The sequence below is a fragment of the Lepidochelys kempii genome, chromosome 3 (assembly GCF_965140265.1).
Source record: "Lepidochelys kempii isolate rLepKem1 chromosome 3, rLepKem1.hap2, whole genome shotgun sequence".
Taxonomy (NCBI): domain Eukaryota; kingdom Metazoa; phylum Chordata; order Testudines; family Cheloniidae; genus Lepidochelys; species Lepidochelys kempii.
Window position 1 is genome coordinate 120,242,575 of NC_133258.1, and position 288,358 is coordinate 120,530,932.

General features: G+C 43.2%; 1 protein-coding gene across 1 annotated transcript; it reads left to right on the plus strand.

Moving 5' to 3' along the window:
* Window positions 1-112,756: 112,756 nt before the first annotated feature.
* Window positions 112,757-239,599, plus strand: FNDC1 (fibronectin type III domain containing 1). The gene is made up of 20 exons (XM_073337819.1): window positions 112,757-112,983; window positions 160,429-160,635; window positions 163,677-163,775; window positions 167,393-167,510; window positions 169,777-169,964; window positions 170,183-170,290; window positions 173,989-174,177; window positions 176,169-179,426; window positions 181,787-181,905; window positions 184,262-184,373; window positions 188,878-189,243; window positions 198,079-198,144; window positions 200,856-201,017; window positions 205,889-206,119; window positions 211,030-211,138; window positions 226,603-226,682; window positions 230,265-230,294; window positions 233,366-233,527; window positions 236,176-236,298; window positions 237,788-239,599. The coding sequence occupies exons 1-20, from the start codon at window positions 112,887-112,889 to the stop codon at window positions 237,901-237,903; spliced, it is 5,940 nt and encodes a 1,979-aa protein (XP_073193920.1). The 5' UTR covers window positions 112,757-112,886; the 3' UTR covers window positions 237,904-239,599.
* The last annotated feature ends 48,759 nt before the right edge of the window (window positions 239,600-288,358 follow it).

Here is a 288,358-nt window from a genome sequence, read left to right on the forward strand (position 1 = left end):
ATATATTTCTCACTGGCTGGTTATACAAAATAATTATTGACTGAGATCATGGAGACTGATGTTGCAAGTCAAAAAAATTACCCCATTGAAACTAAGTTTCGTTTTACTTGAATGTTACCCAAAGAAAGGAAGGTGACACAATGCTGGCAGCTTTGTGCCTCTGGGGAGGGGATGAGAGAACAAACAATACAAGAGAGATATGTAGTCATGTTGTTTAATGCACTCCCAGAAGGCACTCAGCTACTATGGTGATGAGCGCAGTATAAGAACCTTTATAGAATAGAATTGCATGTATCTGCATTGCAATATTGGGCCAAATCCAGCCCTGGTATACAAGGGTAAAGTTCCTAACAGGGGAAATCTAGACTAGCCTCTTTTCCTGAAAATGCTTACTGTTGCTGTCACTGATGGTGAAAACACTGCTGGCTGCCAGCATCCTACCAACACTACTGATGCCCCAACTGGGGCTGCAGTAATGATTGTAGAGGTGGGAACTGTAAGTCAAGTATGTCTAATGTAGATAATGATTTTCAGAAAGTAACCTGTGCTTTTCCATGACAGACTAATGTCACGTTGGTCCCTGCACATGCAATGCAAGTTTCTTTACAGTTTTTTTACTTAATGCAGCACTTGATCCCATCCTGCAGTGCAATACCTCTTTTATCTGCTAATGAAAACAGATTTGCAATCTGGCCTCAACTGCAAGGGTGAAAGGCTTAATCACAATTCATCAGCTGGTCTGTACCTCTCTAGAAAATCCACAGCTGTACGTCAAGGCAGCATATTCTTTGATAATACCTTGCACTCATATAGCACCTTTTCATCTATAGATCTCAAAGTATTTTACAAAGGTGTATAGGTTTCAATATCCCTGTTTTATTGCTGGGGTAACAGAGGTACAAAGAAATCAAGTGACTTCTTGATGATCAAACAGTGAATCAGTGTTGGAGTCAGATGCCAGAAACAGTGACAGTTGCACCTTAAGTTCCCAATTGAGATTGAGGCCCCACTGTGCTTGGTGCTGTACAAACATATTGCAAGAGACAGCCCTGCTCCAAAGAGTTTACAGTTTAAATAGACAAGAGGGACAAAAAGTGGGAGAAAGGAAGTAACGTTATCCCCATTTTACAGATGGGAAACTGAGAGGCACAGAAAGATTCAGGGTCTGAGCCAGAGCCCATTAAAGCCAGTAGGAATCCTTTCATTGGCTTATTTGGGTTTAGGCTCTATTCATCCTTTATGGTGCATGTGTACTGACAGTTATTGTCATGAACTAATGATAGATCAGGTTTTAGAGTGGCAGCCGTGTTAGTCTGTATCCGCAAAACGAAAAGGAGGACTTGTGGCACCTTGGAGACTAACATTTATTTGAGCATGAGATGTCATGTGGCTGATAGTAAGGGTGATGCTTATTGATGCAAAGATGGTTTTATCTGACAAAGAAAGGCAGGTCCTCTGTGCCTGTAGTGCACAAAAGTGATTGCTTTTAACTGCTGAACACTACACAGAAGATATATAACTGTGTACCCTGCTAGTCTGGTCCCCGCTCTCCATACACACAGCTTGTGAACCCCGCCTTCCCTTCCCAGATTGAAACCTGACCTCTGCACTCTGATTTTGCATGGTCATGTTCTTATTTTAAAATGATGGTTACTTTGCAAAAACCTAGCGGTGTCTGCACATTCACTTCCAATATACTGTAACAAGCCTGAGTGATAACAGAGGGGACTGAAGATTGTATCACGAACATCCGATGTTGCATCTGGGAATGTCCTCAGGGCTCACCGGAAAGATACAATGCAGACTCTGGTGGGCCAGATGAGGATGATGGAACTCTTAGAGTTGACACAGAATGCACAAGCTTCCTCCTCCTCACTGTATACTACCCACAACTCGCAGAGATCCAACCTGTGCTTTAATCTGAAGGTTGTGCCGGCTCTGAAGAGAAGAACAAGGATTCAGTTCTAGATTTCACTCCTCTGGAAAACAACTGGGGTCATTTGTGCTAAAAACATTTCACCATGATTTAGCTCCACTTTCAAAGCTTTGATAACTCTGAGCCAGATTCTCAGCTGGTGTAATTTGGCATAACTTCATTAACTTCAGTAGAGCTACAGATTTACACTAGCTAGGTATCTGACCCACTACCTTCTCCCATGCTGCCATCTACGCTGCTCTCTGTGGGATCCAACAGTTAACATTTAAGCATTGGTTGAGCACTTGAGAACTTTTTGAGTTCTACAAGCATGATATAGATTCATTTTACATTATTTACTATTATTATTATTATTTGTATTGCCCTAGCATCTAGGAACCCCACTCATGGACAAGCACCTCATTTCATTAGGTGCTGTAGAAACACACAACAAAAACACTGTCCCTGCCCCAAAGAGCTTATACTGTAAGTAGAAGACAAGAGACAACGGATAGAGACAGACAGATTGGGGAACAAGGAAACAATGAGACATTATTGGTCAGCATGTTAGGCTGTTATCTCAGCACACCAGCAGCCTAGCCATAGTCAAGTTTTTTGCAGGCATCACATGATACTGCTTAAAGATAACATTGCAGAGCCTAAATTTACAATATACCCAGTGATATGTGCCCATATATTTGAGATGAGAATTGGGATCAACATGTTTTCCAAATGAAGAAGTGCCTTGAGGACATGAATATGTACTGTACTTTCTTCCTGAAGAAACTTGCTTCTTTCCTTGACAATATTGAAGAAACAGTGTTATCCTTATTCAGTGCTGGGTGAATCATTTTGTCATTTTCATATTATATTATATTATATTTATATTTATATTTAAAGAGACAGGCACATCTCTCTGCTCTCGTGTGTGCTCAGATGTGCTTCACTTGCCATGCCCCAGATACCACTTGGCAAAATGTTTATGTATTAGCTTCATCCCTCTCTTAGAACAAGCTTAATGACAAAAATTTGGGATTCTTTTATCTTACCTTCAGTGGTGCCTGTGACCCATAACCCATTGGTATCAACTGGGAGAGGGCACGGGGTGTGTGTGTGCATAGGGTTTTACAGGGACACCCTGTAATAATAGTTCACCTAAGGGTGGACTCTACATAATATACAATAGACTCTACAAACTACATAATAGCTCACCTAAGCTAGTACTCTACCTAGAGCCACTAACCTCCTGGTCGTCACAATCATTGCAACATGTATGTATGGATAATATTTAAGGAGTTACGTGTCTACACTGAAAATTATGTTCTTAAATTCCTGGAGTTAAGGGCAGGTCACCAGAAGGTGACATACCTCGGAAATGTTCTTTTCAGGCAGAGGTTTATTGCATGGATTCACCAAGGGCAAGTCATGCCTGACTAATCTAATTGCCTTCTATGATGAGATAACTGGCTCTGTGGATGAGGGAAAAGCAGTGGACGTGTTGTTCCTTGACTTTAGCAAAGCTTTTGAAACGGTCTCCCACAGGATTCTTGCCAGCAAGTTAAAGAAGAATGGGCTGGATGAATGGACTATAAGGTGGATGGAAAGCTGGCTAGATTGTCGGGCTCAACAGGTAGTGACCAATGGCTCCATGTCTAGATGGCAGCCGGTATCAAGTGGAGTGCCCCAAGGGTCAGTCCTGGGGCCGGTTTTGTTCAATATCTTCATTAATGATCTGGAGGATGGTGTGGATTGCACCCTCAGCAAGTTTGCAGATGACACTAAACTGGGAGGAGGGGTAGATATGCTGGAGGGTAGGGATAGGATACAGAGGGACCTAGACAAATTAGAGGATTGGGCCAAAAGAAATCTGATGAGGTTCAACAAGGACAAGTGCAGAGTCCTGCACTTAGGATGGAAGAATCCCATGCACCGCTACAGACTAGGGACCGAATGGCTAGGCAGCAATTCTGCAGAAAAGGACCTAGGGGTAACAGTGGACAAGAAGCTGGATATGAGTCAACAGGGTGCCCTTGTTGCCAAGAAGGCCAATGGCATTTTGGGATGTATAAGTAGGGGCATTGCCAGCAGATAGAGGGACGTGTTCATTCCCCTCTATTCAACATTGGTGAAGCCTCATCTGGAGTATTGTGTCCAGTTTTGGGCCCCACACTACAAGAAGGATGTGGAAAAATTGGAAAGAGTCCAGTGTAGGGCAACACAAATGATTAGGGGACTGGAACACATGAGTGATGAGGAGAGAAGGACTGAGGGAACTGGGATTGTTTAGTCTGCGGAAGAGAAGAATGAGGGGGGATTTGATAGCTGCTTTCAACTACCTGAAAGGGGGTTCCAAAGAGGATGGATCTAGACTGTTTTCAGTGGTAGCAGATGACAGAATGAGGAGTAATGGTCTCAAATTGCAGTGGGGGAGGTTTAGATTGGATATTAGGAAAAACTTTTTCACTAGGAGGGTGGTGAAACACTGGAATGGGTTACCTAGGGAGGTGGTGGAATCTCCTTCCTTAGAAGTCTTTAAGGTCAGGCTTGACAAAGCCCTGGCTGGGATGATTTAGTTGGGGATCGGTCCTGCTTTGAGCAGGGGGTTGGACTAGATGACCTCCTAAGGTCCCTTCCAACCCTGATATTCTATGATTCTATGACACTTCTCTCTCTGTCTGGCCATGTGTGTATTGTGTATCTTCTGCCTCACAATGAATGGCTCTTTGGATGTATAGCCAGATGTGTACTGAGAGACTTCAAAATGTACAAGAAAGTAAATCTGCAGGAACAAACAAACAGCATGGAGGTGCCCTGTATATGAATAAAGACAAAGGATTGTTCTAGTATACCTAGAAGTACAAAGGCACACACTGGATCCTTCACTTAGGAGGCAAGCTGGCGGCATAGTAGTCTCTAGCCTGGCTATAAATTGCTGCAGGGCTTTTGGGTGAGCAGTACTTGGTTAAACAGGAGAGTAGCTTGTTAATTAAGTCTAGGCTCTAGAATGCATGATATGATTTTATTTGATAAGTAACTGCTTGTTTCCAATACTTTTGCTTGCTATCACTTGAATCTCTATGCTACATTAAATAAACTTATACTTGCTTTCACTATAAATGAATGGAAGTGCTCTGAGTTAAGCAGAGTGGTGCTCTGAGGTGAAAATGGCAAGCTTGGGTGTACTGCTCTTTTGGAAGCAGCAGATCTGTGGATACTGTGGGTGTCCAGTGGACTTGGGGCTGGACATTCCAGGGAGATGCTCAGAAGGCTAAAGGATTGGAGTGTGCCTACTGCTGACCTGTAGAGTAACAGCAGGACCTGCAAGGCCTAGAGGGGAGTGTTTGTGCTATCTGTGGAGCTGGGGAGTGACTCACAGCAGGCACCGACATGACTTCCTCATGCTAAAGGCAGGTGGTAGCGAGGTGTCTCACAACCCTGGGCACCCCTGGGAAGCATCGCAGAGTCATAAAATGTAACAACTGCGTGAAAATTGCAAACCTCAACTCAAATAGGGCATGCAGCAATGCCCACAGTAAATCTCCTTTGCTAACATCTGGGCTTGTAGAATTGCAAATGCAGAGACTTTGTTTGCTGGGTCATGGTCTCTGTTCCAGCTCTACACTGCCTGGGAATCCCTCTTTTATCAGGGCTATTCTCCAGGGGCTGGTTCCCCCAGCTCAACGGAATCTTGATGTTGTCTTTTAGGCTTGCAGAAGCACTCACCACTGTGCAGGACTGGATCCACGAGCCTGATTCTCTACTCTTTTGCCCTTTGTGTTTACACCTGTGGAAAGTGGGTGTAAAATGCTACCAGATCAGAATGATGGCCTAAATGATAACACAAGGCAAAGGAGAATCAAGACCTTTGGAACAGGATTCTGATCGCACTTACAACATTAACAACGAGGAGTCCTTGTGGCACCTTAGAGACTAACAAATTTATTTGGGTATTTCTCCTGACTTACAACATTGTCAGTCAGGAGAAAGTATGTTGAAGTCAATGGAGTTACCCCTGTTTAAAAGGGTTTGAGTTAGAGGAGAATCAGGCCCATTTTTTCACACCCTCCTCCTCAAGGAGAAAGGACGTGGGCTCTGAAATGTTATGCTTTTTTATTTATATGTGGGAGGCTGTTAAATTGTGTTACTTGGCCCAGAACACGCATCTATTTTCTCATGCCAGACTAACTAGGCAGGTGGCAGGGAGGGACCAATAGCTGCAACCTGACAAGATGCTGCAATTTTATATTTATGTCAGTGCTAAATCTACAAATGAAAAAATAAAAGTCCAGCCACTATCATAATCTCATAGGGTTTAGATGTCTTTATCAACCTTCCTTTTTTTCTTACTTCTCTACTGAGGATTGTTATTAATGCTGTTGGAAAAAAATCCAGAATGCTACAAAATGTGGGCGGAAACAGAGCCTGGTAGGAATTAACCTGCTGATTATCCTGAGTGAAAGGAACAGAAGTAGGGTTTACTCTGTAAAGTGGGCTCATGTGATTGATGGAATCACATGATCAGTCTGAGCAGGCTGGCATCTTGCTTCATTACTTGGTGGCTTGTTGTGAAATTGTGCACATTTTCTAATACTAAACCCTTCTACAGCTTTTCTGCTGTGTCCTCTTCATCTCATCGACCAGGAAAGTGGCTTTGCCTGTTTCTTTGGTGCCATTTTTTAAAAGTGAGTTTTGTTGTTCCTGAAATGTGCTGGATTATAAATTCCAGTGACTGAAACTCTCTATTTATGGGTACAGCATGGGCAGCAGCTGTGCAAGCTTCCCTACGCTGCCCCATCAATGTGCCTAACCGTGCTCTGGAGAGCTCATCTCTAGTTTGATCCTCAGGCCAAATCAATCTGGTCTAGCTGCTGAACCTACCATGCGAGTTCTAATGTGTCAACTGCGGATTGGTTTTCTGTGATGTTCATAGCTGTCTACTAGGCACTGGATTGTGACAACTGCTGGGAAAAGAAAGAAAAAGCAATCTCATAAAATACATTCCTAGATAAACAACTTCACTTTGAATCATTGGTATTGATGGGCTCAGATTATTCATTGTTTGTGAATATTTGGGCGACTGCCAGTAGTCATGAAAATATTTGTGAATCCTGAAAGTTTTGCAACTTCACAGCTGACATGGATGATTTACTATTTGTCATTCTCCTACTAAAGGGCTAGTCGTTCAAACATGAAACAGAGACAGTATCACATGGCCAATCATACACCATAGATTGGGAACCATGAAGAGTAAATAGTTGCAGTGAACCTCATCACACTGTCTGAAAATTGTTCATCCAAACTATTTGGCCAATACTTATAAATAGCGAATACATTTGCAGGAGCCGGGAATGGGTTGCAAAGGATTTGTGAACTAAAACCTAAAAAAGACTATATTTGTCAGATTCTTGCTTTGACAAATACTATCGAACTATCTTTGAGACAAAGTCATTTCACACAAGTCACTGAGAAACCATCAGCTACTAACACCAATCTAGCTGAATGTAAGCAATTCATTTCCATTTCTCACAAGGGCGGGTGATTACAGCATAAACATTTCAGAAATGAATTCAAGACTGTGCAGGCCTTAGGAAACCTGCACAGAAAGGGAGACTTTAGACCTGCTGTGTTAAATAGGTGGACATGCATAGCTGAAAGGATCCTCCTGTCTTTCTTACACTTACATTAAAACACTGTGGGCTCCACTTTCAAAACACAGCACATTGTTTTCACTTGTAATATCCAGACACTGGGGCAGATTCTTTGCCCTGCTTTACTCCCCCTAGGCTGCTCACGCCCAGATTCTCCTGACCCTCAAAGCTGAGGATTCCCCTTGCATGGGAGAACCCCCAGGGTGATGCACAGTAAGCATAGCCAGCTTCAGTGCCACCCTCCCCATGTTAGGGAACAGGGATGGACATAGTGAGGATGAAGAGGAGGCATGGCCGGAGTGACTGCACTCCAGCTATCCTCAGATGATGGATGGCTCCTTGTTGAGCATTGCCAGCTGGTGCATGTTACAGCAGCCCCTGTCCTAGAGGTTGCTCTAACCTAATTCCAGGGCCAGGGTTGGGCAGAAAACCAGGGAACTGCAAGTGGCTCCCTAACAGCCCCTCTCTCTGCCACACCCAGCAGAAGCTGGTTACAGCAGAGAGTCTGGCCCATTGTACCTAACAGTTCATGCCTAGCTGTCACATGACAATGGTTGTGTGCAGATACTTTAACAGACTAAAATCAGGTGCATTTGTGTGACTTTTTCTAGATCTTTTCAAATTGGTGGCGATCGAGTAGAGTTCTGCATATCATTGGGCCAGCATAATTTTCAAAGAAAACTGTTATGGGCAGCTTTCATTCCAGCCAGGCAACTGGAGTCAAATGAAAACCCTGAACACGAGAAGTTAAAAAGTGTATTCCTTTCAGCTGTAGACAGGAATCCATTTGCATTTGTGTGTTCTGGTCCTCAATGAAAGTCTATTGTCTAAAGTCAACAGGATCTAGCCCATTAAAATGCATAAACATGCTATATATAAATAGCATCCATATTTCTAAGCAATTTTATGTTTATCATTTCTTACAGGAAGAAAAATATAGATGGTGCACAGATTTGTATCTCGTCAGGCTCTATTTGCAGCTTGTCCACATTCGGGGTGCTGCACCGAGCTCAGATCAAAGGGACAGTCTGACCATTGCATTGCCCTGATTTTGCCACAGTTCTCTGCAGGGCTAGTCCCCATGCATATTAAAACAGCCTGAGGGCTTCCGTAATTTATGCGGGCCCCAAGGGAAACATGGATATAGCCAGGGCCGGCTCCAGGCACCAGCTTCCCAAGCAGTTGCTTGGGTCGGCATTCAGAATGGGGCGGCCATCCGTGTCCCGTGGCGGCAATTTGGAGGCAGCTCTGCCCCTCTTCCGGGTGCGGGGACAATTCTGCGGCCACTGCTTGGGGCGGCAAAATTGGTAGAGCCGCCTCTGGATATAGGTCACTGCAGAGGTCACACAATCGCTTTGTACTTTGTTTAGAAGTGGATAATACCTCCTGATGGGCAAAGCTCAAAAAGTTCAGTTTGCGGAAACACTCAGCACTGCATGTAATCTGGAAATCAGGCTGACAATTTTATAAGCTCAGGTTCTCTCATGAGCCCTACTTCCTGATTCTGCCCAGTTCAGCAAAACCACAAAAACCATCTTTCTTGCAATATTATGGAACTTCTCCTTCCAGTTTTGATTGAAACCAAAGAGCGTAGAGGCGTGAGTAGAGGGAAGAGCCTTAGCAGTGAGCCTGGACCTAACCTCAGTATCTGAACACTCCCAAACTTGTGGAAGGTTTGGATACAGATCTGAACTTTCCAGCCTAGGTCAGCTCCTAGAAGAAAAATAAACACACAAGAGAGGAACACAGGAATTTCCATTCCAGATCAGATCTGTGATCTATTTAGTACAGCATTTTGTCTCCAATGGTGGCCAGCACTAGATGCTTCAGAGGAAGTTGAAGTATAGAATATTGTGGCCATATAGGAAGTTTCCACCCAAGCTAACTAATTTTATTTAAGCTGAATAAAGCTTCCATTTCAGTTTGGGTGCAAGTCTGTTTTAGTTCTTATTACATCAGAAGCGGTTTGCCTCACGCTAGTAAGAAGCCATTCCTCAGACAGTTTCTCTTTTACCAAAACATCATTTGAAAGAGGATATTGGGTGCAGCTCTTTACATAAGAACATAAGAATGGCCATACTGGGCCAGACCAAAGGTCCATCCAGCTCAGTATCCTGTCTTCCAACAGTGGCCAATGCCAGGTGCCCCAGAGGGAATGAACAGAACATTCATCAAGTGATCCATTCCCTGTCACCCATTCCGAGCTTCTGGCAAACAGCAGCTAGGGACACCATCCCTGCTAATAGCTATTGATGGACCTATCCTCCATGAACTTATCTAGTTCTTTTTGAATCGTGTTACAGTCTTGGACTTCACAGCATCCTCTGGCAAAGAGTTCCACAGACTGACTCACGTTGTGTGAAAAAATACTTCCTTTTGTTTGTTTTAAACCTGCTGCCTATTAATTTCATTTGGTGACCCCTAGTTCTTGTGCTATGAAAAAATAACACTTCCCTATGTACTTTCTCCACATCAGCTCTCCCAGAGAGCCAGTGATGATGCCACCTTTGAGCAGGTGACTAGTGCAGAGAGGAAGAGACCCCCTTTACACCTTCACCGCAATAGCTGGTGCTTATAAGATCACTCAATTCTATACGTTTTAGTTCAGTTTAGCAGAAAAATGTTACTCCTAACACCAGTGTTGTCTGAAATTGTCCCTAATTCTTGGAGCAGATAAAACATAGTTGATCAAATTCTGCTCTCAGTTGTAACTGTACCCCCCTGCCATGCCCCCTGGCATGGCAGTATGTAGCAAAGAACCTTTGTGGTCTTAAGGTGGCTAACAAAGGAAAACAAATGTGTTTTGTTGTTTTGCTTCTCTCTGGTGTATAAGAAGTCCTGACAAATTTTTCAAAATGTTTATGTTAGAAATCCAGGCCTTGTTGACTCTTTTCCCCCAGAAGACTCTATGGACAACTTGAGAACTAGTAGGATGATGACATCACTACTATCCAGGAAGTGAAAGCTGAGCAACCTAGAGGAAAAAAAGGCTTTTTATTCAGATTCTTTAAAATTCTGCTTTTGTTAACAACTATTTAACTCAAATGCCTAGCAAGCAGGCAGAAGAAAAACTTTCTGTTAAACACTCAGCATTTCTGCTTCTTCAGATAAGGGCTAACAGTTCCTGTGCCACTTTTCTCAATCCTTCTGGTAGAACTCTAGAAAAATGAAGAAGACAAAATTTCTGATATTTCTTAGGTCAGAAGCAAGCAGTGAAAAAAACCGGCATCATAAAGAAGCAGAAACAAACAGCAACAAATGCACAAACACAGGTTTTTTTCCATGGCAGATCACTTTTAAAAATTTCACTTCAAGGCATTGTTTGTAGCATTTCTGATGGGAAATGTATCTAATACTATAACTGAAACTTGTTTAACTGCCCCAAAACAACAGAACTGAAAAAAACTGTTTCTGCACAGGCTCTGCTGAGAGGAAATCAAAGAAAAATACTTGAGAGGGTTTTTTTCTTTTCTTTTTCAATCCATGCCCCGACAAGTGAGTTGCTAACAGCAGAAATGAATGGTATTGATGGGAAACAGAAGCTGCACTTTGCCTATTACTAATGTTAATATTGCAACCAGAGCTGAATCAGAAGGTGTTGGATCTGTTATTTCCCGAGCCCTTGAGATCGATAAATGAAGCTTCACATGAGTAATCTGAGAAGCGCTGGGTTGATGGAGAACAACATACTTTTCTGAGTGTAGGAGTGGCATGAAAAGTCAAACCGCACTGGGGGGCTTCTTGTCCACTGAAGGAGCTTGAGATCTTCTGGCCTGGTGCAAGTGGGAGGTAAATTAGGATCTGCTGCAGTTCAGGGTGAGGCAGAGATTCGCGTGTGAAGCTTGGTTTTCCCAAGTTTAGAACTTAGCCATCAAAATGTTCTCTTCTGGGCTCAAACTTGGTATGACAACTTCAATTCAGGAGATGATATTTGTTACAGCAAAAGAGTGAAGAATAATCAGTTTTGTGTTTTCTTTTAGGTTGAAGGCGTGACAATAAAATAAAGTCACTGATTTCAGTCACGCCCTGGCATTCCCATAAGTCTGTCTTGAAACAGTTAGGGCTCTGATTCTAATCTCACTGAAGAATATCAGGAGTAGCTCCACTGCAGTTAGTAGAATTACAGTTAGTAGAATTCTGTCAGATCAGAATCAGGTTCTGAGGCTCAAATTCTCTTCTTGGCTGCACTGGTGAAACCCTTCTGACTTCACAGGAGCTGCACCGAAAAGAAAATTTACTCCCTAGACTTCCGGAAGCACGAGTTCAAAACTTGAGTTGACTCAGGCCTTCATTTTCTGAGCTAGATAACTGGACTTCCCATACAGTCTGCTGTGAGGGGACCATTCAGATGAGGCCCTGTCTGCCCTTTGTAGACATTACAGTCCCTATTACCCTTTTTGTAGAGCTATTTGTTTGCCCAGCAGATTACGTGATCCAGCTGAAAGAAGTGGACAACCAAAAACCCACTTTATCCCCACTGAGTATTAATGAACCTCACCCTATGTTTGATTGCTTATTTTAAACTGATGAAATTTGCTGGCAAATAGCACCTGATGTGGGCTGTAGCCCTTGTATATCTTGAAAGGAACAAGTCAGTTAAGTAAAAGATATGGTCTTATGTGTGGTCCCTGTGTTTTTACATCAGAAATTTACAAAGGTATTTTAGCCTCCTTGCATGCAAGGCCTGGTCCCACTGAAGTCAATGTGAGTGTTGCCACAATGCCATTGACTTCACTGGGAATCTGCCTCCACCTTCATGTGTTTGGAACCAATTCCTCTGTACAGGGGTAGAATTTGGGGAAGAAGTGCAAGAAATGCAAATCTCTTTCAGGGCACAGGGCCAAATTCATAGGGACTCTACGTACTGTTGCTGTGTCTGTCTGAGGCAGGATAGTGGGGCAAGACCAGAAGATCTGTCACCAGCTGATCCCTTTCATTATCCCCCAGTCTTAGAGGTGGGGGTATGTAAGGCCATGGAACATATTCCAGCACCTAGACTGGGACAGTGGCTGCAGAGCTGCTCCATTCTTGCTATGCTGATGGGACAGGGAAGATTCCTCTCACCTCCAATGAGTTCCCCAGTGTCTGGTACAATTATCTGGCCTGGGGGCAGGCTGGATTTGGTTCCTACTATGTATGTGTGCTACACCAAATTTAGACTCACACATTTCAAAACACTCAAAGGGATCAGGGACTGCCATGCTCCAAAACACATGCTAATGCCTACTAGCTTTCAGAAAAAATGTTTCCTTCTAGTGTTATAAATGAGCTTTTTCAGTGTATTGGGCACATATTTAGTTAAAAGTCCCTAAATAACCCTATTTATTTATAGTCTACAACATCATAATGAGTCCCTCAGACACCTGTTTTAGTAAAATGACATTCTCCTGTTAATACACATTCTATAAAGCACTGTAGACTGTATGTGATAGGCACAAAATAAGCAGTTTAAAAAGGCTCTAAGGACATTTTCCCTCAATGTGCAGAGTTCCTCTTAATATTAGCCCTGGTCTACACTAGGACTTTAGGTCGAATTTAGCAGCATTAAATCGATGTAAACCTGCACCCGTCCACATGATGAAGCCCTTTATTTCGACTTAAAGGGCTCTTAAAATCGATTTCCTTACTCCACACCTGACAAGTGGATTAGCGCTTAAATCGGCCTTGCCAGCTCGAATTTGGGGTACCGTGGACACAATTCGATGGTATTGGCCTCCGGGAGCTATCCCAGAGTGCTCCATTATGACAGCTCTGGACAGCACTCTCAACTCAGATGCACTGGCCAGGTAGACAGGAAAAGAACCGTGAACTTTTGAATCTCATTTCCTGTTTGGCCAGTGTGGCAAGCTGCAGGTGACCATGCAGAGCTCATCAGCAGAGGTGACCATGATGGAGTCCCAGAATCGCAAAAGAGCTCCAGCATGGACCGAACGGGAGGTACGGGATCTGATCACTGTTTGGGGAGAGGAATCCGTGCTATCAGAACTTCGTTCCAGTTTTCAAAATGCCAAAACCTTTGTCAAAATCTCCCAGGGCATGAAGGACAGAGGGACCATAACAGGGACCCGAAGCAGTGCCGCGTGAAACTGAAGGAGCTGAGGCAAGCCTACCAGAAAACGAGAGAGGCAAACGGCTGCCCCGGGTCAGAGCCCCAAACATGCCGCTTCTATGATGAGCTGCATGCCATTTTAGGGGCTTCAGCCACCACTACCCCAGCCGTGTTGTTTGACTCCTTCAATGGAGATGGAGGCAATACGGAAGCAGGTTTTGGGGACGAAGAAGATGATGATGATGATGAGGTTGTAGATAGCTCACAGCAAGCAAGCGGAGAAACCGGTTTTCCTGACAGCCAGGAACTGTTTCTCACCCTGGACCTGGAGCCAGTACCCCCCGAACCCACCCAAGGCTGCCTCCTGGACCCAGCAGGCTGAGAAGGGACCTCCGGTGAGTGTTCCTTTTACAATACTATACATGGTTTAAAAGCAAGCATGTGAAAGGATTACTTTGCCCTGGCATTCGCGGCTCTCCTGGATGTACTCCCAAAGCCTTTGCAAAAGGTTTCTGGGGAGGGCAGCCTTATTGTGTCCTTCATGGTAGGACACTTTACCACTCCAGGCCAGTAACACTTACTCGGGAATCATTGTACAACAAAGCATTGCAGTGTATGTTTGCTAACATTCAAACAACATCCGTTCTTTATCTCTCTGTGTTATCCTCAGGAGAGTGAGATATAATTCATGGTCACCTGGTTGAAATAGGGTGCTTTTCTTCAGGGGACACTCAGAGGAGCCCATTCCTGCTGGGCTGTTTGCCTGTGGCTAAACAGAAATGTTCCCCGCTGTTAGCCACAGGGAGGGGGGAGGGTTGAGGGGGTAGCCACACGGTGTGGGGGAGGCAAAATGCGACCTTGTAACAAAAGCACATGTGCTATGTATGTAATTTAACAGCAAGGTTTACCCTGAAAGAGTGTAGCCACTGTTTTATAAAATGTGTCTTTTTAAATACCGCTGTCCCTTTTTTTTTCTCCACCAGCTGCATGTGTTTCAATGATCACAGGATCTTCTCCTTCCCAGAGGCTAGTGAAGCTTAGAAAGAAAAAAAAACGCACTCGCGATGAAATGTTCTCCGAGCTCATGCTGTCCTCCCACACTGACAGAGCACAGACGAATGCGTGGAGGCAAATAATGTCAGAGTGCAGGAAAGCACAAAATGACCGGGAGGAGAGGTGGCGGGCTGAAGAGAGTAAGTGGCGGGCTGAAGAGAGGGCTGAAGCTCAAATGTAGCGGCAGCGTGATGAGAGGAGGCAGGATTCAATGCTGAGGCTGCTGGAGGACCAAACCAGTATGCTCCAGTGTATGGTTGAACTGCAGCAAAGGCAGCTGGAGCACAGACTGCCACTACAGCCCCTGTATAACCAACCACCCTCCTCCCCAAGTTCCATAGCCTCCACACCCAGACGCCCAAGAACGCGGTGGGGGGGCCACCGGCCAACCAGCCACTCCGCCACAGAGGATTGCCCCCAAAAAAGAAGGCTGGCATTCAATAAATTTTAAAGTTGTAAACTTTTAAAGTGCTGTGTGGCATTTTCCTTCCCTCCTCCACCACTCCTCCTGGGCTACCTTGGTAGTCATCCCCCTATTTGTGTAATGAATGAATAAAGAATGCATGAATGTGAAGCAACAATGACTTTATTGCCTCTGCAAGCGGTGATCGAAGGGAGGAGGGGAGGGTGGTTAGCTTACAGGGAAGTAGAGTGAACCAAGGGGCGGGGGGTTTCATCAAGGAGAAACAAACAGAACTTTCACACCGTAGCCTGGCCAGTCATGAAACTGGTTTTCAAAGCTTCTCTGATGCGTACCGCGCCCTCCTGTGCTCTTCTAACCGCCCTGGTGTCTGGCTGCGCGTAACCAGCAGCCAGGCGATTTGCCTCAACCTCCCACCCCGCCATAAACGTCTCCCCCTTACTCTCACAGATATTGTGGAGCACACAGCAAGCAATAATAACAGTGGGAATATTGGTTTCGCTGAGGTCTAAGCGAGTCAGTAAACTGCGCCAGCGCGCCTTTAAATGTCCAAATGCACATTCTACCACCATTCTGCACTTGCTCAGCCTGTAGTTGAACAGCTCCTGACTACTGTCCAGGCTGCCTGTGTACGGCTTCATGAGCCATGGCATTAAGGGGTGGGCTGGGTCCCCAAGGATACATATAGGCATTTCAACATCCCCAACAGTTATTTTCTGGTCTGGGAATAAAGTCCCTTCCTGCAGCTTTTGAAACAGACCAGAGTTCCTGAAGATGTGAGCGTCATGTACCTTTCCCGGCCATCCCACGTTGATGTTGGTGAAATGTCCCTTATGATCCACCAGAGCTTGCAGCACTACTGAAAAGTACCCCTTGCGGTTTATGTACTCGGTGGCTTGGTGCTCCGGTGCCAAGATAGGGATATGGGTTCCGTCTATGGCCCCACCACAGTTAGGGAATCCCATTGCAGCAAAGCCATCCACTATGACCTGCACATTTCCCAGGGCCACTACCCTTGATATCAGCAGATCTTTGATTGCGTGGGCTACTTGCATCACAGCAGCCCCCACAGTAGATTTGCCCACTCCAAATTGATTCCCAACTGACCGGTAGCTGTCTGGCGTTGCAAGCTTCCACAGGGCTATCGCCACTCGCTTCTCAACTGTGAGGGCTGCTCTCATCTTGGTATTCATGCGCCTCAGGGCAGGGGAAAGCAAGTCACAAAGTTCCATGAAAGTGCCCTTACGCATGCAAAAGTTTCGCAGCCACTGGGAATCGTCCCAGACCTGCAAGACTATGTGGTCCCACCAGTCTGTGCTTGTTTCCCGAGCCCAGAATCAGCGTTCCACAGCATGAACCTGCCCCATTAGCACCATGATGCATGCATTGTCAGGGCCCATGCTTTCAGAGAAATCTGTGTCCATGTCCTGATCACTCACGTGACCGCGCTGACGTCGCCTCCTCGCCCGGTATCGCTTTGCCAGGTTTCTGGTGCTGCATATACTGCTGGATAATGCGTGTGGTGTTTAATGTGCTCCTAATTGCCAAAGTGAGCTGAGCGGCCTCCATGCTTGCCTTGGTATGGCGTCCGCACAGAAAAAAGGCGCGGAACGATTGTCTGCCGTTGCTCTGACAGAGGGAGGGGCGACTGACGACACGGTTTACAGGGTTGGCTTCAGGGAGCTAAAATCAACAAAGGGGGTGGCTTTACACCAAGGAGTATTTCAGGCAGGACTTCACGGAGGGTTCCAATAAGAAATGGTGCACCTAAGTTATTGTTCTTATTGGAACAAGGAGGTTAGCCTGGCCTCTGATTGATACATGGCTAGATTTACCTCGCTGCACCTTCTCTGTGAGTGACTGCAGTGTGACCTAGAGGAATGAGTCCCCTAGACAGGGGAGGAGGCAAATGAGTACAAAACAAATCTGGTCTATTTCTTGTTTTGATCCACTCCATCTAACTTTTACATCTTTGGCTGGCAGCAGACGGTGCAGAAGGACTGCATGCCATCCACATCTCATGGCTGCTCGGCAGAAGATGGTACAATACGACTGCTAGCCATCCTCATCTCTTGCCTGCCCGGCAGAAGATGGTACAGTACGACTGCTAGCAATCCGTATCGCCTGCCTGCTCACCATAAGATGGTTCAATAGGACTGACTGCAGGACTAGAGAGAATGACCTGGTCAAGTCACTCCAAATTTAGTCCCTGCGCCCATGTCTGCCCAGGCGCTCCCAGCCGACGTGGCCAGGAGCACCTCGGACACGACGAGGATGGCTACCAGTCGTACTGCACCGTCTGCTGCCAGAAGGCAATGGGTTGCTGCTACTGTGTAGCAAAGCTGTACTGTGTCTGCCAGCACCCAGGAGACATACGGTGACGGTTACCTGAGCGGGCTCCATGCTTGCCGTGATATGGTGTCTGCACAGGTAACTCGGGAAAAAAGGCACAAAACGATTGTCTGCCCTTGCTTTCACGGAGGGAGGGAGGGAGGGAACGGAGGCCTGATGATATGTACCCAGAACCACCCGCGACAATGTTTTAGCCCCATCAGGCATTGGGATCTCAACCCAGAATTCCAATGGGCAGCGGAGACCGCGGGAACTGTGGGATAGCTACCCACAGTGCAACGCTATGGAAGTCGACTCTAGCCTCGGTACTGTGGAAGCACTCCGCCGAGTTAATGCACTTAGAGCATTTTCTGTGGGGACACACACACTCGAATATATAAAACCGATTTCTAAAAAACCGACTTCTATAAATTCAACCTAATTCCGTAGTGTAGACATACCCTTAGTGTTCCACACACTTTTGAAGGGAAGAAGGGAACCCAACATATACAATTGCATAGCAGTGCTTCCCAAGAGCTATTATAATCTCTCATGCAGATAAAATGTCCTTTAAAAGTGGTTCTAACTTTTCCTACAAGTCTCTAATCCATTAGAGCTAGGTCACAGCCATCCAGGGGTCACTCCCTCCCCCTGAAGTATCAACTTGAGTTGATTGAATTTCCAAGTCCTCTTTAAAATAAGTCAGCATTGGTAGATTTCTCACATTTCCTTCTGTGAATACATAGGCTGGCTCAGTAGAAAGAACCCTAATTAAAGACTGTATCATGCTGGTCAAACTTGGACTTCTAAATGGAGATCTGTATCTGGATGATAAAAGATTGTGAATAGAGCAGTGATATTCAAGAGCTGATCCATATGTGAATTTAAATAATTTTTCTTCAAGGTAAGTGCACATATTTTTGAGTCATGCTTGTGAAATAAAAAAAACACGTTTGTCAGCTGTATAATACTTTGAAAACATAGCACATTGCTAATCTGAAAGTCAGTGATTGATATTAAAATATCAGGTTAATAGCATTCCAGTTTAATGAAAAGATTTCCTGAGTTCTTTGTGTTGCTTTGCTTATATCCACCTGAAAACTTGCCATGTCAATACTTCATCTATAGAAAACTTGGTTTTGAAATTATTATCATTATAATTAATCATGTTTATTACAGTGGTGCCTAAGGGACAACAAAGAATGGGGTCCCAGCGTGCTTGGCACTGAACAGACAGAGTAATAGATGGTCCCTACCCCAAATTGCTTACCAACTAAATAGACAAGACAGACACAGCGTGGGAGAAGGGATATAAATTTCAAGTTGATCTGGTGACCACTTTCCTATTCTGATATTTTTCTATCATTTTCAGGGGAAATATTTTTGTAGCCTAAACATAACAGTGCTCCCTTCAGGATTATAGTACTTTCTTCAATTTTAAAAAAAATGCTACAGTAGTCCTATGTAGTTTGAGGAAGACCAATGATAATTAAATGTTTTTTTTTTTATAATAGGATCAAAATGATGAGGATGCTTTGGAAAAATCAGTATAATGAAGCACCTTGCACAACAAATTCAAGACTGAAGTTGGTTGGAAAATGATTCCCCTCCTCCCCGTGAAAAATTTCAATGAAAACAAGTTGGTTTTTTAATTTTCATTGAAAATTTTCAGCAACTGAAAACTGACTTTTTTAGGCAAACCAATTTTTTTTCACAAAAACTTCTGTTCAGTTGAAAATCCAGTTTTCGTTTAAAAAACGTTTCAGTAAAGAAATTGTGAATTTTTGAATTTTTTCTAGAGCCTCCTTCAGTGAGTAAAACAGTCAATGTTTGTTTCAGCAGAAAAAGAGGCAGTGAATTTTGCATTCACAGCTGCAGTTCACGCCATAGAGCTTCAAATAGCCTGGAGTTTCACTTTCAGTTTGGCCTCACTCTATCATGCCTTGAACTTTGAGAAATCCCCGCTGAAACAACCACCAAAAATACTATGATTGCTTCAGTGTAGGGTTTTCCCAGCATCTGTTTACAACTAACTGGGAGATTCATGCTTTAAGAAAAAAATAAAGAAAGGGGATTTTTTAGTTCATTTTTAGAAATATTATTGGAATCACAGAAATAGAAGAACTGAAGAAATTAATTTTACTTTATATTCACCAAACATAATTAATGTAAACTTAACATTGCAAAAGAAGAATGTTTATTTTGTTAGCTGACAAGAGAGACAATTACTTGTCACTCAGGTTATGGTAGGGTTTAGTGAAGGGTCCTTTCAAGGCTAAATCTAGCTTGCTTTGCTCAGGAACAATTTCATTTACTGTCATTAAATAGTATTACTGGCATGAGGTAGAGGAGCAGGATTTGGTTCTTAACCTAGCTCTGGAGGTGTTTGGTCACTCTTAGAATGCAGTTCACTTTGCTACCTTGCAATCTATGTGCCCAATTCTCAGGGCTGGTGTTAGGAAAAATGGTGCCCTGGGAGAACTTGTATTTTGACACCCCTGACCCCGGCTGCCTCTGCATCCATCCCCCTATTACCTCTGCTTCCCACTGCAACCTTGGTCTCCCCTCCCCACCCAACCCGCTGCCTCCCGCTGCCTCCCCAGGCTCACAACACCCCTGCCTTCACCCTCAGACCTTGCTGGCCCCCACCCCAATTGCCCTGAGCTCCCTTTTGTGGCCTCGCACCCCAGGCCGGCCCTGCTCCTTGCCTCTTTACCACGGCACCCCCTGACCATGGTACCCTGAGTGGTTGCCCACCCTTAAGGCTGATCCTGCCAACCCTATTCTCACTGTGGAGAAGTGAGACTGAGGTTTCAGTGGGAGCAGGAGCAGGTCCTAGGTTAGAAAAATAACAAAGGTGTAAATCTTGGGTCTGATCTTGAAGCAACACTTCAGTGAAGTCCATGTGAGTTTTGTCTCAGTGCGGACTGTGGGATCACTGGATGCCAAACATTAAAAATAAAAAGTATAGATTTTCCTTATGTTTTTTGATTTAATAAATGTAGCACACCTAGATTAATAGATTTTAAAGCCAGAAGGGACCATTAAATCATCTAGTCTGACCTCCTGTATAACACAGGCCATAGAATTTCACCCAGTTACCCCTATATTGAGCCCAATAACTTGTGTATGACAAAAGCATAACTTGTGTTTGAGTAAAGCGTGTCTTCCAGAGAGGCATTTGGTCAGTCTTGATTTGAAGACTTCAAGAGATGGAGCATTTACCACTTCCCTTGGTAATTTGTTCTCATGGTCAATCATAGATTCATAGATATTTAGGTCAGAAGGGACCATTATGATCATCTAGTCTGACCTCCTGCACAATGCAGGCCACAGAATTTCACCCACCACTCCTAAAAAATACCTCACACCTATATCTGTGCTATTGAAGTCCTCAAATTGTAGTTTGAAGACCTCAAGGAGCAGAGAATCCTCCAGCAAGTGACCCGTGCCCCATGCTACAGAGGAAGGCGAAAAACCTCCAGGGCCTTCCAGTCTGCCCTGGAGAAAAATTGTGTCACCTTTTTAATAAGAATTTGTCTGACTTTAACTTCTAGCCATTGGCTCATGTTACACCATTCTCTGCTAGATAACAGAGCCCTTTAGTACCTGGTATTTTCTCCCCATTAAGGTACATATACAGTGTAATCAAGTCGTCTTGTGATCTTCTTTTCATAAACTAAACAGATTGAACTTCTTTAGTCTCTCTCCTTAACTGCCTTCGATTTTGTGGTTCTTTTCTTCAACCTCTCCAATTTTACAAGACCCTTTTAAAAATGTGGACACCAGAATGGTATGCAGTATTTCAGTCTCAGTCCCATCAATGCTGTATACAGAGGTAAAATCACCTCTCTTCATCTACTCACTACTCCGCTGTTTCTACGTCCAAGGATTGCATTAGCCCTTTGTGTCACAGCATTGCCCTGGGAATGTACGGGGAGACTTTGGCAAACCAGTAAAGTGCCTGAAACCACTATGGCTTTTTGCTAAAAGCAGCCATGTCAGCAGGCTGCAAATTGGCCATTCAGCACTCTCAGTTTGACCAAGAAAGGAGGGGAGGCGGTTTTGGGTGCCACAGAAAGGGCAGCCTGACCCTGTGTCCTTCCTGATAAGAATTGTGTTGAAGTTGCTGATACATGTGTAACCCTTCTGCCTGTCAGAGTTGGCAGCAACAAGGGCCGGGTTCAGTATCTAGGGGATCCATTCCAATAACACAATGCAAACCGGCTCGAGCCCCCACCCAGTGACCTGGGACAAATATATAGCACCCCCGCTGGGCGCCTCCAAGAGGCAATACTTCCCCTCTCGTAAGTACATAGTCTGAGTGTAACAAAAAGCCTTTTAATAACAGAGAGAAACAATGTGGCATTATGTTGGGGAAACACCATGAACAGGATTCATAACACAACCCATGAGCAAAAAACCCACCCCAAGCAAATTGGGGCATGCCCTTTCCCTTTGTTTCTTGAGTCCAGCAACCCCAAATCACCCAAAGTCCCAAAAGTCCAACGACCCAAAAGTCTCTGTCCCTGGTCAGGGCAGCCCCAGAGACCAAAAGTTTATCTGCAGTTTTACTCCCCAGTCTGGATAAAAATGTGCCTGTGGGGGTGTGGGGGTGGGGGAAGAGGTAAGGGGCACCTTACGTGACCTGAAGCTGACTACCCCACAGCTCCACAGGGCTCTGCTCCGCTCTCTCACGAAGAGCTCCACTCCACTCCGCTCCGCTCTCTCATGAACGGCTCTGCTCGCCGTCTCATAAGCGGCTCCACGCTGCTCCCCATCCCGCAAACTGCTCTGCTCCACCAGCTGCTCTGCTCGCCATCCCGCAAACTGCTCCACCATATATTTTCAGGCTCCCCCACTACTTAACACAACACTCAGTGATTTCAGCTCTTAGTAAGTTTAGCTCTTTTGTGATTTCAGCTTGTAGTAGGGGAGCCTCAGTGCTGGTGCACCATTAGCCCAAAGTGAATTCAGCTCAGCAGCCTGTAACTAGACTCCTAATAGAATCAAAATTAGCTCCGATATTCCACAGTGGAGAGAGAAGGAAGTGCAATTAGCATGTAAGGCCCTCACCAGGGGGCTATACCACCAAGTATTAATACTTGTTCCCCAGCCTCTCTCCATTCACAGAGTTTTGGAACCCATGTCCCCTGTCTAGTGAGTGCTACTTAGTTGATGGCGAGTCCCTCCATCATAACAAAAGGCCAAGTGCAGTTCCACTGTCCTTGATTCCCATAATCAGGGTAATAACAATTTATTCTTCCTGCCTCAATAACAGAGACACCGGGGATCCTACAGCAGCCAAAGTTACCATTTGGGCAGCTATGGCCTCATTCTAGGTGGGGTGGGTGTGCCTATGCAAATGAGATCAGCCCCTGAAGTTCTTTTCCACAACTTGCCATACCTCACCCCCAGATGTCAGGGTGGAGCTCATCCTGACTCTGCTTACGCATGCATTTTAGAAGAGCAGGATGAGACCCAGGAATGTCTGTTGGGGTCTCAAGGCTGCAAACTCTGGAAAAACCCACATCTGGTTAATCAATAATCAGAAGGAACCTCTTGCTTAACCATTGAAACTGAATGCTTAACAAGTTTTCTTTAAAGAACATGTCATTCTATTACTAATGTATAAATAAGGGGGAAAAGTCTGAGGTAGTGCAATTCTTCAGGACTGGACTCTCCCTCTGGATGCATCTTGTGTTCCCCACTGGCAGACGGGCTGCCGCTGTGCCACTCAAGAACCACACTCAGCTTCGGTAATTATTGAGGGTTGGCGGTGTTTTACTAACCTGTGGCGGACGTGTGTATGTGATTGAGACTAAGTAAAATTTAGCTTTAAGTGAAAGCACTCTTGTGTTGTCCTGTTTGTGCCAGCCATCTATCGGTCAGATGGCTGCGTCTCCCCTGATTTATTTCCTGACAGCACCTAGCACAGAGTAAAAGTTACCAAGAGCTTTGGGTTGAAAGAATCCCAGGTAACAGGAGCTCATGTTCAGTTGCTTGTCTGCTGTGACCTCTAAATCCTCTTCATTCACTGCTTTCCAGCCCTTTTCATGTGTACAGATGATGGGAACACTGAGCCTTGGGGTAGCTCTGGGGGATCAGATTGTTGCTTTGGTGGGTGTACATGAAAACTCTGTGGGCATGGGGGAGGCAGTTACACCTTGTGTAAAATTAATTTGGCTAATATAATGTTATGAAGGTTAAACTATATGGAAGGAATTTGCATTTTCCCAGGACGTGTACAGTGTATATTGGAGAAGGGGTAAAAGAAATGCAAATAAAACATGGTACTTCATTAAAATCCTAATAGGGCTCCAAAAGGAGTCACAATAGGTTGTGCTTTCTTTTTCAGATCTCTGTGTTTTGGAGCAGGAGATGAAAGTGGAAAGTAATCAGAACTCTGGTGGAAGTGGAATGTTTCCCTTTTAAGACACTCTCTAAACTGCTAATAGCTTTGGATCCAAAAGCAAGCTAGTAAGCCTCTGTGTGCAAATGCAAATTACCTAGCTGATGGGCACAAAGGAGCTGCAAATAACAAATACATCTGGTCAGCAAACAAGCTACTAGAAGACTCAGATTATGGCCCTCCAGGAAAGGGAGGTGAAAAAACAAGTCAAGCCTGAAAATAAGGGGGATAGGTTAACCTTAGTGGGTGTGGGTGGGAGGGGGTGGGTGTGTGGGTGGGGGAGATGGGAACAGGGAATGGGGGTAAGGAAATTGGAATCATGTTTTGCTAAAGAGGGAAATGGGAACAGGGAATGGGGGTAAGGAAATTGGAATCATGTTTTGCTAAAAGGGGAAATGGGAACAGGGAATGGGGCTGGGGAAATTGGAATCATGTTTGGTTAAGGACAGGACTGGGAACAAGGACACAGGTGTAAGGCTCTGTGGTTTCAGAGCTGGGAAGGAGGATACTAAGGAAGGAAACTGGAATCATGCTTGCTGGAAGTTCACCCCAATAAACACGAATTGTTTGCACCTTTGGACTTCGGGTATTGTTGCTCTCTGTTCATGCGAGAAGGACCAGGGAAGTAAGTGGGTGAAGGAATAAGCCCCTTAACAACAGACACATTATAAGTAGATAGGATACATTTAAAATAACACTGAAGTGGCCAGTGTTCACTGTATCTAACTGAATTCATAGAATCATAGAATCATAGAATATCAGGGTTGGAAGGGACCTTAGGAGGTCATCTAGTCCAACCCCCTGCTCAAAGCAGGACCGATCCCCAACTAAATCATCCCAGCCAGGGCTTTGTAAAGCCTGACCTTAAAAACTTCTAAGGAAGGAGATTCCACCACCTCCCTAGGTAACCCATTCCAGTGTTTCGCCACCCTCCTAGCGAAAAAGTTTTTCCTAATATCCAACCTAAACCTCCTCTACTGCAATTTGAGACCATTACTCCTCGTTCTGTCATCTGCTACCACTGAGAACAGTCTAGATCCATCCTCTTTGGAACCCCCTTTCAGGTAGTTGAAAGCAGCTATCAAATCCCCCCTCATTCTTCTCTTCTGCAGACTAAACAATCCCAGTTCCCTCAGTCTCTCCTCATAACTCATGTGTTTCAGTCCCCTAATCATTTGTGTTGCCCTCTGCTGGACTCTTTCCAATTTTTCCACATCCTTCTTGTAGTGTAGGGCCCAAAACTGGACACAGTACTCCAGATGAGGCTTCACCAATGTTGAATAGAGGGGAATGAACACGTCCCTCGATCTGCTGGCAATGCCCCTACTTATACATCCCAAAATGCCATTGGCCTTCTTGGCAACAAGGGCACACTGCTGACTCATATCCAGCTTCTCGTCCACTGCCACCCCTAGGTCCTTTTCTGCAGAATTGCTGCCTAGCCATTCGGTCCCTAGTCTGTAGCGGTGCATGAGATTCTTCCATCCTAAGTGCAGGACTCTGCACTTGTCCTTGTTGAACCTCATCAGATTTCTTTTGGCCCAATCCTCTAATTTGTCTAGGTCCCTCTGTATCCTATCCCTACCCTCCAGCGTATCTACCCCTCCTCCCAGTTTAGTGTCATCTGCAAACTTGCTGAGGGTGCAATCCACACCATCCTCCAGATCATTAATGAAGATATTGAACAAAACCGGCCCCAGGACCGACCCCTGGGGCACTCCACTTGATACCGGCTGCCTACTAGACATGGAGCCATTGATTACTACCTGTTTAGCCTGACAATCTAGCCAGCTTTCTATCCACCTTATAGTCCATTCATCCAGCCCATACTTCTTTAACTTGCTGGCAAGAATACTGTGGGAGACCGTGTCAAAAGCTTTGCTAAAGTCAAGGAACAACATGTTCACCGCTTTCCCCTCATCCACAGAGCCAGTTATCTCGTCATAGAAGGCAATTAGATTAGTCAGGCATGACTTGCCCTTGATGAATCCATGCTGATTGTTCCTGATCACTTTCCTCTCCTCTAAGTGCTTCAGAATTGATTCCTTGAGGACCTGCTCCATGATTTTTCCAGGGACTGAGGTGAGGCTGACTGGGCTGTAGTTCCCTGGATCCTCCTTCTTCTGTTTTTTAAAGATGGGCACTACATTGGCCTTTTCCCAGTTGTCCAGGACCTCCCCCGATCTCCATGAGTTTCAAAGATAATGGCCAATGGCTCTGCAATCACATCCGCCAACTCCTTTAGCACTCTCGAATGTAGTGCATCCAGCCCCATGAACTTGTGCTCGTCCAGCTTTTCTAAATAGTCCCGAACCACTTCTTTCTCCATAGAGGGCTGGTCACCTCCTCCCCATGCTGTGCTGCCCAGTACACTAGTCTGGGAGTTGACCTTGTTCGTGAAGACAGAGGCAAAAAAAGCATTGAGTACGTTAGCTTTTCCCACATCCTCTGTCACTGGGTTGCCTCCCTCATTCAGCAAGGGGCCCACACTTTCCTTGACTTTCTTCTTGTTGCTAACATACCCGAAGAAACCCTTCTTGTTACTCTTAACATCTCTTGCTAGCTGCAACTCCAGGTGTGATTTGGTCTTCCTGATTTCACTCCTGCATGCCCGAGCAATATTTTTATACTCTTCCCTGGTCATTTGTCCAATCTTCTACTTCTTGTAAGCTTCTTTTTTGTGTTTAAGATCAGCAAGGATTTCACTGTGAAGCCAAGCTGGTTGCCTGCCATATTTACTATTCTTTCTACACATCGGGATGGTTTGTCCCTGTAACCTCAATAAGGATTCTTTAAAATACAGCCAGCTCTCCTGGACTCCTTTCCCCCTCATATTATTTTCCCAGGGGATCCTGCCCATCAGTTCCCTGAGGTTGTCAAAATCTGCTTTTCTGAAGTCCAGGGTCCATATTCTGCTGCTCTCCTTTCTTCCCTGTTTCAGGATCCTGAACTCGACCATCTCATGGTCTCTGTCTCCCAAGTTCCCATCCACTTTTGCTTCCCCTACTAATTCTTCCCAGTTTGTGAGCAGCAGGTCAAGAAGAGCTCTGCCCCTAGTTGGTTCCTCCAGCACTTGCACCAGGAAATTGTCCCCTACACTTTCCAATTAATATAATTGATTTGAATTGATACAATCCATTATTTTAAAGGCTCAATTGTTCCTTTGTGGAGCAGACCATAGTTGGTGTGTTGTGATGCTGCCTCATTGCAACAGGAACTTAACATGCCCCTGCGTTATGCCAACTCTTTTGGCTGGTGGGAGTGGCTGCACCATTGCACTTCGTCTCGCCTCTGTTGGAGAAACTATGGTTCACAGCAGTGTTGTTCTCTCATAGTCCTTGTCTCTTGTGCACTCATGGAAGTCCAGGCACACCTGAGCCCTTAATTTATTTCATTTATACATACAGGCCATATAGATTAAGTTGGAGGACATGGAACTAAAAGGTAATCTGGATAAAGAGATTCCGAGAAGTAGGGAAGGTTCAACGTACTCAATACACACTGGGGACAAGGCCACATTTTGGATGAGTTTTTTTTTTTGGATAATAGAAGTGTAGCTGAACAAGGTTTGACAGTATTTATACTATTTGTATGGATCATATTGTTCAATAAGCGATGGATACCAGGATTTTGGCTGCAAGTCCTTCCCTGTGCCTTATTGCGGAGAACCTAATCGTGTTTCATTTTTCATTACACAATTTTCATGTTGGTTTTCAGGCTGTTCCTGATTTTTTACATGTAAAATTAATGCAACTAAAATGGAATAGCCTCTCCATCGAGGGGCATGTGCTATGCAGTAAGTATTGTGTAAGTATTGTGTACTCTTGCAGTATTTCCAAATGATTATTCTCAAATTCTCAACTCTGCACAAACACAGCATCCAAAATCTCTGCCACAATAAGTGCTCTTATCCCCACGATCAGCCACATTGCATTGGGTTGCAGCTATTGGGCTTAATTCTGCTCTCAGCTGCCCTGGAGTCAATCCAGTAACTCCACTAAAGTAATTCAATGGAGGTACTCTGGACTGATACCAACGTAGTATAGGAACATATAATGAGGTCCTTTATCAGGGCCTGATTCTATCAAGATTATTCTCATTGAGTGGTACCTTACTCCATGAGTAGTGTCATTGATGACACCAGGGTCGGCCCTAGACCAAATGGCATCCCAGACGAGGAGCGTTTATTTGTTAAACTTTTGAATACCTTATTTTTTATTGCATTTGTAGCCCATTTCACGATGTTGAGGCACAATTTGCATGCGTGATTTATCCCTGTCATATAAGACCATTAATGTGCACACTAGGATCTGTACAACAAAAACAGCACCCCGAGTCCAGCGCCCCCCCAAGCCCGGCATCCCAGGTGATCGCCTAGGTCACCTGGTCTGGATGTCAGTGGAGCGAAGTACTCCTCTTTGTAAGTGTGGTAGAATCAAGCCCTCAGTTCTTATTCAGGAAAAACTGCCAGTGACTTCAGTGGGTGCTTAACTGAATATTAGCTGAAGTAAGGGTGTTAGGATTTGTCCAGTGGTTTCTAATCTCAGCTAGACATTGTAGAAGAGAAGAGAGAAGTTTGATTTTATATTCTTACTTTAACTTGGCGATGATAAGTGAATCACTGAAGAGGAAAAGATGAATCGCTTTAGTCTTCATGCTTTGTGTTAGCTGCACACACTCATTCAGCATCAACTTTGAATTCTCACTGGTCAGGCCCAACACAAATGGACACTGCTCAATGGATATCGGGTAACCCAGACTATCTCTGGAAAACAAACAAACAAACAAACAAACAAACAAACAAACAAACAAACAAACAAACAAACAAACAAACAGTTCCTCTAATCTTCTCATGTCTAAGCATTACAGGGTCAGATTCTAAACCTGCACTGGAGAGCATTTACTCACATGAATGTTCCTACTGAAATCAGTAACTGCTCGCAAAAGGTGACTAAGGGGGTCACAATCTGGACTGGTGTTTTTCTTTTTTTGTAAACCAGTTTATTACCTATTGTCTTCTGTAAGCAAAGCAACAGGATCATACATTGTCTGAATGCTTGTAATAAAAAAAATCAATACTCAAATGATCATCCATTATGTTTTGAACATTTAGAGACTTCAGTGCTTCCTCCTAAGCTTATCCTGCAGGCTGAACAATGCCAGTGATCTAAGGGTTAAAATTCATTTAAGGAGATTTTGTTGACATTTACATATTCACAACTTTTGCTTAGAGTGAAGCAAAAGGTTATAGTTTGTAGGAGGTGATTTGTGGGTCAGAGACACAGTAGGGGGAGTAGGTGTGATACAATACGAGCTTTTTTAAAATTGTAAGATCAGTTTGAAGCTTGTTGTTTTTCACTCACTAAACCCTTTATGGAGTCCAGCTGTATGGATGCTATAGAGCCACCTTCACTGGCTGGTTGTGATTCTCTGGCTTAGGGCATCCCCAAGTAGTGTAGAGCCAGCATAAACGGAGGGTTGGGGCAAGATCAGAGTGCCACAGTCCCTCCTTGCCCTGGTGTAGGGGCAGTGTTGGGGGAAGGAGGCAGGGCTGGAGTTGTGATCTCCAGCTGGCAGAATGGCCCTATAGAGGCTGTTACCGCCAATACAATGGAGGCTGCTCTAAATTGTGCTGGGGGATGAACTGGCTTCTCTCTGGTCCTAGGACTGGGGAGTGGGTTGGGGCATAAAGGTAGTATACATGGCCCACTTGGGTCTTTCTCCTATGCTTACCACTCTCATCTAGTGGCTTAATTGTTCTTGTGCGAAGTGGGCTTTATTCTGCTTTTGCGTATGCTGGTTTTACATTAGTGGAATTCCATTCACTTGAGAGCTACTCCTGATTCTCCACTGTGAGTAAGAGCAGAATTGGGTCCACTTTTCATAAGCATAAATAAACCAGTTAAGATGCAAAGCAATGTAGCATCAAGCTTACTGAAACTGATTGTGCGAAAAGACAGAGAGAAGGCTGGTACTAGAGTAGGGAAGGAAGTAAAAAAAAAAAAAAGACAAGGGATTAAAAAAAATGCTTGTGTGACTTAGGCTCCTAGGTCCCATTTTCGAAAGTCTTGGATCACTTTTGAAAATGGGACGTAGGTTCCTATAGCACTTAAGTGTTTTTAAAAATTTATCTTTGGTTTGTGAGGCCATCTGGAGAAAGTCAAGGGGGCAAAAAGAGGAAGGAAGGCAATTGTGAACTGGATTCTGAACTCTGGGGAGTCAGTAGAAGTGTCTGGGGAGGATGTGATTTTGTACTTCAATGTTTGTGTGAGTGGGCAGGCACCAGCATTCCACACACGCTGGACTCCGGAGGGCTGCGCTCTGTGGAAACCAGACTCTGTCCCCAGCCTTGGTACTGACTAGCTATGTCATCTTGGACAAGTTGCTTCAATTTTCCGTGCCTCGGTTTCTCCATCTGTAAAACTTATATAATAATACTTGCCTGCCTCACAAGGGTGTCCTGAGGTCTAATTATAAAGCAGTGTGAGAGCATCAGGTGTGTGAAGTATTTTGATTAGTATTTATTATCAATGCTTTCCTGGTATGAGCTGAGCTGTAAGGTGCTCCTCACTATGCCAAACAACTAAGATATGTTCCCTGGTAAAACCCCCGATAAAAACCCAGTTAAATCAAGAGAAGGAAGGAGAGGACTTTCCAGAGGCCTAGGAAGGGAGGCTGGACTGGGTGGAACAGCAAAGCATATCCTCCTCAACAAACACCACAGGGCAGCCACAAAACATTTATGTAGCCTCATATTGTATCTTTTTGGTGACCACCATTCCTCTCCATACTGTGGAATGTCTCTTTCTGGAGTATTCCAGGAACAGCCAGAAGACTTCACTGCAGCAATGGACACAACTTCCCCTTCTCTGGTGAATCCTCTGAGATCTGCATGGCTCTTGGGGAATCTGAATTCAGGGGGCAAAGCTCCTGTTGGATCTGTGGGTGGGGAAAATTCCTATCACTTCCTGCCATGCCACCTAATGGATTTCTTTTCCATGAGCTTTTCCCTCCTTCTTCTCCTCCTCCCCCACGACCACTTCAAATGGGTTTTCCCACAGGACAGTGGCATTCTCAGACCAACCATAATTAGAGTTAGTGAGACTGATCATTATTTTTGAACAATTTGGGGTTCTTTACACTCGGATTTTATTTTTTCCTTATACGTAGGAAATAACGAGTGGTGTCACAAAGCAGGATGTTGAGCCTCGGCTAAAAAGAAACTGAGTGCTGTATTTTGAGCACATAGGAAGCCTTCAGTACTCTAAAGGCCTGTACGAAAGGAAACCGTGTTTTACCTCTGTGTGGTAACAATCTTCCACTTGTAGAGGGGAAACTCACTGTGGGTTATAAAGGTGAGAGTGATGGTAGCCCTTAGATTCTCTCGTGTGACCTAATCTGTACTTGCACTAAACGTGGTTGGAGCCTGTCTGAGAAATATTCATGCAAAATGAGGTGAAGGATAAAGCTGTTCCTGGGGGCTGGCCCAATATGATGATGATATTGTAGCACTATTTATATAATGCCATACATGTGCTGGGTACAGCACAAAACCAAGTAAAATGGTATCCCCTGTCCAGGAGGACTTGCAACAATCTAAGTTAAGACAAGAACAGGAGGAGATTACAAACACAGGGAGCCAGATTTCTGAGTACATTCAGGTTCTCTTATGTCCCTCTTCTGGCAAACCTGCCTTAAACTTTGACTGAGCACCCTGACAACAGTGTAGTGTACCTGTCGCCCGATTCTGTCTGTGTGCGGCATACCTAGTGTGGTATATGCAACGGAGTGTAAATTGATCCTTGATTGGACCTACCATAACATAAATAAATATAACAGGCGGGTTTTTCAAAAGTGTCTAAGTGACTTAGGAGCACAAATTCAATTGAAAGTCAGTGGGGCTTGTGTTCCGAAGTCACTTAGGTGCTTTGGAAAATCCCACTTAATAATAATAGCTGAGCAGTGCAGCTGTAGAGGAGCAAAGCTATGAGGCCAGAGGGGGCGAGGAATAGGCTGGCATTTGTCGGTCATGGGGATTCTTAGTGATCCACCGGAGACATGGACGTAAAACCACACCTACTTAAACCTGCACTCAAAGGACACTCAAAAATGGTTGCAGAGCTGAGGTCAACCATGTAGCTGGGCAAGGAGAGGGTGGGGAGTCCCCCACACTTGGCCGGCTTACCAGCTCTGCTCCCCCTGCACAGAGAAGCACTGTTTTTCTGCCTGTCCTCCCACCTGTACCGCTCCTATCCCCTCCAAGACTCTTTACCACATTCTTGATTTTGTCTCAGACACCATCAGATTTACAATTGCCACCCCCAGTCTGTAGGTGTAAACAGTATGTCTGCATACACACGTGGCTAATTTGGTGTAACCATGTTCAGTAGTCATGGTTCAGGGGAAATACCAGTCATGAAGGTCAGTCCTGTAACGCCTACTGTATGTTTCCTTTCCATTAGCAGACAGGATGTAAGAAGTCATGTATATCAATTAGCCCTCATTAAGACCAGCAGTGTCTGTAGTTCTCTTGGTTTTAATCAGCATTCTCTCGATTTGAGGCTGTTTCTTCTAAGACCAGTCCTTCTATAGGGCTAGCTCCCTGTTCTGACTGCTAGGACTTTTTATAAGTTCTCCTGGTCTAAATATGCCCCTCTTCATAACACAGGGACCCCTCACTTTCAGAGAGCAGCCTTACAGGGCGAGTGCGGTGGAAAACGTCACATGTTTGGATACAGTGGGATAAATTCAGGATAAATTCATCCTGGTGTAACTCCACAGATGTCACAACAGATATGTCGGGGATGCAAGTGGTCCAATGTTTATTGTGCCAAAGTGTGTGCGCGTGTGTGTGTGCGTGTGTGTGTGTGCGCGCGTGTGTGCGCCTGTGTGCGTGGGTGCATGTGTGTGTGTGCGCATGTGCGGGTGCGCGTGTGGGTGCGTGTGTGTGCGCGCGTGTGTGTGCGTGTGTGTGTGCGTGCGTGTGTGCGTGTGCGTATGTGTGTGTGCATGTGCGTGCGTGTGTGCCTGTGTGTGCGTTTGTGTGTGTGTGTGCGCGTGTGCGTGCGTGTGCGTGCATGCATGTGTGTGCGCGTGTGTGCGTGTGTGTGCATGTGTGTGTGTGTGCGTGAGTGTGCGTGTGTGTGTGTGTGTGCACGAATGTCCGTAAACTGTTTTGTGCCTATCACTGTATGTACGTTTGTTTCTCATAACACTCATGTTTGTTGTTTGACTTTTTTATGTAAAAAAGAAAGTTATAGAGGAGCTGGCTACATGTAAGAGCTTGTCCACACACAGAAGTTGTACTGCTTTAACTATATTGGGTGCTACAACCCCCTCCTGGTGGAGGCAGTTACGCTGGTATAAAGATGGTCATACCTGTGGAACTAGTTTTGTATGGGAAGGGGAGATACTGAGATAAGCACCTTTATAATGGTATAAACTGTGTTCACCCTAGGGATTGTACCAATACAAGGATTTTAGTTTTAAAAAAAATCACACCCCTCACTGAAAGTTATACCAGTACAAAACAGTGTAGGGCAGGCCTAAGACACATAAAATATGTTGTCACATGTCATCAGGTCAGATTCCGATGCACTGAGTAGCACTTTACTCCCCAAGTAGTTCCACTGACTGAAGTCAATTAAGGCTAGAGCCACAGAAGAACGTAGGCAATTAACTGTTACTTTAGGCGCCTAAAGCCGACATTTAGGCACTGCCAGGAGCCTCAAAACCCCAGCACAACAGCCACCTAACTCTGTATGTTTCCCCCATTAAAGTCTCGTAGGCACCTACATTTCTGACAGTGAGCATGCACACAGCTGCCTCAGTCTAGGCGTCTTTCTCAGCACTTAAGCCCAAGCAGGATCCCCAAACTAAGCATTCCCCAGCATATCTCGTGTGTGGGGAGCCTGGTAGACATTCTCAGCTCATTCCTAACCCCACACAAATTGGGTGGAGGGCTGTTGGGGAATCCAGGCTTCCAGGAACAGCACTGTCCCCAGTGCAGATCCTTGGGGTTCCCAGCATTTACCTCTCCTTGCCAAGCAGCCAGGAGCTTGGCAGCCCCAGTTGGAGGTGGGGCTCTCAGGGCTTTTAGCATCCCAAAGCTACTTCTGACGCTGGGATTCTCCCCAGGGGCAGTGCAAGGAGTACCCAGGGAGCTGGGGCCAGCTGTCTGCTCCATTTCATGTAGAAAAAGTTAAATGGAAACACGCTGATGTTTTCCAAAGTGATATGTTTTTTCAAATTTCCTTTCTGCAGGACATTGCAAGATGTCTAGCTTTTGTTCTGACTGAGAACGAAAACCTTTTTGGAATGTCTGAGTTTTGACCAGCTCTAGTTACCAGTACCCTTGTCGGTTTATCCTCCAGCGATTGTGTTGTGAGATACCTTCATTTGACTCATCTGTGCCTGCCCACTCTACTTCCAATGTCATCAAGAAGCCCTCCCACCTTGCTGAACCACAACCTTCCATCAGAGGGGCTTTGACCACAGTTAAGCACTTTGCACAAATGTAGGTATTTCCTTGAACTTTCTCAAGTTGGCGATAGAGGTCTGGGACACCTTGATGAACGAGATTTAAAGTAACTAAGCCTAGCTAAATGAAGACATGAATCAGGAGTGTCTCAACCTCCAGTCAGAGTCCAGCATCTCTTAAAAAAATCCAAGAAATACTAAACCCTCCAGCTTAAAACTAAAGGTATGTCTACATTGAAAAGAAAACCCTGTGATGCCGAGCCTCAGAGCCCAGGCCAACTGACTTGAGCTCACAGAGATTGGGTTGTGTGATGCTACAAACAGCAGCGCAGCTATTTGGGCTCAGGCTGGAGCCCAGGTTCTGAAATCCAGCAAGGAGGGAGGGTCTCAGAACCTGGGCGCCAGCCTGAGCGGGTATGTTTACACTGCTATCTTTAGTCCCACAGCCCAAGCCCACATCAGCTGATGCAGGCTCTGAGACTCAGCACCGTGGGTTTTTCCTTTGCAGTGTAGACATCACTTTTTCCCAGCCACAGAGGGTCACATCTAGTTCTCATAGCCCTAACTATAGGAAAGAACAGAATTATAGACAGACAGACTCTAGTCAAGAACAGACTTATCAGACACATATATGAACATGGTATGATGGGTAAGAGACAACACGGCTTTTGTAAAGGGAAATCATGCCTCACCAATCTACTAGAATTCTTTGGGGATGTCAACAGGCATGTGGACAAGGGTGATGCCGTGGATATAGTGTAGCTGGACTTTCAGAAAGCCTTTGACAAAGTCCCTCGCCAAAGATTCTTGAGCAAAGTAAGCTGTCATGGGAAAAGAGGGAAGGTCTTCTCATGGATCAGTAATTGGTTAAAAGATAGGAAACAAAAGGGTAGAAATGAATGGTCAGTTTTCACAATGGTGCTCACTCCACCTCAAAAAAGAATACATCAGAATTGGAAAATGTACAGAGAAGAAGGGCAACGAAAATGATGAGGGGTATGGAACATCTTCCATATGAAGAGAAATTAAAGACTGTTCCTCAGACTGTTCCTCAGACGTTCTTGTCAACTGCTGGAAATGGCCCACCTTGATTATCACTACAAAAGGTTTTTTCCCCCCCGCTCTCCTGCTGGTAATAGCTCACCTTACCTGATCACTCTGGTTACAGTGTGTATGATAACACCCATTGTTTCATGTTCTCTGTGTATATAAATCTCCCCACTGTATTTTCCACTGAATGCATCTGATGAAGTGAGCTGTAGCTCATGAAAGCTTATGCTCAAATAAATTTGTTAGTCTCTAAGGTGCCACAAGTACTCCTTTTCTTTTTACAAAAATCTGTGACTGTTCATCTTAGAAAAAAGATGATTAAGCGGGGGGGGTGGAGATATGATAAAAGTCTATAAATTCATGACTGGTGTGGAGAAAGTCAATAGGGAAGTGTTATTTACCTCTTCACATAACACAAGAAACAGGGGTCACCCAATGAAATCAATAGGCAGCAGGTTTAAAACAAACAAGGAAGTCTTCATGCAATGCACAGTCAACCTGAGGAACTCATTACCAGGGGATGTTGTGAAAGCTAGAACTATAACTGGGCTCAAAAAAGAATTAGATAAATTCATGGAGGATAGGTCAATCAACAGCTATTAGTCAAGATGGTCAGGGACACAACCCCATGCTCTGGATGTCCCTAGCTTCTGACTGCCAGAAGTTGGGACTGGACAATGGGGATGATCACTCAATAATTGCCCTGTTCTGTTCATTCCCTCCAAAGCACTTGGCATTGGTCACTGTCAGAAGACCGGATACTGGGCTGGATGGACCATTGGTCTGACCCAGTATGACCATTCTTATGTTCATGAATGAATTAGCTTAGAGCACACAGATTCCAGATTTTTCTGAACCCCCCACTCAATAATTATATGGCCTTCATCACCATAGTATCTGAACACCTCTGAATTATTAATAAAGATTATTCTCATACCATCCCAGGGAGGTAAATTATACCTATAATTTATGGATAAGGAACTGAGGCACAGGGTCGTTAAAGTGACTTGCATAAGGTCACACACCCTGCAGGTGAGCAGGAGTTCGACCCATGCCTCTTGAATCCTAGTTTGGTGCCCTCATGTTTACTAGACCACCCTTCTTATGCACCAGCATGTTTTATTTTAATCATTATACCAGAGCTTCAGCTGATGTAAATTAACACAGCTCTAATCAAGTCAATGGGGCTTCTATTTACTCTTACAGTGTAGGACCTTTGGGGCTACCATCTTATATGTTTGGATTATGCCTAGCACAAGAGGACTCTGGCCCTAGGTAATATAATCATTAAATATCAGTGTTGTAGCCTAGTATGCAACATGTAAACTAAATGTCAGAGTTGCAGCAAAATGTCCCATGTAATGGGCTATTTTATGTATCTCAGTCGGCCAGGGAGGAAATGTGCACTTTAAAAGGTTTTGCTCTACTTACAGTATTTATTTGAAATGTCTCTATATTCTTTCAGTACATGTTATATCATAAAAAGTCCAGTGGTTTTATGGTTAGTTTGTTGGTTGATAATCTGAGATATAGCCCAGGGAGCATAGTTACAATATCTTACTGGTATCTGTGGTAATTACTGACTTTGTGCATTTTGTGTCTGTCAGCAAGACGCCAGGTAGCAGCGTTACCCATTGAACTGAGCCTGCCATCCTGTGGCTGGACATGCACTAATTTGTGTCTGTGTGTGTCCTGCATGTTACTGCAGCTCTGACTTGACCCAAGAATTCATATCCTGTGAAGAAAGATAGCCTCTACCTTGCTGAATGTACAGAAACAAAACAACCCCTCCCCTACAACCCCGAATCCCTTCCAGCCTTCTAGAAAAATGTTCCTCGGTAGCTGTGTCCCACTAACATAATTGCTTTCCGTTGTCCAGTCATGTGATGTTTCTGGTGTGTGTGGAGGGGTGGGAGAGAGTGAAAGGAGAAAAATCACTGATCGGTTGCAATGGTGGGATATAGGGATATTCGATGACTCAAGGTATTGGCAGTGAGAGTGTAGAGATTTCCATCTCTAGCTCCAATTCTAGCTCCAAGGTGGATAGCAGCTGTAGACCAGGGATGGGCAGCCCAGGGGCTGCATCCGGCCTGTCAGGTTATTATATTTGGCCAGCCACGACCCAGCTCCGGGCATCGATCACCATCACTAATAGGGGTCACTCATTGGTAGGCTCAGAAAAAAGGTTAGGTACCAAATGTGTGGAGACTTGTAACTACCCTTTAACCCCTGGAGCCTGTACTTTCAAATGAGGGTTAAGCAGTGCGAGCAAGCTCTGCCCATGTTGAATGTATTCAGTAGATAAAAAGGGCACTGGGGCTGTCAATCCGCCACATTTAATAAGCACAGCATTCACATAAAATGTTTTAAAAGATGTATTTATTTTTAAAGTGAGCTGTCCTTAATAAACCAAAACCTCAAAGGCAAATCCACCCTCTTTATGAAAGGTGTTATTGGTACTTCTGTGAAGTTCTGTCTCCCGGTGAACATAGCAGAGATATTTCTACATATGATGCTATATATCTACAGGTTCAAATCTATGTTGGTAGTCACCATTCCTGGGAGTTTTTGCTTATGATCCTGATACCCTGGAGCAACAGGTACCTAGAACAAAACCAGGGAATGTATGGATTGGTGCAAGAGCAGGTTTTTAATAGAGCTGGTTGAAAGATGGAAAGAGAATTTTGAAAAACAATGACATTTTGAAGTTGTTTCCATTTACAGTGTTCCAAATGAAGCATTTTTCCATTTTCACAATTTTACAAAATACATTTTTTAATTTGAATTTTCAAAGTTTCAAATATTTGAAATTTGTTTTTCCTCTTCACTTTCTCTTTGCCACCGAGAGCAATAAAATGATGTCCAGTTCTCCCCTGCAATATACACTTTTTCATTTGCTCCTTTGTAACTCTGCCACTCAGTAACTTTTCCAAAGCTGAGGAAATCTTGAAAAGTTACAGAGGTTCATTTTTCTTTTTGCCCCTTGGTAACTTTTCCTAAGTTGAGGGAAATTTTGAAAAGTTCCAAATAAATGAATTAAATAGGCAGAATGAAATAGAAAAGGATGAGAAAATGTAAAAGTGAAAAACCTTCCGGTCAATGAATGGCATCCTTCCAAGCACCCCATGTGGCCTCAGTACAGCCCAGCAAGCAGTCCCTTGTCTCAGTATCCCCCTGCAGGGGCTTCCTCAATAATTCATAATCACTTTTATCCATTATCATCCCTTCTCAGGGTCTGCTTTATTAAATTAATAAATATTCAAGTCCATCTATTCTCCCAGGCCTTTCCTACTTATTATCTCAGTCCCTGAATTTCAGGTTTCTCTGCTGGAGCTTACTCACTCCCAGCTGCCTCTGTAATTGTCTGTACTCGCTGAGAAGCCTCTCTGTACAGCTTTCTGCTTCTGTTATAGGGGAATCTGGTGATTCCTGGTTAGGTGTGTCTCCTTAATAATCAGGATTGGCTGGTCCCAGGCCTTTAGCCCTTAAGGATATGTCTTCACTGCAATTAAACAGCCACAGCTGATCTGTGTCACCTGACTCAGACTTGCAAGGTCTGACGGCAGGGTTGTAAAACTGCAGTGTAGGCATTGAGGCTTGGACTGGAGGCTGGGCTCTGGGACCTTCCTTCCTCATGGGATCCCAGCCAGAGCTCCAGTCCAAGCCTCAATGCCTACACTGCAATTTTAACATGCTGTAGCGTGAGCCCTGCAAACCCAAGTCATTTGACACAGACCAGCTCTGGGTGTTTAATTGTAATGTAGACATACCCTTAGGGACCAGCCACCCTGTTATGTTCCCCAACAAAAACCCTTAGCCATAATTAATTTTATTTCACTCATCAGTGGCAGAAAGAAATAAAGTAAAAATGGTGAGAAAGAACAAAATTTTGAAGTGCCCAGTTTCAGCAAAAACTCAAAAAATTGGGGGAAACCCCCAAGTTTTTGCAAAAGGTTTTGATTAAGAAAAAGAACGTTTTTCCTCAGAAAGGTTTCAAATGAAAAATTTTCAACCAGCTCTAGTTGATAGACGCCCCAATGGCTCTGTGGGCATGCACGATCATGCCACCCTTTGGCTGCACTGCTAGGGCAAGAATGCACCTTGAAGGCACTGGCCTGTGTGTGCGTGTGGGAGCTCTGGGAAGGATTGTACCTCAGAGGCAGAGGAGAACGGGGCCTGGCCAACCTCCTCCAACCCTTCACATCACCTTTGGTGGTTTGCTGTCTGTGGTGCATTGAATGGAAGCAGTCCTTGCACTTGGGAGAGTGCAGGGGCTCCAGCTTTGTCTGGCCCTTTGTGGGTGGTGTGTGTGTGGAGGAGGTAATCCTCTATGAACACTCCCCCCTCACCTGTAAATCCATCCAAGGGCCAGGTACGATCTTCAAATTACCTATTTACACCAGTAAAACACATGGATGTCACCATGTCCTCCTGAGGCTGACGTAAGTAGGGTTAAGATAAATGAGGCTTGTCACTGAAACAAAAAGAGGGGATCTATCTGTAAATCCTGGGGAGATCATGCCCCAGAATGGCTATAACATTTTTGAACAATGTTTTTATTCTCTCCAATCCTGAAATCGGAGATCCAACAGTCTGGAGTCTTTTCTCTTTGTTCACATCAATGGGTTCTAGTACAATGTTAAAACAGGAGGTGAAGACTTAGTAAGTGACCACGCCATAGCAAAACAAGCAGATGACTCATGGGCACTTATTTAGAATTTGAGAAATACATGTACCCTTCAGACTGTTGAACAGCACAATAACTTTGTGTTCTGAAATGATGACTTGTGGAGGAGTAGAACAGGGTTGTTGTTAAGACTTCACTCAGGAATGTTGCCAGTGAAAGAAGAATGTGTTAAAATAAACCCTTCTGGTAAAATCTGACAGCTTTTGATATTCACTTCAGGAAAGTGACGGCAGAGATGCACCTGTTCTGAGGAGAGATATAATTAAGGAATAATTAACTCAGCGGGCATAGAAAATACTCCATTTAAGCCCTGAGTGAGGGATGGTAAAGTACCTGAATGTATATTATCTCAACTCCTAGGAGGTGGTAGTCCCTCCTACTTAATTTAGGTAGCTGCTTTCACATGTAATGAGCACACCTGGAACCTGGACTGACAGTACTATACAAACACAACATGCAGTTCAGTTTGGCCTGCTTATTAGGACCTGAGATATAGTGAAACAGAATGTGTTCCAATGTGCTAACTGCAATTCAGATCACAGAGATTCTCTGTTTATCATGAACTTGTTTAATGGATAGAATGACTTCACTAGGAGCCTAATCCAAGTTCACTGAGGCCAGTTTTGCATTGATTTCAGTGGGCATTGAATCAGGCCTATTGAAGGGTTAGTGGGTAACATGCTATCAGGACACAATAAGCCTCTGTCCCAGTGGCTTTGCTACTTGTAAAGAGAAGAAAGAATGAGGAAAGGAAACATTCCAAGTTTTCTGAAAGGGAAAGCCATTAACCCATCTCTAGTTGTTAGCTAACTAATCCTCACCAAAGCACCCGTGAGACAAGAAACTATTGCTGTCCCCTTTTTATAGATGGGAAACTGAGGCACAGAGTGGGAAAGTGACTTGTTAAGGCCACCAAGGGGGTCAGCGTTAGTTTGATAGTAGCCTGGAATTGCTCTATTCCTGTGTTTAGACATGGTCTCAGTCTCTGATATTCAAGACATTTAATATTGTCCTGGATCCTTAGTACTAGATTATTTCTATATGCACTAGGTACATTGTACGAGAAACACATACCTGGCTGATGGTGACCAGGGCTTACTTAAAGCCTTGCTGAATACAAGTGAAGGTGCTGAACCTTGACGGTGAGCAAGGTTCTTGATCTGCTGAAATCAAATGAATAGCTGATTATCATTGTTCATCATCACCCTGATCAGTGCTATCCGACAAACCCAATACTGGGGAGAGGGATTTGACCCCTGAATGAGTACCATTCAAATACAGCATGCCCTATAGGAAAATGGGTAATAGGATTAAGTGGTTTCTCCTAATGCTCCTAAAACTTAATCCTCAAATCCATCCATACATGAAGAGTACCGGTGACAAAAAAATCATAGCATCTCCTAATCAAATAGCTTTCTATCTCTCTCCCTCCCCTTATAGTGTTGATCACATCCTTGAAAAAACTTGCTAAAATATTGCAGGTTGTTAATAGTAGAATCCAAATTTGGGTTAAAAAGAGTTTTGTTTTCATACTGTGGCTAGGGGGACCAGATGTCCCGATTTGATAGGGAAAGTCCTGATTTGGGGGGCTTTTCTTATATAGGCACCTATTACCCCCCACCCCCATCCCGATTTTTTACACTTGCTATCTAGTCACCCTAACTGTGGCTGCTGTCTGGTATTTTCTAGACCCAAGATGGTACAGCAGGGGCTCTTCTGATGTCTAAGTACCAGCTTCACATCACTCACAAATGGTCAAATTCAGCTCTGTTGGGAAATTCCATTGGACTGGACTGACCTGGCCCAAAATCTTCAGAAGAGGGGAACTACAGAACTTTTTTTTAAAAAAAAAACACCTCTAGCAATAAAATAGGAAACCTGTCAGAGTGGACAGCTGGAAAGGATAGCAGCTGAGTGCCCCTTACTGGTGGATCTCTGGCATTACAGATTATTTGATGGAGACAAGGTAGGTGAGATAATATCTTCTGTTGAAGCAACTTCTGGAAGACACAAGCTTTCAAGCTGCACAGAGCTCTTCTTCAGGTCTGAAAAAAAATAATCAGAGGGCCTGGTCTACAGTAGAAAATTAGCAAAACCAGCGAGGAGTCCTTGTGGCACCTTAGAGACTAACACATTTATTTGGGCATAAGCTTTCATGGGCTAGAATCCACTTCATCTGATTTTTTTTTTGAAGCAGAAAAGAATTTTATGTGCAGAACACTTACAAAGAATCACCAAAAAGGAAAAAAACAAAACTATGCAACAAAACAAAAGCAAACGCAAGGTATAACACAGCAGCCTTCAGGAGGGAGAAGTGTTCAGGCTAGACTGGGCCCAGAGCGGGGGGGCTTCCTCGACACTCGTGGTCTTCCACCCCCTCGAGTTACCTAGTGCTATGCCCAGTGTCACCGATTATTCCTCTTCTGAGAGTGCCCGACAAGATGGGCACGGCTGCGGGGTGGGCAGTTTTGGGGGGCGGGGTGTACACCCATGTGTGACAGGACCCTTCCTAGGTGACGGTGATGATGGTATCCACAGCGGCAATGGCTGGGGCTAGGGTCTCTCGCTCTTCCCCTCAATCAAAGGGTCAGACGGAGGGAACCGGATGGGGTCAACGAGCAGAGAACCTCGGACAGTGCCCACCGCTCCTCGAAGGCGTCAAGGGAGTCGGTGGACGCCGCCCAGAGGAACTCCGCCCGGATACGTGAATGTACTGAGGATCGGAAAACGGCCCTACAGTCGCAAGATGCTTCATTGGCCAACCTCCTCTCTCTGGTTTTATAGATGGCTGTTTTAGCTAGGGCTAGGAGGAGGTTAACCAGGAGATCCTGCAACTTTGTGGGGCCATGGATGGGGAGTGTGTAAATAAAAAGGTGAGGGGAAAAGTGCAGCCAAAAACATAATAAAATATTCATGAGGAGTTGGAAAAGGGGCTGCAGCCTGGCACACTCTAAATATATGTGTGCTAGGGTTTCCCTCACGTTGCAAAAAGGGCAAGTATCCGGGATGGGGGTGAACCGCGTCAAAAACACACCCATGCTCACAGCTCCGTGAAGGAGTCCCCACTTCATCTGATGCATGGCGTGGAAAATATAGTAGGCAGGTATAAATACACAGCACATGAAAAGAAGGGAGTTGCCTTATACCCAAATAAATGTGTTAGTCTCTAAGGTGCCACAAGGACTCCTCGTTGTTTTTGCTGATACAGACTAACACGGCTACCCCTCTGAAACCAGTAGGAAATGAGGTCATCTTAGTTACATCACTCGGGGGTGTGAAAAACCCACACCTTGAGCAACATAGTTAAGCCAACCTAACCTCAGGTGCAGACAGTTCCATGGTGATGAGACAATTCTTCCATTTACATAGCTACCGCCTCGTGAGGAGGTGCATTACCTGGTGGTTCTCAAACTTTTTGTACTGGTGACTCCTTTCACACAGCAAGCCTCTGACTGCAACTCCCTCTTATAAGTTAAAAACGCATTTATATGTAACACTATTTTAAAGTGGTATCTGTATGTTTGTTAATATCACTTTTCACAGCAGACTTACTAGCGAGCTGGCAGGCATGTACTCATGACCCCCATGTAATGACCTTGCAACTCCCTGTTTGAGAACCCCCTGACCTACACTGATGGGAGAACCCTTCTCCCTGGTGCAGGTTGTGTCTATACTGAACTGCTACAGTGGTCCGGCTGTGCTGCTCTAGCATTTCAACTGTAGACAAGCCCAGCGTGCCACAGCTCAATACAAGATGGGACAGATTGTTAAACATAAGGGATTAACACATGTTGCAGGAGACCAGTTAAAGTGAAGTGGACAATTAACACCTCTGCAGTTGTATGACAAAGGAGGTTTAGTGGGTTACAGATTGTTGTCTGATCCATAAAACCAGTGTCTCTGTTGAGCCCATGATTTTTGGTGTCTAGCAGAGTTATGAATTTAAGTTACCAGGCTTGTCTTTTGAAGGCGTCGTTCAGGTTTCCTTTGAGGATGAATCATAGAATCATAGAATCATAGAATATCAGGGTTGGAAGGGACCCCAGAAGGTCATCTAGTCCAACCCCCTGCTCAAAGCAGGACCAATTCCCAGTTAAATCATCCCAGCCAGGGCTTTGTCAAGCTTGACCTTAAAAACCTCTAAGGAAGGAGATTCTACCACCTCCCTAGGTAACGCATTCCAGTGTTTCACCATCCTCTTAGTGAAAAAGTTTTTCCTAATATCCAATCTAAACCTCCCCCACTGCAACTTGAGACCATTACTCCTCGTTCTGTCATCTGCTACCATTGAGAACAGTCTAGAGCCATCCTCTTTGGAACCCCCTTTCAGGTAGTTGAAAGCAGCTATCAAATCCCCCCTCATTCTTCTCTTCTGCAGGCTAAACAATCCCAGCTCCCTCAGCCTCTCCTCATAACTCATGTGTTCCAGTCCCCTAATCATTTTTGTTGCCCTTTGCTGGACTCTCTCCAATTTATCCACATCCTTCTTGAAGTGTGGGGCCCAAAACTGGACACAGTACTCCAGATGAGGCCTCACCAATGTCGAATAGAGGGGAACGATCACGTCCCTCGATCTGCTCGCTATGCCCCTACTTATACATCCCAAAATGCCATTGGCCTTCTTGGCAACAAGGGCACACTGCTGACTCATATCCAGCTTCTCGTCCACTGTCACCCCTAGGTCCTTTTCCGCAGAACTGCTGCCTAGCCATTCGGTCCCTAGTCTGTAGCTGTGCATTGGGTTCTTCCGTCCTAAGTGCAGGACCCTGCACTTATCCTTATTGAACCTCATCAGATTTCTTTTGGCCCAATCCTCCAATTTGTCTAGGTCCTTCTGTATCCTATCCCTCCCCTCCAGCGTATCTACCACTCCTCCCAGTTTAGTATCATCCGCAAATTTGCTGAGAGTGCAATCCACACCATCCTCCAGATCATTTATGAAGATATTGAACAAAACCGGCCCCAGGACCGACCCTTGGGGCACTCCACTCGATACCGGCTGCCAACTAGACATGGAGCCATTGATCACTACCCGTTGAGCCTGACAATCTAGCCAGCTTTCTATCCACCTTATAGTGCATTCATCCAGCCCATACTTCCTTAACTTGCTGACAAGAATACTGTGGGAGACCGTGTCAAAAGCTTTGCTAAAGTCATGAAACAATACATCCACTGCTTTCCCTTCATCCACAGAACCAGTAATCTCATCATAAAAGGCGATTAGATTAGTCAGGCATGATCTTCCCTTGGTGAATCCATGCTGGCTGTTCCTGATCACTTTCCTCTCATGCAAGTGCTTCAGGATTGATTCTTTGAGGACCTGCTCCATGATTTTTCCAGGGACTGAGGTGAGGCTGACTGGCCTGTAGTTCCCAGGATCCTCCTTCTTCCCTTTTTTAAAGATTGGCACTACATTAGCCTTTTTCCAGTCATCCGGGACTTCCCCGGTTCGCCATGAGTTTTCAAAGATAATGGCCAATGGCTCTGCAATCACAGCCGCCAATTCCTTCAGCACTCTCGGATGCAACTCGTCCGGCCCCATGGACTTTTGCACGTCCAGCTTTTCTAAATAGTCCCTAACCACCTCTATCTCCACAGGATATAGGAGAGAGGAGAGAACTGATGTGGTGTGTTGGCTTTGTAACAAGTGCTCACCCAGGGGTGATAGGGTGTTCTTGTCTTTTATCATTTTTCTGTGTGAGTTTATTTGAGAGCATAATGACTGTCTGGTTTCACCTACACAGTTGTTGTTGGGGCATTTGGTGCATTGGATGAGGTACAGCATGTGCTGGAATAGGCATGTGTAGGAACTAAGAATCTTGAACAGTGTGTTGTGGAGGGTATTGATCATCACAGCAATCGAGATACACATGCAGGTTTTGCATTGGTTATAGCAGGGTCTGGTGCCCCTTGGAGCTGGTGTCCTGGTCTGTGGGAAGCTTGCTTCTTTTGCTTTACCACTAAGAACATTCAGCATAATTTGCCTCATGAATGCTAATATAAGCTCCAGAGAACATGGTTATTTAAGGAATAATGTACATGGCAGAGGACTATCCAAGGCAATAAGTGGCTTTCAAAGCTGTTTGAGTCTAGAATTGAGCAAATAATTCATTATTTTAGGTTCAGTGGCTGAACTGAAAAAAAAAATTGGCTTAGTTTCAAACCAAAGTCTGAAGTTTTTCAAAAGTTTTTAGAAGTTTTCAGAAGTTTCTAAGTTTTTTTGTGTTTGTTTTCTTTTTTTGCAAACAAAAAAGCCCTCCAAATTTTAGTTTGGGTAGACACGAACCATTTAAATATTTATGAAATATTTGTTTTCACTTTTTTTCAGCGAAAACCATTTGCTGAATTCACAAATAGTTTTAGTGCCCTGAAAAATGCATTTTTTGGTGAATAAATTATTAGCACAAAAATTGTGTTCAGCTCTCTTTGAATTTCTTATTGCTGCTGACCCCACAAGCCTTTCAAGTTTCCATGTTCCAGATGAGCCTTCTGGGGACATCCAGAGTGGATAGTCTTTCCTCAGGTAGTTGGCTCTAAACAGCTTTGTGATGGGGTCTATAAACCTCATAATGGCAGTGATAGAGTTAAGGGGAACCAGCTATTCTGTGGCACCTGGAAGGGAGACAAGTAATTAATGATTAGACCCAGGTGGGGAGAACCAGAGTGTATTGTTCCTGTGAAGGAAGGACTGTAGGGCTAACTAGGGAGGACTGAAAGGAGAGAGTTACTGTAGGGAGTATAAAGAAAAGGAGTACTAGTGGCACCTTAGAGACTAACCAATTTATTTGAGCATAAGTTTTCGTGAGTTACAAGCTCACTTCATCGGATACTGTAGCTCACGAAAGCTTATGCTCAAATAAATTGGTTAGTCTGTAAGGTGCCACAAGTACTCCTTTTCTTTTTGCGAATACAGACTAACACGGCTGTTACTCTGAAACCTGTAGGGAGCATATACTCTACCTTCAGGGCCAGCCCTAGAGGGCAGCAGGAGTGAAGAGATTCTAGGTAGCTACCAGAAAGGATTGGAACTGCTAAGAGGAGGCTTTTCAGCAGTAGATTGGCCTGAAAAACTGTTCAAGGAGTTAGACTTTCAGGGCATAGCTACACTGGAAACTTCAAAGCAGTTGCACGTGAGCTCTCCCAGTGCTGGTAATCCACCTCCAAGAGGGGATTAGCTCCGAATGCTGGGAGTGCGGCTCCCAGTGATCAGAGCCTGTCTACACTAGCACTTTAAAGCACTCTGACTTGCTGTGCTCAGGGCGGTGATTTTTCATACCCCCTGAGCCAGCAAGTTAGAGCACTATAAAATGTAAGTGTAGCCAAGCCCTCAGAGAGAGAGAGAGAGAGAGAGAGGAATGGAATATGTAATCCTGGGAAAGGTGCTTGTGGACAGGCAGAGGTGGGAAGCAGCCAGGGCTTGTACAGAACAAGTTTTTGCTGCTTAAACACAGCTCTGGGCAGGAAAACCGAGAAGAAGGCAGCTCTGGCTTTCTCTACCAGCCCTAGGAAGGGGACTAGAAAAGCCTCTCTGAGGCAGAGGGGCAAGGACTAAAGAGCACAGGCCAGGGCTGGTGTTTATGATGTGATACAGGGTCATGGGACTTTTGGCCTGTGGGATTCTTTACTACTATTGAAGGAGATTATGAATGACTTGAATTTGGGCTGAAGCTGTGAGAAGAGCCAAACTGTCTTGTGGGGGACACTGAGACAGAGTTGCTGCAGCATAACACCCAGCTGTGAGGGGAATATGCTGGCTGGTAAGTTTGCTCTGTAACAAACCTCCAGTGCAGCTTTGTGCTGATCAGGCATAATGTGAACGTGAGGGTGAAAATTCTGCAGAGAACAATTTGAACCGTAGAGCCTGTGTGTGCTCTGTACAAAACTCACGAAAGGATTCGTTCACATGGGTATTGTCCTGTATATGATGAGTATTGTCCTGTATGTGGTGAACATGTGCTGATACACCAAATTCATGTACGAGCAAGTAATAACAGATGAGTTTGATTTCTAGAGCACATGGTAACTAGTTACAAAGACTCTCAGACTCAGTTCAATAAATTCAAATATAAATGGCTTGATTCTCTTCTGCTTTCTACCTTGTGTAGTTGTTTGCAGTTATGAAAAATGGGTGTCCAATGCTCCCATTCCAATCTGGAAGCATCTGACATTCATGTTGCACAGTGGTCAGTGACTGCACAAGATGTAAGGGAGTGCAGAATTGAGCCCATTGAAACCATGTGGTAGAATGGTCCATGTGACTCAAAGCAGTTGGAAACCCATCTTAACAGGTTTCAGAGTAGCAGCTGTGTTAGTCTGTATCCGCAAAAAGAAAAGGAGTACTTGTGGCACCTTAGAGACTAACAAATTTGAGCATAAGCTTTGTGAGCTACAGCTCACTTCATCGGATGCATTCAGTGGCAAATACAGTGGGGAGATTTATATACATAGAGAACATGAAACAATGGGGTGAACATCTTAACAGGGTGGCTAAATGGGGTTTATGGCTGCTTTGTTACCAAAGCAAGGCAGAGCATGCTGGTGAATCTGACTGAATATGTTTAATACATAAGTGTTCTGTGTAGTAATGTATCAATTTCTGAAGTTAAATGTACTGGTATAAATTGATGTACTTCCATCAAGATCAGAGGAGGGTCTGGTTCCCAATTTTAATAGTTATTCCTGTATTTTTAGTATCAGCTGCAGAAATTTGTATTCAAATACTTTAAATATATAGCCCGAATACAAGAAATAAGTACAAATATGCAAAATGCTTATTATGAGTGTCTCTTCCTGTTATCAGAGCAGTGGTGTGGTTTTTTTATTTTTTATTTTTAAACTTTGACTCATTATTACCATAATTTTTCTTAAAAAGACAGCTGCCTATTGTTACAGCACAAAGCGTGACATAGCTATTGTCGCCCACATAACACTCATGGTAGAGTGGGCAGATGCATGCTTGTTTCTATAAAAGTTAGTAGCCAAAGATAGCCCAAGAAAGTGTTCTTGTAATTTGTGTGCGCTGGGATTTTAGCCAGTGGTGTAGCTGTAATAGTGCAAACCCATAGTGTAGATACAATATGGGTAGATGCAGTTTGACTTGTACTTCTGCATCTTACTCTGGTGCCAATTCTGTCTACACTAGGGAGTTTGCATTGGTGCAGCTACACTGGTGGCTAACATCCTAGTGGAAATAAGACCTTTCCTATAGATTCTTAAAGCAAACAAACAAACAAAAAACACCTTGAAAAACCAATACAAAGATGTGATTATGACCTACAGTTAATTAGTTTTGTTTTACAAGATCAGACTGTTGCTCTATCAGGTTGACCATTCCTGCCATGTAGTGCTAGGGGAGAATTCCTTCCTGATCCACGAAGTAATCGGTTTACTCTCCGGAAGCATGAGTTTCGATTAACCCTATATTAACTTATAAAACTGCCAATACTGTTTTCCCTAAAATGATCAAGCCTGCCTTTAAATCCAGGTGTAGTGTTTGATTTTGACCTTCTGACAAACTACAGATGGAGTGAAGCTGCATTTCTCTTTTATTGCAAAGTTTGCCAGCAATCAAGATAGCAATACAAACTGGGAACCCTTTCAGGATCTGCTTAGTGAAAGCATTGGGAGGTTTTTCCCGTATCTGGGAAAACTTAACACAACTTCCCTCCTGTTCACTCTAGCTCAGACGAATGGCAGTTAAAGCCAGTAGCCGGTTAAAACCATTGTGTTGCAGATTGCTGGAATTACACTTCAGCTGGTTGAACTAAAATGGTGATGGGGGGCAGGAGGAGAAAGCAATTAATAACTATAAAGAACTGATTTGCTTCTTCCCTGAATCAGTCCAAAGCTAATCATTCTTTTTATTGATGCCATTTGAGTTACTAAGAAAAGGAGTACTTGTGGCACCTTAGAGACTAACCAATTTATTTGAGCATAAGCTTTCGTGAGTTACTTGTGGCTCCTTAGAGACTAACCAATTTATTTGAGCATAAGCTATCATGAGCTACATCGGAAAGCTTATGCTCAGATAAATTGGTTAGTCTCTAAGGTGCCACAAGTACTCCTTTTTTTTCGCGAATACAGACTAACACGGCTGTTACTCTGAAACTTGAGCTACTAAGTAAAGTAAATAGAGCTCAAGATTAACAGACAAATATTTCAAGTTGTATTTTGGGCATGAGCTAAACCCCAGAGATGAAATCCCCCAAAATGTTGGGGAAGTTCAGATTTGGCTCTGAATTGTGATGCCTTGTGCCCTTAGAGATAGGCCTAAATATGAGCCTAGCTGTGCACTCAAGCTGAGAAGTGAGAGAGCTTAAAGAATTCCTTTTGACTCCTGCTTGAGTTACCTGCATCACCAGATGCTGCTTCTGGGTCTGGGGTAAGAAAGAAGGTTTCTATTTCCTCTGAACAGGTGGCAGAGAGTTGGAGGCATGTTGGTTCAGCCTTGCACTTCTGCTGATGGGCCTGTGTAGCTGAGCAAGAGTGGAGGGGGAAGTAAACTGTGCCAGGGAAAGGGAGCCAGGGAGCAGGACTTCCAGTCATGATTTGGTTCCTGCCCTGCAGCTCCTGGGATAATGCAGCTGCACCTTGCCCCTGACTTGGACAGGGTTTTCCCCCTCCTCTCCATTTGACTTCACGCCCATCATAACTTCCTCTGTCATTCACTGAGAGATCCATCTGCTAAAAAGAAACATACTAACTTGTGGAGTCATCCCATAAAGTGTTGACCACCCTCAACTCTCATGGACTTTACTGGGAGCAGAGGGCGCATGACGGATCACAGAATCATGTCCTGTTCCCTTCTGTCCTTGAGCAGAAAGGTCAGGAGAGAGAGGAGCAGTGGAAGAGGCTGTGAAATGAACTGCTGTTCGGAAGGACTCGTTTTGAAAGGGATTTGACTGGCCTCCCTGTGTAGTGGAAGCACTCCTGCTTCACAGGCAAAGAGTTAAGTATGGCCCTGGGTGTGCCCAGTGGTGCCTGCAGTTGTCTCCTCTCTCACAACGTGCCCTCTGTGACAGAGGAATGGGAGACAACAGCACTAGTCATTCCCTGCGGTAGCACAAAGAGAGCTTGTCCTGCCTAATGAATTTGCTATTCTAATTTCATACAAAGTGCAGATCCTCCTTAATGACTCCCATTTTGATGCTCGTTAAGAACTTCTGGAGAAGTGTACTGACTGCTGGCCAAGACACATGAAAATAAGTCTTTCTAGCTTACCCCCTTTTCTGGCTCTTTCCCTAGTGAGGAAAATAAATCTTCTGAAAAAGATTAGGGATCTAATTTAATTAAGTAGTAAAGGACTAAATCTAGGAAGGGGGAGGCTTTGGTCTTTGGGTGTGACAGATATTGCAGCAGCATGCAGTATCTTGGGGACCATACTGTATGAGGTGCATGAATGGGTATATGTATCACTGTGGGCCCAGGATTGTGTGCAGGTCCATGGGGGGAGGTTGCCACAGCTCTACCAGGAATTAAGCATAATGGATGGGTGGGGTGATTAAGATGAATCACTCAGGTTGTAAACCGTACAGGGGGGTTACTACCCCCTGAGGAAGCTTTTACATACTGGTTCAAACTGGGTATTCCAGAGATCAACAGGCAAAGAAAGGGCTTCTGGCATAAAAAAATCTGCCTTTATAGTGACTCCAGGCCTTCCCTCTGATCCAGCAAACGGAAGGGACTTTCTGTCCAATGGATCCCCAAGCCTGTGGAAAGATTGGAAAGATTATTGGCTTGCTAGGGCCCATAAGAGTGACGGGTGACTTCTGGTATGTTTGGTGTGTGTTTAAATTTGTTTGTTGTTTCTATATGTTTTCTCTGTAATGCTTTTACCTTAAGATTAAATGTGCTTGCTCAGAGCTGTGTAGTAATTTTTAACTGCTGGCAATATGCTGGTCATAGCCCTTGGAGAGAAAGCAAAGCAGAGGCACCGGCCTTTAGGCAGTCCTATTTGCTGGGGATCTCAGTGCAGATCAGGGAACTATGCAACCTTAACACCTCTGGTCAGAAAGGAGAGAGATGTGGGCCTCCACCCAAGAGTTGACAGCTGGAAGCCAGAAACATTAAGTGGGTGTCCTTGAGGGACCACCAAGGGGAAATATGGGTGCAGTTACCCTGAAAATGTGACATTGGGATGTATATGGGCATTAACCCAATATTTGGAAAACATTTAACATCAAAATAGATCACTGCTTCATTGAGCCTCCAAAGAGACTGATTGATTTTTCCCATTTAGAATGGCTAAACCCTTGTTAATCTAATCTACAAAACATTCTCAGAGCTGTTGGCACCAATTGAAGCGCACTGGTGTTAATGCTGTTTGGAGCTCTTTCTCACCCCCGCAGCCTGTTCCAGCACCGTGTTGATTTGACTTACTCTGAGCGGGTAGAATTGACACAGGGCTGAAACCAGTTGCCAGAGCACTGTCTACATTAAGGCTCCCAACATGGCTCATGCTCATGCATCTGAATGGGCATTCGCTATGGCAGGAATTTTTGGTAGGAATTTTCCTTAATGTAAACAAAGCTTCAATGACACTATCCTATAGCCCTAGTGTCCAAGTTTTTAAATCAAACACAGAAATATCAAAATCACATAGTATGTTAGGGTAAAATTCTCCCTTCTGGCCTAGTTTTGCTCAGCATAGGAGAAGCAGGGTGGGAGGCTGTCATAGAGATGATTGCAGCTCCTACAATCTATACCACCCAGTCCTTTGTATTTCTCCACCAGTATCACTCACCTTCATCAATGATACCCCCTCTTCCCAATGTACCTTGTTCTTTTTTCCTATTGTTTGTAAAATGTGTCTATTTTTGTAATTTTAAAAAACCATTAAAATTCTATGACACTAAAGGTGGGCTCCAGCTGCAAAGTTCAGATCTGGACAAAAATAAGACTGTCAGGATTTTGAGTTTTGGTTTAATTTTTTTTCCTAAAGAGAAAAGAAAGGTGGTACTCAGTTGACTTACAGAAGTAAATGGACAACATGAGGTTTACATATTCTAGCAACATTTAACTTATTTCTGGGTTAAATACTGATACTTGTAGAATATTTACAACTTTAAGATTCCATCTTACTGAATGCTGGCGGCTAACTGGCTGTTGGCTACGTGGTCTGGGAACTAAACCAGCAGTCATTTCAGCATTGTTCCAGGCTTGATATTTACATGCTGAGTGTCGGACTAGTTGATATTTTCTGGTGTTGGGCTTTCAAGATGGACAACATCCAATCAACCTGTTTATTTAATATTTGGCACTGATTTTGGGCTGAGTGTTAGTAATAAAAATTTGCACTCATCTAATGTAATTCTTCCAAATATATCAAAACATGTCACAAACATTATAGGATGAACTGGTAGTGCTGCCTATACTTAAGGTTACCTTACACTTTCCCTTATAAGATCTTGTTTTCAGTTCCTTGTAACTTTGCCAAACTAACTATTAGGGCTGAAATTTTCCAGGCCTGGTGTCTGCCTCAGGCTGAATATAATTAGAAAGTTTTTCAGCAAAAATGGTTCAGCCATTTCTGAGAAGGAGATTAGGGAAAAAATACACACAAGTGTTTCATTAAGGAGCTCTAGTACCTCCAGGCTTGATGCAAGGACTTGAACATGATTCAAAGGCTGGAAGTTGAAGCTAGACAAATTCAGACTTGAAATAAGGTGTGAATTTTTAAACAGTGAGCAATTAACCATTGGAATAACAGTAATTAACCACTGGAATAATTTACCAAGGGTCATGGTGGATTCTCCATGATGACTGACAATTTTTATATCAAGATGGGGTATTTTTTCTAAAATACATGCTCTAGGAGTTATTTTGGAGAAGTTCTATGGCCTGTGGTGTACAGGAGGTCATATTATAATAAATGATCTCTTCTGGCCTTGGAATCTATGAACCTGCAGGTTACTTTGACATTTGGCACAGGACCCCAGAGCAACAAGACTGTCCTTTCTGTGCTCTCAGTGCTCCCCCTACTGGTGATCAGGCAACGTGGAGGAGGCAACAGCCTGGCTTGAATACAAAGAGGATACGATCCAGACTAGGGTATGTGTATGCTATGGAAGAAGACCAGAGGATGCTGTGTGAGGGTAGGATGGTTTGCATGAGGAGCCCAGAGGTGTGTATGGGAACTTGAGCTGGCTGGACAAGGAGCCAGGGATAAGGAGCCAGTGTCAAGGAGGAAGACTGAGTTTGGATGAGGAGCCCAGGGCAGGAGACTGGGACTAAAAGTTAGCATGAGGGAAAGACTGGGGCTTGGACAGGGACCCTGGAATGGCAGACTAGGACTGATTGGGTAAGGGTACTGGTATATGAGAAGTGGGTGGGGGAAGAGATAGGACTGTGATAGAGACAGGCTGGAGGGGATGGGATACAGGACCAGGCTTGGGAGGAACAGGGTAAAAAGGTCTATACCCAATAGAATGCACTACCATCCAGAACCTGGAATGGAACACAAGATTCTTGAGACTCACCATTCCTCTGGTGGAATAAATAGCATGTGATCAATTAATAATGCATTTGTACAAAAGGGGCAAATGTAGATTGCATGGCAATTTCAGAGTTACAGTGGTGTAAATGAGGACAATTTGGTTCCACATATTTTAATATACACTGTAACTTAACTAATTTCTTAATTCTAAAATGGTTTCCTTCCTCCCCAGAGAATTAAACTCCATCACCATCACTTTTTAGCCTTGCTTGTAAAACTCTGCGTGGAGACATAGCAACACGTAATACCAAAGAAAAACTGTCACATTTGAATGAGTCAGAGTTTCAGGTCCATTCCTTGGCAGCAAACCGGAATATGTGCTGCCTAATGTCTTAATTCTAGCAGCCACCTGCTGACTTCTCATATGATCAGGCTTCCATGAGGGAAGCTGTGTGCAAAAAAACTACTTGACTGGAACAGGTCTAGGAATACTAGGAGAGATTGCAAAGATTCCTATTATTGCTCAGATTGCAAAGGGACATAATGCACCGAGTGACTAATGCATGCGTTACCAAATAAAGTCCTTATGAAAGCAGCAAGCTAGTACAACTAGCAGCTCATTCATGAGCTCACAGCTTTGGCCTCCAATATTACTTGACTAGTAGACTGAAAAATGGATGTGTAGCCATTCGTCATTAGCTAGATTAACCAAATGCAATTCTCTAAACACAAATACAACACTGCGAACTCTCTTCCAAAACTTTTGAAGAAGATTCTCACTTGCAAAAGTTTTAGGGCAAGACTTTCAACAGTGACGAGTGATTTGAGGGATCTTAGTTGCTGGGTGGCCAACTGGAGACACTTTTAAGGGGCCAGACTTTCAGAAGGAGGGTGTTTAGCACTTTCTGACATTCTAGCCTCTTTTCAGGTGTTTCAAGTTGGTCATCAAAAATCCCTAGTCATTTCTGGAAATCTTGGCCTTGATTTTTTTTTTTTAAAAAAACCAGCTTCCAAAATTGCTATGAAAAGTCACCAGCTCTGATATAATATCTGTTAGCATACCTTCTGCCAAAGTGACAGCTGATGATGTGGGGCAGTAATGGGTAAACAAAATCAAATGATATTTAACTTGCCAATCAAAAGAAAATCATTCACCTGGGACAAGAAGTCAAATAAAAATTTGCAAAGCTATTTTAAATGAAGGCTATTAATTATGTAACTGTGTAGTGATCTCCAAAGTAGGTTTGTATGGAAGGATAGAAAAACAAACACGGAAAGATGGGAAAGCAAACAGAAGAATGTAGAAAGGAAATAAATGAAGAAATTCTCTGTTCAGGATTCTAAAGGAGGTAGCCTTGGAGGTAAGACCCCTGCTGCTCGCCTCCCCAGATCACCACTCAGCAACAGAAGGAATTCAGGCTTTGTGAGGCTGCTACTTCACCTGCCCACACTGTGCAGATATGTGGGGATGAGCAGAGAGGGGCTAGAAATGGTCAGAGCCTTGGCTCCATATTCCCATTGTACAGCGAGCACAGCTGAGCAGAGGAAATAACCTGCTGTTCATAAGAGGCAGTAGTAGATTAATTTCCCCCAGGACCTAGGTAGGGAGCAGGGAGGGAATTATGCCTTTCGGAGTCGCAATTATTTCTTGGTGCTGTTGCACACTACCCCTTACACCAGGCAGTACCGAAAGGCGCAGTCTTGTGCTGTAATGCAATAAGATTGTGAGAATGAGCTTTGCCTGCTGCTGCAGGATTGGAGAAGGAGAATATACTTGAAGACTTTAGAAATGGTTTCTGATTGTATTGCTTTGGTGGTTTTCTGTGCTTTCCCATCTACCTTTCCTTTATTTGATGAAGAGTGAGAGGGAAGAGGAAATGGTTGTAGGTGAGAAGGGTAAAAGGAAACCATGACTGGAAAATGATAATGGCGTAAGAAATTGCCCTACATGAAATAGATGTGTCAAATGGTAAAGTGAAGATTATTAGATCTTAAGCTTAATCCTCCACTTCTGAAGCCTTCCTTTTATGGGCAGTATTTATATCCCACCAATACCATCCTTGCTGTTATTCTCTGTTTGTGATAAGGAAGTAAACAACGATATAACTAAATCCAAGAAGACTTTTTTTTCCCCCTCTGAAGCTGTCAACGCTAGTGCTGTTCTTAAAGTGAACATCATGGCCTTTGGTCACTTCACGTACACAGCATCCTAGCTAATGAAAGGCAAAGCATAAAAGAATGAATGAATGTTAAGCACTCAAATGTTGTTGTTTAGATGTACACAGTGTATTTACTGCTTTACAAACACAGAGGAAAAGATATTCCCTGCTGTGTGATACTGATAATCTAAATCAATGACCATCTGAATCTCTTGATGAGGAACAGCATGAAGTGTGTTTTAAGGCACAACATTTAGGTTAGGTTTTTTAAAAAAAAAGTTTTACAAATATTGTGCAAGCCAAGCACAACAGAATTGCACTGATGAATGAGAAACAAGACTGGCTGACTCACACAAAGTCCAGCAACAGAGATGAGATCCTGCCACAAATGTCTCCTTTGTGGTTCTCACCTCAACTGTGTCTAGGGCGACCACCCATCCCTAATTCAGTAGGACAGTCCTGAAATTTCAAGTCTTGATCACAGGCTGAATGACTCTGGGACAGCATTTGACCTCAGTTGGTCCCCTATAGACTACTGCAGTACACATAATTATAAAAAATAACATGAGAGATACTAGTAACCCGTAATGGTAAATTGAGCTGTGTGTGCAAATTGTGGGACTGATCCAGACATCTTCACTCAGGCAACACTCTCATTGAAGTCCATTGTACGTCTTGCTTGAGTAAGGACCATGGGTAAGAGTTAAGGGGAATCCTGACATTTTGAAGATCACAGGTCTTCTTTACCTCTCAGGGTCATGTGACCTCTTGTCATTTGCACGGTGAAGGCTGCCACTGAAGGCTGATTCTGGACGTATTAAAGCTGGGGGAAAATGACTTTTTAATGTTCAAAAATGGAACTGAAAGGCTTGGCTTTTGGTATTCTCTCCTCACCCCCCACCACTTTCTCTCCCTTTTTCTTTTTCTTCCACTTTCCTTTTCCCATTTTGCCACTGGACATGGAAAAAGCACAAATTGATAACTTTTGGGTTTAAAAAAAAAACCCAACAAAAATAAAGTTTTCCATGGAAAATTTTGAACAAAACCAAAAAATTTCTTTCTAGATTCTGAGTGGAAACTACTTACGTTTTTCAACCAACACTTTTCTTCTAAGACATGTTCATTTCTGCCTGCACAGTTTCTGCCTTTCTTCTCAAGGACAACAGCAGCAACAAAAGGGCTGATCGGCTGGCATGTAATTCCCTTCCTAGTTTTTGTTGTCATATCTGGAAGCTCTGTTGCCTGTTTTTTATGATATCTGCATCTCTCTGTGAAGGCTAAAGCAGTGTGCATGTATATAATTATTGCCACTAATTTATTTCTGAGTTGGAGACTCTCTTTTTAGAGGAAGAGTTTACTTTTAAAAGTCAACAAAATTCTTGATTCAGGCTATTGTACATGATGCACAGATCTGAGGAAATGCTGTGTTTTAGTGCACAGATTTAGTCCCTGGCAGTTTTCTTTTTTGTTTTCCCAGAAGTTACCTCACTCTATTCAAGGTCAGACTAGATGAGCTCATGGTCCCTTTGGGCCTTAAAAATCTATGAAGCTCTATGATAGACCCTTTATTCTTGCTAAGAGAACCGCTTATGTTGCAGCTGAGAAACCCCTTGGGAATTCTTAGTCTGCTCCTGATCCTAGATCAGGATCCCAGGCGATGTTGCCCAGTGCTAACAGTAAACTGTCATGTTAAACACAACGAGAGGTTTTTCTTACAACAAAGTGTTTTACAGACCATCTAGTTAAAGAAAAACAAACTGAGCCCTCGCTCTACATTAACTAATATCTGTTTTCCATTGCATATGATTTTTTCCAGGGTGCTGTTACCGGACGAGCTGTTTGCCTGCTTGAACTATCAACCTAGTGTTGTTTGCAGAGGCATAAACAAATACGATCTTTAAATTCTACAACTGAAACCCTCCCATCTCCTGAGAAGTGGTGGGCGATAGCACAGACCAACAATACAAATGTACAGACACCTGACTTTTAATGAAAGAAGGTTTTGTAGTGTAGTACCCAAAACATAACCCTACTGTATCTCTACACAACACTGAGCCACATGGTACAAAATTAGTTAGGAGCATTCCAAAGTATCTTCAGAGTCATAGTAAAAACTGCATTTTACTATTAACAAAAAGAATTCTAAGTCCTATTTGAAGATCCATGTGTAACTCACAATATTTATTCTGTCACAAGCCACAGCAGCTATAATTATTGTTTAAAACTGGTCTGAATGAACAGCAATTTATTTTTTGGCTAGGAAAGATGCTTCTTACACAGGCTTCTCTCCCTTCTTTTTATGATCTGATATTTATATCCCTGGTAATATGCACAGTCCATAGAAGTTTCAGGGCAGATTCTCTTGTACTCACCGGATTCTTTGTAGTAATGTTGCTGTTGTAGCTTCCCGTTCGCACTTTCCTCTGAGACAATGGGCCAGACATGGTATATTTATCCAACTTTATAGGGAACTAAGTTTAGAGGTGCACCACAAAGCTGGAACTGAAGAAGGGACACTTAACTAACCATTACATTCAGTCCTGATGAGGAGGAGATACTGTACCAAGCTGCAAGCGTGCACACACACGGAGGGGAGGAGCGGCTCTGTGAACTGGTTATAGAAACTAAATGGCCCCTGAGGATGCTAACAGAGGTAAAATAAACATTGCAAGCCAGCAGGGTTCACGCTGCACACCAGGCTAACACGAAGCCCCTTGAGCATATGAAAAAATGGAAGATTTGCAGGAGTTAGACAGGAAATCTGTGTAAGCAGGTTTGTGCTGCACTCTAGGAGACTGGGAGGTGGGTCTGAAAATCAACATAAACATTCTGACTGAGGCTTGGAGAACATAGATTCATAGATATTTAGGTCAGAAGGGACCATTATGATCATCTAGTCTGACCTCCTGCACAACGCAGGCCAAAGAATTTCACCCACCACTCCTACAAAAAAACCTCACACCTATATCTGTGCTATTGAAGTCCTCAAATCGTAGTTTAAAGACTTCAAGTAGCAGAGAATCCTCCAGCAAGTGACCCGTGCCCCATGCTACAGAGGAAGGCGAAAAACCTCCAGGGCCTCTTCCAATCTGCCCTGGAGGAAAATTCCTTCCCGACCCCAAATATGGCGATCAGCTAAACCCTGAGCATATGGGAAAGATTCATCAGCCAGATACTAGAGAAAATTCTTTCTTGGGTAATTCGGATCTCACCCCATCTAACAGCCCATCACAGGCCATTGGGCCTATTTACCATGAATATTTAATTACCAAAACCATGTTATCCTGTCATACCATCTCCTCCATAAACTTATCGAGTTTAATCTTAAAGCCAGATAGATCTTTTGCCCCCACTGCTTCCCTTGGAAGGCTATTCCAAAATTTCACTCCTCTGATGGTTAAAAACCTTCGTCTAATTTCTAGTCTAAATTTCCTAGTGGCCAGTTTATATCCATTTGTTCTTGTGTCCACATTGGTACTGAGCTTAAATAATTCCTCTCCCTCTCCGGTATTTATCCCTCTGATATATTTATAGAGAGCAATCATATCTCCCCTCAACCTTCTTTTAGTTAGGCTAAACAAGCCAAGCTTCTTGAGTCTCCTTTCATAAGACAAGTTTTCCATTCCTCGGATCGTCCTAGTAGCCCTTCTCTGTACCTGTTCCAGTTTGAATTCATCCTTCTTATTGGGGCACCCATCAATTTGCTGGCCCTTACTGACTTAAAAAACAAACCGTTCATTCCAAATGCTTAATGAGTGAGTTTGCAGAAAAGTTCTGTGGGACAGATCCTCAGCTGGTATCAACTGTCATTGCTTCATTGTTGACTTCAGTGTACACCCGCTGAGGATCTGTTCTGGTGTTTTTCTGGAAGCCCATTAGTCTGACTGTTATTTAATCCAGACAGCACCATAGACCTACTTTACAGTCTAAGAAAAATGACAAGTTCCTCCCTTAGTTCCTTGCTTTTTTTTTTTTAATTTACTAAAATGTGTAGACAGTAGGTAGATGAAAGGTTGGGTGAAAAAAGGTGCTTATTTGTTTTGAAAGTGCATCTTTTGGAATCTGTGACCTGATCTGTGGCACGAGGTCATGTGATGTGGGTAATGCTATTAAAGAGTTAATTGTTGAAATTATTCTAAATAAAAGTTGAGGTGTGTCAATAAGGTTGGCAGGGTCCAGACTCACTATGCTGTACTGGTTTGATTTTTATTATTAGGATAGTTCCTATGGTGTCTTAATATGGGCATTAGGCCCCTGTTTTACTACAAGTGGTATTGCAAAGAATCTGGGCCATTTGTAGTCCAAGATTCATTTGAAGCTGTGGAGACATTCAGCTTTGGTAAAATTGGTTCTTTAAACTATATTATCTAAATGGGAGTATCCCTCTTTTCTGTATGGTTTTGTTCTCTCTTCACTTGTACAGCTGAAAGATTGCAATGGTCACATTGATTGGGCAGGAAATGCTCCCTCCCATACTGTATTGTTGATCCTTCGATAGCCTTATGTCAAATAGGAATCCAGTAAACAAGCTCTATGAAATCATCTCTGCACTTTCTCTCTTAAGAGCCCGAGGGCGGAACCCCAACTCCAAACAAAGCTAGATGAGAACTGCATTCAGGTTCAAAAGTGGAAACAGCTTCATTCAAATTAAGTTGTCAGAAAATTCCAGCACTAAACACCATGAGGAAGGTGTCAAGGTTCCTTCCCCACTCTGAACTCTAGGGTACAGATGAGGGGACCTGCATGAAAACCTCCTAAGCTTACTTTTACCAGCTTAGGTTAAAACTTCCCCAAGGTACAAACTATTTTACCCTTGGACTTCCACTGCCACCACCAAACTTTATCTGGGTTCCTGAATAAACGTAGTTTGGAAACGTCTTTCCCCCCAAAATCCTCCAAACCCTTGTAACCCACTTCCTGGGGAAGGTTTGGTAAAAATCCTCACCAATTTGCATAGGTGACCACAGACCCAAACCCTTGGATCTTAGAACAATGAAAAAGCAGTTTCCTTACAAGAAGACTTTTAATAGAAGTAAAAAGGAATCACCTCTGTAAAATCAGGATGGTGAATACCTTACAGGGTAATTAGATTCAAAACATAGAGAATCCCTCTAGGGAAAACCTTAAGTTACAAAAAAGACACACAGACAGGAATATTCATTCTATTCAGCACAGCTATTTTCTCAGCCATATAAAGAAATCATAATCTAACACATACCTAGCTAGATTACTTACTAAGTTCTAAGACTCCATTCCTGTTCTGTCTCCGGCAAAAGCATCACACAGACAGACCCAGACCCTTTGTTTTTCTCCCTCCTTCCAGGTTTTGAAAGTATCTTGTCTCCTCATTGGTCATTTTGGTCAGGTGCCAGCGAGGTTACCTTTAGCTTCTTAACCCTTTACAGGTGAGAGGATTTTTCCTCTGGCCAGGAGGGATTTTAAAGGGGTTTACCCTTCCCTTTATATTTATGATACGCCCCCCAAATCTCAGCTAGGGTGAAACGCTGGCTGGGATTTCTTCCTGGAGCTCTAGGGAAAACAGAGTTAATAAGACACATGCACCTCTAAATATACTACCAAGTACATAAAGACTAACAATATTTTCCACATCTCAAAGACGATTTTAACCAGTTGATTCTGGGAAACTTTCATGGGAGAGTGCATCAGCCACTTTGTTAGAAGCTCCTGAGATGTGGAAAAGATGTGTTGGATGTGAGATGTGTTGGATGTCGAAATCAAAATCTTGGAGAGCTAAACTCCACCGAATAAGTTTTTTGTTATTTCCCATGGCGGTATGAAGCCACTGTAGCACCAGGAGGGATTTTAAAGGGGTTTACCCTTCCCTTTATATTTATGACAGAAGGGTTGAGGAAACTCCCTAATGTAAAACACCTGACCTCCCATGATAATCTTTCAAACAGAAAAATACTTTCTAGCACACGCTAATGCTGATCTTAATGATAGATCCTTAATTGTATAGCGCCAGAGTATTCTTATCCTTCTGAGGACAAGGGGATAAGTTACAGTTTGTTTTCCTTCATTTAGGCCCTGATACAGTAAAACACATAAGTGCATGCTTAACTTTAAGCTCATGCTTAGTTCCATTACATAATGGCCTGTGTCCCTGAGCTATAACACAATTTTTCCTCTTCTGGCATTTGCATTAACCACCAAAGTGAGTAGTGCAAAATGTTTACAATTCCATGTTCCTACAACAGTGGGGAGGATCCTTACAGGAACATTGCAGGGCTAGGAGAAAACCACAAGGTCAGCCAGACTAACTCAGACTGTTCTTTCAGGCATTCAGGCGCTAAGGTCTGGGGTAAAGGACTTTTTTAATGAATAAATTACAGTAGGTATTTTCAAATGCCATAGGAAGTCTCAACGTATTCATTTCCACTTTGTGTCTCATAACCCAGCAATCCCTCAAATGCTTCAGCCACAGTTTTGGACCCCCTGAATAAACAGCAACAAAATATATATATTATTTGCAAAAATAGTCACCCACCTATGCTTAAAAAATATGGATTGTTGTCTGCAAACACCTGCAAAATTTACATGCAAATTATACTTTTTTTAAGACACATCTTTGTGTGTGCAAAGAGATATTTTCTTGCACTTGTGCATATTTTGCAGGTGCAACTTAGTTGACTATTTTTGGAAATGTTGCCCATTTGAATTTTGCTGCTGGATGGCTTCACTGCTAGTGAACTTGATCAAAATACCAGCATCAAGATGTTGTAGAGGGGAATCTTCCCTGCTTAGTGTTCTCTGGGATAGCTACCAAAGAGATGAATGGGGACGTTATGTTAGCTTTGGCATTGTTGGAGTGACTGTAGTAAAGGCTCAGTTAAGCCCTCGTAACTTTAATGTAGGTCAGTTTTTGTAGAAGTTGCAGTTTGTGCCCAGACAACATGATCAAAAGAAGATATTTTATTATTTCTGCAGCATTAGCTAAAATTTTGCAACAAAAATCTTTTTATTTCTCTTCTGACTCTATTTAACTCTGTTTTCAGAATCCTTAGGGACTGAGACCTTCAGAGATGATTCTTTTCCAGGTATTGTATCTAAACCAGAATTGTTCTGCAGATCATTGGTGAGGAGTGAGAGAAGACATTTCTTTTAAACTTTAATAACAATTGTAAAGCTGCCTGCAGTGACTCAAGAGCATGACTACCAACCAGCCTCAAGGTAGACTATTAAGAACGAGAGCACAATCCCCAAAGTGGTTGTGAATTCTATACTTGGATTTCATTAGCCTGTTATTGAGTGTTCATTCCTCAGGCATTATAATAGCATAACTATGGAGTCACAGACAGCCCCCTTGGGTACTCTAATCTATCTCATCATACAGGTGAGCAAACCTTTGTGATAGATTGTCCCTCACCCAAGAATCACAGCAATATTCAGGTTTCTCCCAGTCCCAAAGGACCAGTGACTTACTGCAGGTCAATTATATCTCAGATCTCACACCAAAGACAATGCTTGTAGCTGGTCCTGTAATAATCTATAGAAAGAAAGAAAAGAAAGAAAGAATTAATAGGAAAAGGAAATGAGTTATTTACAGGGTTAAAGCAGGTAAACATATATACACAAATGAGTTCAAATCCTAAATTTCAGAAATAATAGACACTTCTATAATAAGCAAATGCTAAATATGTTCTTTAGGGCTAACCCAGGCTAAACACTGGGGATCTCTTGCTTCTATTTGGTAATCCTTACCCCTCAGAGTCCAAGCAGCATAAAAATACAGTTCCTCCAACACTCTTCATCCCCTTGTGCTCTGAGCTGCAAACTCAGCTGACAGGAGGAATCTCTGCATGGGTGGGCAAACAATAAAGTCTTTTGCCCTCTTTAACTTCCCACAATAATCTGTATGGTGTTGATGGATCTTTCCTGTTGGTCAGGACATAACATCTTCTGTTGCAGATCACCATTTCACACTAATTAATGTCTCTCTCCTTTCTGTGACTGCATAAATCACCAGAGTCTCGCAATACCTGCTCAAATATTACCTTACAATATGGGATACAGATATAATAAGTGAGATAAATGCACGCAGCAACTCACAAGCATTCAAGAAAGCTTCAATACTAAACAAATTCTTATAATTCTAATACCTACTTTAATAATTCTAACACACCGGTGAGCCAGACTAATTCCAGCTGTGTGTTCCATTGAGGCATGGGAACCTTGGCATAAACTGACAACGGGGGTCTACCACCGTCACAACAACTTGGCCAGGATTTGTCTCTATTTAATGTATGTAAGAATTTTGGAGAGGTATGCAACACAACTAATATTGGGAGTGAAACGAGTAGAACAGAAATCAAAATTCAAAACATGCAAACTTTCCAACTTTTAAAAATGTTTTTAGATGATTGTAGTAAAAATCCATTTTTAATCTGAATAAAACTTGTACATACCCGAGTTAGAAGATTAACATGTAATGCCTCATTAAAACAGTCAGTCACCAATTAAGTTAATAAAATGACTATTTGAAATTCATAAGAGGCTGGGAAGTTAGAGAGACACTTATCTGAGAGCTAGTAGGCTTTCATTTACAGACACATTAAACAAAAAACCAAACAAACTGGAATATAGCCCTGTAAAATGAGAAATTAGTCTACTAGCCCGTATGTTCATTATTAAACTGCCTGCTGTTAGTCAGCCCGCTTTCTTTTGTTCTCCATCTGTCACATCTTGTACCCATTGAGGACCAGATTTTGCTACTGACAATTATGTTGCATATTGCCTTACCCACCCCCCCCAGATAATCTGTCCAAAAGATCTGGTCCTTAGATTGTGTGTTCTTTGGAGCATGGCTAGCATTTCATTTAAAATCCATACCGCTCTAAGCACTAAAGGCTTCAACCTGATTGGGGCCTTTGGGCACTACCATAATAAAAGTCATAATAATTGTAAAGAATTGAAAATAATAAACCTTGAATTTATTCCAGGAAGGAAAAACTTTTTTTTGTCAAGGTTACTGAGTTTTCCTCTCCTACTTTTATTGACTGAATTGTCTCAAGTGCGTGTGTCTGTGTTGGTGTAATACTTTCCACAGCAAACATCTAGAACAAAAGAACAATGACTCTATTAGAAGTCTAGCTCCCGGAGATAAAAACTGGCCTTCAGAAAGGTCTGTCTATCTCTCAGTATCAAAGCATTGAGAGGAGAGCTCATCAGGAATTGTCTACTGAAATGTTCTGTCAACAGAAATTGTGGTTACCTCAAAATTGAAAATTTTCCCCAAATGCTTTGGTTTTTTAGTCAGGAAAATTGAAAATGAAATACTTTGAGTTGTCCCATATCAAAATCTTTTGGCTTATTGAATCAAATTTAAATATTTAGTTTTGGGTCAGGTTGATGTTAATCTGTTGCCCTGAGTTGCCACAGTGCCTCGTGGGAGTTGTAGTTCAGATGCCTCATGCCCTCATTCTCCTCTAGGGGGCTGGGTTCCCTGGCTAGACTTCATCTCTCATGAAACACTTTCATTACTGAAACAGCTCAGTGAAGAACTTGGTCCCAGAACAAGAATTTGTTGAGGAATCTTTCGTTGTTAAGCTGATGTTTCTCCCCCAACATCAAAAATTTAGGTGTGCAGTAATGTTAGGTGCTTGTGTCCATCCCTGTGCCAATGTATGATTATTCCCTGTACTGTATTTTTTATTGCATTGTCCAATCCAGTTGTAAATGAACCAAGAAATGCATCAACCACCATTACCAGAGGAAGGACTATTCCATGGTCAAAGAGAGCTCGCTATTATTTAAGACTCTTTCCCCTGCTATTCAGCCTAAATTGTCCTATGTTTAACTTCATCCCTTTCTTCTAATTTTTTATCCTCCACTAAGCAATTCCTCTTCCTCCATGGTGTTTCCACCTTTCAAATACTTGTAGCTAGGTAACATATCTGTTCCAGCATGGGGAAATCCACAGCTGGCATACAGCCAGCACTGATGGCATACATCTGGCATAATTGGTACTCTGCCTCCCACTTAAAACTGCTGCTGTAAAGAGCATGATGGGAATGGAGTATGAGGGGCATGACCCAAATTCATGCTCTCTGGGTAGCCTTGGCAGGCATATTTGCTCATAGGCAGTCGTTGCAGTTTGGAGGGATTTACAGCAGCTCTGAGGCTGCTCTAAGTTATACTAATGGCTGAACCAGCCCCTGATAGCCCCAAGTGTCAGGAGAGTGAAAGGTGGCATAGACATCTTTGCCTTCCCTGACTGTTTCAGCTGTGCTGAATGGAGCACTGTGTAGTTGAGGATGTGGTCCATATATGGCTTGGGAGAAACTAAAGAGGGAACCTCCATATCTATTTCTCTTGGTTAATAATCATGTATGGAATGTATTAAACAATGAGCTTCACTGCTGTATATAATAAACTATCTGTTATGTCCTGTTGATTTTTATTACCGTGTTTATATGAATAAACTTTGTTCTGATTTTGTTAGTATTTTAACCTACTGTAACTGTCCAGAGTCCTGCACTTGACCTGACTCTTTGCTTATAGTACAAAACAGCTAAACTCTAGTCCTGGAGATAGCCATGTCTCCTTTTTTGGAGTGGAATCATATTTGAACTAATTTTGGTCTAGTGAGGTGTTGACATTTTTTCCCATGTGGGCAGAGTGCTGCAGAAAGAAATATACACCTCTCAAAAGCCTTCAATATCGTATTAAGCAACTAAAATCCAATATCTCTGCTAAAGGCTGCACAATTTATAGTAAAAGGGTCCAGTGCCACTGAAGTCTGAATTTACATGTGACTAGAATCTGGCCCAAAGTTTTCATTCATCAGTGAAGGAATTTAGTTATAGCGCTATGCTATGGGGTACATGGTCCAGCGATTAGGGTGCTAACCTGCTTCAGTTCCTTGCTCCACCTCAGACTTGTGTGACTTTGAAAATCTGGCCCAAAGTGACTTGCCCAAAGGTACGTAGAAACCAAACCTGCTTAGGTACTCTTGAAAATTCCACTAAGACTCTAACCTGCTTAAATTTTAGGTGCCTAGTTTGAGAGGCCTAGAATCTGATTTTTTTTTCAGAGCACTTAGCTTTATATGTTCAAATGTTCAAAACACAGCTTCCCATGACTTCAGTTGCATCTGTGAACACATATAGAATGACCACCTGTGAAAAGTTTGGTTTAAGTGACTTGCCCAGCATTGCATAGGAACTCTATGGTAGAAGCAGGAATAGAATCCAGATCTCCAGAGCAGCATTCTAAGGTAACTGCTCATGGTACTGAGATTATCTTCAAGAACTCATGGAAGATAGGTGAGGTCCTAGAGGACTGGAGAAGAGCAAATTGTGACAGGGCATGGCCTTCCACTCCTGTCTTGTACAAATGGCTCTAACACCTCCGATTTGTAATCACCACTGTGTAGCTTTTGTTATCTCAACCACCACCATTTACAGTCCTGTGCAGCAACTCTGTTTACCATGACATACCATCATCCCTCTTTTGGCATCTTCCGTTTACCCTGCCCCTGCTATCCTCTCCTTACCCTCTCTCTTTCTCATTCCCCTTTGCACTTTCTTTCTACTCTTCCAGTTAATGGGTTAACTACCTCTTTAGCTCCCCACAGCTCAGATTGATCTAATAATTAGCCTCAGTTTCCCTGCAATCAGGCTCTTCTCCAGGGAAACTAATTGGACTTATAGTGACCTGAGTGCTGGTTCAGATTCTAGTTCTCAGCACTCTGTCACAGAAACACAGTATCTGTCCTTAAAAAGTCAGCCTAACATTGATACCTGGTAAAATACTAGAACAAATTTGATACTAGATACTAATCAATTTGTAAGCACTTAGAGGATAATAGAGTTATAAGGATTACCCAGCATGAATCTGTCAAGAACATGCCATGCCAAACCAATCTAATTTCCTTCTTTTACAAGATTTCTGGCCTAGTGGATAGGGGGGAAGCAGAAGACTCTATATATTTTGATTTTAGTAAGGCTTTTGACGCAGTCCCAAATGCCATTTTCATAAACAAGCTCGGGAAATGGGATCTAGATGAAATTGCTATAAAGTGGGTGCATGACTGGTTGAAAGACTGTACTCAGAGTAGTTCAAGGATTTGCTGTCAAACTGGGTGGGGGGTGGAGCCAGTGAGGTCTCACAGGGTCAGTCCTGGGTCTTGTATTAGTTAATATTTTAATTAATGACTTGGGTAATGGAGTGGAGAGTATTCTTATAAAATTTGCAGATGACGCCAAGTTGGGAGGGCTTGCAAGCATTTTGGAGGACAGGAATAGAATTTAAAATGACCTTGACAAATTGGAGAATTGGTCTGAATTCAACAAGATGAAATTCAATAAAGACAAGTGAACTGTACTTTAATTAGAAAGGAAAAATCAAATGCACAATTGTAAAATGGGGAATAACTGGCTTAGTGGTAGTATGCTGAAAAGGATCTGGGGGTCAGAGTGGATCACAAATTGAGCATGAGTCAACAGTGTGATGCAGTTGTGAAAAAAATAAACTAATATCACTCTGGTGTATATAAACAGGAGCATCCTATGGAATACACAGGAAGTAATTGTCCCACACCACTTGGTATTGGTGAGGCCTCAGCTGGAGTACTGTGTCCAATTTTGGGCACTACACTTTAGGAAAGATGTGGATAAATTGGAGAGAGTCCAGAGGCGAGCAACAACAATGATAAAAGGCTTAGAAAACCTGACCTATGAGGAAAGTTTGAAAAAATTGGGCATGTGTAGCCCTGAGCAAAGAAGACTGAGAGGGGACCTCCTAACAGTCCTCAGCTATGTTCAGGGCTGTTACAAAATGGCCAGTGATCAGTTGTTCTCCATGTGCGTAGGAATATAGGCCATCATTAGATTTGGGTGAACTATGGTTTTAAATTGAGCTGGGATATTAGCCTGAGCAATAGGCCCAAAGTGTGTGACCAGAAACTATGAGATCATGAGACAGAAGCATTGTTGTGTTAAACTTGTAGAGAATCCTTGAAATATGAGTGTTCTCTTATTTGAGGTGTGGGCTGAAGTAACAGAAATAAAACACAGTAAATTGGGTACCAGGTGCAGTAAATAATTGGCTATATAAGAAACTGTTTCTGCTGGCCTTAGCTAGGGTCGAATAATTGGCAATGACAACACTTGTTTGTCAAAGGGTATAAAAAAAGTAAACTTTTAAAGGATTCGTTACTACTACCTGCCTTACCAAATTGGAGCCAACCAATATGCATCCCTGGGTTTTGCCTATTTGTAAGTATCCTGGGAACTACAGGCCAGTCAGCCTCACCTCAGTCCCCGGAAAAATCATGGAGCAGGTCCTCAAAGAATCAATCCTGAAGCACTTACATGAGAGGAAAGTGATCAGGAACAGTCAGCATGGATTCACCAAGGGAAGGTCATGCCTGACTAATCTAATCGCCTTCTATGATGAGACTACTGGTTCTGTGGATGAAGGGAAAGCAGTGGATGTATTGTTTCTTGACTTTAGCAAAGCTTTTGACACGGTCTCCCACAGTATTCTTGTCAGCAAGTTAAAGAAGTATGGGCTGGATGAATGCGCTATAAGGTGGGTAGAAAGTTGGCTAGATTGTCGGGCTCAACGGGTAGTGATCAATGGCTCCATGTCTAGTTGGCAGCCGGTGTCAAGTGGAGTGCCCCAGGGGTCGGTCCTGGGGCCGGTTTTGTTCAATATCTTCATAAATGATCTGGAGGATGGTGTGGATTGCACTCTCAGCAAATTTGCGGATGATACTAAACTGGGAGGAGTGGTAGATACGCTGGAGGGCAGGGATAGTATACAGAGGGACCTAGACAAATTGGAGGATTGGGCCAAAAGAAATCTGATGAGGTTCAATAAGGATAAGTGCAGGGTCCTGCACTTAGGACAGAAGAACCCAATGCACAGCTACAGACTAGGGACCGAATGGCTAGGCAGCAGTTCTGCAGAAAAGGACCTAGGGGTGACAGTGGACGAGAAGCTGGATATGAGTCAGCAGTGTGCCCTTGTTGCCAAGAAGGCCAATGGCATTTTGGGATGTATAAGTAGGGGCATAGCGAGCAGATCGAGGGACGTGATCGTCCCCCTCTATTCGACATTGGTGAGGCCTCATCTGGAGTACTGTGTCCAGTTTTGGGCCCCACACTACAAGAAGGATGTGGATAAATTGGAAAGAGTCCAGCGAAGGGCAACAAAAATGATTAGGGGTCTGGAACACATGATTTATGAGGAGAGGCTGAGGGAACTGGGATTGTTTAGTCTGCAGAAAAGAAGAATGAGGGGGGATTTGATAGCTGCTTTCAACTACCTGAGAGGTGGTTCCAGAGAGGATGGTTCTAGACTATTCTCAGTGGTGGAAGAGGACAGGACAAGGAGTAATGGTCTCAAGTTGCAGTGGGGGAGGTTTAGATTGGATATTAGGAAAAACTTTTTCACTAGGAGGGTGGTGGGACACTGGAATGCGTTACCTAGGGAGGTGGTAGAATCTCCTTCCTTAGAAGTTTTTAAGGTCAGGCTTGACAAAGCCCTGGCTGGGATGATTTGATTGGGGATTGGTCCTGCTTTGAGCAGGGGGTTGGACTAGATGACGTCCTGAGGTCCCTTCCAACCCTGATATTCTATGATTCTATGATTCTATCTTGCTGAAATGCTTATAAATGTTTTGTTACTGTTTGGATGTAGTAAATTGTTTATTTAGGCTTTTCAGGCATGTTTAGAGTAATTGTATAAATGCCCCATTCTTTGGATTTAATAAAAGAATTTATGGTTAGGAACAACAGAGAGGCCATAGTGGGTCAGACTAAAGGTCCATCTAGCCCAGTATCCTGTCTTCTGACTGTGGCCAATGCCACGTGCCCCAGAGGGAATGAACAGAACAGATAATCATCAAGTGATCCATTCCCTGTTGTCCATTCCTAGCTTCTGGCAAACACAGGCTAGGGACACCATCCCTTCCCATCTTGGCGAATATCCATTGATGGACCTATCCTCCATAAATTTATCTAGTTCTTTTTGGACCCTGTTATAGTTTTGGCTTTCACAACATCCTCTGGCAAAGAGTTCCACAGTTTGACTATGCATTGTGTGAAGAAATACTTCCTTTTGTTTGTTTTAGACCTGCTGTCTATTAATTTCATTGGGTGACCCCTAGTTCTTGTTTTATGAGAAGGAATAAATAACGGTTGTATACTTTCTCCACACAGCTCATGATTTTATAGACCTCTATCATATCCCCCCTTAATGGTCTCTCTTCCAAGTTGAAAAGTCCGAATCTTATTAATCTCTCCTCATATGGAAGACGTTCCATATCCCTAATCATTTTTGTTGCCCTTTTCTGAACCTTTTCCAATTCCTATCTATCTATCTATCTATCTATCTATCTATCTATCTATCTATCTATCTATCTATCTATCTATCTATCTATCTATCTATCTATCTATCTATCTATCTATCAAGTTGGGGCAACCACATCTGCACACAGTATTCAAGATGTGAGTGTACTATGGATTTATATAGTGGCAATATGATATTTTCTATCCCTTTCTTAATGATTCCTAATATTCTGTTCGCTTTTTTGACTGCCGCTGAACACTGAGTGGATGTTTTCAGAGAACTATCCAGAATGACTCCAAGATCTTTCTTGAGTAGTAACAGATAATTTAGACCCCATCATTTTATATGTATGGTTGGGAATATGTTTTCCAATGTGCATTAATTTGCATTTAAATTACTTTGGTTAAATTAGTGTAGTGGTAATACCCTGCATAAATAATAATAATTCCAACAATATGTAGGGCCAGAAGCCATGGGCTTAATCTGCAGCAAGGGAGATTTTTGTTCAGATATTAGGAAAAACTTTCTAACTATAAGGGTAGTTAATCTCTGGAATAGGCATCCAAGGGAGGTTGTCTATCCCCATCATTGGAGATTTTTAAGAACAGGCTGGACAAACACCTGTCAGAGATGATCTAGATTTTCTTGGTCTTGCCCCAGTGGACTGGATGACTTCTCAAGATCCCTTCTAGCTTTACATTTCTATGATTCCATGATTTAGCTGCCTTAACCATGAGACTGTCCTCTCTTCTTGTAGTCCTCTGCTTCATTCACTACTAGGGTGACCGGATAGCAAGTGTAAAAAATCAGGACACTCTTTTTTTTGGGGCTTGGGGGAGAGTATAGGTGCGGATATAAGACAAAGCCCCTAATATTGGGACATCTGGTCACCCTATTCACTACGCTCCTGCCAACTTCTGCAACAAAGGAGAGAGGGGTCCTACAAACAACAACTTCCTGCACTACACAGTACTGATTCATCCGCATCCCAGCTCACAGTTCCAATCTTCCTCCTAAATTCCTTGTCCCGTTTTACTCTCCCCCCGCCCGCTCCTTGGTCTAACTCTTCTCCCCTTTGCACTGCTGTCAAGCTGCTTTCCTCCTCCGTGCTGCCTGAGTGCCAGCAGGAGGCATACTGAGAGCAAAGACAAGACAGTCTGTTCTCAGTTGCTGCACTTGGTGCTGCCGCACCTGCACATGCGATTGCAGCCTCGGACTGGAGCATGCTCAGAGCAGATAGAATGTGCAGAGGATTTCACTGTCAAACGGAGTCTCTACTGAACATGTACAAACTTTGATTTTTCAGAGGGTCATAACTTGGCCAACTTTGGGTGCTTTTTTACAGAGACTGCAAAGGGCACATCCTTGACACAAAAGTGCCCCTCTGATACATTTCAAGTCCCTTTTCCAAAACGCAGAGGCACTAGAGCTTCTCAACAAAATGGCTGTAACATTTTAGTTAACATGGGCTAAGCAATGTATTGTCCCTATTCTCATTGTTGCTGAAAGTTTCAAAAAATATTCAGCTTGAGCCAGACACCTGGTATGGAAAATTTCAGCTTGAACAGTTAAAGTTAAAAGCCAGAGTTAAAAGCAACTGCAACAGGGCCTTACACAGGGGAGGGAAAGGATAGCTCAGTGGTTTGAGCATTGGCCTGCTAAATTCAGGGTTGTGAGCTCAATCCTTGAGGGAGCTATTTAGGGATCTGGGGCAAAAATTGGGAATTGGTCCTGCTTTTTTGAGCAGGGGGTTGGATTAGATGACCTCCTGAGGTCCCTTCCAATGCTGATGTTCTATGATAATAGGAAGCGTCAAACAGTCCTAACTGCAGGTGGAATTACCAGCTTCAACTATAATATTTTATAGTAAAAGAATGTGAGTGAGGATCTTCTAAATCTCTTTCCTGGTGCTATAAGCGAATGAGTACAGCATTAAGAAAGGTTAGATGCCCAATTCTTCCACTGTAGTACATGAATACCTCCCATTTCTAGTAACCTGACAGTCTGCTTCTAATTTTAGGGCCAGAATTGTAAACATATTTCAAAACACTCCAAATCAGAATGGTAGAAAAACAGGATAAGGTTGCTAAGCTTTCAAGTATGTGAATTCACTTGCCAAGGATTTGTTTTGAGCATGTGTTCCTTGAGTTATAGTTAATCTCAGCTGGAATAGAATAATGGAGGCTATCAAAATAATAATTCTGGAAAAAACCCACATTCTCTTTGACATTGGGTGCCATCCCAATAATATGGAGTGCACCATATCAGTCAAAGAGTTGCTACTGGAATTCCCAAGAACTCCATTTTGGGAGTTACAAGAACCATTATGGTAGTTGGTGGGGATGTGTTACACCTCAGCTGGCCCCTGGAAACTGAGGACGAACGACATGCATTTTGTACTAAATAGACAGTTTATTCCTTCTCCTTCCTCTTTTACTCACATCCCCTGCCCCCAGCCCCTTTGTTTAGCTTTGTTTCTCCAATCAGTTGCTTGCCATTTAACATTTTTTATGAGGAACACAAGAAAAGAATGTGAGTGAGCTACCAGTATCCACTCAGTCAGACCCCGCCCTTCATGACCAGCTACAGCTTTTGTCTGGTAGTGGTCGAGTTGGGAATTCAGAATGTTTGTTGATATGACTGAGTCCTCTCTCCTGAGGAGCAGGGTGTGTGTGTGTGTTTGTGGTGGAATTTAGATGGGGGGGGGCCTTTCTCATCCAAAGAGGGCTGGGAGAAATTAAGGAGGCTTCTCTGACTGAAAGAAGTAGTTAGGAAACAACTTTCACCTGAGGGGGAGAAGATCTGAGGATGTTTGCCTACCTGAGGTATAAAAGAGAATATAGGGGGCTTTCAACTGAATGGGAGAAATGAGGGAATGGGGCTCTTTCACCCAAATGGAAATGAAAGTTGAGCAACCTCTCTCTGGGGAGGGAAGGGAGGAGAGGAGAAGGGATCAAAGTCTCACAGGAGGAAAAAAGAAGCACAAGAGTTAGCCTCTCTCAAATGCTGGGGGTGACAACCTCACCAAAGGGAGAAGGATGAGGGCTGACTGACTCACGAATGGAGCAAATTGGATAGGTCTCTTCTCTCAGGACCACTGATGCCTCCCCCCTCTCTTCATCCCATTACCTGCTTTCTTCCACAGCTGCCTCCTGTTGTTGCTCCGAGTGACTCCATGTCAGGCCCTTGAGAGAATCTCAAGGAGGTGGGCATTTCCGTCTTCCCCTCTTGAACTCATTTGGTTCCCCATCCTTGTGTCTCAGCAATTCGCCTCTCAGAGAACCCTGCATGCTAGGAACACTGTGGAAGCCACGGTGAAATGCCGTTTGGAGCTAGACTTCTAAGAGGGTGGCAGAATTTTCCCCCAGGACCAGTTTAGGGATATGGAATAGTTTTTACCACTTTATCAGGGATTCATTAAAGGACGCTTATCTAAGCTTTAAATTAAAGCTTTGAGCTGGTTGGTAGGTCTTGTGTCTTTGCTCTTTACACAACATATAAGAAACCACCCAGGTACAGTGGGGTTCCAGGCAGCTGTTGGCTAAATCTATACAAACATCCAAGGTCTAGCTACATATATACACTACTCCTCTGGCTGGTGTTTGGGATTTCAAGTCCAGGAGGGATCATTGTGATCATCTAGTGAGCCTCCTGTATGATACAGGCCATAAAACATTCCCCAAATAATTCCTACAGCAGATCTTTTAGAAAAACATCCAATCTTGATTTTAAAAATTGCCAGTGATGGAAAATCTACCACAACCTTTGGTAAATTGTTCCACTGGTTAATTATCCTCACTGTTTTTTTAAAGTATGCCTTATTAAAACCCAGAAATAATCCGGAAGCTCTGTAGTCAGCAGGATTTGAACCTGAACAGGGAGATCACAATGATTTCAAACTGCCTTAACGATTCTGACACGATTACCTGACATGTTCTAGGAGCACTAGCGGGCTCGCAAACTACAATTGGCCTTGGAAATTATTTAACAAACTTTAATCTTCTACTCAATTTCAAATGATCCCAGAAAAAAAAGTGCTCCGACAGCCCCCTAACCTTCTGGAGAGAGAGGCTATTTTTAAAAATTATTTATAAGGCTATTATATATATATATATATATATATATAAAAAAGAGGGGTCATTCATCCTCTGCTCCCATTGATGTAATCAGGAGCCATAGGGACACTGGATCATTTACAGAACAAACACCAATGGTTTAGGCTATCAGACAACCCTTCCAAAGGCCTTACCTGTTCTATGTATTTGAAGTGCTGGTAATGGAATGAGTAGGATGAATCTAATCTGATTACCAGTTAAGCAGCATGTCCACACGAGCTATGCTACTTTGAGTGCAATTTTGCCCCTCATCCACACTAGTGCTGCATTCCGTTTTTGCGGTTGCCTTGCCCTCTGGTTACAGCTCTGAACTGCAATTCATGGAAGCAGTGTCTTTGGGAGTTCACTGACATGTGCACAATGCTACAACTTTTAAATTCTCTGACTTTGCAAAAGTAAGCAAAGGAGACCCCTCCTACTGAACTTTGATGACGATGGTGTATCTGTCTCTATGATGAGTCTGGGTTACTCACTTTTGCCATGGATAACAAAGCATTTCCCTGACTGTACAAGCCTGGAGAGAGAGACAATTGTGGACACAGGAGATACAGGATGATACTTAGGAGAAATCAGTCTAAATTTTTCGCAGCAGAGAACATACAGTCATATGAGGGTTTTTTGATGTGTGCACTGTCAGATCACAGCAAGTACTGTTGAACTCTGTGCTAAGCATCACCTGGGGCTTCCACTATTTTCTGTACAACTGGGCTAATTCTACCAATTAGGCTTCAAATCTTAGCCCTAGTTAATAAAACTTTTTCCTTGAACAGACACTACAAACATCAATTTGACTTTTTCTGGGGCAATTTCCCCAGTTCTATTCCTATATTTTAATTGCTTTCTCACTGTGTGAATTGGCCTGATACCCAACCAGGGAACTACAGCATCTTAATGTAAGCAGCTTTTTTAAAAAACAAAACAAAAGGCTAGTGATCTACCAGAGTGGATGAAGGAAATCTCTTCAAGAATGAACAAAATTGCACAGTATGCACGACAAACCACTGCTCACACAGAGCTTGTTTGGAGTGGAAACAGTCAGTTTTATGTAGAAATAGTGAATTCCTCCCTCTGTTAAAATTTTACTCGCTACATGTGCATAAAAGCAAAACATAAGGCGTTCATTAGCAATTATGAAACAATTGCGAAGGGGATTTTTTTTTCATCGCACACTGTTGTTTTCTCCATTTAGCAATGCAATAATCTGTCATAACTCTGGTGTAGAATAATTAATATTGCCATATATGCAGAAAGCGATTTTTTAGATTATATATTTATAATTATTTTTTGTCTTAGCCCCCAGAGGCCCCAGTCAAGATCATGACCCTCTGTGTTAGGCAGTGGACAAATGCATAGTGAGAGACAATCCCTGCCCAAACTGTCTATAACTAGGGCGGTCAAGCAATTAAAAAAATTAATCGCACTGTTAAGCAATAATAGAATACCATTTATTTAAATATTTTGGGAAGTTTTCTATATTTTCAAATATATTGATTTCAGTTACAACACAGAATACAAAGTGTAAAGTACTCACTTTGTATTTATTTTTTATTACAAATATTTTCACTGTAAGAAACAAAAGAAATAGTATTTTTCAATTCACCTAATACAAGTACTGTAGTGCAATCTCTTTATCATGAAAGTTGAACTTACAAATGTAGAATTATGAACAAAAAATAACTGCATTCAAAAATAAAACAATGTAAAACTTTAGAACCTACAAGTCCACTCAGTCCTACTTCAGCCAATTGCTCAGACAAACAAGTTTGGTTACAATTTGCAGGAGATAAAGCTGCCCGCTTCTTGTTTACAATGTCACCTGAAAGTGAGAACAGGCATTCTCATGGCACTGTTGTAGCCGGCATCGCAAGATATTTATGTGCCAGATGAGCTAAAGATTCATATGTCCCTTCCTGCTTCAACCACCATTCCAGAGGACATGTGTCCATGCTGATGATGGGTTCTGCTTGATAATAACCGACGCATGTTCATTTTCATCATCTGAGTCAGATGCCACCAGCAGAAGGTTGATTTTCTTTTTTGGTGGTTCGAGTTCTGCAGTTTCCCCATCTGAGTGTTGCTTTCTTAAGACTTCTGAAAGCATGCTCCACACCTCGTCCCTCTCAGATTTTGGACAGCACTTCAGATTCTTAAACCTTGGGTCGAGTGCTGTAGCTATTTTTAGAAATCTCACATTGATACCTTCTTTGTGTTTTGTGAAATCTGCAGTGAAAGTGTTCTTAAAATGAACAACATTTACTGGGTCATCATCCAAGACTGTTATAACATGAAATATATGGTAGAATGTGGGTAAAACAGAGCAGGAGTTCAGTCACAAATTTAATTAATGCATTTTTTTTTAACAAGCATCATCAGCATGGAAGCATGTCCTCTGGAATGGTGGCCAAAGCATGAAGGGGCATACAAATGTTTAGCATATCTAGCATGTAAATATCTTGCAATGCTGGCTACAAAAGTGCCATGCAAATACCTGTTCTCACTTTCAGGTGACATTGTAAATAAGAAGCCGGCAGCAATATCTCCTGTATATGTAAACAGACTTGTTTGTCTTAGCGATTGGCTGAACAATAAGTAGGACTGAGTGGACTTGTAGGCTCTAAAATTTTACACTGTTTTGTTTTTGAGTGCAGTTATGTAACAAAAAAAATCTACATTTGTAAGTTACACTTTCACAATAAAGAGACTGCACTACCGTACTTGTATGAGGTGAATTGAAAAATACTATTTCTTTTGTTTATCATTTTTACAGTGCAAATATTTGTAAAAAATAATATGAAGTGAGCACTGTACCCTTTGTATTCTGCGTTATAATAGAAATCAATATATTTGAAAATGTAGAAAAACATCCAAATATATTTAATAACTTGGTATTCTGTTGTTTAACAGTGTGATTAATCGAGATAAATTTTTTTAATTGCAATTAATTTTTTGAGATAATTGTGTGAGTTAACTGCAATTAATCAACAGCCCTATTTACAACTTAAATACAGAGACAAAAATATGCAAAAATAGATAGGGAACTGTGGCACAGAGCAGTTAAGTAACTTGCCTAAGTCACACAAGAAAGCTGTGATAGCGGCAGGAAACTGAACCCAGACCTTCTGCATCCTAGTCCAGTATGTTAACCCCAAGACCACCTTTTCCCCTCCTGTGCATTATGTGTTTAGGAAAACTTTTACTGATAGAAAATACCTAGAGTTTTTTGTTACTTGAAAGTAGCCTTGTGCATCAGGGATATAATGTTTTCATTCTTGGTGGAGAGCAGAATACAGTACAAACCTTGAAATTCAGTTCCTTTTCATTCTTGACAGGTTTCAGAGTAACAGCCGTGTTAGTCTGTATTCACAAAAAGAAAAGGAGTACTTCTGGCGCCTTAGAGACTAACCGATTTATTTGAGCATAAGCTTATGCTCAAATAAATCGGTTAGTCTCTAAGGTGCCAGAAGTACTCCTTTTCTTTTTGTTTCGTTCTTGAGAGACTCTGTTCTTTATTTATTATTATTTTATACACATTAATTAAACATTAACAAAACCATTTATACTGCTAGAAGTAGGAAAAAGATCTATGGGCCAGATCCTGAGCTGGTGTAAACTGGTGTAGCTGTCTTGCAACCAGTGGACCTATGTCCATTTATACCAGCTGAGCATCTGGCCATCCAATTTTATAATTGTGTTCATGAGTTCTAGTCTTGACCTGTTTGTACATTTTGGAAAAGAGAATGTTTCATATTTGTTTTCTCTCCACCAGGCTCTGTTCTTAGAGCCAAGTTACACTTGCAAACCACAGAGACTAGTGCCACATTGTTTGGAGTACACTGTTGGAAACAGCCCTCTCAGAGTTTTGAGGAAACATAGCTGGCCTTTTGGCTCACATCAAGAATAATACCAGAATAATAACTGTTTATATATAATCCTTCTTTGGGAGACTGCCTTGTATTTGTAAGAGGACAGGCTTGTGCCAAGGGTAACTACTTTGCGCCCACATCACCAAATTTAACAGATTATAATTATGATTTATTCTGTACCCATTTCTAAAGAGCTCCTTTGATGTTAGTGTTCAACTTGATTTACTAGGGCAAAGCAAAATGATTAGGAACACGTGCTGTTCAGTGCAGAGATGCCACTAATACAGTGAGGCCCAGATCCTCAAAGGTATTTACAAGCCAGACTCCCACTGGAATCAAGGTACCTAAATACCTTTGGGGATCTGGGCCTATGTCTCTTGAGAGAAATGCAGCAGGAACCAAAGTTAGTTCTGTTTCTCTACAATATACTTTACAAAATAAAGTGCTATTACACTGCATAATCTGAAGAGGGTGCTAAATGCTAATAGACTATTCAATCCTCTTTGAAATTACTTTCCAGATGTTTGTTGCGTCTGATCACTACTGCACCATGGATTTCAAACAACCACATAACATAATGTATGTCTTAATCGCAACAGGCGCTTTCTGAATATTTCTTAAATGTTTCCATGGCTGGATGCAGTGGAGGGGAGGGAAAGAAAATGTTAAAGTTTAAAATATGCAGTGGTGTTGTAGCCATGTTGGTCCCAGAATATTGGAGAGACAAGATGGGTGAGGTAATATCTTTTATTGGACCAATAAAAGTCAAATAAAAGATATTTCCTCACCCAACTTGTCTCTCTAATGTTTAAAATAAGCAGATACTTAACATGAACTGTGGTAATAAAATAAAAGTGTCCATGGTGCAGCAATGATTTCTATTTTCTACACATCTCCACTCCCGGGTCATTCTATAGAAGTATTATTGTACATTGGGTTCTTATACTGTAACTGTGGAATTGTAAACTAACTAGGTTTAATGCACTTCAAAAACAAGGTGTAATTCCTCCTTAAGTGGGGCCTGATGATGACTTTAGTGTAATCCGTGTTTTTCTAGACATACTGAAGGCTTTTTGTGTGTGGCCTTATAAGGTACGTCTACACTGCATCTGGAGATGCAATTGCTGGCTCAGGTAGACATACCCACACCAGCTTTGCTTGAGCTAGCTCTCTACACATAGCAGTGTAGCTATGGTGGCAACAGTGGTAACATGGGCTAGCGGCTTGAGTACCTGCAGGATTGTACTTGGGAGGCTAGCGCCTCCTGCTGCCTACACTGCTACAGCTACACAGCTATTTTTAGCTCACTAGCTGAATCAAAGCTAGTATGTCTACCTGAGTTGGCAATTACAGCTCCATCTGCAGCGTAGGCATACCTTTAGGGTTGAACTGTTTTTGTATTGACAACTTTTTGTTGCAGTGAAGGGGTGCGCTTTTAAAACAGTATTATTAATTTTCACTGAGATTTGTGGGCCAGATTTTCAAGGGCTCAGCACCCACAACTGAGGGCCAGATTTTCAAAAAACGCTGTGCAGCTGATGTCTTGAGCTCCTTGGGAATTCTGGCCCCTTATTTGGTGCCTAACTGGGAATTGAGTTCCACTGAAAGTCTAGCCCTGGGTTTCTTTTTTTTTTTTAACTGTTTATGTGTAAATATCCCTGTCTCCTAGGATATGTCTCTACAAAGTGTAGAGCAGACAGTACAGCATTATCTGTACTTGAGTTTGTCAAAACTTTGTCATGAAACCCCAAAATGTGGCAGGTTACAGGTTTCATTATGAATATGATACTTGGCACAGATTTTTCTACTTCCTTCCTCCTCATAAGTACCAAGGAAGGATTTCAGACTAAGCCATGCTCCTTCAAAACTTAAACTCAAAGTGAAACCTCAAGGAGCAGGACTACACGTGCACTAGACCCACTCTGCTTACCAAAAAGCTCCAGCCCACAATGAGAATAGATCACGAAGGGGGAAGCTAGACTTTGAGAATGATCATTAACCTTAGACCTGCCCTTAGTGTAGACACGCCCTTAAAGCACTGCAGTGGTGAAGAAGCTGCTACGCCGACAGGAGGGGTTCTCCCATCAGCGTAGTTAATCCACCTCCGTGAGAGGTGGTAGCTATGTCAATGGGAAAAGGTCTCCCATCAACATAGCACTGTCTATAGCAGGGATTATGGTGGCATAACTGTGTTGCTCAGGGGTATGACTATTTCATACCCTGGGTTATGTAGTTATACCAATGCAAGTTTATAGTATAGAACTGGCCTTAAAACACTATAGGGCTTCAGTGTAGACGCTACCTACATTTATTGGAGGGGTTTTCCTGTCGGTGTAGGAAATCTACATCTCCAAGAGGCAGTAGCTAGGTTGATGGAAGAATTCTTCCATCTAGCTAGTGCTGTCTACATGGGGACTCAAGTTGGTTTAACACCACTTAGGGGTGTGGATTTTTCCATCCCTGACCAACACAGTTAAACTGATCTAATTTTCTAGTGTAGAACAGGCCTCTTACACTCTAGTGTCTTCAGCTAGGAGGAGAGGAAGTGGCTGGGAGAAGAAGGAAGGTTCAGTGGTTAGGGTGCTTTCTGGGATCTCCAAAGAGCTGGATCCAATTCCTTGTTTTGTCACAGGTGTCCTGTCTGACTTTGGGTAAATCATTTAGTCTCTCTGTGATCTAGTTTTTCATCTGTAAATGAGAACAACAGTATTGCCCTACCTCCACAGGTGTTGAGAGCATAAAGAATGTGAGATGCTCAGACACTGCACTAATGAGGGCCATATAAGTACTGTAGTCGAGAGGATAACTATGGAGTTGACGTCTGGGCAGCCACAGAGCAATCCAGATGCAGCAGAAATGATATTTCCACCTTGCAAAGGGGGAAGGATTTGGGAGCTAGTGCCAGGGCGTGGGGTGGGGTGGTGTCTAAACTTCCTGTGCACCAGGAGTGTCATTTACTATGGGGTAGGGGACAGTTGCTCCTTCTGCTCCCAGACTTAGATTTGCTGCCCCCATGCCCAGACTTTCCATATCTCCTTGCCAGCTGGTGCTGTGGTATCCCCTCAGGACCTGCAGGGGCTGCTCTGGGCTGGGCCATGTCAGGGCTCCTAATCTGCACATTATCAGTGCTCAGTGTGCCCACCTCCTTTTTTTTGCTGTCCAGACTGGAAATGAAAGTGGAGACCTGGGCTGGAGCTGTGTGGAGAAAGCTAAGTCCCAATCCCTGCCCTGAACTGGCCAGCAGGTTTAATAGGCAGCAGGTATAAAACAAACAAAAGGAAGTATTTTTTAACACAATGCACGGTCACCCTGTGGAACTCTTTGCCAGAGGATGTTGTGAAGGCCAAGACTGTAACGGGGTTCAAACAAGAACTAGGTAAGTTCATGGAGGATAGGTCCATCAATGGCTATTAGCCAGGATGGGCAGGGATGGTGTCCCTAGCCTCTGTTTGCCAGAGGCTCAGAATGGGCATCCAGGGATGGATCACTTGATGATTACCTGTTCTGTTCATTCCCTCTGGGGCACCTGGCACTGGCCACTGTCAGAGGACAGGATACTGGGCTAGATGGACCTTTGGTCTGACCCAATATGGCCGTTCTTATGTTAATCAGTGAGATTATCTCCCTCCCCATTTCTTCTTGGGATAGGACGGACCAGCCACATCCCAGCCTCCCTCTAGGATGTGACTGACCTGCTAATTCCTCACAAGCAGCTGCAGCCCCAGCAAGGAGACAGGAGTGGGGATGCTGGTACAACTTTGCCCCTCAGAGAATGTTTCTGAGATGATGTCCTTGCTAGGCACCAGAAAACCCTGCTTCAAGGGGGCTCTGTCCTCCTAGAGCAGCATTTCTCAAATGTGGCCACCAGCAGATTTTTGTGCAGCCCCAGCAGCCTCCAAAGCAAGGGTGGAGATTGGGAGCAGTTAGGGGGGCATTGCCCCCCCAACTGTATATGTTGATAGTGGGGGGCACAGTTTTAAGGTTGGGCCAATCCCGAATACCTAGAGTCTTGGCCTCCTGTTGGCAGCCTCCTCCCTTACCCTCACTCTCCTGTCCTGGAAAGCAGCAGCCCCTCCCTGCAGCGCCCAGCTGTTGCTCCTGAGTAGCTGTTACCAGGGCAGCGAGAGGCGATGCCATGGTGTTTGTGTTGGTGCTGCAAGCAGGCATCATTGTGCTACACAGCGCAGCCTCCGTGGGGGCTCTGGGCAGCACGTCTGGAGACACATGGGGCTGGTGTGCATGGCACTCGAGGTGGCTGCTGTCAGTGGAGACTGCTGCGGCATTCGGTCACCTGGGCACTCCCCTGGGCAGCTTCCTCATTCCCACCTGGCTGAGTCATGGGGAGCCTGGAACTCTGCAGGCAGCTGGTGAGTTCCCGACCCACCTTCTGTGGGGTGGATCTTGCTGAAGGGCTGTGGGAGATAAGGACAGAGAGCTGGGTCGGCGCTTGGATGTGCATATGAGCATATTTACTTGTTTTTTCCTAAAGTGAATTAAGTATTTTAGGAAAAATTGTCAGTGACCAACAGCAAGAGTTGGTGGCCGCACTCTGAGGCCACCAAAATATTTGCTGTGAGAACTCCTGCTCCAGAGGTACCACGTTGTTTAGACATCTGCCACTTGCACTGATAGAGTAACTGATAGCAATAGTAGGTTGTTATCCTCTATGTTAGTGGTTTTCAACCTGTGGCCCGCAGACCCCTGGGGTTCCACAGACTATGACTAAGATTTCCATAAGATTGAAATATTTTAGGGGTCTGCAAATGAAAAAGGTGAAAACCACTTCTCTATGTGGTGCAGTACTTTGTCCCCTGCCCCTGCTCTGCATTCCAGTCAGATGGTACATGAGAGACAGGTTTGCTGCTTTTAGTGCCTGGCATCAGCATAAACCCTGGCTGTTTAGAGGATACTTTCTGCTTAGTCCTTGAAGTCCTGGGTTGGGGCATGCTCAGTGCAGGCAGAAGGAGGCAGCAGTGGAAGCCCCTTTAGCCCAGTGGCCAGAGCTTTCACTCGAGATGCAGGAAGCAGCTTCAATTCCCTCCTCAGGCTGATGTGCAGAAGGGATTTGAACTTGGGTCTCTACTCTCAGAAATGCACCCTAACCACTGGGTTGTGGGATAGTCTGATGTGGGCCTCTCTCTGGCTTTCCTTTTGAAGCTGTTCCATTGTGGAGAAATAAATGGACATTGGGCCAGGGGGAAAGTGAGAATGACTCTGTAGTCCAGTGGCCAGGGCACTCACCTGCCTGGTGAGATGGCAATGACATTTCTTGCAGAAAAAAAAAAAAAAAAAAGGCTTAGGCGTCTAACTCTAAGAAAGGGTCCACAGCTGTCAATCCTACGTGGCGATAGGCACCTCCCTCTGGCTCTGCCTGACTTAGGCGCCTCTCCTCAGTGTATCCTACCGACGCTTAAGCGGCTCCTTGCTCAGCACGCTGACTTTTGTGGATCCCATTCGTAGCTGCCTATCTCTCCCCAGGCATTGTACAGGGAGCCTAGGTGCCTCACTCGGGGCTGTGGATTCCACTGGTGGTAAGGCACCTAAAAGGTAGGCACTGCAGTACTGAGGAATGAAACAGCCAAGTCCCTGTGTGGATCTACCCCTCAGTGCCTTCCCTTCACACAATTCTTTCATGTTTGTCTGACTCTGAATTCTTGTAGCCTTTAATGCCCTCTAGTGACTAACATGTTGTCTCACTCCAATTTAGATTGCTTTCAGATGGAAGTTAACCAGTCTGTGGCTTTGAGCACTCCAGTGAGAAGAGAAAAAAAAAAAGATTGGAACTCCATGGAAAATATGTGGAGCAGTATTTCTACTTCTGTTACTGTAGATGGCTCCTGAAGGATGCACAGTTAGGCTATGTCTACACTAGAGACCTGACAGTGTCTCAGCTGTACCGATGCAGCTGCGCTGCTGTAAGGTCTCTCGTGTAGCTGCTCTATGCCCAGGGAGAGAGCTCTCCTGTTGACATAATAAAACCACCTCAATGAGTGCCGGCAGCTATGTCAGCGGCTGAGCCTCTCCTGCTGACATAGTGCTGTCCCACACTGGCGTGTCTGTTGGTGTAACTTATATCAGTCGGGGGTGTTTTTCACACCCCTTTTGTTGGTAAGGGGTGTGAAAAAACACCCTCCCTGACTGACAAAAGTTTTACCGACAAAAGTGTTAGTGTAGACGTAGCATTAGAAAAAGAGAGAGAAGTTAGACGTGCAGGAGCAGGACTGTAAGTAAGGAGTCCTCCCTTACGGAAGATTTTGACTGTGTGGTGTTTCTTTTAAAGTAGGTACAGCTGGATGCTTATGGCCTGATTCTCATTCGCACTAACGCCTCCTTATGCCACTCTGACAGCGTAACAGGGCCTCAACATATACAGAAATGTAACTCACACTCTCTTCCAGGCTCCTTTTTCACTATAAAAGTGATGTAAAGGTGTCAGAGTACAAATGAGACTCAGCCCCTTAGTTTAAAATGATATGGGGCTTTATGAGGTCCTGGGTAAAATGTTTTGCTTCTAACCGATCAATTTTGAAACAGCTTTTTTACTGACAAACCGGTGAGCAATTTATCTTGCCATTTTGCTGAGTACACTGCAGTTGTCCTGGGATGACTTTGGAAAGCTGGAGTCAGAGCTCTGGCAAATAGCTCACTTAAAGCTCTACTTGTTTTTATCTCCAGTATTTTGACTGGCTGTGATTAAACTTTAAGGGAAACAGATGATCCATATGCACCTCAAGCAAATTTTATAAAACTTGCAGGCCTGTGAGGCTCCCCGCAGCTGTTCACAAGGACTCACTTGAAGGAGAGTAGCAAGGGTAATGCATGGCCTAGTGCATTGAAGACTGATCCTAAGAGGTGCTGAGTGCCTACAGGCTGAGATTTTGAAAGCCACTTAAGGGAAGTGGGCACCCAATTCACATTCGTTCTAATCGGGCATTCAATCCCCCCGGCTTATGCAGTTTTGAAAATCTCTGCTTTAACTTCCATTAACTTCCAGAGGGAGTTCTGAGTACTCAGGATCAAGCCCTCAATGTACACAAGCCTTTCACCTCTGCTCACCAAGGTTTATATCCTGTTTTAAATCATATGTAGACATGAGAATAATTTGCTTTTCTGGAGTCAGCCAATGCCAAATTCTAGCTTTTTTCCCCCTGTCACATAGTGGGTATGAATCTAGATATCCAGTTCTGTGGTGGCCTCATGCTAACTAGCAACAGATCATGCTGACTGATGCCTCACACAGAGCATAAGGCCTGCTTCTACCAACAAACAGGGAGAAAAGTAAACATAACCAATTCCAAGCCTTGGCATGATGAAGAAATTGTGTTACAGGTAAAATGCTACCTTCCCTTTTGTCATAAATATAAAGGGAAGGGTAAACCCCTTTGAAATCCCTCCTGGCCAGGGGAAAGCTCCTCTCACCTGTAAAGGGTTAAGAAGCTAAAGGTAACCTCGCTGGCACCTGACCAAAATGACCAATGAGGAGACAAGATACTTTCAAAAGCTGGGAGGAGGGAGAGAAACAAAGGGTCTGTCTGTATGCTGGTTTCTGCCAGGGATAGACCAGGAATGGAGCCTTAGAACCTTTAGTAAGTAATCTAGCTAGGTATGTGTTAGATTATGATTTCTTTAAATGGCTGAGAAAAGAATTGTGCTGAATAGAATAACTATTTCTGTCTGTGTATCTTTTTTGTAACTTAAGGTTTTGCCTAGAGGGGTTCTCTATGTTTTTGAATCTAATTACCCTGTAAGATATCTACCATCCTGATTTTACAGGGGGGATTTCTTTATTTCTATTTACTTCTATTTTTTATTAAAAGTCTTCTTGTAAAACACTGAATGCTTTTTCATTGTTCTCAGATCCAAGGGTTTGGGTCTGTGGTCACCTATGCAAATTGGTGAGGCTTTTTATCCAACATTTCCCAGGAAAGGGGGGGTGCAAGTGTTGGGAGGATTGTTCATTGTTCTTAAGATCCAAGGGTCTGGGTCTGTAGTCACCTAGGCAAATTGGTGAGGCTTTTTACCAAACCTTGTCCAGGAAGTGGGGTGCAAGGTTTTGGGAAGTATTTTGGGGGGAAGGACGTGTCCAAACAGCTCTTCCCCAGTAACCAGTATTAGTTTGGTGGTGGTAGCGGCCAGTCCAAGGATAACGGGTGTAATATTTTGTACCTTGGGGAAGTTTTGACCTAAGCTGGTAAAGATAAGCTTAGGAGGTTTTTCATGCAGGTCCCCACATCTGTACCCTAGAGTTCAGAGTGGGGGAGGAACCTTGACACCTTTGAAATTGTTCTGTTCTGAACTCTGCAAATATAGCTCTTTCCCCACGGATACAGTTTTATTAATATGTGTCTAGCACCAACACTGGGACAGGACAGACACTTCATATGTGTCTGTAAAGAACCTAGTACAAAGATCTTGCAATTGAAATAGATTTTTTGTGTGTATGTAAACGAGATGGGGAGCAATAGTTAGCAGAGTGATAGCATGTTGGAACTGTGCCTTATGGACTAGACTTGCCCATAGAATTAGCCTTTGCCTTGTTCGTTCTGTTTTGTGTTTGATTGCTGTTGTTTAATTTCCTAAATAATACTATCAGTATTGCTCAGGGCTGCTATTTTTCTGGCAGGGCTGGAGATTCTAGGTCTGGGGTCAGACGGGACGAGGGAGTTTCAGTCAGACTTGCTAGATTGAAAACCTCCCAGTACAGAACTAGTTGTAGCTGTCACTCCTCCCTCACATTCATACACTCACTCCACCAAAAAGTCTGATAGGGTATAAAGTGGACTCAAGGCAGTGGCCCATGAGGAGTATGGCACAGTGTCATAGATTCATAGATATTTAGGTCAGAAGGGACCATTATGATCATCTAGTCTGACCGCCTGCACAACGCAGGCCACAGAATTACACCCACCACTTCTACAAAAAAAACCTCACACCTATATCTGTGCTATTGAAGTCCTCAAATCGTAGTTTAAAGACTTCAAGGAGCAGAGAATCCTCCAGCAAGTGACCTGTGCCCCATGCTACAGAGGAAGGCAAAAAGCCTCCAGGGCCTCTTCCAATCTGCTCTGGAGGAAAATTCCTTTCTGACCCCAAATATGGCGATCAGCTAAACCCTGAGCATATGGGCAAGATTCATCAGCCAGATACTACAGAAAATTCTTTCCTGGGTAACTCGGATCTCACCCCATCTAATAGCCCATCACAGGCCATTGGGCCTATTTATCATGAATATTTAATTACCAAAACCATGTTATCCCATCGTACCATCTCCTCCATAAACTTATCGAGTTTAATCTTGTCTCTCTTGGGAGAGTGTCATCTTTTGGGAACAGTACATACCTAACAGGAAGCACAGAACTGTGTATGTGTGTGCACACGTGCACGCATGCGGGGGAGGGATGGAGTAGATTTGAGAGATGTACATAGTTTAGTGATTCTCTGAGTAAGATCTAGTTTCATCTCTTACATTTTTGAGAGGATAGTTAACTAAAGTCTTTCACTGAAACCTGAGACCCCCTGCTTCTCCCAGAACACAACAAGGAGATGACCAAAACAGTTAGTTAATTTCTTCTCAGCACAGCTGAGTAGGTTCTTAGAGAAGAGTCATCGGTAACCCTCCCATCTCAATGAAATGATGGGATAGGGATGAAAGAACCTACCAGAAGCCAACGGTTCAATCCAAAAGACTGTTTTCAGAGAGGGGGATTAAGCAGTGCCAGGCAACCATCTTGAATCATTTGTGTTACAGACATCTTATTCTCCTCTTCCCACATCTCACCAAAAGCACCGGATGGGAAGGTGGCCAATGGGATTGCCTCACCAGAAATAGCATGTTTCCCTGACGCATTTTTCTATTATTAAAATGAATTAGCTTACCAGATACTTATATGTGCGCCTTAATCAATATTTTTGCTGGTCAGTACAGCCACTGGGAGTGACAAGTGAGTTTGCTGTTCTCACTGTTCACCACATAAAGCGGCATCACTGGCTGTCTTTGCTCAGCATAGAGTGTGCTGCCAATTAGGGTTGAGGTGTTAGCACACCACCTACCATACTATATTTGTCCCCAGCTACTGCTAGTGACCACTCCTTTTCAGAACCACCAGCTTCCTGCACAATTTCTTCCCTATTTCTCTTTCTTCTGAACAGACTCTTCCCATTTCAACCCTGCTTCCATGCTGGATGCTTTTCTTTCATTGTGGCCCATCGCTGTGATCTCAGAGATGAATTTATCCTAGCTGTATCAGTAAGCAGCTTGATTAATGAGATGGGTCTAATCCTGTTCCTTTTTCAGTAAATGGCAAAATTCCTATTGACTTCAATGAGAACAGGACCAGGTCTCTGTTATATTTCCTAAAACAGGGGAAAAAAACACCTCTCTTTCTACTGTGGACCTCTTAGTAACCTCCACTGAGGACAGCATGTATGAATTTACCCCTGAATGAACCGCTCCTGATGTCAGTCAGACTGCGGGCTGTGTAAGTCAGCACTAAACTTGAACTCCCTTAGCTACAATTTTTTTCTCTGCTGTGTTTTCTGTATTTCACTCTTTTCTACCAATTTAGTTTCCCTTTGAGCCACAGGGTCATGTTGCTGCATATTATCTGTGAATGAAACCAATATTTTACTATAGGATCACCACATGGGCTCACCATGCCTCCCTGCTGCACTACTCCTGCTTATTTCTTTTTAATAATGATCCAGGGGGGAACAAGACTACTTGTGCTAGCCTATAAATAATTGCTTTGCTTACAACTGTCGGGGAACAACTGGTTTATATCAACTATTCAGAAGTATAATTTATGGAAGATCCAAGCTTCAAATGGATTTTATGTATACACATTTTGGGATGCACATGAATGTGAACCATGAGTTCAGAGTGGAGACTTTCCAGAAATGAATTCTTCTCCACAGTCACTGTAGCTAGTATAAATAGGGAAATGGCCATTGAGAGACAACACAAAGCCAGGCCAAATGTGGAGCAATAATTCAAAGATGCTTTACAGTGGTCAGTGTGTTTCCATCTTTACTTCAGATTTTAAAATTTATAAAGCAATATAAATATGCTTCTCCCTGTATATAGGAAATTTCACACACACAAAAACTACATTAAAGGAACATTTTTAAGGCTGCAAAGTCAAAGACTTAAGAGTTAGGAAATGCCAGAATGCAGCTTGTCTGTGCAACCTTCATTCAGCTTGGGCATATGCATTATGATCCAATATTTAATTACATGCTCACATATTTTTTCCATAGGACCTCTGCCTCATTCAGTGCACAAGATGGACCTGCTCTGGAGATGAATGAGGATTGTCTAGTGAATGAGGCTCTTGTCTCTAGGACTCCTTCCTCATTTATGCAAGTTGGAAGGTGCAAAGATTTCTTTCCTTTGAGGCCTCACTATTATAATGGATACATTGGGCCTGATTTGCTGCCTGCACACCCTGGTAAAAGGGCATCAGGCCCAATGCATCCATTATAATAGTTCAACAGGAGAGGAGAAGAAGGTCACTGAAGCCAAGTTCCTCATGGTGTCAGTGTTTAGAACATTGTGTTTTTCTCATGTGGCAGCTGAAGATGTTCATACTCGATCTCTGTAATGTATCCCTTTGCAGCTCTCCAGTGCTTGTTTTCTTTCTATCATCTCTCTTTCTCTACCTTTCCCCTGATATCTCTCAGCTGAGCTGCTGGCTGTGTCTAGTAATAGTGCTTGATGAGTCTTCAGACTATCTTTCTGATTACACTGTCTGGTTTCTCTTCAAAGAGTGTCTCCTGCATGCCAGGGGCTGTTCAATATATGAACTCTCTCCATAAAATGCATCATTCCTCTCGGTCAGTGTTTCTCAGTCTTCAGTTTCTCAAGCCATTATTCTAAGTCAAAAATGTTCATGGCCCCATTACATTTACTATAAAAAATAAGAGTAACCAATCTCTATGACGATAATGCTAAGCATATATAATTTGTGTGTATCTGTGTTTTGAGAGGTTTGCTATCTGGCTAGTTTTTGTACTGCCTTGCCAGTTGCCATTGAAAAGATCATTGTTTCTTTTTTCTTTTCTTTTTTTTTCTGTTCCTTCTTTTCACTTGGGACCAACGTTCCCTGATGGTGCAGCAATCTTGTAAAGACCACAGACTCACATGGCTGGGAGCACGGGTCCTGCTGTATGGGCCGGGCCCTCAACCTGCTGAACCCACAGCAGTTCCTCTCAGCACCAGGAATTGAGACAAACACACTGCTCACCAACAGGGAGCGGTAAATAGGGGACAGGGGGAAGGCAGGGGTCCTGGGAGGAGAGAGTAGGGGGCTCCCTTGAGAGGTGAGGGGGGAAAGGCAGGGGGTCCTCTGTGTCTAGGTAATCTGGCAAGAAGGTGGGGAGGCTGGGGCCCCAGGTGCAGGGTGATAATTAGCTACAGTTGGCACTAGGGGCTGTTTAGGTGGTGCGTGTGTGCATGCGTGTGTGGTGAGTGGTCATTGGCTACATAGGCCCCAGCTTCCTACTTCCCCCAGGGCTGCTCAGCCCCTGCTTTCCCCCTCAGGCCTCACCCCCACTCTACTCTACTTTGCATCAAAGGGGTTCCTGAACTGTGGTGGAGCAATAGATGACACGTATATCCCTATTTTGGCATCAGACCACCTTGCCACAGAGTACATCAACAGAAAGAGCTACTATATTGCAAGCACTGGTGGATTACCTGGGTATTTGTGGGATGGTCAGGGAAGGTGCATGACACATGCATGTTTAAGAACACGGGCCTGTTCAGAAAGCTGCAAGCAGGGACTTTCTTTCCAGACCAGAGGATTACCATTCATAGAATCATAGAATATCAGGCTTGGAAGGGACCTCAGGAGGTCATCTAGTCCAACCCCCTGCTCGAAGCAGGACCAATCCCCAACTAAATCATCCCAGCCAGGGCTTTGTCAAGCCTGATCTTAAAAACCTCTAAGGATGGAGATTCCACCACCTCCATAGGTAACCTATTCCAGTGCTTCACCACCACCATTGGGGATATTGAAATGCCAATAGTGATCCTGAGAGACCCAGCCTACCCCTTACTCCTGTGGCTTATAAATCCATACACTGACCTCCTTGACAACAGAAAGGAGCGCTTCAGCTACAGGCTCAGCAGATGCAGAATGACAGTTTAATGTGCCATTGGCTGTTTGAAAGGTCCCTGGTGCTGTCTACTCATGAGATTAGACCTCAGTGAAAAAAATATCCCACTGGTTATAGCTGCCTCTTGTGTGCTTCATAATATCTTTGCAGAAAGGGGGAAAAGTTTCCACTGGGCTGAAGGGCAGAGGTGAAATGGCTGTTTGGTTGATTTTAAGCAACCAGATACCAGGGCTATAAGAACAGCTCAACAGGGAGCTATATGGCTCAGGGAGGCTTTGAAAGACCTTTTTTTCAATAGTGAGCCACTGTAATGGGTGTGGCTGTAGTGTGCTCTGCCTGTCATTGTGTGTTTTGTTTTGTTTTTGGACCCCAGTTTGAATCTTGTAATAAGTACAGTGTGTGTAGTAATATAACATTGCAAACGCACCTATTGCTATTATCTGTGAATGATGTCAGCCCCAGCCATCATATGTTGTGAACTAATAAAGATGGCTTAAGTTTCCATAAGTAGACTTTTATCTCAAACCCATGCAAACAGACATATTTGTAACTGAATGAAACTTTATAAATACAGGGAAAAGAACATTTTGAAGGGGAAAGTACAGTCAATTTCATTTCAGAAATACACACACCAACCGTGTGTCTCACAGGTCAGTGAATGTGTGGCTGTGATTGTCTTCACTCTCCCAGGGTGGAATGCAGTGGCCCTGGATGCCACATGAAATGTTGCGGGGTTTAGGGAGGGCCCAGAATGCAGTTCCCTATGGGCTGCAGAGGGAGGCGAGTACGGGTCTGTTGAACCTGAAGGTCAACAAGAGTCTCCAGCATGTCAGTTTGCTGCTTGGGAAGCACTAGCATCTCTTGCTGCACCTCTCTATCCTTTTCCTGTGCTTTTCTCCTCTCTGCTCTATCTCTATCCATTCTGTCCTTGAGGGTGATCCTCCAAGTCCTGTGCTTCGTATCTGAAGCACCAGAGGCTTGCAGCATCCCTTGGAACATGTCATCCTGTGTCCTCTTCCTTCTCCTCCTTATCTGGCTGAACTGCTCTGCTGTTGTGGATGGAGAGACCTCCAAGTCCACACTTCCAGCTGCAAAAGATACAATGCACAGAGATACTAGTGTGAGTGTATTCATAAGATAAATGGAAACTTGGTACACTGAACTTGCTCCCCTTGATTCACACAAGTTACAAGCACTACATTCTCATTTCTCCTTGGGATTCATAGAGCACTGCAGCAGTCCCAGCTATGATGAGTACGACCCGGGGGAGAGGGGGCAAGTTGGGACAATAAGGGGGGAAGCTCGCAGGCATGAGTATATGAGGGTAGGGCAATTGAACTGAATACTGGCACCGTTTTCAACAGACAGCAGTGATTTTAGCTGATATCTCACTTCTGAGGGTACCGGAGGCTGAAAGGGAACAGCTCCTGCTCATATCCAGCTGCAGACTGGGTCTGTATGCTGCTAGCATGTGTGCTGCAATGGTGCCTGAAGTAATTGCTGAGTGGCACGGGACAGTGTTCCACCAAGGCAGGAGAAATAAGGCTGTCCCCGCTAGAAACCTTTGGCAGAGGATTGCAGACTACCTTCAGGAAAGTTTCCTTGAGATCTCCATGGAGAATTCACAGAACATCCTGGTGCCCATAAACAAACTGTTCTGCAGGCCCCCTCTGCCTAACTCTACAGGGGAATGAGAAGCAGATACTGACTCTACCTCTGTTGGTTTTTTCACTACCTCTTCTAGCATGATTAAAAAAGAGTGAATGAACACATGTCCCCGCAATATTAAAGCAAACTGCCTACTTACCAGAGGTTCCTTCCCCTGCACCAGCCTTGCCCGTGCTGGACTGTAGGGGCTGGCTCAGCTGCTCTGGAATCAAAAGCAGGTCCTGGTTCGCTGTGCCATTGGGTCCTCCTGTCACCTGTCCCGCGTGCTCTTCCTCCGTCTCCTCCTCCTTTTCCTTGTCCAACATCTCCTCCTCACTTTTCACCCCAGGGTCCTGTGACTCCAGCTCTGCTGAAGTATCTACAGGGCTCTTGGGGGTGGTGGTGGGGCCTCCACTGAGTTTGGCATGCAGCAATTTGTAAAAGTGGCTTGTCTGTGGCTCTGCACCATAGCGATTGTTAGCCTCCCTGGCCTTCTGGTGCACCTGCCCCAACTCCTAGGCTTTCACACAACACTGTTGCCAATCCCTGTTGTAGCCCTTCTCCCCCATGCCCTGAATGATCTACTCATATATGTCAATGTTTTTATGGCTGGATCGCAGCTATGCCCGCACAGCCTCTTTTCCCTGCAGACCCGGGAGATCCACCACCTCCGGTGCACTGCTGGCAGGAGCACGCCTTCAGCGTGTAGCTGGCCTGGTCAGCTGGGTAGCTGCTAGGTGAGCTCTCCATGCCGAGAAAACAGGAAATGGAACTAAAAAAACTGACAGGGCTTTAAAAGGAGAGGGGTGTGTATGTGTGCACCTAGACACCAGGAAAGTGGAGTTCAAAACTGTGATGAGTGTTCACAGTGGAACATTGTGGGACACCTCCTAGAGGCTACTAAAGTCAATGTAACGCAGTGTCTACACTGACACCGCGTCAGCCTAACTACATTGACATAAGAGCTATGCCTCTTGCAGAGGTGGAGTCATTAAGTTGGCATAGTGGGTGAGCTACATCGGCAGGAACAACATTTTAGTGAAGACGCTTACAAAGTTGGGTCAATGTAAGTTGCCTTATGTCAACCTAATTCTGTACTGTATACCAGTCCATACTTAACTTCAGAACATATGAGCAGTCCATTGAACTAAATGAGATGCTCAAATATATTACAGGTTTCAGAGTAACAGCCGTGTTAGCTCACGAAAGATTATGCTCAAATAAATTGGTTAGTCTGCAAGGTGCCACAAGTACTCCTTTTCTTTTTTCAAATATATTAAAAACACATGTTTAACTTTAATCCTCAGGTCACTAATCCTCTTTACACTATTGTGTGAATGAATTATACCAAAGTAGCCACATTTTCTTATGAGACTAATTTATGTCTCTTTCATCCAGCGAGTCAACATGACCTCAACTGGGACAGCACTTCTTCCCAGGCTAGTCTTGGCAGAAGAGACTCCTATCACCCCACTGCTTGGGAAAGAGGATGGGATGGGGGTTCAAAAGAGGAAAAAACTGTGATTATGTTTTGATTTTCTTATCCGAAGTCAGATGCGCTAACTGTATTCAACAAGGTCAGAATGTGATAAGACTAATGGAGGGGACTTTTCTTCTTCTTTGTGAGAGCAAACATGCACAACTGCTCACAATCCCCACCTCCCTCAAACTGACTGTTAAGCTAAGAGACATTTTTGTGCCTATTGGAGACAAAGAAACACATTGAAATGATATGGAAGCAGCATGAGGAGGCAGGAGAAGCAACACTTCAATCACAAGGCAGGGCAGGGCTCCAGCATCTAGCTATCTGCACAACTCCGAGTCCTGACAGACTCCAGAAATTACCAGAATTATAATAGCCAATGAAGGAACTCAGACCGAGTAAATAGATAGCACAATGGATAATGTGTCTGACTACAGGCTTGACCTCTGCCTGCCTTGTGGCTTGGATCTTGGCTGTGGCCTTTTGAGCTGTGCTTTGATGTATTTTGACCAAAACTTGGGAAGCAAGAGCCAACACTTTGTATTCTTGAAACTGTTCCTACCTTTCTGGAAAGCAGCCTGTGCTCCTCACTGTTTTTTATCTAAACCTCTGTTTACACCTTGTCCTCCGTGCATGCTATTCTCTTCATCTGATGTTGAGTTGTGTCTAAAAAGGGTAAGTAGCCCCATTCATCCTTGAGAAGACCAGAGAGAGGGACACAGGCAAAGGGGATCTCTGAATGGGGTTGAGGGGATATGGAGTCACTGCACACTTTTGCATACGAGGCAAGTCCACCCAAACCCAGTGACCTCATGGTGCAATGGTAGCATGCAGGGGAGATGGAAGCTCTCTAAAAGTGTGGGGGGGGGGCATGGGTGCCCATACAGTGGAGATGTCTCTATGTCTGGTCTCCAATCCAGGCCCAGGGATGCCCCTGTACACCAGTCCCCAAACAAGTCTGTTGCCTGGGAGCCCACAGTTCCTGGGCACCCAAGAGGAAGATGCAGGACACTTCTCACAAGCCCTAGAAAGAAAGTGCCCCGGGTCTGCAAGGTAGAAATTCTACCTCTAAAAAAGCCAAGATCATCAATTCCCTCAGCTACCCTGGCACCACTGGATCTCCAGTCAGGTACCAATGAGGCTCCCACTTCCTCCACTACCAATGGCTCTTAGTACCCAGGGTCATGGGGGTGGTGGAGAAGGAGATGCTGAGAGCCGTGAGTGGGGGCAGGGCTTGGGTAAGAGAAGGTGGGGCAGGGGGCTAGCCTCCCCAAGGGAAGCTTCATCCACCACCCCTGGCTAGCGTGTTTCAAATTAAGGTCAGGAGAGACACTGGTGCATGGACAAGAAGAAGGGTATGGAGAGGGAGGGAAGCCTGGGTAGAAAGGGGGATAGACCCTGGATTTCTTTCAGGCAGTTGCAGGAAGAAAGGGGGGCTCTGGAACAGTGGGTGAAAGAATTGGAGGAGACGGCTGGAAACCCACAATAGGAGGACCCTGTCTGGAGGCCATCCCACCACAGGTTTTCCCTATTAAATTGGGTAAATGGGGGTGGCCTCATGTTCAAATGTATATTGAAGGGCGGGGGGGGGGGGGAATTAATGTTGTTAGATAGTGGAGCAGCAATTTGCAAGACATACAGAGTTAGGAAAGGAAATGCTCAAGGGAAGATACAGTGGATTACGGGGGGTAGAAGAACAAGTCACTATTAACACTGGGCTTTTAATACAAATGGGAGTTTAAAACTACAAGCTATCACAGTAGCAAATGCTAAGGAGGTGATTCTGTCTGCCAGCCGACAGTCTTTTAATAGATCTGGCTGACCTGTGTGTCTGGCAGCACGTGCAGGAGGAGGGGAATGAAAGCAATGCTAACGAGCATCCCACCCAGTCTGGGTGTGGTTAAACATGACCAGCTTGTAAACCAAATGGAAGTTACAGAGTTAAAGGCGTTTGATGCTGTGTGGGCAGAGCACAAGACAGACAGTGGAAGACTAAGTTTTACAGCTAGGATGGAGGCACTTGATCCATCCCCACAAAAGCAATAGGCTGTGCCACAGGAGGCTGTTGCAGACATAACAGAGACAGTGCAGCAGCTGCTGCATCAGGGGTATCATCTACCTATAATGCACCCGTATGGCTGGCAAAGAAGCCTAGTGGCAAGTGGAGGCTAACTGTAGATTATAGAGCCCAGAACAAATATGCAATAGGGGGAGCTAATGTAGTACCGGCATATCCGGAAATGACTGCTAAAATACATCCAGATGCAAACTGGTTCTCTGTGTTAGATGTGGCAAATGGCTTTTGGTCAATACTGCTGACAGAGGAATGTCAGTATAAAACTGCCTTTACTTGGCAGGGGGTGCAATATGCCTGGACAGTTTTACCACATGAATATAAAGATTCACCTGCCCTTTTCCACAAAGGCATGAAAGAGATTTTGGGGGATCTTGGAAATCATAAGTTAATCATTCAGTATGTGGGTGATATCTTAGCTCAGGAAAGGAGTGAGGAGGAACATAATGAATTGTTGACACAAGTGCTAACTGTTTCATGAAAGGAGGTCTTAAAATTAATCCAGATAAGGTCCAGATCCATCAAAATAAAGTTAATTTCCTAGAAGTAACAACTGGAAGAGATGGGAGACATGTTAACACAGATAGGGTGGTCCTAATTGAAAAACTCCCTCTCCCACAAGAAAAAAGGAGTTTACAGTCATTTTTAGGATTGACTGGATTCTGCAGGGATTTTATTCCTACGTATACTGAAGTGACAAAAGCCCTTATAAGAGTTAATAAAAGCTAAAATTTGGGAATAGGAGGAGGAACATATGGATGATTTTGCAAACTAAAAGAAGCTCTAAGGAGTAGTATTCCCCTGGAAGCACCTAATTCAAAGAAACCTTAGTCTTTCTGACTAATGGTGGGGGATGGTAATCTTGCAGCTGTAGGCACATACAGTAGAACCTCAAAGATATGAACACCAGAGTTACAGACTGACTGATCAACCAGACACCACGTGAAACCAGAAGTAACCAATCAGGCAGCAGCAGAGACAAAAAAGCAAAAGCAAATACTGTACTGTGCCTGTATTGCATCTTAAACATAGGCACAGCTGGGCTGCCTGGGAAAGAAGCTGCTTGCAAGGAAGCTGCTGGAGCTGAGGAGGGAGCTCAGCTGCTGCTGAAGCCTGGCCTGGAGTCTCAGCTGCTGGATCTGGAGCCCGAACTGCGCTTTGCTCAGAGTTATGAACATTTCAGTTACGGACAACCTCCATTCCCGGGGTGTCGGTAACTCTGAGGTTCTACTGTCATTTTATGGGACAGAAGAGAGATCAGTGGTTTTTGCATGATGATTGTTGCAAAGTGTGGAGTTAAAATATTCCATATGTGAAAAGGTGGTTTTGGGTGCATATTGGGCACTGATGCAGTTTAAATATCTTACAGAGGGTCAGCAAGGAATTCTATGTACCCATTGTACTGAAACTAGGTACGGCTAACAAATTGCCTCTGGGGAATGTTAGCTCTTATGGCTGAAAATGTGACCACCAAAATTCTAGAGAAGCCACAAGCATGGCTAGCAGGAGTGTGCTTACAGGGACAGCCACATGACTGCACATGGTGAACCATTGGTTTTGGGCTTGGGAAACAAGCACTGAGTGGTGCGATCACATCATTATGCAGGTCTGGGATGAAGAGCAGCGGCTGCAGAACTTTCGGATATGGAAAGCCACCTTCCAGGAACTGTGTGTGGAGCTTGCCCCAGCACTGTGATACCAGGACACAAAAATGAGAGCTGCTCTCTGTGTGGAGAAGAACATGGCGATCGCTGTGTGGAAGCTGGGGTGGTCAGGGAAGGTGCATGTTTCATGCATCTTCAGGAATTCTTGCCTTTACAGAAAGCTGCAAGCAGGGACTTTCTTTCCAGACCAGAAGATTCCAATGAGGAATGTTGAAATGCCCATAGTGATTCTGGGAGACCCAGCTTACCCCTTACTTCCATGGCTCATGAAGCCTTACATGGGAAACCTGGACAGCAGCAAGGAGCCTTCAACAATAGGATAGGCCAGTGCAGAGTGATCATTGAATGTGCCTTTGGCAGATTAAAAGCTTGCTGGCACTGCCCTCCCAAAACTCTTCACGCTCATTCCTTGCATCTTCCTGGCTCATATCAGTACCCAGTTCACTCCACCGCTTAGGACAGCTTCCAGAATGATAGCTGTAGTTATTCACAGCTATGAGAGCCTACATTAGGACACTGCCTTTTGCTGTTATCTCCCTTCCTGCCAAAGTTTTCTGTGACTTGTTAATTGTTATTTAATAAAAACATACTCTCTGTAAGATAATCAATCTTTATTTGTCTCCTACACATTGTGGTTGCTGCTGGAATTAATACACAGTGGCAATTGTAACATTTGCAGACTACAAATCATGGTCAGGAATCATCAACATTTTCATGCAAGGTGATAAGTTAACAAAGCATGGCTAAGTGCTGTATAGAAAGACACATTACTGGTGCTCTTTATCAAAATGGTGCCTCAAAGCCTCCCTGATTCAAATCGTCCCCAGTTGTGCCCCTCTAATAGCCTTGCCTCTGTGCTCCACCCTGAGGAAAACTTTTCACCCTTAGCCTACAAATATTATGGAGCATACAGCAGGCTGCTATGATTTACATCTAACCTGCCAAAGTAACCTGGTGTTGTTTCTTTCCATGGCACACAGAAGGTCAGGCACCTCTGATTCCTGTTCAGATTGGGCACTCATGACCATCTGTGATGTGTTCATAACACTGACCACAACAGTAGAGAGCAGAGCTGGATCCATCCTTTCAGACAGAGATGGCGGGTGTACAGTAAACAGGGTCCATTGAAAAATGGCACAAAATGCAGTTGGAGGCCCATGTAATGATGGGACAGGAAAAACTGCATCATGGGATGTTCAGCCCACACCCATGATGCACTGCGATCCACTCTGCCTTCCCATAACTCCTACCTGCAGAAGCTGGTGAGTAGCACAGTGGGAGAGCCACCCACAGCGCACTGCTCTCCCTGTCGATGCTGGAGCACCAACTGTGGACGCACTCCAGCAACAGGAGTGTTGAGGAAACATGCACAAGCGATGTGATCATAGCGTTTTCTGATTGTTGCCGTAACTTGCGTTGACAAAGCTCTTTAGAGTAGACAGGGTCTTAGAGGCACTCACAGGTAGTGTTTAGTTTTCCCAGATTACTGAGGGGGGTGGGAGAGCTCAAGCTGGTTCTGTTTTGTATTGGTAAGAGGAGCCCCTTCCTGTTGAACCTGGCCCTTGTTGCTGCCGACTCTACCTGGCAGAAGGGTTACACAGGTAAAAGTTTCACTGTCCCATCTGAAGTGCTACTTTTTTGAGTCTTTCATTCTCTCCTGATTTTCTGGGAATGCAAAGTAGGTGTGAGAAAGAGAAGGTATAGCCTAAAACTACCTTTCCCACCTCCACTGTGGTGTGCACATGGCCAAATCGATACCTCCATGAGAACCGGTGGGTGGTGTAACAGATAATGGATCTGACTATGAATCAAAATATTGCAGACTCAGTTCCTGCCTGGCTTATAGCTCTGATCTTGGTAGCCTGCCTTTTGAGCTCACCTTTATATATTTAAATCAAAGCTTGAGAAGCAAAGCCCAACACTTTGTGGTCTTTGTGGTCCTTTGTGATGCCTGGGTAAACCTAGTGGCTGGAGTTTGCATCGTTGACTTCGCCCTGCTTCAATTTAGAGAAGCCCTGAGTTGTGCTGAGTTCTAATGACTCCCTGTGGCCACCACTTCAGCAGGGAGCTGTTGAATGCAGCAGGCTCTGGCCATGCTCCCTCCCAGTGATGAGCTGCCAAAATCTTAACAACCGATTCCCACCTCACCCCACAAGGGGGTCAAGGCCCGCCCACGCCCCCTGGGACTCCTTCTCCATCCAACCCACCACGTTCCTTGTCACCCCCCCTCCTGGGACCCATGCCCCATCCACCCCCCTCCCCTGTCCCCTGCCTGCCCCCAGAACCGGGCAGGAGGGTCTCGTGGGCCACTGTAGTGGGTGCCCACCCCGTCCTGCCCCTAAGAGCCAGAGGGACCTGCTGGGGGACGAGGTGGGGAGTCCCGGGGGTGCTTACCTGGGGTAGCTCCCAGGAAGCATCCGGCAGGTTCCTCTGGCTCCTAGGGGCAGGGGAGTGTAGCTAGCGGGGGAACAGGGGGAGCGGCCTCTCCCCCACTGATCACATCAAAAGTGGTGCCTTACGCACCGACTCCGTGGGTGCTCTGGGGCTGGAGCACCCATGGGGAGAATTTGGTGAGTGCAGAGCCCCCAACGGCAGCTCCCCACCCCGCACCTGGCCCCAGCTCACCTCCGCTCTGCCTCCTCCCCTGAACGCGCCACCCGGCTCTGCTTCTTTGCCTCCCCTTCCCGCGAATCAGCTGCTTGCGCGTGAAGTTTGGGAGGGCTGAGAAGCAAGTGGCAGCTTTGCACTCAGGCCCAGGGAGGCGGAGGCGAGCTGGGGAGGGGAGCAGTTCCCCCCTTGTGGGACAACAGGTTCTAAAAGGGCTTCTAAATTTAACAACTGGTTCCAGCGAACCGGTGCAAACCGGCTCCAGCTCACCACTGCTCCCTCCCCACCCATTGGCACACTGTCTATGGTGTGAGGCAGAAGAAAGTGGCATAGATCCAGCTATACCAGCTTTGGGCCATTCCATGGTTCCCTCACCCCAGAGATATCCCCACCTCCTCACTTAGGATAGCTGTAATCAGGGGCACAAACTGGATTTAGCGGGGCACAGGATCTGGCCTTTTATATGGGAATGAATGGCCTACTATTTTCTGGTGAAAAAGGAAAAAGAAAATCTCAGGTACTTCTTCCTATTATTCCTATTTTTAATATTCTTCCTATTTTACTATAAAGTTATGCTTTTATGTTACAATCATCTCTATTTGAATTAGCATGTGGTTCATTAACAATAAAGACAAGTCCTGTATTTGATATTACAGCTGCTCAGAAAAGACACCCTATAAGTCAAAAAAGGATTAATTTTGGAGCAATCTGTAAACTTATATTAGTATTAGCAGTTAGCAAAAGATAACAGCAAAAAATGAGGCAAATCTGCCAAGTTAACCCACTTGCTCAGGAAGTCATCAGAACAGGTCTGCCAGGCAGAGTTCCTTCCAGGCAGCAGAGAATGAATTAAGCCTTTATCTTAGCTGTTAATAATGCCAAATTTCTGATGCAGAAAATTGTGTTTAACTTGTAAATCTGAAGAGAGTTTGCATCAAAATTATCTTTGAGCTTTCCTAGAAAAGGATCTATTATTCTTTATTTTTATAACCGAGGTGCCACGTACCTGAAGTAGGACAAAATATGCAGTTATATCCTTTATCTTCTGTTATTGCACCTAGCTCCCTTCAGGTTGTTCAGTTCTTCCCCTGCTCAGAATGGTTCTTGCCAGCACTTTTTGTGGTGGTACTAGTCGTTTATTACGCTAGCACCCAAAGGGCTCAGTTTGGATCGGAGCTCCATTGTGCTGTATGCTGTACAAACACTGAAAAGAGAGTCTCTGCCCTGAAGGGCTTACAATCTAAAGACACAGACAGATGAAAGGTATGGGGATGGGGATGCCACATACAAGCAAATGAGATTGTTGATGAATTGGCACAACTTTGGCAGTCACATATATTATAGGATGTTTTTGTTTTTTAAATTAGAGCTAGAGGAAGGAAGCAGGAAAAGGAAAGAATGGAAAGAGGAATACTCAACTTTTCACCTGTCTAGCCATGGTCAGCAGGCTGGGTTTTGTAGGCTTCGTGACAAAGGTGAGTCTTAAGGAGGGTAAGGTATTGGCTGTTATCAGGCATTTCTTTCCTGTGCATAAAGACAATATGGAGATTTTTACAGGAGAAACTGACTGGCAAAGTAAAGGTTGGGGAAGGTGGCAACGTGAAGGTGTGTGGGGGGGTCAACAACATGATAGATCACTCACTAGATCTGCTGTACAGGGTGGGGCTAAGAAACTTATATTTGTTGGATTGGTGAAAATGGGGCCAGTGGAGAGACTCAAGGAAACTTATGGCTGCTGGAATAGTGTGTCCAGTTCTGGTGCCCACAATTCAAGAAGGTCATTGATAAATTGGAGAGGGTTCAGAGAAGAGCCATGAGAACGACTTGGAATAGAAAACATGTCTTATCGTGCCAGACTCAAAGAGTTCAATTTATTTAGGCGTGATTTGATTACAGTCTATAAGTATCTACCTGGGGACAAATATTTAATAATGGGCTCTACAATCTAGCAGAGAAAAGCATAATACGATCCAATGGCTGGAAGTTGAAGCTAGACAAATTCAGACTGGAAATAAGGTGTATTTTTTTAATGGTGAGAGTAATTAACCATTGGAACAATTTACCAAGGGTTGTGGTGGGTTCTCCATAACTGGCAATTTTAAAATCAAGATTAGATGTTTTTATAAAGAATATGCTGTAAGAATTATTTTGGGGAAGTTCTCTGGCTTGTATTATACAGGAGGTCAAATTAGATGATCACAATGGTCCCTTCTACCCTTAGAATCTATAAATCCCCCAACTCTAGGATAACAGCCTTCTGCTGCTGCCACCTAACATAGTGAGTCATATAGCTGATGTGGCAGCAGTCAGTGCTAAAGGTTTAGCGCTCAAACCTTGCTGTTGATGCCTGATGTGAGGGGTGTAAAAGTTGAACATGATATAATTGGTGCCTACCTTTGCGCATGAGTGTTTTTTAAAGAAAATCTCATACAAAAATTTACATTAAAAACAAGTTAGTTTGTCTGCAAAGTCAGTTGAAAAGTTAGGAAAAGCCAGATTGCTCAACAGGGGTGCCATTTCAGATTTTGGTGGGGGGCGGGGCAACTTTAACCGTGATTCCAGGGGCTACTTAGGCACCTAAAAACTCTAGGGTTTTTTTTGCAGATAACAACTTAGAAATTAGCTGATAGGAGCACTGTATCTAATTCCTATCTAAAGAAAGAAAATTAAATAAATATTAGATCCACTGAGCTCTAATACTAACATGTTCTGACATCTTGTGTCAAGTCCCTTAAGGGACAATAGTTAGGTTTAAAATTTTAATGTATATTCTTACTTTGTTATGAACTCTTGAATACAACAGTTGAAACAACTGTAGAAAAATCTAGATTACTTTCTATCACTTTGCAATTCACCAAAGCTCGGAATAGATAATTTAACTTTTGGAAACATCCTACTAAGGCAAGCCCCCTGGAGTTTATACTGCACCTGCCTAGGGCTCTAGGGGTGACTGTTACCCCACTATAAATAATAGACTAGAAACTGACTTTAAACAGGAGTGAAGCTGACAGTTTCAAGTTACTTTCACAGTATTGCCAACCTCAAATGTTCAAAAATCATGAATCAGGTTCACCAAAAATCATGAGATTGACTTTAAAATCATGAGATTATGTAAAAATAATAGATTTGGTGTTTTTTTTTTATTTGCCTTCTGCTTTTTGAGCCTTGAGGCTGCACTGGGTCCCATTTTGAAGCACAGCCACGAGAGCTAGAAACTTCATTTTTCTTTAAGAATGAAGACTGAAATCATCACATCCACTTGACTCCAGGAGCTGGGGCTTTAAGAAAAACAATAATTATCATGAGACTAATGACAAAATCAGGAGAGTTGGCAATGCTGCTTTCACTTGTTTAAAGGCTAGTTACTTTCCAGAAGGCTGGAAAGCACTGCAGTGACAGAGTTGCAGTTTTCACAGGAGAATATTTCAAACCAAACACCAAGAAAATTCCACATTTAAAAGTTGAGATAAAAATTGAGACTATGGAGGTATATCAGGGCCTCTGCAGCAGGAAAGAAAATAAACAGGCACAGGAGCTCTGGGCAGCTCTTTCTCTCAAAAGAAAGTTGGAGGATGAAACCTTCTAGTCCTTAATCCAGTAAAACTTCTATTGCCATTAGTGCCTCCATGAATAGATATTAACATCACAGTGAACATGTGCTCAGCAACTATACATTTCATGCTTAAATATCTGAGCCATCTTATCCAGGGCTACACATCTTGTACACATTGGCTCAGGAACTACATTTTCTGGCATATTCTGAACAGTGCTGAGTATGCAGATGGTGAGTAATACAAATCATGCAATAATAGTCAACTTTATGGACTCTGAGGGTGCAATTTCTGTTCTTTGTTCTGGAATTGGCCTGAAACCCTAAGAATTTGAGGCATAAACACATCTGATACTTGTATGACACTTTCTCTTTACTTCCTTTTCTCAAACATAGAACAAAAATGACTAAACAAAATGGTTTTCAGTTAAAATCTAGAACTGCACGGCAGGCATTACTCTACAACCCAACTGGGGCAGAATCTACCACCCCTTGGGGGTTAAGTGATCTTCTTTCATCTGATTCTCATTTTCCCTCTTTCTTTCATCATCCTTCCTGACCTCTCTGCTGCTTTTCATGCTGTCAAACATGACTTCCTTCCCAATCACCTGGGACCAATTGCTGGAGTCTCAGAGAACTGGCTGCCTTGGTTTTGCTCCCATCTATCAGAGCCTCTTTTTTGCAGCACGCAGCAGAGAGATAAGCTTGTCTAGTGGATAGGGCACTAGCCCTGAGAGACCTGGTTTCTGCTCCCCCCATGGACTTCCTGTATGGCCTTAGAGACAGAGTTTCAAAGCCTTTTAGGCACCCAAAGATGCAGCTAGGCATCTAGTGGGGTTTACAAAGCACCTAATCTACTAGGTGCCTATACCTTTGAAAATCTGACCCTTAGTCTCTATGCCTCAGAGTCCCATCTGTACAATGGGGATTACAGCACTTTTCTACCTCACTGAGGGGCTGTGAGGAGAAATAGGTTAGACATTGGGAGGCTCTCAGATACTATGGTGATGGGTCCACATAAGTACCACAGGTAGAGTGGGAACTTCTCTATACCACTGCTATCCCTTCCCTGGGTTTTGGCCCCTTCTTTTCATCGACACCCCTCAAATCTCTCTCTTTACTGAATGTAAACTTTGTTCTGAGGGCTTGGCTGGATTTCTTCTGAGTCCCCTGAAGTCTCTCTTCAACACCTCCCACCCTCTGCAGAAGGATTCCATCTAATGACTTCCAGATCCTTAATTTAATTACCAGCCCTTTCTTATCTTAATCACCCTGCCTCTGTTTGTAAACAAAATGCTGACTCCCTATCCCAGGGGAACAAGCTGGGAACAGCATCTCTCCTCTGGTGAACTCACCACTCCACACTAATGTTGTGCAGTTAAGAGCACTGCCTGGGAGCACACCTCCTGTATGAAACTCGGGGGGGGGGAAGGGGGGAGGCTGTAGCCCCCTCTGTCCCCCTTAAATGGCACCCCCATCTCCTTGCTGGGGTTCTCTCTAGAACAGGGTCCACTGCTTCCTGGCCTTTAAAGAAGCAGAGTACCCTGTTACACTGTTGGCATCTTTCTTGCTGTTGTCTTCTGCTCAAATGACACAACTTCTAGAAATCAAACATGAAGAACCCTACAAGCCAAATAGAATGGGCAATTTCATTAGTTGATGTAAATTAAACATAAGAACGGCCATAGTGGATCAGACCAATGGTCCATCTAGCCCAGTATCCTGTCTTCTGACAGCAGCCAGTGCCAGGTGCTTCAATGGGAATAAACAGAACAGGGCAATCGTTAAGTGATCCATCACCTGTCAGCCAGTCCCAGCTTCTGGCAGTTGGAGGCGTAGGGACACTCATAGCATGGGATTGTGTCCTTGACTTTCTTGGCTAATAGACTTTGATGCATGAACTTATCTAATTCTTTTTTGAACCCAATCATATCTTTGGCCTTCACAACATCCCCTGGCAATGAGTTTCACAGGCTGACTGTGTGTTGTGTGAAGAAATAGTCTTTGTTTGTTTTAAACCTGCTGCCTTTTAATTTCATTGGGTGACCCTTGGTTCTTGAGTTATGTGAAGGGGTAAATAATACTTCCTTATTCACTTTCTCCCCACTATTCATGATTTTATAGACCTCTATCATAGCCTCCCTAAATCGTCTCTTTTCCAAGCTGAACAGTCTTTATAACCTGTTGTCATATTGAAGCTGTTCCATATCCTTAATAATTTGGTTGCCATTCTCAGTACCTTTTCCATTTCTAATATATCTTTTTTGAGATGGGGTGACCAGAACTGCACGCAGTATTCAAGGAGTAAGCATACCATGAATTTATATAGTAGCAGTTTGATATTTATGATCTTATTATCTATCCCTTTCCTAATGGTTCCTAACATTCTGTTGGCTTTTTTGACTGCTGCTGCACATTGAGTGGATGTTTTCAAGGAACTATTCACAATAACTTCAAGATCTCTTTCTTGAGTGGTAACAGCAAATGTAGACCCCATCATTTTGTAGGTATTGTTGGGATTATGTTTTCCAACATGCATTACTTTGCAGTTATCAAGATTAATTTTCATCTGCCATTGTGTTGCCTACTCACCCAGTTCTGTGAGATCCCTTTGTAACTCTTCAGTCTGCTTTGGGCTTAACTGTATGAGTAATTTTGTATTGTTTGCAAACTTTGCCCCCTGGTTGTTTACATTCTTTTCCAGATCATTTATGAATATGTTGAATCGCACAGGTCCAAGTACAGATCCTTGGGGAACCCGAGGGATAGCTGTTCCACTGATGTCAAGAATATAAGAGATTAATTGACTTCAGTGAAGCTGTGTCATTTTACATTATCTGAGGATCTGCCCCAATGTGTTTTTAGAAATCAAAGAGACATAACTTTTAAAATGTTGCATTTTTTTGATCTAGACATTATTGTAGGATTTTGCAAAATGTGCTTATTATTTATCTGTCCTCATGTGTGGGGAATTATTTCCATAAACAGAAGAAAGCGTATTAGCAAACCCTAAATGTATATTTTAGATTGGGCTACATCTTAATCCTAGATATTACACTAATTTGAAATACACTGATATATAATTATGGAAAATACCTTGATAATATAACCTCCCCCCACCCCCTGCACTGGCATGGGAAAGGTAAAAGAGAAAAACAAATTCCACATTACCATAGAAACAAGTCCGTACTCATTCAGACATGGTATCCAGGTTGATTTATTACATATCCACATTCTCTACAGAATTCTATTTCAAAAATACTTGCCAAGGCTATGCAGCTTGTAAAGGCGATTAGATTAAATTCTGTTATTAGGGACACATTACTCCACTCCTACTCACTGCAAACTTCTGCCTTGACTGACTGCAATTTTCACTGGGTAGGTAATAAAAAAATATTGGAAGAAAAAATAAAACCTTTACATTTTGTAAACTCCACTTGGATTCACTCTTTCTGACATAAACAGATGCCACTCTTTTTTCGACTGGAACTGTGTGTTGTGGTGTTTGTCCTTTTGAAAGCGTGTATTTTAAGAGCAGATATGGGGCCTTATTCCGCTGAGAAGCCTCAGCTCCCATGCAATTTCATTACACTTAGAAGTCAATGGAAATTGAGAATACTTAGGGCCTAATGGTATTTAGGTGACTAAATAGCTTTAAAAATCTGGCCCTTAATACCTTGCAAGAGACATTCAGCACCTTGCAGGATCAGGCCCCATGCTATCCAAAGACTACTCCCATATGTCTTCGAAAACCAACTCAAATGTCAGTTATACATTCCTAACAGGGGTGGGCTCAAGACACAGAATTAAGACAGGCTTTGGATTTCTACCAAGTAATAAGTGTCCTCAACTTCCATTGAGCTACACTCATTTAAATTAATTAAAACCCAGGACCCAAATATTGAGATGTATAAATTGGTTTGGGTTGGGTCTCTGACAAGGCAGTCTACAGCTTAAGAAGAGTACTACCTCTTGGTCAGTCCTCCCTGTCACCTGGCATGGGTCTTTAAGAGTTTGGGGTGGCAAAGCCTGAAAGAATATGGGGAGAGAGGAAAGAGGTCCCAGGAAAAAGTAATATTTAAAAGGGATCCTGTTACAGTATCTTTCAGGGCCTGGAGCCTTGCAGAGGGGGTGGGGGCAAGGCTCCACTCTCACCCAGTCAATTAGGTATGAGCTGGGAGAAGGAACCAACTGAATTGGGCTCATAGGTCTTCTGCTTGGGGGATAAAAATAGCAGTGTGGATGTTCCCACTTGGACTGGAGCCTGGGCTCTGAAACTCAGTGAGCTGGGATCTGAAAGCCCAGGCTCTAGCCCCAGTGGGAATGTCCACACTGCTATTTTTAGCCCCATAGCGTGAGCTCTGCAAGCCTGAATTAGTTGACCTGGGCTCTGAGCAGGAGTACAAGTATGGTGGTAGCCTCCAGCACCCCGTACCTGCAAGAGATTTCTAGCCTGTATGGGGTGCCAGAAAAACCTGGCGCTGCCAGATGGCCCCACACCGGCAGATCTTCCCTCTGCCCCCACAGCTGCATAGCCCTTCCAGAGGACATGGGGCTATGCTCTGTTCCTTTCTCCGCTGCCACAGTGCTGAAAGGAGCAGAACTTGGCTAGGGCATTTGATGGGAAGGAAGTGGCTTCCCCAGAAGCATCTGTGAATAAGCACATGAACGGCAGGAGGGAGGGTCTGCACCCATTCCCACAGGGGAGATGTGAGTCACGCTGGCTCAAGTGTAATCTCTCTGAGGCCAGATTCAGTGCCCAAGGAAGCCAATTCACTGCCTGCTCTTAACAAGGAAATTCAGGCAGAGCTGAGCGTTACTGTGGCTGAAACTGAGACACAGCAGAGGCATGCTGTGTATCACCTTCCATCCAAGAGTGGGGAAAATGAGGCAGTTAATGAGTACTGCCAAATGTATGACACCTGTCCGACTGCTTAAGGTAGGAGTAAAGCAGATGCTTGGGAGAATGCTGAGAGTGCCGGTAAGCCTTTCAGTTGAAAGATGTTGCATGCGGAGAGACTGGGAGAGAGAGAGAGAAAGGCCAATGGGACAGCTCACCCGGGAGCCATGATTTAAAATGTCAGAGATGCATATAGTCAGTGAAGAAACATGCTGACTGCATGACTCTGAGATTTCAAATTTTGAGTCAGAAATGTGGCTTCTCACAGTTTTTCTGTGTTGGCGGAACATACAGAATGTAAGTTCCATGCCATTCCACCATCTGTGGGTCTGCAAAACACTCCAGTGTCAAAAAATTGTTATGCTAATTATATATAGGAATAAATCACCAACAAATTAAATACCTTAAATATTAGAATAATAATTAATCAAATTACTAGACATCATCCCGATAATTTATGGGTACACACTAGGGACCCTATCCACTGCTGCAGATCCTGGCAGAGGCTCCCAACAGCAGAGAATCTAACTGGGGAGAGGGCAGCTGTAAGCATTCTGCTGCAGGGGTGGGAGGGATGGAGCAGGGGAGCAGTGCCTCAGTAGCTAGCAGTGCTTACCAGAGAAGGAGAATGACCAGCCTGACTAGGAAATGTTCACTGAATCCTATTCATTCTTAACAGCACAATATATATGCTAACAAACTTAAACAAAGGCACAAACATAAGGGAGACACTGATAGTGTGTTAGGGGAAAGTGGGGTGATTGTCCTTCCTATCCTTCTTTCATTTAAGAAGTTTTCAATTTGGGGTGCTGCTGGATCCTCAATAACACCTGGAAGTACATGTGGCACCAAGGGCCCAAAGCATCATTTTACAACTGCATCTGTTAAACAGACGCAGTTGTAAAATTTTAGACAGGTGAGGGGGGTGTCTGAGGGGTGGGGCGGAGTCACATGGAGGGTCATGGCGGGGGAGCACATGCCCCCCCGTGTGTCCCTCCCATGAGTGCAGTACCGGCAAGAAATGATTTAGCATAGGTAAGTCTTCACAGAATTGGGGCCATGGAGAGGATTATAAAGCCATTAAACTGGTTCTGCCCACCTCAAGATAACTGTACAACTGTAGTTACTTCATCTGAAAGGTGATCTGTAAAAACGATTAAGGAATAGTAATTTTAGGATATTTTTAGACTGCCCTAAATTCGGTGGAGTCTGCTTCTTAAACTGCCTTTTCGTTGTTGTTGCTGGTGGCAAGTGGCAACCAGTCACATCATCCATAAAGGGGGCAAGTCACAGGTCGGTGGGGGAGGCAGGAATTCTCTGGAGGGTTCAGAAGAGCTGGAGACTGTCAGCAAGGACTGGTGTGGGGAGTTCCGGAGGGCGAGAGGGGGTGACTGGAGAGCCTCAAGTCTCAGCGATGAGAAGGGAGATGGAGCGTGTCTCTGGACTCCGAATAGATTTAACTAATGACAGGGCAACCCCCAGAAAAATAGCAGGGAGGAGGAGGAGGGGAAATAAATTCCTTGGTGTGGAAGTGCCTGAACATTGAAGCCACAACGCAGGGGACAGACAGTGTTTGGGGCGGAGGGAAGATTTTTCTGCCTTCCCGCTTTGCCAATAAATCAATGGGTGGCGCGGGGGAGGAAAAAAATCAAAGCAGGTTGCAGGCTCCTTCCCTCCCCCAGCCTCCCGTTGCAATCTCCCGGGGCGCCAGGAGGAGGAGACAGAGGGAAGGCGCTGGGGAAGCGGAGCAGCTGCCGCGGCTCCGGTCGAGATGAAGGGAAGTGGCGAGGCTCGAAGGCAGAGGCAGCGGGGCTGAGCGGGGAGCTGCGGGATTGTCCTAGCGCCTCTGCCGCTCCGCCAGAACCCGTGGCCCGCGCCCCGGCGGGACTGACTCCGGCGCACACCGGCTCCATGGCTGCTGCCGCCCGGGCTCCGCTGCGGCTGCCCTGGGCAGCGCTTTTGCTGCTCGCTGCCGCGCTGCTGCACTCCGGCTCCCCCGCGGCCCCAGGTACGGTCTCCCTCCCCGGCTCCCGGCGCGGTGCGGTTGATCGGGGGCAGGGAGTGTGCCGCTGCCTTGCGCGTCTCCCCCGCCCCAGGCAGCCCTGTGGGCAGGCAGGGCGAAGAGGAGGCGCTGGGCTGCACGGAGCACAGGTGCATGACTGAAGCGGATTGCACCGGTGAAATGAACACAGCCGGGGCCCCCGCCACTACCCGGGGGGAGGGAGATCAGGCGCTGTCCCGATCAGTGGGGATGGAGCAGGTCGGAGGGGTGGGAGGCGGAGACCCACGCGGCAAAACCCCTCACTCCAAAAGCAAAATAATGTCATCCAACCCACTTTAAATCCGGGGTGGGGGGCAACCCTGCAGCTCAGCTGTGCCTTGGAAACCGGGAAAATGTACTCCCCGCTCAGGTCCTTGGGAGGTCAGCTCTTCATCCTCCTCGCCGTGCCAGTGGGAACTCCGCGTACTTTCCGTGACCAACATTTGGCGTGGTGTGTAAACGGCTGATTGCCTCCCCTCCCGACGTTCTCACTCTCCGAAGCCCGTGTGTGTTTTAGCGGTGGCTTCGGTTTGCAGGAGGGGAAGTCGTGGCAGCAGTATGCGTCCGTGCTAGTTATTTCCAGCTAAGTGGAGGCAGTTTTGCAGGCAGTCTCGCCCGGGGGCACATATTTGACAACGATATTTAGTGTGTTGATTGTGCCCTGGTATAATTAAAATGACAAGGTATTAGAAAAAAGTCAGAAAGCCCTACTTACTTGGGGATTTATTTTTTCCGGGATCTCCCTGTTAACTGCAAGATCAAGTAGTTGGTTGTGGTTTTTTAAAACAATGCATCTTGGAAGTGAGCAAAGAATGTCACAAGTTAACTTTTACAAAGGCCTTAAATCATGTGTGCGACATTATAAATGTGGCAAGGATATGAACCTTTCTAATGTATTTCAGTCTCCTACTGCTCAGAAGCAACTTTGATCTGTTTGTTTGTTTGTTTGTTTGATTCTGTGAAAGGACATTTGTTTTGACTGCAGAAGCACCCTGTCTTTATGACTAAAACACCTGTAGCCCTCTGTTATTTTCTTCCTTCCACTGTCCTCTCTATGTTCCTCTGGAATCACATTTGTTTGCTGTGGCGGAGTGAGCTCTGTCACATTTCCCAGTGCTACCCACCCCTCTTCCCAGTCTCCTTACACACTATAAATCACTCCAGATCGGTGGAATGTTTTAGCTGGATCGTTCTTTGGAGCCTCAAACCATGGCTTATCTCCACCACATTAACACAGAATTTACAGTTGAAACGATGGCCAGATCAGAGAGGGCCAAACTAGTACAAATATATCTGGGGAAATAAATCAAATTATCTGAAAAATGTTTTATCTCCATGTCCCATAGAAGCTGTCATGGGACTGATGATTTGTTTAATCTGTTCCCTGGAAAACAGTTACTATCTCCAGCAGCAGAACCCCTCATTAGGTTGTGAAGATAACTGTGATGGAGCTGCATTCAGCTGGTGGCAGAGACCGCCAAGGCAATTAAGTGCTCTGGCTGAAAGGACATTCATAATCAAAATTAACACCCTACGTTAGAAGAACTCTTTCCCTCCTATTGCACTTAATATCGATGCCTGGTAGTTTTTATTACTGTAGTTATTGGATGCTAACTTATCCATCATACTCTGCAGTGATTTTAAGAGTACTCTTACCTGTCCCAAAGGGAGTTGACTTTTGGCACAGCCTATTCTTGAACACAGGGCCTCATTTTTCTCTCACTTTCATCAGTGTAAAGAGATGAAAGCTCAGCTGAAGTCGGTGTGGTCTGGCTGAGCTGTGCTTGGGACAGGACTGGAAGACTGGGGTGGGAAAGGTGGCTTGGTGCCATGTTTGCAGCTCCTCGGTCCAGGGAGAGCTGGGGGTGGGTTTAGCCTACTTTACAGCAGTTTCAGAACTGCTCTAAGTTGTGTGCAGCTGCCTATGGCGCCCATGGACTCTTCTGAGCCTGAGATCACTGAAGCAAAGCAATGCTTGTGCTGTGCTCCAGTTCCTCGGCCCCACAGGGACCTTTTCCCCAGCCCCTGTCTCCGCTCCATGCCACCCAGAGATTCTCCCTATTCAGGAGAAATCCTCAGTAGGCCAGCCATTCTTTGGCACCTCCAGAACAGGGCCCAGGAGTCTGACCCTGTAGTCGCAAAAAGAAAAGGAGTACTTGTGGCACCTTAGAGACTAACCAATTTATTTGAGCATGAGCTTTCGTGAGCTACAGCTCACTTCATTGGATGCATACCGTGGAAACTGCAGCAGACTTTATATATACACTGAGAATATGAAACAATACATCCTCCCACCCCACTGTCCTGCTGGTAATAGCTTATCTAAAGTGATCATCAGGTGGGCCATTTCCAGCACAAATCCAGGTTTTCTCACCCTCCACCCTCCCCCCCCCCCACAAATTCACTCTCCTGCTGGTGATAGCCCATCCAAAGTGACAACTCTTTCACAATGTGCATGATAATCAAGTTGGGCTATTTCCTGCACAAATCCAGGTTTTCTCACATCCCTCCCACCCCCATACACACACACACTCACTCTCCTCAAATAAATTGGTTAGTCTCTAAGGTGCCACAAGTACTCCTTTTCTTTTTGCGAATACAGACTAACACGGCTGTTACTCTGACCCTGTAGTGTAATCATGCTCTAATTTGCGGGTAAGTAAAAATCAGGCACCTGCAGCCTGCTCCTGCAGTCTCTACTCAGTCAGGAGTATTTGCCCGAATAGGGACGGCACGGTTGGGCCTCTGTTTGGTAAATTCGAATTATTTTCATTTGGTTGTGATCCTCTTTCACAAATATTGTACAGAATGAAAGTGCTGTGATTCTCTGAACACTGCATGGGAAACCATCGTGCTTTTCTTTTTCTTAAATGTCAGGATCCACTTACGTCTTGCACTTCAGCTTGTCCCCATTGCCCTGGATCGGTCATTACTTTGTTCCCCTTTTGCACCTGTGTCTGCCAATGGACTTTGTTTCTAATTAGACAGGTCATGGCCAGTGCACAGACCATGACCTCATTTAATATTTGTTTCATATGTGACTTCTCATAATGGCACACCTGACACTTAAATCTACTTCCTAGATCTCAATAGCACATTAGGTGTGTTAGTTATTAATTTCTCCCCTAGGAACAGCTTAGATATTTGTTATGACTTCATATCAGGAAGCTCACTCACTCCTGCACTCCTCTCACCAGCACTGCATGAGGGAATGAACTGCTGTTCTTTTTCTCTGGTAGCCTTCAGAGGGCACTAACAGCAATACAGCAGCATGACACATCTTGTCAACTTTCGCATTGCACAGTTAGCTGTGGTAGCTACTGTGCTTTCCCTCCCCATGAAGGAACCTACAGAGTTTTTACAATAGTGGAAAGCAGTAGTAATGATGAGTAGCTGCTAGATGGGAGATTTAGGGCTTCCCAATGTAGTCTGAGGTTGGCTTTATTAATTGTGGACTATGATTGCTTTCTTTATTCACAAGGGAGCTCTTTTTTTTAAGCTTCTCTGTCCTAAATAAGCAGTAATTTTTGGAGAGAAGTATTAACTCTGGAGGTGTGAGGAATTCAAACACTGAATATACCAACACAATTTTGAAGATGGGTTAATTTATTTTTCTCTGCTTATTAGAGCCACAAGTTTGATGCTTGCCCCTATGTTCATAATCCAAATTTTGGCTATATCCTAGACACTTCTGCAGTTACTGAAGAGCATTTTGACTTCACTTGCACAGGTTAAGAGATGATGGACTGGTCCTCCACTGGAAGTGAGTTGTAGATGTTAAGCCCCTACCTTATGAAGAATCCAGTTTAATTCTTTTATATTAAATTAATTTTGAAAACTGTAATAATCATGTGTTTGCTGCACAGTAGTTAAATATTCAGTGACACTGGCTTGAAACCCATTTCTCTATCCAGTGCTGACAACCCCAAGTGTCCAAAAATCATGACTCAGGTCCCCAAAATTATGATTGGCTTAGAAATAATAAAATTGTTAAAATAACAAATGTTGGTTTACCTTTTGATTTTGATTTACCTTCTGATTTTTGAGCCTTAGTGTTCATGTTTTCAAGCTGTTCTCTGCAACCAGGTAGTCCATAGATTTACTTTTTAAAAATAATTGAAATCTGGGATTTTCCTGCAATCACTTGACTCCAGGAACCGGGGCTTTAAGAAAAAACATGAAATATAGAGAGATTTGCAATAGAATCACAGGATTGGAAACCCTGTAGATCAGACTAATCCCTCCTACAATATGTTATATTTTGTATTTCACTTCTCATTTCTCTGACCCCAATTCAGCAAGTTACTTAAGCGTGTGAGTGGTCCCATTGAAGTCAATGAGACTACTCAGTTTCTTAAAGTTAGCCATATGATCAAGTACCTTGCTGAACTGGGATCTTTATTGCTAGAAAATGTGCAGGAAGTCACAATCTCTGATTTTAGGAGAGCACTCACTAATGCTGGAGAGCACTCACTAATGCTGTTCATCATATACTTGAAGCCATGAAACTCTGTTTGGGACATCATAACTTGATTGCTGTGGGAATAATAATAATGTCAGCTATAGGGGATTATGACATCAAGTGAAGATTAAGTAGCAGAAGCAGATAAGCTCTTCACAAATAAAAATTGTGGCCAATATTTTCAAATTTAAGGGCCTAAATTAGGTCCCAAAATTCATATTTATGCACCTAAGTAGAAGTGGCCTGATTTTCAGTAGCCAAATGAATCAAGGTAAGCTACATGTTCTCGCCAACCTTGGAAATTAGGCCACTGCTATTTATGTGGCTCAACATAGATTTAGATGCCTAAATTTGAAAATGTTGGCCTATATTTTAATGAAAATGGCCCGGATCCTAAATATCTTTGAGGAGTTAGATCAATATCCCCAAGTAACAGTGACTTTCTGGGGAAAAAACCCCCCAAACAAAAATATATGGCACATAAGAATTATTCTATAAATAGATTGCTTTTCTTTAAAAAAATGTCATTTAATTATTACAGAGCCAAGAATTAAACTTTAACCATGTTGTAAGGAAATCAGTCTAACCTTCTCCTGACACTGATCAGTGGGGAAAAAGAGCCCTGAGGAACTTCCATCTAAAACCAAGTATACGTTGGAATGTAGTTTGGAGAAATCTATATTTTAAATCACTCCTTTTCAGCTTGAAACTTGATCATCAAAGCCCAGCTCTTCATAAAACAAGGTTTATTACCCTTTGAGGATTGTGGAGCTTGTTCATATTTTGTCATTCCATACAGCTGTTTTACCATTACTCAATCTTCACATCTTTTGGTCATCCCACAATAATCCTTGTTCCTAAAGTCCTACAGCCCTTTTTGGGTCTTGTGTTCTTCTGGAATTAAATAGGCTGTTTTTCAAAGGTTTCTTGGAGGGGTCAGTGGTTCTTATCCTTGCAACAGCTGATAGATATGTTAAGAGGCCAACTCTGCAAATACTAATTGAGTGTAATGTTCCTGAGAGGAGTCCTGTTGACTTCAGTGAGATTACTCATGGTACTAGGCACTACGCTAGGTTGTAAGTTTTTGCAGGCTCAGGGCCATAGATTTTAAACACAAATAATTCTATTAATTGACACCCAGAAAACCAAAGCAAAGTAGGAGTTTATAGTGTACATATAAATAAGATTGAGAGAGAGTGACAAGGTGGGTGAGATATTTTTTATTGGACCAATTTCTGTTGGTGAACGAGACAAACTTTAGTGCTTACACAGAGCTCTTCTTCAGGTATGGGAAAGGTACAGATAAATAAGAGAAGCATATGCCTTCTCCCAAATGTTAATAATTTACCTAATGCCAGGGTTTAAAGCATGAAACCAACATAGAAATACAGTGATCATGAAGCATATTATATTGGTATGCATGAGATAACCCTTTCCTTTGTTACTGGAAGTTCTCTACTTGGGGCACGGAGAGCCTGATTTGTCATTGCCATATCGCCACTTTCATGGGTATTAATTGACTCCCTACTTCTTTGTTGTGTTGACAAAGGCCTGAACTGGCATATAAACTAAAATAATACTTTAAATATCTAGATGTAGTTCCTACTCCTTGCCCCTGGAAAGGGTTCAGGCACATCAGTGAGGCAGCGGGGAGGAACTTGTAGTCTCGGATACCATTGCAGTATCTGTTGTGTGTGGAAATAGAGAACCTCATTTGCCATGGCTGTTGATGTGGTACACTCATGAGCAATAAAATCACCCTTTCCAGGCCCTCAAGATAGTGTTAGTTACACTGAGACAAAATACCATCCCATTTCCCCTTTCAACAGGTCAGTGATATGTGGGAGGATCCCTGCCCCAAACTCTTTTTTTCTGAAATGACCCCCAGCTGACCAGTATAAACCAGCCAGGTTCTGACACTCATACTAATTAGTATCTTGCTCCACAAACAGCCCTATTAAAAACTGGCTCTGCCTGAGCAAGTGCACTGTACTCTAAGCCAGTGGTTCTCAAACTGTTTAAAAATACCATAATACTGTTTAAAAATACCATAATAGAGGTTCAAACTAAATATATACCCCAATTCAAAAAACAACCACAACAAAAAAGAGCCGCCATGGCTAAATGGCAGAGTAAAAGAGGCAGTTAGAGACATACCCTTACATAGCGAAAAAGAGCAGAGGGAAACAATCCCATAACTGGGATCCTCCTTCCGTATGATCACATAGAGGATATCTTTCTGAGGGAGGGAACCCTCGTTAATAGGCAGAGAAAGGGAATAGTAATGGTGGATTTGATTTTTAGAAATGGAGATTGCTGGGTTTGTGATGACTGAGAGAACCACATGGTGAACTGCCTGCCGGGTGTGACGGGTGTGTTGTGGATCTCACAAGACATCCAGATAGATTTATGTGCAGTGCTGGGGAGGAGCTGGTGGTAGTGGTATATGAAGGTACCAATGACATAGGAAAAGATAGGAAAGAGGTCCTGGAGGCTAAGTTTAGGTTGTTAGGTAAGAGATTAAAGTCCAGGACCTCCATGATTGCATTCTCTGAAATGCTTCCAGTTCCATGCGCAGGGCCACTTAGACAGGCAGAACTGCAGGGTCCCAATGCATGGATGAGACAGTGGTGTAGGGAGAAGGGTTTTAGATTTATTAGGAACTAGGGAACTTTTGGGGAAAGGGGGAGCCTGTACAGGAAGGATGGGTTCCACCTAAACAGAACCAGACTGCTGGCATGTAAAATTAAAAAAGATTGTAGAGGATTCTTTAAACTAAGGGCTGTGGGAAAGGAGACAGGTACGGAGGATCACATGGTTTAGTTCAGGTGGAGATATCCCTTAGGGATGAATTTATTAAAGAAGGAACTCTACATCCTAGTAAGGAGGGTAAGAAAAAAGTTGGTAAAGTACAGGTAGGAGGACCTAGTGAAGAACGGTCAAATGTAAGAGAGTCCCATTTAAATATTACATGTAAAGGCAAGCAAATGAATATGGACAAAATTGTATACAAGTGCTAGAAGTCTAAAGATCAGCATGGGCCAACTAGAGTGCTGGCATTATGAGGCTATTGCTATAACAGGCATTGCAGAAGCTTGGTGGAATGATGATAATCAATGGGCCACAGTAATACCAGGGTACAAAATATATAGGAATGACAGGAGTAGGTTGTGCTGGGGCAGGGAATTATAAAGGGATCTCACAAAACTGGGTCACTGGGCAAGCAAATGCCAGATGAAATTCAATGTTGATAAGTGCAAAGTAATGCACATTAGAAAACATAATCCCCGCTATACATACAGAATGATGGTGACTAGATTAGCTGTTACCACTCAAGAAAGAGATCTTGGAGTCATTGTGAATATTTCCCTGAAAACATTTGCTCAATGTGCAGCAGCAGTCAAAAAAGTTAACTATGTTAGGAACCATTAGGAAAGGATAGATAGTAAAACAAAAATATCATAATGTCACAATATAAATCCCTGGTACGCCCACATCTTGAATACTGCATGCAGTTTTGGTCACCCATCTCAAAAATACATATTAGAATTTGAAAAGGTACAGAGAAGGGCAACAAAAACGATTGTAGGTATGGAATAGCTTCCACACACGGAGAGATTAAAAAGATTGGGACTGTTCAGTTTAGAAAATAGATGACTAAAGAGGGATGTGATAGAAGTCTATACAATCAGGAATTGTGTGGAGAAAGTGAACAGGGAGTATTATTTACCCCTTCTGTGATGCTACACCGCATAGTCTTCATAGAAATATTGTTATGATATGAATATGGCATAACTAAGATGTTTCATGGAAGATGGGTCATGTAAGGTATCATTGGCAAGGTTATGTTTTACTGAATATGATTATTCTATTTGTATACATGTATCATTTCTGTATCTGAAGTTAGGAATATTGACTATATAACAATTACAACTGTGATCCCAACTGAGAAACGCCCGTCAGACAGTATGCAATCAGCCTGGATGTGCCATTAGGAAAGACAATGGGTCTTTGAAGATGCTGATCTCTCATCTTCCTGGAGTTCCTTCCTGTGGACCTTTCAAATAAACCTTGTCTCCATGGTTGCTCTAACATTGCAAGGTCATGTGATAATGTCACCTGGTATGGAGTACCACCTTGGACACTGCCGATATTTTTCCACTGGAAACAAAGGATTCGCAGCTTATGTAAATCCTATTTAAGGCTGGGAAGTGAGTCAATCAGGGCTCTTCTCCATTGCCTCCCCACTCAAGAAGGAAGACTGGTGAAAACACCTGAAGAAACAAACAAACAAACTAAGCTGGGGAAAGGCAGGGGCTGTGTCCAGGTTAAGACAGGGGTCTAGCCTGTGAAGAGAAATAAATGAAACTCTGAGCTGCAGAAACTCTACAACCTGCCTATCCAACATTTAGGGTGAGAAATTACTATTTGTAACCTGTTTCTTTAGTGTATTAAGCTTAGTTTGCGTGTTTTGTTTTATTTGCTCAGAAATCTGCTTTGTTCTGTCTGCTATCCCTTATAATCACTTAAAATTTACTTTTTGTAGTTAATAAACTTTTTTTTTTTTTTCAAAACCCAGTTTGTGCAATTTGTATGGGGGGGGAGGGGAGGCAAAAAGCTATGCATATCTCCCTCCACATTGAGGGAGGGGGCGATTTTTATGACTTTGGGCTGTACAGATCTCTGTATACAGCGCAAGACAATATTATTTTGGGTTTACACCCCAAAGGAGGTGTGCATATGAGTGCTGGGTAAATTCCCGAGCTGAATCCTCCCACACAGAGCTGATTTCAGTTTGTGTCTGCAGCTGGGTGAGGCCTTACCTGTGGGTGTGCTAGAGAAGGCTTGAGGGCCTGGCACAGCAGGACAGGGTGAGGAAGCCCAGGCTGGTGGAACGGGCGGGCTCAGTGGGACCCCAGTATATCAGACACACCAGACGGGGGGGTGTCCAACCTGTCACACCTTCACTAACAGAAGAACTAGGGGTCACCCAATGACCCCAGCCTGTGGAACTTGTTTCCAAGGGATGTTGTGAATGTCTGAACTATTAACTGGGTTCAAAAAAGAATTGTATGTGTTCATGGAGGGTAGGTCCATCAATGACTATTGGCCAAGATGGTCAGTGACACAGCCCCATGCCCCAGGTGTCCTACACCTCCAACTGGCAGAAGCTGGGTGTGAATGACAGGGAATGGATCACTCAAAATTGCCCTGTTCTGTTCATTGCCCTGTTCTGTTCATTGCCCTGGCAACTGTTAGAAGACTGGACACTGGGCTAGATGGACCACTGGTCTCACTCAGTGTGGTTGTTCTATGTTCCCTTGCATCATATATGGAAGCGATGCCAACTTCAGTTGCATATCTGTGGGTTTTTTACTGGTGAATTCTTTGCAGACAGCACATAAGATTAGGCACTGAGAAGCTGTGGGAATGACAAGCAGAGAGCTCGCAGGACTAACAGAAGGCACTCAGCCCTTTGCAAGATCAGGGCCATTGTCTTTCATGATCAGTGTTAAACTCTTTTTGCTGTGACCCTTCCCATTGAGTTTTTGATCTGCTTCTTCTCACAGTTTCATCATCTGTTTGACATCTCTTCTCTCTAAAGTTACTGCATGAATAAAGCAAGTTCTAACGTCTGTGACAGAAATAACCCCATGTCGGCTTCATTTGACTGAGACTTTAACAGAGTTTTAAATGTGCTTTGTTTTTATTTAATGTACATATTTGACTAGTATCAAAGGCCCACTTGTGGTTAAGGCACTGGACTAGGACTCAGAAGATCTGCTTCAGTCTCTGGCTTTGTTACAAACTTCTGGAGTGACATTGGACAAACTATCTAATCAATCTTTGTGTTTCAGCTCCCCCATTTTTAAAATGGAATGAGTAACATTTCCCTCCCCACTGGGGTGCGGTGAGGATTAATTCAGTGATGTATGTGAGGCAGTAAGGTAGTACAATGACAAGCACCCTAGAAAAGCCTACAACGAATTTATTGAGCTACTTACTGTGGGTTTGACCCAAAGTCCATGGGACTCTTTCCATTTGGCTTCTATCGGTTTTGGATGAGGCCCTGCTTTTGAGGAGGTCAACCGTAATAGTGTATTAAGAACGCCTTTCTCAGTGGCAAAATGAATGTGAGGAATGTTCAAAGATTCCCACCAGAAATATGCAATTATTGTATGTTGATTTAAAACTTGGTGCATTAAACTTTTAAATAGCTTGCATATTGTAACCATAAACAGTAAGCTACTGTCTAATTGTCTAATTCCACTTTATATTTGGCATTTTAACATCCTGATCATTTATCCTGTTATATGAACTTCCTCCACCTTGTTTTCATAAAATGCCCCTAAAAGGCAATTCAGCAAAATAGAATGGGGAAAAAAAATCTCAGTTCCCTTTATGGAATTGGATGTTGCACTTATATTAGTTCAAAACTAGTCAGTGATAGAATTGGGCTTTAAAGGGATGCTACCAAGTCATTTAGGGTCACAATGTAGATATTTGGCTAGATCAGTGGTTCTCAGCCTATTTACTGTTTTGGGTTGCATATCGCAGTTGCCAATTTTCATGTGGTAAATAAGCAACCTGACTTTCACAATAAGCCAAAAATCAAGCTAATCCCATTTCAAAACAAGGCCAAAACAAGCCAATCCCTAAGAATCCCAACACTCTGTGTGACTAGATCCCCCTGGCATGGAGTCTGGGACTGTGGTGGGCCAGCTGTACATCCCTGACTCTCTCCACTACTTGCCCCTGCTTGCTGGGAGCTGATAAAAAGGAAAAAAAGAGAGAAGCAACAAGCTCCAACATGCAAGAAGCTACAAGCCAAACAAGCAACAAGCTACAAAGCAAAAACTTGCCAACAAGCAACTCACAAGCCAATTAAGTCAAAACCAAGCCCAATTTCTGTGTTTTTTTTTCATGGGTTTGGCATGTCTGCTGCATATGCAGCTCTCTTTGTGTTATGTGGGCTGCATCCACACAATATATGTACTACCTGTATGGCTTTCACATGTTGCATGGGCTGCAGCTGTTTGCTGTTGGGGCCACAAGTTGAGAACCCCTGGGCTAGATCCACAAAGGGCACTTAGGTGCTGAGATCCACAAAGGGCACTTGGGTGCTGCATTGCAACACCTAACGTTAGGTGTCCTGCTGCTTGCCAGAATCGACAGCCCTGAGTTAGGTGCCCATCCTCCCTGTACGGTGCTTGGGGAGAGTTAGTGGCCTAAGAATGGAGATCCACACAAGCCAGGGTGCTGGAGCAGGGAGCGGCCTAAGCTAGCCAGTAGGAAACATTGGGCAGAATGGTGTGGCCTGAGCCCCAGCACTCAGAGGGAGTTAAATGCTTCCCTCCACTTTGGATTCACAGCCATGAAGCCTCTCCTAAAGGTAAGTGCCTAAGCCAGGTCAACCCTTTCTCCAGAAAAATAGAGATGATCATGCCCCCTCCCCTTATGCCCTCTAGCCCAGCGGTTAGAGCCCTCTCTGAGGACAGAGGTTTAAATCCCCACTCTGCCTGACATGGAGTAAGGACTTCAAGCCAGGTCTCCTAGCTCCCATATGAATGCCCTAACCACTGGGTTATAGGATATGCTGGAGTATTAGAGCAGGGACTGGAAACTGGATCTCCCTTACACCAGGGTAGGGTTGCCGAATGCCCCGTCGAAAAGGGACCCTGGCAGCTCTGGTCAGCACCGACCGGGCCATTAAAAGTCCAGTTGGTGATGCAGTGGGGCCAAGGCAGGCTCCCTGCCTGCCGTGGCTACACGCAGCTTCTGGAAGCAGCAGCATGTCCCCCCTCTGGCTCCTACAAGTAGGGGCAGCCAGGGGGTTCTTCATGCTTCCCCACCCCCAAGCGCTGGCTTTGCAGCTCCCATTGGCTGGGAACTGCAGCCAATAGGAGCTGCGGGGGCGGTGCACAGAGCTGCTTGGTCGTATCTCCATGTAAGAGCAGGAGAGGGGACATGTTGCTGCATCCGGGAGCTGCCTGAGGTAAGCACTGCCTGGAGCCTGCACCTCTGACCCCCTTCCATGCCTCAACCCCCTCCCCTAGCCCTGATCCCCCTCCCACCCTCAGAACCCCTCGATCCTAGCCCGGAGTACCCTCCTGCACCCCAAGCTTCTCAATATAAAAATCCTACATATGCTAGAGCCTGCACCCCCCACCGGAGCCCGCACTCCCCCCAACCCCAACCCCCTGCCTCAGCCCTGGTCCCCCTCCCATCCTCAAAACCCCCCAGCCCAGAGCACCCTCCTACCCCCCAAACCCCTCATTCCTGGCCCTACACCAGAGCCCTCACCCCCAGCCGGAGCCCTCACAATCAGTGCACCCCAGCCAGAACTCCCCATTTCAGGCCCCACCCCAGAGCCTGCACCCCCCATCCAGAGCTCTCAGCCACTCCCACACCCAACCCCCTGAGCCAGTGCATTGAAAATGAGCAAGTGAGTGAGGGTGGGGAGAGTGAGCGGGGGGGTGGAGTGAGTGGAGGGCGGGGCCTTGGGGAAGGGGCGGGGCAGGGTACGGGGCAAGGGTGTTCAGTTTTGTGTGAGTAGAGAGTTGGCAACCCTACACCAGGGGATCGTCCTAGCCACTGGTCATTGAGGGACACTTCCTCCTCCAGCAGCTGTGTTTTGTGCAGAGCCTGTTCTCATAGGTAGCCTCTGAAAATGCTGGATTGGGATAGATGAGGGAATGCCTAGTTTGTGAATTCTATCATAGAGTCGTAGGACTGAAAGAGACCTTGAGAAGTCCTCTAGTCCAGTCCCCTGCACTGATGGCAGGACTAAGTATTATCTAGACCATCCCTGACATGTGTTTGTCTAACCTGCTCTTAAAAATCTCCTATGATGGAGATTCCACAACCTCTTTAGGCAATTTATTCCAGTGCTTAACCCCCCTGACCATTAGGAAGATTTTCTTAATGTCCAACTTAAACCACCTTTGCTGCAATATAAGCCCGTTGCTTCTTGTCTTGTCCTCCAAGGTTAACGAGAACAATTTTTCTCCCTCCTCATTGTAACAAACTTTTATGTACTTGAAAATTGTTATCACATCCCCTCTCAGTCTTCTCTGCTCCAGACTAAACAAACCCAATTTTTATCGGAACTCAGTCAAGAGTTTGGCACCGAGCAACTCGACAGTGTGAGGACTTAGGTGTCTGCGTGCGTGCCCGCTAGCAGAAATTTAGGTGTCTTGGGGACTTTGCTGGTGAAAATTTCAGTGCCTAGGGAATTTAAGCATCTACAGGGTTAGGCTGTAGTTGAGTGAGGTTTTGAGGATCTAAGCTATAGACTTTGGCACTTAAAGTGGCAGTTAGGCATCTAAGTCCCCTTGTGTCTTTAAAAAAAGTGAGTTTTACTTAACCTAATAATTTTAACTTCTACTTTTTCTTTTTTTCAAATATAACTAAGTTCACTAAGCTGTTTGTCATAACCCACTGTTTTCTCATATTTGAAACTTTCCAAAACAAAGTTATGTGGTTGAAAGTTCACACAACATAATAAGGCCTTCTCTCTTTGTGACATCATAATACACATTTGTTCCTGTTTGATGCAAAGCTGTCGGCTCACTTGCATTGGAGGAGAAGAATGGTCTTGGAGTTTATGTACTAAGATGCACCTCAGGAAATGTGAGGTCATATCCTGACTCTTCCTTTGACTACACCTAGGACAAATCACTAAGGTCATGATTTGGTAAACCCTGAAATCAGTGGGGACTACTCATGGTAGCAAACTTAAGCATATATGCAGCCTCAACAGATCAAGCCTGCAAACTTCTGTGCCTTAATTTCTCTACCTGTCATTATTAGGAATAGTAAATTTTCCCTGCCATGCTGAGGTGTTGTGAGGAAAAATTAATGGTAGTGAGAAGTGATGATAGAGATCATAGTAACATAGATAGATCTGGACGGTGTCAATATATAAGTAACTCACCCCTCCCACTTTCCATTCACTCCAATCAGGTGTGAATTTCAAAGCCTAATTCGGACCATTTAAGTGTAACATCATTAAGCACAAGTCATTTATGTATACTATTTATTTAACTTATTTATTTTATTATTGATATAAATGATGATGATTATTTATTTATTTATTTATTACATTGCAGTAGCCCAAAGGGGCATCAGCAAGTTTATAGCCCCATCATGCTGGGTGCTGTACATACATATAAAAAAAAAATCACTCCCTCCGCCCCCTTTAGGTAACAATTTAGTGCTTTGCATTTAAAGACCTGAAGACTACACAGCTAAAATAACAGAAAGTTAGGAAATGTAAAATTTATGGTTCAACCAGCAATATTAATATGGCTGCATTGCACATATGTAGGATTTTTATATTCTGTTTTTTCTGGTTAAATATGTAGCTTAATAGATCACTGCTTATGTTGTAAAATGTTCAGCATAAAATATATAGGATATGCTGTTGTCAGAACCTTAACTTTTGCGTTTCCTGACACTGTGATTTCTTTTTAAACTATGCAACCTTACTGCTGAATTAGCTGAGGCCCTGATTCTGCAAAGACTAAAGCATGTGCTTATCTTGAAGTCAGAGGGACCATTCACAATGCATAAAGTATGTAAGTCTTTGCAGCATTGGGGTCATAGGTTTGTTGGTTTTAGATTTAATCTGATCCATTCAAGTAATTTGAAACGATAGTAATTCATCTCTCCTGCCACTAGATGTCTCAAATAATACATCATCCTATGGCACTGTCAAACCAGCTGCTCTCACAGGAGTCGCTACCCAAATATTAAACATCAAAAAAGTGGCATGGCCCAACAAGTGCTACTCCTTGAGTTCCACATGCCTCCGTAGATATAATAGCACCCGGGCACCACAGCGGCTGATTAACCAGATAAAAGGAGTACACATAACAAAAGTAAAATGATCAGGGATTGTCTAGGTTTACTTAATTCTGCTCCAGGTGAGGGGATGGATTAGATCAGAGGTTTTCAAACTGTGGTCTGCAAACTCCATTCAGGTGGTCCTCAGATAGTTCCCTCTAAGGTGCGCGCCTGAGCGGCTTCATGAGAGAACGATGGGCCACCCACCTAATTAGTGGAACCATGCAGGCGAGGCTCCACTAATTAGGTGCCTGGACCCTGGAGAAGACGCACATGTAAAGTGAGGTGGTGGCCTCGGGGAGAATAGGGGGTAAGTGAGAGGGGGCAGTGGGGTGAGAAGAGGGGGTGGGGGGAATTTGGGATGTGCAGGACTGTGGCGGCCAGAGAAGGAGGTTGAGTTTCACCAACTCCAGGGTTGCGGCTGCCGAGGAGAGAGGGCCCTCCTTCCCAGCCCCAGCTCGGGGGCTGCCTCGGTGGGTGTCATAAATATAAAGGGAAGGGTAAACCCCTTTGAAATCCCTCCTGGCCAGGGGAAAGCTCCTCTCACCTGTAAAGGGTTAAGAAGCTAAAGGTAACCTCGCTGGCACCTGACCAAAATGACCAATGAGGAGACAAGATACTTTCAAAAGCTGGGAGGAGGGAGAGAAACAAAGGGTCTCTGTCTGTCTTTATGCTGCTTTGCTGGGGACAGAACAGGAATGGAGTCTTAGAACTTTTAGTAAGTAATCTAGCTAGGTATGCATTAGATTATGATTTCTTTAAATGGCTGAGAAAAGAATTGTGCTGAATAGAATGACTATTTCTGTCTGGTTTTTTTTTTTTGTAACTTAAGGTTTTGCCTAGAGGGGTTCTCTATGTTTTGAATCTAATTACCCTGTAAGGTATCTACCATCCTGATTTTACAGAGGTGATTTCTTTACTTCTATTTCTATTAAAAGTCTTCTTGTAAGAAAACAGAATGCTTTTTCATTGTTCTCAGATTCAAGGGTTTGGGTCTGTAGTCACCTATGCAAATTGGTGAGGTTTTTTTATCCAACATTTCCCAGGAAAGGGGGGGTGCAAGTGTTGGGAGGATTGTTCTTAAGATCCAAGGGTCTGGGTCTGTAGTCACCTAGGCAAATTGGTGAGGCTTTTTACCAAACCTTGTCCAGGAAGTGGGGTGCAAGGTTTTGGGAAGTATTTTGGGGAGAAAGAAGTTTCCAAACAGCTCTTCCCCAGTAACCAGTATTTGTCTGGTGGTGGTAGCAGCCAATCCAAGGACAACGGGTGGAATATTTTGTACCTTGGGGAAGTTTTGACCTAAGCTGGTAAAGATAAGCTTAGGAGGTTTTTCATGCAGGTCCCCACATCTGTACCCTAGAGTTCAGAGTGGGGGAGGAACCTTGACAGTGGGGAAGAGAGGGAGAGACCCCCCCTCCTTCCCAGCCTCAGCTCTGTGGCTGCTGCGGTGGGGGAGAGACCCCCACTCCTTCCTAGCTCCACCTTGGGGACAGCCGCGGCAGGGGAGAGTGGGCACATTCATCGCATTAGAAAGCTAAGACTATTGATATTAAAATATGAGTTGTGTGCTTTTACTTGTAGAACAAAAAAAGTAAATTATTATAAAAAAAATTTATATAGCGCTTTTATCCAAAGTGCTTTACAACAGTTACCTAACGGCACAAACAACATTTGGAAAGATCATTAAGTGGTCCGCTGAGACCCTCGGCAATTTTCAAGTGGTCTGTGGGGAAAAAAAGTTTGCCAACCACTGGATTGGATGATGTCTTGAGGTCCCTTCCAGCCCTGAATTTCTGTGATTTCTCTGAACCGTGCATTATTTTACTTGTGTTTTGAAACACATTTTATGAGCAGATCTGGGAACCCATAATTGATGGGAATCTAAGACAGACTCTAATATGGACAGAAATGGATTTCAGATCACTTATTTTAAAAAGTTCAGTGAAAAGGGATGTTTAGTTATTTAAACATTTTCCGGGAGAGCTGGAACACTAAACATGCCAGCACTGAACCAGAAAGAGCATAAATGGGGATGATGATGGTGGTGGGGAAATCCAGTTTTTAACATTCGTTTGTTTCCAGTAATCTAACCATTTGTAGCAGTCTAAACTAGCCATGTGAGTGGATAGGAGCAAAATCTGTGTAGGTGTGTGAGATGAATGGAAGGGGGAATAGCTGCTTCATCCTTTCCATTCCCAACCTTGTGGTGGTAGGTGATCCAGATCGATAGGAGGCAGACCCAGGTTGGGGCCGTGTGAAGAAAGGGAAACTCAGCAAATGAAGCAAATCCAGGACTCGGTAGTAACCTGCTTGGTTTCACCCTCCATGGCATGGATCCATCCATCTGCCTCAAAAGAGGTTCTGGGCATAGCTGTTGAAGGAAACATGCTGCCCAGTCGCCAGAGGGGCAGGACAGGCAGCAGTGCAGAAGCAAGAGCCTTTGCATGGATGCCCACTGCCTCTGTTAGGTCTGTATTGATCTTAGAGCATCCTTCTTTTCAGAGGGTGGAACCCAGGGCTTCTTCCACAGAGTACAGAACTCCAACCCTTCTGGAATGACAACTCCAGGGAAACTCCATAAGATGAAACTTTTGGGGGGTGGAAACTGAGCAGTGCTAACCATCTCAGAGGAGAATGGGGCTCTCTGTTTTTATTCTGCAATGTCCATTTACGCTTCAACACATCAAAAACAGTTGAATTATTTTTGTTTAAAGAAAAAGTGTGACAGCTTTAGAAAAGCCATCTCAGTTTTGAGATTTCACAGGACTTCCTGACGTATTGTCAGTTGCTTTGCAATAGGATGAATTGAGATTAACTTGGATCCTGCTTGTCCCCTTCTGTGGAAAATCCTGTGGCAAATGAGCAGACCCTAGAGCTGAGCTTGCAATGGTGCCAAAAGGATCAATGCAACTTTGGGGCTAGCTCTTCTCCCTCCGTGGGGTTTACCCCCCGGTGTGTTTATTGAGAGCAATCATATCCCTTCTCAGCCTTCTTTTGATAGGCTAAACAAGACAAGTTCCTTTAGTGTCCTCTTAGAATATTGGCTCTCTACTAACCTGAGCTGGATTTGAACTGGTGACCTAAAGGTCTGTTTAAATTGTGAACTCCTTGGGTCAGGAACTGTCATTTATTGTGTTTATACAATGGCTAGCACAATGTTGTCCTCAGTCTTAAGTGGGGCCTATAGGAGTTATTTAATACAAATAATCAGAGAATCGTAGGACTGGAAGGGACCTCATGAGGTCATCTAGTCCAGTCCCCTGCACTCATGGCAGGACTAAGTATTATCTAGACCAGGGCTGGGCAAACTTTTTTGCCCGAGGGTGACAACGGGGTGCAAAACTGTATGGAGGGCCTGGTAGGGAAGGCTGTGCCTCCCCAAACAGCCTGGCCCCCACCCCCTATTCCACCCCCTCCGACTTCCCGCCCCCCTCAGAACCCCCTCATCCAACGCCCCCCACTCCTTGTCCCCTGACTGCCCCTCCCAGGACCCCCGACCTCTATCTAACCCCCACCCTGCTTCCCGTCCCTTGACTGCCCCCCCCCAAACCTCTGCCCTATCCAACTGCCCCCTGTTCCCCGTCCCCTGACCGCCTCCTCCTGGGACCCCCCACCCCTAACCACCCCCCTGGGACACCACCCCCTATCCAACCATTCCCTGCTCCCTGACTGCTCCCCAGGCCCTCCGCCCCTTATCCAACCCCACGACCCTGGCCCCCTTACCATGCCACTCAGAGCAGCATGTCTGGGAGCTGCACCGGAGCCAGACATGCTGCTGCTCTGCCCTGCATGAGCGTGCAGCCCTGCTGTCCAGAGCGCTGCCCACGTGGCTGTGGGGGAGGGGGGACAGCAGGGGAGAGGCTGGGGGCTAGCCTCCCGGGCCAGGAGCTCAGGGGCTGGGTAGGACGGTCCCGCAGGCCATAGTTTGCCCACCTCTGATCTAGACCATGCCTGACAGGTGTTTGTCCAACCTGCTCTTAAAAAATCTCCAATAATATAAATCCATATATTCCATTACTAGTCCCCTGAGCCATTAGTTCCCCAGAAAGAGAGCTTTAGTTTTCATTTCTTGTTTTGAGGTTGGCTTTTTCTGTTTGCAACTCCTGGCATTTTATCCTGTGCTCCCTTTGTGCCTATGACTGATCCAATCCTGGTCAGAATGCTTGGTCAGCAATTCTACCGCTCCTTTGTACTTGGAAAATTAACCAAAAATGCCCTTTCCTTTCTGTATGCCAGAAAACTTGTGAACCCTCAGCTGGATAATTGGTTGAGATTTCCTTTCTGTTTGGTGGCAGAACAAGAATAGATATCAATTGTAAGATATACTGGGGCTTGTTTCCCTTTCCAATTTTTTCCTTTCTTGCCCCTTTTCATTTGAAGTCATCTGTCCCAATGTCACACGTAGCTTGTTCCATCTTAGGTATTTTGCAAGCTTCTTAGATCTTTATTTATCCATAAAGATCCATAAACGTCTGTGGTGATCTGTAAGAAAAGAATAATAATTTGTATCAGTGCGCCCTAAAAGCAAACATTAAGTTTATATTCTGCCATACTCACTCATGCTGATTAGCACCTCACTCTAGGAGCATGTCCACTGAAACTAGTGGCTCTATTTACAGAGTCAGGAACTACATAGCATGAAAAAGGATGGCAGAATCTGGCCCAAATAACTGTTTTATCCAGTTAATTGCACACAGGTTGTCTGGGAAATCCTCAGATGAGTTAAGCAGCTTTATTATTGACCTGACCTGAATAATTTAGAGTTTTTTCTCTACAGGATGATGGCTGCTGATATCAGTTACTAAGTGAAACCCTTCACTGTTCAGAGTGGGCCCGATTCTCCATTGCTGTGGGCCTTGTGTAGCAAAGGAAGTGCACAATGCTGCCATTGTGATTTAGTATCCACTTTGTAACAATGTAAATGACTGGCCGTGCCGTCATTCACGCAAATGTAGGGCAATAAATGCAGGGCAGTAGAAAATCAGGCTGAGTGAGTGGTCATTTCAAAATGTACCCGGCTGTATGTCCAAATAACTGCAATCTAAAGACCAGCACTTCTTAACTGCACAGTGAGCATGAAGGAATGTGAATGCTGCAGCCTGTGAGGGAGGCACAGAGGTCCTATCTGAACTATGGCATTGAAGGATGGTAGGCAAAACGGACCATGTAAAGGCAATCATGGAACATAGAGCAGCCTGTGTGTTTGGAAAGTGCTTAGCACATTGGGGCACTAACCCAAACTCTGTAATTATACATATACAAACAAAATCACACTAACAGGCAATGTCTGTTCTGCCTCCCTGATCAGTGTGGACAGTAATTGGTTTTCTGAGGATCATGGTAGGCAAATCATACTGTAGATTACTTCATTAGATACAGTGGTCACTATTAGAAAGTCATAATTTGCCATTATTTAGCACGGAGGCACACTGCAGTATTTTCCTGTTCCTAAAATAGAAAAGAACTGATATCATCTGTTGGCAAATGTTAACTTATTAATGGTTAGCGTCAAAGATGGTGGAAAGGTAGTATCAGTGACCAGGATGTGGGTGGTCTGGCCTGGTGGTTAGCATAGGTATCTGAGCTGAAAGTCAGAGCCAGGGTCAGACAGGAAATGGGAACTGAAGCCGAGGGTCAGCACTCTGTCAGAAGTCAATGAGCCATAGCCTAGGTTTGGAGCAGTCCGAGACCAAGGTGAAAGGGTTCAGGGTCCAGAATGAAGCTGAGGCCAGGAACAGGGCAGGGTTGAAGTCAGGAACCGGGAATGAGGCTGGGAGTTTGGTAGCGGATGACACGGTCTGTAGCAGAAGCAAGCCAGGGTCCACCTTGTTGCACAGGCAACTTCCTGTGCCTCTTTCTGGCTCAAATACTGTACTCAGCCCAGTCAGGTCCCTGAGGGTAGTACATTTAGTGGAGTGTAAGGCCTTAGGGCTCCTAATTCTCCAGTCACTAGTAGAGTCATTGGGTGGAACTGTGGATGTGGCAGTGGCCCATGGGCCTTTGTTCAGGACCTACAGATCTCACAGTTCCAGCCTTGGATTCAAAGATAATGGGCCAGATTTTTATTAGGCTCCCACTCTGACCATGTAAAGGAGCCTTAAAATGGATGTAAGTGAAATTTCCTTCCACAGTTCCTTAACACACACATGGAATCATGTTTTCTTCACATTAGTCATAAAAACAAATTTGTGTTACAACATGTATGCCCCTAGCCACAACAGGCAAGTGTCCTAGCACATAATTCACTTGTGGTGTGGACAGGACCTTCAGTGCAGCACATGAGATACTCTCAACATTTCAGCTAAAGCTTGCATCCTCATTCCTTCCTGTGATTTATCCTTTTGATCTTCACAAAGGTCTTGTTCATACTGAGGTTTTTTAAAAAATCACGCCCCCCTTGTACAACTTGCTGGTCAGTGTGTGTTATGTCCCCACAACCCCTTGTCCAATCCACAGAGGATGAGAGTTTGTTACAGAGCTTGGATTATTAGTTCACAGTGTATTAGTCTAGAACTTCAGGTCTAGAGGTCCCTGGATCAATTCCCTGGTATATCAGCCCAGATGATGGCTATGCATTACTGATCTCTGGATCAATACTCCAGTGCGTTAGCCCAGATGACAGCTTAGCATTAGTGTTAGTACAGCTCTTTAAATTACAATAATCTTAGATGTTACTTGTACAAATAATAAGCATAAATGCACAGAAAGAGGTGTGATTTTTTTAAGTTGACAGTGACCTTTTATATCGATGCTTTTTTTGCCTCTGTTTTCACTAACAAGGTCAGCTCCCAGACTGCTGCTCTGGGCATCACAAAATGGGGAAGAGATGGCCAGCCCTCTGTGGAGATAGAGGTGGTTAGGGACTATTTAGAAAAGCTGGACGTGCACAAGTCCATGGGGCCGGACAAGTTGCATCCGAGAATGCTGAAGGAATTGGCGGCTGTGATTGCAGAGCCATTGGCCATTATCTTTGAAAACTCATGGCGAACCGGGGAAGTCCCGGATGACTGGAAAAAGGCTAATGTAGTGCCAATCTTTAAAAAAGGGAAGAAGGAGGATCCTGGGAACTACAGGCCAGTCAGCCTCACCTCAGTCCCTGGAAAAATCATGGAGCAGGTCCTCAAAGAATCAATCCTGAAGCACTTGCATGAGAGGAAAGTGATCAGGAACAGCCAGCATGGATTCACCAAGGGAAGGTCATGCCTGACTAATCTAATCGCCTTTTATGATGAGATTACTGGTTCTGTGGATGAAGGGAAAGCAGTGGATGAATTGTTTCTTGACTTTAGCAAAGCTTTTGACACGGTCTCCCACAGTATTCTTGTCAGCAAGTTAAGGAAGTATGGGCTGGATGAATGCACTATAAGGTGGATAGAAAGCTGGCTAGATTGTCAGGCTCAACGGGTAGTGATCAATGGCTCCATGTCTAGTTGGCAGCCAGTATCGAGTGGAGTGCCCCAAGGGTCGGTCCTGGGGCCGGTTTTGTTCAATATCTTCATAAATGATCTGGAGGATGGTGTGGATTGCACTCTCAGCAAATTTGCGGATGATACTAAACTGGGAGGAGTGGTAGATACGCTGGAGGGGAGGGATAGGATACAGAAGGACCTAGACAAATTGGAGGATTGGGCCAAAAGAAATCTGATGAGGTTCAATAAGGATAAGTGCAGGGTCCTGCACTTAGGACAGAAGAACCCAATGCACAGCTACAGACTAGGGACCGAATGGCTAGGCAGCAGTTCTGCAGAAAAGGACCTAGGGGTGACAGTGGACGAGAAGCTGGATATGAGTCAGCAGTGTGCCCTTGTTGCCAAGAAGGCCAATGGCATTTTGGGATGTATAAGTAGGGGCATAGCGAGCAGATCGAGGGACGTGATCGTTCCCCTCTATTCGACATTGGTGAGGCCTCATCTGGAGTACTGTGTCCAGTTTTGGGCCCCACACTTCAAGAAGGATGTGGATAAATTGGAGAGAGTCCAGCGAAGGGCAACAAAAATGATTAGGGGTCTGGAACACATGACTTATGAGGAGAGGCTGAGGGAGCTGGGATTGTTTAGCCTGCAGAAGAGAAGAATGAGGGGGGATTTGATACTGCTTTCAACTACCTGAAAGGGGGTTCCAAAGAGGATGGCTCTAGACTGTTCTCAATGGTAGCAGATGACAGAACGAGGAGTAATGGTCTCAAGTTGCAGTGGGGGAGGTTTAGATTGGATATTAGGAAAAACTTTTTCACTAAGAGGATGGTGAAACACTGGAATGCGTTACCTAGGGAGGTGGTAGAATCTCCTTCCTTAGAGGTTTTTAAGGTCAAGCTTGACAAAGCCCTGGCTGGGATGATTTAACTGGGAATTGGTCCTGCTTTGAGCAGGGGGTTGGACTAGATGACCTTCTGGGGTCCCTTCCAACCCTGATATTCTATGATTCTATGATCACAGTACAAATGTCTGACCCTTCGTTGATCAGATTCTAGGCAGGTTGGATAACCCATAGATATGTTGATGTAGAAATCTAGTATTTCACCCTGACGCATGTCTAGATAAAGTGGCATTTTTAGACTATAAAGAATTGGGTAGCTCCTCAAAGTGTAACTTCTGACTGAGATGAGCTTAGCAAAGTCATGATTCAGATAACTGCAGAGGCATGGGCTGGTGCACATTCAGTATATCCACTTCACTTTTAATGAAGAAATGGCTTGGAACCTAACTGCAGAGTATTTCTTTTTCATGGGTGAGAAAATTATTTTGGAATATTGTCCATTACTGACCTGCGTCAGGATCTGACTGAGTGTGGAGTTACTGGGACCAGTGATGGTAGTGGTCTGAATATTTCCTTGAGTTTGATTTTATATGATTAACTTTTTGTAAACTTTCAGTAAGTGGCTTTCCTTCCCACAGAACTAATATATACAACAGACAACTTAGAATAAAGCAATTTAAAAGAAGGTGGTTCTATCACAGGATTTGAATTATGAACTATAAAGGACAATACCATGCAATGCTTTGTTTGCATTTTATAGAAACAGAGAAATTGATTTAGTCTTTGTTATTTGAAGATGTACTTTTTCATATTGCAGTGAATAAGCTTCATCTTTGACAGCTGCTGATAAGAGAAGGGAAAATAATATTGAACTGACATATTCAGTATTTTTGTTCTTAGCAAGCGTGGACTTTTGGGACATCACAATCTTTTTTGATCAGTGAGAGGTCCCCAGTTTGAAAGGAAAACAGAGATAGTTGATTTTCTTTCTTGAGTTCAAGATGAAGCTTGAATTCATACTTTCTGACTTTATGGGTCTGAGAAGTTTTTTGGCAGTTTCTATGGAAAGTAAAACGTGCACTTGAAGTACAGAAGAAATGGAAAGACATAAACATGTGAATCTTTGTTGGATTGAAAAAATCTTTGCTACATTACAGGATAAAGTAGTCACTTTTGCATATTTTTGGACTCCAGCCCCCCAGATCCAAACACGTGAAAGTTCAGGGACATTAACTTTGGGAGTATTCCTAGCTGTATATTTGGCTGACAAAGCCCCAGATCACAACATCCCTAATAGTGAGGGAGTTTGGATCCAGACCCATGCTTAACGTCAAGTTTCTCACATTCCTTCAACTGTTACTTTTAGACTCTTAACCTGTTATTAGCATGCTTTCTAATGTATTAGCTTACTAACTATCTTTTTAACTAGTTGCTAACTAGTTAGCAAGACAGAACTGATGTAAACCATTCATGGGAATTTGGTGGTTACTAAAGTCCTACAGCTGAGTTCTTCATTAGAGCCCGGACAGTGGGACTGCAGGAGTGTAAAAAAAGTTACTCCCCTGACCCAACGCCCAAAGCCAGCATCCAGAGGAATGAGCTCTTGTTTTAACCTGTGAAACTGTGCTACAAGAAATCAAGAGGCCAAGAGTTTGGCAAGATTCAAAAAAGGCCTAACCATTTCTCTGGCTATTAAAAACAGCCACAGGTATATGAAGTAGGATAAAAATAGGCATATAAATCATCATACTTTATGGCAGTGGTTTTCAACCTGTAGTCCATGGACCCCTGGGGGCTCGCAGACTATGACTAAGATTTCCAAATGGGTCCGCACCTCCATTTGAAAAGTTTTAGGATCTGCAAATGAAAAAAGGTTGAAAACCACTGCTTTAGGGCATAACCTAACCACTAATTGACAAGGGTTAGAAAGAAACTTGGTACAAGTAGAGAGCTGTGCTGAGTACCCTAAACTTCCAGAAACCCACTCCTCATGTCCCATCAGATTAATCATATATAAAGTTTTCTGAGTACTTTGAACATACAGGGCCTCATTCTCTACTTGCAAAAAGAAAAGGAGGACTTGTGGCACCTTAGAGACTAACCAATTTATTAGAGCATAAGCTTTTGTGAGCTACAGCTCACTTCATCGGATGCACTGTAGCTCACGAAAGCTCATGCTCAAATAAATTGGTTAATCTCTAAAGTGCCACAAGTACTCCTTTTCTTTTTGCGAATACAGACTAACACTGTTACTCTGAAACCATTCTCTACTTGGTGCACAGTTTTACATTCTTAATGCTTCATTGATTTTAATGGAGTTATAACAGTGTGAAACGAGTGTAATGGAGTAAATAATTAGGCCCCTGTACTACAATCCAGAAGCTCAGCATGAAGCTGCTTCTGTTTAGTTAACCTTATAAAGAATCCTGCAATCTTAATAGATTTATTATTATTTATTAATTATTATTAATGTCATTATTATTTATTTGTATTACCTTAATACCTAGAAGCCCTAGTCATGGATTAGCAGCTCACTGTGCTAGACCAGGGGTGGGCAAACTATGGCCTGTGGGCTGGATCCAGCTGGTCAGGGCTTTGGATCTGGCATGCATTGCCAGCCCTGCACCACGTCCTTGCAGCCCCTGGGGGGAAGAGGGGGCAGAGGGCTCCGGGCACTGCCCTTGCCTGCAGGCACTGCCTCCTACAGCTCCCATTGACCGGGAATGGAGAACTGCAGCCAATGAGTGCTTTGGGGGAGGTACCTGCAGGCGAGGGCAGCGCATGGAGCCCTCTGCCCCCCCTCCCCAGGAACCACAGGGATGTGGTGTTGGCCACTTCCGGGAGCTGAGTGGGGCAGGCAAGGAGCCTGCCTTAGCTGAGCCGCTGCCACCCCGGAGCCACTCAAGGTAAGTGGCGCCGGGCCGGAGCCCTCACCCCAAACCTCTCCTGCACCCCTGCCCTGAGCCCCCTGCAGCACCCTGCACCCTCCTGCCCCCCAACCCCCTGCCCTGAGCCCCCTCACTCACCCCACACCCCTCCTGCACCCCAACTCCTTGCCCTGAGCCCCTTCCTGCCTACCGCACCCCCTGTCACAACCTGCACTCCAACCTCCTGCCCCAGCCCTACATTCGTGGCCCTGCATGCAATTTCCCCACCCACATGTGGCCCTCGGGCCAAACGTTTTGCCCATCCCTGTGCTAGATGCTGGGCAAACAGAACAAAAAGTCAGTCCCTTCTCCAAAAAGCTTACAATCTAAGTCAAACAAAAGAGGCAATAAATGGATGCAGACAGATCATAACACTTGGAGGAAGGTGACAGGCTACTGTCCCTGTACAGAGTGGCCTCAATTCTGCCCTGACTTACACTCCACAAAGCCCCGCTTGAGCAGCCATGGTTAGAGGAACTACTGGCAACATGACTTCTGTACAAGCTGTGTTGTCAAGAGGTGGGGGGAGGGCAGAGTGGTGGAGTAGTCAGATGGCAATCTGGAAGCAAGTTTCCTGTATTTTGAACTAGATTGTCAATGGTGGATCCCTCAAGATCTGTCCTGAGGGAGGGGTATCCATGGATTTAGGGGGCTAAACTCCCAGCCTTTTCCATGGTGGGGAGAGGTTAAAGTTCGGTAAACTCCCCCCCCCACCTTGGGGGGAGGGGGGATAGCTCAGTGGTTTGAGCATTGGCCTGCTAAACCCAGGGTTGTGAGTTCAATCCTTGAGGGGGCCATTTGGGATCTGGGGCAAAAATTGGGGATTGGTCCTGCTTTGAGCAGGGGCTTGGACTAGATGACCTCCTGAGGTTCCTTCCAACCCTGATATTCTATGATTCTAAGAACACAAAGGTAACTTAAAGTGTTGCTAGTAGGGAAATCTCTGCTACTATGTGTGGGGAAAAGTGGGGGGCCTGAATTTTCAACTGTACCAGATTTTTAGAAAAGCTGGGTGCATGTGTGAGAGAGAAACTATATGGGAACTTCTCCTTTAGTGACAGGTTCACGAAGGACAACATACAGGGGATGGATCACTTGATGATTACCTGTTCTGTTCATGCCCTCTGGGGCACCTGGCATTGGCCACTGTCGGAAGACAGGATATTGGGCTAGATGGACCCAGTATGGCCATTCTTATGTTCTTATGTACAGTTTGACCTCATTTTTAATGACCATGTTTTTCTTATTTCATATTTTTAGAGTGAGGTCATGAGTTTTCAACAGAAAGGAACAGTAATAGCAGAAGGTGTCATGTTCCTGGCCTTAAAAGCATATTTTCTGTCATGATGTATCTTATCGTGTGCATCGGCACCTACAGTATCTAGCCTTCTTTCCCATAAAAATAGTTTGGTAAACTTCAGTGCAAATATATCAGCTCTCAGCATGTGCTTTGATATATTTTACCAGAGGATAAAAATCATCATGTGGCACGTTTTTATGTATTCTTTCACTTCTCATTATATTGGACAAAACTGCCATTTGTTATACTGCAGAGTATTGTTGTCACCATTTCTTCCACAGCCAGGAGAATGTGTAGGATCCAGGGATAGCTTTCAGTAGCCCTACATCTCTAACAATCTTGTTTTTCTATATTGTTCTGCTTGTGTTCTTAGAAGTAATGGTTTTGGGGCAAGGAACCTGTTATTCAGCTAAACTCTCCTGTTGTACTGGTATAATGCCATGAATGCAGATTTACACATGCTTTACAATGCTGATAATAATAATAGTGCTTTTCAAACAAATTCGTCTTTTTTCCCCCCGTTGTTTATATGATTCATCACACAGGCAAGGGCTACCGAAGAGCACAGAGTACTCTTAAGTTTGTGTACAGCAGCAACAGATCAACAAAAATTTATGAGAGGCAGTAGAGCTTGCTTTTGAAAATGATGTCCTTAATCAGTTGAGCTACAATTCTCGTAGGTTGATGACTTAACGATGGGAGGATTTTCTCTTATAATGGCATGGTTTCAGATACTACTTCATTTTAAGCTGTCAGAAACATATACCTTTACCCATTTGTCTACTGACAACGAGTGGGAGGGCTGTGACTATGAAAAGAAGAACAATTTTGAGACACTAAGACTAAATACATGGCTTGAGGGATTATTGTGGCCTCAGTCTCTGCTTTACATGCATTACCTCAAATGTGCTTTTTAGGTTTTTAAAGTTGTTGGGAGTTGACATTTGCACTCTTTATATACTTGAACATCCACTGAAACCAAGGAATGTGTAATTGTTGCCCACTAAGAAGGGTCTGAAAGTCATGTTGGACACACCAAACAAAACAGCCGGTAGACCTGTGGAACAGTACAACCTGGCCGATGGGGAATCACTGGAAAAAGTGTAGGTACATCTGTCACATTCTGAGGTGAAATGCAGACCAGTGAAAGGTTGTGTCACCACCTGTCCCATAATCCTGGGTGCCTCACAATGCTTTGCTGTTATAGTTCCGAACCTGGGCCACTCACCAACAGCCCACCACCATGCTGGTCACCCCCTGAGTGTCTGTTTACAGCTATTGCCCTGGTCCAGCAGCTCTGATCTCAGCAGAGAGAGAGAAGAATTGGGGTGTTTTTGCCCCTCACTTTTATAGTCCAGTCACCCTTTGAATGCATTTTCCTGAGAGTTAACTTTAGATAAAGTTCATTCCAGTTGGGAGGAAGGAGACCTGGAGTCTGGTGATGAAAGAGGTTCCATGCTGTTGTTTGCTAAAATGCTGATCCATCTGTTCCTGCCCCACTTCTTTGCCAAAAAATGCCCACTTGACAGGTGATTGCCCATCAACTCTGACACCTGGCTAGAGGCATCTGCTTGTCCTCTGTCTTTGAGCAACTGGTTTACTCCCTCACCAGACTTGTCTGATAAATGCATTTTAGTCATAATTTCACCTTATTTTCATAACTCGTAATACGCATTTCATACTTACATTACACAAGAATATTAATGATCAGTGTTAGTTTTTTAATATCTCACAAGGCATATTTTGCACAAAGATTATTACTTCCAATAATGTGTAGGGTGTAAAACAGGGGTGTTTAGAGTCACAACACAGTGAATGAGGATAAACATTCTCTCATTATTGAGGATGTGGGCACATGAAGCATCGTTGTGGTCATTTTCCAGTCAGACTCAGTGACCTCATCTAATTCATTGATCTGATCAAATTATTCATGTCCATCATTATAACAGTGTAGCAGGAAAACATTTTTATTCACCGTCTTTCTTGATATGGGGGGGAGGGATAGCTCAGTGGTTTGAGCATTGGCCTGCTAAACCCAGGGTTGTGAGTTCAATCCTTGAGGGGGCCATTTAAGGATCTGGGGCAAAAATTGGGGATTGGTCCTGCTTTGAGCAGGGGGTTGGACTAGATGACCTCCTGAGGTCCCTTCCAACCCTGATATTCTATGATTCTAAGTGTTTTCTTTGATAACTAATGAATTCATCTGTTTGTTCACCTGTTTGTAACACCCGTTGAGCGCCCTGACGCAAAGCACATTGAAGTCAATGGAAAGACTTCCATTGTTATCAGTGTGTTTTGAATTGGGCCGTAAATGCCTTAGAGCAGAGAACCCCTTCCCCATGTTTAAACCTCCAGGAAGGTTTAATCAGGAAACAATAATTGGGAGAATAGGTCTGTGTACAATTTAAACTTACCAAGTGTTGCAGATTTGACACGTATTTTTTCCCAGAACCAGTTTAAAAGCTTTGGGCCTAATTCTGCTTCAGCATCTGCACTGTTCACCCTGAATTCTTCATTAGGTTCCTGGGGTATAGATAAAGGCAGAATTTGGCCCTTTGTAGTCTGTGAATGAGGAGCCCTTACATTTTCAGTAATGCCCGTAGTACTTCCAATTGCTATGGTTGAGCTGTGTCACAGAAAACCCCCTTAATATAGTACCACAAATAATACCCCTTTCATCCAAGGGAGAAATGTCATCTTAAACAATTATGACCTAAGAGGCCTGCTTTAGGAACAAGCAACAAAGTTGTGGTTGAAATAGTCAATGAGTTCTGACTACGATCAGGTGGGGAATGGGAGTCTAGAGGAGAAAAAAAGGGCCACAGGAAGAAAGAGTGTTCTCTAGTGATTAAAGGAGCCTTCTGGAAGTAAAGACTCCTGGGTTCTATTTCTGGCTCTGCCACTGATTCACTTGGGCAAGTATTGTACAACCTTGGGCAAGTCACTGTTAAACTTCCTATGCCTTGGTTTACGTATGAAAAAATGGGTACCTACTTATCTCTTGGGGATATTATGAAGCTCCTTTTGAACTGAAATCCCACTGAATGGGATTTGGGTGCCTAATTCTTTTACGTTCTTTTGAAAACCCAACCTAAGTAATTAATTTTATAAAAGGGATGAAGGACACTATAGAAGCGCAAAGATTTTCTTTTGTGTCTTTGGAAGAGAGATATGGAGAGAAGGGATCTAACAGGTAGGGAGGGGGTCAAGAAAAGAGACTTGAGAGAAGGCTAAGTAGGTGTCAAAGGGATCAGGCAAAGAGGAAAACAACCTAGATCAAGAGAGCCCTGGGGACCAGATGAGCTGAAAACAGACAGTGAGAGGTCTCCGGGACAGAAGTGCCAGAATCCTAGGGCCATGGCAGTAGAAATGAGAGAATTGCCCTGAAGCAAAACAGCCAGAAGCAAAAGAATATTAGAGAGCCAATTGTAGGAGATCCATGTAGGCAAGGGAAGGTTTGGGTGAGGGCTTTCATACAGATTTAAAAGTACATTTGCAATAGCATTCTTTTAAGTAGCTGGGGTTTTCAAATTATTTTCAAACTTTGGTCTTGCAAAATGTTCATATTTTTCCAATTATTGTTTAGCACTTAAGTTTGAGAGTGGAGAATAACTAAAGTATGCATGCCACACACAATACATTCTTCCCTACATTTTACTCCATTGTCTCTAGCTAAAGTATATATCTTATGTAGAAAAGTGAAAGTTGTAAAGAACTTTCCTAATTTTTATACTATAGGCTCATCTTTCTCTCCACTGGAAAATAGTCCACAGGCTATGGATTGTATCTGATTTCATATTTCATTCTAAGTTAAACTGTTGGTAAATCAAACGGCCTACTGTAGCTCCTGGAGACTTGAAATAGTGGCTTGACGTAAACCATATGTTTTAGACTGGGGTAATGTAACCAGCAAAAAGTACAGCAGAGAACCACAGTGGAGTGAGCCATCCAGTTTTCAGAGCTGAGGGCCCACCTGGAAAGTTTAGCTGGAATAAAAGGGTGGCTTTTTGCATTCTAAGTGGACTTGAAGGGGTAATGCTAGTGATTACACCTTGCTATCGTCTTATCTCACACCTGAATGTATGTGTGTTTCAAAGTAAACCATATGTACCTTACAGATGGTTGTATTATGTAGTTAGGCACTAGAGACCAGCTCCATAACCCACTGAAGAAAATGGAAGGAGTTCCAGTGTACTTTGGATCAGACCCTGCATCAAAAGACTGAAAACTGATGTTGCAATAGACTTTGAGTGCTTTCAAGATAAACTGAATGCAGAAGATAACTTGTCCCTCAACTGAATTAAACATGAATTAAAAATACATACATGAGCAATTCTGTAAAAATACAGCAAAAAAGTGGTTTTGACTATTAGCACTGCATATTCTGTAAGTCCAGGACACTTAGCAAACTGCATCTCAGAAGATAACCAAGCGTAACAATGAAAGATGAGAAGCCAAGCTTCCTTTTTTTCTAACTATAAAGGTGCACTTCCCTAATTTAGGAGGTGAATGAATTAAGGCTGATGGCTTTGCCTTTAATGGAGCCATGACCAGTATTTTTTCTCACTTGGTTCATGTATCCAACAAAGCGCAAGCTGCCAAGTGCTTTGTGCTTCCATCACACATGCGTTCCTTGACAATCATTTCATTTATATCTCATTGTCAAACTTATCCCATGTGCAAGATACTTTTTTTTTCATTGGATCCATGTCTTTTGCAGCTGCTGTGCTGTATAGAACACAGCAGTGTGCCCCATACCTATGAGCATCAATCAGTCACTGTTACTGTGTGCTTCATAATGGAGTTGTCTCAGGCTGTGTATCTATTATTATCCTGGTGACAGTATTGATGAATTATACTCAAAGATAGTGCTCCAGGTGGCTGTACTGATGTAATTAAAGGCTACCTTCTTTAGCGACAGATAAGACAAACTCATACGACTCACAAAGCAATAGCTTTAAAAGGGAAATGTGCTCTAATGAGGACTTACTAGAACAGTAGGCTGTGTAACATAATGTACAAAATAGACATCATCCATCTCTGCTACGTATTTGATTCCATTATTTGTTTTGATGTTGGCATCTCGTGAAGTGCTCATGTCAGCCAACAGTGTTATTTGGCTGATGATGAGAAAAATGCTTAGTGGTTTCTTTTTTTTATGCTTCATCTTTTTGTGTCCTCAAACTGCTTCCCACCACATCCGTTCACGGGCGATTGCCTGATTTCTGCACTCTATTGGGTCACTGGAAGAACATTTGCACTCAAGCAGCTGGCATCTCAGGAGATGCTTCATATTTTGAGGGGCTCTGCTGCAGTCACAAGTGTTGGGGCCACTGATGTAGCGCCACTTGATCATCATGTCACTAGACCAGCCAATTCCAATGCAGAGCCTATTAAGGCGACACCACATAGTGCAGGGCTGGTCTGCACCCGATGGTAAGTGCTCAAATGGTGGGATCCGGAGAAGGACCCTTCACATGGTGGTCCTTGTCAGCCTTAAAGGCTGTGCATCCTACTAAACACCTTGTATGACTGCTCTTTTTAAGCTTAAAACTTTTGAATGTACAAACATACTAGCAGAATTAGTGAAGGTTTGGTGGGGGAGGGGGGCATGCTGGAGGAGAGGTAAGTACAACATAACCCAACTGGTCAGCTCAATGTGGGATTTTTGTTTCTAGTCAAATTCAGTTTATGGACATGGCTGACAAGCTGTGAGCAGAACAGTCCCCATTTTAGGTGATGAAAAGGGCATGTGATATCTACAATTTAACATACATCCAGATGCATTTCTATCAAGTAATAATATTTTGAGCATATGTGGTATGTTCATGGCAAATGGAGAAGTTAGATTAAAAATATACAGTACTCTTCTGGAAGGTTGCAACATAGCATAGTTCTTAAAATTCAGAACCTTAACAGACAAGAACCCTAAAAAGAGAGGGAAAGCAGAATGTTTCCTAAGACAGAGTGGCACAACTCACCCCACCTTCCTGTAGGCTGGCTCATTGCAGACTGAGTGTTGCTAGATCCATATCACATTATTCCCTACAATGCCCCCTACCTTGCAAGCAGATCTAGGAGAACCCCTGAGAATTCAAAGTGATAGCTTATAATTTTAACACAGTTTTCAAAACACCACAGTATGTAGCAATTTTCCTCCGGACTCTCAAACTACTGCATAAGTGTTAATAAATTAGTAAATCCTCACAATTCCTCTGAGATAGGTAAGTATTATTGTAGCCATTTTACAGATGGGTAATAATAGCATATCTCCCAACATTCCGAGTGGTTAAAGTGGAACACGGCACCATTCAAGTTTGGCCTATCCGGCCCTCCATAGATGGAGACAGAGTCAAATTTGACTGGAATTGTGACCTAGCACACAGGGTCTCAATGCCATTCAGGTTTGGCTCATCTGCTCCTCCATAGATTGAGATGGAGGGGCAGTCGGGCCAAACCTGAGTGGCGCTACGACTCACGCACCAGTTTGCAGCACCACACAGTTTGGGGGCCCTCTCAAACAGGGAGCCTGTGCCAAACTGCCCTTGACGTCTGATTTGTGTCCATTGATTCTTTTACGTAGAGACTGTCCAGTTTGGCCAATGTACATGGCAGAGGGGCGGACGTCAAGAATTATAACATTCAAAAACCAGTCGGAGAACATTTCAATCTCTTTGGTCACTCGATTACAGACCTAAAAGTGGCAATTCTTCAACAAAAAAACTTCAGAAACAGACTCCAGTGAGAGACTGCTGAATTGGAATTAATTTGCAAACTGGATACAATTAACTTAGGCTTGAATAAAGACTGGGAGTGGATGGGTCATTACACAAAGTAAAACTATTTCCCCTTGTTTATTTCCCCTCCTACTATTCTTGTCAACTGCTGGAAATGGCCAACCTTGATTATCACTACAAAAGGTTCCTCCCCCCTACCCCCTGCTCTCCTGCTGGTAATAGCTCACCTTTCCTGATCACTCTTGTTACAGTCTGTATGGTAACACCCATTGTTTCATGTTCTCTGTGTATATAAAATCTCCCCACTGTATTTTCCATTGAATGCATCCAATGAAGTGAGCTGTAGCTCACGAAAGCTTATGCTCTAATAAATTTGTTAGTCTCAAGGTGCCACAAGTACTCCTTTTCTTTTTACGGATACAGACTAACACGGCTGCTACTCTGAATTCCCTGGTAGGTACAGAATGAGAATGCAGCAGCCATGACTTGCAGGCCCCTCTCTGTAAACTACACATGCTCCCGCCCATTCACGTAATTGTTCACACATTCCAATAAACTCAGTGTGTGTTCTCTAAAGCTTGAGGTCATTCAGGTAACCGCACTCACTGTATTTATTTAAAAATGCAGTCAGCACCAGGACTGATGGTCGTGACAGATAAATACATCACTGCGGTCAGGTACCACTGCATTCCCTGGAGGCACCAATTTGTTTCCAGGCTTGTTAGATCACACAATGTGTGATTGCATAGGGCCGGATTCTGCCTCCCTGACTCACACCAAGTAGTCTCTAGTAGCTCCACTGATTTCATGAGTAAAGGTAATTTTTTTTATAAAAAATTGTTCCTCTTGTTTAGTTCCTCTCTCTCTCATTCATATACTCTTTATACTTAATCTTAAATGCTTTATAAGCATTATATGAGAGTATAAAACTCTAAGGTGAAATAAGGTTGTAGGTATATATCATTTTTTGGAGTGTGTACTATTTTTCAAGAACGTTAGAGTTTAAAACAAACAAACAATAGAAATGGAGGAAATTCAGGGTTGAAGTTGCACTCAGATATCCAATGCAGCTTTAACTCTGCCCCACAAAAGCAGTGGTGACTCTGTCATGTTCTCCGATTGCATTACAAAGAAAAGGCTAATGCTATTTTTACAGTTCTGCTTAGGGATATGTGTGTTCAGTTGGCTGATTGGTGAAGTAAGCAAAGTCGCTTAAGAAAGTGATGGGGAAATTGTTAACTTGATTTATGGACCAACCGGGAGATTACTTGGACTTGTTTCTGTTGGTAAATACTAATATAACAAAATTACCCGTGTTTGTAATTTAGGCTATATTGGAAGAGGAGGAAAGGTACCATAATCCATTTCCACTGGTCTCTTGATGTATGACTTAACTATGTTTCTTATGTATTTTAAACTGGATTTAATAATGTAAGACACTTTAGTATAATATGCTATTTTAGTAATTTACTAAATTAACAGATTCTGAAATGAAGGAGCATCACCTATTAAACATCTAACTCTGGAAAAGGGAGCAGAACACAGGCCTGCAAATTCAGGCCCTGATCACGCAAGCTGATCCATGTGTAGTCGGACCCTTGCACCCATTGCAGGATGAGGTCTGTTGTCAGCACTGAGACAGCTCTTTTCATGTTTTTCTGAGAGTACACGTGACATTAGATAGCTATGGGAGATACTCAAAGGGAGAAAGAACAACATTAATAGAAGAAGGCAACAAACAAAATGGAATAGCATCTAGATGTGTAGGGCTCAAGCCAAACCCCGCTGAAATCAGTGGGAGTCCTTCCATTGTCTTAAGTGGGCTTTGGATCTGGCCCTAAGGGTGGGAGTGGAATGTTATTAACCTATCAGTAATTCACTCTGTTGTTCCTAAGTAATAATGCATGCATTGACCATATTTCTTCCTTGAGTTTGAAAATGTCCCTGTGCTACTGTTCTTAGTGCTCACTGGGCTCTTAAAAGAGAGTTTTCTGCCATTTTTGAACATGTCTGCAAATCCTGTCAATTTAAAAAATGTATTCTGGGTGCCAGGTAACCTTCTCTAAAGATTTATAATGACTGGTTTCACATAAAACAGACATTACTGTTGGCTACTGGTACACTGCTGAAAATTCTTGGCCCTGGCCCGTGAATTATGGCACACTTTCCATTGTGTTATGCAGACAACTAAAGAATTATATTCCCTATTTGCTACAGACAAGCAGAAGTGCAGACAAACTAGTTCTTTTGACATACTTGCACACAACAGACAAAGGGTTTATAGGGAACTTCCCTCGACCTTCTTAATGATTGATCAGGTCCCAAGAGAGGGACTGATACAGAATCCATATAAATCCATCAGTAAACTTCCATTGGCTTTAAGTGCAAGATCTGGCCCAGAATCCATGTACGTAAATCTTAGAACATTGCTCTTTGAAGAGCAAGGAGAGGCTACCTACCTGTTTGGTCAAGCACCAGATCTTGCTCTCTTTGAAGTCAAATTGAATTTTGCCATTGATTTCAATGGGAGCTGGATTAAAGCTTTCTTTCTTATGGCCAGATTCTCATGCCCTTACTCATGTTCAGTAGTACCTTATACCACAAGCAGTCCCACTGATTGCAGGAAGCTAGTACCTAATTTAAGTAAGGCTTCAGGATGTTGCCCTTATTTGTGGGTGTAAATAGCACATTGTAGGCCTGGTACTCATCTCCTTTGCATCAGGCAATGGCACAAAACTTAGAATCATAGAATATCAGGGTTGGAAGGGACCTCAGGAGGTCATCTAGTCCAACCCCCTGCTCAAAGCAGGACCAATCCCCAATTTTTGCCCCAGATCCCAAATGGCCCCCTCAAGGATTGAACTCACAACCCTGGGTTTAGCAGGCCAGTGCTCAAACCACTGAGCTATCCCTCCCCCCTCACTTGTGAGAGTGAGAGAAGAACCCGGTCCAGTGAAGGCTTAGTCAAGGTATAGTACTGTCAGTGGGGCAATCGTAGAAATAAGCTACCAAAGTTAGTGGTTGGTCTGTCTCTGCAGGTGTATGTATCCAGTGCTGCTGTAGCAGCAGAGCAAAGGGGATAAAAATAAGCAGTGGTGAGGATAAATCTCAGAGGGCCACATCACCACTGTTTGAACTGGCACACCTTTTGCAGGAAATGGCTCTGCTCCTGCAACTATGGCCCTGATCCAGCTCTCACTGAAGTCAATGGAAATGCTTCCATTAACTCAATGGGACTTAGATTGTGCAGGCCCTAAACTGCTGCTTTTTTTTTTTTTTTTAAATTTCCATTCCATAAATATTTCACCAAGGTGATACAGTGAATTAAGGTTTGGTCTGAAAACAACTTTTCTTGGTATTTTATTTCCTGTATGCTGATGTGGCACTGGGCTCATTACAAAGGCTGAGGATAACAGAGTGGGTACGCACCAGGAGAGTTGTGGTCTAATTTGATCCATTTCCATGGGCTGGTGGGTCATTAAGACGCTCTTTTCTTTTCTTTTCTTTTCTTTTCTTTTTCTTGGAATAACGGTAGTCTCCATCCCCCTTTTCTCTGGAATAGCAGATTGATGGCAAACTTTGAATTATACAGATTAATGAAAAGTTTTTATGTGCTTGACTTGGCTGGTCTACCTTCTCTTCTTTCAAATATACTCTACTTCATAATCTGTACGTTTCACATTGAATGCAATTTTAAAATGGCATATCAGAATTATACCAGTACTTAAAACAGATGTCTGAAATGAATTGCCTCTTGAGAACAGTAGAAAACCAAGTGAAAAATAATAAACACCACAAGACACATGCTAATGATGAGATACCATACGGTATTTGTTATTAACATTTATTATTTAGGAACTTACTTAATAGAAAAGACTGGGATACTTTCCCCCACAATTACTAGAGACAGTGATAGAAAGCTGCTGTCTGAACACAGGAGTGGGGCGTCAGTGGCTCCAGGGGTTCTAATCCTGGTTATGACTTTGAGGTTGAAATCCTGGCCCTATTGATGTCAGTGGGAGTTTTAACATTGACTTCTATGGAGCCAGCATCTCACCCTGACTCTCTGTGACTGTGGGTAAGTTACTTAACCTCTCTGCCCCGTTCCCCAAGACATAAAATGGGATTATCTACAGGGTGTTGTAAAGACTGATCGGTTAATGTTGTAATGGGCTCTCCAAATGCTAAGTGTTTTAAAGTAAACATTTTCAATGGTGAGAGGAGGCCAAGCCAGTAGGCATTAAGATTGTGGATACTTTTAAAAGGGTTTTATCTCAGAATTGGAATTAACTTTAAAGCTAGCCGTAGAAGAATGAGAGATGAAACTTGGTGGGACTATTCTCTCGTTTATTGATTCATTTTTCTGGGTTGGAACTACTGCATTTCTGTATCCTTCTGTTAGCTCTGAAGATCTAATCCACTTTAAGCCTTGTTCTATAGGCCCGGCCTTGCATCCACCTCCTTTCCAGCAGAAGAAGGTCATTCATGCCACTCTTTACAAGTTTGGGGGAGGAGCTTTTGCAATGTGGAAACACAATTCCCTACCCTGGCGCTGAGTCCTCTGAGCATCTGCAGCATAGGTAATAAGAGACTGGGACCAGTAGGTAAATCAGGGTCTCGTGAATAGAAGTGCAGAACATTGCCACCTGGCAACCAGGCTGACCCAGATCCTTTTTTTTAAAGTAGTAGTAAATTCACACGAAGAGTGTTTTTTGTTTCTACAAGTACAGCTGAGCACACCTATGACTCCACTATTACAGCAGTAGAGTTTATATTGAAGAGAGGTTGGAATCCAGCTAGCACTTGTTGCATTAGTCTCTGATTCAATAGAAATATCTTGACTGTTTGCGATCCCCTCATGGCCCGTGCCCTGTCATGGTAGTTGCAATTGGCTGGAATGCCCTTGTTCCCTTGTCTCTAGTGGTGAACTTAGTTGGGCAGGTTGCAGAACATTCTTGATGGGATTCTCCTCAGCTCTTGGTTTTGATCCTTCTTGCAGGCCGCCAATGCATGAATTTGGCACCTTTTGAGTTGCGGAGCAAGCTGCACCTGTCCTGTCTAGCTATTAAACCAGGGGGCAATTGACTGCAGTTAGGAAGCAGAGAGAGGCTTGTTAAACCAACAGGGGATTTACTGTTGGAGGGTGGTGAGTGAATCAAGCAGTTTGGTATTAATGCCCATTTTGTTTGGTTTTTCATATTAATTATTTTAACTTTTGCACAAGTGTCCTGATCCCAGGTAATGGGGCACATAATCAATCAGTCAATCAACAGATCTTATTTGATAGCTGAAGATTTCTATTTTGGTGAACAAATTATCCATTATCTGTACAATATAGAATGCAATTTATTTGTTTTATTTTGCAAGCATAAAAATGACTCCAGTAATATTTCAGTTGTCAGCTGACGTTTACAGTCCTTTCTGATGCGTGTTTTCAATCAGTGTGTTTATTATATGCTCATTATTACTAAATGACAGCAACTGATCTCTTCTGATTTTCTTACATTGCCCTTCCACACATGGCAGTGTACTTAGACATGCTGATTTAAAACATGTGTAGAAGGAGAGGTATTCCGAGAGCTCTCTATCTATTTTATGTCAATTATAGGACTATTTGCCACAAAACTCTTGCTAACTACCTGAAATCTTTGCAGCAGAATATCCAGTTTTCCAGCTGCACAGTAATACCACATGGAGGGAAAAGAAAAACATTCTTGCTGACTAAGGAAGGGAAAAGCAAACATTGAATAGCAATTGTCTCCTGTTGTGGTGCTAAATTGACAAGTCCTGATATTTTTGTGGTATCTAACTATGACGGCTTGTTAAATTAATAGTATGTTTTGACTTGTAGGTTTTTTCCCCTGTACAGCTAGAGTCAGTGCTTTGTTTTTCTGGGGCTGATCATTTTACTTTACTAGAAAACTGATGAGCTTCTCTGGAGAATGTGTGTGACTTGGCAAATAAGGCGTGCCCCCTTGTGTGGCCATTGGAAGATGTTGTAGGCTGCTTTAGACCTTGTGTTCTGGAGGAAGCTCATTAAATAAAGCTTTATCCCAGACAAAAACTTTGGAGAAATCAAGGGGCATTTTGACTGAGTGGATAAGACCAGGGCCTGTCAAGCCTGAATTCTTGGGGCCAAGATACCCTTCAGCTTCCTGTATAGGCAGATAATGTGGGGTTTCCTTCTAAAAGAGTGTGTGAGGGAAATAGTCTGTATTGCTACTCCTGACTTAACCATAATAAATACTTACATTTTTTAAATGGGCAGCTTCTTAGAAGATATCAGATGCCTGGATGCGTGCAGCTGCTTCAGCTTTGCCACATCAGTCGTGCCTAACTGCATGTCCAGAAAACGGTAGCAGTATTTAAAAGGCACAAAGGAAAGGAAAAAGGTGGGGGGGAGAGACTCAATCCCCAGCTCTAGCAAGCAACTCACTTAGGGTAGCCACTAGCCCCAAAATTTTGAACTTAAAAAAAATGGTATTGGGCATGAGCGGGGGTTCCTAATTATGACTCCTTCTGATTTAGGGCCTGATCCAAAGCAGACTGAAGTCAACGCCTCTTTCCACGGCTTTGTTGAAGGCCTGATTCAAAGCCCAGTGGGAGCCATGCAGCTGAAACCCCATACACCTCTAAAATGTAAGACTAGATTTCTGTGGCAGAGTAGTGAACACGGAAACATCTCAGGTGCAATAAAAATGGTGGGCTCTGGAGTTTTCACATTGCTCTGAAATGTTTTGTCTGTGGCAGTTCTAGGGTCACTGTGGGAAGTCATTGGAGGGAGGGAGACTGACAGCAGAAAGCATTGGCAACCCTCCTCCACTCAAGGGCCCCTCAGAGTTCAGCAATGCCCCAAAAGGGGGCAGGGTCTTCGTTCATTTCAGGCCAGCCAGGTTGGTGGGGCGCATTGGTTCAGCGCATGGAAGACCTAGCTGTGACTTAAAGCTCCTGCCCTTCCTTAGGGAGAATCCAGTCCTGAGAAGGGAGGTGTTGTTTGCATCTCTTTGCATCGCTTTTAATGAATCTGGCTCCTAGTGCGTATTTCAGCGAACACCAGGCTGTCTTTTATTAGCTTTTCTTATTAATCTGCTCTCAGGAGCAGGGTGGATTTTTGCAAGTCCCAATTTGTGATGGATGATCCTCAAAATGATTCATTTTGTTGGATGTCCAAAAATTATTCCAGATTTGTTTTGTCTTTTCCCGTCCTTCATTTCCTGCCCTGCTCCTGTTCTTCTATTTGCTTCTTCCCAGCTCCACCACTTCCTTCTCCCTTCCTCTGAACCAGATTCTCCACCGGCTCTCCCTATTTCATCTCACCTTACTGTAAACATTTTCTGGTAAATTTCCCCTTCCTCTGTTTCAGCTTGTGGCCCTCCCTCTGCCAAACAGAGAATTTTTTCCTTCTCTGACCCGCCCTCCTCTCTTCATAACCCAAATTCTGCTGAGCTCTCAAGATGCTTTTTGTGGAATGCTGCCTACACCAGTAGTCCACAAAATCTAACCTGTGGTCTCATTAGCAGCTCCGGCAGTTACTGTTGTGCTAGGCTGGCTTTCAGATCTTGCTAGCTCCAGGGTTTCTCTGGCATCAGGGGCACACAATGTATTTTGGGTTCTTGGAATGTGTACACATTGAAATCTGTAACTGAATCAATAGCTGTGGTGGGATGGCTTGTTGGTTTTGGAGGCTGGGTGATTTTTAGAATATTGAATTCCTCTTCTCTCCTATCCCCAGATACAACTGAATAGCCAAGGTGAATTCAGGATGTCGCTCTAATAGTGAGCTGTGCAATAGCTTTGGTCCCAGGGAGTTACAGACCCCCACAAGACTCCAGCTTTAGTCCTGTCCTAGGGAGTCTAGCTTCTCATGACTGGGACTCATGTGCAACTCTGTCCTGAGGAGTTCTGGCCCTATGGAGCTGCAGAGCTGGCTAGCCTAGGGGAATCCAGCCTGCTCTCCATAAATAAGCAGGTTTAGCAGGATTGGTTCTCAGGGTTCCTAGCCTTGAGTGCAGATACAAAAGCCTGCTAGGCTGGCATCCACGATTATCTGAACCCCTGACTGCTCAAAAGTGTTTGGTGTCCTTGACATCTTGAGATAATTGGGGTTGAACTGTGGCAACAAGAAATGGGTTATTAGTAAAATAGGGCAGATAGGCAGTAATCCCTGGAACTAGTATGAGGAATATCTTTTTAAAAGCTGCAATGTCCTATTTTTAAAATCTCAATGAATGTCCTTCGTTTAACCTTAGAGCAGATAGACTTCTTTTTGCCTAAAGCTACATTTGTTTTAAATAGAATACTTTCCATATGGCTTTCTGGCTGGCTTGGTTTCTTTTGTACCCTTTGTCCCCTGGAACTCTTTATAGTAATTCCAGTTGGAAAGCTATGACACTAATTGGTGAAGAAAAAAGTGGTCCACTGTAGATTCACTTCCTGCCACACTCCGCCAAAGGTTTAATTAAACTCAAAGGTTTAATTACATTATTTAGCCAGTGTGAGCTTTTCTTAGTTGATTCAGTGAAGAAAAGCTTCAGCAATAACATACATTTATTACAAAATAAAGGGGAAGAGGAGATTCCGGGCTTGAATTTGCTAGATTTATAGTTCTGTATGACAGAACTGTAAATTAGCACTGGATAGCATATGTGGTCTGTAAATAACTGACCTTTGAAAATGGGTTATATGGTAAAACCTGTATTAAGTGACTGCTCGAAGGAACAAAAAAAAAAAGTGGTTGTTTGAGCAGGTAGCCTTTTAATGAAGGTGACTGAGAATGTTATTTGAAAAGTGGAAGGGAATCCCATAAATGAAATACTTATTTCATATAAAAATGGTTATTTTTTTTATAGAAAACTTAGGAGCAGATCCACTGCTATGCTCCGACTGGTTTACATTGTGCCAGCTACTCAAAGCAGCTGTAAAGCTGGCTTAATTTGCTCGTTAATCTGGGTTTATATCTGCTTTGGATTGAACGACTGGTGCAAAAAAGCCAGAATGTAAAGGTGAATCTGACCACACAAGTAAAAACACTTTAAAACTTTAACTTTATAAAATAATTGAACTATAAATACGTTATGAAAACAGATTAAAAATGTCATCTGTACACACATGGCTGAACCATTGACCCCATTGGTCAGTTACATAATAGTTAGGTCAAATCAAAAGGTGTTTCAGCATAAAAACTAAAAGTAATAGACAGAACTCTGCAAAGTGCACAACGCCCCGTGCCCCCAAGCTGTGTCCGTCATGGAGCACGTGTTTTAAGGGCACTGAAATCTAAACCTTTACAGATGGTCTGCTAGGAGAGCTCTGTGACCAGGTCTAGGCAGTCTCTGGTTGCACTGGAAAAGTGATCCCTTGCAAGTGATGATTTAACTTTGGGAAATGATTGAGATACCGTAGGTGGTTGCTTAGGGCAGATGGTTGCTTAATAAAAATTGTCACAGTACTTACGTTTTCAGCACTACTGGAAGTACCTTATCATAAGAACATAAGAACGGCCACACTGGCTCAGACCAAAGGTCCATCTAGCCCAGGATCCTGTCTAGTGACAGTGGCCAGTGCCAGGTGCTTCAGAGGGAATGAACAGAACAGGTAATCATCAAGTGATCCATCCCCTGTTGCCCATTCCCAGCTTCTGGCAAACAGAGGCTTGGGGACACCATCCCTGCCCATCCTGGCTAATAGCTATTGATGGACCTATCCTCCATGAATTTATGTAGTTCTTTTTTGACCCTGTTATAGTCTTGGCCTTCACAACATCCTCTGGCAAAGAATTCCACAGGTTGACTGTGTGTTGTGTGAAGAAATACTTCCTTTTATTTGTTTTAAACCTGCTGCCTATTACCTGGTGACCCCTTGTTCTTGTGTCATGAGCAGGGGTAAATAACACTTCCTTATTTACTTTCTCCACACCAGTCATGATTTTATAGACTCTATCATATCCCCCATTAGTTGTCTCTTTTCCAAGCTGAAAGGTCCCAGTCTTATTAATCTCTCCTCATACGGAAGTCATTCCATACCCCTAATCATTTTTGTTGCCCTTTTCTGAACCTTTTCCATTCCAAGATATCTTTTTTGAGATGGGGTGACCACATCTGCACTCAGTATTCAAGGTGTGGGCTACCATGGATTTATACAGAGGCAATATGATATTTTCTGTCTTATTATCTATCCCTTTCTTAATGATTCCCAACATTCTGTTCCCTTTTTTGACTGCTGCTGCATATTGTGTGGATGTTTTCAGAGAACTATCCACAATGACTCCACAATCTCTTTCTTGAGTGGTAACAGCTAATTTAGACCCCATCATTTTATATGTATAGTTGGGATTATGTTTTCCAAGGTGCATTACTTTGCATTTATCAACATTGAATTTCATTTGCCATTTTGTTGCCCAGTCACCCAGTTTTGAGAGATCCTTTTGTAGCTCTTTGCAGTCTGCTTGGGATTTAACTATCTTGAGTAGTTTTGTATCATCTGCAAATTTTGCCACCTCACTGTTTACCCCTTTTTCCAGATCGTTTATGAATATGTTGAGTAGGACTGGTCCCAGTACTGACCCCTGGGGGACACTACTATTTACTTTCTCCATTCTGAAAACTGACCGTTTATTCCTATCCTTTGTTTCCTGTCTTTTAACCAGTTACCAATCCATGAGAGGACCTTCCGTCTTATTCCATGACAGCTTACTTTGCTAAAGAGCCTTTGGTGAGAGACCTTGTTAAAGGCTTTCTGAAAAATCTAAGTACACTATATCCACTGGATCCCCCTTACCCACATGCTTGTTGACCCCCTCAAAGAATTCTAGTAGATTGATGAGCCATGATTTTCCTTTAGAAAAACCATGTTGACTCTTCCCCAACAAATTATGTAAATCAATGTGTCTGACAATTTTGTTCTTTACTATAGTTTCAACCAGTTTGCCTGGTACTGAAGTGAGGCTTACTGGCCTGTAATTGCCGGGATCACCTCTGGAGCCCTTTTTAAAAATTGGCGTCACATTAGCTATCTTCCAGTCATTTGATACAGAAGCTGATTTAAATGATAGGCTACAGACTACAGTTAGTTATCATTCATTACCAATAATAGTTGACCCTTGGATATGTGAGTAGCTCCTCTCAGAGGCCCTGATTCAGGAAAGCATTTAAGCATGGGCTTGAGTTTAAGCAGCAGCATTTAAGTCCTATTATTCCCAATGTGACTTAAGTACATGCTTAAAGTTAAGAATGTGCTTATGTACATCCCTGAATAGAGATATTTTCTTGAATTGGTGCCAAAAGTAGGCACGCTTAGTCCCTCCAACTGGGCATATTTGAATCCAGAGGGACAAATTCTCTTTGCTGTTGTCTCAACCCTGAGCTCAGTGGAGTTTTGCAGGTGTAACCGAGAGGAGAGTTGTGCCTATGGCCTAGAGTGAAAGCAAAATTAAGGCGAGAACTTGCTTTATCAGCAGGGTCTCTATTACATAGTGTCTAGTCTTTATTTACTGATTGATATTTTTCAAATTTAGTTTTTGCATTGCAGTAGCATCAAGGGGTCCTAACCAGCATCTAGGGTGACCAGATGTACCGATTTTATCGGGACAGTCCCGATATTTGGGGCTTTTTCTTATATAGGCTCCTATTACCTCTCCCCCCCCCCCCACTCCCTGCCCCGTTTTTTCACACTTGCTATCTGTTCAGCCTATCAGTATCCGAATTAGAACTGGAGCCCCATGGTGCTGGTGCAATCACATCAGCTAAAATTTTAAATGTCTTTCTTTTTCTTTTCTTTTTTTTTTATTCTGCATCTTTCTAACTTTTAGCAAAATGCTAAAAGCCACAGGAACATGATGACCCAGAGCCCAGAACAGACAATCTAATCCTTTTCTGAAACTTTGTGTAGACAGTGGCACTTCCGTTAGAGCAACTTCATCTCACAGAGGAAATGTGCCATCTAATGAGTGTGCCTGCTCTCTTAATGGTGCTAGCAGGGATTAAAGTAAAGGGAAATGGGAGGGAATACAGATCCAGCTTCTCTCCCTGGTTTGGGTAAGTGATACTCCTTCCTGGGTGGTGCAGTGAGAGAAACAGTAGGGGGAGCTATCTACTTTGACCATTGCATACTTAGCATAATATCATGTATATTTAAAATGGGAACTGGCACCAAAAAAGAAGGTCATGCCATTGGAATGAGTGAATTAGTTGCTCAAGAAATAGTCCTATAAAAATGATTTCTTAAGAGGAAAGTTTCTGACTTATTAGAAATATAAAATACAAATGACTTTTATAAAATACCAGTTGTGGTGTTATCTGCATGAGTGATCATATAAAGTAAGTTTGTAATTTTTAACTTTAGAAGTCAAGAATTATGGCACATGCAAGAAAGCATGGTTAAGAAGCTGTAGGTGACCAGAACTACAACTGATGTGTACTGGAGAGCAGAAATTGCTTTCAGTGTACATAGTTTTCTATAGGAAAGTTATAAATAGTGTAATATTTCTGTACTGTATTTTATACTGACCTGCAATACTTGCCAGAAAATAATGTACTTATGTGCCTAAAGCTGTAGGGGGACGGGAGGGGAAGGGAAAAAATGAAACGAGATTTGTAAGACATCCAAGATTTCTGGCAGGAATACTTGCAATATGATATGTTTTCACTTTGGCTGTCTTACACCATTTTGTCTGAAGTGTCTGGGAAAAATGTATTGTGTTGTACTCCACTCTTGGAAAACATGTTTTTATTGGGGTTGGATTTATCACAAAATTAAAAAGAGCTATAAACAGACTTTGATGTTATTTTATGGCTAAACATGCAGACAGACAACAATTAGTCATATATGACAAATGCATAATAGTAATATGGTGGTTTTGTGTGTTTGCTTGCTTGTTTTTTGAAGAGAAGGAAGTGCCAAACAAACCTTTGAGAGTGCGTCTCCGATCTCCAGGCAACAAGTTATCTGTCCGGTGGAAGCTACCCCAGGCTTCAGGCCTCAGGAGTCCACGTAGATCCCAAGGCTACCTCTTGGGTTATGGGGATAGCAGCCGAAAGATGAGTTATGTTCCTCTGCAAAAACGTGAACGAAGCCAGGAAGCTAAGAAACTAGGTAAGCCAAATTTCTATGCTATGGGTCTAAGCTTAGTTGGTGCAAGGCTAGCCTTGGGCATCAGCCCATCAGTTTGGTTTCTGTTCCTTTTGTTGCATATGCAGTACTGCACTGTGATGTTATTCTGTTCAGACGTACCTTACGGTGATAGACTCAGGGAGATCAATCTATTTAGCTTAACAAAGGGAAGGTTAAGGGGTGACTTGATCACAGTCTATAAGTACCTACAATGTGATAATGGGCTCTTCAATCTAGCAGGCAAAGGTATAATGAGATCCAGTGGCTGGAAGGTGAAGCTAGACTAATTCAGATTGGAAATGTGTATATTTTTAACAGTGCTCAAGGATCATAGATCATATGTTAACAGTTTAAATGACAATGCCAAACATGCTTATGCACATTATTAGTGCTTGATCCCGCACAATGTGGAATGTGCACATGTAAGCACAAGGTAAAAGATGAGGGCCAGGTCAGAAAGTGCCGCAGAATCCAGTGCTGCATTAAAGAGAGCACTGCATGCATGTGGCCACCAAATTATTCCTGCCTAGTAGAAGTAAGGCCAAAGAAGGGAATGCATAGTTAAGTCTCTCCTTGGCATTCTGAGGGTCCCAGTTAAACCCATAGCTCCTCATTCTCTGCTCACATCCCTATACTCATCAGAGGAACTGGGTGGGTGCTCAGTGGGGATGAGACATATTTCCACCCATTGCAGGTGACTGTGCCAAGTGCCTAATGTTGCTGTGCCCACGTATGCCAGCACTAGAGCACAACACCTTGTACTCCCGGCTGCACTTTGCCCAAGCACTTGAAGGATTGAGACCATTTGAGTCAATGGTGTAGGAGGAGGCTGTTAATTTCAGAGCTACTGTATTTTATATAATGACAAATGAATCTATTAAGACATGCTAGGGGTGACCAGGTGACCGGAACACCCAGTCGAAAAGGGACCCTGGCGGCTCTGGTCAGCACTGCTAACTGGGCCATTAAAAGTCCAGTTGGCAGTGCTGCAGGGCTAAGGCAGGCTAGTCCCTATCTGTCCTGGCACCGTGCTGCACCCCAGAAGTGGCCAGCAGGTCTGGCTCCTAGGTGGGAGGACCATGGGGCCCCGCACGCTGCCCCTGCCCTGAGCATCAGCTCTGCACTCCAATTGGCTGGGAACCAGCCAATGGGAGCTGGGGGGTGGTACCTGTGGGTGAGAGCAATGAGTGGAGCCTCCTGCTCCCCCCCACCCCGCCTAGACTTTGGACCTGCTGGCTGCTGCCGGGATGCATGCAACGCGGTGTGCCAGGACAGGCAGGCAGCCTGCCTTAGCCCCACTGTACCACTGACTGGGAACAGCACGAGGTAAGCCCATGCCCCAACCTTCTGCCCCAGCCCTGAGCCCCCCAAACCTGGAGCCCCCTCCTGCATCCCAAGCCCCTCATCCCAGCCACACCGCAGAGCCAGCACCCCCAGCCCAGAGCCCTCATTCCCTCCCATACCCCAAACCCCTGCCTCAGCCCGGAGCCCCCTCCTGCACTCCAAATCCCTTGGCCCCACCTCCCAGCCTGGAGCCCCCTCCTACACCCGAAACCCTTCATCCCCAGCCCCACCCCAGAGCCCGCACCCCCAGCTGGAGCCCTCTCCCACTCCTGCACTACAACCCCCTGCCCCAGCCCAGTGAAAGTGAGCTAGGGTGGGGGAGACCGAGCCACTGAGGAAGGGGGAATGTAGTGAGTGGGGGACAGGGCCTCGGGGAAGATGCGGGTCAAGGAAGGGGCAGGACTTGGGTGTTCTGTTTTGTGCCGTTAGAAAGTTGGCAACCCTAAGACATGCTTACTGACTTTCAACATGGGGCAAGTGATCCACACTGTAGCACAGAGCTGCTTAAACATCAAGGGATGAGTTTTAGGTCCAGATTCAGCAAGATTCTTAAGAATGTGTCTAACTTTAAGCCTGTGAGTAACCCCACTGAAGTCAGACTTAAAGTTAGGCAAGTACCTTGCTCAAGTACCTTGCTGAATCAAGACATTAATTAGCAGGTAATATTTATCATGGAAGGCAAGATCCTTCTTACTATACTGAGTCAACAAGGGAGTGGAGCAGGGCTGGCTGTGTGAAAGTTTCCTGAGTCATCCTGCTGTCATAGGCCAAATAATTCAGAGCGGGAAAGGAGTACACTTTGCAGCAAACTTTACTGCTTACTGCATCAGAGGACTCCAAGTTGCTAACACTAAATTAAACTGGCTCTTTATGAAGAGAACTATTTGCAGGGCTGTTGCAACTCTAGCTAGCATTCTAGCCATGTGCACACACACTAACTTGCTGATGCTTCCTCCAAACTCTTCCCTCCAGCAACCTGTGCTCCTCCATCCACGTTCCGTGCTAGTCACTCCTGCAGCCCAGCAAGCTAGTTAGGAACCCTGCAGAGCTGCTGCTGAGTGAGATATATGTGTGGGAGAAGCTCCCTGTGCTCTCCATCTCCATCACACATCAATATAACTAAGGGTAAATAGCGTCCTGCATTGTTCAGGGGCAATATCAACTGAAGCCACTGGGATTCTTTTCATTAACTCAGTGAGCACTGGATCAGGCAGTAAATACTATGAAATAATAATAATGAAAAATACCATGCAGTGTTTTAAACTGCAGCATTTGTCTTTCACTGCCTTTATTCTACAAGTCACTGCCATAGAGAGAGAGAGCGAGCAAGAGAGAGAGAGCAAATAATGTTTTTAAAGTAATTGGAAATTTTTCAGGAGAAAGTAAAAAACAAACAAACAAACTTTAGATTGTGGGATTTATGTAACACTATTTCATGTTATAGATAGTGTACCTGCCTCTAAAATGCCATCATATGCACCTATGCATATGAAAACCTCTAGATGTAAATGCCAACGATTTCCAAGTTACCTCTCAAGGAAACTGATTTCCCCTTCTCTAGAGAGAGAATTTTCCTAATAAAAATGTGACAAGACGTCTGCTTGACAGTATTGAAACGTTGTTTACCACTGCTGTGGAAAAGATTATAGAAAAGTCTCTGTGCTTTTTCTCACATGCAGCATCTGAATCGGTTTATGTGGTTTCACTGCAGTCAAGGAATTCCCAAGGACGGAGTCAGCCAGTCTATAGTGCAGCTTTAACCAAGAGAAAGGTCTCAGGTATGTTGTTTTCATATTTGCAGACAAGTTGTGGAGCCATGTTTATAAAAAGTGAAATATATGCTGCTTTGTGACTATAGACTGGGAGAGAAGCTGTCTCTTACTAGATTTTTTTGTACAGTACCAAACACTGGGGCACTGACCCTGACTGATGTCTCTGGTTGCTTCTGTAATTCACATAGTAAAAAATAACAGTAGAACAGATTTGTTCATAATGGACTCAATAGATTTGTGCCTAAAGGACTGCAGCCAGTGGCAAATCATAGACTCATAGAATATCAGGGTTGGAAGGGACCTCAGGAGGTCATCTAGTCCAACCCCCTGCTCAAAGCAGGACCAATCTCCAAAGCTCCTAGTGACTATAAGAGAAAGAGGGGTGGGCCCATTGAGGATCCAGGCCTACATTTTCAGGCTTGAGTGCCTGAATGTAAGCATCTGTGTTAGTTCCCTGGTTTTCAGAGGGGCTAGGTATCTGTAGCTTCCCCTTCTTCCCTGGAAATGAGGTAGTGCACATCTGTGTACTGTAAGTGAGGTTAGAAATGAACTCGTGGCATGAAGTCATCGACATGACTGAGCATTTTTTCTCACCACATCATATTACAGTTAGAATATGCTGGGGTTGAAGAACATTTTAGATGTTTTAACTGGGTGATGAAATTAACCGTTCCTAAACTCGGCACTATGTTGTATTAGTGTCATGGCTCAGACTTTGGGGGGAGGGATAGCTCAGTGGTTTGAGAATTGGCCTGCTAAACCCAGGGTTGTGAGTTCAATCCTTGAGGGGGCCATTTAGGGATCTGGAGCAAAAATGGGGGGTTTGGTCCTGCTTTGAGCAAGGGGTTGGACTAGATGACCTCCTGAGGTCCCTTCCAACCCTGATATTCTATGATTCTCCTTGGAGGGTCACATCATCAATCTCTCATGCTAATTTTTTCCATTTTAAAATCACACCTGGTAGGGAAATTACATCTTTTTCATTTGTCATTCTGTATCGTGTTTCAAGATGATGCTTCCATGAAAGAGAGATGGCTGAAAATCTACTTTCTAATGGGAAAAAAAACCCCTTCTTACTTCTTAAATAGTGGTTCTTAGGCTCGGAAAAACCCTGTTTTCCTGGGTAACCAAAATTTTGCTCTTGACAAGTAAAATATAATTACTTATTGTCTACCAGACAAGCCATTGTCTTACACTGGCACTAAGCATGTTAAGCATAACACACAGGTTTAGAGTTTCATCCAAAGCCTGTTGAAGGTAATGGAAGTTTTTCAATGGACTTCAATGGGCTTTGACTCAGGCCCTTGGTGAATGTTCCTCCCCAGAGGCTAGCCTCAACAACTGTAATACCCTTCTACTCACAGCGCAAGGAGTTCTCCTTCTGCTCAGAAGCAGGAGCTTTGGTGTTGAAGGGCCTGGGTTCAATCCCCATAGGCAAGTGCGGTGTGTGTGTATAGATGTGGCCATGGTTTGTTACTGACTGATTGGCGCATCATGCTGAGACTGAAAAGTGGTTCCCTGTGTCAGGTTTGTTGTTAATGAAACTGAACAGCACAGGAAAGCCAGATGTATCCTACATTGAACGTAAGGGAGAGTGCACAGTGCAAATGAGTAGGCCCAGTCTCTGAAATGCAGTGGGAAGTATAACTGCTACTCAATGGCATTTACAAGGAAACTGAGGCTGGTGGCCATCTTTCAGTTCTGACCTCAGGATGGCTGGTATTATAAAGGAAGTTCTGAACAGATTTACCTTCCTGTCCATAAGGGAGGAAAATGTTGATCAGCTGAGTTTAAAAAAAAAATAATACTCATTTTAGCTGCAAAGCGATACAGAGTGAGGCAGTGTTCTCTAGTGGATAGCGCACTGGGCCAGGAAACCTGGGTTCAGTTCCTACTCTGCTGCTGCCCTGCTGGGTGACATTGGGCAAATTATTTCTCCTGCACATGCCTCAGTTTCCTGATCTCTATAATAGTGGGTGATGATTCTGCTCTCCTTTGTAAAAACACTTGGAGATCTACTGATGAAAAGTTCTATATAAGAGCTAGATACTATCATATTGGATAATCATATTTTCATTTTGGATAACCAAATTTGAGATCTATCTGGTCCTTGGATAAGATATTTAAACAAACAAACACAACCAGCCTAGCTCATCAGAAATACCAGGGTAACAGTGAAGTGTTATTGAAAAAGTATGCCGTAAAATATGAAGGGGAGGTTTCAATTTTACAGCATTAACTTTTGTATTCGCGCTGATATTAATAAAGGACTAAATCCTGGTGCCTGCTCACAGCCCAAGTCACTCACTGGATTGCACACTTGGGATTTCTGTGAGGCCTGGCCTGGAGAGGAATCCTTTTCCTTCCCTCCTTGACTGAAGCCGCAGTAGAGCTGCTCTGTGGTAAATACTGCAACCTCAGGACTACACTAAGCCCTGGAGCTGGATCACTTCCCCCTTTGCAGAGTGACTGGGGCTCTGCATAGTCAAAGATTTACTGGCCCCAGCCCTCCTCAGGCCTGAACAATTTCCAAATTTTACCCTTCTGCAGAGCCCCGGGGGCGTGAACCTTGCACTTCATTTGTTCTGTGCCCTGGGACTATCTGGAGAATGATTGTTATTGTAATAACGGTAAGCATAGACCAGGGGTTCTCAAACTGGGGGTCAGGACCCCTCAGGGGGTGGTGAGGTTATTACATGGGGGGTCACGAGCTGTCAATCTCCACCACAAACCCTGCTTTGCCTCCAGCATTTATAATGGTGTTAAATGTATAAAACTGTGTTTTTCATTTATAAGGGGGGGGTCTCACTTTGCTATGTGAAAGGGGTCACCAGTACAAAAGTTTGAGAACCACTGGCATAAGACTGTCCTGTTCACAAAGTGATGAGCAGAGCTGGTGAGAAATACTTTGATGGAACCATTTTCTGTCAGAAAATGAGCAGATCCATCCAAATCAGAATACTTTGAGGAATTACGTTGATTTAGCTGAAATTTTGTCGTCGTCTTTGTTGTCGTCCCCCCGCAAAAAAAAAGAAGATGTTTTTGGAATGAAACATTTTGATTTATCATTTTTAAGTAACTTTTTAAATATTGTATATTCTATATTTAAAAATAAAAAAGTTGAAATTGAAATGAAACGTTTCATTTTTGTAGAAAAAAACACCCCTTTTGATTGATTCAAAACAATTTTTTTTTTAAATTTCCTTCATAGATAATTTCTAAATTTTCAGGTTTCCGTACAATTCACAATGAAACCAAATTTCAAAATCTTTCATGAAATAGACTTTCTATCCTCTGCACAGCCCTAGTGGTGCGTTTGCTGGGGGCCAGGAATGGGAGTATTTTAATAATTTGTCTGCTGTAAATAACTGGTTAGAATTGGCTAAATGCTTATAGAATTCTGGACAGCAGAACCATGCCTTATTCTTGTACAAAGACATGTAGCAGGGAGAATCATATTGCGGTGGGGTTCTCCCTGTTCTCAGTGTATCCTGTGTCATCATCTGTGTTAGTCGTTTATCAGTATAGCATATTTACAGTAATGTTGTTGTGGCTCAATTACTATTGCACTGAGATCGCCAAAGTTCTCATTACTGACTCACTGTGTTACTTTGTCATTTCAGAGGAGGATGAGCTAGAGGAGGCAAAAGACATAAGTGTTCGTGTTATGTCCTCTCAATCTGTGCTTGTTGCATGGACAGATCCCATATATGAAAAACCAAAGAAGGTTGACCCAACTAGGTACTTTACTTTGTGGTGATGTTGTTTTCAAGAAGTATACTAAAGAGTTCATTGTTTACAGCTTTGTTTGCCATTTAAATAATAAAGTGTAGTTACAGGCATAGCTTGATTGAAGGCAAAATATGAACATAGGTTTCAGAGTAACAGCCGTGTTAGTCTGTATTCGCAAAAAGAAAAGGAGTACTTGTGGCACCTTAGAGACTAACCAATTTATTTGCGTATAAGCTTTCGTGAGCTACATGCATCCGATGAAGTGAGCTGTAGCTCACGAAAGCTTATGCTCAAATAAATTGGTTAGTCTCTAAGGTGCCACAAGTCCTCCTTTTCTTTTTATGAACATAGGAATTGCCATATTGGATCAAGGGTCTATATACATCAATATCCTGTCTCTGGCAGTGGCCAGTACCACATGCTTCAGAGGATAGAGTGAGAACCCTGAAGCAGGTAGACGTAGGAAAATGCTCCCATATCAGGGCTCATCCAGTTATCTAATAGTTAGAGATTGGCTTAAATCCTGAAGCATGAGATTTAAAATCCCTTCCAAAATTTTGTTAGCATTAGCTATTATAACTTGGGATATTCTTGTTAACCGTATAAGGGTCTCACTGCACTCTCTTTCCCCTCACCTTAACAGTACTGGCAGCCTTAATTTGCTCCACTATGTGTGTAATATCCTAGATAAACTGGAGTTTTTAGTGTATGGGGAAAGCTCTTCCTGGACTGACAGAGCATCTGACAGGGAGATACAAGGCCTCAAACTAGAAGGGTCATAAACCTCTGCTGGTCAGTTTTCAATCCAAGATTTATAAGAGTTTCTCCTCTTAACCAAATAGTTGATAGACAAAATCCCGTGTCTAGAAACACCTACCTTTGGGGATGGTTCAGATCCAAATTTTGGGGCTTAGGCCCCATTTCAGGGTTTAGAAAGACTGAAGAGAGTTATTGAGCAAGAGTACCATGACTGACTGAGTCCAGCCTCACAGATGAATCGAAAATCATAAACCTTTACCTGAAGCCACCAGTTCTCAGCCCTTTCTGACTGGAACTCAACCTTCCCTCCCTCTCTCAACCAGCCCCCCCCCCCCCCCAGATTCCTGCTGCCTTTAAATTAGAGCACCCGATTCCCCTCAGGTGAGGCTCATTTTGGAATCAGGCTTGGCTTAGCCCCAGACTCTGCAGCCCAAGGGCAAGTCACCCTGTTACAAGAAGGGAGCCATAAAGACTAAAAAGGCATATGGCTTAATGTAATTGACTCAACTAAAGAAAGAGAAAAATGTGTGCTTAAAAGATGCTAAGGAATGTTTTTATTATTACTCTTCATTTGTAATTTCAGTAGTTTCTAGTGGCCCCTATCCGGATCAGGCACCATTCTGTGCTGTACACATGTCACGAAAAGAAGGCCCCTACCTCAAAGGCTTGCAATCTAAGTATATGACAAATGGATATATTAACTTCAGGGTGCCTGGCCCCTAGTGATGTAAAATCCCACTTGGATGGGGACTGTGGTGGTGGATGGTGCCTGGAATCCTTGGTCCGCTGGGGGAACTTACAGCCAAAAGATCCTGGCTCAGGAGAGTGCAACCCTGAGATAAGCTGATATAGCTTATCCCATAGGCAGACTCCATTGGCAGAGCTCCCAGTAACCCCAGCCTCCAAAGGAAGGCTCTGCTCTCTGTCACAGCTCCTGTTGGAGGACAGCCGTGTAAATGCTACCTGATCTCTTCTAGAGTGAGTTCCTCCCAGGGCGCAACCAGCTTCTATCTCATTCACCTTAGCATTAGAGGGAACCTAGATACTACAGTGGTCAGTACGGTGACACAATGTCTACACCTCAGAGTTTTGCCAGCGCAGCTACGTTGGTCAGGCATGTGAAGAGCTGTGCTCCCTGGCCGGCATAGCTGTGCTGGTGGAAATCAGTAGCGTAGGTGCAGTTATACTAGCAAAATTGCACTTTTACTCGTGTAGCTTGTTTCATTCCAGGGTGGTGGAATAAGCTATACTGATAAAAGAGTAGTTTTGCCCGTGTAAGCTGCATCTACTTGAGGAGTGCTTTGCTGGTATAATATACCTGTATACCTGCCCTGGTGACGTGCTCCTCATGTAGACATGGCCTAAAAGAGATTGTTTTGCTCATGGTTGCTCACTCTTCCCCTATCACTGGGTGTTTTTTTTTAAGCCAAGCACATTAGTAGAAAAAGGCTTGAACTGTGTTTGATTCTAATGAGTTCAGCTGATGAATTTTTGGCTCTCCCATTTCCATTCCTAGGCGATATGCTGTCCGTTATCGAGAGAAAGGGGAATCAGCAAGGTGGGATTACAAACAAGTGCCTAACAGACGGGTGTTAGTGGATAACCTGATACCAGACACCATGTATGAATTTGCAGTGCGAATTTCAGAGGGAGAAAGGGAAGGCAAATGGAGTGTTTCCGTTTACCAACGAACCCCAGAAGCTGGTATGTATCAAAATTATCTACAACCTGACATACCTTTTGAAAAGTAGATCCACGGCAGCTACAGATGGATCTATATTTCAGCAATGCTTTTTGTGTTTTGTCTTTGAAATAGATGCACAGAAGGTGTTGAGATGCAAACATGGGGCAAAAAAATATATGCCATTCTGTATAACCATTACTTCTGACCTTAATTTCCATTCTTGTGTATTATTTCACAGCTCCTGCCAGTGCACCTGAAAATTTAGATGTTTGGCCAATAAAAGGCAAAACAACCTCTGTCACTGCATCTTGGGACCCTCTTGCAGAGAGTGAAGGAAAAGCAAAAGGTAGGTCATTTCTGCCAGTTAATAGATTGAGACAGAAATTAAAGACAAAGTGAACTGCAGAAATCACACTATAGTAATAAAGTTAAACTGACACTGCTGCTGTATGCAATGTACAACTGTAGGTTTCAGAGTAACAGCCGTGTTAGTCTGTATTCGCAAAAAGAAAAGGAGTACTTGTGGCACCTTCGAGACTAACAAATTTATTTGAGCATAAGCTTTCGTGAACTACAGCTCACTTCATTGGAAGCTTATGCTCAAATAAATTTGTTAGTCTCGAAGGTGCCATAAGTACTCCTTTCCTTTTTGTACAACTGTAGGGAGCACAAGTTCTTCAAGAAGGGATTTCCACTCTGTGGTGAGCTCAAATAAAGGAGACTTTGTGCAAATAGCAGCTGACCATACCAGTAATCTTTTCTTATTAACAATTCTTGCATGTGCAGGAGAGTTTTCTCCTTTCCAGCTCTGCTTCAGCTTTTGCCACGTGCTGCAGTGAAGCCACTGTGCTTTGCCTGGGATGTGTGAAAGCCTTTGCCTTCAAAATGATTGTGATGTCACAAATACAATCATATGATTTAACTCCCGTACCAAGAAGGGGGGAAAGAAGTTGTTTACAGAGGCAGTACAATGACCTTTTGATGCTTAAAAAAAGGAGCATGGATAGTAGGATAATCATCAGAACGGTGGAATTATGTTTCATGATATTTTAAAGTTTTCCATAATGTGAAAGTCCCTCTTAAAGAAACAAGCATGAAACACTGATGATTGGATATTTCATACAGAAGCAACAGTTACCACAGTAGCAGTGTATGTCAATCAGTAGTAATTTAATTGGATGGAATTTGAACAACCTTCCAGCTTTCCCCCAAAACTCCATATGCAGGTAATCAGGCTACTTCCACTCACCCATGACTGAAGGAACCACTAGCTTTTCTCTCCATCCCTTTGGAACATTATACAGCTGTTTTATCAGAACTGTGGATTCACAGGAGTCAGCAAACCAATGGCAGAGGGAGAAAGAGCGGGCATATATCATATCAGCACAAACGACTTGTGTAGTGTGCACTCCAGGGGTGAAATCTCGCTCCTCTAAAATCAACAGGAGTTTTGCCAGGCACTTCAGTGGAGGCAAAGTTTCACCCTAGAGCTTAAAAAACCCCCCGAAATAACCTGTGAGATGATGCATGGATGTGACGTGAAATTTTAAAAACATGCCCTGAGTTTTGAGGAATCCGCACATGTTGCTGAATTTTGCTGAAATTTTCAAATGTGGCCAGTGATTTAGGGTGACTCTACTTCTGAATGCTCAGCTTGAGGCCCCTTTTAAAGTGGCCTGGTTTTCAGAGTCTGAGTGCTTAACTCTTGAAAACCAGGCCATTTTAAGCTGCCACAAAGTGGGGATTGAAAAATTGGTCACCCCAAATCACTTAGGAAAGTGAAGGCCAAAATGTTTTCTTTTGATGTGGTGTACCACAGGAGAGGGCTTTTTAATGAACCTGATTAAATTATCCAGGTACAGTGAAAATAAAATCATGGAATAGGTCTCTCGTGATCATTGTTTACTCCAAACACTAGCTTTATTTCACACATCTTGTAAGCTTTTTTGTTTGTTTTCTATTTTGATCACCTTTCATATCTCAATAATGGAGGACGTTGCCCTCTAGCAGCCAACCAAAAGGGCCAGAAATAACAATTGTTGTAGAGTTTTTTTGGCCAGTGCCACTATGTCATTCCTCTATATCATATTTTTCTTACCTCCAATATGGATATTCTTTACCACCAGAAAGGAAGAATACTTTCCAGGCCTTCCAGTGATTAGCAGTCTTTGCACTGATCAGTAAAATTCATTCATATCTGACAATAAGCATGATGAATTTTTAATCTATGTTTTTATGAGTTGTTCCAGATCTTACAGTCATCACATTTCTTATTGCAACCATTACAGGTTAATTGTTAGAGGGGAAAATAAGTTCCTTAATTTTTGTAATGGAGTGTTGTGGGCTATAGTTTTCCTTGGGCTCTGTGCTGGAGCCTCATATGTTGTTGCCCTCTGTAGATCTGCCCGTGGATCTGCTCTCTCTAGTCCTAGAAAAGAGTTTCTAAAGTTCTGTTTTATGACTAATAATAAGATTTTTAAAATGATAGAGGATTGAAAAAGGCATCTTGCAGGTTACTACATGAAAAATGCTACTCTCTGAATCAAGGCCTTTTGAGAGCGTAATGGGGAAAACTATAGGTTATATGCTCGCCTTCATGCATAAATTATTCCTGTTAGGGAGAAATTCACCCACGTGCAGAGGGCCAGTGCCAGGCCTCAGCACCACTTCAGTCTTATTTTAAGAGGCGCTGTTTTCAGAGGGACTTAAATAGTGCCTAGACCTTGTGCTGGTCCCTTGCACAGGGTGAACATCTGCCATTACAGTTAATTTCCCCCTCACTGACACACAACATTCATTATGTATTTAACTGTGTTGGATGGAGCACGTGTGTTGTTACTACCATCTGTCCATCATAAGGTATTTCTTTTACATAAGATTTCAAGTTGTCAAGGCAAGAATTTAATATACTATATAGTTGCTCTGTATGAACAATTAAACTAATTAAGGCCCTAATCATTTAAACATGTGCTTAACTTTAAACATGTGAGTAGTCTCACTGACTGCAATCGGACTACTCATGGGCTTCAAATTAAGCTCCTGCTTAAATGCTGTGTTAGCAGGGAACCTAAGGCCTCAGTATTGCCAAGGATCTAGTGATTAGACCACTGCATCTGGTGGAGTCCCACAAAAACTAATTGGGCTCTATGTTGTAGTGGGGATTCTTCTGCAGGATTGGGGCCTTAAAGTGTAAAGTGATTATAACTGTGTCAGGACTCTAGCAAATAAATGATAAAAGAATAAGCAGCACTAATCAAAATATTTTACCTGCTTTTAATATTGCATGTCTTAAAGGTTGGTTGAGTACATACACTGTTTTGTATTAAACATTTTTATAATTTCTACTAGAATGAAAAGGCTTGAACCTGCTGACTAACTATCAGAGTATTTACAATCCGTACCACCGCTATTTTACTAACATAAGGAGCTCTGTAATAGTAATACAGAACAGTTATTGGTTGCATCAGATTTTATTGCCAGTAGCTATAAGGCAATTAAAAACTGGTTAGAATGTTAGTGTTTCATTATGTTCAACAAATTTTCTAACTATCATTAGATTCAATCTGATACATTTGTATTAGAATAAATGCTGAGTGTAGAATGTTTTTTGAATCTTCAGTATTCATAAACAAAAATTGTGATAGCAATGGCTAAACCACCCAATGTTTGACTTTATAACCATTATTTTTTTTCCACTTGTCTTCCATTTGGGATGCATAGCTCCCATCACAATTATTGGGTGGTATAACCAGCAACAATGAAGGTGGTTGCTTAAATATTCTGTAGGATTTGTCTCCTGTATTCTGTATGCTTAATCAGCTAATTTACTATATAGATAGATATTCTTGTCTAATATGTTGAAAGAATGTTTATTCAGCTTACTGCATATCATGTCTTTATACTCCAGCTGTTGACTTGACGTGCATTGCTAATGTATTAATTTTAGTAATGCACGTTCTAATTCATCCTACCCATACAGTCTGTCCGCTGGAAACAGGACTGTTTTCAGTTTCCTCCTTCCAACCGTCTGCCAAATCATTTCAGAATACATTCTTTCATACGCCCCGGCTCTCAAACCATTCGGAGCAAAGTCCATCACCTATCGTGGAGGCACTACTTCTGCCATAATAGATGGTCTGCAGGCTGGGGAACGCTATATTTTCAAAATTCGTGCAGCAAACAGGAGGGGACAAGGTCCTCAGTCTAAAGCCTTCAGTGTCGTTATGCCAACAGGTAAGTATCGTGTGCCTATGACTTAGTCTATACATTCTTGCCATTGATTTGTTTGTGTAACTTTTTATTGCAGTCATTGGCTTTTTATTCCACTAACCTGCAGAGTTTCATAACACTATTTCATTTCAAAGGTTCTTTAATAGCCAGCTTGTTATAAGCTTTAAAACTTAGATCTGTCATGGCAATACTGATCCAGTCAGTCATCACCTTCATAGCACATACAGTATAAAGGGAGACAAATATTTTAAGTAAACATATACCGGTATTCTGGCTGTTTCATGACCTGCTGCATGAAAATATATATTCCTTTTGTTTTACAGTGTTCAGTGAAATCTATACTGTATTTTGTTTGCTTGTACTCTTCCTGACAATATTTGCAACATATAAAAACTAAATTTTAAATGTTAATGTGCCAAGTTTTGCAGTCCTTACTCAGGCAAAACTCCAAAATATTTGCTTTTTCCTATGAGTATATTGTTAGATAGACAAAAATGTGATCTGTTGTTTATTTTTAATGTAGCATTAAGGGTCAGATCCTCCACTGGTATACATCAGCATAGCTGCATTGAAAGCTGAAGCTAGACAAATTCAGAGTGGAAATAAGGCTTATGTTTTTAATGGTGAGAGTAATTAACCTCTGGAACAAGTTACCAAGGGTTGTGGTGGATTTCTTCTTCATCCCTGACAATTTTGAAACCAAGATGGGATGTTTTTCTAAAAGATCTGCTCTAGGAATCATTTTGGGGAAATTCTATGGCCTGTGCTATCCAGGAGATCAGACTAGATCAGTGGTTTTCAAACTTTGTTTTTCTGGGGACCCAGTTTAAGAAAATTGTTGATGCCTGCAACCCAATGGAGCTGGGGATGAGGGGTTTGGGGAGGGCTCAGGGCTGGGGCAGAGGGCTGAGGTGAGGGATGTGGGTTGGGGCCGGGAATGAGGTGTTCAGGGTGTGGGAGGGGGCTCTGGGCTGGGGCAGGGGGTTGGGATGCGGGAGGGGTGCAGGCTTTGGGCTGGGGCCAGGGATGAGGGATTTGGGGTGCAGGAAGGGGTTCTGAGTTTGGGGGGGATCAGGGCTGGAGCAGGGGGTTGGGGTGCAGGAGGGAGTCAGGGGTCTGGGGTAGGGGTGCAGGATCTGGAGTGGGGCTGGGTGTGAGGGGTTTGGGGTACAGGAAGGGGTTCTGGGATTGGGAGGGTCTCAGGCATAGGGCAGGGGGTTGGAGTGCAGGGTTGGGGCATGAACTTACCTCTGGCAGCTCCTGGTCAGCAGTGTCCCGCCTGTCCTGGCATCGCAGACTGCACCGCGCCTCGGAAGCGGCCAGCAGGAGGTCTGGCTCCTAGGCGGAGGCGCGCAAGCAGCTTCTTGTGACTCTCACCTGCAGGCACTGCCCTCCCCCCCAGTTCCCATTGGCTGGTTCCCGGCCAATGGGAGTGCAGAACCGGTACTTGGGGTGGGGGCAGTGTGCGGAGCCCCACCGATGACTGCTTACGGGGCGCAGCACGGTGTTGAAACAGGTAGGCGTTAGCCTGCCTTAGCTGGGCAGCACCACTGACGAGACTTTTAACGTCCCGGTCGGCGGTGCTGACCAGGGTGACCCAGTGCCTGACATGCCGCAACCCAGTACTGGGTCACAACCCAAACTTTGAAAAATGCTGAACTAGATCAAAATGGACCCTTCTGGCCTTAGAATCTATGAATCTATTAAATCAGTAAAGCTATGCTGAACATCTGGCTCCAATTATTTGTCTAGCATTGCCTACTCTCAACTGACTTATTCTTTATTTTTATTATTTTAAGTTTTCCCCAATTGATGATGTAGTGATATTTGTATTTCCCAGTAGGATGGCTAACACTGAATTAAGTATTGTCCAATGTTGTAAAGCATGATCTGGATCTTGCTGGCTGATTCATTTTTCTTAGACAGTTTTTATGCTGTCTTTACATATATCATTGTGAATTTTTTTTTAAAAAATATTTTTTTCTCTTTTGCAGCCATTAGGGATGATTCAAATGTTCATCAACAAACAAACATTCAAGATAATATGGAGTCTAAAAAACCTGGTGATGCTGTGCCTTCATCCCCACCTCGAACCTTTCCTGTTCCTTCTCGGAAAATCCAATCACCAGTTTCCTCTAAGCATACTGCTGTTCATTCATCTAATTCTCCCAGTGGTGGAGATACAAAAAGTCCTCTTTCTGAGTTTAAGAATAAACTCTTGACTGATAGCGGGGTGCTGAATAAATCACAGCTATTCTCTAAAAAGACATCAGAGCGAGAACCTGATCCCCAATCCACTGAAGTCACAGATGATCATGATTCCGCCAGTGAAACGCCAACACCCTTGCCTAAAACCCAAAATCTGAGAAGAAACGTTGGGCCCTACTCTCTTAGCCGGCCATTTCACTCTGTCCTTTCTTCAGGTAGAACACCAGTTAGGCCACGGACTCCAGTAAGGACGAGACAAACGAGCACAGACAAACTTGGCTCCTCCTCATCTTCATTGACCCAACGCTCCTCATCCTCTTCCTCTGCATCTTCGTCCATTTCTAAGTACACAGATAATGAAACAAAGCATCAGAGACAAGGCAACTCTAATATTCCTTCTTCCCCTAAAATCCCTTTAAATAATCTGCCTGCTGAAAATGTACCTCATGATATTGCAGATAGAGTGGAGGAAAAACAAGTAAGTCTAGATTCTGTGCCATTAAAAAAAATAGAGTCCAGTCAAGTATCTTCTAAAACTCCAGAACACACTCACTTGGCTTTACCATTGAATCGGCAGTTTGCTGTGTCTCGCAAGGTGGTCCAGAGCCATCAGACTAAGGCACACACCTCTTCTGCGCCAATTAAATCACCTACATCATCAACAGTTACAAACTCTCAAAGTCATTCACGCTATCCCTCTTCTAATTTGGTTCACTCTGATACCCAGGATAGTTATGACAATTATGATGGCAAAGAGGCAGAGAGTAGAAATAATAAGTCAAGTTCCAGTTCTTCTTCTCGTGATGGAGATTCACTTCCATCACTGCAAACAAAACTTCACTCAGGTTCTAATCCTCACATGTTGAAGGATCCAAAATTAGCCACCGCAGCTGCAGCATCACAGTCTGCTATTTCTGCTTCTGCTAGCCGTACTTCGACTAACTCACGCATCCCATCTTCTGTTAAACGTAAGTCTGTTGGAAGGGATGTTGATGATGGTAATTATAATGAGGACACAGAAGCGGAAGAGAAAAGACAAGACTCTTCCTCTTCTAGGTTTAATTCTAGGTCTTTTTTAGGACAGACTGCCTCTGAACGTTTTAATTTCCTCAAGCACAAGTCATCTCATACAATCAGTAAGTTTCCAAACAAGATCAGTAGTAATCAAGAATCTAAGCTGCCACCCTCTAAACCCCCTTATTCTGCTGTTTCCTCAAAGGTTCATCCTCAGACTAATGCACGCCTAACCTCAACTAGCACCACTAGGTCTAGTTCCAATATTGAGAGAGATACTAGAGAACTGGAGGGTGAAGATGAGAAACCATTACCCTCAACTATTGTACGTGACCATTCACCTTCCTCTTCTAGACAGTCATCTTCAGCAGCAGTCTATTCTAGAAGAAGAAGTCCTTCGGTAGAGTCTAGTGCTCACCGCAGAGAGCCAGTCAAAGAGAAATCACAGCTCTCTGGTTCAGAAGATGAACTTCTTAGTACAGAAATAGAGGAAACTCCCACAAAATCAGGCTCTTTGCTTACAGTCCGCCAATCTTCTTCATTGCCCTCAATATCTGGGAGATCTCCCTCATCTACTAGAATGAACCACCACTCTAGTCCTAGTGTTTCTCACCAGGTAACAAATGGTCAGGATGCAAGATCAAGAGCCTTATCAGGCTCATCATCTTCCACTGGGTCTTCATCAGTGGCTACAGCAGAAAAGTATTCTCATGTACAGTCTTCTGCTTCCAAACAACAGCCTGATGATCAGGACAGTAAGGAGGTGAAGGAAACCTTTGTGAAATCAAAACAAAGTATACCTTTGTCTAAAAAAACATTAACTGGAGGCTCTCATTTTTCATCTAAAAAACCTCTCCATCCTTCTCAAAAGGCACATGCTGGTCAGCCTCAACTTCCATTCTCCTTATTAAATTCTAGAGGCTGGCTTCCTTCTCAGATCTCCCACAAAAGTAATGAAAAATTACAGGAGGATGAGGATGTGGCCGAGGAGGAGGAAGCAGATGACAGAATAAATGCCCATTCTGCATTCCCTAAAGGTGTCCCTTCTTCTAGGAGACTATCTACCTCTTTGTCTCAGAGAAGTTCTAACTCATCTCTTTCAAAGCTCCAGCAGTCACTTTCTCAAATTAGTAAAGTTGATGAAGAACACAAAAGTAGACATGACTCTCCAACTTCTTCCAGAGGATCAAGTTCATCTTTGCCAGCAGGCAGACATGTTGGATCCAGAGTAGCAACCTCAAATGAACATGTGTCAGATTCATATAAACCATCTTCATCTTCCTATCAATCAAAACCTGTTCAGTCAGGCTCTAGCTCCATCACTGACACAGCAAAGGACAATCAGAATAGCAGGGATACTTCTTTATCTTCAAAGTCATCCTCCACTTCTTTGAGACAAACTGATCTTTCAGTTCCTAATTACCATTCAGGTTCCAGGGTCTCTACTAGAACAGCATCCAAAAATGAGAAAAAATATGGCCCATTCCAGTCACCGTCATCAAAAGTGGAACCTTCTCCAAAAGCTCCTTTCTCCTCTTTATCTAAATCTCAACAGTCAGTTTCAAAAGATGATGATGATGATGATGGAGAAGTGGAGGAGAAACCCACATTATCTTCAGCTGCAAGATGGTCATCTTCCTCCAGTTCTAGAGACAGCACAAATATGAATGGCAATGGTGCCAGGGATAAAAGGAAACCCACGGGCTCTCGTCTAATACACAAAGTAAACTCTGCAGAAGAAAAAGAGGCTGAGGAAGAGCCTCCCACTTTAAAACAAGGCAGGTCATCGTCTTCTGTAGTCTCAAGAATTTCTCAGACTCCTAACAAACCACATACATCTTCTAAGCCAAGATTGGCCTGGCCACGCTCCTCTGCATCCATATCTGTGCCTTCTCAGCTGTATCCCACACACTCTGCTTCTCCAACTCTTTCTTCATCTTCATCCCCTCTCGTCTCCCGTCAACGACTACAAAGCTCAAGGCCACGAAACCTGTCCCAACGGCAATATGTCAGACCTCCATATAGACAAGGTAATATGTTTTTAATTACTTTATTAATTTTACTGTCTTGAATGTTCCCCCCCATCAGTAGTTCGATGAAAGCTACATTGTTTCATCAGGATACAAGTTAAAGTATATAATTCAGTGTACCGTATTATTCATATTTTGGTAGTATCCAGAAAGCCCCATCAGAATTGGGTCCCCATTTTGCTGAGCACTGTACAAACAATCTGACCTGATGCATATGCCTCTGGGGTGTCCTGCAAAATCAGTGAGGCTCAGGGTCTTCCCAAGGGGATCAGATTACAGAGTCAGGGACTATGTATGGAAACTGGGCAACACTAGAGTTGCCAATTTTGATTGGATGTATTCCTGGAGGTTTAATCTTTAATTCCTGGAGACTCCAGGACAATCCTGGTTCGTTGCATGAGAGATTAAGTTTAGAGTCTGATTTTTCAGAGGTGCTGAGCACCCACAACTCCAGTAGACTGAAATGGCACCTGTGAGTGGTCTAAAAGTCAAGCCCTTCGGTTTTTTAGATCTGCCAGTTACCTCCATCTGTGTGGACCTGGAATACCACCTGATCAGCAGGAACAGAACACAAAAGCTAACAGCAAAGGGAGTGTATGCTGAGTGAGCATCACATGTGTTTGGTGGGGTCAGGATTCTAAAATTACTCTCTATCCCAAGGTTGAGTGCCTGTAGCTGAAGCTAATGCTGTTCTAGTGCTGAGCTGAATTATATTGTACAAAGCTGTGTGAGATGAGGTTTGTTCTTTCAGTCTAGTGTTTTCTTCTAGAGGTAAGGAGAAATGTTATAGAGACATTTCTGCCCCCTGACCCCTTTTGGGTTCTTTGTAAAAGGTCAGTATGTGGTTGGATTAAAAAAAGTGATTCCACGTGGTGATGGACTTTTTAGAAATACTTATAAAGTTCAAGAACGTTTTTTAAAAAGATCTATTTGGAAATTCTGCATCTGTTTTGTTTAAAATCCAACAGGGATCAGAGCAGACAGGCCAAACATGTTAGAAAGAAAACAAGTGCTTGTCCTCTTCTGAACAAATCAGTGTGGAATGCAGCTTTTCAGCTGCACAGACATGAAAGGGTTCCAATAGTGCATCTCAACAGAAATTAAATGCCTACTTTTTAAAATAATGGGCCAGATTGTACATCAAAAGTCACTCTCCAGTGGAGTGTCTCCCAATTTACCATGATAAAACTGAGAGGAGAATCAGGCCCAGACACTTTGCATGTTGTTTTTTGTTCTTTCTACTTCTTAGACTTGTATGAAAACTAAGATTTTGATCTAGGCTTCTTGAGCCAATAGCAAACATCCTACTTACTTCCATGGGAGGAAGACTGGGTCTGCTATGTATGTCTAAAACTAAAATTTTCTAGTCTGAACCAACTGAAGGCTAAAAATTCCAGAATGAAAATACATTCTTAATATGAAACCCGCTGAGCTGACATATTGCAGTGTATTTGGTCCTTTCTTTAGCAGGGACTTCACAACAGGCCAAATTCTGCTCCCATTTGCGTGCATGGGGCTGCCATTTATTTCAGACACACTTTCCCCATTACAGCATTTGCTTTTGGCAGGAATGCTTCAGCTATCAGTCCATAGGGTAGAAATGGCAAGTGTGATGCTAAGGCATTCTTGGGGGTTTTGAATTTGCTCCCACCAGAAAATCATCAAGAGCCAAGCTAGACCTCTCTTACAGTGTGATGCAAGATGAGATCCCCTAACAATAGATACTGGAATCCTCCAGCAGATAGTTCCATGGCTGGTAATCCCTTTGTTCTGGACTTTTCAGGTAAATTGGTTTGGGTGTTGTAGGTTCACTCAGGATATACACTCACTAATTTGGGTGCTATGTAATTTCTTGATCTACTGTAAATTATGGAAAAGGCATGCAAGTACTATGGTGATGGGTGCCTTATAAATGTCTGTAAACATTATAATGGTTTGGGTTTCAGATTTAATTTTGAATTTCCTAGTTTTAATAGGTCTGGGGCCTGGTTCAGATTTAATTTTGAATTTCCTAGTTTTAATAGGTCTGGGGCCTGGTTTACTGATATGTGATGGCTGCTTTGCACCATTTCAGTGATACAAAGCAGCCAAAAATACAGTTTAAGCAGCCAGTTAGGCCCGGTTTACATCTTCTTTGTATCAACAGAGCAATGCACAGTAGCCAGAGTGTACTGGTGAATCGAACCCTTTACATTTAGTGTATTTTAAACACAGCTTTATGTACTGGACATATACCTTTATGTGTAAATAATTAAGCACAGTTTGTAATGACCATTGTATTTGTTCATGTTGTAAAGTGTGGTTTGGTTCTGTGCACATGCTTGTTAATAATACTTTATATATTGTTTTCTCTATTTCAGGTAGTAATGGTAGGCCCAATCTTACAACAAAAACAAATATAAATGGGAAAATACTACCTGGTAATAATGGAAAACCAAGTGGACAAAGAATAATCAATGGTCCTCAAGGAACAAAGTGGGTAGGGTGACCTTCTTTGGAAATTCAAGATGCTTTGACTTATTTTTTAAAAAAAGGAATGGTGCTCTTCACCAAAAAGAATATAAAATGTGATCAGACTGAGGGTCCCTTCTGGCCTTAAATCGATGGCTCTATGAAAAAAATTGATTTATTTATTGTTGTGTGATTTAAATAGCTGATTTAGGGCTTAAGGGTTTGTATTTTCAAAAGTGCCTACGTAATTTAGCAGCATAAACCCCACTGACTTCAATTAAGTGATTTTCAATTATGTCAAACTTAGCTCTTCTTTACATGGGGAAACTGACCAGCACAGCTATTCTGAAATAACTGTTCCATAATAGCTATTTCATTATAGCTACCTGTATGGACACTTGTATTCCGGAACAAGAGTATCCACACAGGCAGTTACTCCAGAATAGCAGCTACAGTGATTTAAACTCAAACCCTATTTTATTGTGGAATAGCTTCCCTATGCAGACAAGCCCTTAGCACCAGATTTTTAAAAGTGTTTAGGCACATAAAGATAGACCTCTTGTAGGTTTTTCAGAAGGATTTAGGATTCTAATTTCCGTTGATTTCAATGGGAGTTAAGTGCCTAGGCACTTTTGAAAATTCCATTAGGTGTCTATTTCAATGTAAGAACATAAGAGCTGCCATACTGGGTCAGATCATGGTCCATCTTGCTCAGTATTCTGTCTCCGACAGTGGCCTGAACTAGAGCTTCAGGGGGAGTGTACGGTACAGAGCAATTATCGAGTGATCCATCCCTGTCTTCCATTCCCAGCCTCTGATAGTAGGAAGTTTAGGATCACCCCAAGCATGGGGTTGCATTCCAGACCATCTTGGCCAATAGCCATCGATAGACCTGTCCTCCATTAACTTATCCAGTTCTTTTTTGAACCCAGTTATAGTTTTGGTCTTCACACCATCCCATGAAAATAAGCTCCAAAGGATAGTTGTGCATTGTTTGAAAAAGTACTTGTTTGTATTAAACCTGCTGCCCACTAATTTCATTAGGTGGCCCCTGGTTTTTGTACCGTGTGAAAAGGTAAATAACACTTCTCTAGTCACTTTGTCCACGCCATTCATGATTTCATAGACCCCTATTCTATTCTCCTTCCCACCTCACCCCCTAGTCATCTCTTTCCCAAGCTGAACAGTCCCAATCTTTTTCGTCTGTCCTCATCTGGAAGCCGTTCCATAGCCTTGACCATCTTTGTTGCCCTTCTCTGAACCGTTTCCAGTTCCACTATGTCCTTTTTGAGATGGGGGCAACCAGAACTGGACACAGTATTGAAGGGGTGGACATTATAATATTGTCTGTCTTGCTTTCTATCCCTTTCCTCATAGTTTCCAATGTGCTGTTAGTCATCCTTAGGTGCCTAAATGCCTTCTAAAATCTGCCATTCAGGGCAAATCCCACCTACCCTGTTGATAACCAGCCTATGTATGGAAGGAATTTTTATTTCTGCCCCACATTGATTCGTGCCTCGCTCCTCAAATAGTCCCACTGAAATCAATGAAGATACTCACAGAGTAAGGTACCCTGCAACCGGAATCACAGCATGAGAATAAATAAATGTCATATGGCATTTTAGCGCTCTTCGTGTATATTAGATGAACGTATTCAAATGCCTGGTTTGGAAGACATTTTCAAGATAGTGTGGAAAAACATGCACACGGGCATTTAAAAAATGTAAACTATTTTGATCTGACACTTAGCACCTGTCTTCCATTTTGTCTAGCTTGTCGCATGTGAACCTTTTGGTTTCCTTTTCTAAACAAATGAAATCATTTCTGGAAACAATTAAAATTAAAGGGTGAGTAAAATTTTCAAAAGTGGCTACAGCCCAGGTTTTTAAAGGTCTTTAGGGCATTGATGCGCTCAGCTTTTCAATGCCTAACTGATTTAGAAGCCTAACACTTGTTTTCAAAAGTGATTTAGGCACTTAGGAGCCTCACTACCATTGATTGTCAATGGGATTTTGGCTTCCCTTTGAAAATTAGATTTAGGCTCCTAAATTATTTAGGCATTACAATGCTGGCTACACCTAAATACCTTTAAAAACTTGGGCCTAAGGCACTTACAAGCCTAAATACCATTTTCAAAAGTGCTTAAGTAATTTTGGAGTCCTATGGATTTCGACTCCTAATGAGGTGATTTTCAAAGGCACAGTTAATAGTTAGGGGCTTAACTGCCATTTGTTCCTTTGAAAATCTCTCCCTACATGATTCAGGCACTTCTAAAAATGTAACTCCAAACTTCTCTCTTCCCCTGGAATTACTATTATGGTATAATTTAATTTCCCATTCTTTCATGTCAGGTGAGTTTCAGTATTTCTATCACTGCTTTTTAGATCGTAGATCTCGATCGAGGGCTAGTGTTAAATGCTGAAGGAAGATACCTCCAAGATTCCCAAGGAAACCCACTCCGAGTGAAATTAGGAGGAGATGGACGCACTATTGTTGGTAAGGACAGACTTTTTTCCTAAAGAAAAAATAGTTTTCATATCAATGGTGCAAAATTCTGGCAAATATGGCAGAAGTGGCATATTGATTTTATTTAGGGCCAGATTGTGGCCCAGCTTAATACGGCAGCACAAGGCAATAAGGGGAATATCCTCTTCACTGCATGAGTGTGAAGGGGTATGTGGTATTGCACCCAGTAGTGTCTTCCTCCCCCAAGTAGGTGGGAGGGAGAGTTCAACTCTCAACCTGATCAGAGCTGAGCCAGCATGAGAGGAAGTAACCTGAGCCCAAAAAAGGGCTGCATTAAGTTACTTCCTACATGGAGCAAGCAAGGAAGATGATAATTCCTACTCCAGGCTCTTCCAGGGGGAGCTCAGCTACACACCACCCCTACACAGGATTAGGGCCCTGTTTTAACAGATGCTAGACAAACACAGAGGTAGGTGCAGTCCTTGCCCTGAAGAGCTTACAATTATATCCTCTTCAATCTATAAATAGGTATGGGTATGAAATATACCGTACAAACAGTGTTAACCTGCTCCTCTATTCAGCCAGAGAACAGCCTCCCACAGAGCTGTTCCTGCTTGGAACAGGGATAATTTGCATGGGTGGTTTTGTATAGGAACAATTGCTTTTGGGGACTGCCACTCACAACTATACTGCAAACCACGTCTGCTTTCCCTGTGGCCACATCCCCCTTTATCTCTTTGTAATTGCACCTGTAAATGTGCAACAGAATGGGGTTCTGTGACATCCTGGAGGAGGCAGAATTGGATACAAAATGAGTGGAACCTGCATCTCTGTTCCTGGGCCTGAGGCAGAGAATCAGAGCCATGACTCGCTACTTGACAACCCATCCCTGCTGCTTCCCTGATTGGTTGCCAGCCAGGGCAGTAGAGGATTTAGCCCTCTGGCTTCACTTTGCCAGACAAAATTTGGCCCATGAAATGTATCAGCTTATGATCTAGCCACAAAACTAACTCCGAGATGGAAATTTCAAATGACTGCTGACTTTTTCCCTGAAGTGGATATTTTAAAGTGGTAGGTCATTTGCTCAAAGGACACTTAGTATTCTTGTGGCTGAGATTTAAATTACTGGGGGAAGAAAAATCCCAGCTTTCTGACTATAATAATGTGTGGATTCTTAAAAATACATCAATCATGACAGCATCCCCTTTGAACAGAGTTGAAAATAAAATAAAATAAATGTAGCTGTTTGCAATATTGGATAAGACCCAAATGTGCATCTAGTCCAGTATCCTGTCTTTGACAACAACCAGCACCAGACACTGCAGAAGCAGAGGTGGGATAATCTGCTCCACCCCCAATTAGTTTCAACCTGATCACTAATAGTTGGAGATCAGTTTAAACCCTGAAACACAAGGTTTAATGAATTTAATTTTTTCATTTTTGTTCCCATTAACTATGACAACTCCGGATGTTCTTGTTATACATATAAATGTCCAATCCCTTTTTGCACCTCATTAAGATTTTTGGCCTCAACAACTTCATGTAGGAATGAGTTCCACAGTTCAGACCCCTCAAATATACTCCCCTGTGGCCACAGTGGTTCTTTTTAAAAACAAAAACCTGTTCACTGGGATGTCCATTATTTTAAGTATGTTTCCTTATAAGACTTCAACTTGTCATTGTTGTGTACTTTTTAAAAATATCATTTTAACTTTGCTCAGAATTAGAAGCTCTGTAAAAATGTGTGTCTCTTCAGTTTTTGTAGTTCTTTTCAGTAGAGCTGGACAAACTATTTGTAGTGAACAGTTTATCCAGGGAGTTTAGCCCTTATTTTTGTTTGGGAATTATCCATGAATAGATTTTTATTTTAGCTAATGTAGTTATTATTCCTAATTGATAACTTTTTGCAAATATATTCCATCTTATGGGTTGCTTTGTCTATGTCTTTGACTCTTGGTTGTTTACTATTTGATATTTGTGATTGATCCTTTAAGTCACATGGTATTATGACGGATGTGAGGACTTTCTACACGAAGGGTGAGTCTTCCAGTGTATGAATATGAATACTGGGGTGCACATGGAGTGAAGTTCACAAGGAGGCCTTAAGTAATGCAAGGCCTTCTGCTGACCTCTCTGTACAGGGATGGCTATCATCCTTGGTGAACAACTTTCCTAAAATGTTCAGGTGACCACAAACTCCACTGCTCAAATGTTCATGGAGGAGCAAAATCTAATAATAATACCTAACCCTCATCTTGCACTTTTCATCAGTAAATCTCTAGCATATGGCTATATATCTTCAAACTAAGCCAGCTACCTGGAATCTGCATGAATCACTTTGAATAGTGTTCTGCAGTATTCTCCTTCCTCTATTCTCCAGTTTGCTCATATGGCTGATTTTCACACTTGAGATGGATTTCATGATATGGCTCATCATTAGAAATGGGGAGGAAGAAAATCTTAGTGGTAGGATTCCACCTTGGATTTGGATTTGCTTTTGTATTATAGTTTGAAATGAGAGAGGCTGGATCCAATCTGTGTGTCAGCAGGTATTCTCCCCTTTTACTCACAGATCCACCATGCTGAAATGTCATTTCTGTTAATACAGCATCTGAGCAGGTGGTATTGCTGGAAATGGCAATCAGAACAGATAGAGGGACATGGCATCTCCGTAGGGAAATCAGGAGCGTGAGTAGAAAAAAACATGCCCTCCTCATGAGGTGACATGTACCTCATGTATGGAGTACGCAGATCTTTGAAGGGGGTATCCACAGCATCTGTACCAACACATGTATATACAGAAAGACAAGGCATATTTCTTACATGGAGTCCAGTTCTTTGAGACGCTGAATGCTTCTGGATCCTCAATGACCACAAAGTAATTAGAAGTTGAGGGCATCTGGCACCACCACAGAATCAAGCCCATATGCACTTAGGTCCTAAATAGCTTTAAGAATCTGGGCCTAACTCCCACTGAAATCAACCTTTGAAGATCTGGCCCTTAAAAACTAATCCTGCATTCCTATGCAGTCCAGATGTGTATTAAGTCAGTTTCAGTTGCGTCTATGTGGATTGTGTGAATGAGCCAGTAGAAGGTATGGTATATGTGGATATCTTGCTGTTTATGTATTGTGACAGGGTCGGGCCAGATGGCTATAGGAGAGTAATAGAAGGTAGATATATTAGCCCCAGGCTAAGTAGGTCCCTTTTCCCTGGGTAAGGTAACAGGGAAGGTTCCAGAAGAATTAGGAACCTTCTGGAGACAATTAAGATAGGCTGATTAGAACACCTGTAGCTGATCAAGAAGCTGCTAGAATCAATTAAGGCAGGCTAATCGGGGCACCTGGGTTTTAAAAAGGAGCTCACTTCAGTTTGTGGTGTGCGTGTGAGGAGCTGGGAGCAAAAGGCAGTAGGAGCTGAGAGTGAGAACGTGGACTGTTGGAGGTCTGAGGTGTACAAGCATTAGCGGACACAGGAGGGAGGTCCTATGGTGAGGATAAAGAAGGTGTTGGGAGGAGGCCATGGGGAAGTAGCCCAGGGAGTTGTAACTGTCGCACAGCTGTTCTAGGAGGCACTCTAGACAGCTGCATTCCACAGGGCCCTGGGCTGGAACCCGGAGCAGAGGGCAGTCCTGGGTTCCCCCCGCAAATCCTCCCAACTCCTGGTCAGACACAGGAGGAGTCGACCTGGACTGTGAATTCAGAAAAACAGAGGGCTGCCGTGAAGCTCCAAGGCGAGCAAATCCGCCAATAAGCGCAAGACCCACCAAGGTAGAGCAGGAACTTTGTCCCAGTATATAGATATAAATAACTATTTTCCCTTAATTTATCCACAGCATAGTTTGTGGCTTTTTCTTTAAGACTCATAGGAAATAATAAAAAACAGCTGTGGGATATACGTGAAATCACTGGTGGTTACGTATGAATCCATCTAAATAAGTCTCATGAACTCGTGTAGTACACACAGATGAAACACAGTTACAGAGAACATCTGCTATATCCATAACTTAAGATAGGCCTTTTCTCTCTCATTGCAGCATCCTAACAGAGTATCCTTTTTTTTTAACCTTTCTTCTGGTGTATAACATTAGGGGTCAGGGTATAAATCCTTTTACAGTTGTCCATGTATGTTTTCACTTACCTATGTGAGATGAAAGTAGGTGTAATCTTTGCACGTGAGTGAAATGGATATATGAAACCCCTTCTGGGTGCTATTACATGCTGCTGAATCACAGTCAAGGAAAGGGCTGTGTCCTCAGCATCCCAGCCAGCAGGGTTTACCTATTTTAAGTCAGGATTTACTATACCTCTCTTCACTAGTTCTGATACACTCTTGGGAATCCAGCTCTTCAGAGAACCGCTAATAAAAGTGGATGACACTGTGGTTTGTATGAGGTCCTCCTGAATCATTTCTCTATTCCCCTAGGTATGGCACTTCTGGGATCCTAAATGGAAATCTGCTGATGCTAAATACCATGATTTAAAAACATAGAGAATCTGCAATTAGATATTTTTCTTTTGTTCTTCTCTTGCAGATGCTGGTGGTGCTCCAGTAGTGAGTCCTGATGGATTACCCTTGTTTGGACATGGGCGGTTTGGTAAACCTCTAGCAAGTGCACAAGATAAACCAGTAGTAAGCCTTGGAGGGAAACCATTGATTGGTCTTGAAATGATTAAAAAGACAACAACTTCTTCAACAACTACGACCACAATTCCCACAACAACCACAACTGCAACTACAACCACAACTACCATCATCACCACCACTGCTGAACCAACGACTACTGAGCTCCCAACAGAGAAACCACTACCTACATGTCCCCCAGGCACTGATGCTCAGTATGATGAGGATGGCAAGTTGGTAAAAGGGCTTGATGGCCTGCCTGAATGCAATGCAGAAGGTAACAATAATATAAACACAAATAGGAGGTGTGATGTTTCCTAGGGTAGCCAAGGTTGTGAGACACCTTGCTACCACCTGTCCATAGTGTGACAAAGTCTTGTGTGTGCCTGCCATTGGTCAGCTCCCCAACTCCTCCAGCCATCGGCAACACAAGCACTTCCCTCTAGGCATCACAGACCCCGCAGTCTCTCCACAGCTTAGCAACAAGCACACTCCAACTCTTGAGCCCTCCAAGCATCTCCCTGGAGTGTCCAGCCCCTGGTCTGCTGGACAATCATCATGTTCACAGATTTGCTGCTTCCAGAGCTTACCAGTAGAGTGCATCTTACCAGTTCCACCCCAGATCATCAGTCCGCTTAACACACAGCACTGAGATATGTTTATAGTGAAATCATATATACATTTATTTGACATACCACAGAGATTTAAGTTGTAACAAGTAGAATTACTGGAAACAAATGTTTGCGTGTTATGATTTTACTTTATATGTATTTTACAGCCTACCCGTAATTAACAAGATACTCTCCTGCCTTGTAGAGTATTGCTCATCCAAAATCCTTGCAGTGTTTTATAGCCAGGCTTAGCTTTGACCATCCTTCATGAGAGACACATGCTATTAGATTGCCTCCTGTGCAATGGATTCTGTATTTCCTTGCACCCCAAGATAGGCCTCCTGCCCCCGCTGTTTGTTTCATCTTGGAAATATCCTCTCTTGTAGATTTTGCCATCTCTTATTTAGCCCCTGGCTAAGTATGCAAATAGGCCTACATTGTGAAGCATACAATACACAGAACGTATATGACCAGACAGGGAGATAGGTATCTGCTATCTCTTGCCTGAAAGGAAATTTCTGAGATATGTCACCTCCTGGTGACCTGCCTTAACCAGGCAGGACCTTAAGAACATAATTTTTGGGATAGACACACAACTTCTTAAATATTGTCCATACATACATTTTCAAATGACTGTGATGACCAGTGGGCCACTGGCTCTTGGTAGAGACATCACATGCCCTCCTTCAGTGAACTGTTTTGGATAAATCTGACCCAGGGGATCCCTGTAAAACCCGATGTAACCCTTGTGCCCTCTAACAGTTGACATCCTGTTACCCCCAGTCCCTGAGTCACAATATGTGTGGCTGTACTGCACAGTTACAAAAATATAAAATGAAAACTTTGTTTTGAAAAGCGATCTTCCGAACTTGCCAATGACAGTTGATTGTGGAAAAGAAAACTCGAAGTGTTTGCCATCTGACAAAGGCAAGAGGAATGTTTCAGTATTTCGCTGCAATCTGAAACAACACATACTTGCAAAGAATCTCCAAGGCTTGTCAGATCACAAATCATTATTGAGACTCTCAAAAAAATGAATACTTGTTATCAGCTAGCTACTGGGGCCTGATCCCAGTGACTTCCTTGGGCTTTGAATCACGGTCTTGATTTAGTTTGACGTAGCTGCCCTCTTTCCAGATGGCTATGCGGCACTGTATAAGTTAAAAGTAACTAAATGGTCACTCTTCTGGCCAACATCCTAGGTCTTTGGCTTCTGAACAAACAGCTGCATCTTTAAAGGCTGAAAGAGTAGTGCTATGAGGTTTAAAGTACTGTCCTCACCAGAAAAGGGACGGCAGGGCTGTAGTTTTATTCTCTCTCAATCATTTGCATATCACATGTGCTCAGTTTACAAGCTAATGGCCAACCCTGCAAGCTCAGGCCACAATTCAGCAAAGTACCTAAGCTCATGACTTACCTTAAGCATGGGAGAACTTTGATTTTCAATAGAACTCCTTATGTGCTGAAAGTTAGGCACGTGAAATTTCTCTGCTGAATTGGTTGGGGCCTCAATTTGGGATACGAAAGTCAGTCTGGGTTCTTTCTGCTTCTAGCCTCATCATAAGCAGCTATTAACTCATATTCTGTGTTTATGGCCTGCTTCATCATCCACTCAAGTAAATGACAAAAATGCCATTGACCTCAGTAGAAGTAGCACAGAGTCCTTAGAATTTAGCTGACAATTTTGTTGATAGTTTATATTCTGCTTCATACACTATCTTGCTTTTCCATAGCTGTATTGCCTGTTCATTGTCTGCCAGTAGGAATAAAAACTTGTTTTTCTCACTAAAGTGAGAAGATGAGCTTGAAAGCGGTAATGGGTGCAGAACTATTGAGCAAATAGGTGGCCTTTTTATATAGTCACTTTTTTCCTACTATAATCTTTAACACTTTAATCCAGAGGAACCTGTTATCCAGGTTTCCCTGGACTATTTGTCCGATGACATGCACTATCACTTGAGTTGCAACTGTTCTATAGATGACCCCTTTTCAGTTGATTATAAATAATTTGCATAAATTCCCTCTTTAACATGATTAGCTAGTCTAACTCTTCAATCACATCTCTCAGTGCTATGGTAGAAGGATGGAGATATTCGTGATGAACAGCTGCACTATACCAACAGATATAGGGGTTGCTTACCGTTTCCACACTTCACATTAATTTTGTATATCTATCAGTTACCATCATCTGTCCATGAGAAGCAAGTGCTTTATGGCGTCTAGACTATAAAATCTGCAGGCCAGATTCCCAGCTGGTGCAAATCAGTGTAATTCCATTGACTTTTGTCACTGTGTCACATTGCTTTAATGACTGCTGGCTGCCGGATCCATCCATGAATAACAGAGCTGGATCTTAGCTGCAAAATGCAAATCTGGACCCAAACTTTTTCTAGCTCTGAGCAGAGTATGGGAGCTTGGCCCATCTCTGATAACTATGTCTAGCTCTTATATAGTGCTTTACAGCCATAGATTTCAAAATACTTCACAAATTAGGTCAGTATAAATATCACCATTTTACAAATGGGGAAACCAAGGCACAGAGAGCTGACATGATTTCCTCAAGGTCACCCAGCAGGTGAGTGGCAGAACCAGAACCCGGATCTTCTGGGTCCCAGTCTAGAGCGCTGTCCACTAGTCAACACTGCCTCTCATAGCTGTTAGTTCTCGCTCACTCTCTTTTGTCATTTTTTGAATATGAATGGATTATAAACAGAGACCAAAGCCATCTCAGTCATTATAGCTGTTGCCTCCGCAGTGTTCTAACCATAGGAAAAATTTGTTTTTGTCGGTAAAGTAGGAAGATATAACTGGAAGACACACAAGGAGCAGATATAGATTGGCAAGCAAGAAAAACAGCATGTCACTCCTAGGAGCTGGGGAAAGATTGGCTTGGCTCTAAGTGAGTAAAGTAGAGGGCCATACAGAACTTCCTTTCCCCACATTAAATATAAAGCAAAGACCTTGCTTGTCATTGTATCTCTGTTGCAGCAATAGAAGCTAATGACACTGCCAAATTTAGATCTGAAGTAAGCAAGAACAAATTCACCGAAGTCAGTTTTATTGAGCTTGTATACACCGGGTGTAAATTCAACCCACTCATCATTTGAAAGCAGCATCAGAAAACAGCTCTTTATATTCAAAAATGGGGCCTGGATGCGCCTACCGGATTGTCCTAAGCCCCCCATTTACAGAAGTCTGTAACTGGATTTAGAAACAGACAATGTAAATGGTATCTGGGGAGCCGCACTATCAGTTTAGAAAGCACAGAAGAGATGGAAAGAAGAGACATGGGCAGCTGACGATGAGTTGAGAGATGGACACAAACGTCTTTTACAAAAACTGCCATGGGCAGAAGATCGGCGATTCCTCTATCAGCTGTACTAGGTGAGTAATCTGTCTGAGAGATTTTATTACCTTGTATAGACAGAACTGTTATTTATATTCTTAGTATTCATTATTTAGCAGGTAATCTTGTGTAACTGTTTTTGACTATGTGGTGGAAGTTTACAATATAGTGTACCATACCTGTAAAATGTTCAGAAACTCTCTCAGGCCCCAACCCTGCAAACAGATGCATTAGTGCAGGCCTCTGTGCCTGTAAGGAATCCTACTGATGGGGCCTAAAACATATGTGTGATATACCACCTGATGGTCATGTTCTTAGTATTTGTTATTGGCACTCATGTAGGATGACCAGCATAACCATTTTGTGGCTTTTTCACTGGTGAGAAGTGCAGCCAGACCAAATTCATGCTGAGAAAACCACTATGCTTCACCCGTAACATCAAGAATTCCCTCCCTATCTTTCTTTTCTGTTAGCTATTTTTACAAAAGAATTTTTGCTTGGACATTTGTTCCTTTTCCATTGTTCATAGTGTGTCTTCATGCCAGGGGTGGGCAAACCTTTTGGCCCGAGGGCCACATCTGGGTATAGAAATTGTGTAGCGGGCCATGAATGCTCACAAAATTGGGGCTGGGTTGTGGGAGGGGATGAGGACTCTGGCTGGGGATGCAGGCTCCGGGGTGGGGCCAGAAATGAGGAGTTCAGCGTCCAGGAGGGGGCTCCGGGCTGGGGCAGAGGGTTAGAGTGCAGTGGGGTGCGTAGGAGCTGAAGGGGAAACATGTCACTGCTTCCTCGAGCCACGCAGAGCAGCCCCCAACCCTGCTCCCCAGCTGGGGTGCCGGAGCGGGGCAAGCCCCAGATCCCGCTCCCCAGTGGGAGCTTGAGGGCTGGATTAAAACAGCTGGTGGGCTGGATGTGGCCCGCTGGGCGTAGTTTGCCCATGCCTGCTTCATGCTGTCATCGAACTGCTTTGTCTTCCAGTATTGGTAACTATTTTTGACTGTCATTATTTTTTTACAGCTGTTCTTTACAGGGACTGAGGTGGAGACAGATCTTATCTCTATTGTTTTTAGTATTATTACTGCTAACTCGGGCCAACTCCCTTTTAAGCACTTTTTTCATTATCTTTTCGTTTCCTTTTTGTGATTCAGTTTACTTTCGTTAAGATTTTTCCTGGGCTTATCTTACTTTCATTATGGCAGCAGGTGGTTTTTGGTAGAGACCCACTTTAAGAAAAATCACGTGAGATCCACTGACACTCTTCTTGGTGTGCTTCCCCCCCTACAGTTCTGAGTTTAATATGGAAATCCTTTATATCTTCCCTGTTACCTTTGTCTCTTTTCCTTATTCTCCACCTCTGGCAATTCGAGTCTAATTTCTTAGGCAGCCTGGGTGTTTTATAGTGTCTATCCATGTTTATACAGTCCCCAGTACCAGAGCAACTGAGCATCTTACAATCTTTTAATATGCTTATCCTCATATCAACTATGTGAGGTAGGAATTAGCCCTGTTTTACAGATGAGGAACTGAGGCACAGGGAGGCTAAGGAACTTGCCCAAAGTCATACAAGAGGTCTATGTCACAATAAGGACTCAGGTCTTCCAAGTGCTAGGTTAGTGCTCTAACCACTAGATTATTCTTCCTCTATAGTATGACTCTTCGATATAAGGACCTCTTTAAAGACAACAGGGCAGCTTTTTTGCGTTTATTTTGACCATATCACTGATTGCATCTTGAAGATACATAACAATATCTCCATGAAAATAACTGAGGGCCAAATTCTAATTCCCTTTATATTAGGCAGTATCTTATTTCACAAGCAGACACATTGACTTCAGTGGGACTGTTCATGGAGTAAGGCTGCCTTGAATCTCATCAAGGCTTTCAAAATCTGGCCCTAAAAATATTTCACAGTATTATTTTTAATAAAGGCATTGGCTGATTTTTCTCTGAAGTTTAAAGAACCTTTTAAATACTAATATTTCTTTCCTTTCCAATGTCCAGTTTGCCAGAAGCTCTGGCCCACATTTCGTTCTTTGCAAAAGAGTCGTCATATCATCCATGGATCAACCCAAATCTATAGAGAGCCTTATTGCATGTTGCAGAAAAACCAGCTGTTCCTCTTTAAAAGTACAGCATGTCAAGAATGTCTCTGCCAATGCATCAGATTGGAAGTCTGAAAGGGCAGGACACTTCCTGAATCCTGCAACATACACATGACATAAGTTGAGAAATATTAATCCCCACTTCAGAGTTACGAGGATTTCTATGAGGAATAAATGTTTGCTTCTCTCTCCATAATGTTTCTGTAACCTCAGCTTGGCTGCCTAGTCCAACGTTTGACACATGCAATAAGACAGCCTGCCCTGTCTGGGTGAACGTCATCGAGATGAAAGCTCCTCCAAGGTGCCTATTTAACAGCTGCTACGTTACGTTTGAAGGAGGATAACCCGTTCCTATATAGCACTACCAACATGCCCCAAACTTTAGCTGCTGCTCTGTCCTGAATGTTTCCAAAGGGTGTTTTTGCACTGTCTATCTCCTCTGTCTGGGTCTTTAGTAGAACAGTCATTCTTCCAGAGCCTGATATTTTGTCACCATCAGTACTTGGCTTCCCAACAGATTTGGTCTGTAAGCGCCAGAAATGCCACCACATGTTATACTAATTATTTTGCAAAGTCTGTTAATATTTGGCAGAATACTTGCTTGTCCCAGCACAATTTATTGTCAACATTTCACTAGATTCAGCAACATTTAGCAGAAAAGAGTTTGGCAGCCCAAGCCTACATTTCCCAGACGACTCAGCCCTGGATGTGCCCAGACTCAGGGAAAAGGGAGCTGTTTTTTGTGTGTGTTGGCTGACTTGTGGTGAAAGTGGAAAAATTCTAGTTAAGACAAGGAAGTTTGTAGTTCTCACTTGGTAGCAGGTCGAAGTAAACCCTACTGGGGAGCTGAGGGAGCTACACTCAACGTAGGAGGAGCTAACTGAGGAACTACAATCAACATAAACATAAAACCACATAAAACAGAAAGTTGCAGGGGGATTTTGTTTGTTTTGCAATAACTATGCCATTTCTGTGCCACAGCTCTGCTGAGAAAATATAGCCCTGTAAATGGGAGAACTTGACAAAACACAAAAGAAAATACAATTTCTCCATATAATCAGACTATTGTCTTGACAAGAGGTAGTTACGCTGGGAAGCATTAAGGAGTGAAATCTGCACATTAACACGTTCAAAGCTTCGTGTATATCTGATACTCAATAATTTATCTGGCAGTATTCAAAAAGGAGTGTTTACATTATAACTAGTGATCAATACCAGCTGCCTATGTTGGGAAGATTCTCTGTCTTCGTCCAAAGATGCACTGGGTCATATGCTAGCTTGGCAGTAGACATTCACTGCTTTGTATGATTGCCTGTCAGTCAGCTGCACAAGTTTACCGTGAGAAAATGTCAGACATTTGCTTTGTTAAAGTCTGACAAGAATTAGCCAATTTCCTGTATTTTCAAAAATTTTTCTGGCACTAAAATTACTGCTGTATTATACCAGCTAGGGTTTGAGGGTTTTTTTTTTTGTCCGAAATGTAATAGCAAGAAATAGAAAACGAAGGTTTGTATGTTTGTTGTTCTCGAATAAAAAATAAATGAGACATGCTAATATGATTCAGATTTTATTTTTAATTATTTAATACTGGAAATTGAAATTGTTCAACACACATCTTAATATCTTTAATATAACTAACATTTTCTATCTTATTAAGAGCTACAGTGGGAAGGTTACCTGTCTTTAGAAAGTATCCTGTACAGAACAATGTTAAAGTATGAAATGTGTCAAGTAGTTGGATACATTAATATAATTTATACTGGTGTGTGCAACTAGATTACATGAAAGATAGAGTGTGTTCATGTGTATGTACAAGTATGTATGTACCTTTGTGCATGTGTTTTGTGTACACACATACACAATATCTTTAATATCGGTGCCTATAGTATATATATGTGTGTGTGTGTATAATATATAACCAGCCTTGCATAATTCTACTTGGAATGAGGTCTTTTGGTTTTGAGTTTCTTTGGGAAGGCAAATAATTTTCTTTTTTCATTGTCACCAAGCATCATGGTAAAGTATGGTCAAAGAGATTTTGTGCCTGAGCTGTTAAAATGTTATGGACAATGTAGCTGAGATCAGTAACTATCTATGGTAATCATTGGGGCCATTATAATTGGTGGCTCTGCCTATTAGAATCCGTATAGTTTTGGATTGCGTCCTCAACCTATAGAGTAGAAGTGAGAGAAAAAGACTTCAAAAGGTTGACGCAAGCCTCCCAGAATTCAGATACGTATCTAAACCTTCTGAGGTCTTCCTCCTGCTCTTATTCATTTACTGTCCTACATCCCAACCACATCTTCCTCCCAAAGCCCAGTTCTTCATTTTTGATGGTCTCTAACATGGCCCTACCTTTAATGGAATCCATCAGGATGCTCCTATTTTCTCAGTACTGTTCTGGACGGCTAGTCTAGGTCTTGTGTGCTCTGGCTTCTCTGAGCCACAGGCACTGCAAAGTACATTTCTCTGACTGCAAGGAAAGCCCCAAACTCACAAGATAGCAATTGATCCAGGAGAGAATCCATGAATCTGCAGAGCTGCTGAAGTGACTTTTCAGGGAGGAAGGAAGTCTGTTATACACAGGGGTCAACATCCCAATTGTCTTGCATCTAAAACATTTTGAGCAGAAGTTCCCTGTCGTTCTTATTTTATCTGCACTGCTTCACCCATTCTTGCTTATAAATGTCATGGGTTTTTTGCCATGAAACCACAACAAGCTGTTACAGGGATGCTAAGCAAGGCATCCTTTGCTCCAAGAATCCTGTGGGTCTCCCAGGGCAGAATTCCTGGAGGATGCTGGGTATTTTGTACAGCAGCTCTGCAAGAAGCAGCATCATGCCTCCTGGCTAGCTTGTGCTACCACCCGTTCATCTACTCTAGATATTCATAGTGCATCTATTATCATGTGATCTAGAACCATTGCTGCTGTTGTCTCATTATTCTATGGATTAAATAGCTTTCAGCTTTTATTTTAAAACGTGTTCAGCGAGTAATTGAGGGAGGCAAATATCATTTAATCATTGTGCTATCTTTTCTTCCTCCTTCGACAGATACGTTCTCAGGGCTGGATATGGATGTGACAGCAACTCCAGAGGCGTATGTGATCTATGACGAAGGTACTGGTTCATTAGGAAAGTCCTTTGCAAGTGCTGTGTGGTCTCCCCGTCCCCCTTTCAACATTGCACTGTAAAGAATAAATCTGCATCATGTTGGATGGGAACTTAGGCAGGCTATCACCAGGATCATGAGCTGGAGCCATGCCCCTTGGTTTCAAAGCAGCCCTGTGGTGGTTGTGAAAAATAGAGCCTTCGAAGGGGATTTAAAGTGGAAGTAACTCACAGCCAGAGCAGTGTAAAGGAAACATGGGCCCAGTATTCTCAAATCATTGAAGCATTTTCAGCAAATGTGACAATAGGTGTGTCTGCACTGCAGTGAAAGGTGTGATTGTACCACATGCAGACATACGCAAGCTAACTTTTGTCTAGATAGCTCAAATAACAATAGGAGCAGAGCTGCAGCAGGATGACTAGTAGCACAAGCTGGAGGGCCCTGCCTGGGAACATGGGTAGCCTCTGCTGCCTTGGCTTCACTGTTGTTGTAGCTACAGTCACACCTTGGATTCCAATGTAGACATAGGGAATGTTTGAACAAAGGTGATCTCCAAAGTAGTGTGTCACAAATGGTCCAATTGAGAGCGGATTCTCTGTTACCCCAGTAATGCGCTTGAATGGATTACATTAATGTACATCAGTGGGGGATCAGGAGTAGTGGATCTCCATGCCACTCTGCCCCTGCCCCACCCTCCACCCAAATTTCCCTTACACCAGTGATGGAGCTGGCTTAGTAGGCACCAATGCTGCCTCCTCCAGCATCATACCAATGGAGATTCCCCTTTGACTTTGTGCCACATAATATTGCATGTAAGCAGCACAATGTCAATTTAACAGACTGAAGAGAGTGGCCCAGAAAGAGCTTAAATTGCTGTTATTTTAGAATCTGCCTGCTTATAACTCAACTCGTGAACAAAAAAGACATTTTTCAAAGTGACACTTCTAAAGGACGCTGCTTCAATCCTGCCCTTATCTTTCCTGTTACAGAATCCAGCCCGAACCAAAAATCAGCAAAGTTGCTGAGTTAATCTAAAATAGAAAATAAAGCTGCTCTGCGTGCACTAGGGGTTAAGTGGGACTTCCAGGGTAAACCGGCCTTTTTCTGGCCCTCTGCACAGGGATGACTTTCACCCACCGAGCACAGAGAAACTATATCGTGAGAAAACTGATAAATTCATCTGGTCAGATCTTCCACTGTGTTAGGGCCGTTTCATTTCATTCCAGTGGTGCAAGCTACACTAAAGCTCCCATTCCAGTCACAGAGGGATCCCTCCTGTGTAGGGAGGCTCTCAAGCAGCGGAGAGCTCCTGTAGTGAATTTCATGCCACCTCCTTCCTGCAGTTGGCATAGGGGGAAATGGCACAGGGCCAGGATTCTTTTGCTGTCAGTGTCCCCTGGCGGCCATTGGCAGTCAGTCTAAGCCTTTGGGTGGCTCTAACCTTCACCAGGTTACCAGACCAGAGGGAAGCCGTTTCAGGAGTGTAAAATAGATGGTGCAAAGGTGGCTGGATCTGGCCTCAGTTTCTGAGCGGGCTTATCCTCAGGTTTTCAGGGAGTGAGTGTCAACTCAGAATCTTGCCATACGAATGTGTTTAGTTTATCATGGTAAATTTTACCTGATGAGTTTCCATGAGGGGTAAGTAGCAATGAATTCGGCTGGTGATCTTCTGGGTTTCCTTATTCTCTGCTCTTCACCCCTAGAAAACAACAGGATGACTACAGACATCATGACTTTTAGAGCAGAAGGGAAAAAAATCTACTTCCTTGACCTAGACTTCCCACAATAACACCAACAAAAAAGTACAAAAATAACCAATTCCAATGGCAGCTCACTGGAGGGGATGGCGACCGAGAGAGAGATTGATGTATATGATTTATAATTTGCGGGCATTCTGATAGCATGGCAAAGATGGTTATACAAGAACCATGATGAGTAGATTAGACTAGATCAAACCTTTCTGAAAAGCGAGCACAGCTCTCTGTGAATAAGACTCTTGATGCCAAATAAGTGCAGTGAGTCAGCCTTCTCTTTGAATTTCTGTCAGTCAAATTAAAGATATTTGTTTTCCTATCTACTTGATTTTTTATTTTCTGATGTCCCCCCACACTTCTTTTTGCAAAAGTATTATTTTCCCCATGAACTAGTGCATATGTCTTTTTGTATCTGACAGGTATGCGTATCTCCTGTTGCACGTCCCACTCTGTTTAATATCATTAGGCATTCCATTAAAGTCAGTGGCCGTTTTGCTATTAACTTTAATGGGAGCGGATTGGGTTCTGTGAACAACTTGTATGTATTACCAATAAACACATATTTTAAAATATGCATGTTAATTGCTTGAGAGAACAGATTCGCTTCTTCCCTCTTAGTTCCTTATAAATCAAACTTAAATCCCCTCTGGCACTATTATTTCTATAGTTAGTAAAGTGAACTGAAGAATATGGAGGCTTTCCTCATCCTTATTTTGGTGCAAAGACTGTCTTTGTTTTGTTTAGTTTGCTGTAAGCCCTGGGAAGAAGAGCAAAGCATGCTCTCCTCTGACTTAAAAATCAGTAAGGAGTGTGTGAACCCCGTGATGTGAAGTCTGCTGGTGAATGTTGCTTTAGTTTTCTCATCATAGTTTGTAATGAGGGAAACTACGAGTTCCCTGTCGAGTTTAAGCCAGTTTAACATGGAACAAGCTAATGTTGTCAACTCTTCTTTGTGTCTTCTGAAGACTATGAGTTTTTTGAGAGCACTTTGCCTCCAACTACCACCGTGATCACTACTACTGCTGCTACTACAGAAGCAGTGCCTGAGACAGACTATCCAGAGATCAGTGTTTCTGGCTCCGATCCTGTGTCAGAATTTGACTTAGCTGGGAAGAAACGATTTACCGGTGAGCCCAGTACTCGTTATGCTTTTGCTAAATAATAAGGTAAATAGTCCATGTTCTAGCTGCATCATTCGTTCTGGTGAGAAGACTGCACAAATCTGGCTAATGAGTCACAACTGTTCTTGATACTGTACAGTGCTTTGAGAGATCATCACAAGATAAACACAAGTAGCAGCACTTGGAACTGTATCTTGATCTCAGACACAAACTAAACCAGTTTAGTTAAACCAGAGCAAAACCCTTGTAGACACTTTTTTATTTCAGTTTAAGAGGGCTGTATTTCAATATAGCTTAAATTTGTTTCCAACTGATTTAACCAAAATAAGGCCAGGTCTACACTAAAAAGTTAATATCACCCCAGCTAAAAAATCCACACCTCTGAGTGACATAGTTAAATTAACCTAAGCCCTGGGATAGACAGTGCTAGGTCATTGGAAGAATTCTTCTGTTAACCTAGCTACCACCTCTTGAGGAGGAGGATTAACTACAGTGATGGGAGAACCATCACTGTGCTGCTGTAATGGTTTAAGTGTAGACATACCCTAAGAGTGTCTACTCTGGGATTTGCTCCACTTAAGCTAAATCAGTTTAAATTCAAAGCTTTAGTAAAACTTGTGCAGCTCTCCTTGTAGACAAGCCCTCTGATGGGAAACCAGGGCACAGTTCTCTTCTGTTACACCAGTGGAACCCCATTGATACCAGTGGCATTGTATGCTGATGTATCTCAGAGGAGAATTTGTCCTGCCGGGATATTTCATTTGGAATGTATAGTACGGGAGAATAGGTAAATGGAACAAAGTCTTAGCTGTAGCTCACGAAAGCTCATGCTCAAATAAATTGGTTAGTCTCTAAGGTGCCACAAGTACTCCTTTTCTTTTTGCGAATACAGACTAACACGGCTGTTACTCTGAAAGTCTTAAATTGGAACCCTTTTGCTAACTATGAGTGCTAATATGTTTTATATGTTCATAAACGTCTTGCTTTATTTTGTAATTGTAGAAAGAAACAATAGGAGATAGAGCTGAGCCAAAAGGTTTGGATCTGCATGCACAGGCCAGATCCTCAGCTGGTGTAAATCAGCAGAGCTTCATTGACTTTGCTGTAACCATTGTTGTTTATGCCAGCTAAGGATGCTGTTCTGAGACCTCATCGAAGTCTTGGGGGTACGTTGTCAGGGCGTTTCAAGGGCCAGAGAGCACTGCATTCCAGCAATCCTCCTTTGATATGGCAGCTCCTATGGGACTGTTAAAGGCTGGCAGAACTTGCTCTGAGGGTCAGTTCAGCTGCAAGACTGGGAGAGCAGGAAAGGTGGCTTAGAGCCACCTTTGATTCATGCCATCCCCCCAACATACTCACCAACTGTGTGAAGTTCTGCTCTGGAGCAGCTGAGGCTTGAGCTCTTGTTTACCATGGTTTGGGGAGTAAAATACTTCTCACATAAACCAAAACTTTTTCAAATGAGTCTTCAACTCCTCCCTGTCAAAACCAGACAGGATGGTCCTGTTCTTTCAGCGATCATGCGTCCCGGTCTGTTTAGATTAGAAACCTTGTGATGGCTAAAATGAAGTTGATTACGAGCTCTGGGCAGACTCCCTGTGTGGTGGGAAATCCAATAAGATAAACTAAGAACATTTTTTTATGAACACTTCAGGTCACTAGGAGGGAAAATATTATCCTCCCAGGGAACTGTATTATTGTAACTAAATAAACATTTCCAAAGGCGAACATTAGAACTCAAACTGTTTCTTTAAATGTTAAAATGACTGTGGACATAGTGCCTCTGGTTCCATGCCCCCCCTATAGCCTTCAGGTGTGACACCGCAGGTGAGCCCTTCTTTAGTTTCCCTTGATCTGGATATAGATAAGTCCAAACCAGACTTCTGTGCATGAAAGAACACCCGCTTCAGAGGGTTTAATTTATTAACAACAAAGATTAGCATAAGCATAAGCAAGACCTCATTCAGGTGCCCACCAGGAAAGCTGCAGTTTCAGGGTCAGTTCAACTAACTTCTTGCTCCTTTAGCCATGGGACACTCTAGACCAAGCCCATCCTCTGGAGCCAGGGCTTCTAAGTTGCGGCTGCTCCCTTCCCTTTGGAGAGCAGCCTGTGATTCCTTCTTTCAGGATAGCTCTGTTCTCTTCACCTCTAGAACAGTCTCTGGTTCCTTCTCTCAGCTTACTCTAGTATCCTTCACCCAAGGAACTATCTCTGTCTCTCTGGAGACCTCTCAGTTCCTTCTCCTAGGCTACAATTGTTCCTTCCCAGGGAAGGCTGTCCCTCCCTTCGGAGGCACCTTCCTCCTGGGAGTACTCTCCCTGGTTCTTTGAACTCAGGCAGCCCTGTGGTAAGGTTGCAGGTGCTCTGCTACTAATTGACCATTAAACGGCCACCTTGGGCAACTGGTTAGTCCCAGGTGGGTCTTCAGAGGGCTGTCATGGGCAGGCTAGGCCCTGATTCCTCTTGACGGTCCAATTGCCCCTATGACAGGGACCTTTAATGCAATAAAATTACCGTTTTGACATTTCATGAAGTAAGTACAGTTCTTGTCACTATAAAGCATAAGTGTAAAAGTTACCAGTTACTAAACTGATACCTGTACATTTCCATACTCCAGGAAACTTGGGAATTAGGGGTTGATTTTAATATGAGCAACTGGTTCTTAGTGTTAAATAACCATAGTGGGAGAGAACCATACTACATTGGTTTCACTGCTAAATATCAGTAATTTGTTTCCATGATCTTTAGCACCTCTCCCTAATGGACCTCACTACCACATAGAGACAAGTAACTGCTTACACTAGTACTAAGGTGTCCAGTTTCCAAAGCAAGGGGTCTGCCGTGAGCTAAAAGGACTAAAACTCTGTTACTTAAACTACATTCATTAGATAGTGTGACGGTACGTCCCATTTTGGCCAGGACAGTCCCTTTTTTAAGCCCTGTCCTGGACAGCCCAACTTTTTTGGCAAAAGTGGGCATTTGTCCCATTTGCTCTTACCAGCTGATCATCAGTTGGCAAGAGCAAATGGGACAAAAGGTGCAGTTTTCAAATTGTGGGGTGTGGAGGAACATTCGGGGGGGGGGGGGGGGTTGTGCCTGGTGATGCCAGGCAGCTTGGGCCGGTCTTGCTCAGTGTCCTGTTTTTGCTTTAGGGAAATATGGTGACCCTATCACTAGAAGAACAAGACCCTTTCTTTTACTTTCTGCATTCCTTAGGCAAAACCTGGTTGTGGGTAGGTAGGAGAGGGAAGAGGATAAAGAGAGGCCATCCATGCAGGAGACAACTAGAATGGGGCTGGCTGCACCTCCAGGGCCAGCTCCTCAGCTGGTATAATTTGGTGTAGTCCCACTGAAGTCAATGGGGCTATGCTGATTTATACCAGTTGAGGATCTGGCCCTCAAAATGCAAGGGGGAGGTAGGGGCAGCTTTAACAGGGACTCAAAGGTTCAGTTGCACTGACAGAAATTATGAAATTGAGGGTGCAAAGACACGCTGTTGGGGGAGAAGCTACATTCACTTCTTTGCACAAGAAACTGTCTGTGGCTCCATAGCCTGGGTCTGGCATCATAGCGATGCTGCTCCCAGCCGCATCACTGCACAATGTTGTCAGAAAGAAGAACAGGAGTACTTGTGGCACCTTAGAGACTAACCAATTTATTTGAGCATAAACTTTCATAGGCTACAGCCCACTTCATCAGATACACAGAATGGAACATGTAGTAAGAAGATTATATATATATATATATACACACACACACACACACATACAGAGAACATGAAAAGGTGGAGTAAGAGGCTAATTAATTAAGATGCACTATTATCAGCAGGAGAGAAAAAAAACTTTTGTAGTGATAATCAAGATGGCCCATCTAGACAGTTGACAAGAAGGTGTGAGGATACTTAACATGGGGAAATAGATTCAATATGTGTAATGACCCAGCCACTCCCAGTCTCTATTCAAACCCAAGTTAATGGTATCTAGTTTGCATATTAATTCAAATTCAGCAGTTTCTCTGCTACAGAAGCCCGAAAGGCAAAATCTGCCAGAGGGAGCAGTGAAGGGGTAATACCCCTGTGTGTGCCTGTCTCTAGGCATCAAGGATATGGGGCATGGTGCTGGACTCATGGGTGGGCCTCTCCCTGCTCTGAGCAGCCAGGTCCAGATGCTGAGCCACTTCCCCCCTGGTGGGGTCTCTCTTGCTGCCAAGAGTGCATACATTGAATCAGAAGGCTACATCAGCTACCGGGGGAAAGGGACTATCTAGGCAGGCAGAGGAGCTCCAAATCTAAAGTGGGCAGGTTGTGACATGGGAAGGACCCTGCCCCTACACTGTGGGCCCTTCTACACCCACCCCTCCCCCCACCCACAACTTTGGCTCCCAAAGACAGGTGGTAAGTCTTAATTTTAGAGCAACAACATTGGGTTAATCAAGAGTTGCCATCCTGATCCTTTATAACACAGACTGAAATGCACCAGACATGGTTATTCCCCATCTATTGAAAGCCTTAGAGTAACGTAATTGCCACTGAATATTTGTCATGCTTACAGTTTCCATGGTGCTTTATTTATATGAAGAGTAATAGCACTCCAAGAAGTTTCCAGACAGTTTACAGATTTGAAAGCGTCAGTGAAATGGTAGGAAAATATACAAGATTTACAAGCTGGAAGGTCAGGAAATGAATGTCTAATTTATTTTATTTTAAAAAATAAAATATAGCCATTTCTGCGAGTGCCCCCTGTTTCGGCCGCCTGTAAGGAATATAAAAAGAAAATTAACCTTGTGCTTTTCTCTACAGGAAATTGTCCTTAGCTGTAGTAATCTGCCTGTCTGTACAGACTGTTAAATAAATGCTGCTTATCACTGTCTCTTCCAGCTCCTTATGTGAGTTATCTCAATAAAGATCCTGCTGCCCCCTGCTCCTTGACAGAGATATTGGAGCACTTCCAAGTGGAAAGCCTGGATGAAATCATACCGTATAATCTAAAAGGGGGAGAGCTGCATCCCCAGACTGTCCCTCACAATATCACAGTGGTGGCAATGGAAGGCTGCCACTCCTTTGTCATTGTGGACTGGGCCAAACCCCGACAAGGAGACTTGATAACAGGTATGGTAACAAATTTCCAGTCTTGGCTGTCACCCTGGGGATTTTGTTGTCCTGGTTGGGGTTCAGGAAACTATGCAGAAGCCAAATGGGAAGGTTTTTACCTTAATCTGAGCTAATTATTATTGATAATTTTTCAACAATGTTAACTCTCTGTTACCATACAGCTCTCCGAGAAGAAGGTATTAATTGCCTTCTAGTCAGTGAGAAAGAGCTTCTATGTCATCTGTCAACACTGTACCAATGCCACTGATGAGCATAGATTAGTCCTGGTCTTCTAAAGGGCTTCACCTTGGCTCTGTTTTTGTGCGTGCAGTTTTGAAGTGCAAATACTTGTGGGTTTATTTTGTAGCACGTAGCTCTAACAGTCAGATTGGCAGAAGCACTCAAGGGGTTAGAAGTCTTCAGACCTATAAAATTTCCCTCCCCTGCAGTTATTTGTATCAGCGATATGGGAAGCCACATTTCAAAATCAGGTTTCAGAGTAGCAGTTGTGTTAGTCTGTATCCGCAAAAAGAAAAGGAGTACTTGTGGCACCTTAGAGACTAACCAATTTATTTGAGCATAAGCTTTTGTGAGCTACAGCTCACTTCATCGGCATCCGATGAAGTGAGCTGTAGCTCATGAAAGCTTATGCTCAAATAAATTGGTTAGTCTCTAAGGTGCCACAAGTACTCCTTTTCTTATTTCAAAATCAGTCTCTTTATTTTCTAACACCGCTCTCTTCTAAATCTCTGAAATCAATAGTCACTCTCTCAAGAAAATAAAATGTGTAGTGAGGGCAGAGGAGGGAAGAGAGGATGGAATGTTATGGAAAATACGGAACTGTTTTTCTTGTGGTTTGCAGATATTGCATGCCACAATAGCAATATTAATGATACAGGCCAGAATAAAACTGTTTCTGCATACAAAGAAATATTGTGGAGCTTTGTAGCTGAGTGAAAAGAGAAATTTAAGCTTTTTATATAAATAAAAAGAGTTAAACTGAAATGGAGCTGGTTAACTCCTGTGGAACACATAACCCAAACTGTGTTGACTTTATTATAGTTAAAGTTTGTTCAAATGCCAATCTGACATGCTGCGGTTGGCGGTTAAACAAATACATTAAACTGGATCTTTTTCACTGTCTTTAGAGCACATTATAGCAAAAAAAAATGTAAATTTGAAATACAAATCTCTAACCTTGATAAAAAAATTAGTGAGATATGTAAACAACAGAAGTATTTGGAGATGATGCAAAACCCAACTCGACAGCGGGTCAGATGATTTGGAGTCAGAAACTGACAGTGCTGTTGTACTGGTTTTTACATTGTTGCTGCTGTTGCTGAATCTTGACCCACTCTTTTGCTGGCAGCCCCTCCACAGAGGGGCCAAGAAGTGAATGGTCACGAAAACTATGCTAGCCTTATATTGCTGATATGCAGTGGTGGGGGAAGGTAGGGAAGCTTCCACTGGCAGTGCTGTGCCTGGTCAGTGGATAAATAAAGGATTTCATTTTTCAGTGTTATCTGCACACTGTTCACTTAAAAAATCACCCACAATGTCACTAATTATGTTAATTTCAGAGCAATATGTCACATAAGTAATGTTTGACAATGTCCAATGCATTTTTTTGGCTTTCCTGTGTTTCATGAAGCACTTTCATCTTGGCACCTTTCTCTGAGATGCAGTACTTGTGGCACCTTAGAGACTAACAAATTTATTTGAGCATAAGCTTTCGTGAGCTACAGCTCACTTCATCGGATGCATGTAGTGGAAAATACAGTGGGGAGATTTTATATACACAGTGACCATGAAACAATGTGTGTTACCATACAGACTGTAACCAGAGTGATCACTTAAGGTGAGCTATTACTAGCAGGAGAGAGAGAGAGAGAGAGAAGAACCTTTTGTAGTGATAATCAAGGTGGGCCATTTCCAGCAGCTGACAAGAACGTCTGAGGAACTCTGTGTGTGTGTGTGTGTGTGTGTGTGTGTGTGGAATAAATGTGGGGAAATAGTTTTACTTTGTGTAATGACCCATCCACTCCCAGTCTTTATTCAAGCCTAATATAGTGGTGTCCAGTTTGCACATTCATTCCAATTCAGCAGTCTCTCGTTGGAGTCTGTTTTTGAAGTTTTTTTGTTGAAGAATTGCCACTTTTAGGTCCGTAATCGATTGACCAGAGAGAGTGAAGTGTTCTCCTACTGGTTTTTGAATGTTCTAATTCTTGACATCTGATTTGTGTCCATTGATTCTTTTACGTAGAGACTGTCCAGTTTGACCAATGTACATGGCAGAGGGGCATTGCTGGCACATGATGGCATATATCACATTGGTAGATGCGCAGGTGAACAAGGCTCTGATAGTGTGGCTGATGTGATGAGGCCCTATGATGGTGTCCCCTGAATAGATATGTGGACACAGTTGGCAACGTGTCTTTCTTTTCACTCTTCTCACAGCCATGCTTCAGATTGTTCATTTCTGTAATATAGCTTGTCATAATGTCTTGGTCTGGCACTCTGAGATTGTTAAAGGCACACTTCAAAGGACTTTTAAATAATCAAGCTTATTCTCCCTTTCCCCTCTTTTTGTGATGAATGGAGAGGGCTTGAAAGGTTTTTCTGGGTTTTGCCCATGAATTTTTGCTGCATATTTTTTAACCAACCGCTTTCGTTTGGGACAGAATGAAAAACACATTTTTCTTTATGCCTAAGGAAATTTACTCAAGGTGGGGGTGGGGGAAAGAAATTCTAGATGTTCAAAATCTTTGCTCATGGCCCCAAAGTTACTAGTCATATTTTTTAATTTGTTACCCAATTAACAAGACCACATAGGCACTCGCTTTTCCTTTTATTTCTCCTTCAGCTGGGAATTGACTGAGCTAGTTTAGTAGAGGATTGATTTTTCCCTCTCTCACCCCAGCTTGATCAAAATTTCAAGAGAACCCACAGGTGTGCTGGCTTGAAGCCAGAGAGAAAACTATGTAATACCGATGCGGAACAGAATGTAAACCGTGTTCAAGGTTGATTAATGTAGCTTGAGTCAATGGAAAGAGAAAGTGGATCTGTGTCACTTTTAAACTGAAAATGTCACTGTCAGAAATGGATATGCTGAGTGCTTCTCAGACACTTTGCACCTGTTGGTAGCCTGGAACTTGAGTCAGAGGTTGACTGGTACCTATGAATTGCAGATTGACTTTAAGGAATGTTGCTTCTCAATATGTGTACAGCATGATATCTATGTATAGTATACTCCCATTTATCTGAAACCTTATTAACTGAACCCCTTCCTTGCCACCTGTGTATTTCATGCTGGGAGACAAAGAAGGGATTCAGATAATGTGGAGGTTAGCATGGTAGAGCAGAGACCAGGAGGAGGAGGAGGATGGTGTCACCAGCCTGCAGCAGCGCAAGGAGCCCTCTTCAGTTCTGCTGTCACTGGAATGAGTGAGCAGGGCAGAGCAGAGATCCCCAACCAGGACTGTAAGGAAGAGGAGGACGAGCCCTCAGCCGCAGGGGAGGCCGCCCAGCTGCTGAATGCCTGAATGGCCCCTGCTCGCTTGATTATCCAAAGTCCGTGTCCCCCATGCAGTTCGGATAATCAGGAATATACTGGATTGGCTAATGAGAATGTCTGGAAATGTGCGTGACTTTAGGCTGAGATTTTCACAGGAGCCCAGGGGAGTTAGGTGTCTGATTCCCATTTAAATTCAATGGGAGTAGAGCACCTGACTCCCTGAGGCTTCTTTGAAAATGGCAGCCTTGAAGAGGACATCATGGACCTGATTGTATTACACACTGTGTAAAAGAGGAGCAACTCCATTGATTTCAAGAGAGTCACACCAGCATGAAACTGGAGTCATGCCAAGGAGAATCAGGCCCAGCAGCTGACACTGCCAGAGTTTAATTATTCCATTTCTGCTCTTTTTCTTAGAGTTTTTTGTTTCTGTTTAAAAGCCTGACACACATTAAATACCAACGCAGGATCTTTACCAATGTTGGAAACTGTTCTTTTTCAAATATAGGGCAAAATCCTATTGTCTGATCTGCACGCTGGATCTCTATGGCTTATATTTGCACTTGATCCTCATGCAAAACTCATTGACCTCAATGGGATTTCCATGCAGTGTTCTAATGTAGAATGTTCAGGCTGCCCATTACAGAGCTGAAATTAACATTTGCTCCAGAATGAGTGAGCATGAAGCATATCACACTATTACCTTGTAGAGTGAGTAATAAGTGTGCTCTTGCTCCCATTAATGTTAATGGGAGTTTTACTATTGACATCTGGGGAAATAATAGTGGGGAAACAGATTTGTCTCCCTCTGTATAAAAGGTTTTCACTGTAATGTAATTACCAGCAAGATGTTGGAGTTATACCAAGACTGAGTTTGACACCTCAGGGCAAATGTACTAGATCCACTGAAGTTAGTGAAGTTATAAAAATTTACACCAGCTGAGGATCTTCCTCCTCATTTTAAAATGCAACACATTTTAAAGTAAAATAGTGGAGGAAGAAGTTTCAGCCTCACCTTCTCTATTATTTCATACTAGTCAATTTGTGTCACAATTGAAGTGTTATTTAAACATAATGGGTCCAGTTCATCCCTGGTTTAACTCCACTGACTTCAACATAGTTACACCAAAGATGAAAGTGGCCTAATGCAAGCTCCGGCTCTGAAAAAAAACAACCAATTTCCTTGGAAAAGTCAACAATTTTGTAATTTAAAATAGCACTTTTAAAGAATGCAGATACATAGAGGGACTGAGAGAATAAAGGGTAGGCTTTGTATAAAGCAGTGCCATAGAAAGCTCTGATGTCTTTGCTCTTTGACGCTTAGAATTTGTCAAAGTAGTTAAGCCTCAAGGTATCATTGACTGAAACATAGAACTCTCATTGGCTGATCTGCTTTTCTCTCTTCCATTTGCAGGTTACTTGGTTTACAGTGCATCTTATGATGACTTTATAAGGAACAAGTGGTCAACCAGGACTGCAGGGGCTACTCATTTACCTATTGAGAACCTGAAGCCAAATACAAGGTAACAATTTGGTCTATTCTTTTTGAACACTGTTGTTAATTTAAAACAATTTTCCCTAGTTGTTAGTCATTTTGGTGGTCTTAGTAGAATTGCACAAATCTGTCAGCAAATCTAGACCAAACAGAACTAATCAAATCAAATTTTAGAAATCATGCATCTACTTATAAGTACATAAGACATCACATTGCCCATGTATGGATGAGCAATACATATTAACTATACTGATATGCTGATCTATATCAGCATAAAAAGACTTGGCCCAGAAATGAATGTGCAAGCTATATACATAATCCAAGCAGCCTGTTCAGGAAAAAAATAAAATAATGAAAGACAGGAGCCTTGCTTGCATCATGCTACACATTGGCTCTATCAGATAAATGGGAGAATGAATTACAAAGTCAAGGGCACCTATGCAAGCTTCAGAATATACATGTGAAATATGGTAGGGTTGTGGGTGAGTGTATATTTCCTCCTTATTCGCTCCTGGCTGCAGTTCAAGGGTTTGTGGTAATCTATAAAGCTCTATGGGAGGGATTTTTAAAAATACCTAAGGGTGCTAGATGCCCAACTTCCACTGAAGCTCACTGGGAGTTGAACATCCAACTCCCTTAGGAAGTTTTGAAAATCTCACCCTATGTGGTTGGGATTTCATTACCTGAAAGACCATCTCTCTGTTTGAGGTGCTTGAGCTCATAGGCCCCAGGTGTAGCCATCTGGGGGCTTGTGGCAGGGTGTTCAACTCTAGAATTCACTTTCCCTGTCTGTTCACAGTACAAGGCCCATATGTTTTCTCTAAGTAGTGACTTTTCTTGAGATGAAATGGTGCAACGGTAACGGCACCAGACTTAAGGTTGTGTTACAGAGTTCACTTTAACAGGAACATTAAACCTGTATTTTGTAAAGATCTCATTGAAATGGCAAAAACCAAAGCATAGACTGTAAACATGGAGCACTATTTGAACATTTCACGGTGGCTTGAAAAAAAATGAATTGATACAGAGAAAATACTAAGCATTCAGAATTACCTACATTGACAGTTTTCCAGTGGCTAGTCTCACTTACTTTGTATCCCTGAAACACCCTGGGACTTGTCCTTTGGCCACATTGTTGCTCTTTGTGTGCTGATTTCTAGAGTATCAGTTAGGCCCGGTCTACACTTAAAAGTTAGGTTGACCTAGGTACGTTTCTCAGTGCTGTTTAAAATGTCATGCCCTGAATGCCATGGTTGGGTCAACCACCCCCCCAGGTTTAGCTGCAGCTAGGTTGACAGAAGAATTCTTCCATTGACCTAGCTACCACCTCTCAAAGATCAACTGCATCCAATGGAAAAAAACTTCTTCTGTTGATATGGAAAGTGTCTACAATGCTACAGCAACGAAGCCGCAGTGCTGCACTGTGCCACTGAAGTGCTTGTCGTGTAGACGGAGCCTTATACATCAGTAGTGTTGGTCTATAGTGCATTTTATAACATTGTAGCCATAATGGAAAAGATATGTTCCCACGCAATCCCACTGAATTTGGTGACAAATCTGTAATGGCACAAATATCATTACTCTCTCCGGGGTTGAGCAGACAGGGGATGGGGAGAGAAGGAGATAGTAATGACTTTCTTATCAAATGCCTTTGTAGTCCAAGGAAAAGTTTTCTGAGCTGTGAAAGAGGAGGCCAGGCATTCAGTTGTCGCTTCTTCTAACTGCTGTTTTAATTCACTGCCTTTATTAATGACTGAAACCAGGAACCAAAACCTAGGAGACCGTTAATGAAGAGCTGTTGAACACTCTCCATCCCCATCCATTATTTGAAATAAGTTGTCAGACTTAGTTATGAGTTTATGCGAGGTCACTGGAGGTCTCTAACTCAACACCTCCAGATTGTATTGACTGCATCACACTGCCTTTCAGAATGATGAAACCAGTTTTGATTATCCTATTTTTAACCACTATAAACCACACTCCTCTCCCAGCACTAGGAATAGACGGCAGGATTTCTGATCACCGGTATTCTACTGCTGATTAGAAAATAGTGTGTAATCCACTTGGGAAAGTGTGTGTCAAGTCCTACTCCAGCTACTGCTCTACTAAAGGGCTAACAATTATTCCTCTAGCTAAACTAGGAAGTGTCTAAACTAGTAATCTAAAATTCATGGGATTCACATCCTGCTCGTAATCTATTTTGGAGGCATAGTATGGTTGTATGTGGTTCAAGCAGCAAGAAGACCTCTTTAAAACAGATTTTATATTATGATCATCTGTAAATTGAATCACCAAAATACACATTTCAATCCCTTTACTTGAGTAATCGACTAGTCAGTGTTCATTATGCAACCCCCACTGAGCCTCATCCATAAAGGATGTAAATCTGTGACAGCTCTCAATTTGAGAGCCTGCCTCTTTAGCACAAGCAGGAAAGAGTGATGCTTTTAGTTCTCGAGGACAATGGTTCAATCTCTGGTGTTGGTCAAGATGGTGGTGGTTATACAGGTAAGTGCCTTAGTTTGGCATCTTTGTAGGTTTAGAGGTATGCTTCATACAGGAAAGGATGGGAGTCCCAGAAGAAAGGGGGGTGCAATAGGCAGGCTTGCTGGTGTAACACAGAGATGCACACCCCGCTGCTGCAGCTGCTCCTGGCTGTATCCAATTGTCAGAAGTCCATGAAAGGCTACAGAGTGTTCTGGGAAGTGAGTGATGAGACACTCCTTCATGGAAGTTCCCTCTGGCTGCCAGGTTATGTCGTCACTGCTCAGCGTGGAGTGGTGCTCTTGGTGCACTTACTGTCAGTAACTTTTAAACAAAGCTAAACTATTGTAGACATAAAGAACATCCCAGCCTCCCACGCTCTTCAGAGGGGTCAGTGTCATCAGGAGCCGCTTCAGTAGCACAGTTTCTCCCTCTGATTCCCAGGCCGGTGCAGCCTTCTGGGGAGTTATCCACTGAAGTTCTCCAACCCTGCACAAAGAACCTAAGAAATCAGCAAACAAAAACTTCACTTGGCAGCAATGAAGGTTGCAGAAGCACACACCATCCACCCAAACCCTTAAAAGAATGCAGATAAGACATTAATGGGAACGACTTGTGCATTCCTTTCGACCTTCGTATTGCCTGAAATACTGTCGATGACCCACAGAGTAAGACATTCACTTCCATCTCCCAAGGCACCAAAAAGCAATATATACCCCATCTTCATAAACCTGAGCTCTAACGCAAAACATTAATAGTGACAAGGCAGCATTACTTCCCACATGCATGGCCAGATGTGCCGATCTGTTGAGAGACTAGATATAAAAAGTCAGTGAGGTGACTGTTAAGGTTTTAGAGCAGTGGTTCCCAAACTTGAACAACCCACAAACCCCTTTCACGAAAATATCAAATCTTGTGACCCCCCCTCCTAAAAATGAATATTTCCAGGGATTTTCTCCCTTACCTGAGCATAAATTATAGAAGCTGTGATCTTGGAAATAATTTGTTTTTTTTTTATGACATGCTTATCACACACTATTTACTATTACATTATAATTTATCATTACATAATGTAATAAAATTAATAATGAAAATGGCAACATTCTTCCAAGATTTCACTTTTGTAGCTCATATCACTTCGATTAAGCCTCCTACATGTTTCATCAAGGAGTACCAGACATGAAACAGCATGAAGGTATTTAAGCAGCCAACTCAAATAAAGAGTTCTTCGCACAAGCATTCGGATCTTGAGAAATCCAGCCTAACAACGCACGACTACAACAAAGCTTAAACTTGTTCTGCCAGGAAGTCATGGTCACGGGGCTCAGGCTGCCGGGCCCCGGCGCCTGGGGTCCCGAGGGACAGCTCTGTCTGCCATTACAGAATTTTTTTCTGAGAACCCCCTGATACATTTTGTGAACCCCCAAGAGTTCATGAACCCCTGTTTGAGAACCACTGTTTTAGAGGGAGGTGAGGCACACATTATGTCAGTGGGTTTCACAGCTGTTTGCTAGACAGAAGTGGAAAGTTGAGGCTAAGGAGTCCTGGGTTCTCGTCCAAGGTTCTGAGGGATGTGTACTCTAGTGGTTACAGACCCTTCTGCCCCGACCCCTGTCAACCCAGACCTCTTCTGCTTCTAGCTCCTCAAGCCTGTCCTTTTCCCAGTCCCCACTACAATCTTCACTCAGCTCCCAGTCTCCAGTCTCCCCACCTTCAGCGCCACATTCTAGTCCCCTCCCAGTTCTTTGTCCCAATACCCCTCTTCCTTCCCACTTGTCTCCATATCCCAGACCTAGTCCTCCAACTTCCTCTGGCTCCTCATTTCATTATGCCCTTATCCTGGCCCCTTGTCCCAGTCTCCCCACTCTCTACCCTCCAGGCCTATCTCCTCACCTCTCTACATTCAAGTCAAGCTGCTTCCTTCTCCTCCACCTCCACACTGCCTGGGCACCGGCAGGGTGAACCCTGAAAGCACCAGAGAGACCATTTTCCTGCTCTCAGTGCCAGTGCCCAGCATCAGAGTGGCTCCTGGATGTCAAGAGCAGCCATTGCAAGGAGAATTTTGCTGAGCTGCTGAAGCTCTGAGCTGGAGCATGCTCTGTATAGATGGAATCTTCAGTGAAGTTAGCTTCCATGTTCTAACACGTCTTTATTGAGCAAGTGTGAACTGAGATCTTCAGAAGCTCATCCCGTGGCCACATTTGGACAGTTTTTCACAAGAACAATAAAAGTCACATCCTAGACACCAGGGCAAGTTCCTTGCCAAATTTCAAGTGCCTGTTCCAATGGTTTGAGGTTCTAGAGATTCTTAGTGAAACAGTTCTATGAATTTTTAACCTAAGCAAAACAGCGTATATTTCTGTAACCCTGTTCTGAGACTTGGCCTCCATTATGCACTTTGCAGAGGAACTTTGTTTTAACAGACGCATCTAGCACCTGTGGGCACAGCAAGTGGATCCTTTTCTATACAAAAAATTGTCTGCCTCAGCCAATATCATTTACATACTCCAAATTCACAAACTGAATTGACTATGTATTTTTTTGTCTTAAAAATATCTCCATAACTGCTGTGTGGGAAGTATCTAATTGAGAAAACATGAACTGGAGGAAGAAATTAGACTGGAACCTGTGTGTTCACAATAGTGTGTGCATTTTATGAGAAATCTCTGAGTAAGTAAGATTTACTGTACACCAATGTTGATATCGGTGCTCAGCATTCCATATGAGAGGCTGTCATGCTGTTCAAACTACGGCCTGTCCAGCATATGAATCCTGGATCAGCTTCAGACCAAGATTTAAAGTTGTTGTCACACCCTGGGTAGCATGCTTGGAAGAACCCCAAACAGCTCAAAATTCTACAGTATCTTAGAAATTTTCAACTTGTTCTAATGTTTTACAAAACAAAAAACCCCAAATATAACCAGCTTTTCTAATGAAGGGCCTGATTCAATGTCCATTGAGGTCAACAGGAGCTTCTCCAATAGAAAAACTCCAATCATCTTCAGTGAGTGCAGGATCAGGCTCCGTGTGACATGAATGAATAAATCTTAAAACTATCTCAGAGGCTCAGCCCACCTGTCTTGATAGCTCCTCTACCCTCGGACTGCCCATCAGCCTTTCACAAAGGATGCTGGGACTCGTCAGTTTTTAGCAGCGTGCTCTCTGCTCCAACTCCCTTTCCGCACTAAAGCACTTTTCTCTGCCTCTGTGACATCTTGCTCAGTGTACCTAGAACTGTGAGCCACTGTGTTTCCGCTCTGCCATGGCAAGAGTGAGCTTTGCCGCAGCTAAGCTATGTGTCAGCTCCCAGACACACCAGCTTGTCTGCCTTGCCAGCAAATTCTTCAGGACTCTGCCTGTTCAAACCTTGCCTTGCAGGTAATGATCAGTGAACCTCAACTCCTGAGTTCCCCAGAGGTGTCCTTTTCAGTATCCAGTCCCTCTTACTGGACACTCACAGAAGTTAGTAAGTTTGCTACCTCCAAAGACACAGAGCACATAGCAGCCTGTTGGCTTTGCTGAAGACTGTCACTTATTTCAATATAACATCAGTGAGATAATTTTGTAATAAAACAAGAAATAAGTTTAAGTGCTTTCAAGTGAGAGTGAAAGAGATATGAAAGGGTACAAACAAAACATACTGACTGCAACTTAACTTTAGTAAGTTACAGTCTTTGTCTGAACAGGTTTCTCACCTACAGGCAGTTCCCAGAGACTTCAGTCCCCAGGGTCGAAGGATCCACCTTTCTCAGATTTCAAGTGCTCTGTCTTCTTGGGTCCACTGAGTGATGGATGACAAAATGGCTTTGTTTCTGCTTCTTTTCCCCAAGGTCCGTTGTCTCTGTTTCTAGAGCCAGGGAGGCTTCCTGGGGGTACAGCTTTCACCCCTCATGGCGTGATCATTAAGTGGATGTCTCCCCCACTTGCTAGTTTGGTGGCTTTGTTTACCTTGTACGTAAACCTGCTTCCATTGTTTCTGGCCTCACCTGGCTCAGTTTACATTGGAAACAGGCAAAAGCAAGTGAAACAACATCCCTTTGTCTGGGGCAGACTGGGCCAAAGACCTTCTGAGATCGTACATATCTCACACGACAGTGTTAATGACACCAGCACGTTACCAGTTTGCATGTGACACCTTACATGACTCCTTTTAGGTACAGGTTATGACAACAGTGAGTTGGAGCAATGTCAGACCCGATGTGAATTAGGATATGCCTCTGTCAGTTGGCATTGAGGGGCTCCCAGGGTCACAGCCTCCAGGTCCTCTATCACCTCCCCTTGTTCCTCTTTTTCCTCAAGGCCCATCTTTCTGATCCCAGACCCCCTGTTACTAATTCCAGCCCTTATTCATACTTCGTCTTTCATAGGAGGAGCTCAAAGTACTTTACAAACATAAATTAAGCCTCACCACCTATGAGGCAGCTAAATATTATCCTCATTTTATGGATGGGTAAACTTAGCCACAGAGGGTTAGATTCACAAAGAATCTAATTTTTAAGGGCCTACAAAACCCCTGGGATTCACAAAGCCTGAGTTTGGCACCTAGGCTCCCAATCCCTGTACGATGAATGGGGGAAGAGAGACACCTGAGAGTGGGATTCACAGAAGCCAGCACGCTTGGAGGCTCCTTGCCTAAACTAGCCAATGGAAGTTGCCAAGCCAAGGGTGTGTGCTAAGCCCTGCCTCTCTCAGAGATAGGGTGGCAGCTCCCCCTGCTTGGGATTCTCAGAAACAAATGCTCTCTTGGGAACTGGCACCCATACTGTATTTATAGGAGGCAGGGTGGGAGGAAGGTGAGAAGATGAAGAAAACTTGCCTCATAGCTTTTTAGCCAAGTGGTTAGGGTACTCACCTGGGAGACGTGAGAACCCCCTGCCTCAGTTCAAGTCCCCTGTCTGTCTGAGGGGGAGAAGAGATTTGAACAGGACTCTGCCACCTCTCAAATGAGTGCTCTAGCCAGCAGGCTGTAGGGTATTCTGATGTGGGGCTCCCTCAGACTCTCTTGCTGAAGCTGTGGGTAACTAATTTAAAAAGTCATTGGGGGAGGGGGACTGTATCACCCACGTTAGTGCACTAATCACCAGGCTGCAGAGTCAGTCCCTTGCTTGCTCTCTCTCTCTGTTGAAGCTGTTGCATTCTGGATAAATAGTGAAAGAATCCCACTGAAGTCATTTGAAAGATCCATTAGCTTCAGTGGGATTCGGATCAGGCCCCAAGCCTTTAACGGCTCCCTTTGCCCTCCTATTTATATGCTGTGTGTATGTGTCTGAGATCACTCCATGTGCTCTAGAAGTATAAAATATAACTGAAACACGAGTGGTGGGTTAGTTTCATAACCCTGCAGAGAGTCATGGTAAGGCATTTCCTTTGGGACTAACGTCAGCAGTTGCCCTTGAACACATCACTTGTTTTGCATTATTCTGTGATGATGTATTTCCATAAGGAAATTAATTTTTACCACGTGTATATTCAAAGTCAAACATGGCCTTGTCTTTCCATCTTGCCTATCCCTGCCAATGCTCCAAGAGGTTCCTTTCACTGCCTTTCCCCCAAATCATTCCATCGCTGGGGAGAGGGGTGGAGCTAGCATGTGTTGATGCTCCCTTGAAATCTGCAGGGGTCCAGGCCTCTCTAGCTACAGGTCCTTTGTCCCCACACTGGTTTTGGGATCCCCTGCACCTCCTGTCTCCCAGCAGAGGCAGATCTGCTCCCCTAGGCCATGCTGCCAGGGCTGCTTGTGCCAGCTGCCGCCCATGAAAGCTCCCATCTAAAGGAAGGTTTCACAGGAAGCTGCAGAGGAGATAATGCAGCCTCCGGCTCCAGTCATGTTTTTGTTGACTTTTCACAAGGTTTGGGGGATGATGGGACATGCTCCCATCCTACTGGTAGAATGGCTAACGAGCACCCCTGCACTCAGGCAGTGCCAGTTAGGTGAACCTGCAGCACATGCTCCACCTGGAGAAAGGGAGCTTAAAAAGGTGAATCTTGCCACAGGAAAGGGAGGAAGTTTGCCCAGGAGGAGAAGAGACTAGGGAGTGTAAGTGAGTGCCAGTAGCAAGCGGTACCAGCCTGGGGTAGTGGCTAGCCTCCCCTCTCCTGTTTTGGAGGCAAACCAACATTTCAAGCCTGATATGAGCAAGAGGCCCTATAAGGCTGCCCCCAGCCAACAATCTGTGGTGGGACCTGGAGAGCACTGCCAGGGACTAGAGGTAATAGGACACAAAAAGGACCCTGAACTCCTGCTGGGAACAGGAATGGAGGCTTCTATAGGGGATCCAGAAGCTAGAAGTTGAAAGAGACTATGGGCATGCCCAGGCTGAGAGTTGGCTGGCTGCATGGTTGAGGAACTGTGCACATCCCCTTTGATGCCATTCCTCCCCTGCCCCCCCCCCAACCTCTTCTATTCCCTTCCCACCTGAAGATCTTCAGCCCTGGGGAGGGACCTTTGTGGGAGTCTGGAGAACTAGGAATGGTATTGGGATGTTGGCTGACCCTCTCACCCCCTGCACTGGGGACTAGGGGAATCCACACTGCATTCAATGGGGGCATGATCCAGCCCTTAGTATTTAACCCTTTAAATGTTTGTGTATGGTTATCATGTGTCGTCCTGCCTAGTTACCGCATACATATTGTTGCCCCTTTGAGCAGGTGGCAGCTGAAATGCGGTACCTTGCAGGGCTATTTTTGTGTGAATGAGAAATCAGTGACACAGAGTCAGAATATTTCCTTAGTGTAACTTACAAAAATGTTCCCTAGTCTCGTTTTTTTGTACAGCGGTGGGAACAAGCTGCTCACAGGCAGCTTGATTTTTGCAGAAATCTGTGATAAAGCACTCCATGCCATGACGAAGATTGTAGTCATACTCACAACCTCAGAGATATTCTAGGGTCTGATGGCTATCTCAACAGATGATCATCAATAGAGGGATGGTTCCTGCTGGGGTTTCCTGTGTGGTCTTCCCACTTTTACCCAATGAAGGAACTTCTTTTATATTGTTGTTCTGACCATGCCTAACACCTTATGCATATACGTGAGGATTTCAACCTTCATTTCCTTATCTGTGCTTCCACACCCCATCTGTGCCTTGTTTTTCATAGGTTGTTTCTTAGTTCCCCTTATTCTTATAAAAGAATCCACTCATGTTCTTAAGCATATGGCCTAATAAGGCTAATCTAAAATCTTTCAGGCCTCAGCCTATAGGCCTTGCATCCTAGCCATGCTTTACTTGTATACCTAATACACACTCGTCGCTCCTAAATACTTGTCAGTCTTATACTTCCACAATTCTACAACTTAAATCTGTTTAGCATACATTGATTATATATCAAATGGAATATGAGTTGGCCATAACACTAAATAACAAAACGATAAATGGATGATAAAATGAACTAATAGGCTAGATTGGATAGAAGGCTCTGTAGCCATGTCAAGCTGTATTTTATTTATTATCTATTGTAAATTGACCCTGATCTTAGATGCAATTCTCAAAGGACTTTCCTTAGGACAAAATATTATTTTTCTCTTTCTGACTAAAAATGTTATTTGGTACAAATTTCATGTGGTACTGCAGGTGCTGGTATCCCTATGTTTTTGGCTGCCAAAAACTGCAAGGGGTTGTCATCTAGTTACAGCGCAAATATTTGCAATAAAAAATAATACTACAATGTGAGCACTGTACATTTGGTATTCTGTATTGTAATCAAATTCAATATATTTGAAAATATAGAAAAACATCCAAAATATTTACAATAAATTTAACTTGCTGTTCTATTATTGTTTAACGGTGCGATTAAAACTGAGATTAATCATGACTATTTTTTAATCTAGTTAATTTGTTTTGCATTAATCGCTTGAGTTAATTCTGATTAATTGACAGCCCTATTTAACTCTTTACTAAAGATAAATAGGCTGGAAACCACTCTTTCTGGTTTTACTGTGTGTGTTGGACCAAATTCTGAGCAATGTCAGGGCAGCTTTGTACTGCACCCCAGAACAAAGTTGCTTAAAGCCATCTCGGTGGCCTCTGGGGAGGGATAATTGGCTGGTGTTCTGCCATCAGTTCGGTCCTATCCCAGCCCCTCCCTCTGGTGCAGAAAGTATGACCAGATAGCAGTGGGTGTGGCTGGGGCTGCCCTTTGCTGCTGAAATGGCCTCTGGAACCATTAGCAGGCTGTGTAAATTAAAGCAGCCACTAGGTTCTCATAGTTCTCATTTACCCTGGGAACCAAGCTGGAAGCCCAGGATTAAAGGAACACATATCAAGCTTGTCTTCAGTGCAGTGATAGCCTGAGCTATAACTCATGTTTTCATAGAATATCAGGGTTGGAAGGGACCTCAGGAGGTCATCTAGTCCAACCCCCTGCTCAAAGCAGGACCAATCCCCAATTTTTGCCCCGATCCCTAAATGGCCCCCTCAAGGATTGAACTCACAACCCTGGGTTTAGCAGGCCAATGCTCAAACCACTGAGCTATCCCTCCCCCCCAACCTGACTCCCAATCACCTATCAAAATCTTAAGTGGTGCTTTCAGCTCAAGCTAACTGGCCCCTCGGGATGTGGATTGAAGCTTGAGTGCTGCTGATGCTGGAACTAGTAATGCAGTGAGGATGCAGCAGCTGAATTATGATGACTCATCAACTGTTAATCTAATTGCTCTGTGTAACTCCAGTGCTGTTTCACTTGAGTGGAGTAACTTGAGTGTACTAACTTGAGCTAACTGTTTCAGTAAATACAAGCCCCCTGGGTGCCTTTGTGCCCCTGCCCCCACCCTCTCAGCTGTGCTGAACACTCCGTGGCCCCAGTCAGGAAGTGGGGCCTATATTTAAATCACTGGCAAATATTTCCACAATAAAAGGCTTGCGTTAGGAATGAAGAGAAAGCACAGATTTCCTGAATTCCAGCCTTTCATGTGGCTTTCTTTGCCACAGTGGGTATTGCAGTTGTGGGCATCATGTAGCCATTAACTACATTCAGAACAGTTTGCAGATTACAAGAGTGGACCAAAAATTGTTGGTTTCTGACCTCAGCGAAAGGAAAGAGACAAATGCAGCAGAGATATAGGACAGATCCTCCTCTGGTGCAAACTGTCATAGATAGCTCCACAGTGGAGCTGTGAGAATTTATACCAGCTGAGGATCTGCCCATGGAGTAGAGAAACCCTTGAAGTCTCCAACATGGATGCAGCATGCTGATGTGAGGATAACTGAGAACATGTCAACTTTTGTTAAACTTACACCTTCCCTTCTTGCTTATAAGGACAGAAACATGCTTCATACCATAAGCATGACTAGTGGAGGGGAGAATTGGCATCTGATACACTTTAAATTATCATGAAGGGCTAATGTTAGGCTGAAGAAGGCTTTTTAATCAAGTAATGATTTCTCTTCTTCTCAGCCCCATTCATCTTCCTCCTTCTGCTTGTGGGAATGCTCACAGATTTCAAAATATGTAACCAGAGATCACATGTGTGATGCATGGTGATACAGAGTATTGGTACGCTCACAATTCCTTCATCCTCATGAGTTTGCTATTTCTTTCCAGTTTTGGGGGTAGGGATACGATGGGATTCTCTTTCCTTACAAGTCCAGTCGGAGGGTGTTTATTGGAAGAGAGGTGTGTGTGGGCAGGGCTGCTGTACATAAATGAGAGAAGTGTTGTGGGAAAGAGGACAAGGAAACAAATGTTCTTTGGAATCACACCCAGGCTGCATTCTGAATTTACTATGTAACCCTTTCTATCGTGCAGGCAGTGGAAAAATGGGGAAATTACCCAGCTCTCCTCTGCTGGGGATTCCTGAGTATGGGGGCATCTCCAAGGAGTGTAGCAATGGTATAGCCAATTCCTGTGCCATATCCCTTACCAGCCCCAATAAAGGCTGTGCTTGGGGTGGAGAAGGTGTGTAACCAAAGTGCACTGAGTTCCCTTGAAAGCTGTTGTCAGATGTCATAGGTTATAATCCAAAGGTGGATCTTGACTGCAGCAGGAATCTGGCCCCCTTTTTCCATTTCTGTCCATAAATAAGACAATAAATGTTGTGAATCAAGAGTAAAACGTGGGTTAATTTTGTGTAAGTGCCCCATACTGCCTGTCCTTCTCTGCCAACGCACTCTAAAGGAAATCATCATGGTCCAGCTGCATGACCTCTTTTATTATAATGTCGCTACATTTTGACCATCTGCACTTTCCTGTGCCACAAGATGTATCTGTTACTCCAAGGCTTTTATATATGTTAGGGCATAAATTGACATTCCTCTAAGCAGCCAATCGGACCAGAAGAGTTAGCTAAACAGTTATGAAATGGTCATCCCTGATGAGTTGGCGGGGTCTATGGAAACCAGGCTTTGGGTCTGGTAAAGGAGAAACTCTCTTCACTTTTTCAAAACATTAAGTCTCTTGCCCTGCTCCTTGCAAAGGCAGACCTTAATATAAGCCCATCTAAACTGAAGCAAACTGATCACTGTGGTCAGACTGAAAGACAATGGGATTCACTTCCTCAGCAGGAGGCTAGCAGAGGGAGAGTTCTGAGGTAAAACAAGCCAGTTATCTTTGGTGTGTATCCCAAAGAATCTTCTTGTTAACCCTCCCTAAAATCCTTTGGATGGCCCAATGTGTGATAAACATCAAAACTGGTTACTTTCAAGGAGGGTGGGAGGTTAACAACCCACCCCCAAAGGCCAAGGTCAGTTATATTTGTTAAAGTGTTCAGCCCACGCTGGATAGTTCCACTGTTGTTGTGAGCCTCGTAGTCCCTGCAAGGGGAACTCCCTTCCTTCTTGCCTCCTCCACTACGTGCTAATAGAGGGATGTACCATACAGTCCCCACAACCCAACTCCCACTCCCCCCCGCCCAGGGAAATTAAAGAACAAGTTTAGAGGTGAGGAGAGGGGGAGTGTCTCTTAGGGAAGAGGAGGGAGAGAAGGGCACAGAAGGTGAGCATGGGTTTGTCAAGGATGAGAAGAGGAGCTGGGGAACTGGAAAGTACAGAGGATCATAGTAGGATGGAAGCCTAGAGGAAGGTATTTAGCAAGGTTGGGGAGGGGGGAAGAGATCAACACAGACTGCCAGTTTCCACCAAAGATAATTGATTCACAGGTTCCTATGGATTTTCTCCCATGCTGACCTCTCTTGGCTCTGCTGTCACCACTTTGGAAAGTAGGGGTAGAATTCTGTTTTCATAGTGAGTTAGCCTTTTTCTTCTTGTATGTAGCCGTGACCGGCAGTCAGAGCATGTGACGCAGTGCTTTTGTAAGATTTCACAAGCTAAGGAGCGTTTGGCCTACTGCTTGAATGGGAGATTATCGAGGGAAATAATCCAGGGGTTTGGTGGCATTCTTCCCTCAGAGCAAGTACTGACCCAGTTATGTTGGTCACAGATGGTTTTAAGAGGCACTGTGCTTCTGGAGATACTTGCTACTTTTGGATACTTTTGGATGAGATGCAAAATCAAGAGCCAAACACTTATGGTCATTAAAGATGCCGGTTGGTGGTGGTTGTTTGTGGTGGTTTTTTTTTTTTTTTTTTTTGCAAGAGTGGAACAAAGCAAGCAGCAAGGAAAGAAGAAGCTTAACATACACATTTATGAAAATCATGCATTTTAAGCTAGAATTTTTGCCTAGTAACTGACTTAAATTGCCTCCTGCTTTTTGCAATACTGTTTCTGAAGAGCAGACATTCAGTTTCATTTCAGCAACAGAAACTTAGCATTTGCAAACATCAGGTCTTGTAGTTCTGGCAGTTGCAGCCCTGTGATTAGCATCCTGTATAAGTGCCTGACAGCATTGCCGTAACAAACCCCAACCTCAGAGTACAGGATGTGGGGTTCCCCACTTCCACTGAATAGGTGGTTACGGGCGGGACCCAGCCAAAAATCTGATGGGTCTACATGCTTCAGCAATGACGTTTGCCTCAGCAATGACTCTGGCCCACAGAGTGCCCCCAGATTTGTGGCAGTGTGGAGGCACTGGCTTGCACTGGAGTTGCACTGCTCCCAATGTTGGGGAGTCCACGGAAAAGGAAAAGCATCCCAAAAGGAGAGCTAGTCAAACAATGGTAAGTGTGTTCCATGAAAACGTTTGAAACATTTTAGTTTTTGCAAAACTTTTCATGAAATATTTGAAAATTTCTTATTAATTTAAAAAAATGTTTTTTGATTTCCTCCTCCCCCTTCTGTCTCTTTTTAACTCCTTCTCCTTTTTCTAGTGGCAGAATGGATAAAAAGGAAAAAAAGGGAGAGACAGTGGGGAGAAAACAAAGAACCATAAAACTGAAAAGGAAAAAGGGCCGTCGGTTGTTTTTTTTAACCAAAACATTGTAAAAATTTTTAATGAAATGAAAAATGTTTAAGCATGTGCTTAATTTTAAGCAGCTGAATAGTCCAGTCTCTATCCAGCAAAGCATTTGAATTTTACTGGGACTTCTCACTTAAAGTTAAGCACTTTCTTAAGTACTTTGCTGAATCAGGGCTTTGATAACAAACTAATAACTCAACATATGTAACTTTTCTCGGATTATTCAAATACTGCTCGTCTAGAAATGCTACCATTTCTAAAGAAATGTAAAAATTCATAATTTTATCTCAGATATGCTAGTTTAAATCAAGAGTTAATGCCATTGACCTCATTGGAGTTAGTCTGGATTTACATTGCTGTAACTGAGATCAGAACATATCTTGTGACTTTTCTATCTTTTATTCCATTCCTCTTGGCAAGTGCTCCCTTCAAACATACTGTTTGATGTGAACTGGCTATAATTAGCCTGGATTATTTATTTTTATTCAACAAACATGGATATTTTCACTAATGTGAAAATGTAGGTCACAAAGGAATATGTGCTCAACTGGTATAAATTGATATGGCTCCATTAAACTCACTGGTGCCTTTTGCCCAGTGGCACTGCACCAGTTTACATTAGCTGCAGTTCTGGCCCCGTCTTTGTAGTCTTTATAGCTGAGTTGTTACCAGGGAATCAATACTACTTTTAATGCTTGCTCAATTCCTCTTTTTATTGTAGATACTATTTTAAAGTCCAAGCAAAGAATCCCTATGGTTATGGGCCTATTAGCTCTTCAATCACATTTGTCACAGAATCTGGTATGTGTTGCTTATTTCTTTATTTAAAGTTGAGATTTTAGTAACTGGTATGGTAGGGCCAGGGCCAAAGCCATGGTGATGACTATGATGTTGAACTTTTCTGCTTAAAGATTCTCAGGTAAACCATTTGTTTTCAAGAAAATCAAGAAAGTGTAACTACTCTTTCATGTCACTGAAGTGATCGGAAGTTTTAATGAAACTGAAGTTAACTTTAGGGGGAATGGAAAGTTAAATTTAAAATAGAAAAGATAGCTAATACTCAGTGGTGTGGAGGCAATAGGAAGTTTAATACATCTTTGATAGATTGTCCAGACACTTAATAAACTAGCTTTCTAATTGTGAACAGCTGAAGGGATGGAAGTACTCATTTCAAACAATTGTTCCACCCAACAGGCAAATTTCAGTTCTCTTTTCCTTCTTTAATGAAATCTGCTCCAATTTTTTAATGCCAATAGAATGTTGGAGGATAATATACTCTATAAAAATAGTATCCTCAATGGGCTATTTTTATCCACTTTTATTTCTTCTACTGAGCTGCAGGCCAGTCATATTATTGACTAACAAGGGGCCAAATTCTGCAAAGTTTATTTGAGCAAAATGTCCATTGGCATCAAGGGTCACCGGTTTTGGCCCTATGACAACATGGGTATACATTGCTTCTGTGTGTGCCCATTTAACTTGATCCTACAGTCTTTGCCTCAGAACTTCCATTAAAATCAATGGAAGTTCTGTTTATAGAAACAAAACAAACTAAAACTGCATAATAAAGTAAATGGTCTTATGAAATGAATTCAGATATTTTAAAGGCATGTTGCATGGTCAGCTGTAAATTAAGCCGAATTTTTAGCATTGACTTCAATGGGACAGTAAAGAGCTCCACAGCTTTTCGTAAGTGCTTTGCAGAATGCACTGAGAAAGAAAGTAACCTGCTGTTCTGTTTCATCAAATAATGAAAGTTCCCTGGAATTTTGCCAAACAATAGATAACCATGTACCTTGGCTTCAAGCAGCTTCCTCTGAAGAAAGGCCAATTCAAGAGACAATATAAATCACAATGATGGATACAAAGAATTGCTCCTGTTGTTTTATCTAACTGCTAAGACCTAGATGCACAAAGGGACATAAGCATGGTAACGCTCAGCATTGTGACACCTAATTTTTAGGCACTGTGGAAAAACTGCAGGAACAGAACTGAGTTGGGAGCATAGGCTCTCTGTGCAGTGAATGGGGAAAGATAAGCACCTTAGACTGTGATCCACTAAAGCCAGCACTCTAAGTGTCAAGTTGCCTCTGCTAGCAAATAGGAAATGCCAATAAGAGGGGGTATGTGGTAAGCCTGCCTCTCTTAGCCCTGGTCTACACTGGCGGGGGGGTCGACCTAAGATACGCAACTTCAGCTATGCGAATAGCATAGCTGAAGTCAGCATATCTTAGGTCGACTTACCTGGCCGTGAGGACGGCGGCGAGTTGACCGCTGCCGCTCCCCCATCGACTCCGCTTCCGCCTCTTGCGAGCTGGAGTTCCGGAGTTGATGGGGAGCGCATTCGGGGATCGATTTATCGTGTCTAGACGAGCGTGATAAATCGATCCCCGATAGATAGATAGATCGATCACTACCCGCCGTTCCGGTGGGTAGCGAAGACCTGCCCACAGAGATACAGGTGCCTAAGTCTGGGCTTCAGGGTGGTGCCTATCACTGCTTTTGGCTCTCAGTTCTGTACCCTCTCCAGGAGAGCATTCACCCAGGATGTGAGAGACCCAGGATCCAGGGCTCTGCTCCCATGACTCTTTTTTAATGAGCCAGAGTGGAACAGTTTCAACAGGAGAGACTAGGGAGCCCCCCAGGAGACTGTCCCGTAGCCTGAGGGTTAGAGTAAGCATCTGAGAGGCGGCAGATCCCTCTCCCCCTCAGGCAGAGAAGGGACTTGAACCAGGGGTCTCCCACATACCAACTGAGTGCCCTAACCACTGGGCTAAAAGTTATAAGGGACGTGTTCTCCTCCCCTGGCTTTTCTGTATGAGCTCGCCTGCAGGGCTCAATCCACTAAGCGTGCTCAGGTTGGGCCCTGCAGGCAAGTTAGGCTGCCAATTGCTGTCTTCCCCCAATTCATGCATCACTCCGAGCCTTAGGCAGGAGATAGGCATCCAGATGCCTAGAGCAGGGGCGGGCAAAGTTTTTGGCCTGAGGGCCACATCAGGTTTCCAAAATTGTATGGAGGGCCGGTTAGGGGAGGCCATGCCTCCCCAAACGGCCAGGCGTGGCCTGGCCCCTGCCCCCTATCTGACCCCCCCTGCTTCTCGCCCCCTGATGGCCCCCCTGGGACTCCTGCCTCATCCACCCCGCCCTGCTCCCTGTCCCCTGACTGCCCCCAGACCTCCCACTCCTGACTGCCCCCACCACCCCATCCAGCTCCTTCTCTCATCCCTGACTGCCCCCCTGGGACCCCTGCCCCATCCAACCACCCCTTCTCACTGTCTCATGACCACCCCTGGAACCCCTGCCCCTCACTGCCCCCCACCACACAATTCAACCCCTCCTCTTCCTGACTGCCCCCCCGGGATCCCTGCCCCCATTCAACACCCCTGTTCCCCGCCTCTGACCACCCCAACCCCTATCCACACCCCCACCCCCGGACCACCACCCCGAACTCCCCTGCCCTCTATCCAACCCGCCCTGCCCCCTGTCCCTTTACCGCGCTGCCTGGAGCACCGGTGGCTGGTGGTGCTGCAGCCGCGCCGCCGCGCAGCACAGAGCGGCGGGTCAGGCCGTGGCTCTGCAGCTGCGCTGCCCCAGGAGCTCGCAGCCCCGACGCCCAGAGCATTGCGCCGGTGGCGCAGTGAGCGGAGGCTGCGCGGGATGGGGAACAGCGGGGGAGGGGCCAGGGGCTAGCCTCCCGGGCCAGGAGCTCAGGGGCCGGGTTGGAGGGTCCCGCAGGCCGTAGTTTGCCCAGTGCACATACCCAGAGGCAGAAATGAAGGTGCGTAGGAACCTTTGAGGGCGAAAACGCAGGTTCCTAGCGGGGTTTAACTACCTACAGGGTTGGAAGGGTGGGGGCATGTGCATCACAATGGTCCCAAAATTGGTACTTAGGCACCTACATGAGGGATTTAGCAAAATGACCTGCCTATATAGATGGCTGGTGCTGACTGGTCTATGAGGTAGAATATTGAGAAGAAAAACACCGTATGCCTTTAAAAGATTGCATGATTAAACTGGTTTCTGATTGGCTGAAGTAAAGAAGTCTGTTTTTAAAAGCTAACTGAACGGAGGATATTTTTTACTAATTTTAACAAAAAAAATTGTTGCAGTTTAAACATCTTTCAGAATAAATGGTATAATCCAAGTGCAGGTGCATGCCATCAAATGTGAAAAACATTGGTATAACTTAACACCATTTGTTTTGAAAAGAGACAAACCCGTATCTTCAGCGTTCTGAAAACAGCTAGAGACAATTATTTTTTGAAGCTGATATTTCTTTCTTGCATGATAGCTAGTACACTGTAACATTAGGAGACACTAGTCTTTGAGAGAAAACACTAAAATATTTGTTTTTTTTTGTTTTGTTTTGTTTCATTCTTACAGATAATCCACTGCTTATTGTCAGACCACCTGGTAAGTCTCACTGCTGATATTTTCTTGATATTGTCTATAAAACCTGTGAAACAAATCTGGGCATTGTAAAAATTAGGCACTATGACACACTACTTTCTATTAGAGTTTGAGGGAGGCGTGTGATATAAATTACTGTGTTAATTCCCAACTCCTGATTCATCTCAAGAATCTGTGTTCCAGTCTTATCAGGCTTTTGAAGCCAATTACCTCTTAAAAGAAGTGTTGTAAATGAAGTGTATTATGTTAGGCTAAAATCAAGTGTAGAACCTGTTCTATACCTGGTACACCCTTTATTGGGAGACTATATCCTGCACTTTCATGAGGCTAGATTAAGTTATTTAATCATTCCTTTCCGTCTCTAACTACTATGTTGAGTTGAGGACTGCTGGGTAGAGGTGGGTTGTTCCAGGATCTTGATAAAGGTGCAAGTAATGGACTCCCAAGACACCAGACACCAGTCCGTTGGAGACTGTATGGGAACAACCTACTGGCACTGAGACCAAGTTTGAAGGCCACCTCTACATGAACAGTAAATGATTTCACTTAGGGGTTTACTCGTAAGTAATAAAGTCTGAGTTTATTAACCAAATCTGGAGTGGAGCTATGGTGACTGGGTTTTCCTACAGTGTCCTTTGAAAACCACCTATCATATTTATCAGTGATCACCCCACTCCTGGGGACAGGGTCCTTGAAATAAGGTAGCAGAGTGAGGAATGACATGATATACAATCTCCAAGTGTGAAGGTTGCTTTCTGTAGGAACTGGATTGTTTTCTTTACGAGATGTAGCAGGTTAACATGGTTTTTGGAAGGAGAATATGTACTAAGAACCTGGGATAGAATTGTGTCTTGAATGATAATTCTCCAAAAGTGGTCTGGTGTTTTAATATAAAGGTAATTTTCCAAAGGCATTCTGATTATATTCTGAAAACCACATGGCCTACTTCAGAGCAGCTGTTGTAAGGATTCTCTTGAGCACTGTTGATGATAGCCAGGAAGTTGATGAATAAAAATATTAACATTAACCGCATTCTGTTCATGATATTTTGTTCTTGAAATGACCATTTCACTGCTTTATTTGTATAGAGACGTTTATGGCCCCAATCCTGCAAACACGCATTTGAGTAACTTTACATACCTAAGTAGTGTCATGAGGGTCAATTCAGATTAATTCAATGGGTTATTCATGTGTGTAGAAGTTACTCCCGTGCAAGTGTTTGCAAGACTGGGCCCTATGTTTGTGCTTTGTAAAAGGAAGAAAGACAAATTGACATTTTTTAAAACATACTTCTCATTCTTAACAGTTGCCAATAACACAATAAAAAAACCAAAGAGGATGTAGGAAATAACAGGAAAGAAAACTAACATTTTCACGTTGTAAGCTTATATCTGTTTTATCTTGCATACATATTGCTACAAAAGCATTCTAGAAGGAAGGTGGATTCCATTATTTAATATAAAGGAACAACCAATTATTTGTAATATTGATCCTGTGCAACATAATTATTAAGTGGTAGCTTATAACCACTGCAACGTAGTGAAGAAGAAACTAGTTCATTTGAGACTGAGCAAAATTTTTTTGCTGGTGTCAAATCTGTTTTGATTTAACTTGAGCTCCTGTGGTGAAAGCCAAATTTTCCACCCAGAACACACACGCACATCACACGAGAGATAGAGAGAGAGAGTGCCCTCTAGGTTTCATATCTCATCTTTTTAACACAACAGCAACAGATTTTACTTCACACTGAAACCTGTTACCCATTGCAGATTTTTTTCCACATCATCTCTTCTTTAGTGATGAAACTTACTTTTCTGGAGGGGAGGGGAGGAGAGGGGAGGTGTAATGTTAAACCACAAGACACTGCATTCACATAGCGCTAGGATCTGACCTATGCTCATATAGCCTCCATTTCAGCAAGGTTCTTAGGCTTATGTTTAATTTTAGGTTTAGAAGTCATCCAACTGAAAGCAATGAGACTGTTCACTGTTTAAAATTAGTTCTGTGCTTAAGTATCTTGCTGAATTGGGGACAAAATCAAGGGAAATAAGAACTAAGGCTGATGTTCCAGGAAAACCGGGCCGTTAGTCACATCCATACAACCTCATTGACATCAGTGGGGCTGCATGAATGCAACTGGGGGCACACCTACTGCATCTAAGTGTTTCAGCAGTGGTCAATGGAACTGTATATAAGCCCACCCATTGTTTGAAGATGCCCACTCCTCCACACCCCAGTTCTAGGTGCACTAAAACGAATTTGGTATGGGATGGTTAAATAGAATCTCTTACTGTTCAGCATACATTTTGTGGTCCAGTTTTATCTTTTCACATTTGTGGTTTGAATTAAAACAGACAGAGAGTGAGTGCTCCTGTAAGTCTGTGATAGCTAACATGATACATTCATGGTCCCTTTTGTAATATGTCTTGTCACATGGGGTCCTTGCAGAGAGGATGGGTTTGATTATTGGATAGGAATTGTCCATCTCTGACATGATCTGCATGGGGAATAAATATTTAATAATGGGCTCTTCAGTCTGGCAGAGAAAGGTATAATGTGATCTGTGACTGGAAGCTGAAGCTAGACAAATTGAAACTGAAAATAAGGTGCACATTCCTAACAGTGAGGGTAATTTACTGAGAGTCATGGTGGATTCTTCATTACTGGCAATTTTTAAATCAAGGTTGGATGTATTTTCTAGAAGAGCTGCTCTAGGAATTATTTTGGGGAAGTTCTATGGCCTGTGTTATACAGGAGGTCACACTAGATGATCACAGTAGTCCCTTCTGGCCTAGGAATCTATGATCCACATAAATATGCTATATGTAAGCATATTTTACACCATTTTAACAATACATTCATGACAAATGTCCAGAAGGGACTTGACTAAGACATCAATTTTATTTCATTTGAGACTTAAATTTGATTTTTGAACTCGGGTGTTTCAAAGTAAAAGGGTAGTTTATTAACCTGCCGCAGTACCTTCTTGTAACAGGACGTTCATCTTGATAAAATGCTGAAATATAAGACTGACCCTCTAGGTTTTTCCTTTTATTTTATTTTGGTTTTTTAAGGTGGTGAACCCGTCTGGATCCCTTTCACTTTTAAATATGATCCCACCTACTCAGACTGCAGTGGAAAGCAGTATGTGAAACGCACTTGGTACCGAAAATTTGTGGGAGTGGTTCTTTGCAACTCTTTGAGGTACAAGATTTACCTCAGTGATGACCTGAAAGGTATGTTTTGGGATTATTCTTACAGTGCTGTCACCCCTCCACTTACTGTATCCATCACTTGTTGACTCTATCAAAGGAGTACATGGCTAAACTGATGGCACAATTTGGATACACATATGACAGTATTTAGCTTCTAAGGATAGGAACCTAAAGCAATTTGCACAGTGAAAGCAAAGTTGTACTCTCTAATCATAATACAGCTCTCTCTGAAATGTTCTGTGCTCGTTACTCATGCAGAACTTCTGATGTCATAATGGGAAGTCCACACATGGATTAATTGCAGAAAACACAATAGAGAACTACAGAATGGATAAAAGAGGAGACTTGTACTCTGAACAGGTTAGATACATGGTAGTGCAGCAGTTGTTTGAGCAAATCCAGAAGCTGGTAGGTGTTCAACAAGGGCTGTCATATAACTGTAGCCGTACCAATTGGTTGTATTGAGAGGGAATGTTGAGTGGGGTTATCCCCTAGGCTTTTCAAAGTGTTTTAATGGGGCTTTTAGCAAAATATTTGTCTTGTTTCAAGAACATGTATAAACAAGTATTTGTGAAGACTTGTGCTCTCATGCCCATCTCTGCGGGTCCCAGGCAGTCCTCAGACTGCAGCCACCACCTGACAGCTTGCTGGTACCAGCAGGGAGAGTAGGCTGATGGACCTTGGCTCAACAGAGACACCGCCCACAAAGCTCCTGATTTGGAGGAGACATCTAGCCTCTCCAATTGGCTCAAACTTGCTATGTAAGCCAGAACAAGGAACAGGAAGTTTTCTGAGGAACTAAGTAAATCCTAGGCTGCCTGCAACATAGGACTTTGCCTTGTTCCAGATCCCTGCTGCTACACACCACCTCTGGCTACTGGCTCCAGCTCTGACCCTTGGCTTGACTCCTGGCTCTGACTCTAGCTCTGGCTCCTGACTCCTGCCCTAACCACTAGATGTGACTGGCTACATCCTGGTCCATGACAGTAATATGCAAACAACCAGAACAGTAAAGCTCCTGTATATGAGACCTATCTTCACAGTTTCTGGTTTAAATTTGAGAGTTCTGTCAACCTAGCAATACTGGTGTGTGGGGCTATTTTTACTTTCTCATAACCAATTAAAATAATGGGTCTTGCTGAAATTTCCTCTGCTATCATCTGTACTGTAATTCTGATAAATTACTTATTCCAGGGACTTTAGTAAGGCTTTTGATATTCCTCGCATGACCTTTTCATAAACAAACTAGAGAAATACAACCTAGATGGAGCTACTATAAGGTGGGTGCATAACTGGTTGAAAAACCATTCCCAGAGAATAGTTATCTGTGGTTCACACTCAAACTGAAAGGGCATATTGAGTAGGATTGTGCAGGGATCAGTTCTGGGTCCGGTTCTATTCAGTATCTTCATCAATGATTTAGATAATGGCACAGAGAGTACAATTTTAAAGTTTGTGGGTGATACCAAGCTGGAAGGGGTTGCAAGTGCTTTGGAGGATAGGATTAAAATTCAAAATGATCTGGACAAACTGGAGAAATGGCGTGAAGTAAATAGGATGACATTCAATAAGGACAAATGCAAAGTACTCCACTTAGGAATGAACAATCAGTTGCACAATGAGAAATGACTGTTTTGGAAGGAGTACTGTGGAAAGGGATCTGGGGGTCATAGTGGATCACAAGCGAAATATGAGTTAACAGTGTAACACTGTTGCAAAAAAAAGCAAACATCATTCTGGGATGTATTAGCAGGAATGTTGTAAACAAGACACAAGAAGTCATTCTTCTGCTCTACTCCACACTAATTCGGCCTCAACTGGATTATTGTGTCCAGTTATGGGCACCATATTTCACGAAAGATGTGGACAAGTTGGAGAAAGTCCAGAGAAAAGCAACAAAAAATGATTAAATGATGACCTATGAGGGAAGATTGAAAAAAAACTGGGTTTGTTTAGTCTGTCGAAGAGAAAACTGAGAGGGGACATGGTAACAATTTTCAAGTACATAAAATGTTGTTACAAGGAGGAAAGAGAAAAATTATTCTTTTTAACTTCTGAGGATAGGAAAGAAGCAATGGGCTTAAATTGCAGCAAGGACAGTTTATGTTGTATATTAGGAAAAACTTCCAAACTGTCAGGGTAGTTAAGCCCTGGAATAAATTGCCTAGGGAGGTTGTGGAATCTCCATCATTGGAGATTTTTAAGAGCAGGTTAGACATACACCTGCAAGGGATGGTCTAGATAATACTTAGTACTGCCATGAGTGCAGAGAACTGGACTAGATGACCTCTCGAGCCTATGATTCTATGATACTAGCATATGATTCTAGCATATAGCATGTTCTTAATAAAAACAACAAGGAGTCCGGTGGCACCTTAAAGACTAACAGATTTATTTGGGCAAAAGCTTTTGTGGGTTAAAAACCACTTCTTCAGATGCAATGTTCCTAATGAAACTACAAAGTTTTTTCTCTCTCTTAATTCCTATTGGCAAATGTAGCATTCTTCACCTCTTATATTTTTATTTACTGGTATATTGCTGCTCATCTCTGTAGTATCTGACTTTTTCCCATCTTTATTTTCCTGGAAGTGGGAAAGCATCATTGGATGAGATAAGGCCATTTGAAACAACAATATATATCTGTCCTAATCTTTTATGTCACCTTTCAGATACATTCTACGGCATTGGAGATAGCTGGGGGAAAGGTGAGGACCACTGCCAGTTTGTGGATTCACACATGGATGGAAGAACAGGGCCTCAGTCATATGTAGAAGCCTTGCCCACCATACAAGGTAAAAAAACAAAAACAAAAAAAGGAAAGCTGAAGTGAAAGCTGAGGAATTACACTTCATCCACTATATAGAATTAAGAGGTTTTCTGCCTCCCTGTCTACATTTATATCACTTCTATTAGGAGCCAGGCGGACACCACATATTCTGAGACTGTATCATGTGATGTCCTAGTATAATAATTTGCAAACCACAACAGCTTGTGAAAGTTCAGACAAAGAGAATGAGTCTGCAAATAAATTATTGGATAAAACAGAAAATACAAATAACCCTTAGGGTATGTCTACACTGCAAAAAAAAAAAAAAAAAAAAACCAACTTGCAGCAGCGAGTCTCAGAGCCTGGGTCTACAGACCGCTGTTAATCATTCACTCAGCATTCTTGGTTTTCATCTTACGCTGTTTGCTGTTGTTTTTTAAGGGTTGGGTTGCCGTGAAGAAACTGAAATATTCGCTTCTATGTAGATGACGTAGAATAATACTGCACTTCTCTATTTAAAATAAGGATTGTTAATCCAGCTGTACATTACTAGCTCTAAGAAGCAGAGATGTAGAACACACAAATTGTACAACTGCCACAGGAATCAACATTTCAGATGTTCCACTGTACAAAATATGCAGAAAGACTGTTGAGAGTCTTTAATGCTTTGTGCTGTCACATTTTTTTATACAGATGAGGGAAAGGGGCCATCAGTTTAAAAAAAAAAAGTGGGATTTAACTCTATATTTGCTGCATGTAATTTTGCCTCCTTGCTTTGTTATAAAAAATGATATTTGTGAATCCTGTCTTGAACCCAGTAAGATACAATAATGCCTTATATTTTTATTTGCAGTTTTATTGTAGCTGTGTTGGTCCCAGGATATGAAGGACACGAGATAGGAGAGGTAATATCTTGTATTGGACCAACTCCTGTTGGTGTGGGGTTCAAACTTTCAAGCTACACAGAACTCTGAAGACCTGAAGAAGAGCTCTGTGTAGCTTGAAAGTTTGAACCCTCCCACCAACAAAAGGTAGTCCAATAATAGATAGTACCTCATCCACCTAGTCTCTTTGAACATTTCTATGGCATTTTCACTCCAAAGTGCTTCATGAGCTTGAATTGATATGCAAATTTTATATAGAGGCATAACTTCACCTGCTACTGAAATTCAGACTCCTTTTGGAGTGAAATGCAAAAGCTCTTTAACAGCAGAGACTGCATAGTTACACAATAGTTAGATATTTAGAACAGTAAATCCAACTGGAACTGTAGAGGAAATATATGTAGGTAGAATGCAATCATTCAAAATTGAAGCAGGCTAAACCATCAGAGCTAACAATCCTACTTCTCATGAAGTGCCATGGGATTAACAAGTGGCTCCTATGCCTTAGCTTTTGTTGTGATAATTCTATGTATGCTATATACTATACATCATATATTCTGTACTTCAAAGATGTCATTTGTCAAGTTACTTTGCCTTTGGCTCGAACCACTGCCATTTTTCCACCAACAGGGTATTATCGCCAGTATCGCCAGGAACCTGTGTCATTTGGGCGCATTGGTTACACAACACCTTACTACTATGTGGGCTGGTATGAGTGTGGCGTGCCAATTCCAGGAAAATGGTAACCATGTGGCAGTCCGCCGGCAGATTGTATGGAGAGTGCACCAACCCTGCCTTTCAAATGACTTGTACTGGAAGACTGTGACCAGTTGTTTAGGAAAAGAACAAAACATGAAAGAAACCAACTAAGACCAGTTGCTCAAGAGACCCCAACCAAACCAAATACTGTGCACATTTTCTCAGCTGAAATCTGTGGTGCTGCTTGATCACTCCACTTGGGACAGGATTTGAGTTTGGTGCCCTACTTTCCTTCTGTGGGTCTTAAAAGGCATGGAGATGTGGTTGTAATGGGTGCATCCAGTGCCCAGTGAAACCTAAAACTTTACTGGCCATGAAAACATGGAAGTTGCATATATCCTCCGGGAATGGCCTAAGCATGCTGTGCTTGCTTAATAGAATGCCAACACTTTTTCATTGTTATTAATGGAATGCTCCATCACTTACAACTGGTGGAGTTCCATGCTTCTGAGTTTTACTATACAATCATGTCAAGTTACTAGACATTCACCAAAGGCAATATATTATACTTAAAACTTCTCTGGTGGGTTCACCCATTGCTGGACTAAACACCAGGTCACAATGTAAATTCGCTTTTTATATATATATATATATAATACAGTTCTCTATGTCCAAAGTACTACATAGAGAAACTGAGTTTTTCTTGTTCACTAGATAAATATGGTTGGGATTTTTATGTAAAAGGTGCTGTTAATTAATAGGTCTTCTGATTTTTAGTCCATGAAACATTTTACTATGCACAATATATTAACCATGGAAAGAACTTTGTTCTTCTTATAAATGAGCAAAGATCTGTGACAGCTTTCTAGCAAACCAAAGGACTGGATATTTAATTGGAGTAAATCTTTTTGCCTATACTAAAATTGCATTATAAACCACCATAGGTGCCTTATCAGCAGAGTGTCAACATTTAAGTTAAACTTTCTGTCCAGTACTATTTAAAAGGCTGAGTTCAGTTTTTGTTTGATTCATTTTCATCATCTTTGTGTATTATTTATTCCTTGTGAGGTTATTAAGTCTCACTGTGTGAATGGAGGCACAGTGAGATAACACAGGACTTGCAGACAAGTTTTAACTTATTTTCTGAACAAAACAGACACCTCTAGGGTGCTTGAGCAGCACGGAACTCCTCTGATTCCGGTCCATCATGTGAATGAAGTATGAAAGTCGTCAGTCTTTCTGTAAAGCACATCAGAAGGGCAGACCACACAGCATGTCTTCCATCAAAGGTTGGGGAGCAAAAGCTGGTGTGTCTGGGAGGTGCACTTCTGATTTTTAGCCAGGAATACAAACCTTATTTGGGAAGTGGGCAGTAATGTAGAATTTCATTATGCATCAGAAGCAATTTCTCCTGCCATATTACTCTTTCTCTTCATGTAGCATTAAGGTTTAGTCTGACCCTAAGGGATTTAGCCTTTGTGGCCATATTGTTTCACTGTTGCATCTTATAAGCCTTTACCCACCTCAAAAAAGACTCCAGCATTCTGACGGCCTGGGAAAATAGCAATATTCCTGGGGGACAAATTCAACCTCTTGATCGTCTGTCACTCTCATTCCAGTTTACATACCATATAGGACTAATATCTTATAAGCCGCTTTTTGTAGTTATTGTAAATGTATGGGGAGAAAAGTAACTAAAGTGATTATTAAAAGAGCTTTTTATTTTCACAGTGGTGCTGGGATTGAACATTGAATTGTTTTCACATTTTGTTTTGCTTCAATGCAGTGCCAAATATAATGATTAAATATAGCTTCTTTCCCTAATAAACGTATGATATATTGTTCCTTTTTTTTTAATTGCATCCCTTTTGGTTGTCTGCGCCAGGTAGTCTGACATGCAGGATCAAGCTGCATGATGCCCCAAATGCACACTTGGAAGAGTAGAAGGTGCCAGTTTGTATTAAGTGCAAGTGTATGTAAGTGCAAACTTGACCAGGATTTCACATAGGGTTACTTGTGGAGGGAGTGGGGAGTTGTTCCACAACAAAATAGATTTTCTCTTGTATTAAATCTGTATGATGTACATCCACATCATGGGCCATATCCCCAGCTTGTGTAAAAGGACATAGCACTATTGAATTCAAAGGAACTATGTGCAGTTTCACTAGCTGAGAATATGGCCCCCTGTCTAAGGATGGGTAGTCCGCTACCACCACCCCCCCCAATGGATGCTACAGTTTGCTCATTCATAGACTGCAGCACTTGTGAAATGTGATTTCAGATCATTCAAACATATGGGGTGGGTTATCTGCCCCAATCTGCTTCCTTCAGTTATCTGTTGGAGATACACCTGGAGCAGAGAGTCCCAGGTGGATGCAGAGAAAACTCCATCATTGCCTCTCTGCAGCCCCCAGCTTAGTGGACAGTGAGGGTTGTATTGGAAGTATGGGGAGAAAGACTGGCCAGAGTGCCCTGCACTCTAGCAATTCCCAGCTGATGAATGATCCCCTAGAGGATCAAACCCATCTGGAGCACAGTAGGGCAGCTCCTAGGCTCCTCTAACTTGGGGCAGAGAATTAGAGGGCCATAACTGGCCACCTACCACTCCTGCTGTTGTGCTGCACTCAGCAGAAGTCGGACCACAGCAGAAAATTCACCCCATAAAATGCAATTGCATGTTGTATGTTCTGTTCTATTTTATATAGAGTCTTATAGTATGAGTGCCCTTGTCTCGTGCATTATGCACCCTGAAGCATATCTGTTATGTGTGATTAGTTCTTTCTCTCATCCTCTCCCCAGGGGTGAATGGTGTGTAGTGTAGGGTTTTGTATTGGTAGGGTTTTTTGTTTTGTTTTTTTTTAATGTACATGTTGCTCTGTGCTTGTTAAAGAAGGCAGATCAAAGAAGTGCACCTGCAGGTGAATCGGAAGATGGTGACTTTGTGAGGGTCCTTAGGTTCTTGGAGAGTTTGTTCCACCAGCCTGTTGCCTTCATCTGGGTACCCCATCCACAAAGCCTTTGTTAAACTGCCCAAATTTCAAGGCGGTAACTCTTTGAATGTAGAATAGTTCGTAATCTTTCTCTCAATCCTTCCATTCTGAATAATGAGATCTGCCATTCATAAAGTTACAATGACAGTTACTAACAGTTGACAGTTGACTGTGTGTTGCATGAAAAAGTACATCCTTTTGTTTGTTTTAAACCTGATGCTTATTAATTTCATTGGGTGACCCCTAGTTCTTGTGTTATGTGAAGGGGTAAATAACACAATCTCCACAGCATTCATAATTGTATAGACCTCTATAATATCCGCCACTTCGTTGTCTCTTTTCTAAGATGACCAGTCCCAGCCCTTTTAATATCTGTTCCATACCCCCAATCATTTTGTTGCCTTTCTCTGTCCCTTTTCTAATGCTAATATAACTTTCTGGAGATGGGCAACCAGAACCGCGCACAATATTCAAAGTGTGGGCATACCAAGGAGTTATAGGTGGCATTATGATATTTTCTGTTTGATTATCTATCCCTTTCCTACTGGTTTCTAACATTGTTAGCTTTTTTGACTGCCACTGCACATTGAGCAGATATTTTCAGAGAACTATCCATGATGACTCCAAGATCTTTCTTGAGTGGTAACAGCTAATTTAGACCATATCATTTTGTAGGTATAGCTGGAATTATGTTTTCCAATGTGCATTACTTTACACTTATCAACACTGAATTTCATCGGCCATTTGCTTGCCCAGTCACCCAGTTTAGTCAGATCACTCTGTAACTCTTCACAGTCATTTCCTTCTATTTACCAGCATCACTGGGGCTTGTCTGGGTTGAGGTTAAGCCAAATGCTTTTCATCCAGCTGCCTTTGTATAGACCCTTACGCACAGATTCAATAACATGTTGCTGCTTCTAGACTCAAACTCAGGTCTTGGGCAGCCGTGTCCGAGTAGATGCATTTGCTACTGAATCAGACACTTGGATACACAGTGTAATTAAACTGCCCCTCCTTGCAAGGGCTGCTTTTATAATACTGAGGAAATGCCAAACTGGCTCAACACTCTTTCTAAATCCAGGTTTTGTTTTGTTTTTGTTATTATTATTGTTAGAGGACAGTGCTCTGTGTTAACATGCAAAGAGTGGGGATAATCCTCCATCTAAGATGGACAGACAGACAGACAGACAGACAAAATTAAGACAGAGAGTTTCTGTCCAACAGTAAAATCTCTGGGAAAGGTCTAAGAAACCTCTAATCTATCTATTGTACCGTTATCCACTCTCTCCCACACCCACCCCCAGTACTCCCTCTCGCCTTACCACAGCATCTAAATATCTCACAAACTCTAACATTTTTCCTGGGAAGTAGGGAAATCCCAGTTTTACAGATGGGGAACTGAGGCCCAGACTTCAGGCTTGTCTACATAAACACTTAGTTAGTGGCAAGCTGGGGTGTAATCTGCTGTACACTAAGTGTCGAAGTGAATCCCGCTGTTCTGCACTAAAGGTTCCCTAGTGCACTTTAATCTACTCCCATTTCAAAGCAATGTTGATCAAAGCCTTTTTAGTGTGCAGCAGCAAGGTCCACATGGACACATCATTCATGGCAGGCTAGTGTAAGGTAGATTTACACCCCAGTTTACCAGAAACTAAGGGTTTATGTAGACAAGCCCAAAGTCCATGCCTCAGTTCCCCATCTGTAAAACTGGGAGCTTTGCAACAGAAGCAGATTAAACCACACTGGGGAACTTTTAGTGGAGGGCAGCGAAGTCCACAAAGGCAGTGCACGACAGATTTACACTCCAGCGGGCCGCAAACTAAAAGTTTGTGTAAACAAACCCTAAGTAACTTGCCCAAGCTCCTACAAGAGGTCTGTGGTAGAGCAGGAAGTGTCCTAACCTGTTGGACCATCCTCCTCTCTTTGCTGTCCTTCTCACCGAGTGTTCCTTACATTGTTTCACTGCAGCGGCAGGTCATGCCCCTCAATGGAAAGATGTGCCGATGTCTGCTCTCCAAGCCCGCCGTTTCAGCTCTGAGTTCCCAGCATAACCCTGCTACCGCCCTCCCCAAACAGCCCACGTATCATAGCATAAAACAGAACAAGAACAGCTATGAAGCATGACAGAAAGCGTAATGGAAATATCACTCAGAGAAAGCAAAAAAAATACCACTGAGTTGCCACTGGTGATTTATTTGTAGGAGGAATCCAGGGAAATCCTCATCACTTTGCACCTCTTCCACTTTCTCAGCGATCTGTTTCCTGGGTTGAAATGTTCCATAACTCCCTAGCCAGGAAATGTATCCTCCCTTCCCCTGTATACTTTTTGTAGTCTTATTTAAATATAGTATAACTTACTATTTAGCTGAGGCTGCATCTGGGAGACCTTGTTGTGGCTTCCCTGAGCTCTAATGATTTCACAAATAAAGTGCTGAGTACTGCAGTCTCTTGGAGCGGCCTGGTTAGGATAGCAGTCAGCATCCTTGTGGCTAATGCCAATCACTGTTTCCTCTCTTGAGTCAGCCATTCTTCTCGTCCTATTCTCCGGCCTCAATGGGATTAAGGAGAACTGTACTTCTCCCTTTCCCGTCTCATCTCGGGAAAGTGCATCCTGCCTGGGAACTCAGGTCTATGCCTGGAGACAATAGGAAGCAGTGCCAGCTCCTAACAGCAGAGCGGCCATTTGGGCTGATCAGCACATTTTCATTTCAAAACATTTATGAAACTCCTGGCAGCAGACGGGGTACGCTGGCCGCTCTTAACTCTATAACCCTGCTTGATTTGATGTTTCTCACACAGCCCTACCCTTGGCATTTGTCAGATCTTAATCTCTAGACAAGCTGTGATTAGGTGTCAGATAATTGTACTAAACACTGTCAAAGATTTGGCAATAACATTCCTGGATAGAAAAAAAAACATGGGATCCTTTACATCAGAGGCTCCTTACTATTCCTGATTCTCCACTTCCTTGTGCAATTTACACCTATGCAAAATGAATATAAAATATTACTACCTGCCAAGTTTTTTAAGTACAATCACTGCAGATGATGAATAGCAACATTCTGAGACGTTGGTAGAAAATCATTCACTGGCATTCAGATAGACAGCACCTTTTAAGCTGTCCACTGGCTCTTCTCTATGCTGCATTCAATTTCTGAACCCAAAACTATTATTTAAAAGAGCTGGTTTAAATTTTTCAATGACATTTGGTGCAATGTGGTTCACGGATGAAAGAGCAAACATTTTTGAGGGTTTGGGGGTGGATGAGAGGAGAGAGAAGCAAAGGCGATGGGCTCCTAGGCTCCTCCCCGAATTTCTGATCTTTGCCGTTGCTGTGAATGGTGTCTACACGTGCTTCCCAAATGTGGACTGTGCAAACTTTCTACTGCCTCTCAATTCTGGATCATGCATTAACACTGAAGATGCCCTCAAGTTTTTATACATTTAGCCTCTAGATGGCAGGACGTTCTAGTTGGCCAAATCTTGTAGAGCAAGAGATGTGTTACGGTAGTGCAGTGAATATGCGTTCAGTGTTGCAAATGCATGCCTAGAAGTGTTTGCTTTTAGTGAGAGCAGCTTCATCATTTATCAATGAATCTGTTCTTAGTACTTATAAATAATCTCTGGGAAATATATTGCATCTCAACATGATGTAAAACTCAAATTTGCTGGTGCACATGACATAGAAGAGTAATGAGTGAAATAGACAAATGAGAAATTGCAAATATAGGACTAAAATCCTGCAGTCCTTTCTCAGGCAAAACTTTTCTTATTAGTGCAGTCATTGTGAGTTTTTCTTGAGTAAGCACTAAGGACTGCAAGACTCCCCTTATAATGAAGCTGGATGTAGAGCAATATTAGATAATCTGTTCACTGTGAGAGCTGTAATTTCACCCACTGAGTAACATAATCTCATTGGCAATGGTGTTTGTGTGTGTCTAATTGATTCCCACGTTTCCTCCTCTTTGAGTTCTTGGTCCTTTTTTAGAGCTGCAATCTTTTCATCTCTAGTAACAACACCGATCATGTTTATCCAAGCTGGTAACGAAATCTGAGAAAGCTTTTTCTGATTATGCATAATTAACTTCAAGGCAGGGTTATTAAACCACACCCTCAATTTTGTTTCCCCCTTGAGCTTCTCCCATCTGCAGTCTAAAATTCTTTTTTGCGGCTCAGTGAAAGAACGTTTCCTGAATGTATGTTCCTATTTGGCTCCAGAACTGCTTGAGTGGGGAAGTCAAACAGATTATGAGTGGAGGGGTCCCCTTTTCAGCATCAAAGGAAAAGAATTCATTAGACCCCGTCAGTGCATCCCATCCGTACACTGCCCTGCCCATGTGTTAGCCTGCTGAGTACAAAGAGGAAGAAATTAACACAAGAATTCTGTGGCTCCCCTGAAAGCACAACTGTAGCATCCTTAGCCCCTGCTTTGTGAGACTGGTGGCTGTGAACTGACTGTGGGACAGGGCCTAGAATGACAATGGACTTCCAGGGATCCATGGCTCCCAGACCCATCAATCCTATTTATGTTTGCACTTATATGACCCTTATCGCCACATCTGAGCTTCTTCCTGCACAACTCTGGTGGCGGGCTACCCTTTTTCACTCTAGCATGACTTCTCACCACACTGCTGTTGGCTGCTGGACCCCAGATACACTCTGCTTCTCTTCAGAGGGGAGACAGAGTGCACAGCTGGAGCTGATGCTGCCTGTGGCAGCCTTAACTTTCTGCAGACCATTGGGCTGGATACAGGAACTACTAGTGAAGTTCTAAAAGAACGGCTACACTGGGTCAGACCAAAGGCCCATCTAGTCCAGTGTCCTGTCTTCCGACAGTGGCCAATGCCAGGTGCCCCAGAGAGAATGAACAGAACAGGTAATCATCAAGTGTTCTGGGCCTGTGTTATACAGGAGGTCAAACTAGGTGAGCACAATGGTCCCTTCGACCATTCAAATCTGTGAATCTACTAATAGCCTCCTTTAATTGGTCAGAATTGGGAGGAAGGACGATGCTTACATGACTCTGCCCTGGCCTCACTTACCCTTTTGTTTGTACAGGGCAACCCACATAGCCACTTTCCTCATCTGTGTGGCTCCCACCATGTTTTTGTCCATTGATGTACGCTCTGTCACACCCCCTGGGGGAGGTAGAGCATATGGAACCATGCTGGCAAGGGAAAGGAGAATTGGAGAACTGCTGACCTGGAGGGTCTCCCATTCAGTGTCCTAATTTTATCTTATTTTTCTAGCCTTTCAGGGCTCTTGCTAGAAAATTATTTTAGGATTCTATGTACTAGGGAAGATGTAAGGGTCTTTTCCATTAAAAAGTTTGCAGTTTTATAAATGAGAAAAAACTCATGCAGCTAAGAATAGTTGAAACAAAATGTATTTGTACTAGGGGTCTTGATTAATCACAGTTAACTCAAGCAATTAACTCAAAAAACTTAACCATGATTAAAAAAATTAACCATGATTAATTGCACTGTAAACAATAGAATACCAACTGAAATTTATTAAATATTTTTGGATTTTTTCTACATTTTCAAATATACCAATTTCAGTTACAACATAGAATACAAAGTGTACACTGCTCACTTTATATTATTATTTTTGATTACAAATATTTCCACTGTAAAAATGCTAAACAAAAGAAACAGTATTTTTTAAATTCACCTTATACATTGTAGTACAATCTCTTTATTGTGAAAGTGCAACTTACAAATGTAGATTTTTTTTGTTACATAACTGCATTCAAAAACAAAATAATGCAAAACTTTAGAGTCCACTCAGTCCTTCTTCTCATTCAGCCAATCACTAAGACAAACAAGTTTGTTTATATTTACAGGAGGTAGTGCTGCTCCCTTCTTATTTTCAATGTCACCAGAAAGTGAGAACAGGCGTTCACATGGGACTTTTGTAGCCAGCATTGTAAGGTATTGTCATAAATATAAAGGGAAGGGTAAACCCCTTTGAAATCCCTCCTGGCCAGGGGAAAGCTCCTCTCACCTGTAAAGGGTTAAGAAGCTAAAGGTAACCTCGCTGGCACCTGACCAAAATGACCAATGAGGAGACAAGATACTTTCAAAAGCTGGGAGGAGGGAGAGAAACAAAGGGTCTGTGTGTCTGTCTATATGCTGTTTTCTGCCGGGGATAGACCAGGAATGGAGTCTTAGAACTTTTATGACAGGTTTCAGAGTAACAGCCGTGTTAGTCTGTATTCGCAAAAAGAAAAGGAGTACTTGTGGCACCTTAGAGACTAACCAATTTATTTGAGCATGAGCTTTCGTGAGCTACAGCTCACTTCATCGGATGCATGCCGTGGAAACTGCAGCAGACTTTATTTATACACAGAGAATAAAATAAATAAAATAAAATAAATAAAGTCTGCTGCAGTTTCCACGGCATGCATCCGATGAAGTGAGCTGTAGCTCACGAAAGCTCATGCTCAAATAAATTGGTTAGTCTCTAAGGTGCCACAAGTACTCCTTTTCTTTTTAGAACTTTTAGTAAGTAATCTAGCTAGGTATGTGTTAGATTATGATTTCTTTAAATGGCTGAGAAAAGAATTGTGCTGAATAGAATAACTATTTCTGTCTGTGTATCTTTTTTGTAACTTAAGGTTTTGCCTAGAGGGGTTCTCTATGTTTTTGAATCTAATTACCCTGTAAGATATCTACCATCCTGATTTTACAGTGGGGATTTCTTTATTTCTATTTACTTCTATTTTTATTAAAAGTCTTCTTGTAAGAAAACTGAATGCTTTTTCATTGTTCTCAGATCCAAGGGTTTGGGTCTGTGGTCACCTATGCAAATTGGTGAGGCTTTTTATCCAACATTTCCCAGGAAAGGGGGGGTGCAAGTGTTGGGAGGATTGTTCATTGTTCTTAAGATCCAAGGATCTGGGTCTGTAGTCACCTAGGCAAATTGGTGAGGCTTTTTACCAAACCTTGTCCAGGAAGTGGGGTGCAAGGTTTTGGGAAGTATTTTGGGGGGAAAGACGCGTCCAAACAGCTCTTCCCCAGTAACCAGTATTAGTTTGGTGGTGGTAGTGGCCAATCCAAGGACAAAGGGTGGAATATTTTGTACCTTGGGGAAGTTTTGACCTAAGCTGGTAAAGATAAGCTTAGGAGGTTTTTCATGCAGGTCCCCACATCTGCACCCTAGAGTTCAGAGTGGGGGAGGAACCTTGACAGGTATCTACATGCCAGATATGCTAAACATTCATATGCCCCTTCATGCTTCAGCCACCATTCCAGAGGACGTGCTTCCATGCTGATGACGGGTTCTGCTCAATAACAATCCAAGGCAGTGTGGACTGATGCATGATGACGCTCTTTAAAAAAAGAATGTGTTAATTAAATTCACGACTGAACTCCTTGGGTGAGAATTGTATGTCTCCAGCTTTATTTTACCACATTCTGCAATATATTTCATGTTATAGCAGTCTCGGATGATGACCAAGCACATGTTGTTCATTTTAAGAACACTTTCACAGCAGATTTGACAAAACACAAGGAAGGTACCAAAGTGAGATTTCTAAAGATAGCTACAGCACTGGACTTAAGGTTTAAGAATCTGAAGTGCCTTCCAAAATCTGATCAGGACGGGGTGTGGAGCATGCTTTCAGAAGTCTTAAAAGAGCAGTACTCCAATGCGGAAACCACAGAACCCGAACCATCAAAAAAGAAAATCAACCTTCTGCTGGTGGCATCTGACTCAGATGATGAAAATGAACATGCATCAGTCCACACTGCCTTGGATTGTTATTGAGCAGAACCCGTCATCAGCATGGACGCATGTCCTGTGGAATGGTGGTTGGAGCATGAAGGGACATATGAATCTTTAGTGCATCTGGCATGTAAATATCTTGCGACGGTGGCTACAACACTGCCATGCAAATGCCTGTTCTCACTTTTAGGTGACATTGTGAACAAGAAGCTGGCAGCATTATCTCCTGCAAATGTAAACAAACTTGTCTGTCTGAGCAACTGGCTGAACAAGAAATACGACTGAGTCGACTTGTAGGCTTTAAAGTTTCACATTGTTTTATTTTTTAATGCAGTTTTTTTGTACATAATTCTACATTTGTATGTTCAATTTTCATGATAAAGAGATTGCACTACAGTACTTGTATTAGGTGAATTGAAAAATACTATTTCTTTTGTTTTTTTACAGTGCAAATATTTGTAATAAAAATAAATATAAAGTGAGCACGGTACACTTTGTATTCTGTGTTATAATTGAAATCAATATATTTGAAAATTTAGAAAACATCCAAAATATGTAAATAAATAGTATTCTATTATTGTTTAACAGTGTGATTAATCATGCGATTAATTGCAAGTAATTTTTGTAATTGTGCGATTAATAGCAATTAATTTTTTTAATCTCTTGACAGCCATAATTTGTACAGTTTTTTAATTCCAATAAATTAGAAAAATAATTATAGGAATATCACCATCTGTATTTGTAAGTGCACTGCTTCAAATGTGGCCATGATATTTTTTCTGTTGTTATATTATAGAACACCTGGCTGCAATTACAACAGGAAAAATTTTTTATTGATCTCCAAAGGGAGATTAAACCTCAAAAGTTGTTTTAAAATATTTTATTCAATGATTTTTAGCCTTTGCTACTACTGCCTACACTATCATTATATTCGGATTAGAAGTGACAGGGTCAAATCCAGTAGAAACCAATAGAGTTCAGCCAATTTACACCAGCTGAGGACTTGGCCTATAATTTTTAGACTCTTGAGTTCTGGACAGTCAGCTTCATAATGGAAAAGATCTTGGGTATTACTTTAGAGAAAAAGATATGCCACTCACAGCTATGAAAAGACAACTAGAATTTCATCTGGTTGGGAAGTAAACTGCATGGAATTAAAATCCTTTATAGAAGCATACTAAATGTCATTATATAAAGAATTTATAGTGGGTCTTAGTAAACAGGTGGTAGATTGGTGGTAGACTGGTGATATTTATCACAGGCAGTGGATTATGTTTTGGGAATATCCTGTTGCACGGGCATCTTGCACAAGACTATGTTTGTATCTCAGAAGATAATGCTGTCATGGCTGTTTGTTTGCTGAAAGACCTCTCAGGTATACAGAATGTTTCTGAAGACATACAAAAAACTGGATCAGCTTATAAAAGACAACAGCAGAAAAAAATATCTGTTTAGATAATGGAAAGATGTGTTATGTACCAACAATAAGAGAATGAGTTAATACACATACACAGACACCTGCTGCTTTTGAGAAATCAATCCACACATTTCCAGCACTTGGAAAATCTGAAAACATTTGGAAATCTTTCGCTCACCCATGTGACTCAGCAATCTCAAGAGGTTATTCTTGTAGGTGATCCTGAACAGCTTGGAAATTTGAGTTCAGTTCAGATAACCAACCAAAATGAGACATCTTTCTCCAACACACCTTCAATTTATCCAACCTATTGAGATTTTCCCCCACACACCTGCCTCTCATCACCTCAGTCCCCATGAGACACCCTCTTTTTCCTGAAAAACAAAGAATGGGCACAAATGTTCAAGGCTGTCTGGCCCGGGGGTCTTTGTTGGACTAGCATTGGCAGGGAAGTCCAGAGCCAGACCTCAACATCCCCTGAGTTGAGGGGGGTTCCGCTCTTTCCAGTGTCCTAGCAAAGTTCTTTTTTCTGCTATTCTTATCCAATTTTTGTTGTATCTTTAGAAGAATTTTGTACATCTGAGGGGTCACCCAGCAAACGTAAAGCCAGAGCGGTCATGACAGCATCACCACTGGAGATAGTGCCTCTGTCTTGTGCAAAATGTTTTCCTGGAATGTCCGTATAAAGATGTGGTCGGAGTCTGTCTCTGGTGAAAATAACATGATATTTTTAAAATCTCATTTGATCATGCCCAGAAAAATGATTGCAGTGTAAATTAATCCTGGCTCTTCATCTGGGTCACCTGCTCAAAGACAATCCCAGAGTGCTGGGGGGTTTATAGGTGCGCAAGATTGTCCTTTCCCTTGGCTGCTGTACTTGTTAGCTCAATTATTGTGAGCGTGGACCCCCTGTGGTATAAATGTGATATTTTTCATGGCAATGAATGTATGTCAGGCATCGATATTGTGTTTTCCAAATGAAAAACAAAAGTTAAAATGATGCACAGGTTTTCCCCAAATTTCTCACTCATTCCACTATGATTGTAAAACATATCTGCTGGACGCAGATACAACTTAGCTGTCCTCACCTGTGAAATGCTGCAGTCTGCAACTATACTGGCAATTCCTTCAAAGACAGTGCACAAGAACAAGTGGTACTTCAGTCCCCCTGGATCCCATACTGACAGATAATTCCAAGAACCAAGCATTTTGCTTTCTGCCCATAATTAATCCCAACAGAGAAGAAAGGAGCGCAGAAAAAGATCTATCAAAAAGCAAGTGGCAAATATTTGCAAGGAGCTAAGCCTGCTTTAGTAGTGCCATGCACTCTCTAATAGCCCTGTTGCAATTCAAACAGATGGTCATTCAGTATAGTAGATATTGCCATAGTTACCAACTTTTGGTCTTTTGTCTATGCAAATTGCCTTTAAAGATGGGTACTTTATGGCTCTAAGGATTTAGACCGAACACATTAGGTCAATATGGAATTATGTCATAGAATCACAGAGGAAAGAAATAGAAATAATCTATTGGGTAGAACCGATCAAAATTTTTTGAATGAAAAACGTATTTAGTCAAAAATTGGTCATTTTTAGAAAAACAGAGGCTTCACACAGTTTGTTTTTCAAAATTTTCTTTTTTAAAAATTGAAAACCAAAAAAACAATTTTTGGTTTACATTTTTCAGTTTCATTTTTTCCCCTTTTGTTCGTGATAAAAGGGGAGAAATAGGAAAAAGAGGGAAGATCAAACATTGAATAGTATGGTAAAAAAAAAAACTGTGACCATTTTCATAATGAGTTGTTTTCTAAAACTTCACGTGCAAACCTTTTGAACTGTTTGACGATGTTCAGCATTTGTTCGTTCGTTCGTTCATTCTTCGAGCAGCTCCACTACTGGTTCATCGAGTCCCTCCCCGTTCGTGCAGAATGCTTCCACCAAACCTATCGTCCCGTGCTTTGCCCGGTCTCGTTCGACAGTGGTGACAAGCGTCTTCCAAATAAAAAAGGTGAGAGAGAGATTGGGGATGAGGCCTCCACCAGTTCCCTTGGATGTCCATGCTACAGGCTAATACAGCTCACACGTAGTCAAGCTAATACCCTTTTGCTCCGTGTCATTGCATTTTTCTAGGTTGTATCCGTTTGCACCGATCTCAATAAGTCCACACCCTTTGAGTACTTGTAGCTGTTTATCATTACCACGCTTTGTAGTTTGACCAAGCTATTCATCACTATTATTTTCTTTTTAAAAAGTGCCATCCAATGGTATTCTGGGCCCAGTTCAAAGACTCAAATCTGGGTTCCCTCTCCCCCTGCTGGAAGCCCCCCTCCTCTCCCAAGGTACTTTACAAAAGGACCTTCCTAGCCTTCTCTGAAACAATCTCATTTCTTAGCTCATCCCAGGCAACCCATCTTGCTTCCGAGTTCTCAGCAGAAATAATGGCCACACCACTTAACTTGTCCTGCCCCAGGGACATTCTTAGGCAGCTCTTGATTAAGTTGAGCTTGCTGAAACTCCTTTCATTATCAGCTTCATTTACAGGAAACCAGTACAAAAATATGCAGTGCTGTTACTGTGTTAGGAAAACTCGTATGTAAAGACCTTTTGTAAACATAGCTAAGAAGATCAATGGGTGCCTTTGTTTCCAAGTCATCTTTAAAGATTCACTTGCAAAAACTGGTGAAGAACTCATTCTCGTCCTCAAAATCTCAGAGTTTAAATGTCTGGATAGCTATTTGCTAAGTTTTGACGGTGTCTCTTTAGGTCCTCGGTGCTGAGGTTTTTCAATTTTTTGACTGTCAGAAAAGCAAACCTTTCTGTGAGTCGTCATCATCATATTTACACATCCTATTGTTCAATTGAGTTAATATTGTGTGTAAGATTAGGATTGAAAACCTTGCATTCAAAAACATTTTTGGGATCTGATGACCTTTGGTCCTTTGCAAGTTCACCTGGCATTACTTTCCTCCTTTGATATTGTTTCTCCTTGAACTGTGTGGATATTCCTAATGTTTCAGCCTGTGAAACGGCAGCTTACTTACATGCAAGCAACTTAGAAAAGGAGGACTTGTGGCACCTTAGAGACTAACCAATTTATTAGAGCATAAGCTTTCGTGAGCTACAGCTCACTTCCTCAGATGCATATCGTGGAAACTGCAGCAGGCTTTATATATACACAGAGAATATGAAACAATACCTATTCCCACCCCACTGTCCTGCTGGTAATAGCTTATCTAAAGTGATTTCCAGCACAAATCCAGGTTTTCTCACCCTCCACCCCCCCACACAAATTCACTCTCCTGCTGGTGATAGCCCATCCAAAGTGACAACTCTTTACAAAATACTCACCAACAACCACATACCACACAACAGAACCACTAACGCAGGAACTTATCCTTGCAACAAAGCCCGTTGCCAACTGTGCCCACATATCTATTCAGGGGACACCATCACAGGGCCTAATAACATCAGCCACACTATCAGAGGCTCGTTCACCTGCACATCCACCAATGTGATATATGCCATCATGTGCCAGCAATGCCCCTCTGCCATGTACATTGGTCAAACTGGACAGTCTCTACGTAAAAGAATAAATGGACACAAATCAGATGTCAAGAATTATAACATTCATAAACCAGTCGGAGAACACTTCAATCTCTCTGGTCACGCGATCACAGACATGAAGGTCACTATCTTAAAACAAAAAAACTTCAAATCCAGACTCCAGCGAGAAACTGCTGAATTGGAATTCATTTGCAAATTGGATACTATTAATTTAGGCTTAAATAGAGACTTGGAGTGGCTAAGTCATTATGCAAGGTAGCCTGTTTCCTCTTGTTTTTTCCTACCCCCCCCCCCCCAGATGTTCTGGTTTAACTTGGATTTTAACTTGAAGAGTGGTCAGTTTGGATGAGCTATTACCAGCAGGAGAGTGAGTTTGTGTGTGTATGGGGGTGGGGGGGATGTGAGAACCTGGATTTATGCAGGAAATAGCCCAGCTTGATTGTCATGCACATTGTGTAAAGAGTTGTCACTTTGGATGGGCTATCACCAGCAGGAGAGTGAATTTGTGTGGGGGGGTGGAGGGTGAGAAAACCTGGATTTGTGCTGGAAATCACTTTAGATAAGCTATTACCAGCAGGACAGTGGGGTGGGAATAGGTATTGTTTCATATTCTCTGTGTATATATAAAGCCTGCTGCAGTTTCCACGATATGCATCTGAGGAAGTGAGCTGTAGCTCACGAAAGCTTATGCTCTAATAAATTGGTTAGTCTCTAAGGTGCCACAAGTCCTCCTTTTCTTTTTGCGAATACAGACTAACACGGCTGTTACTCTGAAGCAAGCAACTTAGAAGATCTTAACTGTGAGAAAACATCTCAAAGGCTACCATGTAAACTGCATACCATTTGAATGTCAAGATCTGGACTCCACAAATTTTTGCTCACAACATTCATTTTTAATAAGCAAGTATACCATATCTTGGCCGAAACAAGAAACGAAAACTCTGAAATATTTGTTTGCAAGCTATCCACTTCCAGCGTAAGTTTGGGTGAAAGATTGTGTGAAGCCTTGATGTTGTCTGAAGTGTAAAGAGCACACTGAACCTGATTTAATGGTGGATGGATTGCTTCTATCCTTGCTGACCAACTTGTTGTGGTTTGTCATTTTAATTTAATGCTAATATACTTTTTCAACACATCCCAATGTTGAAGCAGAAAACAGGGTATACAATTTTGAACAATTCCAAAAAAATAGAACAACTTGGGGAACGATCATTGCAGCAGCTTCTCCCACAGGATTCAGGGAGTGGACCGCACATGAGATTCAAAAAGCAGACTGCTTTACCTGCTGAATTTGATTTTGACACCTTTATTTGCTGCAGCCATGTTAGCTCTATTGTCATAGCTTTGTCCCCTGCAGTCAGCAATATCTAAACCCTCTTTTTTCAGCTTCTCTAAAATAACCTCCATAATACCCTCCCCAGTTTTGCTAATGATGCAAATGATAAATTCATTTTGAATTTGGGTTGATAAGTATGTCCTCTTTGCGGTCCCTGCCTTAATAGCCTCCATATAATCTTCCAACACACTATTGTACCTTGCAAGCAATTCAAGTAAACCCCCCAAAATGACCATTATGAGGAATGTCTAACTTTCCATCTGAACCTCTTAAAGCTAAACACCTCTCATCTCATCTAAGTACAGCAAAATATCCAAGAGACAACACAAAGTATTGTGCCTCAAATTTCTGCATTTGATAACAGGTTTGAATACTATTATTATTGTGCAACCCTTTTCCAACCATTCTGCAAGTTCTATCCAGTCAGCGATTGCCTCCACATGTTTCCTTGAACGTTCATGTTGGCTCCCTAAAGTGGAAAAAGTTCATGAACCCAGTTTTACGGTTTGCAAAGGAAGATGAGGAATTTGGCTGCAAAAGCAAACAACTGAAACAGAATAAGGAGGCAAGAGTCAAAATCTACATCAACCAAGATTGCTGGCATAACAGCATCCGTGTCCAGGACAGTTGCACTAGCAACCAACAGGCAGCCTTTTGTTTTGGGATCAGAGACTCTGGCACCCAACAAACTGATACACCCAAATCAACATCCTCACCAGCTCAGGAAGGCTCAGAAGTACAAGAAACAGAACTGTCCATGGATTGTTGACCAGGACCATGGTAGAACTTTGCACATTTTAAAAAGCTCTGCAGACCATTCACACTTCTCTGATCTTCTTTTTCATGGACCTGCTGCTTTTGAGTGCCACTTTTGTGCTTGTAGATAATCATGGTTAACTGTAAGAATTCATTCACCAACCTCTTCACAAGTGAATTACTAGGTTTGAAATGACTGTTTTAGTGGGTGAAAGATCTAACCAATATCGCTGTGAAACTCTGAGAGAAATCAGGTGAAAGGTCATAATATTTCTGTGAAACTCAGCGATATCAAGAGAAACTAGTTATCCCAGAGCTCAGGAATGCAGATAAGGTCAACTGAGGTCCAGTGAAGGGAGCAATTACAGAGCAGGCTAGTGGCTTGTGATGGAAGAAAAGAGTGAGAAGTTTAAGAAAAAATAAATTTCAAAGCACTTTACAACAGATGAAATGCACAGCATCAGACCTAGGTCTTACTATTATGTCTCTTCCAAATATTGCATATCTGAATGCTTCAAAAATCTGTCCTACTTGGTCACAGAAGATGCCTGCATTTTTGCACCTCCTTTATGGTAAACAATAAAACACGCTAAATTATGCCAATTGGTTCGCTTAAGGTGGATGGGGGGATCTAAGTCCATGAAGTTACTGAGAAGCAATGTGCTTTGGTCTCAGTGTCTGCTTCAAGCTCTTCATCAAAGCAGTATCTAGCGCGGGAATGAGCAGAAATGGCTCACAAGTGTGATATTGCATTGCCCATATTCCTTTTGCACGGTGTTCACAAAGAGCCAGATTGCTCACCCAACATGCCTCAGGGCTGTACATTTACTCCCATGAGTAGCTCCCTGGATATGAAAAAGGGTTGCACAACACAGGAAGAAGCATCTCTCAAGTTACGATCTCTCACCGCTATATTTGAGCTGATGGGTTTAGGTTTGAATAGGCATTTGATCACTGACCCTTCTGCGGCTGGTGGCTCGATTGCTGAAAAGTGACAGGCCATATGACATTTGAAGGAAGTCAGGGAAAAGTTGCATGTCATAACTTTGTTGCCATTAGTTTCTGTGGACAGAATTTTCCAAAGTGTCCACTAAGTTGGGATGTCCTGGGGAGCCCATCATGGGACACCCTAATGCCTAATTTATTAGAAGAGCAGAGCACCCACAACTCCAAATTACTTCACTGTTCATTACAGGGCCCATAGTCCACATGCAGCCTTGGGCTATGTTTTCTGTGAACCCTATTCTGCTCACTGGATTTTTCACTTAATAGCCCCTACCTGGTCCAAGGGAAGTGTTCCCCAACATGTCGCCTTATGTGATATGAGTGCTCAGCAGGCAAAATGTCATGCCAGAGGGGCATTCCAGGAGAATTCTTACAACAGTGCCACTGTCAGCGAGTGAGAGACAAGCTTAGGGCCTGCGGTGGGGAGAGGATGTGCCAGGGAGACACATGAGGGAGGCCGGGGGCAAATATGAGGGGTCAGATTCTTGGTTCCGCTGCAGCTTCTTTGTGCTGCTGGAGCAATGTAAAAGGCTGAAAACTGGCTGGATCTCTTTCTCTTCCCCATCCCCGGGAAATATCCCAAGCACAAATGGGATCTCCTCAGTGATACAGAAGGTGTGCCAGGGACAAGGAGAGCCAGAGAACGGGCAGGAGGGAGTGTGGCCCAAACATGTTGCACTCCAGTTATTTTAGTGGCAGAGCAACCCATAGGAGGCTGTAGCAGCTTGCAGAAAGCAGCCCCCAAACAGCCTTAGGGGTGGCCAGGCCCCGGGATTCTGGAGGCAGGAATAACCTTTTCCTATCCCCTTTCTCTTTCCTGAGCCTGCTGCAAGAAAGGAGTATCAGAATCTGGCTTTTGGTGTGTGGGAAGCTGGTTGGTATGTGTATGGGAGTGGAAGGCAGAAGGGTTAATTGTTTGGGGGTGATGGGGAGGAAACACTCAGTGGGAGGTTTTACTTACTTTATGGAGTGTGCCTCCGGGGCTGGATGGAAGACAAAACTATAGGGAACTGGAGATAAGAAAAAAAAAATTTAATCAGACTTTTATTTACTCCTGTTGTAAATGGCACATTATTCCTGTAAAGAAATTGAAAAAATCCATGCCTCCAGAATTTCAAACTTTTATTTTTTATTTAAATTCCTGAACCCTCCAGTTTCACCTAAGTTTGAGATCAGCAGAGTCTAGTGGCAGGGTTCCCTCAGGAAATTAAAAGTCCCTGTGCTTGGTTCAATGTTTCAATGGTTTTGGAATTAAGCACACAACTTTTAGTAACTCTAATAGTAAATGCCATTCATTTTCCTATATTTTAAAAAGGGTCTTAAGAATATAAAATTAAAATAGACTGTAGGGCAAAGAAATGCAAAGCCTAAAAGATGCATAGAATCAGAGTATTAGCACTCCAAGACCTCTTGGGCAGCGTTCACAGGGATCAAATTTACTCTGTTTCCCCAGTGCAGCCCCACATGGTTAGACTGTAACTTGACTATGGGGGGGATTTTCTAGTAAAACCTTCACACCTGCATCTGGCACAGTGATCCAGATTGCGGCTAGTTAGGATGGGTTTACAGTTGCTTTGCACTGACAGAATGGCATAGAGAAGCTGAAGCATACCTGGTGAATTTAGCCCTCCTGTACTTTTTGAGAGCAATCGCTTTCCTTTGCAGATTAGACCTAGTGAGCCTGATTCCGATCTCACAATACTATAAATCAGGATATCTTTCTGGAAGACAATTATACTGATATGGAACATCTTATTGTTTAGTAGGTGTGATAAAATAACTCGTTTAATATCAGAAAAAGAATCCATTATAAAACTGCACCGGTTAAAATGACCTAGGTGGTATATTCCAGATACTTTTGAGATTTACCTGTGAAGTGCTCAGTCTCAGAGTTGAGAACCCGCATCTACTGGAAAGCTTATCTCAGAACTTGTCATCTGAAAGAAGAAATCATTTTAAAATGGTTTCTTTCCATAAGAAGGTGTTGAACTCTCAGGATATGGGTATATATTTAAATAGTGACATGTTTCCTTTGAAGTGTTTATATAGTTCTCTTTGGTAGTAGTGTGACATCAGAAGCATCATATGATACCATTAGGCCCCTAGTGGTTTCATGGCAGTTTTGCTTCTTTCTATGATGTAATGTTGAAACCTTTTTTATAAACTAATTTCCAATACTGAATTATACTAATGTTTTCAAACTTCTTTTTAAAAGAAGACAAACGTATTCTCTGCTCTATAGAGGTTGTCTGTCTCAAAGCTCCCATTGCACTGCACTCATCCTTGCGTCAAAAGGCCTCATTGCCAGATCTAAGTGGAAGAGGAGCTATGTATAGTGGAGGGGATCACAGAAGAGGCTGCATCTGGAATAGCAGCAAAACAATATCAATAGAATGGATTGTGTGTGCACAAGTCTTAAAAGACTCATTTGAGCCATTCATTTTCTGTAGGGAGAAATTCTCCGGAATGCCCCCAGCCTTCCATAAGAGATCGTATGGCAAGCTGCCCAAAGAGATGCACCTGGTTCCCTCCAGGGCTCATCAGCACAGTTACCAATGCTTGTGACAAGTGGTGTTTCTCTTAAAGCCTCAGCTCTTAGAGCCATGTCATTGCATGAAAAGCTCAGCTTTTGTTTAAAAAAAAAAAACTAGCAAATTTCTAGCCCTCCTGGTTGCAGTGAAAGGCTTGGGGAAAAAGGCTCAAAAAACAGAAGGCAAATAAAAATAATCCAGCTTTATTTTTTTAGACATAATGATTTTTGAGGCCTGACTCATGATTTTCGGCCAATTGTGCAGTGATCCCTTCTGACCCAACCCTAATGAGACATTCCTTCTCACCAGTGATAGGAGCACCGCGCCCTAGAGCTACCAAGGAATGAGCCTGAGAACTGAGCTCAGATTGCCTGCATAGTAATGCAGTGTATCTATTGCTGCAAACCATAGGTTCCACTGGTCAGAACAGAACACAACCTGATCAGCTACAGCACACTTCAGACCCAAGGCACCCGAAAATGCTTTATACAGCAAGAATCAACAAACTGGCATTGCATAGGGACTGTGTAGGAAACTTTTGCATCTAGTGGTTTTGTTTTTTTCCTACATGGAAATAAAAGGTTTTCAAAGGTCTCGTGCTCAGTCTGTTCTTTTGGTTTGTCCCCCTCCCAGGTGATCTCTCATTGTGGCAGAGAGAGCCCTTTTTATTTATTTATTTATTTATGTTTGGACTTCTGTTGTGTGCCGTTTCCAACTTTGTGTCTCAAGTGCCCGAGATCCTGGAAACGGCACACTACTGCTAACAGAATAGCAGCCCGCATGTTCTTGCATACATTGGAATGATAATCAGCATGGCAAAAATTGTCCCAAGAATTGAGCTGGCTCCCTGTAATTGGCTGAAAAATGTCAGTCTTAAACCCCTGGGTCTAACCACAATATTAGATTCCCATCAAATCTCTGCCAGCTGTTAATCTCAACTGCAATTGCTTTTAATATATGTGCAATTCCATTGCTCTTTGTCATATTTCTATATCTTACTCCACTTAATCTTTGTACCTACTTCCCTTACCATGCAGCAGTACTGGGAGGTTAGCCGAATGTGCCTGATAGGGATTATTAGAATTTTTGAAAATTATCGAAGGAGATACTTAGAGTATTTCAACTAAGGGGAAAGTAGCCAGATTAGAGAGTCATGATCGAGTGCTATTAGTGTTTTCCTTTGCTTTCAGTACATAAACTCTGCCAACATATCTCATTCACTGCACCAAGGAGTGTCAAAAATAGACCAGAGTTGCTATGTTAATCACATGGAGTCTAACAAATGAATTTGTCTGGGTTAAAAACATTTAATGTTGTATTTGTAACATTAACAAGTGCTGGACAACCGACAGGTCTCGTTTCATCTAGAACACCTTTGATTCTCTAATGCCTTTCAAAACAAAATGCTCATTTGAAGTATATCTTCAGAAATGTTAACTAAGGATTCCTAGAATTATTATGATTTGTGTTGAAATAGTGCCGGAGGCAGAAATGGAATGGAATTCTGTTGCGCTAGGGGCTCTACAAAGACAAGACAAAGCAAAACGATGGTCCCAGCCCTAAAGAGCTTACAGTCTAAAGTAATGTGTTCATTGGTCCCTACGGGTGTGTCTACATTGCAGAGTAAAGCCCAGGCTCAGATTCAGATTTAAGCCTAACTCCTCTTCTGCCTAGACACAAATTGCACTAATCTAGATCTTGGACCCAATTCCAAGGACCCTGCTGGGGTGGAGGGTCCAAGCCTGAGTCAAAGTGGGATCCAGGGTTCAAGCCCTATTTTTTAGCAGTGTGGATGCAGCCCCACTTGACTCCGGATCCTGGGATTCCACCAAAAGTATCCCACAGGCCACCTTCCTGTGTCCTCTCTATCCCAAGAATTTCCAATCAACTCAAGTGAAAACAGATGCAACCCCCTGTGGCGTACAGCAGCAGCTCAGTGACCCTTCCAGTGTCTTCTGACCGCTGAGCTGCAAACACGCCAGCAGAGAGCCTCCTGTGTTTGAAATGGCGCCTGAACAGAAGAAGCCTTTTGCAAAACCTGCTGCCTCATGACCATGGGAGCACAGCCAGATTTTGGTGACTCCCTGGTGCGAGGCCAGTATAACTGTATACTTTAATAAGAGTACCAGGAATGACCATGCATACTACTAGCAGGTTTGCAAATTTACTGGACTGGTGACAGAGCAGGGAGCGAATTATGTGTCTCCAGAGTAAGGACCAGAAAACCAGGGACCATAACTGCACTTTGGGCAACTTGCTGACATTGTGCCTGTTTTATGAGGAGTTTGACCCGGTGCTGGGTGCTGCACAGAGCCAGCTGTGGTGCATGATGACTTGGTCAGCCGGGCTGGTTCCCTGTTGGTCCAGAATCCATCCTGGGGACTGATGGAAACCATCAGCAGATAGTGAGTGAGGAAAATGAAGTCCCTCTGTTGCCGAAACTGGTCTCACAGCTGGATTTGGGATAGGAGCAGCAGCAGATTATGGCTCCATACTCAGAGGAGCTATTTGATGCACCCCTGAGGAACAGCCGGCTGCAGAGCCTGCATCAGACACAAAAGGGACAGAAGCCACCCCTGAGGCTGGTGAGTTTCTGGATCAATTATCAAGTTTATTAATACAACAATGGAAGGGTTTTTATTCTATGAACCACTGCAACAGTTATGAGAAGCCCTGGCTAGCAGCATGTATCCGCTAATGACAGATTGTGTCCCAGCACCTTGGCTCTCCACCCTTCTTCCCCTTTCCCTCTCCCACCCCCACCATGTGGAATTCAAAATGGTGACCAGGAAATACAAACAGTAAAGAACATCTTTAAAGTGTCTTTTTACTGGGAAGGTGCAGATTTTTGCTAGGGCCATTCCTGTTTCTTAAAAATGATAACCTTACAGTGCCACACTTTTATGTTTGCCGCTCTGTAGCCACTCAGCGGTCTATTGAGCCACCTTGAAACAGTGAACTCTGCGGAGGGACGGCGAAATGTGTTCAGTTCACAAATCTCATCCATTTCAGTCAGAGGTAGTCAACGCAGCTTATAGTTGACAAAATCATTTGTTCCAAATATGACTGTGGTTTGAAATTTTGCCCAGAAATGTGCTGGGGGTGGGGAGGGAGGAAGGCTGTCATACCAGGCTAAACTGCAGTGCAGATGTCAGAGCCCCAGGTTCAAGTGTCTGAAAGAATTCTTAACGTAGGGTTAACAGTCAGTGTAGATGCTCAAGCCGTGGATTCTCTAACATGGTTCAGCTGCCTCAGATCCTCTTAACCCTGGGCTGACATCGTGTGGTCATACCCTATGTCACTCTTTTGATACAACGCATTCTATTGTTGCCCAGTTTTGGAAAAAACTAGTGATGGATGAACCACGAGAGATTCAGAGCTCAGGTTTGGCTTGGATTATTGCTTGCACTATCAATCCTCTCAAACTGGAAAAATGAAGCTGGAGATGTCACAACGGTTCTGGGAATTCATGCTTCCTTTTGGCACAGGCGACACATACGATGGCCCAAACTCTGCTTTCAAGTTAAGTGATTCCGGGGATTTACCCCAACATAGCTGAGAGCAGAACTTGGCCCAGTTAGAATAGCTTTTCTCACAGGATTTTGGTACTTCTTTCTTTCCTTTCTTTCCTAATGGGAACCGAGATATAAAAGAACAATTGAAAAAATGAAAACAAAAAAATGACCAAAAGGCATCGAACCATAAAAAGTTAATTATTTTGTCAACAGGTGCAGCATAGAGGAAGCTTCAGGAGGTGATAGTGGCAGGATATTCTTGTTTTTATCTGACCCACTCAACCAAGAATAGCTTCCTAGTCCCCAGTCCTGCACTGAGAGCCCCAGGGCAGGCCCATGCAGCACCCCGCTGAAGTCCATGGCATGCTGGGCCTAAATCTTTAACCCCTTCCCCACCTTCCTGCACCCACGCTGACTATGTATGATGCTAAAGAGACACAAAAATATAAAGACAGGCAGTGAAATCCTGGCCCCCCGTTGAAGTCAATGGGAATTTTGCCATTGACTTCAGTGAGGCCAGGGTTTCACCCACAGTAGTTCATATGCAACCATAAGAATAACATATAGTTACAGGTCTCCTAACCAGAAACTGAAAGTCACTGTTTCCATAAGGTGGTAGAATCTCCTTCCTTAGAGGTTTTTAAGGTCAGGCTTGACAAAGCCCTGGCTGGGATGATTTAACTGGGAATGGGTCCTGCTTCGAGCAGGGGGTTGGACTAGATGACCTTCTGGGGTCCCTTCCAACCCTGATATTCTATGATTCTATGACTTGCACTCACGTTAAGTGCATACTCTGTATAAGATTTGCATGAGATCCAAGCCTGATGACTTCTTAAAGAGCAGGCCCATGGGACTACCATACTTAGAAAGCAAGAATTAAACAGTGGTATTGCTGAGTTCTGTGACCAGGGTCAGTGACATACAGCAATTCAGTTTAGATTAAGACCCAGCTGTCAGTAGAAGATTCAGGAAAGGGATCTAGAAGTGGCAGAAAAGGGTGTGAAGGGACAGATCAGTTCAGATAAAATCAGAAAAGCCTTGAACTTTCACCCGAAACAAACCTTTATTGAAGTTTGAAAAAAAGTGGGTTAATTCCCTGCAGTGTTTTTCATTTCCATGCTACTCTACTTTTCTGGGTTCTGACTAGTAATAGAAGCTGAAATACTTCTATTTGCTGAGTTATTTGAAGCCCTGTTTTGCAGCTTCTGAGGTTGGAGCATTTAGGGATCATATTTTCATATTTTCTGTAACTACGGAGGGTAGTAACTTAGTTCTTTCTTTCAATGAAAGCTGGGATTTTCAGGTAACAGCTGATCCCAGGAGTCGGGGCTCTAAAGAAAACACCAACCATTGCAAGATTTGTGATAATATTGTGAGAATTGGTAACACTGTATGGACAGACCTCTGCCCACAGGGAACAGTTTACACTATCAGGGTCCAAGGACTTTCTCTTGTTTCTACTTATGTCATGACAATACCTGCACTGATTTCACTGGGAGCAGTCCTGGGCCTTAAATATTATAGAGGATGAGAAAATGATGTGCTTTCAAGCCAAGTGGATGGCTCTCCAAGCAGGAGTAATATGTGATCAAAGGTAAAAATAATCATGAGCCGAGTCCTGTTGTGTTTGATCCAGAAATTAGGCAATTTTTGATTTTAAAGGCTAGAAGAACAGTCAAAAGTGGAGCTCAGGTGGAGTTATTTATATTCAAATAGGCAGCTGTCAGTAACTGGGTTCAAAGCTAGCTGGAACATTTCAGAACAGCTGGTTACCACTAGCTAGACTTCAGGTGAGACATAAAATGTGTGAGAGAATGTAAGCTCTTCATCGCTTCCTTTCTTAACAATGTTAGCCCAAAGTTTAACCCTTTATTAATTGGATATTTCTACAGGCTCATTTCCATATACTCTGAATTGGTAGGATCGTTATGTTTAGATATGCACGGGAAAGCCACTACCTCCTCCTTCAGCGGGATTTGTTTGTTTGTTTGTTTGGAAAATGCCTGACATGACTCAGGCACCCAACTTCAGGAGCAGGTTCACAACCTTGAATCCCAAGTGAAAATAGGTGCCTCCCTACGGTCCAGATTTAGGTGCCTAACTCCCTTTGAGAAGCAGGGCTTAGACCTCACCCTTCTCCTCAATATTTCCTACTGACTAGTTAAGGTGGCTCCCTGCTCATCTTGCTGACTTCTGTGAAGCCCATTTTTGGGTGACTAACTCTCCCCATGTGTTGTATAGGGAGCCTGGTTGCCTAACTACGGACTGTGGATTCTACTAGGTGGCAGGGTGCCTAAAAGTTAGGCTTCTCAGTACTCAGCATTGCAATACCTGTTTCCTGTATGACTGTATCCCATGTGTCTTTGAGGAAGGCATGTCACTTCTAAGTGCGTCTGTTTTCCCCAGCTGTTAACAAGATATACTAATAATTACATGTGGCAGTATTCTGAGGCTTAAGCAACAAATGTCATAAAGTTCTTTGAGATCCTCTGTTAAAAATGTACCATTGACCTTCAAAGAACTATTTTGAAGAGTGGTGGACATTTATTTTATTTTATTTTATTTAAGTAATGACAAAAATAATATACTGTGGTAAATGTATTGATATTAGCCAAAGAAAGAAAAATTATTAGCCTCTATTTCTTAAATCATCTGGTCCTGAGCAGTCAGTGCTTTGTCTTTATATGTATTACTAGACCTGGGCTGGAAACAATTTTCCTATCCCTCAAATATTTTTGAAAGTTTGAAAATTTTCCCTTTCTCGAATTGGGACAATGTAAAAAAAATCTTGAAAATAATTGGAGAAACAAAAACTGTTTTGGCTTGGGTCAATCAAAATGGTTTGTTTCGATAATTTCAAAACATTTGACTTTGGACCTTTTTTCTTTCACCTCTTGCTTTTGTGGAGAGTGTCTAATTAAATTTTTAAACAAAAATTCATTCTGAATTTAGAAACCAGACTTTTTTTTGTTTTTAAAATGTGAACACAAAATGTTTCAACAATGTTAAAACATTGACTATCATTTAAAAGCTCCTGATTTTTCAAGACAATCTTATGAATTTTAGGGCCTGAGTCATGATTTCTGAAGTTGTCAGGTTGGCAGCACTAGATACCCCACCGTGCTACGTGCATTTGAGGAGAGGTGGCAGATTTCCAATGCCTGCTCTAAGTACTGGATAACTCCCTCTCAGAAACCCTACAAGTGCAAATAAAAGCTAGAAAACAATACCTCTGAGACTCTTATGCGAAAAGTTCTACATGGCAGTGCAGCCTCCTTGCAAGGAGCAATAAACTGGGAATTTGGAAACCTTCCCCATAATGGGACTAAGTTGATGTATTTGTTATGACTTTGTTTTATTAAGACCTCAGAGTCATGGTGAGAATAAACACAGCAGATGTGAGCCAGCATTTGCTGATAGCAACTTGAGTCAAACCCAAAATCCTACTCTAGTTTTGGTTTTCATCCTATCCTTTTACAGGGCCAAAAGGAGGCATCAGTCAATACCTTGGAAATCCCTGCTCTCCAATAGATCACTTTTGTGATAGAAGTACCTTAAAAAAAACTGAGGAAACCATGCATATTAAGACCAAAAGACAAAATACAGTATGGCCATCAGACATACAGTAACTCCTTTGTTTCATAATCCAGATGTCATAAGGTTTATTACCAATTGTAGACAGAATTCTTTTATTATTTCTTAACTGGGAAGGAATGATGAAAAACAAGAAATCAGTAATAATGTTCTACATGTGTTTGGCAAATGCTTCCAGTACTCTTTCTTTTTACTACTTTAACCATGGAACAGAGCTTTTCTAAATATACAGTAGATCTCTCCTGATTTGCAGTCGTAAGGGTGTCTAATAATTAACAAAGGTAAATATTTTGAATGCTAAATAATTGTACAAAATTAATTGGTGTAAAACCAGAGTGAGGTATTTTTGATTTGTATTCCCATCCTGCAGTGGGTCTCAACCTTTTTACCATTGTGTGCCGCTTATGCAGCTCTCTGTGTATTATGTGGGCCGCATCTACACAATCTATATGTACATCGACACCAAATCAGGTACAGTAATTGTTATCCGACACCAGTACAATTCACGATGGATGCAGTACTTTTCATTTCAATGCTGGCAAATGTCCCTTTCCCACAAACAGTTTTGGTTTTGACAGATTATTCCCCCCTCTCCTCCCTGCCCCGCCCCCCAAAAAATGGAAAATTCCCGTCTAGCTCTAACACACAGCTCTCACTGGGAGACTTTGTGTGTGTGTGTGTGTGTGTATTCATATGGTTTAGCCCCAAATCCCTATAGGCTCAGTTGTGTACCCATATGCCTTATATAGGCTACCCACTTGACCAGAACCTGCATGGGCTGGGGAGAGAACAGCCACCACTGGGCTGCTACACTGCACAGGAGCAGTTCTTCATCTCCACAATCTGTCACCTGGTGCAGAAGGGCGATCAGGAAACATGGTGTGACTCTGAGAACTCCAGTCTGCTCCCTGCCCTCCTTCTGGGGCAGTGCAGTTACTCACTGTCCTTTATTCATCTGGGTTACAACCCAATCTTTTATGAATTGATGGGAGGATGGGGTTCTTTGTATTTCCAATGCTGGGTGAAATTGCTGTCCAAACCAAACCAAAATAATATAAATAGGTTTATCGTGTGTGTATGTCAATCTCTCTCTCTCTATGTATATATATATATCATAAAGTATAAGGCTTTATTTAAATGATATCCTAAACCACAGATTCACCAGCTTTCATTCTGCAGCCCAGTTTGTGAGAATGACAGATCCTTTCATAACCACTTCATGCTACCAGCATCTCAAACCCCCCCCGCCCCCCCCAGCTTGATTCCTGAAACGTTTCTTTCAGAGGACCTCCAAGAAGAGCACCATGGACCAGTTGATCTCAGCTGCAGCAGAGAATCTGCTCCTTGGGCCCTAATGTAGCTGGGAGTGTTGCCATTGTTTTCAAAGGAAGAAGGATCAAGCTTTAACACAGCAAATAAAATGTTCATTTTGAAGGAGTTTTATGCTAGTTTTGGAAAGCTGTCAGTGAGCTAATTCCTCAGTAAACAGGAAGAACCCAACACTCCCACCCCCGTCTTCAGGTAAGCAGAAGGTTCACAGTCTGTTCTGAACTGCCTCCACAGCTCTCAAGTGAAAAGGTCAACAACAGAACGAGGAGTTTTACAAAGTGCTGCTGGCTTGAAGATACTTGTTCCTATTTTTCTTTTTTAAACAACCAAACAAATGAGATCCTTCAGGACTGCAGACACTCATTTCCATGCCAGCATTACTAAATTTATCCTTATAGTTGATGTAAGAAGCACAAATCATCCAAAACAAGGGGTGAGCCCCTACAGTAACAGACTACGGCCTCATTTCAAAACAGATCATTCTCGCATTAGATTATGAGCTCATTTCACGTATTAATACAGTTCATTTGCTTCCATATTTCACCCCTAAATGTTTCCCACCCTTCTGTCTTTGTGCCATAGCTATATGTACACACAGCCACATCTCAGCTGGAAATGATGCCTTTTCTTCTTAATCCTGGTGGCACTGGACTACCTTCATGCACTTCTTTTTCTTTCAAAATTCCACGTTATGATCGAGGGGTTCCAGAAATCCTGGCTTCACTGAAGTCGATGGCAAAACTGCTGTTGACTTCAATAGGGCCAGGATTTCATGCCAGATGTTTTGATTGCAAGCTCTTTGGGGATCTTGATTAGATATGTTTTCACAAAGATTAGCCCAATAGGGCTAGAGCATCCAGGGGCTCCCAGATTACATATAATTAGTGACAATAACAAGAGTATGTGGCCGGGTGCACTACCCCTTTAGTGGACAGCCTAGAGCTACAGCCAAAGCTGCCTGGGTGCAATCCAGGACCACTGTGCCCTGCCCTTGGGGCTGAGCTATATAAACAGGAAAAGGAAGTGAGCAAGGGGGAGGTGATCAGAAGTCATGTTGGCTGCTACAGGTTTCAGGTACTAGGTCACCAGCCGGATCTGGACTACTTTTCTGACTATAAGTTTTGTTGTATGGACTCAAGGCTCTGAGGTAAGGGCCTTATGAATGGGGTTAAATGGCTTCTCCCCTGACCTGATGTCTAAGGGAAAGAGAGAAAACCGGCCTGCCTGTTAGAACGATAAAAGAACTAGGAATTCTGGGAGCTGTGGTTGGTTCAGTGGCCTTCTTAAAGGGACCCCTGGTTGTTTTTGTAAGTATGGTTTTGGCTTCCTCCTTCTTGGATCCTGTACATGATACAACATAAGTTGTGACCCATTATTCTATCCTGGTTTTCTAAGTAAACAGGCTATGGGGCAGATCCTCAGTTGGTGTAAATTGCCATAGCTCCACTGAAGTCAATGGAACTATGACAATTTATACCCAAGCTTTGATCCTTTAGTGTGTTGGCAATTGTCTTTATGGTTTTACACCATGAAGCCGAATAGGAGAACTGCAGAAGGTTGGGGATAGAAGGTCAGATGGGAAATGAATAAGTGGTGCAGAGAGAAAGTAAGAGAGGTCAAGAGGAAGATAAGTGCAGAGGTGAGAAGTGACAGGATAGGAGAACATGGGACAGCGAGAGCAGGAGACATGATGAGAAGAGACAGTAAACAGAAAAAGGAAAATGTAGACAGTCAGGTCCTGATTCAAAGGCCATTGAAACCATTGTTTACTTCAGTGCCCTTTGGATTGGGCCCCAAATAAGCAGCGAGGCAGTTAAAGTGACTAAACCAGAGTGAGTAATCAAAGGACAATATAGCACTGGGGCTAGATAAACAGTGAGCTGGCAATGAGGGACTTAAGCCCCACTAGGAGCAGAAGATGCTCCCTCAAAGTATTGGGGGCCCTGCCACCCAGACTGTGGCCCCGTCCTCCGCACTGCCCCTTCCCCCTGATGCCCCAACCCTGCTCTATCCCTTCTCCCCTGCTCCTGTGTTGCCTCTTCCCCTCAAGATCCTGCCCCTGCTCACTCCTCTCTGCCCCCTCCCTCCCATCACTCACTCTTACAGCCAGTAAAAAGTGGGAGGGCACAGTCCTCCAACTTTTAAAAGTGGGGGGCCATAGTCCTCCTACCCTCCCCCCCGTTCTGGACCCCTGGGCCCCAGTGCTGCAAAGGACTCTCCATGACCACACGCTGATTGATTAAAATGGGGTTCTACGGGGGGGAGAGGTTCCACCCACACAGATCTGCTTGTAGGATCAGGACCTGAGTGACAATTAGTGGTGAAAATCTGTGAAATTGCAGTCCAGATGTGGTGAAGAAAAACTCCTGGTGCCCTGGGGTGCTGATGAGTAGCAGATGGAGAGGCCCCTTTGCAGCAAAGTAAAAGATTGATTGTCAGAAGAGAAGATTTAAACTCTGCACATTGATGGGACACCTGCAGCAGGCATGCATGTGCTTTCCAGGTGGCTACATCCTTCCCCACACCTGCCCTCTGTCAGAGCGAGACAACATGTGCTGTTCTCTGATACATTGCAGGGCAGTGGATACATCCCAGCTAGGCTTAATGTACATGTGTGTCTGTTAGTCCAGGAAGCTTTACAGACATCATATTGAATATTATTGAATATAATCCTGCAGAGATTCAGCAAAGTGAAAAATTTATAGCAATGGTCCTTGTGTGCTCAGTAAATTAAACTTTGATGCTTTGATAACTCCATGTTCTTGGACTTAAACCAAAAAATGAGAGTGTGTGAGACAGACAGAAATGAGGCTTTCAAGATTTCAGTAATATATTAAACTCCGCAAATTTTTAGTATCCTGGATTCAGTTATGGCATCAATGAGAGTTGTATGCACGCAGGTGGCAGGATAATCAGGCCTGTCTGGACTGTGTGACTGTCTTAGCCTGTTACAAGGGTTCATAGATTCCAAAGCCAGAAGGGACCAATGTGATTGATCATCTAGTCTGATCTCCTGTGTACCACGGGCCATAGAGCTTCCCTAAAATAATTGGGTTACTAATTAGTATTACCAGAGTTCAGAACTTCTTTGCAAGTAAGTGACCACCTCATTGTAGTAAAGAAGCCCATAGGTCAAACAGATAATCAGAAATACAGCAATGGTCTTTAAAGTTCTGGAAGTGAACTGCTGGCTAGGTAAGTGATGTAAGGGAGAGCGGTTTGTGTACTGTTGGTCCACCTTCTATGTGAAGTGGGAGCAACATAGTTTGAATGGCCTCTGTCTCAGTAGAAGGATAACTGAGCTTCTCAGGGACAGGCTGGCTAGTCAGGAGGGGGTTAAACTAATAACAAAAGGGGAGGGTGAAAGAGGAAAAAAATGAGCACTCGTTTAGCACAAAGTCATGTTATTGAGAACCAAATGAATCAAGACACCAAAGAATGTGAGCATAAGAAAAGAAATGTCTATACACCCTTGCTAGGAGCCTGGGTAATAAACAAGAGGAATGAGAATTGTGCATTTAGGAGCATAAATTCAATCTAGTTGGTATTTCCACACCTGATGGGATGAGTCACATGACTGAAATGGTAAAATCAATGGTTATAGCCTATTTAGGAAGGATCGAGTAGGCAAAGGGGCAGGGAGCATAGCTCTCTATGTCAAACATGGCACCACCTGTTTCCAAGTCACTGAAAACTTAGAGGAAAATGATCTTGAATGTTTATGGACCAATGTCCAAATAGATAAAGCACAAGTTGGGGTACTAGTTGGCATCTGCTACAGACCACCAAATCATATTAGATAACAGGTATTAATGGAGCCAGTCATCCTATCTATAATGAATAAGGTAAAAAGCTGTGTGATCATGCTGAGTGACATCTGTTGGAAATCTCATGCTGACAGTATTAAAACATCCTTGGAATTTCTAAATATTATAGATGACAATTTCCTACCTCAAAAAGTTTTGCATCCAACACAGGGGAATTCTATATTAGATCTGATCTTTACAGATAAAAGGAAAATGATCACGGAACTAAAAATTAGATACAGTTGTCCCTAACCTCTGTTGCCATGTCCTGAGCCTCTGCCAGAAGCTGGGAGTGGCCAACACGGGGTGGATTATTCAATGATTGATTGTTCTGTTCATTCTCTCTGAAGCACCTGGCATTGACCACTCCTCAGAAGACAGGATACTGGGGTAGATGGACCATTGGTCTGACCCAGTGTGGCCATTCTTATGTACAAGTAATGGTGACTTGATTACATTTGTTATGTGGAAACAGAATAAAGTCCAAATCAGTCACACACACACACACAGAGATACACAAACACACGGACCATTTCACAAAGCTAAAAACTATTATAAGCCAAATCAGTTGGGTTGGGGAAAAAATACAAATGACATTTGGGAAGTGTTTAAGTATTTACTAGCTATGCAAAAAGGCACAGTCAAGAAAGGACCCTGCATTGGTTAAAAAAACAACCTGACTTGAGGGGAAGTGAAGGCAGCTATTATATATAACCAATGGAAGACTTGATAGTAATGAATATAAACCAGAAGCTAAGAAATAAATATAGATAAAAATAGATAAGGGAAGCAAAAGAAGACAAGGGGAAATCTATGTCCAGCAGAGTTAAGAAAAAGTGAAGGTAGGCAGATAACAAATATTCTTGTCATGCTATTTCTCTGTGTCTCTTTATCTAGTCTTCCACAAGTCTGCCTTGCTTCCTTCCTCCCTCCATGGGTGCTGTTCAAGAGCAGTAACAATAACATTTTCCCTTACATAGCACCTTCCAGCTAAGAATTTAAAAGTGCTTCACAAACATGAATAAATTCTGCACCTTGTGAAGCAGGAAAGTGTTTTTATCTCTCTTTTACAGATGTAGCCACAGACACATGGGAGCCACATTGTCTGTTGCTCTGCACCTTGTGTGATCATTTATATTACGGCAAAGTAATATAATCATCTGGAGTACTGTGTCCAGTTTTGGGCCCCACACTTCAAGAAGGATGTGGATAAATTGGAGAGAGTCCAGCGAAGGGCAACAAAAATGATTAGGGGACTGGAACACATGAGTTATGAGGAGAGGCTGAGGGAGCTGGGATTGTTTAGCCTGCAGAAGAGAAGAATGAGGGGGGATTTGATAGCTGCTTTCAACTACCTGAAAGGGGGTTCCAAAGAGGATGGCTCTAGACTGTTCTCAATGGTAGCAGATGACAGAACGAGGAGTAATGGTCTCAAGTTGCAGTGGGGGAGGTTTCGATTGGATATTAGGAAAAACTTTTTCACTAAGAGGGTGGTGAAACACTGGAATGCGTTACCTAGGGAGGTGGTAGAATCTCCTTCCTTAGAGGTTTTTAAGGTCAGGCTTGACAAAGCCCTGGCTGGGATGATTTAACTGGGAATTGGTCCTGCTTTGAGCAGGGGGTTGGACTAGATGACCTTCTGGGGTCCCTTCCAACCCTGATATTCTATGATTCTATGAAAGTGGGGGTAAAATGCCACCAAATGAGGCTGTATCATTTTGCATGCACTTTGCACTGGTATAAATGACCTATACAAAGGTGTGGGAGAACAGAGAATGAGGCCCATGGAGTGGCCAAGCCCAAGGCTGTACAAAACTCATGTCTCTTATTCCTGTGCCTAACCCACAAGACTGCCCTCAGTCCCAGGTCCTTGATATAGCTGTAAATCCTCTGATTCTACACAGGCCCAAAAAGGCGAAGGGTATGGCAGAGGGAAGGTGTACATGACAAGGATGTCCCTCTACCTTAGCAATTCCTGGATGCCAGAACAGCTCTTTGGTGCTATAAGCTTCCAAGCATAAATTAGAGCAGCCTGGATGCTACTATTGGGAGAGCATAAAAGTGGTGTAATTCTTACCCCATTCTTATAGTGAGCACAGATCTGCTGGACTGGAAGGTTTGGGACACAATGTACAAGCCCTAAGAATCTGTGATGGTTTTGAATAAATTCAAAGGAAACACTGGTGTGACCTCAGCTTCAAACTGCTGCCCAAAATTCTGGTTTAAAGTCTCACACCTCATCAGCTGCCATGGGCAAGATCTGGTGTAGATCCCTGGGCCAGATCAGCAGCTGGAACTCAGTGCAATTCACCCTGGCTACTTCCAGCTGGTGTATGTCTGTGTTTCTAATATATCATAAGAGCGTGTGTGTGTGTGATATGTCTATTGAGATTCACGCTTATAAACCAAAAATATTATCAATTACATTTTTAAACTGTGTATTAATTAGACTGATTTTTATTTAGTGCGGGTTCCTGAGTTCAGCACAGGAGATGGGTATCTCCAGAAAGAACTGAGCACAGACAGTTAAAGCTGAGACCATGTCTCCTCAGGAAGGAGAACACTGATGGCAAATGGAATTTTCCCAGATTCTGTGCCATTTATGTCCTTGCCCATTCAGGATAACCTCCTTTGCTTTTGGACTGTGCTTGGAACGTGTCTAATCATTTTCACATTACTTAGTTTACAACTAGTAGTCAATAGCGTGAGGTCACATTTGCATGTACAACACCAGGAGAAAACAAACTGCTTATGGATTTGGAGACCCATCGTAGCTAGAGTTGTTTTGACATTTTCTTCTTGTCATCAGTTCAACAGAACATTACAAGCTTGCCTATGCACTTTATTTATCATAAGTCCATAAGTCTTCAGTGAAAGCCGAGATTCTCATAATCACAGGACTCCAGTTGGGGCTTTAGGAGACACAGCAAATACTGTGCAAGTCTCATTAAAATAAAGAGACATGGCAAATCTGAGATTGTCCGTCATATTGCAATGTAGCACCCTCTGATGTGATGCAATGCTGGCATAAGCTGTGTCCTGAAGCGGTAGAGGGGAAGGAGTTCTCTGCTCCTCTCAGCTGGTAAACAGGCAGAAGTCAGTTGCAGAGAGATTTTCATTGGCATAAGCTTTCTCCACAGAATTTCTCCAAGGACACTCTGGGAGCCACCAGCTCTGTCCACAAACTCAGAACTGGTTGGGTAGAACTAAGAGAGAGGAGCCATTTCTCTTACCTTGTGCAAGGGTTCTGCTCAGGGGTCCTATATGCTGTTGAATTGAAAAGCCAAAACCCTTTTTTTGCTGGAAATTTTTTAAATATGTATTTTTAAACATTTCCCATGAAAAACTGTTGGCATTGTTTGATCAGCTCTAATGTTCATATCACCATCTAATCACAGTTGCTTACAGAGGGTGAAAGCTCTGCTGCTATTACTAGCTAGGCGGTCCTTAAGCTTAAGAGATAGAGCTCTGGTTTTTGCCAGGGCTGAAGGGCCATGGTTCTAGACATAGCCAGGCAGATGTGTGTTAAATGTATTAGAATCTGGCCTATAATTAATGCAATTCATACTTTGCTCTTTAATTAGTTCCATTGGAATGCAAGAGACTTTAAAAGGCATATGGTACTATTCAGCGTGAGAAAAGGTACAGCACCTATGTCTGTTAGCTGAAGCACATGAATTCATTACAGCACGAATTGTGCTGAAGTCTTAGACAAATCTGCCCTCTTCTTTCATTCCTTTCCAAACACTGATATTTTCCCCCGCTAACCTCTTCTAACGTTGCCACTCACTTTCCATCAATCCCACCTAGTCATTCTCATAATGTAAACTTTCAGTTCATTGGAGTGATAAAATCTTTGCTGTGATCATGCTGTCTGAAGAAGAAAGAACAAAAAGAGAAAATGTACCAGTGTGACCATGAAAATGAGGAGGGCTAAGTAAAGCAGAGGGATGTGGTATACAGATTAAGAATGTCAAAACTTTGGTATTCTAAAACCTCTTCTTATACCTCAGTGTGGAATTATGGGAACATATTATACTTGGTAATTGATCAAGATGTTAAAAATAATAAAAAAAAGCAGGACATTGACTGTTTTAAGGCCCTGCGGACTGAAAAACACTTACAAAAGTGCTGACAAATATTATTTTAATCCTATATAAAAATGTGGTGGAGGAAAAAGGAAATTGATATTGGATGCCCTCCACTGTAAACCAGAATTTCTTTCTTTCTTTCTTTCTCTTAAATATCCTCTCTGAATAGCTGCTGCTTTGATTAAATTTTACAGTTATAAGTAAAGGAAGATTAAAGCCTCTTGGGGGCTAATGAAACGGTATCTATGATCCAGGTAGCTTCTCACATGGAATAGAAACAGAACGCTGGAAAAACATCATCAAATATCAGATTGGCTGGGCATTTGCGATCCCACAAAACTCAAGAAATTTTACTTTAATTTTACAGAGCCAAATCCCTTCTTACCTTGTTCAATGTTAGAAGAAAAATGGGAGGAGATCAAATGAGCAACGACTGAGGTGTTTTGAATTATATCCTATATCTTGTTACTGAAGCATTGGAAAGAGACTGTCAGTTGGGTGTCTGGGATTCACTGACATGTTCAGTGGCCTGGAATGGTGCACATTTAGATAGGTGGCTAGAGAGAGAGACTTTGATCACACAATGTCATGAGGGAACTTTAGGCCGGGATCTGAACTTTCGTACACCACAGTTTGGAATAGTTTTGTGTTCTCAAATACTAACATGGCTTTGATCTGAGCCCTGGTGCAGATTTGGGTGGAAGCCTGGGAGCTGCTGCTGCCTGTCATGGGATTGAAGATTGACAAGAAGTAAAGTTCATTTTACAAACTTTTTTATTCCTAGCACCTCCTGTACATTTGCTTGCCTTATGCTCTTCCCCCACCCCCTTCACTCTTTAAGCTCTTCTTCATTGCTTGTGTACAATGACCACACTACAGTGGCTGAGCACTCAACAAAATTTAAAATAAGCATCTGTTTTCTGGTATGCCGGTTACCAGCTGCTAGTCCTCTCCCTTATGAAGATTTCTGTGACCCTTTGTAAGAAAGATTCCAGGTGTGGTCTCTTTAAATTCCACTGGTTACCTGTGCATTCATCAAGTAAAAAATCTTGTAAGAGATGCTAGGTAGGAGGTGGGTAGAATTCTCTCTTTGCAGGTAATTAAGATATGGAAAACTTGTTAGTACACCACAGTAGGGTGAAGATCTCAATGTCTGTTGTTGTCTTGTTCCTTTACACTGCATACTTTTTTAACTACATAAAGAAATTAGGCAGGGACAGATATTCTCATAACTGAGAAAATCCTTTATTTCCTCAATTCCTGTTACATCCAGATGAGCATTAAGGGCTAGGCTTGTGCCTTTCTCCATGTGCTGAATAAGGGTCAGGCTGTCAGTGTGGTGCCCCAAGAGCAGAGCAAAGATTGATGTGTGAGACAAGAGTCAACATTTTGTCTCTGCTTCCCCCCTTGCTCCACAAAGGACACGAGCTACACCAGACCTTTTCCTGGCATGGCTTATTTTCCTGCCCAGGAGAGCTCAGCTGTGTAGGCTGGCATGTTGTGGGGGGGAGCCAAGGCTCTGCCTGCTCTCTGCCCACCTGCATGGGAGGGAGAGTAGCAGCCCTGTGGTGGCTGATCTTCCCCCACATGGCAAGCCATGATGTGGGTAGCCTGTTGGGGGGCCTCCTACATTCTGATTCCATGGCATGGCTGTGTAGCAGGTGACCCCATAAGTAATTTGTACATATCTATACATCAATTTTCCATTGCTGATAGCTTAATTTGAATGGAGTGTGAGGGGGTGTTGTTGTTTTTTGTCCAGTAAATCTTACTGGTGGCTTTGTCTGATGAAGACTAGCTGTTCTAGGGCCCAGTCCCGCTCCCACTGATTTCAGTAGGAACAAGATTGGTCCCTTAATCTGTAATTTGTTTATTTCTGTTTATGCTTCAGCCTGACAGGCTCTGAGCACTCATAACTCCCATTGTCTTCAAGATCCTTTCAGGAGCAGGACCTTAGAAAGAGAAGTGGCAGAGAGGCAGGAGTCTCCTGTGAAAGCAAATCAGGATCTGGGCATCTAATTATCGATTGCATGAGCCTTGTGTGGCCATTTATACCAGTGCATAGTTGGTGTAATATACTACTATGACAGAATGGTAATGTGGCACACACACCCTGTATTCATCTTGTACTGGTGTAAAAGACTACACAAGGGGTGGGACGAGGGAAAAATATGGCCCCTGAACTGGACAGCACAAGCCCATCTCTAATTATAAACTAGAAGGGAGCTCCTCTGGTATAACACTGCTCCCTGCACCACAAAGGAGGGTTTAATGTTGCCATGAAGGAAATTGCTGGCATACAACAGCAGAATGGAGCATAAAAATGTACTTCAATGGGCACTTCTCACAGCTGCTCTTCAGTGGGTGCTTTCAAGTGGATTCTGTGTAAAGCACCGATTGCCACAGGAGGAAAAAATACCTTGGAATATATGGAGTAAGGCCTTGTCTAGATTGAGGATCTGATTCTGTTCTGTGCCCCTAGGAACGTGGCCCCGCCCATTCTCAGTCTTGACTGTGGCATGTCCCTACACCAGGGTTTGCAAGAAGGTTGGGGGCAGTCGCTTATGGTGACTTAGAATAGATAGAATATCAGGGTTGGAAGGGACCTCAGGAGGTCATCTAGTCCAACCCCCTGCTCAAAGCAGGACCAATCCCAATTTTTACCCCAGATCCCTAAATGGCCCCCTCAAGGATTGAACTCACAACCCTGGGTTTAGCAGGCCAATGCTCAAACCACTGAGCTATCACCCTCCCCCAAACTTATGCTGTGTCTTATGCCCCACAGACTTATGCTGTGTCTGCGCAGAGAATTCTCCAGTGGCCAGTTATGCCTCCTTTGCATCTCCAGTACAGCCCCTAGACATGTTTAAGAGCCAAAGTGCATATTTCCCAGGGAATTTCACCACCAGTATAGCTGCACTACTGTAGACATGATTTACACCAGTGCAGCATGAATTGCGCCTGTATAAATCATGTCATTACCAACCAATCCAGGTACACCTGTGGCTCAAATCCCAGTGCAGGCCAGGCAGTATTGCCAAGCCCCTGAATTCAAAAACTGTGATCAGTCCCCAGATTATTAAAAATTTACAAATTTATTTAAAATTTCCCTTCTGGTTTTCAAGCGTTTAGGGTGCACTTAGGTCACACTGCAAGCTTTCCCTGCAACCATGCTAGAAACTTACTTTAAAAAAATGAAAGCTGAGATTCTCACCTCATCACATGCCGCCAGGAGGTGGAGCTTTGAGAAAACATTAAATATGAGCCTTGCAATGAAATTGAGAGCTGGAGACATTGCCAAGGCCTAAGCTGTACATAAGTGAGTCCACACCTCTTGAAAGCCTGCCTCTTTCCATTCAGTAGCATAGATTAATCAAAAGCAGTTGCAAAATCCTATCTTTACTCACTGGAAAACAGGCTCCCAGGACATATCTGGGGGTCTAGTCCTGAAAAGCACTGAGCACCTCCCACAAGGTGCTGAGTGCCCTCAGCTCTCATTGACTTGAGTGGGCACTGAGGGCACTCACTATCTTGCAGGAATTGCTCAGCACCTCACGCTTGGGCTCCTAGTGTTTCCTGCCAACGAACAGAAAGGAGGAGGGTGCTGAGCTCTGTTGTGTTTGAGGTGGTCCAGGTTAAGGCAGTCGTGCCTTCTTCTCATGGCTGCTCTTAGCAGTTCTTGAGCAAATGAGAAAGAAATGACTATCAATCCTGCCGATAATCGCAGGCCACCGAGCACACTGCTGGCCACTACTAGGCATCATCAGTCACACATAGCAAGGTGTTGGTTCTTTGGGCTACCTCTCGGCACTGACTGCGTGCGGGGCTTGAGGCTGGCAGCAGAAGGGTGGGTGCTGGGTATGCCTGTGCCGCTTGAAGTACAATACCGCTTTTATTAAGCCTCTAAAAAATGTTGCACAATTAAGGAGAAAAGGCAATTCCCTTTATAACAGAGCTGGGTGGAAAAAACAGTGGTGAATAACTTATTTAGCAAATGTCACCTTTTATCCACACAAATGAGCAACAGAGTAAAACCAGTTTTATGCAATATGTATCCTCCTTTGCACACATGGCTGCTATCCTCTTGGCTGACCCACCAGGGAATTGGTTGGGAACCTACAGCATGAGCTAGAGCACCATGGCTATGTGAGTGGTGACTGTAATAGCTCATATTCTCTGTGGATCGGGGGACTTGTAACATACTCGCTAATGGGTTACACAAGGTCTTCGAGGCACCTTGTATCAATGATATGTAAGACTGAGGATAGCTCAAGCAGTATTAGTGTAGACATGCCACCTCTGTTGACGGCCATATGGAGAATGTCTAAATCACCTCTCTGCCTTGTCCAAATCTGAAACCTGGATCGAAGAGAACTAAAATCTTACTATGGACCATACAGCTAGAGTTCATTACCACTCAAGCTCGTCTTGTGGCTCATCACTACTTCCCCTTTGCCCACAAAGAAAAGATTGGAAATAGAACGGTGCTGTAGTTGGCAAGGTCATTTTGTGCTGAGGCAATTGAAAATGTCCCATACAGGATAGTTCACGCATTGTGTGGGCTTTAAAATAAACCCCAGACTGCTGTCCTTTAGAAAATTCCTTCCTGTGCTGCTCACCACATTTTCACTTGCCAGTGCTTTGTGGCTTGTTTGTCCCCTGTCTGGACATTGTGAATCTTCCATTGTCAGACATGAAGCTGGAACTGTAGCTGACTGTATCCAGCCTGACGTAGCCTGCTGGCAACATTTCCTCTTTCTATTGTGTGGCCAGCATGTGAAGTCATACAATTGTTCACAGCTCAAAGGAATGTGAAATACCAGCCCAAATCAAGTCTATAAACACATTTGTCTTCATGCTGCGGTCTCCAACATGATTAAAGTGGAAAAAATAGAGAAAAGTGATGTGTCTATGGAAGAGTAACTCAGGGGGGAAAACAGACTTTAACAGACTCTAGTCCAGGCTGGTGGACCAAATGGTTAGGTTAGGGACCGAATGGCTAGGCAGCAGTTCTGCGGAAAAGGACCTAGGGGTGACAGTGGACGAGAAGCTGGATATGAGTCAGCAGTGTGCCCTTGTTGCCAAGAAGGCCAATGGCATTTTGGGATGTATAAGTAGGGGCATAGCGAGCAGATCGAGGGACGTGATCGTTCCCCTCTATTCGACATTGGTGAGGCCTCATCTGGAGTACTGTGTCCAGTTTTGGGCCCCACACTTCAAGAAGGATGTGGATAAATTGGAGAGAGTCCAGCGAAGGGCAACAAAAATGATTAGGGGACTGGAACACATGAGTTATGAGGAGAGGCTGAGGGAGCTGGGATTGTTTAGCCTGCAGAAGAGAAGAATGAGGGGGGATTTGATAGCTGCTTTCAACTACCTGAAAGGGGGTTCCAAAGAGGATGGCTCTAGACTGTTCTCAATGGTAGCAGATGACAGAACGAGGAGTAATGGTCTCAAGTTGCAGTGGGGGAGGTTTCGATTGGATATTAGGAAAAACTTTTTCACTAAGAGGGTGGTGAAACACTGGAATGCGTTACCTAGGGAGGTGGTAGAATCTCCTTCCTTAGAGGTTTTTAAGGTCAGGCTTGACAAAGCCCTGGCTGGGATGATTTAACTGGGAATTGGTCCTGCTTTGAGCAGGGGGTTGGACTAGATGACCTTCTGGGGTCCCTTCCAACCCTGATATTCTATGATTCTATGACCACAATACAACATGAGTCATTACTGTGCAATTCCTTTGGATGCAAATTCTGTTCGCTTATGTGGGACTTGCTTCACCTTTGATAGTTCAGACCCTAGGGCAGAAGTTATGCCCAGGGCAGGGGAAAGGAGGTTGCAGCAACATATTGCATCTGCAACCTCTGCTCCATAGGGAGTTCCCACAGAGGACCAGCATAGCTCCAAAAGTGGCAGCACTAAACAGGAATGCGATGTGATCATAGAATATCAAGGTTGGAAGGGACCTCAGGAGATCATCTAGTCCAACCCCCTGCTCAAAGCAGGACCAATCCCCAATATTTGCCCCAGATCCCTAAATGGCCCCCTCAAGGATTGAACTCACAACCCTGGGTTTAGCAGGCCAATGCTCAAACCACTGAGCTATCCTCCCTCCCCCTATAGAGAGCCTGGGGGATGCATTAATTCAACACCCCTCCCAGGCAACCTCTGCCAGGAGACCTGCTGTGGAGCCCTGATTAAACATTACATGTTGCCATCCCCCACTGTCAGAATTGCTGTTCCATTCATCCCAACAGCTCTAGTTATCAGCTGGGGTTAAAGAAGCCAATCGATGAAGAATCTCCTTCCTTAGAAGTTTTTAAGTCAGGCTTGACAAAGCCCTTGCTGGGATGATTTAGTTGGGGATTGGTCCTGCTTTGAGCAGGGGGTTGGACTAGATGACCTCCTGAGGTGCCTTCCAACCCTGATATTCTATGATTCTATGATGTGTCAGCACACTACCACGGTGAAAGAAACTTGCTTCCTCATCACTGACAACCTACTGTACTTAGAAACTAGACTTTCCAAATCAGTTTCCTCAGCCAGTTTTCCCTTTACCGTAGAACTACGGCACACATCTAAATACCTCAGTGGAAATTAAAACCTACCATGCATGCTGTGCATGCGTTTCAAAACCCATTGAGTCATAGAGCACCGGAGTTTCTTCAATTGGAGACACACACATTCCTTTTCATTTCTAGCTGCAACATGGCAAGAGAGAACCTCTCAGTCACAACTTTTCTGACCATTAACAGAATTTGACCTGGTGCACTGTTGCCCTGGCAAGAGTCACTCATGACTTGCAATACAACTGAAAGTGATACACTAGGTTCATAGATATGTCTGCACTGCAATAAAACACCATCAGCATTCATGGAGCAGCTGCAGACGGTGAAGCACCACTTCTGGGCATGAGAAATAAGCACTGACTGGGGGGAATCTCATCGTAATGCAGGTTTGGGATGATGAGCTGTGGCTGCAGAACTTTCGGATGTGAAAGGCCACATTCCTGGATCCGTGTGTTCAGTTCTTTCCGGCCCTCCAACATAGGGACATCAGAATGAGAGCTAAACTGATAGCTGAGAAGTGAGTGGTAATTGAATTGTGGAAGCTTGCAATGCTGGATTGCTACCGGTCAGTAGGAAATCATTTCAGAGTTGGAAAATCCACCGTAGAGGCCATTGTCATGCAAGTGTGCAGGGCCATTCATTGTCTGCTGCTATGCAGGACTGTGACGCTCAATGCGCATGATGTAGGGGGTCTATTTGAAGCAATGGGCCTCCCAAACTGCAATGGGGCTATAGATGGCACACATATCCCTTTTTTGGCACCAGCTCACCTTGCCACAGAGTACATCAACAGACAGGGCTACTTTTCTATGGTTATACAAGCACTGGTGGCTCACTGGGGATGCTTCACCAACATCAATGTTGGCTGGTCAGGGAAGGTACCTGACTTTAAGAACACAGCACAGAAAGCTGCAAGCAGATTTACCATTGGGGATACTGAAATGCCATAGTGATCCTGAGGGACCAGCCTGCCCCTTGCTGTCATGGCTCATGAAACCGTACGCTGGCCACCTCACCAACACCAAGGAAAGACTCAAGATGCAGAATGACAGTTGAATGTAGCTTGAAGGGACATTGGCGGAGTTTACTCACTAGATCAGATCTCAGTAAGAAAAATATCCCAATAGTTACAGCTGCCTGTTTATTGCATAATATCTGTGAGGCAAAGTTTGCCACCAGCACAGCGAGCAGAGGTGGATCAGCTTTCTGCTGAGTTTGAACAGCCCCAGACACACAGGCTATTAGAAGAGCTCAATGTGGAGCTAAGCGGCTGAGGGAGGCCTTGAAAGAACACTTTCACAAGCAGCCAGAGTGATGTAGTGTGGTGGGGCTCTGCTTTAATATCAAATTAAAGGACCTAACAGTTGGTGTATGTGAAGCTGTGGTTGTCCTTACTGTCCCCTGGCAATGGAGTGGCTGGGATAGGGATGCAGCTCCTGCTGCCACGTTGAATGTTAGTGGCTGTAGGGAGGTGGTAAAATGGAGTTTTCCAGTGACTCCAAAGGGAGGTGAGCCTGAGCTTGTTGAACCTGTAGGTCAACCAGAGCTTGCAGCACCTGTTTTCTGCTGATGAAGCCCCATTATGTCCTCTTGCATCTCCCTCTCCTCATCCTGCTGGGACTTCTGGGCCTTTCTCCTGTCTGCTTTTTCCTTTTCCAGGCTGTCTGCCATATTCACCCTCCAGGCCCTCTGTTCATGGTCCAGTGCAGCACTGGTTTGCAGGATCTCTTGAATGATTATACATAGGGTGAAAATCTGGTCTACACATGATCTTCCATATCAAAATCCAACCTGCTCTTCCCTTTGCCTTGCCTTAACTTCCTTTATTCTGTTTAAAATACTGCAGGAGACTTTGCCTGTCACTGAAAGGAGCATTTCAGAGTAGCAGCCATGTTAGTCTGTATCCGCAAAAAGAAAAGGAGGACTTGTGGCGCCTTAGAGACTAACAAATTTATTTGAGCATAAGCTTTCGTGAGCTACAGCTCACTTCATCAGATGCATTCAGTGGAAAATACAGTGGGGAGATTTATATATACAGAGAACATGAATCAATGGGTGTTACCATACACACTGTAATGAGAGTGATCAGGTAAGGTGACCTATTACCAGCAGGAGAGTGGGAGTGATAATCTTTTGTAGTGATAATCAAGGTGGGCCATCAGGAACAGTATCCCCGATAGTGTCACGGCAAACCTGGTGGCTGAACTTTGTGACTTTGTCCTCACCCATAACTATTTCACATTTGGGGACAATGTGTACCTTCAAATGAGCGGCACTGCCATGGGTACCGACATGGCCCCACAGTATGCCAACATTTTTATGGCTGACTTAGAACAACGCTTCCTCAGCTCTCATCCCCTAATGACCCTACTCTACTTACACTACACGCTACATTGATCACATCTTCATCATCTGGACCCATGGAAAAGAAGCCCTTGAGGAATTCCACCATGATTTCAACAATTTCCATCCCACCATCAACCTCAGCCTGGACCAGTCCACACAAGAGATCCACTTCCTGGACACTACGGTGCTAATAAGTGATGGTCACATAAACAGCACCCTATTCTGGAAACCTACTGACTGCTATTCCTACCTACATGCCTCCAGCTTTCATCCAGACCACACCACATGATCCATTGTCTACAGCCAAGCTCTACGATACAACCAAACCGCATTCGCATTAAAGTTTTTTTTCTGGGTTTGCACTCTGCTGTACTGTACAGTTGGTGAATTAAGAACATTGATTGCGGCAGGGAAGGGGCGTTATTCTACAAAGTCTGAGTCCCTGACAAACAGCTCATACCACAACTCTAGCCTGGACCCTTTTAAGGGGAATGGATTCTCTGAGGTTGTGACACAGAGCGTGACTACTCTTGTCAGATGAAGACTTAATCGCACTTAAAACTTTGGAACTCCGGGGAAGAGAGACAAAGTGAGAGAAGGAGACAAAGAGAGGGAAAGTTTTCTGTGCTGCATGACAAGGTGTTTTATGAATGGTGTCATATATAATGCCAGGCAGTACAAGATAGCCAACCTGTCATTGCTATCACAAACAGAACCTTACACAGGAGATATCATACTATTTTTAAAGTGTGTCGCTGGTGGTACGTTCCCAATGGACTCAGCACTGTTGCTATTGCTGAGGTGCAGCCACTTCTGTCAAGAGGGTGGTGTTATCCAGCAGAATGGTAAGGGATCATTCTCAGGCTGAGAATAACCCCCTCAATTCAGAGAACTGCTCCTCCACATCTTGCAAGTTGTGCTTCAGCATGAAATGTAGCTGAGAGCTGATGTATGAAAATCATTGACATATGAAAACCGTCATACTGAGGACTGCAGCCACCACAGAGCTGGTTAGATCACAACAAACTTCTGAGCACTCGTGTTACTCGTTGCCAGTGACAAAGGAAATTCAGTACAAACATCTATGCTAAACGAATGCCCTACCTAAAGACTCAAAGGATGGAGATATAATTGTTCTCTGTCAGGACAGCTCAACAAGGAGGATCTTACTCCAGCTTTAACTAACCTCCTACAGAAATGCAGATACCATACATGTATATTGTGTTTTAATAGCAGACCCAGCACCAAGGGACTTCATGGTAGCAATGTGACTTGAAAGTCTGCTAGCATTGTGCTTCCACCATTTAATAGGATTGCTGATCGTGAGAGCCTAGCTCAGTCAGGTACATTCACAGCTCTCTGTTCACAGCAGCTGACAAAACCGGTGACTACAGTTCTTGTACAATTTTGTCCCAACAGCTCCACAAGTTTGCACTGTCTAAATGTGATTCCCAGTAAGGCAGTTCAGAAACCCTTTCAGTTATTTCCATTTTTTAATTTACTGTCAAACACATTGTTGTTCTTTCGCAGGATTTGTTCAGGAAACATGTGAGGAAAAGGCATCCATGAAGAATGGTTCTCACTGAAGATGATATACCACTGCTTAAACGGATCGATTCTGCTCGCCCTTATGCAAGCTTTACACTGTGTAATGCCGTGGACTTCAGCGGCGTTAACTCCTAGTTTACTATAGTGTCGATGTGGTATTTATATCATCCGGTACAATGGGTGACTCTAGGGTCTGGCCTGTCTCCCAAGATTTGTGAGAGTGTTGGGTCATCCTTCAGGATAGGTTGTAGATCCTTAATAATGCGTTGGAGGGGTTTTAGTTGGGGGCTGAAGGTGACGGCTAGTGGCGTTCTGTTATTTTCTTTGTTAGGCCTGTCCTGTAGTAGGTGACTTCTGGGAACTCTTCTGGCTCTATCAATCTGTTTCTTCACTTCCGCAGGTGGGTATTGTAGTTGTAAGAACGCTTGATAGAGATCTTGTAGGTGTTTGTCTCTGTCAGAGGGGTTGGAGCAAATGCGGTTGTATCACAGAGCTTGGCTGTAGACGATGGATCGTGTGGTGTGGTCAGGGTGAAAGCTGGAGGCATGTAGGTAGCAATAGCGGTCAGTAGGTTTCCGGTATAAGGTGGTGTTTATGTGACCATTGTTTATTAGCACTGTAGTGTCCAGGAAGTGGATCTCTTGTGTGGATTGGACCAGGCTGAGGTTGATGGTGGGATGGAAATTGTTGAAATCATGGTGGAATTCCTCTTGGGAGACAGGCCAGTCCTTGCCTACAGACAGCCCCGCAACCCGAAGCAAATACTCACCAACAACCACATACCACACAACAGAACCACTAACCCAGGAACCTATCCTTGCAACAAAGCCCGTTGCGAACTGTGCCCACATATCTATTCAGGGGACACCATCACAGGGCCTAATAACATCAGCCACACTATCAGAGGCTCGTTCACCTGCACATCCACCAATGTGATATATGCCATCATGTGCCAGCAATGCCCCTCTGCCATGTACATTGGTCAAACTGGACAGTCTCTACGCAAAAGAATAAATGGACACAAATCAGATGTCAAGAATTATAACATTCATAAACCAGTCGGAGAACACTTCAGTCTCTCTGGTCACACAATTACAGACATGAAGGTCGCTATCTTACAACAAAAAAACTTCAAATCCAGACTCCAGCGAGAAACTGCTGAATTGGAATTCATTTGCAAATTGGATACTATTAATTTAGGCTTAAATAGAGACTGGGAGTGGCTAAGTCATTATGCAAGGTAGCCTATTTCCCCTTGTTTTTTCCTACCCCCCCCCGACGTTCTGGTTAAACTTGGATTTATGCTGGAAATGGCCCACCTTGATTATCATACACATTGTAAGGAGAGTGGTCAGTTTGGATGAGCTATTGCCAGCAGGAGAGTGAGTTTGTGTGTGTGGGGGCGGGGGGTGAGAAAACCTGGATTTGTGCTGGAAATGGCCCACCTTGATTATCATGCACATTGTAGGGAGAGTGGTCACTTTGGATGAGCTATTATCAGCAGGAGAGTGAGTTTGTGTGTGTATGGGGGTGGCGGGTGAGAAAACCTGGATTTGCGCTGGAAATGGCCCACCTTGATTTTCATACACATTGTAAAGAGAGTGGTCACTTTGGATGGGCTATTACCAGCAGGAGAGTGAGTTTGTGTGGGGGGGGGGAGGAGGGGGAGGCGGAGGGTGAGAAAACCTGGATTTGTGCTGGAAATGGCCCAGCTTGATTGTCATACACATTGTAAGGAGAGTGATCACTTTAGATAAGCTATTACCAGCAGGAGAGTGGGGTGGGAGGAGGTATTGTTTCATGGTCTCTGTGTGTATATAATGTCTTCTGCAGTTTCCACGGTATGCATCTGATGAAGTGAGCTGTAGCTCACGAAAGCTTATGCTCAAATAAATGTGTTAGACTCTAAGGTGCCACAAGTCCTCCTTTTCTTTTTGCGAATACAGACTAACACGGCTGTTACTCTGAAACCTAGGGTACAAGTAGCTGCATAATCTCATTCCATTTCAGTGTGGCTGGAGTATGAAGATGCAAAGGTCAGTGTTTCTGCCTTCATTATATTTGTCTTTGTCAGCAACTTTTGTGGCCTAAGTGCATTTTCAAAGCACTCATTGCTGGTAGCATAACAGAGAAGAATCAGGTTTGATCTGCATAAATGTTTCATGTTAATTCGTCAAAGGGCTCCAGAGTGAAATGGTGTGATTTGCTCCAATCTCTCATACAACATTTGTTTATCAATTGCTGGTCATGTCTTTTATGGACCATTAATTAGCTCAGCAGTATACCCAGGGAGTCAGTGATGTAGTAGTCACATTCCTTGACACCTAAGAAAGCCCACTGGTTTTCACGGAGATGGTTTCAATAAATGGAGTGAGTGATAT

What these genes read in the sequence shown, in the direction of transcription:
- FNDC1 (XM_073337819.1), top strand. Translation starts at nt 112,887, where the DNA reads ATGGCTGCTGCCGCCCGGGCTCCGCTGCGGCTGCCCTGGGCAGCGCTT. An exon ending in CCTCAGTGATGACCTGAAAG is followed by an intron (nt 233,528 to 236,175) that starts GTATGTTTTGGG and finishes GTCACCTTTCAG; the next exon opens with ATACATTCTACGGCATTGGA. An exon ending in AGCCTTGCCCACCATACAAG is followed by an intron (nt 236,299 to 237,787) that starts GTAAAAAAACAA and finishes TTCCACCAACAG; the next exon opens with GGTATTATCGCCAGTATCGC.